Source organism: Corvus cornix, chromosome 2, assembly GCF_000738735.6.
Source record: "Corvus cornix cornix isolate S_Up_H32 chromosome 2, ASM73873v5, whole genome shotgun sequence".
NCBI classification, from domain to species: domain Eukaryota; kingdom Metazoa; phylum Chordata; class Aves; order Passeriformes; family Corvidae; genus Corvus; species Corvus cornix.
In genome coordinates this window covers 5,328,144-5,589,694 of record NC_046333.1, presented here as the reverse complement: position 1 = coordinate 5,589,694, position 261,551 = coordinate 5,328,144, and the positions used below count along the sequence as shown (strand labels likewise).

At 44.2% G+C, this 261,551-nt stretch overlaps 2 protein-coding genes and 2 long non-coding RNA genes across 11 annotated transcripts; 2 read left to right on the top strand and 2 right to left on the bottom strand.

Moving 5' to 3' along the window:
• Positions 1-72,535: 72,535 nt before the first annotated feature.
• On the bottom strand, positions 72,536-87,274 carry LOC120409820. The gene is made up of 4 exons (XR_005601623.1): positions 84,252-87,274; positions 82,554-82,642; positions 74,840-74,915; positions 72,536-73,401 (listed from the first exon to the last, which is right to left on the bottom strand). It is a non-coding gene; the product is annotated as an uncharacterized LOC120409820 (long non-coding RNA).
• An 11,847-nt stretch (positions 87,275-99,121) lies between these two features.
• LOC104686424 lies at positions 99,122-114,610 on the bottom strand. Of its 7 annotated transcripts, none has more exons than XR_002044492.3 (6): positions 112,466-114,610; positions 111,654-111,882; positions 110,272-110,315; positions 105,203-106,042; positions 102,412-103,463; positions 99,122-101,555 (listed from the first exon to the last, which is right to left on the bottom strand). It is a non-coding gene; the product is annotated as an uncharacterized LOC104686424 (long non-coding RNA). The 7 variants fall into 7 exon arrangements; XR_005601480.1 differs by having other exon boundaries at positions 99,122-99,227; XR_751335.4 differs by having other exon boundaries at positions 99,122-103,463.
• Positions 114,611-116,718: 2,108 nt separating this feature from the next.
• ACVR2B (activin A receptor type 2B) lies at positions 116,719-221,487 on the top strand. Of its 2 annotated transcripts, none has more exons than XM_039549469.1 (11): positions 116,719-117,161; positions 193,009-193,216; positions 197,127-197,236; positions 198,798-198,949; positions 200,285-200,428; positions 201,523-201,666; positions 202,497-202,645; positions 206,266-206,380; positions 208,241-208,379; positions 210,716-210,846; positions 212,397-221,487. In XM_039549469.1, the coding sequence occupies exons 1-11, from the start codon at positions 117,110-117,112 to the stop codon at positions 212,589-212,591; spliced, it is 1,539 nt and encodes a 512-aa protein (XP_039405403.1). In that variant the 5' UTR covers positions 116,719-117,109; the 3' UTR covers positions 212,592-221,487. The 2 variants fall into 2 exon arrangements, with proteins under 2 accessions (XP_039405403.1, XP_019138791.2); XM_019283246.3 differs by lacking the exon at positions 116,719-117,161 and adding an exon at positions 156,713-156,778.
• A 1,602-nt stretch (positions 221,488-223,089) lies between these two features.
• EXOG (exo/endonuclease G) lies at positions 223,090-242,418 on the top strand. Its single transcript, XM_010394829.3, has 6 exons — positions 223,090-223,254; positions 224,393-224,542; positions 225,745-225,884; positions 227,627-227,703; positions 230,098-230,212; positions 240,967-242,418. The coding sequence occupies exons 1-6, from the start codon at positions 223,107-223,109 to the stop codon at positions 241,426-241,428; spliced, it is 1,092 nt and encodes a 363-aa protein (XP_010393131.1). The 5' UTR covers positions 223,090-223,106; the 3' UTR covers positions 241,429-242,418.
• Positions 242,419-261,551: the final 19,133 nt, after the last annotated feature.

Here is a 261,551-nt window from a genome sequence, read left to right as displayed (position 1 = left end):
AGCACCTTATGAAGAAAAAGGTCTTGAACTTCCTTCAGCAATAGCTTGACAAAAGCAGGAATAAAGGGTACCTTCGCAAAAGCAGAGATTGGGTCCTAAGTCTTTTCTGGCCCAAATTACAGCTGTTTATCTCTTCTTATAGGCATCCATCAGAAATGGTTTGAGCAGTCACCCATAGTTTTTATTCTTGGCAAAATGCCATGCTTCCATTTTCTTTTCATTACTGGCTTACAATAAATTGCACTCATGTCCCAAAAGCAAAAGTCTCTCCAGTCCATTATCATTCCCCAGGGTCATTCTTTCAAATGTAGTTAAACTTGGATCTCTCTTGCCTCTGAGGCATCTCTCGTTTTTAGACCCTTTTCCATTTAGCCTGACTAAAGTCCTGAAAGGTTAAATGACTTGATCAGGGTCATACAGTGAGTCTGTGGCTGGGCAAGAGAGAGAGACCCTGCACATGACAATAACCAGCCATGCCCCCAAGCCCCAAGCCCTCAAGCAGTATAAAAGGATTTTATAGGCAAACCAGCTCAGAAAATTGCAGACTCTTAAATAGTTGAGTTTATAATGGAAATACTAAGAGAAACCTGACTGTAGCACTGGAATAGTAGTAATGCATTACTTATTCCATTAATGGCTGTGTTCTTAATAGAAACAGGTTCATTACATGGTAAGAAGCAAAGTTTGCATTAAATAGAAACATCATTTGGTGTTTTATTGGTTAAAAGGAGATTAGATTTCCATGATGTTCTTTAGCAAATAGGATGCCTCGGAGGAAATGTATATATTTATATTATAAGCAAGAGGGTTTTATTACAGCATAATGGAAAGAAAATGTATCTCATAATGATGCTTTATATCACACAAGGGATCTGATAACTAAAAGTTTAACTCCTAACCTAGCAGTGAAGTCCAGAAATCTGTATTCATGTATTACTGCAAAACTAACATTTTTCATTTGGAAAGTCTATTGTTCCATGCTGCAGGTGACATTGAGGTTAGACCCTCTCTTCTCAACCAGAAGATCAAATCAAACCTGTCCCTGTGGACTACATGGTGAGGGCAAATTATTACACTGAAATCTCAGCATCAGCAGAAACATAATCATCTCCAATCAGCAAATATATGGCACACCCTTGTTTCACTTCTCCCTGGAACCTTAATGGTATAAATATCAGCAATGCTAATTACCCACCAATGATTTCATTGCTCTCTTTCAGACACCTGTGGCTGTGAAGGTGTGCTTGTTCTAAGCTTCAGGACTGTGGGTGATGGGCTGAAATTCAGCCGTGCGAGAGACACCTTTCCATTTACCCCACTGTTGCAGAGGGGCAGATCCCTGGTATGCCAAAATCACCACAGAAATTTTTGTTAGCAGACCAGAAATTTGTGTTAGACCAGAACCACATCAGCTCAAATAGGAGAACATCCTGATGAAGGATAGGGTGGACTAAGGCACCTTGCAGACTGCCCTGACTTACACCTTGAACCATCCTCTGAATGCTCTGATGCATACTCCCCAAGGATTGCCCTGGGTTCAGGCTGATGGATTTAAAAACTAAGTCTTTAAAACATGGTGTGCTGATATGAGTGTGGGGGATGTGTGGTTTGACTTAGAAGCAAGCACCTCAATGCCCCAGTGTGTATTTCCAGTTCAAGCACAGAAGAAACATGGCAAGTGAGCACTTTGTCAGGGTGAGATGAGATTTTACTGAGCACCCCAAAGTGGATGGGTTGTTTCAAACACTTCCTCAGTATGTAGCCTCTCTGAGACAATGTCCCTGGAGCAGATGTTGCCATTCATGGATCTATGGCTTGAAAAGAAACCCATCACTTTTCTATCTGCCAGGAGTCAAATCCATCAAGTCAGTCAAGAGTTAATTGAAAGGCTCCCATTAACTTCAATGGGGCCAGACTTTGCTCCTAAATAATTCTGAGGAGTTCAATTAATGTTAATGGACACCTAATGCCGGTAACTAACAATCTCCCTTTAACAACCTAATTATTTCTTGACAGATGTTGGACTAGTAAATAATCTAGTGGTCTTTGGTGGTAGCTGTTAGACAGCTTTGGAAAAATGCCTCTCAAGGCAAAGTAAAAATGGTTTTCCACCAACCACCCTGCAGATGGTCAGATTTTACAATTGGCTGTGTTTTGATGACCTTTTTTTTTTTTTTTACTATGGCTGAAATATGTATGATAGAAAGGAAATACTGTAAATGTAGCTTGGTTGACTTTACTGTTCTGCCAGAGCACAGGATTATAGTTCCTAAGTGCTTACTGGCAAGTATGACCTGATCATTTGTAGTGTAAATTTCTGTAAAATAAAATACCTGTTTCTAAACATCTGTGAAATGGGGTTGAGGGCTGCTGTGCCTGACTATGAGCTTTACCCAGGGAGCAGCAACAGCTCTAACCACCCTTTCACCACATGCTGCATGTAAGGATGCAGTTGTTCAGAGATACAGCAGGTCAGGGTTTCCAGATGGGTGCTAGGGGTGAGGTGGGAAGGAAGACCATTTTAGAGCTCTCCCAAAACTTTTATTACTTAACATGACAAGCACTCTTGCTTTCAAATAGCCAAACACAAAAAAGATACTGGCAGAAGAGTAAAAACTGGAGGGACCTGTGGAAATTACTTCATCCACTGCCCTCTAAGGCCTGAGTTCCTGTTGTGTTGTCCTTTATGCTGCAAACAAGGGTTCCCAAAAGATAGCTGACATTTGTCACGCAGGATGTAATCCAGCTGGTCTGTAGGTAATGATGATAGTGATAGGAGCATGGAATAAATCATTGACAGCTTCAGGAAACACTGCAGCACTTTTAGATGAAAAACGACACATTTCTGAAGAATTTGTGGAATATCTAAATTTCTGTTGAAAACTCAAAACTCTTCTGTAAGTGAGGATAGGGAGGCATAATTAGAGTTGAAAATTAATGTGATTCCCCTCATTTTAAATAAAGAGCCATTGAGTTTGCCCCTGTAGCTCACTCAAGCTGTGAGATCAGTGCAGCATTCAGCCTCCCCTTGCATCTGCCTGCCTTTCATGTGCAACCTGTATGAAAACCTCCTTCATTCACAGAAGCCTTTTTCACCAGACTCAGAGGCCAGATCTAGAAAAGACTGTTTCTGTAACCATGTCCACCTCCTGCCTGGCAGCCTGCCTGGTGCTGCCTGGCACCAGCTTTGCCTCCTAGGCAAACAGCAAAGCTCTCAATACTTATTGTTTTTATAGGAATGAGACATAACAATGATATTTATATAGTCCAGCATGTGTCTGATTCAGATTAAACTGTGTGAGGACCATTTTTAAGGATATAGTTTCCTTTTGGATGGTACTGAAAGTCTTCTCAGTGTGTTTAATGGTGCTAGACCTGGACAGGAAAAAGATAAATTTGATACATCTGTGAATTCTGTGTGTTCAAGAGCCTGCTGGGGAAATGCCAAATAATTTCCCAACACAGTCCTACCTGCAGATAAATATTAGGGCGTTTGTTACAGAGTGTGCTTGAAGGCACCAATCCCGTATTTCAGGGAATTTGCCTGGCCTGGGTGTTGGCATGATGGTCAGAGCAGAGACAGAGGTGGGCACTGAAGGTGCCAAAAATGGCTTCTTTTACAGCCAATGTAGAAATGAGTGTGATTATCTGACCCTAGAGCTGCGTGGTTTAGGATGAGGTGAACTGCACAACACAAATGTCTGCTTCTCTGCATGGGTACAGAGTCAGCTGTACAGGTGGTTCAGCTCCAGTGGAGACATTCACAGTGCCAGTGCAAGCACTGGGTCAGCTGAATCTCTCCCACCAGGCTTTGGTCACGGATCTCTCAGATGGTTGTGAAGTGATGACTGGAGCAAACAGTGTTAGCCCAGGCCAAAGATGAAGTAAATCATCACGATGATGTAAAAAGATGATGTAAAAGGTGATGATTTGTTGCTCACTTCCTTGAGAACTGTGATCACATACTGATCTGATTCCTGTGAGTTAACTCTTTCATTTGTTGACTTCTGTTCTTCAGTAACTAATAATGTGCTACTTTTGCTTCCTGTATTTCGAGGCAAAATCAAGTGTGACTTATCTCAGTGTAAGGCATTGCTGGGACCTGTGTGAATGAGGAATTTTGGATGGGATTGTTTAAGATGCAGAGAAGCAAAAAACATGGTGACTAAAGATATAATGCTTACATCTGTGCTTATAAATAAAATAGGCCAGGGCCTGTGCTCTGGTGCTAGAGCCACTGGCATCTCACAGCTCATGTCCATGCATCTGAACTCTCTTACACTCATAATTAGACTAAGAAGTGCCCCAGACTAGACTGAATGATCTACAGGCCTTGTTTTTTGTTGGTTTTTTTTTGGAGATCAGGGGTGGATGTTGATCATAGGATTTACATGTAGGCATAAAGCAAACATGGAGATGTGATCTGTGAAAGTCAGGAGGAGGTAGTGGGAGGCAGGAAGGCTGTACCTCTCTTGTCGAACAGGGGAGGCTCTGTGCCATTGGTGGCAGAGGAGGGACAGGAGGCCTTTGAGGTTTTAGGCATGCTGTTATCTGATTGTCCAGGCTTACGACCTGGGTGAACCTGCCACTGCTTTATCCAGGCTTTTCTTAGTAGTCATGAGCACTGGAGACTCCTCCAGGCAACAATTTTGTTGTTCTGCAAGAATGCAGGACTTCATGGAGCTGAAATATTGTGCCAGTGTACCTCTGTGAAGCTTCACATCTGGCCACTGGCTGATAGTTTGAAAAACATAATTTTATGGTCATGTTTATTGCTCTGTGTGGTTGTAAATGAGGATTAGTCTATTTCCAAAGTAAGAACAACACTTAAGATGATAAGCAGACATCAGAGAAGAGTATGGGGGCACCTGGAACTTGTCAGCGCTGAAAAAAGTAAGGAGAGATTGTTTGAAGAAGTGAGATTTAAAGACAGATTTGGATGTGTGAAGATAGAGGCCCAGATTCTCAACTGTTCCCAGCTGCTCTCGAAATACAACACAGCAATAAAATTAGGATTTGAAGCTCTGGGTGGCACAGAACTGGCAGATCCCTGGGGGTTTTTTGTACCATTCATTTCAGGAATTAAAATTAGGAAATCCTGCTTGTTGGAACTTTTTCTTAGGATCACATGTGTAAGTCAGAGAAACTCTACTTTTGATGGATTTGAGTTGTAGATTGAGTAACTCAAAGTCATTTATAATCTCCTTTGGTCATCCACTAGAAGTATTTCAATGAATACCAGAAGAATGTGGCCCAGGGAACATCCTCTCAAAGAAGGTTGGATTCTGGAGCAAAACAAAAACAAGAATGGGAAAATGTAGCAATAGAACCAAGAAGACAAAAATAATTATGGAATAGTGTGTGAAAGGGAAAGATGAGGTCAGAGACATTACAGGAAGAACAAACTGTATTTTCCCTGTCCTCTTGAAGCATCTGCTAGCTAACACATTCTCTCTCTCCTTTTCTCACTTTCATTTTCTGCACAACTCAAAGATGAAACTGCTCATGGCTTTATTTTTGGCTTTTCAATATCTGTGTCCATATGAATTTTGCTCATCTGTATATCTCAAATAAATGAGATATGAAATGTAATTAAGCAAGTAAATTAAATTAGCATGATTTGTCCTGTCCTTGTTCCTTGCCTCAAGTCCATCTCTTACATGTTTCCATGATTTATCATTTCTGTGGGGAAGGAGATTGGAGGCCTAAAAAGAATGATGTATTGAAATTAGCATGGTGCTGATGGGGTCCTTGATTTAGTCTCGTTGTACATTAACAACATTAAAAGGTCAAGATCCATCCCCGCACACCCTTTGAGCAGTGACTGTTTCTGAGCTGTATTTACTTATGAAGGGAAGCAAATGAGGAAAGATGAAGGTACACGGTGTATCTACTCATGCTGCCACAACAGAAGCTCTCACAGTTCATCCCTGTGCTGTAACCATCAGGTGAATAATCAGGTTGAGTGTGTAAAGCAGAGGAATGCTGACCTGTGTCAAGAGACCCTGTGGGTTTTGAAGTGAGGAAAAGGAGCCTTGTGTAAATTTTGCATTTTCATCTCACTCTAAGTAGCTTGGGTGGAAATTTTCCCTTTCATTTTCCCCCCGTACTTGGAGCTGGTGAGATGATTGCTTTGTATTTTGTATTTTCCTTTCTTTTAGTGTTTGTTTTCTTTGTGGAAATGCATATTGCAAATGTCAAGAGCCTCCTGTTCCCATATCTATTTCATCTCAACATCATGCACTTCTTTGGGCTGACAGATGACTTGTCTCAGTGCTGCAACACTGCAGCACTATGAAAACATGAACCCATAGACCAGATCTGCTTTCCAGGCTTCTTAAAAGTGACACTGGGCCTCTGGTTCATGGCCCCTTGTGCCTATCCCCAGCAGCACTGTCTCCTCTTTTATTATTGGGGTTTACAATGCACCATGGGGAAATTATGGTGAAGAGAGGCTCTACCAGCCTAGGACAGCAGCCAGTGGCCATCACCAGGGGATAGCTGAAGAGCCCTGTGGCAGCCAGAAGATGACTTTTCTCCTACCATGTTTACACCTGTTTCCTTGGTTAGACATTGCCAAGTGCCCTGACAGGTTTGTCTTTCCGTTCTGCTGCACTCAATTCCAAAATCTGTGCCTTAATTAGGTCTATGGCACATCTGGATAGTCTAAGGTCTGTTTAAATGGCTTTTCCCTTTTCTGCATCCTTCCAAGCTCTCAGCCTTGGTCAAGATGCCATCATTTCCTTGGTGCAGCACGGCTGGATTACACATGGTGCCAAGTACCAGTCTCCTGCTGAATTTTGAATTTATCCTGTGAGCTATGTGATATCTGTTAAAAGTTGTGCAGTACTTGCCAACCTGCTACTGTTAAGGGAATAGTGTTACCTCAACCTAGACTGTCCAAAGGAGGAATGGAGGAGCTGTTTCTGGTTCTCCACCTCCTCCTCCCAGAGCTGGTTTTTGTCTTTTACACCCCCATTTTCATGTTCTTTGGGGCTTGTTTTCTTCATTCCAGATGCTTTGGAAGAGACCACATGAGCACCAATGTGAGTGGCTTGATCTTGCAGAGGGAGGTGTAACATCTTCTGGGGTTTTTCTCCTACTTCTTCCCCTGAGCATTAGGGACAATTATTTCAATGATCTAGCTTGCCTCTGGCTTATGAGATGTAATTTTCCCCTTCATCCTGCCTGCTCTCAGCGCTCCTGGCCCTGGGGCAGAGAGAGGCTTGAGGGTGCTGGAGAAGAGGACTGTTTGCTTGGCTCTAGCCACTTCTGGTAGTGGTAACTCAAAGCACTGCTGCCTTTGACAAGCTCATTAACCACTTTGCATATTGGCTCATAACTCCTCCTGAAGAACTTCCCTCTAGGGCTCTCGCTGTGCATTAGCTGGAGTGCTGCTTTTGTGATGGAAATAAAGTGGCTCAGACAGAAACATGAAGTGTCCTCCTGGGGAATGCTTTAAACAAGACACAAAACCCCAGTTGTGGTCGAGATGTGGTTCCCCTTTTGTCTGACACCAGAAGGGGACAGGAGGAATGGGATAATGGCCACCATGAACACAGCCCAGGCAGTGGAGAGGGATTGACTTGCATGATTAAAGATGCACTTGGTCAAGTTGTTTGTTAAGATACGGGCAATGCCAGAACAGAGAGAAGACTCTTCCCAGCATTATGAGCACAGTGTTATGGGGGAAACATGAGCAGGATCATTCAATACTCTGTGCAGGCAACCCCATCCTCTCCTTCATCATCCTGCCAACAGCAATGAAACCCCAGAGAACTTACCCTGGGATCTCTTGGTCGGTGCTTGTGGTCTTTGCCCACATGGTACATGTATAACTGTGGTTCAATGATGACACAGAATGCAGGGCTCTTCTCTTAGAAACGCAGCCAGCAAAACTCCTTCTCAGAGGAAATTAGGACCAAGTGCCACAGTATTGGCTCCCTCAAAGCTCTGGGAGGCACTGGTGCAAGTCACCCTCTCTGCAGTGCGTTCACTGGGCACAACAGCAGCAAGAAGAACCAGTCAAGTCCCCTGACAGTGAGGTTTTCCCACCTTGCCAAGGACACAACAGTCCATTCTCTTCTCATCCCAGCTGCCTGTCACAAAGACTATTCACTGAGGTGGGACTGTTGTGTTACCCCATACCAGAAGGATCTGCAGGTTGGCTTTCCACCCCAAAGGAGCACAGCAGACCTTTTGTGCTGTGCTTCCACCTCCATAGCGGTTTCTCTCCTTCAACTAAATACAACAGGACTGCCTGGCTTTATGCACATGAAGCAATGAGCAGAGTAGAACTTTAGGAACACAGAGTCAAAATCTTGTCTGGATCCTTGGATGCGTCCCTGTGAGCATAAAGGATCCAGACAAGATCCATATCCGGAGGGTATTAATTTACACTGCTACCAGGGAAGCCCCTACAATCCCCTGTCCAAGGACTATGCCTTGCATGAGTTGGTGCTAATGGCTGGGTGGGTTCTGGTCTCTGAGTCATTCCCAGTACAGACCTGAAAACGGCCTCAATTCTGCACCAAACCAGAACCACTGGACTGAAAATTTATAATACTGGGATAGGCTGAATGCAGGAGAGACAGGACTCACCACAGAGATCTTTTATAAGAGAACACAATGTGCACAAACCTGGCCCAGGGCACTTTGGCTCCCAGTGGCCTGAGCAGGTTTGATAGTACACGTAATCTGGCCCAGACACTTTACTGGAAAAAGTTGTGTCAGAGCAGCAAACTCCAGCTCAGCTTGCTTTGTGAGATGTGGATGCCTTTAAACCATGTGCTTTACAGGTCTCTCATCTCTGCATATCTCTGCTCATGGTATATGAGAGGACTGGGTTCACTCTTGAGCCTTCATTAATTGCATATAGCACCACTGTTAAGGGAGTTGTAGATTTTGGTTTCTGGGGAGAAGCTGTGCCTTGCTTTTCACCTTCACACCGCATCAATTTATCCCAATGTTCTCCTGATATCCCCCCCCTACTCCGCCTCGTTAAAATTGTTGCACAATAATTGTAAATTTTACAGCGCTCAAATTAGATTATTTCCCTTGACACAGAAACAAACAGACTGCTAGGAAATGACCATTTCAGATTACTGGAAGAGTCACACAATGCTGCCGAGCCCAGGCCAATTGCTGTTCTTGGTTGCACATGTGCAATCCCAGGGATATCATTTAGGGCTGTGCACATGAAAAGAGAGCGTACATCGTGCCCCAACACGCATAAATAGCCACGGACCCCATCCTGTGTACTGCTGTCATCAAGTCCAGACCGCTGTGCTCATAAACCAAACACAGTAAATTTAATTAAAGGATGATCCCACAATGCTAATCAGATACATGTGCAGATTCCAACCGTGGGATCAGGCCCAGAGCTCTTGAGGGCTGAGCCCCATCCACTGCTGTGGACTTATTTAATGATTTGGGGACTGATGAACCACAGGATTGGGCTTTGGGTTGTTTTGCTGATGAACCAAAGCACATGCCAAGAAATGCACCCAGAGGTTTTTGCTTCCTTCTCCATGATGTCCCTGTGGCTGGCAGCAGCAAACAAGCAGAGCTCCCTCCACCATGCAGGCAGGCAGGTTGCCCAGACCAGTGCCAGGAACAGGCTGCTTTGATCCAGCACCAGGCTATGCCCGCTGTGAATTCAGCTCAGCCCAGCTCTGGATCCACCAGGCCACACAGCAGTGAGGCTCTGTTCAACTTCCAGCAGCTGCCAACACTTCAAAAGGAATATCACCCTGGCATTAAACCTGCTAGATGCTGTACAGGGACATCACTGTTGTGGCTGTGCTGTACCCTGAAGCCTGTAGGCACTTGGGTCTTGGCTCAGAAATTATGAAAATAAGAGCAAGCGGAGAAATTTTACCATTATTGGTTGTTGAGCATCGTCCTTACAGCAACTGTGGCAGCAGGAAGGCATCACTTGCTTGCGTGTGGAGACCACAGGATCATTTGCATGGGTTAGAAGGTGTAGGAGATGCTTGCATGGCTTTTATCTGTGCTGGGTTTGGGCTACAACCTCTGAGGTGAGAGCCTCAGCTGAAGCCCACGCTTCTCCTCTTATCCTGGTGATCTGCTCTTTGGTGGAGGAGGAAAGGAGTTCAGTCTGCTTTATTCAGCACCTTTCCTCCTTTGACAGGAGAATGAAAGGCCCTGCCCTGAGTCTCTGTTGTGCAAACAGGAGTGGGAAACCCCATTTTCCACGAGCTGTTCACCGCAATGCTGCTGTCGGCTGCTGCGAGGAGGAATCCAAGCTAATGATAGCAGTTATTCCAACAATGTTAATGATTTGTAGAAAGATGAATTAAGCAAAGAGAGAGAGCTGCACAAGTCTATTATTACCCTGTGCCTAACTCTATTAAAAAGAGCTGAGCTGTTCATCCATTTATGAGCCATTGACAGGGAGGCATATATCTCCATGAAAAAGGTCAGATTGCTCCAAAATGGTCATGGGCACATTTCTTTTCAAGGAGGAACTCTCTGTGACAGAAAGTCTGTGTTTAGCAGAGGGTTTGCAGATGCAAGGCTGTCTGAAAGACTTCTTTCCTGCTGTGTGCACAAGGACTTACCTTCAGCTTTTGAGGTGCTGATCAAGGGGACAAGAAACAAAATTCTGCCTTGACCACTTGCTTGCGCCTTGCAAATGGCAAAGGCCACAGCCCTGTGGCAAAGGAAAACTCTTCATTTCTGGGGCTGGGACAGGGGCAGGTCAGCCTTGAGGAAAGTTTAATGTTTTGGATGGGTGTCATTCCTCTGCCCCACTCCAGTCTAACCCATGGGGCTTTGCCTGACTATCTGTCATGGAGTATTTTACAAAGCTGTCATTGTGGTATTGAAGTGCCACTTGTTTAGTGCAGTTGGGATGAGACAGAGCTGAAGTTCACTATTGATCTGCAGAAGAAAAATAGCCTCAGCAGCAGGGGGGATGCTATTGCTGGCAGAAGCACAGGCTGCCTGGGAGGAGGTGGGGATGCTGGGAACCTGGCTGCTCACCGCTGTGGGTACACACACATCAGAGAGGACCTGGGCAAAGGGCAGGACAGATTTGAAAGAGGAATTACTGAGCTCTAAGTCTGTTTTTGTGTAGCTCTTGGTAGCACCGAGAGCAGATTAGCCATCACCACCTCAGTATGGATGCACCAGGGTCTGTAAGTCCTGCCATGCCATTCTCCCTCAGCCATCAAGCCTCTCTGGTGGTGGCAAAGTCTACTGTTGTTCAATTCACAATGGAAGTCAAGTGACAATGGCTCTTAACCAATAGTGAGGTACACAAGACTCAGCTGGAAATGATGACCTAGAAATAAAGCCTCGTATTTCCTCCTGTCTAACAACCTGATGTCTGGTGGTGTTCTCTTCCTCAGAGCAGTTTAACAATGAAGGCAAAACCCAGCCAAGCTGCAGGTTCAGCTGGTTCACCTGTTGGAAGCTGTAAAACTCCTGCAAAGTGTGATGTCCTTCGCAGGGTCTACTCCTGTCTCTTCCCTGCCAACTGAATATATGTATGCCTGGAATTTTTGTCATGTCTTGGTTTCAGCATGTTGTGTCATTTCTGTTATGTCGGGCCATGGTGTATCATCCCTTGTGCCATGATATTATTTGCTGACATCTAAGGAAATAAGATGGAAGCAGGGTTTCAGCTGTCAGTGCTGCTTAATATTTGCACTGTGGTCATGTCTAGACAGCTAAAGTGAGACAAGGCTCTGCAGTGATGGCAGCACAGTAAAAACAAGGTAAGAAGTAGACCATTGCCTGATGTGCTTTAAGCTGAACATGAAAGGAAGGCATTGGAGGAGAGAAATATCATGTCTGTGTTTTGCATGGCAGCCACAGAGAAAATATGTCACTGATCCAGAGCACAGAAGCCCTCAGCAGGGGAGTGCAATGGACCCAGCTCTGCCTGATCCCACTTCCACACTTTGTTAGATCTGTCCATCCTTGTCTGCCATTAAAAACAGAGGCTGTACGAAAAAGGAAATCCAAGACCGCACTTTACCCTCCAAACCTTTAAGGGCAGTCTGCTGTCTGGACAAGGAGCACAGTCCTGAATATTTCCTGATATTTCCTCTTATTGATAATGATGTGCAACACAAGATAAGCCCCTGCTGAAGATCAAGTGTTTTTTGGGGCATGCAATCCAATTTGCCCACCTCCTGCTGCCATCCAGAGCCACGCCATTGCAGCTACTTCATGCAGGACAGGAAAGATGCTTGTGAAGCTCCTTTCAAGGGACATTGCTTCCAAACCAAACCCAGCATGTAGGTTATGGAAGGTCGTTCCCTGAGACCAGTGATGGGTGAACAGGTTTGCGTAAAATAAAAGATAGCCCCAAGTGTCTGGGGATGTTCTGACCTTTTTCTCCAGGCTTGGAAAAGCTCTATTCAAAAGTTTGCACACAAATTCTGTTGTTAGCCAATGTTTTTGTAGGGTTTTTCTGGATGGGTGGGAAGGACATATGTCTCCATTGTGTTGGCTCCATCGTGTTCACTTAACAGGCTTGAAATAGTCCTGTTAAAACCCAGCACAGCTGTGGGGAAGAGCCTAGGTTATATCCTCTAACTCCAGATCTTATCGTGGCTTTTCAGCCCTCATCAATTACTGCAATTCAGACGAATGTCTTTTTTACTAATTCAAACCAAATGACCTAGAAGACATTCAATTGACATCCTAAATAACACGTCGTCTGTCCATTATTCAGGCAGAGTGTGGCTGTAGCTCCCCAAAATCGATGTCCCTCTGCCCCAGTGCTGTTAAAGGACTCAATTCTACCTCCACACTTTTCCGAGTCTCCTTACTAAAATCACTGTGATAGATCTCTGGAGACAACAGTGAAGGTTGTGTTAACAAAGATAAAAGGGTTTAAGCAGAGATGCTTGGTGCTTTTGGTATCCAGCCCTATTTCCCCTAGTTCTGTGAGCAGAAGTTCACAAAGCAGTTAAACAAAACAAAGCAACAGGTTAAGCAAAGCAACAGGTTCCCAGTTTGAGTAAAGAGTTTGCTGTGGCCTGAAAAATCCTTTGTAAAAAAAACCAACTGGAACTGAAAACTCCTTGGACAAGTTGAAGTCCTTAAGGAAGAAAATGAGGACTGCAAGTAATATAGTGGATAGTAGGGCCACTATTTTCTTTCAGAAAAGATTATAGATAAGAACCAAAAGGCACCAAGCAAATTGATTTCTGTAGCAATTAAACGGACTCACTTTGAGAAGTTTGTTACAACCTCAGAAAAGAGGAGATAAATGCTTGGAAAAGCTACAGAAGATGTAATAGAGCATTGTGCACCACAGCCAAGCAATTTGGTCGTCTCCTTTGAGTTTCATAGGCTGAGGAGATGATGTAGCTGAATGTGTGGCAGAGCTGGAGGGGCTAATTGAATGTTGTTTGATTAGCAACCTCCTGAGGGATCTGCTGTGAGACAGATGGAATTTCATCATTACAAGTGCCATAAACCATCGCTGATTGCTGGTGGAGAAGATCTTCACCTGGCCCAGAACAGCGCTGTCAGCAGCAGCAATGGAAGAAAATGAAAGGCTGAAAAGACAAGTATTTATAAATACCCGAATCAACTGAGCTGACCAACCATAAAATGGAAAAACTCAATGAAAGAGCAGCTTGTTTTGTAGCAAAATTTGCATATGAGCTAGCTCAGAGTCATTTATGCCTCAAGATGGGATGTGCAGACAAAAAAAGCAATGGCAGCTTTCAAAAACAGCCTCTGAAATCCACTATTTCATCCAGAGGTAAAGGAAGGCAGCAGAGGGAGGGTTTTATTTTGAGGAGGCAGAAGATGCAAGAAATATCTGCTTTCTAAAAGGCAATGATGGACTTTATGGTGTAAAAGTAGAGTTGAACTGCCTGTCAGTTTCCACAGAAGCACATCCAACACCCATCAATGAATTTATACCCCAAATGGCAAAAGAGGACTGAACCTACTGCTGAGTGCCACACTGATATGTGGGCTTGCTTTGGAGGACTCCTTCTGGTGACAGACTCATGGTTTGTTTCTCCAAAACTCAAATGCAGAGATAAAATATGGATTTGTCCTAAATACCTAGGCCAAACCCAAAACCTGTCAGACAGATATTGTTTGCAAGAATTAAAAGGGAAATGTCAAATAGAGCCTGCAGATAACACTATTTCTCTGTGAAAATACATGCAGGTGCAAATAAAGGGTTAGGACATCTAGAAGGGAGAATAACGGGGATTTATGGAGAGGATGGGCTCATGCCGAAATAGCTGCTGGTAGGGTTAGCTCCCCATGCCCTTGGAGGAAGGATTGAGGAGGGGTGGTGAAGGAGGGCATCATTCACAGCTGTTCTTATCTGCCTCCATTGCACTTTGAGTCTCTGTGTTTGTATCAGGAAAAAAAAAGTTTCCTCTGCAGCAACTGAGCATGAAGCCACATGGGATCAAGTCTCTGGAGGAAACAAGCATCCCATCCCTCGGACATGGGCTGTCAGGGCAGGGCAAGGAGGTGGAAAGCTTAGTGGAGTGGGTGCACAGCAGCAATCTCTGCAGACAGTGATAGATGAACACAGTGAGGATCTGATTACCAGGAGAACAAAATAGGCAATGAGAAGCCTCAGAGAGCATCAAAGAGCAGAAGAAACTTCACTGAAAGGGAGCCTGTATTTTACAGCAAGAATAGGTGGTGGCCTCAAGTGCAAGGGAAGTTATCTCAGTAACTGGGGGCAGCATGACTTCATAACCAAAGTGTCTGTTCTCTTGTAAAACCAGAAGTGTTGTAAGGTCTAAAGGGTAGTACCTGCAGTACCTGGAGGGCAGGGAGAGGATTTACCTTATAGTGTTCACTTGTGGCCTTTAAATAGGCCAGCCACCTCAGAGGCAACTAACTTATGAAACACAGTTGAAAAAATGATTATGATGGTTGCTCTCAAATATTTAAATTCCTTTAGAGTCATCACATGAAAACCTGAGGTGATTTGGTACCAGTGGGAAAAGTCAGAGAGGATCATGAGAAATATAGAAAGCCATGAGGTCATGGCAAGTGCTTTCCATTTGGACCATCTTAAAGATCATCAGTGCCACATCCTGTGACATTTTGGTACATAATGTGAAGGCAACTGGAGGGTGGACAGATGGCTTCATCTTCAGGTCTGTGACTAGGGCAGAAAAGACTAAATTAGCTGATAAAAGAAAGCTAAGTTGTTGTGCTGGGAATAAAACATCTTCATCTCTGTCTAGATGGGAAGTACTTTATTTTTCTGGCAGATCATAGCCTACTGAAAGGATCCTTCCATGGAAAAAGGGCAGGCTGGCCAGTGCACCCCAAAAAGGAAATAGTCTGTAAGGTGAAGGCTAATGTAGACATCCTCCCTCTACCAACAACTGCAGAGATGGAGTCACTCAAAAAAGAGAGGACATCTCCTACCCCAGCCCAGGGAAGTGGTAGCTTGGACACATCACATGCTCTGTGCACAGTGCACACTGTTTTACACTCAGAGACCAAGAATTGTATCAAATGCCTTGAGTATTTTTGTCTAAAATATTTGCAAAGCTGGTGAGGACCTGAGAAGTCCATCAGCATGGTTTCTTGCAAGGAACTCTCTTCTCCTGTCCCTCCCCAGCACCACTGGGATGCTCAGCATGTAGGATTGATCTCTTGTGATTTAAAAATTTGTGCTGTGGGACATACACACCCATAGAACAAGGATGTTCATGGTCACCTCAGTGGTCTCCACTGCTAGTGGAGTTCAGAGAGAGCAAACCAGTTGCAGCTACACAGAAACAACCAGTAGGGATTGTGGAGGTTGAAAAGTAATGATTGTGGACATATTGAAGACTTTCTGAGCAAGGCCAGGTTGGTTGGGGCTTGGAGCAACCTGGTCTAGTGGAAGATGTCCCTGCCCATGGCAGGGGTTTGGAATGAGATGATCTTTAAGGTGCCTTCCAACCCAAACCATCTGATGGTTCTGATTCCAAGTGGTGTCTGTGGCTTAAGACCATATCACAACAGTGTGTCTACCAGGTGATGTTTAAATATTGGAGCTTTGGCTCCTCTTCCATGAAGGAGCTGAGACCATGAGATATGTGTGCACCACTTGGGCTCATAGTAAGGAACCTTCTCAATTCCTTGGCTATTAAAGGGGGACACCTCTGCCATGTGAAGGAGAGGACATGGGTGCCATGGGGAACAGGTATAAAATAAGTGACATGAAAGAGCCTCTGGTTTTTAATGCAGTGCATATGAGCTCTAGTTAATCGTCTTGGTTGTTAATGCAATGGAGAGATGGATGTCACACAAGTGTTAATATCTTAACCAGGGCATTATGGAATGCAACAGCCTCACTGTCTCTTTTCTGCAGCTCTGTGATAAATAAGGCAGCAGCTTCCCACCTGCACTGCTGTGAGGAGTGTTTGGTTTTCTTCAACCAAACAGTCTCTTTGCTCAAGGAATAATTTTTTCCCCCTCCTTCATTGAAGCCCTGAGGAGCCTGATCCTTTTTGGCTAAACTTGTTCCTTGGTTATATGAAGTTATTTCCTTTTACTCCCTCTTCTTTGTTTCAAGGAGAGCATATGAGAAAAGCTGGGCTAGTCTGGAAGACTTTCATCAGCTCCCTGGAGGCACATCAGTCAACAAATGTTTGCGATTGTGTAGGTGCCAGATACGTGCCTTAACCCGATCAGCCCAGGTTTGGAGCCTACAAGTGCTCTTAGAGAAGGATACAAGGACCCGTGAAACGAAAAGCTGAACTAATCTGCTGATGGAGATGGGGAGTGTAGTCTCTTCTTCCTTTCCTTCCCATGTCCACACCAGCTCCTACTGCAGAGCAGAGAGGTCACGAAGGTCATGCAATGGAAGAGCCCAAAAGCAAACCTACATTGAACTAGTTTGTGTCTGCAGAAAAGAAATAAATAAACCCCCATCCCAGTCGGCTGCTCAGCCGTGAGCGTGCAGCGAGGTGTGTGCCGTGCGTGGGACCGCAGACTCCTTGCCAGCACCTCTCAAAACTGAGCACAAAAGAGCACGGTTTGGCTTAGCAGCTGCTTTTTGGAGTTGTCTCTGGCTGTCATTTTTGGGAAGGGGTGGGGGCAGGGAAATTGGGTTGGGTGGCAGATGGTGTTAAACGGGAAAGGAGGCAGTGTTTGTTTGCAAACATGGCGAGGTGTCGTTCCATTATTGCCCGGCTCTCTTGACAAAATCAGTGTGGGAGCTTCCTGCCAGCTACCGCAGCCCCGCGACGCTGCGCGGCAGATGAATCGACGCCAACCCGGGAGCAGGTCCCTGCCCCAAAAGTCCCCGCTGCGAGCGCGACGAGCAGGGGCAAACGCGGCAGAGATTCGCTGCCAGGCACGAACGAGGACGGCGGTGCCCCGCATTTCAAGGCTAGCACGGGGCACTTCAGCGTACCTTCAGCCAGCCTGCATCTCTAGCTGTTTGTTTCTCCCCCTCACCGTCCTCGGAGATGGAGTGATATCTGCAGGGAGAGGGAAATGCCGCCCGCCGACGTTCTGGGAGGCGGCGAGCTCGTCTCGCCGTGCCCACGCGGCGGGATCCAGGCGTTTGGGACCAGCGCTCAGCCACGGTGCTGCTTTCACTTCATTCCTGTGGCAGGGAACAGGGCTGGGGGAGGGTGTCACAGACCTTCAGTGGTGGCACGAAAAGGGGCAGGCTCATGTCTGCAGCCATGGCAGGTCCCTTCCAGGAGGGAGCCCTGCTGTGGGTGCTGATAGAGACCCCGCCTGCGTGGGGAGCATCCTGCGCCCTCAGCACCTCTCTGGGCATGCAGCAGTGAAGCCTCTGCACCCTTTGCACATCGGGCATAGCTGCTGACAGCTCCTACAGACCAAGGCGGGAGTCGCAGGAGTTTGGCATGTTTAGGAAAGTCAGCTTTGCCATGATCACAAGTTTACTGGTGGTGGGGTTGGGAGTGGAGTCAGGGATTTTAGCCTTCCCTATAAGGCCCCGGGTCACAGTCAGCCTGGCAGGGTTTTGAGCGGCCGTCCCTGGTGCCAGATGTGGGCAGCACGAGGGACCTGGCAGTGCCCTGCTGAGCCTGCTGTAGTGGACATCTCCCTGCCTGCAGGCCCATGGCAGAGAAGTGCTGGGGAGTCAATACCCTGCTAATCCTGGGGCTGCAGCCAAGGCTGCCTCCATGGGCACTGAGGGGGTTAACAACTGAGGAAGAGATTTTATGAGAATTCCCCTAAGCCACCACAGACTCTCTTTTTTCTTTCATTTTTCTGGAAACATGGTGTTTTAGGACACTGCTGCTTGTGCATCTCCTTTCCTCTCCTGCCGGGAGAGCCAGGATTGATGACTCAGAAAATGCTAAAAACATCACGCTCAGCACTGCCACGATCAGGAGTCTGGCTTAAAAATCATAAGATTTCTACCAAACAGAAATCAATTCTTCTCCCTTGTCCTCTAGTGTTTTTGACGTAGAGGTCATGCTTTAGTCCTCAGCTCTGAGGAATGCATTATTTTATTTGGTTTGTTTTTTAATGGAAAATAGGTGTTCCCATCTTGTGTCTGGGAGGGCTTGAGCACAGTACCAAGTTATGTGCCTGTCCCGTGAAAAATGGGAGTGCTGCCCACATTCAAGTGTAGGAAACACCAGGAAGGACAAATGCAAACACCCAATTCTGCACCATTAGCTTCTATATGAATATTAATGGCCAAGGCACCACTGCAGTGAGTCAAGATCTGGGGAGGCAGGTTGTCTCCAGATCCTGTGACCACTTGCCAACAGGAAAAATGAGTGAACTTTCACTGGCTGTTTTTCAGGGCTGGATATTCTACTTTAACGAACAATCAGAAGGCAACTAGCTGGAAAATAACAGGACCTTTAACAGCCTTGGTGCTTAATTTACCATGTACTTTTTCTTACATTCTCCCTCTCATTGCTGATATTATATCAGCATGACCGCCTCCCTGACATCAGTTTTATTCAGATACTGCTGTTTCATCTCGCCTCTGCTCCTCAGTCTGCTTCCCTGGGCCATTTCACCAGGTCTGCCTCACCTGTCAGAGCAACCCATCACTGTCTCCTCAACCACAGCCCGTTAGGAAAGGCTGCACCCTGGAAACCTCCATCTCCATGGTCCAAACACCAGCTTCTCTGTTGGATTCAGGGCTGGTTTCAGGGGTGCTGAGCCCACCCTGTTGGCGGAGGGGGCCTTGTGTGGCGGCTTTGGATAGAGTCATTTAAACCCGGGATTTATGTGTTCTCCACGCTTTAATTGCATCAAGGAATCTCTCACTCTGGCAGTGTGTAATCTCTCGACATTTCACATGCTCTGCCCGCACGGTGTCAGAAGATGAATGGCCCATTCAGATGGGGAGTGCTTCTCATCCAGATACACTGACTTACAATGCTGATAGACTGGAGCAAGAGATGAAGGATAGCAGCAGGGACGGGTAACTTGTTGTGCCTACCAAACCTCGTGGATTCAAAAATAAAATGCACTCTCTCTTTATCTGTAAATGATGGCATTTTCACTCGCCTGGCTTTTCCCTTGCATCTTCCAGCAGATCTCCTCCCTATTTGCTAGTCTCTAAACGATCTGCAGAGCATGTCTTTGCCCTTAGGGTTTGCAGGGTGGTGCTCCAGAGCCAGCCTTGGTAGAAAAGGCTATTGAGGAAACCTGAAAGCTCTCTTTAGAATATGTATGTGAGTATTGTTCCTACTTGGCACTGAATCTGTCACCTGAAATGACTGAGATTTTCTTAATGGTGCATGCACATTTGGCTGGCTCCTTTTCTCTGCTCTCCTTAAAATACTTTTGTTATTAAATACTGTGCAGCAGAAGTCCTAAATTTAATTTTTTGGCATGGTAACAAATAGGAAGAGACCACACCATACCATCAGACAGAGTGGGAGGAAAGAGGTGACTTTGTCCTCATCAGAGGAACTAACATTAAATAATTTGCCCAAGGTCATACAGAAAATCTGTATCATCAGATCAGGAAACTAAAACCAGGTCTTTTTTCCAAGTTTTGATCATAAGACAAATTGTATCATCCCAATCTGCTATATTTTCACACTGAAATATATTACTTACCTCTAGAACAGGCAAAACTTGCTTACAAAGGATACTTGCAATGTGTTCCCATCCAGTCAGAAGATCCACTGTGGATAAATTCAAATGTTCTTCTTTAATTTCTGTATTTGCACTGAAGTGTTCAGAATAGATGAAGGAGTTAATCTGTATTGAGATGTGGTGCAGCACATGCAAGAACAGTCATATCAGACAAGTTTATGTAAATAAATAGATAAATAGAAGCACGAGTCAGAAGTTGGCTGATCTGAAATCTCAATGCTTATAAATCAGCAAATGTGAAGGTTCATCCGAGGAAGGAGTAGAAGAGAATGTGTCTCACTGAAACTGAAATGTTCTGTTTATTACAACCACCAAGATGATAGCTAGTAAATCTTATTCGCTTGCCTAATAAACATTAAGTTACTTGAGCAGAAGAGGAGCAGCTCTGGCAGAATCTGAAGCTTAGCTCAGAGCAATCCCCACTCTGGCTGGAACTAGTTAAAGAATTCTCCTGCACAATTACTCCTTGGTGATTGAACCTCTCCATAATTTTCATTCTGGAGGCTTTCTGTCAGGCTCATATGAAAATTCTTGGAATTTTGGAAACATTTCTGAGAGAGGAAAATCAGTTTTGGCCCACATCTATTTGTCAAGTGCTAGGTCAGGGAAGAGCACAGCGATGGAATTGAAAGGGAGGGTGGTCCTTTCATTTCAGTTGCAGTCTTATGAAGCACTTACAGAGTGAAAAAGTGATGTAATTACACATAGTTGACCAATCATACACTTGAAAAGTCAGGAAGAGAGGCCTGTCTGCCATAACCCAGGTGTGGTCCAGGGGAGGATGTGTGCATTCAGCTTTCAAAGATGCAAAGAACTCTGCCCTCTAACCCACCAGCTGCAGTTATGTTCCCAATGTTCATTTTCTGGGTTGAAGTTTCCTGGCCATATCTTTCTCCCTGTACATGGGCTGCCTTGGAATGTTGATCCAATATAGCTTAAATTATATCTTTCTCTTCTTCTGAGAACATATAAGAATGATATGAAAATCTGGATTTTTTAACACAGAAATCACAGTTTTAAATGTCCTGTGTTTGAATAGACCAGCAAGTAACTGCCTTTAAAAGGGGGATGGGGCTTTGAAATGGAAGCAACAGTAAATTTGCTTGTTTATCATTGCAGAGAGTAACATGATGAGATGCTGTCTACTTTAATTTCCACTAATTTGGCAAGTTGCTGGAGTAACTCTAGGTCCAGATTTTTGGAAGATCATGGAGGCTTTTAAGCGTATCCGAAAATCTGGCTCTTATTTTAGGTGTCTAAATGGGAATCAAACACTTGTAAAACAATCTAGCCCAGTTGTGGGTGCTGAGCACTTAGAAATATGGCCTTCAGTTGTCAAGAAAATCTGGCTGCTAACATATCTTAAGACTGAGAAAAACATGGCTGGAACATCAGGCCAAAGGAAACAATTTGTCTTGTAATGACAGGGTTGAGAGGTAGATGATATTCTTTTAAATACGTATGGTACCTAGGTCTGGATGATCTCTGCTTCCAACTAGATGAGGATATAAAGACACTGGTAATGAGATTCATTACAGCAGCTTTCTAATCTCTTTTGCTACAACATACATTACATTTGGAATTTAACTGTGTGTGCAGCACACCAGGTGGCCAAGCTGCTTTTACTGGGAGAAAATAAAGAAGCTGAAATGCACTGCTATGTAGTGCTCTTAATGCCTAATAATGTCATAGAGGAAGAAGTATGCTCCTGCTCTCTGTTGCTGATGACTGCCGAGCGAAGCACATGTTATACAAAGTCACATATGCTGGAGAATAACGCTGCTGTGGGAGCCCTTAGCTCACTGGTATGTGACACTGCAATGTGATTAGGAAAGAAATTACATACTGGCAAAGAGCTTTCCCCCATTTTGAGAGTGAGAGAGAGGAATCGCCCCCTTGGAAATGTTATATCTGAGTGAATTTACTTTTCCATGGGCTGATATTCTTCTAAGGAAGAAGGATGTTCCAGCCACTGCTCAGCAGAAAGGACATTTTTTTTTACTTTATTGGCCCAAGGTGGTCATGGGGCTGTGGAATAAATTTCACCTTGGGTGAAGCGGAGAGCATTTCTCCAGTTTCAGGGGAAATTTAGTCCGAGGTTTGTGTTGTGCTGAATTTGAATATGGAGACTTAAAAATAGGGCTTCTAGTTCACATCCCAGTCTCTGAGGTGTTCTTGCTAACGGTGGAGGTGTGTTGACATGGCAACTCCCTAAATCTAGCCCTGAATGCTGTAAGCTTAGCTCCTGGCCTACCAGGACTCAGAACTCTTCTGACTGAAAGACTAAGTCAAGGCTTTCTGTCTGCTGAGGATGATGCTTTATCATGTAGATGAAGTTGACCTATGGGGTTTTTTTCTCCTAATCGCATAAAATCCCTCAGAAATTTTGCATTTTAGTTTAATAAGAGCAGAGCTGGGCTGCTCACCTGTAGTATGTGGTCATGATAAAACTGTGGCAAACTCCATTTCCTTCCATACTTCCTGAGCCTCTCACGATGCAGAATTCCTTTACCTTTCTCTTTCTCCCCATCTTTTTTGGTTTTGATTGGAAGCTGTGTACAGGCTGTGAGGCACAGTGCAAGAATTAAAAGCTATTCCCAGCTGTTTGCCATGGCTCAGATTCACTCTTTGCCATGGGCTGGGATCCAGTTGCAGGACAGATGCTTTACAGTTTTGTTTATTGGATTTTCTACACAAAGCGTTGTGCTCCACATTGACTGGGAGCAGGTGGCTCATAGAAAGGAAAAAGAACCCACGCCATGTTTTTGTAATTTTTTTGACTGTCTACAGATTCTTGTGACATACTGATTGCAGCTGGATGTGCAAAAAGGCAGGGCTGGAGGTATCCATGAGACTGCCATCCCATCACTCACACAAAAACACTCATGCTCCAGGACTTGTGTTTTTCCAGAGCTCAGCGTTGCTTGTGCCGTGGCCCATGGGCGAGCTTGCCAGCTCATTTCTCTTTCCCTTCTCCCCTAAGTTCTTATTCCTTGGGAAAGCTGTGGACTGTGTGGGTGACTCTGGCAGTCTACCATGTGAGATCCCAAAAATGCTGGAGAACCACCTAAGAGTGACCAAAATGCACCCAACCCTCACCACGCAGTACCTACATACACTCGGATGTCCGGCTGTGTAGCGGGCATGCTCCCTCCTCTTGTCACATACAGGATGCCTCCCTGTCATTGCAAGGATGAAACTGTCCCTTCGGTGACAGTCATGTTGGATATTTCCCCAGTCTGTCTTCACTGCTGTCATGGACGTTGTTTAGAATGAGTTGAGAAATGAGGCTATAGAAATACGTAGGTAAATTGGTTCACTTGAAAAGACAGCAGGAAACTGAATAGACCACTGAAGTCCAACTTTTGGGGTTGGCCCCAAATGGACCTGAGTAGTGCCTATGCTCCCTTCCTGACCTTCTATTTCCTCCATCATGTGAGCAGACGTGAACCCTTGTGTGGGCAAAATTTAGGTGTCTCCTCATCCTTGCTGGATCATAGCAGTCATATAAAGGTGTGTGCAAGAAATTCCCCTTATGGGATGAGGGATACCTGAGTGTGGTCCATGTGAAACCCCACATCCCTGGGGCTCCAAAGGAAGAAAGAACAGCAGCAAAAAACAGACTCGTTTGGGTAGCAATCCATGGAATGTCTTCACCATATAATTTTAAGGTGAAATTCAGGGGGATATGGAGGGGTCTCACAAAATGATGATATGAAAGACTTGGGAGCCATTGCTGTCAGCATATGACAGCAGTGGGTTTGGATTTGGATTGCTCTGAGCAGCCTGGTCTAGTGGAAGGTGTCCCTGACCATGGCAGGGGGGTTGAAACTGAGTGATCTTTAAGGTCTCTTCCAACCCAAATCATTCTGCAATTCTGTGACTCTCAGTTTATGTAGTTAAAGGGTGGGATGAGGTGCATGGTCCCAGCAGCATGAAGAGCAGATGAGGAACCAGGATCCTTTTGTTCATAGCTGTGGTGATCAGTGTGTGAGCAATCCTGATGACAGCATAGGTTTGTATAAACCAGATGAGCTAATTAAGTGTGAGTAGGTGCAGATTTGGGAAAGATCAGCATCTATTAGTGGCAAAGTCACAAAAAGGAAAAGAAGCTGACTTTCTGAGACTGCTCATAGCCAGCAGGTTGCCTGGCTCTGGGCATGACTGAAGAACTTCTGTGGAAATTTAGGAAGTAAGGATAAAAATTACTTCACTTTAATATACAGGGAGGTTAACAGGAGCCTGCTGGAGCCCTTTAAATTGGCGAGTAGCCCCATGGAGCCTGGGACTTGTTAAATGATTGTCCTGGTAACTCAAAGCACAGCTAGGCTGGAAGTGTTCACCTCTATCTTGTGAATTCCTTAAATAACAAACACTGTACAAAGCTCGATAAACAACCAGATCAAATCTCGATGGAGAGGCACTGGGAAAGCAGCTCGACAGAAGCATCTCTGGAGCAGTAATGTGTAAAAAGGAGAAAATCACTCAGAGATGCAGGCTGGAGCTGATGTCTGCTCTGGAAGGATTTACTGGCAACATGGGGTGAAATGTTTTGGGCAGGGCAGGTGCTTTTTGTTCAGTGTTTTGAAGCAGGAATTAGAAAACTTTTCCAAGGTCTGAATCAGTCTTTCAGACTTGTTTGATGGACCAGAAATGAACGTCAGTCCCTATTAATGCCAAAAATCATTGTGTTCATGAGCTGTATGAAATGGAATTGTGGCTTGTGGAAAGGCCATGAGTGCTCCATTCCCATGCCTGAATTACAAGGGATTCAGTGCAACAAATCTCTTTCCTAAGCCTTCCTCGCTATCTATTTACTTCTCTTTGTTGGGGAAATTTCAGTGTCTCTAGGTCCCCATAAACTCAAAGTATGTCCTCCCTAAAGCACCATTTTATCTCCCTGCTGATGGAGGTAGGTTCCTAAACTCCTAGCATGAATCTATAACATGATGCCTCCAAGAAACCCCATAGCTGGGGTGATTGTGCCAGTCAGCTTGGTCCCAGCTGAGTGGCAGGGATTAGAAGCTGTGGTAGGATGAGACCAAGGAGAGGCAGCTTGGAAGTGCCCATGGGAAGCAGCTGAGCATCCCTCTCTCCTGGTGAATCCCAGTCCAGGCCTGGTGCATGAGGTTTATGGAGAAGTATGTGGCTCGGGGAGGAGGAGGACTGTGGTGTTACACAGTTGGGTAGTCTTTTGGGGGCATGTGAAGGATGCAAACCATGGTGGGATCTATGGGATCACACACAGGAGGCACCATGCCATGCACAGGGCTGAGAGACGTGGGGAGCACATAGGGGAGGGCTGTGGGGTTGTGTGAATGGGTCAGGGTTCTCTTACAGACACTGAGGGTGCTGATGTATCCTGGATAAATACTGCTGTGACATTACTGTCCTTGAAAAGCAAAAAAAAATTGGTATCTCTTATTTGGCCAAAATTGAGATCTCTGAGCCTTGTGGACATAGCACCCTTGTCACGTGTACGTGTGAACTGCGGGCTTTTCTCCAGCCTACCTGCACTTTTGCCTAAGCCCTTATGCCAGGCCCCTTATCATGCCACACTTTGCTGTTTGCACCTTTCTGATGGGTTGTCAAGACAGTGCACGGGAACGTCACCGCGCAATTTGTCACCGTGTCATCCAAGTGGAAGAAGGTGGTGGTGACATGCAGGTCTTCTTCCCTGCCCGCCTCTTCCCTGCTCTGCTGCTCATGGCAGCACCACCACGACTTCTTCCAGCTCTTCATCACCCCTTGCAGAAGTGGGATGTGACTGGGGGCATCTCCCAGGTGCTCCAGGTCTCTCCCACGGGTTGGAGGACGAAGTTCAGCTTTTTCCTGCCATGGCACCATGATTCCCAACCCAGGGCAGTGGCACTGGAGGGTGCCTGGTCCCTGCTGTGGGTGCTAAAGGGCAGACAGCCCACCCAAACCCGCTATGGATATGGGCACTGATTTCTTCAGGGAAAAAAGAGGAGAAAAATCTTTTCTCACAAACTCCTTCTCTGCCACCACGTCCAAGTGCAAAAACCAGCTAAAAGAAGGAAATACAACTGCTGCCCTCATGGCAGGTCAGTATGTGAATTTTGTAAGGTTGTTTTTTTTAGGGTGAGGAAGCAGAGAGGTGGGCCAGGTACCAAACTGATGCGATTTCATCTATTCACCAAAGAATGTCAACAAAATCCTGTTTCTCTAAATGCAGTGGGGGCAATGAACAGGCATCCACATTCACTTAAAGAGCCTTAAGTGCAAGCAGCTTGTCTTTTTGTCTCTTCTTAGGACCTTGTTCTTGTAAGACTTTATTTCACCAGCATAAATCCTTGTCTAAACATGGCCAAAAACAGGGAATTCCTCCTTCAAGAGTCTTCAGATGCAGCCTGAGGTGGGGTGAGCCCATGGGCAGCTCTACACAATGTTTATGGATCAACATGACTTGACCAAAGCCTGGCAGACTTCTTGACTATGATGGGGTCAAACTTGATATTACATCCAAATCCTGTGAGCAAGGAGGAGATTGATGATGAGCTCTGGAAGGTGGAGCAGCAGTGAGCTCATCACTGTAGGTATTTATAGGAGGAGGAGCAGCACTCATCAAATCAGTTAGATTGCTGGTGGGTCTGGTTGTAAACAGGCTATTGCTGAATTGCCATCAAGTCTCAAAGGACAATAGCGTGACTGAAACACCAGTTTATGGTTGTGGGGGCTTTGAATGGAGTGACCCCTACCCCTGGCCTCCAGGAAATGAGGCAGAGGAAGCTGGATGGGGGCTGGATCACCCAGGTTTCAGTTATGCTCCTTGAACATAGAGCACACGCCAAAATACTACACTTAAAAGGTGAAAGGGAATACTTACCATGATTTAAAACACTCTCTTGCCTGCCCCCTAAGTATTTTCAGAACTGAAGGATAATGTCAGACCTTTGTCTTGCATGAAGAATGAGTTCATTTGCTATTGAAGTATGACTAGCAGAGAATGACTAGTATGCCTGGAAGGTAGTGAGCTATTGGTGCAGCAGTGGGTAATTTGTACACTCTGCTGCATGTAGTTTGTCCTCCAAAAACGTTGGCTGAGTCTTTAGCTGATTCCCAAGTCTTGGTCCTAGGAAAACCACTGGGATCTCTCCTGCTGCATTCAAGTGGGTGAAGATTCAGGCTGAGGAACTCTTCTGCTCTGCAGAGGGTGTTTGATTATCCCATGGAAGTGAAAGAAGCATGGTCACTTCTAGGGAAGCCTCCTGGTGCTGCACCATTCTTTGGAGCTGATGTTCCTACAGAGGGGAGCAAATTCCTGTGAGAAACAGGGTGGAGGATTTACACCCTTTTTGCTTCAGGTGTGATTCAGCTGGCCTAGTTTATGCACCTAAAAGAGTTTTAGTTGCAAGCTCAGAGAGGGTTTGAGTTTGAAGCAGTTCAGGGCATCCTTTCTAACCAAGTGAAGAAGGAAAGGGAATTCAGCTCCTCCAAGAGGTGCCCACAGAGTCCTTGCGTTGTTTGAACTTGTTTCACCACCACGAAGAGAAAGCTGTGGCCTAAATGTTCAATTTACAGAAGCCTAAGGAATCAGTGATCAGACCCAAATCATCTAAATCAGGTCTGCTTTCCTTTTGTCCTAATGGTACATATCTGAGGGCAAAGCAGTGTGCTGCTGCAAGAATGTCAGCAGGATTTCCTGATCTCCTTCTTTCCTAGCTCCAGGGGGAGACAATGACCTGCATGGGTGATGAGTCAAGGCTTCTGATGCCACCTCCTGTGCTGGCATGGATTCTGTCAAGTGCAGGTTTAGATCAGCTTGATTAGAAGGGTGAGAGAGACCTGTTGGACCTTGCTAAACAGAATTGAATGACCCTGGAGTAAATCAGCACCTAGAAGGTTCTTCACTTTTTTTTTTTTAACCTAATTCCAACCATTTGAAAGCATTGATTCATTGCATTACTGCAGGTAGAGCCTGTCTCTTTACACAGTGCAGCTCAGCTGGTCCTTCTCAGAGCTCTCAGCATCTCTTGTGGGCACTGGTTGCTGGACCAATGCATTGATGTGACATTTTGGTCTCTGTAGGATTGTGTAAATGTGTCTTTCCCAAGTTTCCCCTGAAAATTGGGCAGATCCCTGGATTCAATTTGCCTGGATCTAAGAAGACAATGGGATGACAACAGGGAGGATCTGTGGGATGTGTGTTGCATGTCTCTGGAGTCAGCATCCTCACAATAGAGGGACAAAATTTGGTCCTGGCTATAGGAAACTCGAGCTTGACACTGCGTCTCATGGCACCACCAGAGCCACACAATGTAAATGTTTATTGCCTTCTTCCCGTGGGCCTGTGGCTTGTGTTTTGAGTCCCATGCAATGCAGTGGGGAGGCCCTCCAGAGAGCAGGGTTATAAAGGAACCAGAGGCCAGATGTGTACGAGACTCCAGCCCAGAGAAAAGTCCCCGCAGTTTGACTCCGTCAGGGCTGCAGGGCACGGAGAACAAGGGAAAATTGAGTCAGCCCCGGGATGCCATCCGGTCTTTAGGGCAGACTAGTGCATGTAGTCTCGGCCGGGGCTGTAAAGCTGTATTGCTAGGCTGGAGAAGAGGAATGCGCGGCCGGGGAGCTGCGATAATGGAAGGAGGGGCTCGGGAGAAAGGGGAGAGGAGCGGCGTTCGCTTTCCCCTATGTGTGAACTTGATGCAGAGAGACGTTCGTAGTTTCCAATAAGCAGTTCATTTATCTTAACTTAATGCCTTTTTACTCCATCGCTAGCAGAGTGATCCCAATTAAGGCAGCGCAGCAGGGCTTCCTGTATAAACCTCCTAACACCGCCAGTTACGTTCTTTGCTACAACCAGCCAGAGTTATGATCACCAGTGAAAAATAAGCTTCCTATCTGGCAGCTGGCCAGATTCATCCCAGCAAAGCAGCGGAGTAGCAGGGCTGGGAGAGGGAATGCATTGAAATGTAAAACAGTTAACATTTCTACAATACATGTCAGCATCCACCAAGCAGTGTGGGCAATTAAGTAATGTTACATTGTACACTTCACCTTGGAAGAAAAGCTCATTTTGATAGAATAAAACACCCAAATGCCACAGTCTCAGTACTGCTGAATTCAAACCTAAAGCAGTGTTTTCCCTTCTATGCACAACGCCTAGCACAGAAATAAGACGGGGGAATAAAGCAGCATGATTTTAGACTTAGAAGATAAGTAAAAGTGTGGGCCCTCTGCCAAGTTTCTCACCATTTAGCAGTGCTGAGATGGGATAAAGAACAGATTTCTGACTGCTTCCCACAGCCACTTTTCTCGTTTTGCAGAGCTGTTTTATATTAGAAAATTGTTGAAAATCTTTCATTGCATCTTCCCCTCCCCTCCCCCCCCCCCCTTCCCCATCTCCTCCTCTCCCTGGTTTTCTGTGGAAGCAGCTCCTGTAGGGGTCCTGACATCATCCTGCATGGGAGCAGTTTACTTGTAGGAATGATAAAGCCCTTCAGTGGAGTGACCCACGAAATTGGTTGTGGCTGCACATGTCAGTCCTGCTGCACTACTGGTTTTTAAGGTAGGGTGTCCCAAAATTTACTGTGATAGCCTTGCTGGAATCCTAAGCCTTGGAACTGGGCGGGGACTTCACTGAAAAATCAAACAATGCATGTGCATCTGGGCCATTAGTCTGAATAACTGAACTCAAGAGATGAATGGAAATTGCCTGTTGCTTGAGTTCACCAAAAGGGAAAGCCTTTCTTTACCAAAAAAAAAAAAAAAAAAAGAGAGAGAGAGAGAAAGAGAGGAAAAAAAGGATATAAGCAAAAAACTGTAGTCTCTAAATTCCTGTGGGTTCTATTAAAATTCTTCCTCTGCTGGTATGTTATTGGAGAGCCTTTAGCTTTGAGAACTGATTGTCCAGTACTGCTGGCTTGTCTTTTAAAAAACCTGGATGCTGACTGGAACCAGATGAAAAATTTTAGCTGAAATGTCTATTAGGAGATATTCAACAGACTTTCAGGCTCATTTTTGATACCCCCAGATGCCAAAACGGTAAAGAGATACTGCACGTGCTGCAGAGAAATAGAAGGAGAGGAATGGGGAAGGAGGGACCAAAAATAAAGTGGCAAAATTGTTAGCAACACTGGGAGGTGGAACATTTTAACCAGGTCTTTTCTCTTTGCTCCAGGAATCTCATGAATGTTGCTGTTAGTTTAGGCATCAAACATAATATAATTACGGTATTCAAGGAATAAAGTTCCTAATTGCAGCTATGTGAAGTTTCTGAGAGGTGTTTTGAACACACAACCTGTTGTTATTGAAATGTAAAATGGCTTTTTCTGGGTTTTTTTTCTGAAGCTCTCTGTTTGGGGGCATTGTATGCTGGTGCTGCATCTTCCTTTGGTGTGGTATTTTGGAAATTGGGCTCAGATTCCGAAGGCAGGCTCTGCTCTTAACACTTTGAGGGTGTAGGAGGCTGGCTTTGATATTTTGCATCAGTTCTGCTGAACCTATTTCAGGCTGCAGTTTGGTGGTTTACACAAGAAAATAATCTGAAGAAAGTAACATTTAAAACCTGATTGTTCATGAGCTATCAAAGCCAGGAGAAATTGTGTATAATGGGAGAACTGGGAATCCCAATTGTGCAGAGGTTCCCTTCTGGTCAGCAATTTTATGTTTCCTAGTAGTCACTGGTTATTCGGGGAATGATTTGTTCAGACATCCCAGAAGAACAAAACTGGGCTGCTCAGGCAGCCAGGACTGAATTACTCCCAACAATGCTGTGTCTAACAGTGGGACACTCAGATTGCAACAGAGAGTCCTCCTAGAAAGTATCCATGTGACATTAGGAACATCTGAGCCATGGAGACTCCACTGAACTGAAATGTCAAACACAAAATGTCCTTCTGCCTCTGCTCCATTCTGGAGTTAAACATTTTGCTGCTGTGGACATGTGTGCAAATTGTTTTCTGGACTTTGCCTTACCATTTACCCAGGTAAGAACAAAGAACCTCCTGTTCTTTGAGGCAGAGCTCTGACACAGACAAAAAGTCCAGAAGGTCTAAGGCCCTGATCCTGCAAGGACTTCACCCCCTGAACACACGGACTTAATTGGGACTACCTGAGCCTATTGTTAAGCATACATGCAAGCCTTTCCCAGGCTGAACCCTGGATTAGTTACCAGGACAATAAACTGCCGGTGGTGGCTTAGAATGCCAAGAAGCAGGTTTAAAATATTTAGGCTTCTGGGACCTGAACCGAAAGAAAACAGGTTCTGTATTTCCATATTCTGAACTGATCTGCATGACATGGGGTTGTCTTTAATGTTCCTGCAGTACTTTGTTAATCTCTGTTCCTTGTATTAACTGGAAAATGAATGTGCTGCCTGTGGTAGTAGCCTGGTTCGCATTCATGGAATGGCTCTGGCTGCATGGCAGCTCCAGCAATAGGCTAGGATGATCCATGCTTTTCCTGTGCTGTTTTCTGTTGTGTTTCCTGGTTTTCTTACTTATCTCTTTGGCCTTCTAATGATTGCAGTGGACATGTTAATTTGCAGCAGAATTCAAAGACCATTCTGTGTTTCCTAAAAATGTTTGGATATAAATTGTTGTAACCACTGGACTCTGCCTAGCAGGCTGCTGCTCCCTGAGAGCTCAGCGAGGGTTTCCTCGGGCCATGCGATCAGTCGCACCCCGGAGTCCATTTCGGACAGCCCTGAGATCTGGCTCCGGCACACAGCAGGGTTACAGGGCAGTGCTGGTAAAGAAGGTAGAGAAGGGTCTCTCATGAGGGCTTGAGATGGTTTTAATCACATCTTGTCCCCACGATGTTCAGAGGTAGAGAGACTGTGGGGTCTGGGTGCGGGGTGGTTTTGTCAGGGGCCCAGGGGCGGTCCCTGGGTGGGGTTGGGATACAGAACAAACAGGGAGAAACCGAGGGAGTGGCCAAGGCTAGGGAGGGAACAGGCCACCACAATAAATCACTGCTGCAGTTGTTAATGTGTCCTGTTACACCCAAATCATGAACATTATGACTCATGTATCTTTCTTCCAAACTTCTCTTTGTCCAGTTAACACCCTTTTAATGATTGTTTAATCATCTGAAACTGTTAGTGATGCAACTCCAAACACCTCCTGCTGTTGTTTCCCATATGGATTTCAAAATGGAACCCAGGATCTTGAATGCTGTCTGACTAAGGAAAATCACCCCTACAGGTACTAGGAGCTGATCTGTACAGGAGAAAGAGGGATGGATCAGCCCAGATGAGCTAGTTACTCATGTTTTTGGGCCTCTCATGACAACAAAAACATTGAGGCACTGGAGTGAGTCCAGAGAAGGGCAATGGAGCTGGGGAAGGGCCTGGAGCACAAGTCTGATGAGAAGCAGCTGAGGGAGCTGGAGTTTATCCTGGAGGAGGCTCAGAGGGGACCTTATCATTGTACAACTACCTGGAAGGAGGCTGTAGACAGGTGGGGATCAGTCTCTTCTCCCAAGGAACAAGCAGTAACATGAGAGAGAACAGCCTCAAGATGTGCAGGGAAGGTTTAAATTGGATATTAGAAAAAATTTCTTTGCTACAAGGTTGCAAAGCATTAGAACAGACTGCTCAGGGAAGTGGTAGAGTCATCATTCTGGGAAGTGTTCAAATAAATGCGGATTTATAAACATGGATGTGGCAGGCTAGGGGACGCGTAGCTGACCCCTGCAACTGTGGTTTGTGAGGCTTTAGTCCACCCCATTAAAAGCAATTCACATGCTGTAACTTGGAAAGATTCTTGGTCTGCTCAATAGGACAAATTCCTTCTCTGCCCAATTTCAGTGAGTTTTAGAGCAGCCCTGGATGTAACTCCCTGCGCTCAGCTGAGACAACTCTGGGTAAAGCCAGCAGTGGGGAGAGCTGCTCTGTCATTTGCTTAAGGATCACTGCTACAGGCACAAAGCACCATCAGCAGAATGTCCCTAAATGTGAAATCCTATCACATGTTCTGGAGAATGATTGCAGAAAATACCCCTGTGCAAGCTGAGATACCAAGTACCCCAGGTCCAGTGCCCTGAGTTCCAGTTCCTTGTGTTGTGCCTTGGAGATATTTTAGCCCAAATAGTCCACAATTACTTCTGTGAGCCAGGGGCTCTTTGAGTACAAAAAGCCTGTGCTAATCTGTGATATGGAGAATAAATTCAACCCATGGTTTGAATGCACTGTGCAATCTCTGGATTTCTTAAGCCTCTGTGAAATTGCACAAAGCAAATCTCTGACAGCCCCAGAACACTGTGGTCAATCACCAACAAACTTATATGGCCCTTGATAGGCCCACGATATGGAAAGGTCCCAATCCTTTTTGTCCCAGCTTCAGCAAGAGGAGAAATGAGGCTTAAAGGCTGCCTTTGCTCTCTCTAAATCTAGTTTTCTTGGCAAGATGGGTAAAATTCATCTCCACTATAAACATCTTCAAATATTTACATACAATAACAATTATGGGCATTTTGATTTAAATGATTAAAACACCAGGCTTGACTAGACACTAATTGCTATTGATTGTTTAATGATATTGTGGAATGGTAATGCGGGCTTCATATTGACAGTCAAAAGCAATTGACCGAAAAGTCATTATCCATTTTTAGCCTTACAAGTAAATTGCCTGAATTTTGATTGAAAAATATTGCACTAAAAGTAGAAGACCTACTAAAGAAAAAGGATGAAAACTCTAACCTCCATATTATTGAAAGCATTTAAATTACTCTCCTGATCACACAGCAGGAATACAAGAAGAAATGTAACCTTCATTTCCAGAAGGAAGCTTTGACTACAGTCAGTGGTTAGAGCACTAATCTTTTGGTTCTGGGACTGGGATTTAAGTTCCTTCTCTGATTTTTATGTGCAGTATGTTTATGGCCTCATCTCACTCCTATAATTGGCATTGCATTTCATCACAAAACCATTATACATAATTTAGCTGTGTTCTTCATAGGTCACATCTGAGTAGAAGGTCACATTGGAGCTACCTAAACCATATGCATTCTGAGGATAAACCCTTAATCTTGATTTTCATTTTGCTGCCAACTCTTTGTTTCTTCTCCTTTTCTTTTTGGTTTCTTTTTGTTTTATATGTATAATTTTTATGGGAAAGGGGGAAGGGTGAATTCTGAAAAGTTCTGTATTTTCTCAGTAGCAGTATACTTTTAGTGTTCTCAGTGTATGTTGTTATGCATGCAGCTTACAGCATAATATAGAAACCTACTGGGTGAGGCTAGGGTCCATAAGCTCACTATCTTTCTGATCATGGCCAGTATGGGAACAGCGATGTTATTATTTGAGCTAATGTTCCTCAAAGATGTATGTGAATTAAGGCAGAATCAAAGCAGAATCATGGACTCCAGGATGCTGAGCCTTTGGGAGGATCAGAGCTGGACTCCACTTAAACAGAGCTAACCAGCTCCAAACTAATCAGCCTGATGTTTGCCAAGCCCAAATTCTTCATCTCATCTCTCCCACTCGAGTAAATGGTTGTCCAGGTTTCAAACCAGATCCAGTTTCAGCAACCAGATTGATTGCCCCAGAGAAGCAACTTCAGTGGATTTCAGTTCAATGGTGGATTTCTGCCCCTCCTGAAAATATAAAGTCATAATTAGCATGTGAAACAGGAATGAACCTTGAATTAAAGGAAGCATTCAAGGAGATGAGGATTTCATTTGACCTGGTGATTGAAGAGTGGGCATCAACTAAACGATCTGAATGTCCAGAAATCTTCAGAAATTCCCCAAGGTGCTTTTCTAGATTTCTCTACAGAGTGGTCATAACAGGGCTGGCTGAATTGCAGTGGTGAGATTGTTGGGCAGAGCCATACCAAAATCCAACCATGCCTACTGCGTGGAGTCTGCCACCCACTGGGGCATATCCTGAGTATTTTTTGTCTTTCTTTGTGCTGGGGTGAGCCATCTCCCATTCTTAGGCTGTCCTGGTCACATTCAATGGGGAAAACAGAATGGCTCCACCAGAAAACTCAGAAGACAGAAACACAATTTATGCACCTCAATTGGTTAAGAAAAACATGCCTTTTCTGTACCACTTATTGTGATACTCAGAAATCTCTTCCAAGAAATGAAAACAGCCACTATTCTGAGAGTACACAGAAATCTCATCTTTTCTCCTTGTTTGGAGCACAAAGCTATTTCATTACAACTCTGAGAGGATGGGCTGCTAAATAGGATTCCTCAATCAATATTAAATCATAACTTCTTCTCAGGCTCTAAGAACAAAAATACACACTTTGATAATGCTGCTGTGACCCCATTATATGACAGGTATAAACCACAGCAACTAATGAGTTGTCACAAAATAGTGTGAAAGGAACCAAATAAATTTATAAATAGCAATTTTGTTCTGAAACAGTTCAGAATGTATTTTCTTAAATTAAACACTCAAAGATATCTTTTAAATACTGGTCCATGGGAAATGTGGAAATATTTGAATATGCTACTATTTAGAATGGAAATTGTTATTAGAAGGTATCACATGCCCACCCAGTACAAATCATGATCTTCCAATTTAGGAATGCACTGAGGCTTCTATGTAAGACCAGTGTTTTCAAATGTTTGTTTTCACTGGCAGATATCTAAAATCTAAACATAATCGACTCAAATTTGCCTGATTTTTATAAGACCATTGAATTTTCAATGGCTATAGAACCAGAGAACAAATTTTATTCATTTTTAAGGCCAGAAAACCTTTAGAACAGCTCATGAAAACAAAACTAAAAATCCCGTTGTAACTATGCCAGTGGTATATCCTAGTGGTATATCCAGCTAAGTATTCTCTTCCAGAAAAAATTCTCATTTTGCTTCGGATAACACAGTCCATGGAGAATCTTTCTTTTTTTCTTGGTATTCTGCTCAATTTTTGCATTACATGACTTTTAGGAAAGGAACATGGCCATTTTTCTGTTCAAAATGAATTGAACTTCCACAGTCTGAATCTAGCAGATAAAATTTCTTTGCTTAAAAAGCCCACTAGGACCTGGTGTTCTGTCACTATCAAGATGCTTGATGGTGCATAATTACCACAGAGATTGCCCAGTTTTAGGCTGAGTTCTAAGAACTTTGGTCCTTTCATGTCACCTGGCATACATTATTGCCCTGTTTGGGAATCAAAGGGGAAAACCAAATTCCCCTGGTGCTCAGGGGCACTGAAATGCTGGGAGTCAGGGACTCTGCTCCCTGATTTTGAGTGATAGAAGAGATGAGCCTAATCTGGGATGACAACTTCCCCCATGTGTGCAGTTCTTCCCTGACATCGCGTCCGTTCCCTGCGCTGTTCTTGCATGAAGAGCACACATGAACCAGATGGGCTTCTCCTGTCAATGAGCATTGACATGAGAGTGGCGAGCCACTGGCCAAGCTTCACTGCTTGATGTTTATTATGCTGTTTCATTGGAATCCTAGGTGCCTCATCCTGGGGAAGAATGGAGGTGATATTGCCCAATTCTCCTAAGACATCTAAGCCGTGGGTGCCACTACCCAGCAGTAACACATCCAGCCAGGAGGAAGACCCTGGTCTCTAAGTTGTGCTCAGCAGGAGGGGCATGGACCCCTTTTGTCTACCCCAATCAGTGGCCCAACAGTGCTGGGACAATCTCTGCCTTCCCTGCTCTCCTGGGGCTGCAGAACAGCCGGGACTGGCAGACACACAAGGCTGGCCAGAGGAGAAGGAAAAATCTAGCTTTAGCCTAACTGTAAGGACTCTGAGCTGGAGGAAATCAAAGTTGGGCTCCAGGCCCGGCTTCTGGCAATCCTGTGTCATTTTCCTTAACTCGTCAAGGGAGGAACACTGGAAAGGTCTGTAGCAGGGACCAGAAGCCCAGGTCTTTTCCCTTGACCACCAGTCACTCCTTTCCCCAGTCTTTAATTAGTCCTTGGGAAACATCCAAGACATCCCAGTGAGGATGAGCATTTAATTGCTAGAAAAATTACCATCATGAACACTGACAGAGAGAATCCACCACCCTGTACCACCATCTTTGCTGAGGCCCTGATCATGTCTTAGTACCTCTAGCAAAATAAGAGACAGCCCTTATGTATTGAATCAAGAATGTCTGGTGATAGCTGGTGACCACACCTATGAAGCCAGCAAGCTTTGAGTGCCCTTAGACTGCTCCAGGGCAAGACAGTCTTGGTGTATACATAGCCTGTTTGGGACTTTTGATGAATTTCGAGCATTTAGGTTTCATTTGAAGCAGGATTTGAGCTATCTAGATCCTTTTGTAAATAACTAAATGTGGTTTATATGTTTGTGCCTTAATATATGGTCTTTTGATAGGATTTACAAGTATTGCTTTGGAAAACGAAATACTTTTGAAATGTCTGGCTAGGAGAATGCAATGGCTTTATTTCAAGTTGCAGAGACTTTTGTTGTTTACTTTAGGACACTCATTCACCACTTCTGGTCTACCCTATGCACACTGGAATTAGAGATGGAGATAAGAGCTTTATGTGTTTCTTTCCAAGATCTATTTTTTTCTTAGGTGTTGGGTCCTCTACCCTTAAATGAAAAGTTACATGAAAAATTAAATGAAAAGTTTCTATTTGACACTGTGAAGCTCCAGTTACGGGCAGTGCTGTCTTCTGTATTTACATTCTATCTATCTTTATATCTGACTTTTCTGGTGTTAACAAGACACTTACTAAGCTTCTATTAGGTAAAGCACTCTAAAAAAAGAGCATATAGGTGCTTATACTCCAGCTTTGTTTGTACCACAGGTTGAATATGCTGGAATGTGATGCAGATATTAATTACAATCCCTTTTGCTATGCAATTAGAATAATATGGGAAGCACTTTCCACTCTCCTGGCAGTGGCCCTGAACCAACAAAACACTTACATGTAGGATTCCATTCAAATGGACAGGAATTTTATAGGATCAGAGTCTAAGGATATATCAAAGGGATTTTTTGTATGTATTGGAGAACATGTATGCATACACACATATATTTCAGATTAATTTTTATTGTTGTTGTTGAATACTGAAAGAAAATTCTCTATTTTCTGCATATTGAGGTCAGCTCTAAAAGGAGGCAATTGCTGTTCTTCACTTCTCAGCGTTTACTGTGAGGCATCTGTCTGTTTGATAGTACTTCTACTAACCCACATGCAGCACCATGCCAAGGTGGCCATATATGACCCCTGGAAAAGAGCTGGCTGGTGGGATGAGTGGGAAGGAGTTGTTCATCCATCCATGTAGACATGCCCTTAGTCATGCTGAGTGAATCACTTTTTAAAGAAAAAAATGAATTCCTAGATGAGAACATCCAGTTCTTTGGAACTTATGATAGTATAGTCTGAAGTTAGATCCAAAATTCATGGCTGACTCTTCCCGCCAACAATCCAAGCCAAAATTCTCGACAGGAATAAATATCCTGGAACTCTGGAGAGTTTGAGATCCAGACCCAACTTCTGCAACTCATATTCCTCTCCAAGGGATTGCAAGGTATTTTTTAATTGAATTTTTATTTTCCTCAAGTAACATAAGGTTTAGAATTTGCCCTTTCACCTCCAACTCTGTTTTGTCGCTCGTGAGCAATCCATACTAACATGTCCAGGTCAAGCATCCAAGGTTTACAAACATGGGTTTACATAACTCTCTGTCTCTTTCCTTGTCCCAGCTTGAAATAGGAATGAAAATTCTGCTTGTTAGTAAAGCGCACATGAGATTTTCCCTTTTTCTTTTCAGCTATGAATGAAAAAGTTAAAATTCTTAGCGCTTGTTAGACTTGTTAAAGTCTGATTGGACACCACCAGCAAGGAAGGGGACCAGCAATGGTGATTAGGGGATCAGCACTGTGGCTTCCTCCCTAGACCTCTTTGGATTAATTGTAAAGACATTTCCTTGCAGTCTTCGGCCTCAATCCTCCAAAAATACATAGCTCTGCTTAATATTGCGCACGGAAACTTGATACAGGAGGAAATCTGCAGAGTCAGGGCCCGAATGAACAAGGCATTGACTGAGAGAAGTGAGGGAAAGGAGCGGTTTGCTCATGGTCAAAATCAGCTGGGAATAGCACCAGAAACAAAATCCTGTTCTCCTTAGCGTCAGTCCACCCAACCCTCCCGAGTGGCTCCTTCAATGAAGAAGCTGTTTCTGTCCCCTCTGAAGGACACTTTGCAGTACTGCTGAAGGTGGTTTTTCACCTGGGAATGTGCAAGTACAAGCTCTGAAGAGGTAGAGGCAGATAAAGAATATCTAGAGCTCGAGAGAGGCTGCAGCTGATGGAAAGAGAATGCAGGAAAGCTGCCTTCTTGCTTCTCCTGAAGAAAATCCTACAAGACCAGTTGGAGTCCCCTAATTCTATAACACCTGGCAAAGAGTTAAGGACTACAAAGGCTCCAGCCTAACAGCCACACTCTTTGTGAGTAGTTAGGAGCTCTCTGGCCCATTCTTCACTCTTTAGGAGGCCCCTCTCAAAGCAAATATACGTCAATAGTTTAGAGGCAGAAACTATCAAATCATGCTGTGTTACTCAGGAACAGAGAGAAGAAACTGGTATAATGGGAAAAAGAAATTATCTCACCTGCCTGGTGGTAGAGAGGCATTTCTCACAACGCTTAATCTAAGAACCAGTCTTAGCCGCTGGCCATATCTATCATTCATCACAACTTAATGAGAGAGGGATTGTCTCACATTGGGTGCAGAGCTGTGCAACAGCAGCAACAGTAAACATTTTTGCACTTGTAGCGGAATTCTCTTACCTTTCTTTTTTTTTTTTTTTTGCTTTTGACTTATTCAGCACCACGCAGCAGGGAATAGTGTGGTTTTATTTAGAGCTGTACACTCACCGTGTGCTTTGCAAAGTAATGGATTGGTGTAGTAGCAGCAATGCAATGTGCTGCTCGGACTGTCAGCTCAGCAAGGGCTCACCGATGGATGTGGAGCCTATGGAGATGGAGTGCTGGTCAGGGCATCAGAGAGATCCTCCTCCTTCAAGATTTTCAGTGGCAATTTGCCAGCAGGATAAAAATATGAATTGCAAAAATCCCACTGGACCTTTGTGATCCTTAGCATTTGAGCGCCGTTCCTGAGGCTGTGGTGCAAGGAACACATCACTGGATTTCCAGCAAGGTCATTCAGATACTGGATTCATTTTAGCTGCAGTGACACCAGGATCCACACAGACCCATAACTACCTGCCTCTCCATCTTAGCCCTGTGGCACAGTGTCTGTGCAGGGTCCTGGTTTTTCTGCTGCCTTACTCAGGAGATGAGGTGAAATGTCATCTTTTGGCCACTTCTTGTTTTCCCTGTTCCTCCTGCTCATGTCAGGAGAACATGGACGTGTCTCCTTGTGTTTGAGTGTGCTTGCCTTCCAAAATTTTCTCTCTGTCCAGCCACCATATCATAAAGGACAACACATATTCAAGGCCAAGCCCGCTAATGTGAAAATCTGATACAGGAAAGGCAACCCTAGCCAAGTTACCATGAAGGTATATGGAAAAGGTATCCCACTGACATCCAGAAAAAAATAAATTGCTATGAAAATATGGTTTTAGATATGTTATTTAGTGATGTCAAACCCAGCTCTCTAGAGATTTTGCTTTCTGGCAGATGAGTGCAGTCAGAGGAATGACAGCCTCAGGTATTGGTAGAAAAAACACTTGGCAAAATAGTCAGAAAGTGAGTGCTTCTTAAAACATACAGTCCATGCTGGGAACGGAAGGGGATTCAGAGGACTCACAGGCTCTTTAGGAAGATGGCTTTTCTTGCCTCTGCTGTCCCTCCAGGGCATGAGGATCACAGTGTTTGCCAGCTTGGTGATCCACCTAGACCAAAATAAAAAGTGGCAGTTAAATGAGCAAAGTGTGAAGTAAAAAATATTCTTTTTCTCCCAAAATCTACACTCCTCTAGACAGAGATTAGAACAACATATCAAGAAACAATAGTACATCAAAACATCACAGCCAGTTTTGGGGTGTAAAAAATGCTGTAAAAAATGCTATAAAAATGACACCCTTCCTCCCAAATATCAAGTCTCTCATCTGAAGGAAAAAAGTGATGGGATGTTTTGGAAAAAAAAGTATAGTGATATTTAATATTAGTAAGCTGGACTTTCACCCACTGTTTTTCCCCAAGAGTGTTCTTAGAAAACCCTGGACTGCTTTTGATTAGATTGAAAAGAATCAACCTGAGGCAAACACTCAGTGTGGAAAACCTTCTCTTGTATAGCCAAAAATTTGCAGGGTTGTAGGAAATGGAAAGCAGAACATTTTAATGAAAAGCATTGGCTTGGATTAGTGATAGGCAGTATTAGCTTCTGTAAAAACAGTATTGTTTATCCATGGATAGGATTATAAATAACCACATTTCTAAGAGCAAATTATGGCATGTTCATAGGAGCTACTCCAGAGCCCCTTGAAGTCCATGCAAACCTTACCACCAATTTCACTGGATTTTCACTTGGATCAAGACCAAGGACCTGAATTTGTTAAAACATCTTAAGACAGGAGAGTGTTACTTTGAGCTAAAATTTGCAGCTAATTATAAAAATAGTTGGCCGTTGAAGTAATGTACAGGGAAACCACTGATTGTTAATGAGAATAGCAATGGGCTTAATATGTCTGCCTAGAGGTAATAAATAAATAAATGAGTCTCAGATTTAAAGTCTGGGTAGTTACCTGAAGCCAGGGTGGAAGAAGCTCTAATATTCTTACATATGCTGTATAATAGGCACTGAACTTGATAAGGATTTTGAAAGTTTGTCTGGAGACAATGGGGATTTAATAGTTGAGTGTTTTGTTATAAACCCTCTTACCCTAATGTTACTTTAATACATTACTGGATTACAGGCACCAGCTATAGATAGACTTGTGAACAAAAAGCAGAATTTAAAAGAAGGACTTATGTCAAGATTCCAGTCCCACATCACTTGACAGAAAGTGTCAAACCTCAGGTCTTTGCAAGTGTTGTTCCTATGTGTCTTGTATGTACAACCCTTTTGAACTTTCAGGTGATTTTGATGCAATTCAAATAGCTTTCTTCCTTCATTCTATAAATTTCAGTCTGTTTGATCACACTAGTGGAATAGTACAGTTTTCCTCCAGCAGATAAAACAACTCCTTTAAATTCTTGTGGGTGTTAAATGTCTACTACCCCGGTGCTAGTTGATATAAAAACTTATTCCAAGCTATGTTCCACCTGGAAATGCTTTCATTGGAAATTTCTTCAAGTCTTTTTACGGTGAGCAGGTTATTTTAGAGTTTTTCCTTTTCATTGCCCGTATAAATTCATAGACTGTGAATCTAATTCCTGTCTGAAGGCAGGTACAGGTCTTACTCTGAAGGTGTCTGGAACTGATTCTGTAGAGCATCAGCTAAGTCTTGGTACTGGGGTTACCAGGGGAAATTCTACACCATAACCAATGCATAGTCTGCCTTCTCCTGTACATTTTTGTAGAGTTTGTAAAACATAGAGTTAAAAATAGAACAGCCAGAATATTGAGCAGATCTGGGTAACAGTTCAGTGCAGTGTGTGGTCATGGACACAGGTGAGAACCCAATCTGCATGTGTGAGTTAAGCTTCATGAAGGTTGGGGTGGAGAACAGAGGTCCACAGTTCAGTGCAGGTGTACCTGGGGTAGTCACTCAGGTGGCTGGATGCAGCACCCATGGCATCCCTGGCTCTCTCTTTGCTTGCCAGGCACAGCTGAAGAGAGTCTTTTTGGAACATCCCACCACTGCAAGCGTGGTTGGGATTTATAGTGTCACTGGTTCTTGGTCTGTGCTGTGTGAGGGCAAGCGAGGCTGCTTGGAGCTAAGAGAGAGCACAGAAGGGACTCAGGACAGCCTGTTTTTCTGGAGAGCCAAGGGAAGCTCTGTGTATCCAACAGATGCTGCAGCCCTTTTCATGAACAGGAGATTAATTGAGATCTGCTTGGCCTCAGCTGAACCTGAAAGCAACCCTGCTTCCTTCTCCTCTGCCAGCCTTGGCCCAAAAACAGCAGAATACTTGTGCCTTACAGTTGTCCTTTCCATTTGTGAGCCTTACACACAAACTCCCACAGGCAGAAGCGCAGAGACTACTAAATCAGGAATGTTCTCTCTTTGTAGGTGGGAGAAAGAAATGGGAAGGAAGAAGATGTACCTGGAGACAGGGTGGGGAAAAGCTACAGGGCTAATTTAGGAAAGATGGCTTACTTAGCACAACATACAAACACTCAAAGGGACAGTGTGCAGAAACACCCACCATCCTGGGGTGGAAGAGAGAACTCACACAAAAGAGCATTTGCAGAGCAGGACTGTGAGCAAAGACGTGGAGATGTCCTTCTTCCTCCGCCCCCAGAGTAGTTCCCTCGCTTTCATCTTCCACCTTCTCCTCCACTGTGGTTTTTTGAGAGTAATAGTTAAGGTGGGTTGGGAAAAAAAGCAGATGTAGCAGTTAGAATGGCTCAGGCAGGTAAAAGATCTCCCTTCTCTTCAGAGAAATGAGTCAGCCTTGACAGGGGTTGAGGTTGATGGTGGAAAAGGGATGAAATTTCTGCATCTGCCCTAGGCCAGGAAGATGGGATGTGAGGGTCATTGGGAGGGATCTTTAGGCAGTCTGGGGCACAGCTGATGAGAGGTGAAATAGAATTTAGGTGTAGGGGGTGACAGCAGGTCAGGTGAGGTCCAGCTGCTGGGTTAGGAGACAAGCAAAATTGTGGGCACACAGAAGGATGGGAAGAATGGGCTTTCCATGGCTTCCCAGATGACTGAAGGTACACACATTAAGACTTGCTTATTAGAGGTGACAGACTGACCTTTGCAACTCAGCCAGTCTTTCCCATCCGAACTGGCCCATCCCACTGCATATATAGGATATTTTAATGGAAATAGGTAAAATCCACAGCTGTTGAGAGGCTCTTGGCACAGCATAGTGAACAGCAGAGCCACAGCAAGGGCAGCCTTGGAGCTTGTTGTGATCCTTCTTCCAAGGGAGCATGCTGCTGCTGAAACATGTGCAGCCTCTCAGATGGGCAGTTGTTGGGCAAACAGCAAGGAAATGAGTGACTCCGAGATTTGAAGCAAGAGAAATCGGGAGAAAGATATATTAGGAAGACGGGTCTGATCTGAATATTGCACCAGCCTAAACAGAGGATCTTTGAAGACCCAGCTTTCCTTTCCTCCTGCAAGCTGCAAGAGCATGGCTCACATGTGGAGCAGAGAGGAAGCCCTTCCTGCTCCTGGTCTTGTTCACAGGAAAAGAGAAATAATTTTGGCTTTCACTTAATATAAAATCCTCAGACTTCTTGAAAAAAAATTAAAGACCCTCTTGTAGCTGAGAAATGTGGGAACAAACTCCTAATCTTTCTGTTGTTTCAGTTTTCTTCATTAAAAAGTAAAAATGCTAATGGCCTAAATGCATTTGTCATGGTGGTGGGTTGTGTCATTTTGCTCCATCATCTCACTGAGGCTAAAAGGACACAATAAGGGACAGTGACGCCGTACAGCATCCAGCACACTCTGGTATTATTAATATTGCATTGTGAAAGCCCTTTATCAGCTAGATTGCAACGGCAGTGGTGATAACACAAGGAAATTCCTGTGCATTATCAGTACAATAATAATTATATAATTGTGCCCCAGAACTACACTGTCATTAAAGAGGGCTCCAAGATATAAAAAAATTCAGCGGCTGAATTCAAAAGAAATTCATTTGGCCAAAGTCCCTTTCACCAGTAACCTATTTTTCTGCCTATTGAGGAAAGAGGCTGATGATCTGCCTGCTCTGCTTGTTTAAGGATCACCTCCAAAATAATGCCCTTTATGAAAAATTTCAATCAGGTTTCAGACCTTATCATATTGTGGAGGCAGCTCTTCTCAGGGTCAGCGACGATTTACATATGTATGGTTTGCAACTTACTGTCAGCTGTTTTATTTTTGGATTCCTCATCTACTTTTCACAGGACAGACCACACAGTCTTGAGCTCAGCCTGGGGAAAAGTGGCTGTATGATTTCCAGCATGGCTTTCGGTGAGTTCAGTCCCTACGTTACCACATCCACCAACTGATTTAGCAAACAAGATGGGATTTTTTTTTTTTATCCTCCCACAGCTTTGCCTACCAGTTTCCTGAAAATCAGAGCCTTGGGTTCATGCTTCAGTGGAGATTATATCTTTTGTATTGGCAATTAAGCAGCATTAGAACTGTGCCATGTGTGTCTCTCACTGACACCAGGGCTAATCTGTCACTGAAATCCTCCCCTACCAAGAAAAAGCAACATATTCCTTAAATCTTCCACAGAACTGCCGAGAAATGGGTCTGAACTTTCCTTTTTACTTCATCACTATTATATTGCTTCTCTCCTTTTCCTCCTTTTTGCACTATTCAGCTGGGAAAATAGAGTCATACCACTGAAGCTTGGGTTTGTGTTCAAGGGAGTCATTGTGTGTTTTTAAAAAATACCATTAAATATCAACTTCATAATCAGGACTGAAAGCAGGATAGGGCCCCAAAACACCCTACCCCTTCCTGAGTATACAAAACAGGCTGCAGAACAAGGATTTTTTTTGACTCATGGAACTTATATTCCTGAAAAGTGGCCAATTTCAAGCCATTTACCTGGGACATGTGAACTCGTATATTTCAGCACTTCAGGTAGGGAAGGCTCCTCTTAAAGGTCTTAACCCCATTGCTGTCACCAAGACAAAATATCTATAAACTGCCTTATTTTTGAGAATCTGTGTCTTGTTGAAGTGAATTAGGACTACTCAAGCCTATGAACCAGGGCCAGGTACATACCCAGCAGTATGCCCAGAGCAGTCTGATGGCATGAGTGGGGTTGGGACAGGCATCTGATATTAAAATGTTTTTTCTGGGTCTGGTCTTTGTTTTTATTTGCTTCATTTGCCCTTCTTAAAAGGGAAATAATGACTGTGAAAGGCACTTCAGGGTCCGAGCAAGTCAAGAGCAATTTTATTTCCTCTTCACTTAGAGGAAAAGAAACCTGATGGAGAATGGAAGTGTTTTCCCTCAGAAAGGCTCATCTTTGTGACACTTTACAGTGATACCAAGCAAGACATGTACAAGTGTACAAGACCTCTGATTAATCCCATTAACTTCAGGATCCTGCTCACGTGCTTAAATCGAACCACGTGTCTAAGCGTTGTGCTAAACTGGGATCGTAGTGCTCTGCTTCTCTGCTCATGAAGACAAATTGGTTTAATGCAAAGTTCAGCTGAGCTTCTTGAATCTGTTTGGAAAGCAGCAGCCTACTCTGGAGTACTTTGCTTTTTGTTTCCTGTATTTCTTTGAGCCAGGTAAGGAAACAGGCAACAGAGAATTAGTGACCATGCAGCATCCAAGCGCAGCACGTCAGACACTTTAACAGTGTAACCGAACAAAAGACTTCATGAACCCGGTTTGTCTGGTTTTTATTTTCTCTTCTTAAACCCCACTTTTCCTCCTGCTCCTTCTTGTGTCTCATGACAGCACCTCAGGGCTTCAGCCATGACAGATGTCTCTCCTGCTTATACAAATGCAAGAGAGGATTCCTGCCTTGAAGAGATTGTGATCTAATAGAAGATAATGCAGCAGAGAAAGAAGGAAAGGGAAAGAAGCAACACTGAAAGCATGAGAAGAGCACTTGGTGGCTTAGTTGGATGATTAGATGCTTTAAAAAGGCCATAACCCACAAGTATAGATAGTGTAAGAGCTAATAGGTCTGTTACAGCTTTTTCATTTCTTTCAATATTTGTTCCCTTCAAAAGATATTGAAGCCAGGTTTGGAGGATGTAATACACTAAGTTTTGTAATTTTTTTGAAGAGAAGAACATTGTTCTTTTTTTTTTACCCCTTCATCTTTTTAACACCCCTCCATGTGTCTAGAAATTCTGAAAAAAATGAATCAGTAGGACAGCAAATTCATCAGTGAAGCTCCCTTTGATCCCCTCAGAATAGATGTCTGAAGATATTCCCTCAAGTCCCCTGTCCACTTCATATTGACAGATTTGACTGCAACTAAACAGTAGGAGGCCAGAAACAATCTGTCAAAACTCCTTTTTATTTTTAATGTTTCAGTAAACACAGCTCTTTAGGGATAACATCTGCTTCCTGAAGAAGACTTCCACTTCGGCAGAAAGGACTGACATTTACACACAAATTTCCTTTCTCTTCCTTTTTCCTCCCTTGCCCTGCCTTGGCTTCTCTTCCCTTCAGGAATTTTTCTCTTGATATCCTCCTCAATTTGATGTTGTTGCCCCATTACCTATCAAGGCCAGGTTGGATGGGGCTTTGAGAAACCTGGGCTAGTGGAAGATGTCCCTGCCCATGGCAGGGGATATGGGACCCGGTGATCTTTAAGGTCCCCTCCAGCCCAAACCATTCTACTCTTCTCTAGTTCTATAACTCCATCCTTACACAAGTGTTACTTGCTAAGTGAAGCAATTCAGAGGAGGCTACATCTCCAGCTGCTCTGACTAGAGTGCAATAAAAAGTGGAAGATGAAGCTGACACTCCCTCAAATAGATAAATAAGCAAAGTCTGGGGGCTATGACTCTTCCCTTATTTTAAAATTGGCAAAACTTGCATTTATTCAAAAAAGTATGTTTATAAGGTGGGCTGTTACACCTTATGTACATCAGACTAACTGCCTGAATCTTGGCTGGTCACCCTCAGTTCCCTCTCTAGTCAGTGGAGGTCTAGTCCAGGGAACCAATGATTCATTTCATCCTAAATTAGGCACTTAAAATGGATGAGAGAATCTTGCCTTAGGTACTTGTTTGTCTCCACTGACTGTGAGGGAATGATTTTCTGAGTGACCAACTCACCTGTGACATCTCTTTCCAGGCACCTGGAGGTTGCCAAGGCAGACTCTGCCTTCTCAGGCTGATTTCTCAAGTTTCATTTCAATCTATCTGGTTTTGTGCCTCATCCGTCTTTGTTAGCTAATGAACCTAAATTCTGTCTTCAGATGCTGCGAGATGGGCATGGAGGACTGGGTTTAATTATCACAAAAGTTGCAAATATTTACATTTCTACTGTTGTATACTGGCAGGTGTGCCTTTTCTTGTGGAAATACATCTCTGCGTTTGTTTGATATAGACATCAGAAAATCTGTTTTGTATCCAAGTGGGTTTATTTACACCAACTCTTGAGAAAATAATCATTTACTGGAGAAATATTTTCTATTAATATTCATTATCATATGCCTTGAAAACCCGTACACAAATTGTAATCACAGCCTGTATTAGTTCTATAATTTGTGCACTTGATATGCAATTGTTTAAGATAAACTCTCCCTTTGCAACATTCCATAGTATCCAGATGGGAAAGAAGGAATGGTGAAAAGATGTGTGTTATTTCAATTGCACTCCAAAAGAGCCAGACAGGTTGAGCTCTCTGTAAAAATGGAGAGTTTTAAAAGCTTAACATAAAAGTTGGAGGAGGAAGAAGGTCCTGGTGCACTGCTGAGGTGTGTATATACTGAAGGGCTTTGCTCAAACTGAGGAAGGGTTGGAAGATTTTGAGCTTGACTTCAGCTTGAAAGCTGAATTTGAGAAATAAACATCAAAACGTTTTTATCATGGTTCAGTTCGAGATGGAGGAAAAGTGAAGTAAAACCTAACTTGAGCAACTGATTTAGTGCTTTAGCACGTTGGAAACTCAGCAGCAGACACAAAAAAGAGGAACAAGACTTAGGGGTGAGATTCATCTCTCCTAACTTCAGGGATAGGATCCATCTCACAGAAATGTGGGTGTATAGAGAGTGATTCACTGACCAGACGTAGGAGTCTGCTTTACAGTGAGACAAATCGCTTCCTAGGCTCCGCCGACCACGTTAACCAGATCCCCGGAGCTGGCAGTGGGAGTGCAGACTTCCAGCTCACATGTAGACTCTTGCATTACACCATCCCACACTCCCTCCTACCAGACTGGCTTTGGGGACGGGATTTACTTCGTCTAATTTCAGACATCTCCACAGTGCACATCTACATCGAGCTGGTCACCCTGGGCTCCCTGCACAGTCAATGGAGAGATGCAGATATTTTTAGGGAATGAGTCACACCAATGCAGATCTGTCCCTCCCAACTGTTGGGCTACAAAGCCAAAGCCCCTCTTGCTTGATCCTGTGATTCCTGTACGCTCGTCTATATTTAAAAGAAGGAAAAGGAGAGGCTGTCACCCCAGACTTGTTGTAACCTGAAGAACAGGAAGCTGCAGGCTCAGTTTTGCAGAAGGCTTGGAAGACAGGTTTTCCCTTCCCCATCTGCAGATACTCTTCAGCTCAGTCTCTGTGCCTACAGGCAGCTCCAGGGGGTGGCATTGATGTCATCTTGTCCATGGCCCTGATTGAGGCACCAACATCTGCAGCCCAGTGCAACTCCAGACCTGTGGTGCCCCAATCTGTGGGTTCAGAGCCTGATGTACCTTCAGGTTCTTCCTAAGTGATGTTGAAACCCAGCTCTCCGCTGTGGCTTCTACTCTACAGCCAGGTAGCCTGAGGGGTCACCATCACCTCAGTCATGAGCATATCCACTAACACTATTATTTCACCAAGGCATTTGCCAGGGGAAATTGGTTATGGCAAGCTTCATTGTGATTTTTCCTTTATTTTCAGAGAGTTTTGAACTCAGGGAAAGGCTGCTTTACTTCCTTTTGGCTTCTAAGATCTTGTGCTGCCAGTGCTCCCAGTTGCAAGACCAATAACAAAGGAAACAAAACCCATCACTTTCACGTTGCTTGTCTCCTTTGCCCAATTCCTAAGGTCCCAAGGTGCCTTTCAAACTGCACAGAGGGGACTTGTAGTCATGATTCAAAGGACAGTGAGTGTCCAGCAGCCAGCTGGGCTGTTCAACTGCTGTTTTGGACAGGAAGGAAAGAAAATTGCTAAATGCCAGGGAAAATGGAGGAAGAAATTTAGATAAGTGGGAATAATTACCTGAGCTGCGACAGAGCCAGGACATTGAAGCAAAATATCTTCATTGTTTGGGTTCCCCAGTGCCATTAAATCTTCCTGGATCAGGACTTTGATCTTTTACTATGCATGGAAGGGGTCAGTTTTCCCTGAGCGATGGCACTGTTGGTGGGCTACAGTCTGAGCCAACAGTCTCAAAATGTTTCCCCGTAGGACTTTGCCACTTCCAAATTTACTTGTCTGGAATCACTTCTTTTGAACAGGCAACTGTTGATTTAGTACCGAGCCACAGTTTTTCCAAGCGCAAAACACAAAATGTAACGAGCTGCACATCTGCCTCTGCATGGGGAGCTACAGTCCAAATCCACTGGAGACAGGAAGAGCTAGTTCAGCACTCTTGCTGAGCTCCATTAATCCACATATTTAATACAAACACAACATTAGAACTAATTCAGGCTCTGATGTAGAAAGCAGATGTAAAGGGTGCATGTGTGTCAGAAAATCCAGCTTTTTAGATTACCCATCATTTGTGGTTTGGATGTTAATGTGGTAGTCAAACCTCTTAGGATTATCTACCTGTCAAGAAGAGAAAAGTAGTAATATTTTCTGCTAGGCAAATGTTAAACCACATAAATGAAGTTAGTCCATTGCCAGCTGCCTTAGAGGATTGTCTAAAGATCCACTGTGGTTATCCTGTTTCAGAAGTAAAACTTGTTTATCTAGCTAAGTGAATTTAATTATTTGGATTATGTATGGAGGGCAAGACCATCAAGGATAACTCCATTTTCTCTGCTTCAGTGTCTAGGTGCTTAGCAAGGTTACACCAGAGGCCAAAATTTGGAGACTGCAGCACACCCAGGAGCTCTGCCCTGCTGGCCTCTCTACAGGCTCAAATGTTCATTCAGGTATCAAAAAAAAAAAAAAAAATTCTTTTCCTGAGCCAAAGGCATACAGAAATATGTAGGGCAGAGACTAGCAGTTAACACCTATAAATTTCTTTCCCATCCTGGAGGATCTGACCTCCTGAATTCCCTTTGTGTCTCACCTGCCAGGTCCTTACTGTGGCATATTCCAGTTTGCCCTTGAAAGGGAGGTGTCTGCTGGGGGCAAAGCTGGGGCTGGTGCGAGCAGCAGTCGAAAGGAGATGAGATAAAAAGTGTTCAAGGTTGGCCATTGTGAAGCTTCCTGAAAATTCAGTGGAAAAAATATTTCCTTTCCCCTGGACAAAATCTATGAAGCCGTCCTCGTGCAGAGGCAGCCACCAGCACAGAGCCTGGCTGGGGCAATAGAGGTGTCCCCGTGCTCCTGGGAAAGGCAGGGAAAACAAAGAGCAACATTACCATAAGGTAAAAACTCTTCAGTGGGGGAGGGATATTTAGTGCTGGTTCTTGTGATCTTTACCATCTGTAGAACAGATGGAGCTTCATTATGAGGAAGGGAACACCTTGAGAAGCATTATAATCTCACACCGGCCCGGAGAGAAGCAAAACCTGACTGCAGTGGAGATCTCTCTCAGGGAGGATTTTGGCTTGTGTTTGTGGAGGTTTAGAGAGCAGGGAAAAGAGGCTAATGAGTGATTGGCTCAAAAAAACCACTGCCATTAATTTTGTTAGCATGTGAGATGAGAAGAGCAGGAGTGGCTTTATTTAATTCTCTGTCTGAAATAGCAGAGTGTATATTTTTTAAACCTGGGAAGCAAACCTCATGCTTGCACCTCAGAGCTGAAGTTAGCTGGGTGGTTTTTGCTTGCAGGGTTTGGTGCAAACTCTTTTATTTTTGCTTGTTTAACCTTTGTGCCTTAACCCTCTGTTTGTCATTGGAGCGTCTCTGAATCTGGCACTCTTGCAAATCCCAAACTCTCAGCAGCAAATCTCAGCCTTACCCTCTGTGTTTTTTCTGCATTGGCATGCAAATACCAGGAAACTGTGAGATTCATCCAGCTTATGAGAGGTGGATGCCGCACAGATTCCCATGAAGCTGCGCAGGCATTCCTGCCTCACATGACCAGGGGAGAGCCAGCTGCAGGGAGCCCTGGACTGGGGGGAAAGCAGACCTGAAGCCCCTGGCAAGTCTGCACCTGGCTTCTGCACCTCAGGGCCATAAATCAGCATCAGCAGCCCCCGGGTTCCACCACCATCCTGAGAAAACACAGCTGAGCTTCAAGTGTGAAATGAAATCCAGGTGAGTTGGAGAGCAGCAGAAACACCACAAAGCTTCAGATCCCTAAGGGTGAAGAAGTGCGCTTTGGGACAGCAGCGTTTGCTTTTGATGATGTCCTATAATTTCCCTCTGCAAGTTCTCATGGTCAGATATTCCTCACCTCAAAACTGTAGCCATTAAGATAACCTGTAATGTTCTTACCAGCCTTGCAATGACTGTGTTTGCCTGCTACAGGTCTGAGAAGCTTTTTTGATGAAACATCCGGTCCACTGGCTACAGAGCACAGGACTGGGCAGCAAGACCCCAGCTACAGCCTTTCTCCAGCTTCTCCATACAGCTTTTTTCCATAGCTGCCTTGTCTCTTCCCTGTGTTTATGCAGTGCCTGGCACTCTGGCACTGGGGGCTCAGCTTGCCTGCGGCAAGCAGCCCCAGCACACAATAAAGACATGCCTCTTTAGAAACTCTACCACCTTCCATGAATAGCTGCAAGTTTGGTTCTGATCCAAGCAACCTTATCCACAAAGTACAGAGAGAACCTGTCATGGTGTGAAATAGTGAACTCTGCCTCTATTTGGAGGAAAGCCACGATTTATCAAGCTGAACACCACAAGGAGCGGATCCGTCTGCCTACCTAAATCTTCCTTGTTAGTTAACAGCTAGGCAGGGAGTTTTGTCTTAAACACTTTTTCTTCTTTTTTTTTTGTTATTTTTTAAAACTCAGATCATTTATTCAAAGTGTAACGACGGCAGTAGATGGGACTCATAACAGCTTCAAAATTAACATAATTATATTTGATAATAATCATAACATTTCATAATATTGATTGCTGGAGAGAACTGACAGCAAAAGAATGTACCAGCTGTCTGTACGTGTAACATCTCCCAGCTTTTAAACTTTTTGTCTCCTGATGGAAAGTATCAAACAGAGGCTTCGTTCATTTGTTTATTTATTTATTTGGGGCTTGTTCCTTCATAGAGAGGGAAAAGAGAGACAACAGAAACATGAACATTAAAGTCTCTTCTGAGGAAAGTAAAGACCTAAAGTTCTACATCTGGGCCCAGATGTATTTTCTGACCTCAACACCTCTTTCTTGGCCATTCTGACCTCACCACCTCTTGCTTGGCCATGCTCGAACATTCCAAAGAGAACATCCTGATCCATCACCTCTGGATGCCCACTGAGACTCCCTGGGCTCCAGAGGCCCATGCCCAAGCCTGTGGATGGTGGCTGTGGCTGAAGCTGGTAACAAGAAGGGGCTGCTCCCTCACTTGAAGCCAGGAGAAGTAACACACTTTATACTTGAATTGCTAAACCCTTTTTCCCTCTTTTCTCCTTCACAGTCTCAGAGTGGCTGTGTCCAGACTGCTTCCTGTCCATGGCCAGGTGCACAAACCCCTGACAGGGACAGGGACAGAGAGCATGAGCCAAAAAACACCCCAGGGACAGTGCAGCCATGTGGGTCACTGCAGGCCAGGCCAGGACATGAAGCTGTGGTTTCATTTATGGGTACACATGGAGCCTGGATGCTTTGTGGGTCCTAATTCAATGGCACATTTAATCCTTTGCTGGGCAGAGCTGCTCTGGTGCTGGTTGTGGCATCTCCAATGGCCAGATGCTTTGAACTTCTTCATTTTTACCCTAGTGGATGCTTGCAGCTGCCAGGCAGGGATTTAACTTTCCAGGTGCTTAGCAATCTCTGAAAAGCTGTGTATGTCAAGAGGAACATTCAAAATCACGAGTCACATCAGCCAGCATTGTCTGGGGAAGTGAAGTGTTTTTCGAGAATATGCAAGTTTGAAGAAGATAAATCAACCTACCTCTCTCAAGCCTTATTCCAGCTCTTTAATTATAAAATCTTATGGTTGCTGAGCTTCTTTTGACCACTCAAAGGAGCATGAATTGCTAAATTTGTGCTGTGGGGAATTAGTATTGTGGGAAATTATTATCACTCCTACCACAACTTAAGGGTATAAACACTTCTCCACGCTAAGGAACAGCTCAGAGGGTCTGTGCACAGGGATATTTGTGTGTCTGAGCATTCTTGAGCTCCCATCCCCCTGCTTTAACTCCTCTCCTACATTATGGGATAAGTTATAATGCAGCCCTGGAAAATTTTGGTGAGGAATTTGTTATGCGCATGCAATATAATGAAGTGGAGGCAACATCTGTGGCTGGCATTTTCCACCATGCTATGGAGTTTAATGGTGAAATCAGGGCTGAGATGCATTATCTGAGAGAGGAGAGAGGGAGTGAGGGAGAGAGAGTCTGTTGACTTAAGAATCCCTCCAAAGAGCATGGGATAAGAAAATAAGGAGACTAGTGGAACAGTCAGTCCTTGTTTGGCTGGCTGACTGCAGATTGAACAGATCAAATATTTACTGGTGCTCCCAGTGCAGAAGAATAGCTGGATCTCTGGGTGATTGGAAGCAAAGTGATCCTGAGCCCTGTTAAAACATCATAATGCCTAATGCATAATGCAATTTTTCAGCCTCTACCCTGCTTTTGAGCTATACCCCTGCTTGGGAAATCTGTTCATCATTGCAATAATTTTCCCCTTAGAGGAAGGTGAGCTGGGGAAGAAAAGACACATTAGGACTGGGGAGATGAGCAATTTTGTGAAGGGAAAAAGGTGGCACTGATGTGAGTGGAAAGAAACCCTCCAAGGGAAGAATTCATCTGTTGCTGGCAATTCAGTGGGCAGGAGAGGATGGAGAGACCCATCTCTTCCCAGCCCTTGTTGCAATTCCAGCAGCTCAAGGGCTGCTCCTTTGCTCCTCCCTGAGACACAGGCACCAGGCACAGGACCAGCCTACATGGAAACCAGCTTTTGGCAGGTGGCACTGGAGAATTTTGACCTGGCTTTTGTTGATGAGCTGTCCAAGCCCATGAAAACAAAGAGTTCGTGGGCGAGAGCACACCCCAAACATTTGCACTGGCTTTAAGGACACGTGGTTTAGGATGGCAGCAGTGCCCAGGTCCCAGTCTTCGTGCTGGGAGATGTGCATAAGGCAGCAGATGTTACAAGTCTGAAGATCTCCTTTATAGCAATCAGGGAAGCAAAAGGAAGACACACCCCGAGTTTCAGAATTGCTGAGATCCTTCAGTCTAATGACTTCAGCTGGATTTACAAACACTTGGCACCTCTACAAGCTTTTCATCTTGGAACAGTGGATGTAAAATGAGGATGACTGCATTAAGTGTGGTAGGTGAAAGGAGAATGAGGCTGAAAAGACACATGTGCTTTAGCTTGGTACTTTCCAGCCTTTTAAAGCCTCGGTAAAATCCTGAAGCTTTTACCTAATGTTGATTCATCCTTGCTCAAGGAAAACATTCTCTTGTTGCAGCGGATAAGTCGCCAGAGGAAATTCTTAAGGATTTGTCTGATAATGAAAAGATGATCGGAATGGCTGAGTAAAAAGCATGAAATGGTGAGAAAGTAGCAGCAGAGTAGTTTGAAAATAACACGTTCACTTGTCTGTGTGTATAGCTCCACTGAATCTTTTGTGTAAACTCTCAGAATTCCTGGAAAAGAAAAATAACCAAAGGTGGTATTTTCCAGGAAACTGTTTTAAAAGAATCTTCCTCATATTCATTCAGTAGACACTGCCAATACACTTGTGTATGAAATTGTAAAGCCTTTTGAGAGAGCAGTTGAATAAAAGTTTGCAGTTGTTGGTTTGCAAGACAGAGGATTTTCCCAAATATATTGTGCTATAACGCCTTCTTCCCATTTTTCTGTTGGTGCAAAAGTCAGTCATTTTAAGTAATTGGTTTGCCCAATACAGTTTTATCTAGGAATAAGAATTGAACCAATTCCTAAACATAAAAAATGGAAACTTTTGGAGTAGAAGTGTTTAAATGTTCAGTGATCATAAATAAAGTTTAATGCGGTGATTCTTTCTGGTGCTGAAAGGTGAAAATCAGTTTATTAAACATTTTCTGTGGTTATTTATCTGTGGTTCTGGGGATCTAATAATTGACTTGAGGGTGGTAGAACATGAAAATAAAGGATTCAGGAGTGAGAATTAGTAGAAAGTGAGCAAACTCCTCCATGCTTAAATTCCTGCAGCAAGTCATTTAGTCATGATCTCTGCTAATGAGCTACAGCCCATAGTTTTTCACCCAGTGTGCTTTTAATTCCCATGTGTTTCTCTTCTCTGGAGGGACTATGGAAGAGCCAGGTGAGAAGTCCTTCTGCCATCCAGCCTGCATGCAGCTGCAGACTTCAGTCTGAATTGACCCATGCAGGAGACACTGATTTACTGAAGAGGATTGAACACATTAGAGATGGTCTGCTGAAGAGGAAAGAATGTATTGAAACACTAAAAGAATCTTCAGGGTCAGCCAGATTCAAAATGGAAATCACAGCTGATATTAGTTAATAAACTACTGGGAGAATGGCAGGAGAAAAGATGATTTTTGATCTTGCCAAGCATGTCAGCTTGTTGGTAGGATTGCTGAAGTGCCTTAGATGCTCTCCATAAATGTCAGAGAAAAATACACCTGCTGGGGAAAAATTTGAGGTGTGTGAGATCTGAATGCCTCACTGGGGAGTCCCGGCTCCCTCTGTTACAGAAGCAGCCCGAAGAGATTAAATTTCCAGCTTAGATTCCTTAATGAGCTGCTCTGTGAGGAATCCTGAAATTGCCACATCCCAGAGCTGGTTCCTGAGGAGGGTGAATTTGGATCTCTGCTTTTCCATGCAGTGAAGGATGGCTTCCCAGGAGAAGGAGGAGAAAGACTAAAGCCATACAAAGGAGAGGGAGGTTTAGAGCTCCTGAATGCATCCTGGTCTCTGCTTCTCATGCTAAGAAGCAATTGAATTATTAAAGGTAATAAAATGTGATTTAGTTCATGCTGTGAACTTCAGTTATTTACTTCAGTTCACGCTTTGCATTTTATCTGCTGGGCCTCAGACTGTCTATGCTGATAAATCACCATGTTCCAAGTACAGAAGGGGAAAAGAACACTTTATTTCATAACTGTTCAATTATGAAAGCAGGGGAGGAGGGAAAAATGCATGGATCAATATCACTTTTTCCAGAGTTATCAGTATCTCTAGTGTCATCATTATTTCACCGTTTCTTAGCCAGGGATCCTCACCTCCATTTTAAAGGTGGGAATAGCCACTTGTCCAAGAAGCCAGGGATAAAAATGAAGTTTCAAACTGAGGTTAGCTTCTTCCACTCTACAGAACAGCAGAGTAGCAGAGTGCTATGAGTAGAAAATAATTTCCTCCATCCAGGGAGCCGCTGGACCCAAATCTTCCATGCAGATACCACGTAGCATGTGAAGGTTGTCAACAGCAGCAAGTGATGCTCAGAGAGGAATTGTTGTTGCAGCTTTAGGGGCCTACCCTTAAAATGATGAATTGTGACACTAATTGTCAGAATCTCCCATAATTAAATGGAAGGTTGGAAATTATTTCCTTTGTTTCCCCTTGCATTTCTATCCTTTTGCCACTCCCAACAAAGGACAAAATATCAGTCATAACGTCAGCCCAGCAGAGCTTTGTCACTTTATCTCAGTTTTAAATGTTATTTGAATGTTAGCTCTTTACATTAGCTTTTCTTTATTTGATAAAAAAGGCAAACCGATCACAATAGGCATAAAACCATCATGAGAAGGTCATAAAATGCATATTGCTCACTGAAATGAACAGGGCATCTCTCATCCTATCTATCTGGTAAATAAATGCTGAAGGAAGTTTCTCTATCTTGCTGTTGTTTATACATTTTTAAGTGTACCCCGAGCTGGTATAAAGTGCCAGATTGACAACTCTGCTTGTTGCCAGAATAGTGACAGAATAGACTCCAGGCAGGGTGAGACATCATCATGCTAATGTGTTCCAAGCCTGTTTTGGACCAGACTGGGATGAAAGAAAATATGAGGGGTGAAAGATCCAGTGTGTGGCCCATATAACCTTTTGTCTCTATAGTCTAACATAGATGGTGGTTGCATGTGTCAGAATAAAGAAGAAAAAAAAAAGAGAAAAAAAAAAAGAAAACAGCATTAAAATATTTACTAGGCAAAGACTTGGCCAAGATTTACAAATACAGTGATTTCAGTGGGGTTGGATGCCATTATTTGTGTGTGCACATTAAAACCCCTTAGAGAGGTGATTTTCAGAAATCTTAGAGCACTCCTCTGTGAAAACTGTGCTTCTAAAACAGCACACCTCTCCCTCAAAACCTAAACAATACTTCTGAGTATCCAGCTGACATATAAACAGAACATGAAAATGCCAATAGCTCGTAGCAAGTAGGAAGTTTCACTCTGTAAATTGCCTTTGAATTCTACCCAACCAAACATTCATTAAAATGGAAAGAAATCCCCAGGCCCACAGGTTGCTAGGAAGTCCTTTAGAAACTTGGATAATTACCTGGGACTTGTTCATATTCCCAGCCCAGGAATCAAATAGGTGCTTTTCCTGATGCTCCTGGTTTTGTCAAAGTGGGGGGATGCAAAACCATCCAGACCCTCATCAGCTCTTGCTGATCCATTGTGCAACTGGCACAAAAATCAGGTCATATCCATCCTGCTGAAGCTGAAAGTCACAGAGCAAAGTACATGTATGCATCTATAAAATATATATATATATACATTATATCTACCAGTGGAAACAGAAGAAAAATTTCCTTAACCTCCATCCTCATTTGGGGAAGAAAAAGGACAAAAAATACTTTTTTGAACCAGAGAGGTAACATGGCTCATAGGAAAATTGTTGTTTAGAGGTTTGATGAGGATATCCTCTTTAAATATAAAGTGGGGCAAGATAAACCAATACTTCCATGTTTAAACCTGCAGGTGACACATCTGATGGACAAAGCAACAACGTGGGTATTTTTCACCTTACCATTCACAGGCCAGGAGTTATCATGTCAGCTTTTGGAGTAGTGTTGCTGTAAACTCCAATCTGTGGCTGAAAAACCTGCAATCCTTCCATTTATTGCCTCCACAAGAGCTGCTGCCAGGGCAGAGACACAGAGGTTGGTGTAGCCCGGAGCCTGGTGCTGGTGTGCTCCTCAGAGGTCTGTAAACACCAACGGGGAGGTGAACCCAACTGCATTGCTTCATCAGCTCTTGCAATTAATTGCATTTAATAGCAGGGCCAAACAACAGCAATTGATAAATTAATGAGTTAGCAAGGGATGATTAGGAGAACGTAATGTGGCTTTCAGAGCCTTATGACTGGCATTGTGATGTTAAAGGGAGGAAAAGCAGGAAAGAACAAATATTTCCATCCACCCATCTTACCTTCATGTCCTCAGGAATGGGAAAGCCTCGTGGGCAAAGAGCTCCTGCAAGAGCTAAGGCTCATCATAGGAAACAAACCTTGCACTGAAGAACCTGCAGTAGGTAAAGGAGCAGGGATGGATGGGATGGGAGAAGTGCAGAATCATTTTCCCCAGAGCACTCTAAATCCCCAGTTGCATGAATGAATTAGGACTTCTTTGTGCAGGAGACACATGGCAGAGCCTTGGACCAAACCCACAGCTCTGCATTTAGGACAACTTGTACACAAATATTTAACTTTACATTTGGGCTAAAGTTCCCTCTAAAATGGTCAAGAGCTATCCAAGAACTCAGAAACAGCAAATGCATTTCTCTGCCTTTTAAAGGGTCACACCTCTTTTAGAAACTGGTTTCAAGCCATTTTCAGCCCACTGGGCATTTTGCTTAAGTCATTTCTTGGCCACTACTGACTGGGTGCTTTTATATCAGGAATTTTCTCCAGTTTACCCTGGACAGCAATACTGCCCTGAACTGGGATCTTGTGATCTTTATCATAAAATCTGATTCATTTTTGTCCTTTTCTTCCACATATTACTCTTATTTCCCTTATTGTTAAGCTTACAATGCTGGGAAGCTCTCTGGCCTGGGACACTGAGCACATTCATATTGTGTTATACATCTCCTTCCCTCTTCGTGATGGAAAGGAGTCAGGGAAATTTGTGTCCATGACCGAGCCTGAAGTGAAAAGCGACCCATTGCCACTTCAGTTTGGATGAGGAGCTGTAGGCAAAATTCTACCCTTTGAAGAGCTATGAGCTTTTGAAACCCCATGAGGCTTTCCATCTTACAAACCACATGCTTTTTGAGGAAAGGAAAGTTTGGGTGCCTTTCCTGGCACGTGTCTGCGTGATTCCGGTTCAGATGTTGCATTCGTACCCGATGGACACTTAGCCAGGTTCAGCAAGCCAAGGAAGTGCTTGGCTGAGCAAAAGAGTTATTTGGGGCTTGAGTCATGGTGGAAATGAGCCTCCCTGAACACTGAGGCCCCTGCCAGGATTGTGAAATCACTGTGTGTCTGGAGATCACTCCTCTTCTGTGAATAACAGCTTTGCTCAGTTGACTTTTAGAATCCCTTTTTTTTGGTCCTAGTACTTCTACAACAACATCTTGGGGGAATTTATCTTAATCCACAACATGCTTATGTTTCTGTTCGTCATAGTCTAAATTTAGGCAAAGAGAAAACTACAGTCCACTTACTCTCCCTGCTGAAAAAAGAGGCTAAGAGGGAGCTTTTACACTTTGCACAAGCTAATGGAGATACATGTCCTAATTCCCCCTCTGTCTTGAGTAGATTTGAAGCTGCTTCTTCCTTGCTGTTAGGGCTGGTAACTGATAATAAAGGTAGTGATTATTTTCACATTGCAGGATGCTCAGTGCAGAGGCCATGCAGGAGTGCCATTACTAAACAGCATTTGATATTTATTCATGTATGTAAATTCCACTGGTTGAAATCTTGACACATTCACAGCATCACATATTTCATTCAGTTTATCCTCTGTAATTGTTCCCAACTGCTCAACAGCTCTGAGCGATGAGTCCCATTGAGAGCAGGAGGTACAATGAGTGTAGTGGCTGTTGCTTCATAAATAATCTCAGAACCCTGAGGACTGCAAATGACCTTCTTGCATTCGAGATTGGAAAAAGGAGTTCACTGCTTAAAAGCTGTTTGGTGGGTTTGACTTTTACAGTCTGGGTCATAGACGTGCTTCCCTACTTCATCTTCTTGAGGAGAAGGTGGATGGCACAAAGGGGTATAAGGAACACAGGGTGTAAGAGGTGTGTAAGGGTCATCACTATAAACAAAGTTGATATTTTTACTCTGGTTTGCTTTTTTTCTTTTAATATTTATTATACAGAATCAGATTGTGCAATTGACAGGAGCTTCTCATAACTGAGAAGCATTTCAGGAACAAAAATTGTAAAGCGGATATATATAAAAAAGAGTGTAGATTGAAGAGCAGTAGATTAGCATGCTACAGCTTTTATTTAAAATTTTTCTCCTGATTCTTCATCTCTGTCTGGAAAGCATTTTGGCATGACTACATTCAAAAGGATTAGTTCAGTGGAACTTCTGAGCCTGACATGGTGGACATATGCAACACCCAGATTTTTCTCTAAAACTCTGTTCACGTTGATGGCCCTGGCATCATTGGAAATGCTTGGGAACTATTCCTAAACTGCCTGGCATTTATACTGCAGAATTAGAAGTGCTTTGCAGTGGTCCAGCCAAAGATAAACCCACGAAAATGGAGTTCTGACATGTTTTTTGGGCACTGTTTTGTTTACTTACTTTTTAGATACATCAATGCTGAAATTTCACTCTCTCCTCGCTGCTATGCCCCAGGGTGCTGCCTGCCTCTGAAAGCATCAACTAGTTCAGCTGAGGGAAAGAGACCCCTCTGAGAGATCTGAGCTTTAATAAGACAGAGATTATGCCTTTCACCTTCACACAGGGCAATTTGGAAGACACTGCTAAACATGTTGAAAGACAAAATCAGGAGGCGAATATTTTCACAGGGTAAATCAACACCAGCACAGAGAAAGGAGGAGAACAAAACACCCAAGATTTTTTAACATATCTGCATGTTGTTTGTTGCTTTAAGCAACACTTGAGCATTGAAATGAAGCCCAGAGAGGAGGTAGAAGAATACAAACATTATTACTATGTGTAAATGTGGATGTTTTTGAAGGAAGACTTGCCACAAATAATCACAGACTAGAAACTTGCACTGGGGAACCAAAAAATGAATGGCTGGAGTCCCAAGCCCAGACAAGTGAAAGATAATCAGCAGGCTTGATCTTGCAGAAGGAAAATAGTGAGAAGACTTGAACTCCCATTTAAAAACAAACAAAACTGATCTTGGCACAAAACTCATCTTGGCCTTATTACTACTGCCTAAAGTTTAAGAACGGCACAGTAGTGATTATCATCATGGAAGGGGAGAGAAACTGCTCCAGGCTCTGGCCGAAATTACAGCATCTTGTCTTCCACACACCGCTCCTCTGCAGCTCCAGATCGTTGCCTGTGTGGCAAGAGGCTGTCATTGAAACCTTGGCACAGCCACTGCCTGCTACAGACAAGACACATTTGCTGAGCTGATGTTCATGGTCCTTTGACATTTGTCCTTTTTTATTGTCTTCTTTGAACTAGGTGATGTTAGACTGAAAGCATATGTTGGCTGCTTGTACAAGGAAAATCATGACCAACCAGCACATATAAATTACAGCTGGTCTTGTTACTTCTTATTAATAAGAACAAATTTAAGAGGATGTGGTTTATGCTCTCCCTGACAAGGGTCTTACATCGTGTCTGTCTCCAGAGCAGGCTTTGGAGCTTAGGAGTTTTGTATTTCTGCTCTTCCATGATGTAACCTGGCCCATCTGCTAAGTTCAGTCTGCATCACAAGCTTAGCAGGAGTTACTGTGGAAAAAGCAGAGTATGAATGATGAAAAGGAGCCTTGACCAGCTAAGCTGCAAAGGCATTTGACAAAAAAAGTCTGTGTCACTGTCACAGTAATTAATACTGAAGAGCATTCTGGTGCCATGAATATTGTACTTAAGGAATTATATCAGCATGTTAAAAATGCATCATGAGAGGGCACATTTCATTTGACTTAGTTTCAAAAAGGAGCAAGTAATAATACAATTACATAAAACCATGCCAGCAGGGAAAATCATCCTTTCTTCTCTTAGATTGCTGTAACCAGACTCTTTCAATTATAGAGATCTCAAGAATGTGTGCGTTTGTTAAATTTAAGCTTATCAAGACTCCAACAATATTGCCCAGTGTTGCCAACTAATTACCAGGTGGTCTCAACAGAAAAGAGAAGGCTTTCTAAAAATAGCATGCTGAACTAAAGGTGTGACCACATCTTTTGTACAGTGTGCAGCTCTGGTCCTCCAAGCCAGAGAAAGATCCATTAGAACTACAAAAAAAATGTTGCTAAAAAGGTGGGAACGTTGCTTGCAATTATAAAAAGGCTTTATTAGAAAAGGGCTATACCTGTGCTAGTAAATGAAATGAATCTGAGCACAGGTAGCCCAGCCCAGCTTTCTTGTGCATAGTTAAACCCTTCATCTGCCACAAAACAGGAGGGTCTGCTCCCTGCTGCCTCCCAGCAATCCCTGTTTGGTTCTGTCCTGGGGAAGGTGTAGCAACTTCATTGCTGGAGAGTTTAGAGGTTAAAAAAAATAGGTTAAAAAACATCAGGAATAGTTGAGCTCTACCTGAACCTGCCCTGGGACTGGGACTCAGTATCTTTCTTCCAGCTCCGGCGCTTTCAGTTCTGTTGGTTTATAAATATAACACTTTTTGCCCTCAGACGTGCTACAATTTTTCCAGGCACTTTTCAAGTCTTACCTTTAACTCTCTTCTGAAGTGGCTGCAGGAGGTGGTGAAGTAATCCTTGTTCATAACAATCTTTGTATTGTCTGTCTGCACACAATGTCCCTTGGGATCCAGCCCTGGGATTGGATGTGTACTAGACGTGACTATTTCAGCTATCACCTTTCTATATAAGCTGTAGGATGCTGCTCTGCTCTTCCTTTCATTTGATGGCGTCATCTGTCCTATTCTTTCAGCTTTTTTGTTTGTTTTATGTTTGCAGAATGTTCCTTGGTTCTGAACTAAATAGAGAGGTCACTGATGGAAACCCTGAATCTGAAACACTGGGAAGTGAGAGAAAATCTCTGCCTGGCTTTGAGGTACAACTTCTGGGTATGTTATGAAATTGGCCTTCATTTTTGTGCCTGTGACAAGGGACACTACCCTGGAAGCACAGGGACATTGGCTGCTCTGCATACATCAGCTCCTGGCTCCATCTCCAGTGACCTGTACCCCAAGCAGTCGTTTGCACCAGGATGTACTCGAGTTTTACATCCACCCCATGCAGTTATTGATCTTCAGAGGGCAAAGAGCAGCAGGGAGATGGGAGGAGAGGGCAAGTGACACCAGGGGACAAAGCTGCCGTCTGGGGACTGAGATCCCAGGAGAATAAATGTTCCAACTGAGCTTTGTGCTCTTTCCCACTGAGTGTTAGATGCCAAGTCTGATTAATTCAGCCTTCTCTTGCTTTGTCATCGAAACCTTCATCGTGGTCTAAATTAATGAAAAACATGTTTCTTTTACCAACAAATTGATTTGATTTTCTTTGATAAATTATGAGTTATCATAAAAGAAGAAGCACTTTGTGTGCCTGGTGACAACTTCCTTTGAGGTAGAGCATATTAATCTACGTCCCGCATTGGCTTTGAAGTCAGAACAAAATCTCGACTTGTGATGTGTATGCATGAAAAAGAGACAGACAGCAAGCTCAGTTCTGTTCTGCTACATCTGTGTAAATCCAGATCAATGCCAAGGCTGCAACCAGGATAAGGATCGGGTGTAGTATGTTATCTCCATGTATACCCCATGCTTGATAGGAAGCAAGGGACAGGAAAGGGAGAAGTGAAAATTCCCCATTTTGCCCGAATGTCATCTCACCAGTGAATGGTGTGTTGACCGAGGGATGATCTTGCACATTAAAGGTAATATTGTGTATCTATATAGAATGGCTTAAAGTGAACCAGTAATAAAAAAAGTCAGAGGAAACAGTTATGGTGGTAAATATCAGGGTGACACAGACAAAATAAGTCAAAATGTTTTTTACTGACACAGCGTCAGGAAGATGTAGAGCTTGTTTCTCCACTTGTACCAGTTTTACAGCCACATAACTCACTGGATGGCAACAGAATAATCCTTGATTTGTGCTAGTTCAAGAGGGTCAAGCCATTACCCAGATTCTTAGTCCAGCCCTCTAATTTCCTTCTGCCTCTTTCCCAAATCTGCCATTATGAAGCCTGTGAGTCTCCTGCTCCGACACCTTCAGCACTGAGGGACTGGATATCTGCAGGAAGATCCTCCTGCCCTGTGTCAGCATCCACGAGAAAGGAGTCAGATCCTATGTGTGGTTGTCAACATCCCTTTGAACAACAACCTTGTTCAAAGGCAGTCTGCATAATGCTGAGTGTAATGCTGTAGCCCATGGAAAAGTGAAGAAAGGGTTACAGTGGAAGGGAGATGTCTGACCTTTTGTTCACCATTCATCACTTCTCTTCCTCTGGTCTCCTCTCTTTTTGGCCAAAGTATGGACCTCATTATTGCCCTTGAATGTGGGTATATATGGAATAATGTGGCTTAAAATTTTTACTTTGCACACATATCTAAGCACACCTTGGTAAAGGAAAGCTATTGGGTAGGAAGAGGTTAATACAGAGAGAGTAATGGATCAGAAAAAGAAATCGCAGGCATCTGTGCTCAGATAACATGGGAAAACCACAGAATAAAACAAAGAGGTGGTGAAATCATTGGAAAAGACTGGTTTTATTATCATAATTGTTGGAGTCTGCACCACAGCCTGTAATGCCCAAAACCACAGAAGCAGCTGGTCCAGTCCTAGTGGGAGAGCTCCCTGCACTCAGTGTGCTGGGGATGTGCTCTGCAAAGGATGGGGACAGCATACCCCATCCAGCACTGGGCCACTGGGGCAGGTTGCCCAGGACCTATTCCAGCTGAGTTTTTAGTATCTCCAAATGAGACCACACAGTCTCTGACAACCTGTTTCAGTGCTTGACCACCCTCACTGTAAAAAAGATTTTATTTCATTTAAATGGAATTGTACATATTTCAATTTATGCCCATTGCCTTTTGTCCTGTCCCTGGACAGCACTGAATAGAATCTGGTTCCATCCTCTTTATGCCCCCACATTAGGTATTTATCCACTTGTTCTTTATGTGTTTGGAAAAGGCTTCCAAGAAGATTTGCTCCATCATCATGCCAAGGATCAAGGTAGGGCTGACTGGACTGTATTGAAGACCTTAGTGACATTTGCTTTCTTCCAGAGCTCAGGAACCACTCCCAGTTGCCATGACCTTCCAAAAATAATTTAGAGTGACATTTGGCCAGGTCTTTCAGTGCTCCTGGGTGCACACCACAAGGTTCCAGGGACTTCTGTATATTCAGATATTTCAAGTATAACCTAACCTGATCCTACTGTACCAAGGGCAACTCTCCTTGCTCCATACTTTGATACAGGGTTCTGCGATACCTAAAGGCGAGTCTTATCAGTGAAGACAAGAAAAAGACAACATTCAGCCACAAAAAACCAAGGCAGCCTCTCATCTTTTTTACCTTGTAAATAATTGCAAGAAATGGTGTTTAAACTGAGATGAAACCATGTAGAATGTAGAGGCCAGGCAGTGTAGTGTCTGAAGAGGACTCTAATGCAGCTCAGTCCTTCCTACTGTTCATGTGATTGCCAAATAAATTGTTTTTTTACTGGAATAGCAGCCTGTTTGACCTATCAAGTATGTTACAACCACTAATGCCACAGTTTACTCTTGTGTGTTTTCCTTACAAGCCTATAAATACTGTAGAGTCTTGCTTATAAATACTCTCTTAATTACACAAAAGGCTCTTGGGATATTCAAATGGCTTCCCTTTAAACACATCTGGCTGAAGAATCTGAGGTGCTTCTCAGTGGGTGATAGTAAGTGAAACAACCAGAAAGGAAAATATGCAATCTGGATGGGTTTGGATCTATTTCAACAATTATTTTAGAGTGTGTTGTATATAAGGGATCATTTGCATCTGTACAGTCCTTGGCTTTTCTTTAAAAAAAAAAGCTTTTTTTTTTTCCTTCTGTGGAGGCAGGGTGAGAGGGGAAAGAATTGTTTCTGAATCTTATCAAGAAATAAAATAACACAAAGTACATTTTACGAAAGAAGAGGCACACTGTGCCTTTTTTTTTTCCACTGGCCTACAGCCTAAGGGAAACATTCACTGGCAAATATAAAACTTGTTCAAAACCCTTTGGAGAAGCAGACTATTATTAAATTATTTATTTTATCTTTGAAGTGTTTCCATTTTTGTACTGTTAAGGATTTCTCTGTAAAAGCCGGGTGCCTGAGAATATTTGGCCTGTAGTGATCTTTGAAACATAAGCCTCTCTTTTTTTCCATCTCTGTCTTTTCTTCTCCCCCACTCTCTCCGTCCCAGTTTCTTCCTAAAATGAATGAGGATCTGTCTATTGCAGAGAGTCTGTACTCATTGGGGAAATTTAAGGAGATCTTAGTAGCTGGAAACAACTAGACCCTAGTTTGCACTGTTTGCTCAAATTTTTTTTTTAGGAGAAGCAAACATGGCAGAATCAGAAAGGGTGGGAGACATATTCAAATGCTCTCGGGCACTTATTAAAATGTTATGTAATTAAATGTTAAGATCATGCCTGTAGCAGTGTCTTTTGAAATAACTGTACTAGCTGGGCCTCCTGAAACCAGCACAGGAAAATAATTCATTTAAAAGGTTATTGGCCATTGAGGCATATGCCTTGGGGACCTAATTTAATGGGAGAACTCCCATTGACTTGCGTGGGCTTGGAGAGGGCCTGCTGTTGTTTCCCAACATGATCCTTGCAGGCTTGGAGGACAAAGAAATTGCATAGCCATATGAGGAGCACAGAGCTTCGTGTCAGGGTGAGGTGCTGGTGTGACCCTGAGGGGGGTGGCAGCAGAGCTGGGGGGTCTGAGCCTCCATGGGTGGTGGGTACAGGGCGCAGGAAGGATGCTCTGCTGGATGCTGGATGCAGCACTGCTGCCAGCAGGAGCTGCACTACTCGAAGACACAGGGACCATCATTGTCTCTGCAGGATTCCTTACTGGATAGCAGAAAGAGGGAACAAAATACACAGGCTGGCATGGGAGAAATGTGCTTTTTAAAACAGCATGACAGGGCTTTCTTTTCAGTGTTGGTTTCCCAGTTATTCCAAGGAGGGTAACTCTGTTCTTGCTGCTACAGGTTCAGGGAGCAGAAAGGGTCTAAGTGTTGGGGGAAATGGATGCAGAGGTGCAGCCTGGGCACTGTGAGCTCCTGTGTGTCAGCAGCTCCATCCCTCAGTGTGGGATGTCCCATGCTGAGAGGGATGTGTGGAGGAATTAAATAGCAAAAAGGATGTGTTCTCCCATCAGTGGGATGAGGACTGGATGTGTAAGAGGGCATTTCTCTGCATCTGGGTTAAAGCTGAGCTCAGCAGTGAGGAGTAGGAAGGGTAGGGCAGGTCTCAGTAGCTGATGAGGCTGTCGGTGCTGCTTCCCACAGTGGTAATATCCCAGTTAGTACGAACCCATAACACTCAATGACGATCATGAGGAATTCCTAGCTCCCAAGATTGCTGGTAGTGAGATGTTTTCCCTTAGACCAGGTCTCTGATTAGAGGGCACAGCTAAAATCCACTGCAAGCACGTACACAAAGCTCCATTTGTATTGCTGGACTTTATTTCACAAGGGAGGGCTTCTGTGCCTGTCTGTTTTGTCTTGTGACACCTCCTTTGCTGTCTTACCTGCATATGATGGTTAGGTAAATGAATCTCTTCTTTCTGGGGAATAATGGGCATCTTTCCTTAGTGCAGTCTGGGTGGCAGTGGGTCTTCTCACACTTTTATCACCCAGCATATTGCTTGTCATTAGAAATCTGCTCATCTTTGCTTCATTTCTAAGGTTGTTTAAGTGTACATGGTGCAAATGCCTTCAGGGGCTGCCGCTGCTCCCACACCTCTCCTTTTACAAAATATTTGAAACTTAATATGCTGGAAGGTTGTCTTGTGGAGGGGAACTCTGCTGCTACAAATTTAAAATCACCCTTCCATGATTTCTAGTGTCAGGTCTCTGCAAGGCCAGATCAGACACCTCTACAGACCTGAGTCTGGGCAGCCACATACCTTCCATGAACTTGCAGGAAAGGGACAAGATAATTGTGGGAAGACTAACCACTTGATCTGACAGAGCAATTCCTGATATGGGGTGAATCTCTGAATAGTTCTGAACAACTGGTAAGCCCCTACCAAAGCAATTCTCTATGCCACAGGGAATTTTAGATCCAGAACTTTGACCCCAAAGCCAGAAGTGGTGTGTCATCAATCCATGGCCTAAGCTTGCTTCAGGATCCCTGTTATGATGGGAAAGCATAATAATTTTGATGCCAAGATGTCCACATTTTTTGTGAAATTACTCAAGTGAGTGCAAATAATGATTATAGGACTCAAAAGAAATATCAGAATAATAATAATTGAGAGGTTGCTGTTGTTCTGTGTAGCCAGAACAACAGGCTAGATCTTGGTTCCGGGGAAATCAGTGGAAGCCAATGAAACCACATTTCAGCTGTCAAAAGGGCCAAGTTTGGAAGGGCCCCACTAAAATCAAAGGAATTGTGTGTGTCTGGGAGCATCCCTGAGGCAACTGCTTCTGCTAGACTGAAGGATTTGCAGAACAGGGTACAAGGAGAGAAGGAAAGACATTTTCCTTGTGTACAACAGAAAAATCAGATCCAACAAACATTATTTTTATGTTCCCTGAACAACACTGTGGGTTTTTTTCAGTTTTTTAACATTTTCATCTACTGCTTGCAAAGCCCTACACTCCGGCTCCTTCTTAGCAGATGGAAATTGGAGGGGAAGAGAAAAAAAAAGGCTGCATGTGCTGGCATATCCATATGGCATTCAAGTGAGAAATCACTTGGAACATGGGGCCTCGTGTGGGGTCACAGCCTCCATACGTTCCTTGATGGGTGCAAAGGGTCCTGAAACTTGTTGCTGCTGTAGCAGTGAGGGAATGGAGTTGGTGCAGCACAGGCTGAAAATTCCTGACATAGATGGAGGGGAAGGCAAGAGATATGAACGTCCCCCAAGGTGTTTTGCTGCCTACCTGTCCCCAAAATCCCGGGCACCACTGGGAAGGCAGGCTTCTGAGTGATTTGCAGCCTCTTGCTGTAAAACGATAATTGCATCAGAGCAAATATACACCAACCAGCTTTATCATGTGTAATAAACTCCATCTGAGCAAAACCCTCTCCAGCAAGGAGGATCTGCAGAGGATGCTGCAAGCCATGTGGGGAGGGTTTCAGTGCTGCAGGAGGCTCGTGTGGGCTTTCTGCCTCTCCAGGAGGACGTGTGAGGACTGCACGTGCTACGGCAGAGCACGAACGGATAAAAGAGGTGTTTGTGCATTGTTCTGAGAGGCTCAGTGTCTGCTTGAGTCATCTGAGCAGCTCTCTGTTGAAAGACTGGCTTCAAGCAGAATCTTTTCCCTTATCCCTTCCGTTACCTAAACCTGTTCTGAAGTTATCTGGTACATCCATTTTTGGGTTCTCGTTGACTTCAGCGGGACTGGCATCAGCCCTGTGTACTGTGTCTGTCTGTGATTCTCCTCTCTGTTTACATAACTGTCTTATGTGTTTATTTTCCCTAGTACCCACCACTGCAGTGTATAAGGCAGGAATCATCCTCCACAATGCCAATTTCTTTTGGCTTCTTTCCTGTGCGTGTTTGTCTTTGCACTTTTCCTCCAAAGTTGTGGCTGGGATTCTCAGTTATCCTGCACTGTTGCTCTGACTCTGCTGAGATGAGGGGTCTCCCGCCAGCTTCACTGGGAGCAGACTCAGAGCAGGGCTGAGTTCTCCTGGGTATCCTGCCTTATCCTGCATCAGAAACAGCCTGGAGTTGCTGTGTATCCTCCAACAAACAAAAGGTGATTGGCTGTGACTTTCCCAGAAAACCAGAAGGGCTTCAGACACCCTTTCCTACCTGTCCAGGCCTAAGTCTTACTTGTTACATGTCTAATTAGGAGTTAAAATGGAGGAGATGGAAATAGTTTTTTAGGAAAAGAATATCATATGCAAAATGGAAACTAGCTGTATTCAAAACTTATTCAGAATTATATATATAGATGTGGAATCAGAATCCTTACACACACACACACATATATATATATATATATATACATACATATAAAAAATCAGATAAATTCAGAATCAAGGCAATGTGTGCTTGCAGCCCAGAAATCCAACCATATCCTCAAAAGAAGGGTGGCCAGCAGGTCAAGGGAGGTGATTCTCCTCCTCTGCTCCACTCTCGTGAGACCTCTCCTGCAGTGCTGTGTCCAGGTCTGGAGCCCTCAGCACAAGAAAGACGTGGACCTGTTGGAACTAATCCAGAGGAGTCCACAAAGATTATCAAAGGGCTGGGTATTCCCCTCTCCTATAGAGATAGGCTGAGAAAATTGGGATTGTTCATCCGGGAGAAGAGAAGGCTCTGGGGAGGCCTTGGAACCCCTTCCAGTGCCTAAAGCAGATACAAGAGAGCTGGAGAGGGACTTTGGACAAGGGCATGGAATGATGGAACAAGGGGGAATGGCTTAAAACTAAAAGAGGGTGGGTTTAGGTTAGATATTAGGAAGAAACTCTTTCCTGTGAGGGTGGTGAGGCAATGGAACAGGTTACCCAGAGAAGATGTGCCATCCCTGGGAGTGTTTAAGGCCAGGTTGGACAGGGCTTGGAGCAACCTGCTCTAGTGGAAATGGTCCCTGCCCATGGCAGGGGGGCTGGAACAAGATGATCTTTAAGGTCCCCTTGAACACAAACCATTCTGTCATTCTGTACCCACAGCCCCAAAGTTCCATGTAAGTAAGTCATGGGAACAATCCACTTGTTCACACCCGGAGAGCCAAGAGGAGTCTGCAGAGAAGTCACAGGACTGCAGCACTTGCAGTCCTCAGGATCCTCTGAGGCCAGCTCTGGTTCAGCCTTTTGCCAGCTGGTTGCTGTGATCTTCCTGAGCTCTGTTGCAGGGAAAACCAGACAACTGATACTCCAAAACCCCCTGAAGTGATGGGAAGTCCTGGGCTGAAAACCAGCTCTGTGCAAGACCATCATGTACCCAGTGATAGTGATTCAGCTCCAGGGCAACAAACAGGTATTAGATTTGTGCCCCTTATAGCTCTTTGTCAAACAATCTGCCCATTTATGTGCCCTTATTTTATATTAAATATTAATCTTACAAGCTCTGAGATGAACCCCTCAGTAGTAACTATTTATGAACTTCAACTGTTTCAGATCAAGTCAGTTTTACTTCTAATTTTTCAAAAGAAAAGAGCTTTGTAGAATTTCACCCTTCTCATAATTTCCTTGCTTTTGCCTAAGCAGTCCTTGGAGGGCCTTATAAGAGGTGTGCACCTGTAAGAATGTGTTCTTGTAGCAATAAAACAAGAGATAACCACATCTAAACACAGCTAACACTCATTAATCTGTTGTGGACTGGAAGTCCAAGAAGTCAGTCATTATGCATGGACAGTTTTATACCAGGCATGAGTATTGCTTGGCATGGGTCCTTCTTTAATTGCATTATACAAACATAACAGAAAATTGACCCAAAGGGGGAAAACAATTTTATCCTTAGAACACTCTTCTGACTAAGTACAGAGCTTTTAATTAAATTCCCTATACAAAGTGACTGCCTGTCTCTCATGTTGAGCCTAATTGATATCAAAGCCATCCTTAGAATCAATATTTTTTTCTGGAAAAAAAGAGCAAATACCCTCTCCACCCCAACAGAATTCAATAAATAATTTGATAGTACTTGACTCCTAACTGTAATCTTTGTCTCATTTGAGCAGAATATAAAGTGAAAATTTGTCCCCACTGCCCCCCAGCATCCCCATTGCATCACAAATCAGGTGCCACAAAATGTCACTATTCCTCCTCAGCAGGTCTGCTGTTTCCATTTATTTTGGCACCCCACGCTGAGTAAGGGAGGAATTTGAAACCTTCAAGTGGCAACACATTTATGCGGCTTTTGTTACCTATTTTATATTTTTCACTTATTTATGATTACAGTTGCAATTGGATCCCATTAGAAGTCTCAGGAAGATCAAAGGCTTGTTAGAGCAGGCAGTAGACAAACCCACACTCCTCCAAGGCTGCTGGGGAGGGTTTGCAGTGCACTGTACCCCAGCTGCAAACCCCTAAGCAGGTGCCTAACTCTACTCCTCTAAAAAAGGTGTGCAAGATGGGACCTCGTTTTGCGATGACAAACACCCAAACCAAAGACCAGGTCTTGTTCCTCTTGTTCCTTTGCTTTCTCCTCTCCTTCATCTCTCCTTCGTGCTTTATGCAGGGACTCTGTCAATCTATCTCGTCAGAGCTGGCGTGAGAGTTGGTACCCTTTGCCAGGAGCAGCTTATAAAACCGATGGAAAAGAGAAAGAAAATTAAGCTAAATAATAGGGTGGTTGGTTTTGAGTTTTTTTATAATTATTCAGCCAGATTTAGTGAAGTGTGGAGCTGAAAGCCTGGTATTGATTATTGCCCCACCAAAAAGATGGTCTAACCATAAGTCAAAGCAGGGTCACCATGTGCAGTCCTTCTGCAAGGTCTGTTCCTGATAAAAGCAGGAATAATCTCTGCAGAAACCATTGCCTAGCAAGGGAGCACGGACTTGAAAGCTCAGCCCCAATCTCCAGTTTCTCTCTGTAATGTCTCTCTGTTGATATTGGCCCTCGGGGACTCTTGCTACAAGCACAATTTTCTTTCAAGAGCGTATGCTAATCGTGGCATTAGGGGTGTATTTATGATCTCTGGCTGACTGTGGCAGGTAGGATTGGGAGGGAAGTGATACTGAGTCTGCAGACAGATCACACTCATAAAGCATGATTTTGTGCTTCCCCTGCACCGTGACACCCTGAAGCACGGGGGATTAGCATAAAGAGAAACCCGCCCCAGTGTTATTGGAATAAAATTTCATCCACAATCCAGGCAGCCGAGCCACCTCCATGGACCTGGCAGAGTGTTTGTGTATCAGAATAACCACCTAAGAGCTGCTTTTCCTAGGCAGACAGCAAGGCAGCCTGCTGTCCTGGGGTTTGGGAAAGGAGCAAGGCTGGGGGAAGGCTGGTGGCATGGAAAGATTATTTAATTTTACTTCATTGTGCCCAGTCCTTTATTCTAAGAAAACATCAAAGTTTATTTTGCTTCCAAAGGGGTTCTGTACCTTCCCACCAAGTCCAAGTCAGAAGCAAAACCCGCTGGTTGCAAAAGGACATGGGAGCCAGCTAGCCCTCCTGAAACATCTCCTTTGGGGGGTTTCTCTTTAGGGTCTGCATCCCACAGCCTTTTTAAAGCTTTGCTGCTGTCTTTGTCAGATGAACATGACCAGAGCACCGTGTGAGGGTGTTTGTGCATGTCTGGGACCGCAGCTGCTGGAGAGGAGCGGAGCCAGTGCCCGCCACCGCGCACAGAGGGCCCTTGTAGCCGGTGTATGTTCAAACCCACCACCATCCCTCACCCAACATAAACTTGTTTCAGCCACACGCAATACAAATAAAATGTTTAGCAAAGGCTGTCCGTACGTCTGAATGCCAGGGGAAAGTGAGAAGGGCTGGAAATAAATATTGACGTGGAGGTGTCAAGGCTCGCGGGAAGTCAGGGGGATGTGTCGCTGTTTTATAGGCTCTGCTAAATGATCAGAGCCTGACTCTGCTCCCGGCTGCCGGGGTGTAAATCTGAAATAACTCTGCCGATGCTAGAGTTACACCACCTCAAAACTGCTGTGCATGAGCCTCTGTCCAGCAGGGCTGAGTATTTCAATGCTGTCAGGAAGACCTAGACCCCCCCCTTACCATTAATATTTATGCAGTACTCCTCAGGCGTCTTTGGAAGAGCCACCATAAAATTTCTGTTGCTGTAGGGAGAGCCCTGAAAGAACAATTTGCAGGCAGTTATCGTCATTATTAGACATGGTAATTGAATTAGTAGTTATTTAATTATTATTATTGGTGTAATAAATACTCCTTGCCCTCCTTGGTCCTTCAAAATGAAGCCTGAGGAAATCCCAGTAAGTGGGAAGAGATCCTTTTGGAGACACTCTATTAGGAAAACACTGCATTGAAGGAAGAACCAGAGGCAATATCCACACCCACCCAGCAGGCAATTTCTGCATACTCTAAAATATCACAGAAGATGGCACTTACAGAGGTGTGTTTTGATGCAGGGAGGAGTTACACCGGGAGCCAAAATTGCTGATTTATGTGTATGCATATGTATTGTGTTTTTCTTCATTGAATATATGGCACAGAGCTCCCCAGTGTAACCAGTTAACTTTTCCAGGGACAAGTTGCTTGGAGTTAAGAGAAACATTTATTTCCTGATGGAGGCTGTGTGGTGACAACACAGCCTGTGAGGGAAAGCAGGTGGAAAGAGGGGTCCATCTTGGCCAGTCTTTTAACACAAGCCCAAGAGATAAGTGTTTGCAGTGCAGCATGCCAAAGCCATGTGGGGAGATTTGTCTCTTACCCAAGCTAATGATGGAGCAATGTCACCATATGTGTGGTTAGCTTCCAGCAGCTCCTCACTTTTCCAGCATGAATGGAGGGTGACAGATTGTATATTAGACAAATTACTCTTCTCTTGAAAGCAGCCGTCTCAGTGATAACCAAGTGCCTTCTTCACTCTCTCTTCACTGAACAATTTCTGCCCCGTCATTCAAAGCATTCTGCAATAAAAAGGTGGTTGGTGAGCAAGGCTCACAGTGCTGCTCCTTATCTCCCAGCCAGTGCTTCCCGAGGCTATGCCTGGACCAGTGACCACAGCAGGCTGCCACCCATCCTCCCATCTTCCTGCCAACTGGCACGGCCATGCTGGCATCCACATGGGCAAACACTCTTCTTCTGAAAAGAAAGGGAGGCCACATCCCAGCTGCCTGCTGAGAGCAGCCCTGCAAGTTCCAGCTAGGTGTGGAGGGACAGTGCCCATGTCTCCTGGAAGGGATTTCAGCCAGGCTGTGGACCTGTGTCTAGCCTGGGATGGGTGATGGGGGGCATCTCCAGACATTGCAGGTTGGATTAGTTTTGTCATCTTGGGGCTGTTCCCAGGAAAGTCTCCAAAGAAGCAGATCCATCAGCACTGTGGGAAGGTGATGGGGAATTGATGTCCTCAAGGGAAGCCTTAGCGGTTGGCTCAGACAGCAAATTCAGTAGTTGTCCTGGGGGCAAGAACTGGAAGGCAAACAAGCTCCTTAAAAACATCATGTCCCTGGGAACACTTTGGCAGAGAAGAACTTTTTTCACTGTTTTCAGCTTTCAGAGACAGATGGTGGTTCCCCTTGCAAGCTCAAAATTTTAAGGCCTTTTAGATATTAAAGACTGATCTCAGTTGTCTGTTGAACCCTGAGTTTCCACTGGTCATTGCCTGTGGAGACTGCATGAGGGTCACCCAGCTGCTGATGACAACTGTCCTGTGAAGAAGCCCCCTCTTGGGCTGCCCTCCTTTGAGGACAAACCTGTAGGTCCTATCAGCCAGATGTTGTCAGGGGTCTGGTGCTCCATGTTACCCTCTGGTCGTCTGCATTTGCTTTTGGCTCACATCATCCAGCACATCTTCCAGTCACCACCCAAGCCCTCATTCCTGAGTTTTCTCTTTGCCTATCACTTCTGCCCTTCTCTTTGCCCCCTCCTGAAGCTCATGCTGCTGCTCGCTGACATCACTGTGGACAGTGCATTGTCCTCTAATGGATACATGTCGAACTCCTCCATCCACCGGAATTTTTGGTAAGATCCTTAGACCAATTAATGAGGCAGGAGACTTGCTAGCCACATCCAGATCTCTTTATATTCCCTGTTTCCCTCGAATCAAAATAAAATACCTTTCTTTTTTTCTTTTTTTTTTAATAGCACAGACATGGGACTGGATCTTCCAGCTATTTTTATGAAGAGGCACAGGAAATCTGTGCCAGTATGAACTCTGGTTCCTTCATGTCCATGAATGCTTTAATTGGCTTCAGAGTTAGGAATGCATTAACAAAGCTGATTTCTGTGATTCCACGCATCTGGATTTCAGGGTGGGTTTTGTTTTTTTTTAGCTTGCCTAATCCTGCTTAAAGTCTTAAGATTTATTTGTATGTTTATAAGATGCAGCTTTTCTCATTATATGTATGTTACAGTCACCATTAAAGTAATACAAACAAAAGGAAAAACAGAATGGACTTGCAAGCAGCTGATAATTAATTACAGAGGACTTTTGAAAGGGTGGCTTAGCATCTTAAGCAATTCCTTTTGCTGCCAGATACATGGGCTTGTTTTATAAACTACAATCAATCTGCCATTGGGGGGGAAACTGCAAAATGAACTTAGTCATCTGAGCTCATTTTCAGTTTCAAAAAACGAAAAGCTTTGGAGTATAAAGTACCCTCTTCTTTTAATGTCAGTAAATAAGTTGAGTTGTTTATATGGGTTTCGATACAAGTAAACTGCTTGCCATTTAAATAAGTTCAATCAGCTGTGAAAATTGACATTTTTAACCATAAAATCAGACTTCATCCTACCATGATATTAAATATTAAGGAATCATTTAAAGGACAGTATACATTTCAGAAACCTGCCTGGAGAGATGAATGCCAATTTCTGCCATTCAGAAGTATGTACGAAAAAAAGGCCCCTTGGCTGGAGGCCTGCTGCTCTGTAAAAGCCACTTTACAGACTTATTCCAACATGGTAAATCATCACTGCTCTAAGGAGACATTCAAGCTTCACATTCAGCCCTTGCGTGGCAAAAACAAATCCTCAAAGAGGGTGGATGGAAAAAGGGCATTGTGTGCTGATGCTGTCCCTGATGGCATGTCCAAGGCTGTGGGCGGCTCAGGCAGGGCTCAGCATCCTCTGCTCCCTGGGGCCAGGCGTTTTGCAAGCCTGGGGGGCATCTGCCTGCCGGTGGAAGTGAGCACCGGGATTTCTAGCTCCCCTCGCTCATCCATGTAGCTGCACTTGCAAGTGGCACTTGGAAATGGGACATTCCTACTGTTTTCAAGACTTCAGAGGTCTGCACATACTCCTCTGCCCCCCACATTCTTTACTTTTTTTCCTTTCCTTTTTTCCCCTGTTTCAATCAAATTTTGGGGACAAAAACACCCCATGCTGATTCTGACTAGGCTTACAACTGACACAGCTCTTCACAGCTCAACACCCCTGATGTCCTGCCTGTGCCAAAGGGTTCTCATTGTGTGAGGGGTTTCCTTCTGAATAGGACAAAGCAAAACTGCAAAGCGCTAGGATTACTGGGCTGCTGAAGGAAGACAATGGGGAAACAAAACTCAGGCCAGAGAGACATTTATTTTTTGGAGGGGGATGGCTGCCTTTACACAATCCCTTTTAAAGCTCTGTGAAGTTTCTCTAACACAATCCAGTCCTGCAGCCAGGCAGAAATCCAGCACGTTCAAAACCTTTTCATTCCATCTTTAATGTAAAAAATGTGCCCTCGTTTACTACTGCAAACGGCAAGGGTGTTTAAGGTATAGGAAGTTTTAAGGGCAGGCTTTGGGGTGTCTCTGCTTGAGCACCTCTGGATGTTTCAAGCACAGAATGATGATGGCAGTCAGCTCTTTCCATGCTGACAAGCTGATGCCGAAATCCGAGTGGGTACAGGTTTCAGTGATCTGCTGCCTGCTGACTGAGCACATCTCTCTCATTCCTTGTCCCATGCTGGCTCATTTTTGCCTTCCCACCTAGATTTTGGCTCTATTTCCCCACAAATCACCTGAGGTTTTTTTCAGCTGGGGACAAGGAGAGGGTACATTTCCCTCTTTCTGGCTGTGGTAGGGATTTGTATCCACGGTGGGGTGAAAAGGGGGTGTTAATTCTGGGGGTGATAGGAGTGCTGTTAGGATCAGGGTTTGCTGGCTGTTGGGGATTCAGGCTGTGACTGAATTTTTCCCATATTTTCTCTGGATTACCCCTCCTACGCTGGAAGCTGACCTTGTACCCGTCCAGGAGCATTGAATGCTGTCTCACTTGTCACAAGTGCTGGGTATGAGCCCCCCACATGAGCCCAAGGGATTAATTTCCTCTTAGCTTCCTATATGCCAAGCTTGACTCTCTCCCTGCCCTGGGCATAATGGGAAAAATGCTGGAGAGACAGCACTAACTCATCCCGTGGGGCGGCTTGCTATAGGGCTAGCTCTTGGCACTCCTTTGTTCCCCTACAAAGGCATGTGGGATGGGGGAAGCCAATCCCATCCTAAGTAAACAAATGCTCTGAGTTAAATTTTTTAAATGGAGTCATAAATAAAGAACTATCATTGGAGAAATCCCCAAAGACACTGGTTTTGCTAAGGTTTTTTTTAATGTTGGCAGCTTCAGCAACTTTTGCAGAGATGTCAGAGTAAATAGCCTGTGATCCTACAGCATCTTATAAAAGTCTTTAACAACAAGAAAATTTTTATGCTTTCATATTATATATGTTCCTAATAGTAATTCTGTTCATGTCTCCTTATTTTATGTAGTGTAGAAAAAAATAATAATCCCTATCTGCAGTGTATCTCAGAAAGTCTTTAGCAATTTCTGACTTAAGAAAGAAAGAACTAGATGCCTTTTGGACAGAAGATGATCAGGATTTTCTGGAATTTGGAATATCCCATAACGTCTGCACCAGCCATAAAAGGGGAGGGAGGGGAAAAGAGGTTTATTCTGTTTAACTTAGCAAAAAGAAATTTACTTGAGACTTAATCATACTGTGCAGGTAAATTTCCTGATACACTATTAGAAGGCTCTTTCATCTTGCAGATTAAAGGCTACCTGGGGAAGCTGTTGCACAGTGAGGTAAAGGGTGCAACAACTCTCCTGGCTCAGTAAGTACAAGGAGGCCCATTTCACTTTCTTCATGAGTAGAATTACTACAAGCAGCATTAGTACTGTGTGCTATATACTTACAGCCTGTATTTGGGATAGGGGTGTTTTCCCCCCAACAGAGAAAAATCAAAACCATGATGAAATACAGTAGTTGAAAGCTGAATATCTCAAAATTCAACCTAAAAATGAGCATACACACATAACCATAGGCATTTTTAGCTCCTGGAACAACTTACCTAAATTCCCCATCATCTGACAGCTTTAAATCAAGTCTGGATGTGTTCCTAGAAAATACACTAAATTAGCTAAAAGTCAAGAGTCTGATTCGTGATTCCCATAGGGAGAGTCTGCAGTCTACGTTATGAGGGAGGTGAGACCAAATGGGCAGAATGGTCTTAGAGATGCTGAAGCCAAAGAACAACATGTTCCACACTGCTCTCAACCAATTGCATTTCCCTGCAGAGGGACTGACTTCATAAAACTTGTTTATTTCCTTGCGGTATCAATCCCTTTTTCCAGAGTTGAGTTCCTTCACCAAGGCTGGCAAGAAACTTTTGGGCTTAGGGTAAATGCAGGTTATCTGGAACTGCTGATCCCATTTTCTGCACAGGTCCAGCTTGAGGGGCAGGTGCTGCCAAGAGGTGCCCACTTCTTCAAACCACAGTTCCGTATAATTGCAGGAGCTGCGCTGGCTGTGCTTGGGGACAACTCAAGCTTTGCCTCTAGTGGAGCTACCTCCAGTCCTCTCTGAAAAGGGTCTTTCTCTTTTCCTTTCCATGTTTGCAAATGATCACCAGGAGCTCAGTGTTTCCTTTAATGCTGTAAGTAGCCAGACTGCTGCTTCCATGACTGTGTTTGGCCTGTTCAATATTTTCAACATTTCTTCCACGGATGTCTCTTGTCTTCATTTCAGTCTGTTATCAAATCCACGCAAACTCACAATGGAGATACTTACAACACCTTTCAATGAGGTAGGAATCATTCCAGCTCCAGTTGCATCTGGTTTTGCTGCAAAGGCATGTCCTTTATACTGTCCCTACGCAGATAACCTTGGAGACGTTGTTAAGGCAGAGAAGGAGTGTGGAAAGAGTGCCTCTACCAAATCGGGAGCAGCGACTGCAACTGAGATGGAGGCCTAATGAGCTTGGGCAGATCTCCATGCTCCTGCGGGTACTGGAGGCTTGATTAAAGCCAGGGCACCAATGTGGTGCTGCATAGTCAAGCCAGACCATTTGGAAGCAGATCTGGAATCTCCCATCACTCCACATGTCCATCTTATAGCGTTCATAAGATGGTCTAAAGAGGGTGAAGCCTGGGCCAAAGTGTGGTTGCCAGTGGACACACATTACAAGGGACAGAGAGTTTTCAGTACAAGTCCCTAGTACCACAAGAACCGCTTCATGTTAGGGTGACCAAAAAGGCTTCTCCCAGGATGCATTGTTATGTTAATCTACCCCAGTTTGGATTCCCCAGCTGGCTGTCAGCCTCTACCCCTCATCATTCCCCCAGACTTCCCCATTGGTCCCCATTCCATAGTCCTGCCTTTTCCCTGCCCCCAGATAAAACTGAGCTTTGGGATCATGTTTGTGTTTGCCTCTGCAACCTTCGGCAGCGTAGCAGCAATAAATGCTCCTGCCAGAACGCACCCAAATGCCCTTCTGGACTCTTTGCTGCTGACTGTGATACTGAACCCACTCATGCTTATATGGGTGCATGGGGGACCCCACAGAGCCGGGCAGAGACAGTGTTACCAGAGGAATAGCATCCTACAAATCAAGATAATTTCTTAACAAGGCAATCTCTTACACCATGGAATGATTTCCAGTGGCAGCTCTAATACTTTGATTTTTGTTTCCAGGTCTAGATTTAAATGCCCCGAGATAGGATATGACCATCCAAAAGGCAACCTCCAGCTCCACTTCCATTGAAACCATGAACAGAAAAATGGTGATGGATTTGCCATCCTGAGTAATTCTGAGGCCATTCCTGGCAGATGGCAATGGACCTGTTCTGCAGGACTTTACCCAGATACCACCCTCCCCACTCCACAGCTTATGACTGCTACCAGCTACTGAGTGAGACACATTTCTCAAGCGAGCTGAACAAAGTTCTTCAAATCTTCTGCTGAGGAAGTCATTGTTCCGCCAGGACGTAACAAGGGGTCATTTAGATTATCCTGTTCATATCTGTGCTAGCCATGCTAGTTTGGTATCCAAGTGCACTTAAAGCATTAAGAGATCTTTTTGTGCAAACAGCAGGGTTACATACAGAGGGTTTTAAGTGCGTCTAAAATCTCTGCAGACAAATTTATATCTTTAGTGCCCAGAGCTTCAGGAATTATCTTGGTGGTTATAGTGTCTTTGAAGCGCAGAACATCCTGGATACCAAAAGCAAAAGGCAAGTACCAACTGGAAGTAGATGGAATTAGGGTTGCTTGGTTGTGTGGAGATGTGAAGCGAGGCTGGGTTCAGACAAGGACCTTCTTCTTGGATCGTGATTTTCTTGTTTACACAGTTCTGCATTAGCACTTTCTGATCCAGCAAATCTGTTGCAGCTAAGCCACATGTGAGCCTGCTTATAGTGGTTGGTAAAAAAAGAACTGGGAGTTCAACAGTAACCAAAGGCACAGATATCCCTTGCCCACTCCCAGAACTGAGGAATATGAAGCTGGAGCAATACACTGCGGACCCAAACTTACGTTCCCTGGACAAAGTACCTTTTGTATATCGTAGTTCTAAAAGTTACAGTCGGCAGATCACGGAAACCCCAGTGGGTCTGTAAAAATCACAGATCTTCTTAAAGGGCCTTTGAAGAAAGCAGAAACAAATAGGGTGAATATGCGTTGACTTCCTGAATTGTCTCCCTTCTGTTTATCAGAACCCACACCCTGTCTCATTCCCTTTATGCTCTTTCTACATCAAATGGCTGGATAGCTACTGAGTAAATCTGTCATTATGACCTTACTTACCTTTTAGACCAACTTTCCTGTTGGATGCAACTTGTGGGATCCTAATTTTGCAGACCTAAGGTAACTTGGGTAATTTGTGTTGATATGAACCAAAGCTTGTGCATTTTGAAATGTTGCAATCAAATAATCCCATCTGTACTTGGGAGTCTGTAGCAGGCTGTCTTACTGTTGTCTTTTTGCAGTAATTATGGAACTGCCTTGGTATGGAGCTGCATTTTGTCTGAGCTAAAGCTTAGTCCCCATGGGTTTCAGCTCCCTTCCGAGATGAGATTTGTAAACTCTGTGGAAAAATCTGTATTTTGCTTTTTAATGATTTCTAAGAAGACTGACCGCTTAGTGACCACATTTCCTACTGTTTGCAAAACATCTCCAGTCTTCTATACTTCAATATCCCTGTAAGCTTGCAAGCTGAGAGGAAGGTATTTTTATCTGTAGCTCTTCCCTGATTTTTGGGCATTTCCTTTTTTTGTTAAGTACAGGAAGACCAAGAGAAGATTGCTTCTCCATCCTCATCTTCTTCTCTTCATCTTCCAATTCAAGCTCTGCCCAAACTCCTGATAATGAAATGTGGTGTTGTCTGGTTTCTTCCTGCACAGCATTTAAGTGGGATACAATGAAACCTTCATCAACATGAACAATTAAAATTAAATTTCCCTGCTGCTTATTTCTACTGTACTTTTAAAGTATAAGCAAAGAATTTTTTTACAAACCAGATTTACAAGGATCTGGGTTTGAGATCTGAATACAGGTTAATAATGGTTTTCTAAATGCTAGTCTCCTCCTCCTGTAACTGGTGAGGTTTGCTTAGTAGTTCTGAAAAATCAGATCCGTTGCTAAAATGTGCTGCCAGACAGAATTTGATATCTATTGTTAAAGTTCATTAGACTGAAGCCAAAAAAAAAAATCCCCGTCTTGTTTGGTGCAAAGCTCGTTTTACCCTGAGTGCCTTTGGCTATGAATTCTGCATATTCTAATTTTAAAGTATCATTCATTTTCTATTTGGTGATAAATGCTTTCCTGTGTAAGAGTCTTTTGATTGCTCTGCTAATTAAAGTGGATAGTTTCCTTTTATGTTAGGTGGCTGGGCTTCTGGGTAACTGCAGTTTGCAGGGAACAGCCAAGGTTACACGACAGTGTTTATTACCTTTGCTCTCATCACTGATGGGTACATGTACTGCAGCTCCAAGTTCTCAGTAAGAAAAGGAATTAAGAAAATGAGGAATTTGTCATTTTGGAAGCTTCTTGGTCTTCCTTTCCTAGAAATGGCTTTTTATCTCTTTGCTTTCCCAGCTTTATTACACTTTGAGAAAGTTTTCATGACTTAAATGGCACAGAGACAGAAGTGGGAATGGAACTTCCATGTTGTTCTTTTTTTTTCCTTCTGAACCTGTTCTGGTCAGCATAGATACTTGTGACAGAGGCACATGAAAGTGCTTGGGAACTCACTCTTTTTGTGAATGCTGTTTTAGTTGCCAAATGACACTGTGCCTTCTCTTCTGCACAAATCCCTCTCTCTTGATCTGAAGAATGCAGGGGACTTGATATGAAATATTAGAGAAAACACCTGAAAAAGCAGAACACAAAGTGAATATCTATGTCCAGTCAGGACAATCTCTTCAGAGGAAAACCTCTGTGGGTGGAGATCCAGCAACCACACAGGTTTTTCTTCCAGGCTGGACTTCTTCTGTGATGGAGGGTGGCCTCGAAATCTGACAAAGGGCACTATGATAATCAAAGAGAACTACTGTATAAGCAAAACTCTTTCCAGTGAATGGGACTTATCAAATGCACAACAAAAGATTCAGGGAAAGATGGGGAATATTTGGGGTCTTTCTGGAAGGCTATTACCCAGATTTTCAGGTGTGTGTTCCTGCAGGTCTGTAACTGTGATGGTGTGTCTGTGTCGAGTGTGCACAGGGTTTAAGAGTGCTGTTAAAATGTGCCACTGGGATATTTAGCTGCTTTCACACTGTCAAGGTGACCAGGAATTCTGCTGATGGTATGCAAGTGTTCTTGGTGAGCGGGAAGGTTCCTGTTGGTTTTCAAGTCTATATAAGAGGGTGTTCAGAAATTATATGGTGTAGGAAGGGATACAGACCTTAAAGGCCACCTCCAGAGCCAGTGGCTAAAGGGATCTTAGACTCAACAATATCAAAACTAATGGACCAAAATTTGGGTTTAATCTTACATCATGATGACAGCTCTTAAGGAAGCTCTGCCAATTTTCTTCGAGACAAATTTGGAGATATCTAGAAACCTAGATTGACTGTTCTTTTCTGAATGCTCATTATCCCTTTCAGACCCCAGTTTCCCCTGAGTAGGGGCAGAAATTGTCAACCTTGCATGTCACTTCAGCAAGGGAAAGCCACCATGGGTGCAACATCTGTGGATAGGGGAGCTTGTTTCAGACAAGCAGCAGGAGCCATAAACAGAAAACTGTGTAACAGCACCCTTTTCAGACTGCATGGGAACAGAGGAAACCCAAACTGAAACTCTTTAGATTTGAATGTTTTGATCCTCACAGGACTTCAGATAACCTGAGCTGTGAACAATTAAATCACCCTCCCAAACTAAACAGACTTTTGAGATTAAGAGTTTGAAAGGCAACGTGTCCTCCATGTCTTCTGGTTATGATGTGAGGGAAAAAATAAATATAAAAATAATTTTTCCCAGTTATTGGAGATGTAGCTCTCTGCCTGCCCAGGTTAAGGTGCTGGGTTGCAAGGTGATATCAGGAACCTTCCCCTTTGTACCTCCAGCAGCAGACTGCATGTCAGATTGCGTTAAATATAAAGCTACACCGTGCACACTGTTTTTGCTTGTGAGCAGTAACCAGGATTTTCCTTTTATAACCCAGACAGTACATATTGTCTATATGATTTCCCCAGAACCATCTCTCCTGTTCTCCCTGAGGCAGAGCCACTGTGTGAATCACCAGCAGGATTAAAGCAGCTGCTGTAGTCTTCATGTTCTCCACTTCTACAGATCTGCCCCTTCTTTAGGAACAGAAACAAAGAGCTCAGACCTCAGGAACCTGCACAACACAGCCTCCAGTCTTGTTTACACAGTGCTTCCCATTTCTAGGAGCTGAAAGAAAGCCATTACCTCTACCTGCAGGGATGCTAGCACCTTTAAACAGGAGGGATCATGACTCTTATTCCAAGTTTTGTATCTGCAATTGCAGTGATAGATGAACGTTACTACATCTTCAAAGCCAGGACTTTCTCAGGTGGGTGCCTTTGAAATTCCCCTCCTTACACATTTGGGGATGGAGCTCAGGATTTTGCCTTTGGACCATCCCTACCCACCAGCTGTCATTGTTGAACAATGAGTCCGACTTTTTGTGCCCTGTTCTGAAACCTCTCTTAAAACATGGAGGGACCCAGGGGAAAAAAACACACTGCAACAGACACGAGTCCAACACCCTTTCACTCCGTCTGCAAGGGCTGTAACAAGCTGCCATTCATTACCAGGCAGTCTAACATGGAAAACAAATGTTGATCATTTTCCAGGTATCCTCTTGTGGGCAGGGTGCTGTCTGCTCTGTGGAGGTTAATTTGCTATTTTAGAAGTGCCACTTCAGGGTAATATGCTGCTAATAGGTAGCCAGCAGGTCCTGAAAACAAATATTCAACTGAATAATCCTAGAAAGCGGAATATTATATCTGCTTATATATTATATAAAATGTATCTCTGGATATTATGGAGTCCCCATGAATCCTCCTAATAATGCCTTTTAAGCCTGGCTGCATTGGTTTGCCGCAGTCGTAACTCCAGAGCCCCTGTAGAGCTCATGTGGATCACGGGACTTGTTTAACAGATGGTTTCATTCAGGAGCTGGATAAGAGGAGCTGCTTGTTAGGCTCAGGGCAAGCATCTGCAGGAGGATTTTTTGAGTGTTCAGGTAGCCTTCCAGCTCAGCACATCTCTGTCTGAGGCAGCAAGGTTAGGCATGGGAGAAGAGAGTCAGGCCAAAACTCTGCCACCAACATATACATGAGAGGCTGTTGCAGACTCTGTGGGGCGTGCTGCTCTCCAAGTCTTCAGTCAGGGTTAGAAGTCCCTTTCTTTGATTTCCTGATTTTGTTATTGGATGACTAATGTGAAGTCTAGGAGAAACATTTTATTATTCCCTATTTCATTGTAGCATAGCCGAGATCTGCAGCCTGGTATGTTTGTTCTGAGTGACTGAGCCCCATTGGGTAGAGCCATTACAATCATCTGCAGTTCTGCTGAAGCCAGAAAAGCTGGACTTGCACAAACCAGGTCCAAGATTTCTTGGTCTTGTAATGACCAAGTGAGGGGTCCCCATGGGAATTGCACCGACCATCACTGAGATTTTCAATGGAGGTTGCATGAAGATTTTTGGTCTATTCCTGCCTTGGGAAGTCACAGGTTCATAAAAGGCTTAGGTTGGAGGAGACCTTAAAGGTCATTTAGTTCCAGCCCCTCTGGAGTTGGCAGGGACACCTTCCACTATCCCACGTTAGTCAGAGCCCTGTCCAGCCTGGCCTTAAACACTTCCAGGAATGGGACACATACAACTTCTCTGGGAAACCCCTGCCCGGTCCTCACCACCCTCACAGGAAAGAGTTGAACTTTCCTTGATACAGGTGTGCCCTTACCTCCTCCAGTTCTGGTAACCACTGGCAATGAAAGCCATTCTGGGGATTTTGCCTCCTCTATGAGAAGATAAATTCATTGTCAGAACCACAGCTATGTGTTTGTGATCAAGGGGAAAGAGGTCTCATCGACTTTGATGAACACTGGTTTGTGTTTCCTACCACGCAGACCTGAGAGGTGAAAGGCAAGTTCTGGAAGAAGTGATGTTTGATGTTCATGTTGCATCAGGAATTGCTCATTATGGCATGCAGAACAAAGTGAGCTGGATGATTTTCCACTTTTTCTATAGGATTTTTGGTGACACCCTTGTTAAAGGTCAGAGAGACCCCTGAAATGCATTGCTGTCCCTATGAACAACACCATGAGGAGCAGGTGAGTTTGCTACACCAGGAGTGCAACTGTAAAGAATTTCAAATCAATATAGGTCTAATCTAACTTGAACTGAGCTTTAGGGATTAATTAAATCTTAATTACAGATCAAACCACACAGCCACAGTTATTTCTAAATTCAGAGGATGAACATTCGTGCGAGTGCTGGAAACTAAATATCACCTTTTTGCATTACTGTTATTAAACAGTGCACATTCATAACCTTTTCAGTTGTAAATTATTAATGTGTGTAGTTATACTTTTAATTAAGACAAACTCTTAGGGACACGTTCTACTACTGTTATTTACCTTGGGCCCTTTTCCATCAGGAGTTCTCTTAAATTCAGTGGGCTGGTTCGTGTGATAAAGGTACTATTAATTTATATTTGTTTTTGGAAGAGTGCATAGCATCTTAGACCATATATTCAACAAGGGAACATTTGAATCCAAAATAACTTAAAATGTAGAACTGACAGGCAAGAAGACATAAACTAATAGAGAAGAAAGAGCAATAGAGGAAAAGGATGGAAAAGCAAGGTGGTAAAATTTATGGCTAACATTGCTCCTGTGTCCACAATAGGTGATAAAGTATTTCTGAAGGTCATAACTGAAATAGGCGAGTGGACAGCATGTAGAGACCTGACAAGTCAGTATTAGCAGCAGCCTTATTTTGTGGGCTTAGCTGTGGATCAAGGTCTTACTTTGTTAGGCACCACATAAACCCACATCAAGGTGAGAGACCTTGCCCTGCTATCCTTCAGCCATTGCTGTTGAAATAATCCATATAGAAGGGGTAGCAAGGAATATGAGAACACTTATCAGTTGCAGATGCAGCACTATCATAAGACTGCTGCAGTGATAGATGGCAGGAGGTCTCAGGGTAATTTAAAGGGACTTCAAAGGGTTTACAAGATACTTCTATTAATCACAAAGATTTTAATTAGAGGAAGAAAAATCCTGAGTTATGTTAACTTATATTGGCTCAATACCAGTCCTCTATGGGGACTAGCTAATGTTTATCTCTGCAGCCACTAATTACAGGTGCCTCCTCCACCCTGGAGGACCTGAACAGCTGGCAGCAATGGGAGGTAGGTTGCAGCTCCCTGTCTGGAGTATTGCATTGGAAATATGAGCTCAAAGGGGGAATGCCCTTGCAGAAAGCTTTAGAAACAATGAATTATCTTAGTAACAGCACTGACCAACAGAAATATCTCTGAATCATTTTTGCACCTTTCTCACTTAAGTTTTCAGCTCGGGTGCAGCTTCTGTCGAACAGGCAAACAAAAGGTTAGGATGTGTAAGAAATGGGATGGAGTAAATTTCAGTCTGGTATAAAACCAAGGCTTCTCTCTCATCTGGAATGCTATAAGTCACTGCCAAGGGAATTAAAGGATGTTCAGATAAGGATGACAAGAATAATTTGAGACTTGGGGGGGAAAAAATCTTATATGGAGAGAGATTGAAAAGATAAGTGGTGTTTACGGTGGAAGGGAGCTAAATAGAAGTTCTGTGATAAAAGCTTGTGCTGTCAGGCCTGTGGCAAGAGAAAGAGGGGGAGTGGTGAAAGAACCCAGGAGGTGTGAAAATGCCTGAGCCTGCAGGCAGACGGGCTGCTGAGCCCACTGGGGAAGGCATCAGGCAGGGTGATGGGAGAGCTGGGAGGATCAGGAAGGAGCCAGAAATCCTGCTAGGCTGGAGGACATGAGGGCTCCAAAGGGAAGGGAGGCTCATGTTTGGGTTTTTTTCATGTCTCCCAACACACAGTGCAAAATGAAAGAGTAGAAGGCAGGAATTTCAAGATTAGATGTCACCATGGAAAATGTGATGGATTTGTGGAGCTCAGTTCCACTGGAGGTTGTAGAGGTCAAGGACTCATGGAGATTCAAGGAGGAACTGACCATTCATGTGAGAAGTTAAAACCCAGTTCTGCCATGGTGAACATGAACAGACTATTTGGAGTATTTGGCTGTCAGTGAGTGCCACCATCCTTACTCCAAGCAAGAGTTAAGCATTTCTTCTCCATCTCATTCAGAAAACCATTTCAGCAGGAGGCCAAATTAAGTTTATCCAAAAGCATTTAATTTAGCTTCACTAAGACAGTTATCCTGTGTTACGTAAGTACCCACTGGATTTTAAGATCATATTTATTTGAAGATTAACTGCAAGGCAGAGTTGTTTTCCAGTGGAACAACTGGATTAATGAGGTAAAAACTGGAGCACCTACCCTTTTCTTCTACAACTGATGATCAAGCTTTGATACTTCTATGTTTTAATTTATCCTAAGATACTTTCTCTTGTGCTTCTCCTGCTCCTCTTGTCCAAGCAAAGCTGCTGACCTCAGTCTGTCCAGCTTCAGAAGAGGGAACTCAGTTAAAAATGGGTCAGTAGGGTCAATGATGTTAAAGAAGTCTTTGGGATGCAGTCTTTGCTCTTCTTCTTGCCCTGCTCCCAGGACCCAACTCTTCCAATTTTTCTGCATTACAGGCTCCCTGCAGACCTCAAATCTTTATTCTTCAGCTTGTTCCGAAACTTCAGTCTTGTGCAGTAGGTTTGTATCCATTTGCCCAATAATGTTCTTCAAAGCAAATTCTTTGCATTAGCCAGAAGAAGCATGTTCAGTTCCCTGGAGATATGTATCTAGTGCCATCTGAAATGGTCAAACTTCTCCCACTTGCTGCTGCAGAGGAGCACAAGTAGATTATACATGGTATTGACTTGCCCCAAGTGTCCTGGATATCCCCACATCCATTTACCACATACCTATTTTGACAACCAAATCATGCATTTTTGTTCTTAGTTAGATGCCTCCTCCTTCACTTTGGGATATGAGAAATAGAATTTGGGATGTGAAGTGTTATGCCTGTAAATTTCAACTTTCAAAGCAGAGGAACTAAGCATCAGGTCCTGCTGGTATTTCAGCATATATTCTGAATTTGTTTGAAAATACCAGCCTTGTTCCTTGTGAGGCCACAGGTAGCAGCACTACCACAGCATCAACAGCATCCCAAACTAGCCATGACAGCCTTGCCTGAGCCAGCTCAAAGAGCTGCTTTAATCATGAGTGCAGCAAAATATTCATCTCTACAAATCAGTGATAAGGAAATCAAAATCTCCAGCATACCTCCAGTCAGGAAAACATGAGGGGGTTTGTTGCTGTTTTCACAGAAAAGACAACTGATATTCCAGACCAAAGATGTGCAGCAGACTAGTCCTTGTGGGCGTTAGTAAAATGGATCTAACTCCAAATGTGGTGCTAGTTTGACTGGGGATTTCATCGTCATTCTCCATCCACCTAAACCTCTAATCTTGCTTTTTATGCAATGGAACATGAGAAATGATGAGTTAGTGGGCAAAAGCAAGAATAAGCAAGAGACTACGAGAAGGGCAAGGAATTATCTTAGAAGATATGAATCAGTTGAGTTGAGCAGTGACTTTTTTAGGGGACAAAAGATACAGATAGGTCTTAGCACCAAGGGTAGAAGGGAGGGAAAGAAATGTGTTGGTGACATCAAGCTGAGAGGCACTATCAGTCCTGAAAGGGCCCCAGATACCCTACAGGAATGTCTGGATGACCTCACAGATTAAAATAGCAGAGAGGGGGTGAAACTAAACCCTGAGTGCACTTTGCTTTAATTCCTGACATAATCAAAGATTCTGTGGATTTGCTGAGATTGCAGAGAAAGACCCAGATCCACTGGTTAATCATGAGATGTCTGAGCCCCCAACACCATGTCGCGTCACGTCAGGCTAATGCCAGGCTGGGATGCACCAGGAGACGTTTCTAGCAAAGCTGCTGCTGTATTAATGCCACTGTACACGTGGCTGGTGAAGCCTCCTCTGGAACAGCGTGAGCAATTCCCATCCCTGGTGTTCAAAACTGATGAATTCAGACAGAGGCAGGAAGGAACACTGATCAGGGAAACATCAAACTGCTCTGCAAGAGCAGATTACAAATGTGACTCCTTCTGCCTGGGAAAGACAGATGTGCATAATGATGGCTTATAAACCTATCAGGAAGGTAAACATTAAGGGGGGAATAGACCTATTAGCCTGAAGGACAACACTATCAGGAGAATAAACAAGAATGAATTGTCCATAAATTTAAGGTAGTAAGGGGGAAGAAGAGTTCAAGCAACAGAAGTGAGTTTGTAGCAGCATCTTCTCTAAGCCATGGAGGGAAACCCCTGGCTAGGTGTAATTTGGAGCATGATCATTTCTGAAAAGGAAAATATGGGATATCTGCCACTGTAGGGACTTGTTAAAAAAGGCAAAAACCAAAAAACAACCCAAAGAAAACAAAACAGAGGCACCTTTTAACCTTGAATAGCTTTCTTTCTTTTTATTTTCTTTTTTTCAAGTCCACTGCCCACAATTATGTTGCATGGATATGAAGGGGGGAGATAGGAACCTTCTATGTAGAACTCAAGAACCCACACTAAAAGTAAATTCTCACTGACATGCAGTGTTGCTGTTGCTTAACTATTCTCCATACACTGAACCCGAGGGACTCATTTCTCCAGGCATTCTACAAGTGCATAAGTGCAGTCCCTGCCCCCAAATCTTACAAACTAAGGCAGGACCTTTTGTTTTGTTAAAAATGTTTTATGGTGTCTCAGGATACTTTCCACAGGGGACCAAAGCACTGAAATAAATTCAAAATATGCTTTTAGTGTTCAACTGATATGTTAAACTGGATTATAGAGTTGTATCATAGGAAATTATCCTTGTGCTTTAGTTCCATTAGCCTACTTTAAACATCGGTATTAAAAGCGGATACTTACTTAAATACCAAACTGTGCCTGGGTTATAATCTGTTTCTCTGATATCATAGATCATTTGCAAGCCACAAAGCCCCTTTGATCTCGCAGAATGCTCAACTGAACTTAAAAGGAAATTAAATGCAGAGCTCAATTTTTCATTAAATTGTCACCCACTGTTTTAGAGTTATGACTCTTCAGATCTGTTTCTTCTAACAGGTGGACAAACAGAATGTTAATACTGTGGTATCTATGGAGTTATAAAACCTGCACTGGCCAGGAGATTTTCTAATTATTATCACTTCTTTATTAGCAAGGCTAAAGCCTCATTTTTCATAACAGTCCCAGGACACTCTAAAATGCGACTGAAAAATCAGGTCTTTAAAAACCTGGGGACAATTCTGTAACCTCTGATGGTTTAAGGCAATAAGAGATGAACACATTTTATAAAATTGGAGCTACAAAGATCAGGGCTCATGTGCAATTAAAGAAGTCCTTAATGAGTGTTTTGCCTTCATAAAAAATGGTAACAACTCCTTAAGACCTGCAATACAGTCTCAGACTTTGTTTGTAAACCCAAAACTGCAGCATGAATTCTTTTAGGTGCTTTTGCCGAGGGACATTCACAGGTAAAGAAACAACCTCCCTGAGAATTCCCAGCTCGCTGTGTCTCACCCAGCAGGAATGCAGAAATTGCTTTGTACCCTAGGACTGCATCTCCAGCTCCCCAAAACGCCAGCTGTGCAGGGAGTCTGAGAGGCTGGGTTGGGAAGCTGGGTGACAGAAGCCATAGGTGTGTGTTGCATGACTCTCTTGCTATCTCACCCTCAGAGAAAAGATCTATTGCAGCTCCACCAAGACAGCCTTTGGTGTCTTTAATCCAAACTGTGGCAGCTCCCCATTTTAGGCTTGAAAGCCTTCGGGTTTGGCAAAGACTGTGGTGGTAATAGATGGGCTCATCCAGCTGCCTATTAAGGGCACAGTCAGATGCTGCAGATACGGTGGAGACTGGCTGGAGGGGAGAGGAGATTAGAACTCTGCCTGTTGTATGCAGCCATTAGTAACATCCATCCTTTTGGATCGGGGTTAGGGTCAAGATGTGCTAAAAGCAAAGCAGAATTAAAAGCTGAGTTGGGTCTGTGAATTACCTGTTCTCCAAACTCCAGTTTTCACATTCCAGAAACACGCTGGTGAAAGGCAATGACTGCGGTGAGCGAGGCTCCTCTCTGTAGCACTTTGTCTGAATTAGGCAGACTCCTCTGCTTTTCATTTCTTTGTTTGCAGTTGGACTTTGCTTTAAACTGAGATTATTTTTTAAAAATTAATTTCTAATTGCAGCAGTCTTTAAATTGGAGGAATTTTGGGTGGATTCTGTCTGGTCCAACAAGTCCTGTTCCTGGAAATGACAGGGTTTTGGATAAATCCCACTCAGAGATTGCAGAAAACTTTCTGTTTTGAGAACTTGGCTGAGCTTTTGTTTGTTCACACAGGCATCCCTTTCTCCCAGGAAATAGGTTCGGATCTAACATCTTCATCTGTGCACAGCCTGGCTGGCTCATGGGCTGTTAGGAACAGCACTGCTGTGTTCATTGCTTTTGTATCAGAACCATTAAGAAGCAAAGGGCAGAAGAGGTTTTCAAAGAGTGCAAGGAAAGAAATGGTGAGGATGTCTGGGCCTAGGTGGGGAGACAGACACCCCTTTTCATCCTGAATTTCAATGAAACAGTGAAAGCACAGCTGCTATTTCCCAGAAGACGACTTTGGAAATACCAGGCAGATGCTTTTATTATAGGAATACAGTCAATGCTAGTACAATAAAAACTGAAGGCAACCATTTCCTCTGAGCCAGGGAGAGAGGAGACACTCTTTGTGCGCCCTCTTTACCCAGAGAGTGTGGAAGGAGCAGTATTTTAGGATGCTTTGATAAAATTAAGATGAAAGTGTAAGAATTCCATGTCTAAGACCTATTGGGAAACACTGTTAGTTGAGTATCACAAAAGATTGCAACTGAAGACTGTCAGCCCAGGCTGGTTTTAGCTGAACCCTGGAGAAAGTAGAAGCTTCAACTACAGCCTAGTGGAAAAAAAGCCAAAAAAGTTGCCTTTTCCAGGTGTATATCTACAAGATGGCAGCTGTACTGGAAAAAAATTCCTAACCAAAGGGTTGTAAGTGGATCCCCTCTGAGAAACATCCTCTCCTCTTGACACAGGACACATTCTCCACATTCTCATTTTTGACAGATTGAGAGGACACAGCATCAAGCTGCACCAGGGGAAATTCAGGTTGAACATGAGGAGAAATTTCTTCATGGCAAGGGTTGTTAAGCAATGGAATGGGCTGCCCAGGGAAGTGGTGGAGTCACCATCCCTGGCGGTGTTCAAGGAATGACTGGACATGGCACTCGGTGCCATGGTGGAGTTGACACGGTGGTCACTCGAAGGTTGCACTCCATGGTCTCGGAGGTTTTTTTCCCAACTTAAATGATTCTGTGGTTCTGTGACACCTGAGAGCGATTCTACTGTCATAGACTTGGTTGATCCTGATGGATTTCATTATCTGATTGGTTCGGAAATCTTTCCTTAATTAGTAAACCAGTGTTAAAGGAGTAGCTCCAAACTGCTTTTGAGATTCCTACGGCTTGGATCAGGCCCCCGGTGACATTATCCTCCAGCAGTGGTGAAGATGTGGCAAGACTAAGAGCTTCTGTTGAGGCCTTTCTACTGACCACCCATGGAGCATTATCAGGACATGCACTTGCACTCACACAAAGAGGACATCCCTGGCTAGAAGGCAGCTTTAGGAGGAGGCTGAAACCAACAACAGATGGGTGCAAACATAGCGGAAGAGTGTGAGGTAACAGCAAGATAGTTAAAACTAGCTTGAAAATACCTTGGACCTCTTGACCCCTGCCCCATCCCCACTGTGGTTGTTCAGCTATTGTGTGCAAACAAAGAGCAGGGAGGAGCAGCTTTAAAAATGGCACTGCAGTCAAAGGACTTTTTAAAAATTCTTTACGCTTAGTCTCCATTAGTCTTGTAATGTTAATTAGGTCTCCTGGGAAGTAAGTGTTCTTCCAGGACAGCCTTTTGCTGGGAGGCAGAGTAAGGATTGGAGGAAAGATGATCATTCTTTTGGAACAGAAGGCTCAGAAATCCCCTCTGATAATTGACAGGTCTGGCTTGCTCAAAGATTCCCCAGGATAATACCAGTCTATCTGGGTGGGAGAACCAAAACCCAGGAAATCCAGTAGCGAGGGTTAAGTCTTCCTTTGTGTGGCCATAATTTTTTAACTTCAAAAAATGATGGGCCCTTACAAACCAATGCTTACCCTCTGGTGGCTGGAGGACTCCTTGGGGCTCTAAGATCAGTGATGTGTTTGATATGTTTAATGCTTAGATTCAACTAGCTAACTGTCAATAATTAGCACTTAACCAGAAACACTTGGCATCTGAAAGTGAGAAGAGATCCTCATTACACAGGGGTGCTGCAAGCTTCCAAATGTGTCTCATTCAAGTACTCCAAAACCTGCGACAGCAGGAAAGGCTCCACCCAAGGGGATCGTCATTTGCATCATGGTGCTTGGAGGGTCTTGATCCATTTAAGCATTTCCAAGGAACAGTTTACTGACAAATCAAGAACTTTACACCATCTTCCAGGCTCAGGAGAGCAAAGCTACCAGTATATTATATGACTACACCACATAACCTCCAGACAGAATACGTTATTACGATTTATTAGGTTATAATCCTTTTTTGATTAAAAATTATAAATCAGCTCATGTTTGATGTTAACCCATAAATGCATAGCACATGTCAAGCAAAGCACAGTGTACATGGCCCCTGGGCATGCACAGAGGTGCCCACCCTGCTGCTTCCATCACTTTGCACAAAATAATGGACCCGATCAAAGGAGTGTGGCCCTCGCTGTGTCAGGGACGTGGCTTTCAAGAGGTTAACCCTCAGACATGGAGCATGCTAAGCTGTTGCGTTTGATTTATTGTCCCTCCTTTGTTCTTGTTTCTCCTTGAAACATAAAAGCTTGCAGCCCACAGACTCTTGACATTTCTTTTAAATGCTCTTGTCATTCAGAAATTGCCACAGTCATCTCCTGTAACGTTGCACTCAGTGTTGCCAGCCTGTTTGGGGTTACTTGGAGAAGTTTAAAAGGAAATATGAATACAGGGCTCAATCCAGCAAGGTGGAGTCTCCTCGTTCTGAACCAATAATACACTTACTTAATAACCATTTACTTAACTTCCAGGGTGGGAGTAGTCTGACAGAACTGTGCGGCCAACAACTGAATTATAATCTTGAGAATGAGGTCGTGAAGATGTCTTCAAAATAAACAGCCACTCCAGCTAAGGGGGCAAAAGGGCTTTGCAGCCATCTAGGGTTAAGAATAAAAGTTGAGGGCCAAGAATAAAAGTTAGCAAAGTCCTGAACTTTTGGGAAAGCACCTTTATTTACTTCAAGGCAATGCAGGAATGCCAGGCTGCCAGGTGGAGCCTTCATACCTTCATGAGCCATTGAACTAACAGCACATTTTTTAGCTCTGTTAGCTACATATATAAACAGTGATGGAGCTAATCAGCTTGTAAATGGCTCTACACTGAATATGAAAACAAGCATAATATCACCTTCAATACTGCCCTCTGAAAGGCAGCCAAACAGAGGGAAGACACTTATCAGGACCTTCACCTATCTCCTGACCTGAGTGGTGCTGTTGATCCCAGATAGTGCCTGGGTTTTATTTCTTACCTGTTGTGAACCTTATCCTCCAACCAGTGCTCATGTCCAGGATAAATTCTCTGTGCACTAGTCCCTGTAAACATTTTTTTTTTTCTTTTCTTGGGCATTTTCTTCATTTGGCCTTTTGGGTGAAATTTACTATTTTGTGACTTATGCTTCCAAAATCCTTTTCTTTCAGCCCTGAGCAACAGGGAGCTTGAATACTAGCCAGCTCTTCCAAGGACACATGGAACTCGTATTTCCTAGCTGAATCCTGACAGTTCACTGGGCAAGAAAGTTTTTTTGTCTCACACATGCTGTAAAATGGAATAAAAAACTTTCTCAGGTTGTTTGTGGCTGAATGTAGCAGTTGTTCCAATGAAAAGGTCATGCAAGAAAAGCAAGGCAGGTGGTGGCAGATGGGGGTTTCAGACATCCCCCAGCAGATGAAGGGAGTGGACCCAAGTTCTTGACTTCTTGGGTAAGTGGTTGGACACAAGGTATCCATGGAAAATGTGGTCTCTTCTCTTTTTACTCTAGCCTATCAAATGCAGTGCTGCTGGAGTCCAGAGAGCAGCTTGCTTCTGGCTAGGGCGTCCTGGACGTTTTGGGCAGACACCAGAATGTGGGTGTGGGACCTAGATAGGCCTGGTGAAGACAGGGACGTCCCCAGGCAAGGGGGACATCAAAATTTCAGAGAGTCTCCTCAGATGATTTTGTCGGGGAAATGGAGACACAGCTTTGCAGTCACCCGAGTGGGATGGCATTATTTTTTTCCCAGATCTCTCAGTTCAGCTGAGGTGTCTGTATTCTGTACAACTGCTGTTGTAAATGTTGCCCTTTGGGATTTGCAAGATGAGGCCTCAGGTGGCTTCAGGAAGCTGTGCTGCACTGGAGAGGCACAGCTTTGTCTCAGAAATCCCGGGTAAGATAGAAGAGACAAGTGACACGAAAGGTGTGTTTTGCATGATGTATGCGGAAAAGCCAATTACCTGTAATTAATGTTGGTTAAATGCTTTGAAGATGAAAAGCTTTTATAGAAGTGTGATTAACATCTCTTCTGTCAAAATGATTGTCTTTCTAATGTTTTAAGAAGCTTAATAGCACGCTTCAGCTTTTCAGTGTTTATCTCTGAGATGTGATGACCCCATGGAAAGCATTCACTGGAAAACTATATAAGAAAGGCCTTCAGTGGGAGTTGATGTTGGCCACAAACCAAGAGTAAAGACTGAGACACTGTGGGATAGAGATGATCTGCCTGCTGACAGCTCAGTATCTTACAAAAGTCCCTACGCACCAAACCAGTTGAACAATGCTAAAGTATTGTTTGATACAAGGCCTTAATTGTGAGTGCTCACTGCAGGATGGCTTGTGGAGCCTGTGGAAAGATGGTCTGTGTGTGCTGGATCCAGGCTTAGAAGGTGCATGGTAAGGTGTACCAACTTAGACTTAGCAGGAGCCCAGCACCTGGCACGGGACTGAACTGACACCTCCCAATGGGAATTTTGCCACCGGTTTCAATGAAGGCAAGAAATTACTACATTTTAGCATGCACAAAAATAAGCTGTTATTGACTGAAGGCTTATAGTCAATTGTCTTGCTCTGACATATTTTGCTTTCCACTGTAAATAAAGCGGATTTGATTGTAAACCACTCACAGGAGATGAGAAACAATAAGGGCTGGACACAGAACAATAGGCGTTCTGAGAAAATAGTGAGTTCATACATTGGCAGTTGTTATTTTCTGAAAATGAGTGCAGATGTTTTACTGTGCTGAAATCACTCAAGATTTTTATGGCAGAAAGAGGACACAGAGTAAATAAACTGGTGACAGGTATAATGAAAGACATTCCATTTATTTGCCTGCTCTGGGTTATTTTATTCAAGGGAGCCCTGTTTTGCCTACCACAGGCAAATCCTTGAGACCTTCTTGAAGGAGTATCTTCCTGGAAAAAAGAATTGTGCAAGATCATTTACCAAGCCCAGGACTTCTGGATGACAATCAAATAGATCACTTAATTCTTTGTAAGCAATTCTTAGAAAGCATCAGTTCCCAGAAAAGACATATATGAAGGCTCGGCTCTGCTCTTTATTTGCTGGTGGGGAAACACAAGAGCTGTGCCTCCAGTAGTGAAGTGAGTGCCATTTGAATTGTTCTTGGTGCTGTTGCCAGGAAAAGTGTTCAGATAATACTGAACATCAGCCAGATAAAAGTCAAGGCGGTTTGCAGGCTCATAGGAATGGGCACAGATCATACCCTTTTCCTCTGCCAGCTAGTTATCTTCCTGTATGAGCTGATCCATTTGGGTTAGGATGAGTCCCTGCAGCTTTTCCCTGTTCAGTGAAGGCAACCCAGATAGCTCTGGGTTGCTGGGATCACCTTCTCCTCCAATGTCCAGCCAACCTGGCAAAACCCTTCCCTGCACTGCCCCCCAGCAATAGTGGCTGAGGGGGTGCTGGGGTCAGTACTGGGATCAGTTGCAGCCATATTTGCTCTTGAGCACCAGGACAGGGCCACTCTGAGCTGTCATCCTTCAGGACAACTCTCTTGAGGTTCAACAGATTCCTCAGAAGCACCAGTGATGGGGGGTGGGGGCATTCAGGACTCACAAGGTGCCAGCTTTACCCAGTGCAAGGCCTGTGCTTACCCTGTCAGTCCACACAAGGCAGAACAGGTGAGACAACTTCAGCTTCACTTGGACCTGCTGAAGCATGGGGAAGATAGATGAGGTCCTCAGGGCTTATCTCTGTCAGTTCACATTTATTAATACTTTGTCTGCTTTGGGATTTTACCTCAGGTTAATTACTCTGTATTTGCCAATGCCATGTAGGAACATGCATTTTTTTCCCCCTGTGAAGAGAAGCTGGATCCAGAGAAGAGCTCACTTTCCCTGCAGCTTGCTGGAGCCCTGGCATCTTTGCCTTTCAAAAATGCAATTGGAAAAAATATTAAAACCTTTTCCACAAGGCTGTTGCTGCAGGTGAGGATTTACACCCTCTCCCACCAGGCACCAAGGAATGCTGCTGGAAACCAGCCTTGTACCTATCCCTGGCATTTACTGTGATCAGGATTTCAAGTCCACCACCTTTCCTAAACACTAAAGGCCCAGAAATAGAGTTTTAGAGAGAGAACTGCAAGACAACCAACCTTTCCCTCAAAGGGAGGCATATGATAACTTCAGTTTTTGTTCTTGTGACCTGCCCTTGCAAGACTGAAAAAAGCTTTGAGCACACACCCAGGAGAGCAGGAAATCTCTCCTACGGATCACTTGTAAAATGGCCTGGTTTGAAAAACATGCTGCAGAAAGAATGAAGCCTGACTGCAAAGGCGAGTGGGGTTTTTTTTCACCCATGAATAGGATTTCAAACTAGCAGCCAAAGCGAATCATTATACATCCTTGCCATATGCCACTTTCAATCAATAAGGCCTTATGCTCTGCTAACAATCATCCTAAACTATACCTATTAACAAGAATGCACATTTTCATAGTAATATTCTGTGCACGTCACCGCACACAGACTGCAAACAGTTGAGAGTGATCACAGCCGAAGGGAGATGGCTTCTGAAACAACGTGTGGACACACACCACACTGTAGAGGCTGCCACTCTTACACGTGTAGGCTGGTTTTCTGCTTTTTTGCTCCTACAGTATGATGGGTTTTTTCTCTCTTTCAAGCACACGCTTTCTTGATGACCCAGACAGTTTATTTCCTGATGACCCAAGGCTTCCTCAGAAGCAGCTGATGCTCTGAGGACAAGGTGCAGCAATAGCCACAGGGGATGAGATACGGCTTCGACAGGACCCCTTCAGTTTGGAGGGAGATGACAGCAGTCATCATGAGCTTATCATCAGTATGATGAGTTCACACCTGAACTAATCTCTCTGTGAAGACATGAAAACCTGCTATAAAAGACAGGCAGGTTTTGAGGCACATGCTGCGGGAGCAGGAAGCACAGACTTTATTTCCTACTGACCACAGGGCATCTCTGTTTCCCACCTGCTGTTTCTTCTGTCTACTTAACACCGCAAACTCCTCCTGAGGGGTGTCGCTTCTCCAAAAATACCAAGCTTGCTGAAGTAGTTATTGACTGAAATGCCACAGTCTGAGATGCTCAGAGCAGCCAAGTCCTACACCATGGGCACGAAGTTCTCAGCAGGTTCACCCCAGTAAAGCAGAAATCTGCACTTGGGCAGGTCACCTGTGGTTCCCTTGCGAGTCAATGGAGAGCCAGTCAATACTGTTGAAGGAGTCTACAAGTGATTAATCTCTTCCTAAAGGAGATGGTTAAAACAGAGCAGATGAATGGCATAATAAACCCACCTATTTCTCCTTGCTGCCTGGAAAACCCAGCGTGACAGCTCTCACTTAGAAGTCTACTCTGTAAATACCTGAAATGAGTTGAGTCTAATCCCACCACTTTTCTCATGACCTTCCCCTGCCCTGGTGCTCTTGGTGCACCTCAGGCACTTGGTGGTGCAGCTCTCCCTGTACCCTGCAGTGCACAGAGATTTACAGCAGGACTGAGGGATGCCACAACAGAGAGGCAGTCCCAAACTCAGGTAGCTGAAACATTCCACCCCTGAGCAACAGCTCACAGCCTCTGGGTGCCCCTAAGACCCCAAGCTCCCAGTTCCATGCACAAACCAGAGGCACAGCCGTGTGTGAGCTGGGATTGCATCAGCCCTGGGTGCCTGGCAGTGCAGAGCTCCACATAGACTATACAAAGTCCTATGTCTATGGATCCTGGATTAGCAGAGCATGTACAGCGTGGCAAGTCCTAATACAACACCTTCAGATGCTACCACATCAAAACCCCTTCTATCTTCCTCTCAAAGAGTGAATTTAAGCTTTGCTTATTCCTGTTTTATATCTAAAGGCTGTTTCTGCAACCCTTGTGTAGATCATTGCACATGGTGTATGTGACACTCTTCCTGAGTAATCCTCAGGTGTTTTGCAAAGTTCAACATAAAAATTCTTTGCAAATCAAAAGGCATTACTGCTTGGATGTTTTTGTGCTGCAAAATAACCCCCAGTCAATCAAAACTCCTTCATAAAACCCCTGTCCATGCTTTTTGCTTTGCAACCTTTTTTCCTGGGGGAGAAGGTGGGAAAGGAGAACATACTTACCTTTGAGCACAAAGCTGTGCAACTTTGGGTGTCAGTGATACCTCCAAAATATAGCTGAGGTGCTGCAGCCCCCTTTTTCTGGCTTTCTGTGCAAGCACACATCTATAATAGGATCATCTGTTGCGAAGGTTTCATTTCATTTCTTCCTCTCTGTCACAGTGTGCACTCACTGAATTGAGAAGTCCTTATTCCTCAGACAATTCCTCTTGCCTTTGACGAAGATTTGAAATCCTGGAAGGACTGTGCAAAATTTATACTACTAATTTTTCATATTTGGAGATATTAATGATATGCAAGCTACTGGATTTGGTACCAGAGAACTGGTCAAACTCCTGCAGTCTATTTTATGTGTGAAGTAAATATACATGATCAAAGGACTACCTCTGGCTTGAAAAGGCATTAATACTATTAATATCAGCTGAAGTAGTTAAATCACATGTACATATTTAAATATTTAGTATAAATGTTGACCCTGTGGCATCTTCTCCCTTCTTTCTAAAATGCACAGACATTTCAACATTGGTGAGATCTTTAGGAATGAGGGCAGTAAAGCTGGGCAGAAAATGAGTCTTGCCATCACAAGAATGCTCAAGATCATGAGGGATGGAGTTTCAAAATCACAGCCCCAGAATCTGATCCCCACAATGACAAAACCAGACAGTCCAATCTAGTTTCACATCTGGAAAATACAGACAAACACCTCCTAACACATTTGGCTGCTGTTTCTGGCCGATACAAGAGGCACTTGCTCCTAAAGGAGCCCTACATCCCTGGGGGTCCTCTGAAGGCATGGATGGGGGTGCCAGTCCTTCCTTATGGCAGAGCCAACAGATGGCTTCAGTTGGGGCTGAGCAAACAAGGTGGCGGATATTTCACACAGAAAGGTTCCTTTTACATTATTTCAAAGTGGCTGTGGCTGGTTGAAAGATGGATTCACATCTGCCCGTGGCGATTCTTCCTTGTGGCGTCCCTGGGCAGGACACGATGAGTGTTTGGGACACAGGGCTGCTTTCTCACACGTGTCCTCTCTGACTTTGCAGGAAGGATGGCACCTATTGAGATAATTACTTCATTACTCCACACTACACCCAGAAATGCAGTTCAATCTCCTGCTCTAGTGTGCTGTTTCAGACACAGCCAGTGGGGCTGACTCTGCACAGACATGTTGAGCTGAATTCAGAGCAAACTCAACTCCCTGAGCTGCAGATAATTAGAAGGTGCTTCCAGTGGGTGAGAGAAGAGCTTTAGCCAAACTGTGATCTCCAGCCAGACTTCAAATCCACACCCCCAGTAACAGCACAAGTGTGTTTTCTACCCGGCACAGACATTTATTAGTATTTGTGTGTTGTCAGCTTTTTCATCCCTCATTTCCCTTTACATAGTTTTATTTTTCCCAGTCAATAAGAGTGATTTTATTGTTCTTAATTAGATTTTTTTTAGGTTTCCCATAGTAATTAATGCACTTTTCTTCAGCAGTAAAACCTATCACAGTAGTTAAAATATTAAATCATGACTGTTGCCAGATGTAAGGGAACAAGAAACATAGGATTTTCAATAGCCACTCCATCTTCATCTTTTGAATTAGTTTGCAGCCTGCTTTACATTTTTGGGTAAGTAATAAGATTTGTTGATTTGAATGAAGAAAGATATAAAAATAAATTGCATTGTACTTTTAATTACAGAGTCCTAATTTTTTGTGGTGACACTCCAGGCTCTCATATAATGTTGCTTAATGTTTACATCTCTTTATTGATTTGGTAATTTAGATACAGAAATGTGGTTTAATTTGCAAATTTCTACATTCATTTTCGGGGTGCTGTGCTCATCAAGGAATCAGGGGAATTCTGCATTTTCCCCCACCTCCTTCATGCACACACAGGGATGTACGTTCTGTATTTGCTTTTTCTTAGGCAGCAAATCTCAACTACAGAGATGTTTTTCTTCTCCACTGCTGTGAGACCTCCCTGTGCTTGACATTTCAAACCAGGGGGCTGCTCCAGGGAGCCCTTTTTTGGGGACGCCTTGGAGGTGGTTGAAGATAGTGGTGGGTAGTGGACACATTAGCCTTGGTGGTTTTTTTTCTTCACCTGGGAAGTCAAATACCCTCAAAGAACTGAGAGGGGTTTGAGTCCACCCTCCCCACTGCAGAGGACATGGTGGAAGCAGGTCTTGATAAAGTCCACAGAAAATGTGGGGTGAGCCCAGTTGGATCTCCCTTGGTTTAGGGTCAGGATGATATCCTACTGCTCTCCAGGTGTCATTCAGAAATACCTATTAGAATGCAACCAAGCAACAGCAAACCTTCCTCCCTCCATCAAACCAACATCTCTAACCCACCTCTTCACTCATCTCAGCTCTCCCAGAACGGAGCTGTGGGCATCTCTCCATCCTACCCCAGGCACTGTCAGCCCCTTGGCTAAATTCTGCCTCTAAAAATGGTTTTTTGAGGTGGTGGTAGCTTAGTTTTAGTGCTCCAAGCATATTTCAGAGTCTCTACAAGTTAAGCAAAATTAAACTTTTCTTTCAAAAATCCATCACCACAAAACTGTTTTCCCCTCCTCTTCATTAATGATTTACTTTCTGTGGAATAAATGCACCAACTGAAGACAGAATCATTATTAAAATCTCAGTTAACAACACAATATTACTTTGGTCCTTTCATTTCCTCCACTATTATAAAATTCAAGATTCATTTCATTTATTAATATTAGCAATCTATTTTTTTTTTTTAATTTTGATCAGGCACAAATTAAAAGGGGAATGATATTATGGAAGCGGCACTAGAACTTACTCCTTTTTATTCTTTTTTGTAAAATCTACTTGTCCTCTTCCATCAGTTCTTTCTTTGCATCTAATACTGCCTCCTTTTGCTTCGATATTCTGGGTGACTTCATTTGGTACCTGGCATTAGTCCCATGGAATTCAACTGGAAAAGGCCAACAGAATTTATTGGAAGGTGATTAAAATTAAGGGTCAGTGAAAAGAAAAGCTGGCACATGGGTTTGGGAGCAAGGGAGCTAGACTCTGGTCTGAGCCCTGCCATGAAATTGCCTTGTGACTCTGTGCAAGTCATTTTATTTCTCTGTACTGCAGTTTCCATGTGTTTAAAATAGGAACAGGAGTGTTTGCTGCTCATTGTTCAAGTCCCCCAGCAAATAAAACGTGATGTATCAGGGCTAACTGAGCAGGCAGGCACAGATCCTTCTCTCAGGAAAGCTGTGTCCTAGAGCAGCAGCAGGCAGTGAGGACAGGGCAGAACAGAGACACACTATTTTTTGAGGACTTAGAAATTGCTCCTGTTCCCTTTATAACGGATGGTTGTCGCTGGGCTCTAATGAGATCTCCCTCGTGCCTCTGTAACACTAAATATAACCTGTGATATTCCTCACGTGCAGCATCTCCTTGTGAAAGAAAAGCTGGATTTTCAATGCTTTAGAAGGACCAACTTCTACAGCTATGGCACACGTACTTCTCAGCTTGATTCTGTGCCCCCCACAATCCTGGGAGCTGCACATCAGCTCAATATGCATTTGATTGCTCTTGCAATCCTCTTGATTACAAACAGGGGACTGCTATTGTGGCAGGTCTTCCCAAACACTGAAGAGCTGAATTCCAATGATTTCAGTGGCAACTGGAAGAAATAGGAAAAAAACCAGTTGGATAAATCCCTTTAAGAGGTTCCCAGTACAATCAACAACACCTCAACCATCCCTGCAAGAGCTTTGTCTAACAACTTCCTGCAGTGCCAATTCCACAAGAGTCTGTGGGAATATCCCTGAACTAAACTATCCCCAGCACCAGGAATTTTTTCCCAATCTTTTACCTCCTGCTGGAGCTGAAGCCGATTACTCACCCTACTTGCAGAAGGTACAAGGACACATTGTGCCTCTCCTCTTTGCATGCAGCCTTGCATGTATTTGGCAACTTGTTTTGTGTCAGCTCAGTCCCCTCTTCAGACCACACCCAGCTTTACCTCAAAGGCAAGTTTTCTACACCTCCAGCAACTCTTTATGCACCTCTTTGGGCTTTTCCCAGCTAAGCCATGTGTTTCCTGAGGTGTGGAAATTGTCCTTGAGCTAAGACCTTCACCAAGTGGAGTGGAGGGGTTGTCCCATGTCTTCTGCAGTGTGTGCCCCTCAGAACAGGCACCCCAGGAGAACTGCTGGATTTTTGCAGCACTGGGTTTCAGCTGTACTCCCAAGCATCACAGTCCTGGATCTTTTTCCACATGGCAGAAGCCTGGCCAACTGCTCTTGATCTTGCGTTTGAGAAATTGATTTTAACTCCCGTGCCAGGGAGTGCAACATTTTAATTACTTCTGCGGATAAAGTCCGTTGTTCCCATTCTGATCTGGACTTAACAGATAAGTAAAGAAAAGCCTATCAGAAATTCTGCAGAAATTTGAGCTGGAACCCAGGACACCAGAATACCCCAGCCAGTACCTCTGCTGTATGTCCTTCACCCTTCTCACCCTTGTCTCACACTATCCTTGGTTTTTAAAAAAATCATCCTTCTCCCTCCATTATTATTGAATTCTTTTCACACCTGATATTAGTAGCCACTTGCAAGCATTTGAACTAATGTAGGTGAATAATTAAGGGTCTGTGCACCATCCCACAGCATGGGTAGGCCACAAGAAATAGAAAACAGATTGTTTGCTTCCTGTATTATTGCTTCCTGGTAAAAATAAAGGGCAAGATCAGTGGCCTTTGGGAGCAAGAGCAGCCTGGGTGCATTAAAGGCCAGGAAAGTCAAGACACAAAATGCAGTCTTCCTTCCAAAGGACCTAATCCCTATTTAGGGAGAACCAAGACACCTACAAATAGATAAAAACTTGAGGCTGACTATAAAAATATTTCTGTTTCATTCGTCTGAAATCCACAGAGAGGCACTGCTGATGCCAAGAACCCATAATACCCTGGCATCAGAACCTGCAGGACTGTCTGCTCTCACTTGTGAATACATTTATCAATGATAATGTGCCAAAATGTCCAAGAGCTGAGTACTGAGGAGCACTGGGAAGGAAAGCAAGTTCTCATAGGCACGACTGGGTGCAGCAGGACTTTATCTGCATCTGTACTGGCAATGTGTCACTCTCACGTCCCTACAAAACTGGTGCATCAGTGACTGGAATCTTCACAGAATAGTTTTTGTACTTCGTATTTATTGTGACACATGGAATGTCCTATGCAGAAAGTGCACGAAGGCAGCTTGACAAGAAGTAGTTGGTAGGCAGGTAAAGAGGCAAGACCAAGGTGGAAGCACACGAAAGCAAGAAATTGCTTGGATGAGTCCATCAGGGAGCTCTCCAGCATCCCAATGACCTTCAATGTCACTGGGAGGGATGAATCCAGAGAAGTCCCCCAGAGCTGAGGAGTGGATGACAGATATGTTGGCAGGGGAGCCCAGGACTTCAGCAAGGGAATTTAGCCCCTGAGATATGGCTAAGCAGCCCAGGGATGGAGTGAGGGTCATGCTGCACAACCAGAAACACAAGGAAGGGACAAAAGAATTTGATTGTTTTGGCTTTGGCATTATAAAGAGAGACCATCTTCCCATGTGACAAAGCTGAAGAAGAGGGAAAAGGAGGAATTGTTCCCCATGTGCTCAGTAAGGACCAAATTACATCAGGAAAGGCTGAGGTTGCACAGGAGGAAAAAAGCTCTGCACGCAAAACTTGTAATGCCTTGGGAGGCAGGGGCACTGCAGGAGGAGGTTGGATAAGCATTTGCCAGGACTGCCGTACATCAATTAACCAGTGCCAACAGAGTAGGATGGATGGGATGATACGTGAAGATCCCTTCCATCGTTAGCTGCCTGCTTGCACACTGCCAGCAGGTGGGATGAGCTTCCTTCAGGAGGGTTGCACCAGCATTTCCCCACAAGACAGATAATTTACAATGTAAAAACAAACTCTGGTCCCAGTAAAGAAAAAAGGAAAACTACCTTGTTATGGTGTCCAATTCATTACTCAATACCATGTAACACAATAATGTTGCACTTTAAATCTTAGTGCATCTGCCTTGCTCTATTTATACTGTGGTCTTGAGTGTTTATCATCTCCTGCTAATGGCAATAGAGGATTTGCCACAAAAACTTAATTATTTGCCTTCTCTGAGAGGGTATTTTTCCTGATTAAAGCCTTCCTGAGAGCAAGGCAGGAAGCACTGAGCCCCACCGGGCATTCTTATACCCTAACCACTGAAATCTGGGACAAAGGCCAATAATCTGGGACAAACTCTAAAAATACACCAAACACTCCAGGACATATTTTATTGGTCCTTCCACACATGCCTTGAGTGTGTCAGGAGGCACAAGGCCACAGGTAACAGTGAAAGTTAACCCTGCAGTGCAGTCCAGCTGGCTGCAGGACGGATAGGGATGATTTTCTTCAACACAGCCATTTCAAAGGGACATGGCACCGCTGTAAGAACTTTCCTGTTGTTAAATCTTAATTGCAACCAGTTTAAAATCCCCGAGTAGAGCTTTTTAAATAAAATACTGGAATTTGAAAGATGTTCTTCTGCCAACTAAACACCTGGGGAGAGGGGAAGGCGAGGGAGCAGGAGAGAAGACAGGCTTTGGCTCTAGGCTGCTGTAGCCACCATATGTGCTTTAAAAGACCTGCATTGCATTTCCAGGTAGAACATCAACACCTGAACACAATGTGGGTAAAGAATTCCTGTCCTCTTTTACAGGGAATGGTAACTTAAGCAGAAAAAGTTGGGGGGCAGACTAAGGGCTCTCCTCACTGCAGATTCAAGGGCTGTTGTATTCCCAGGCTCTTTTTCAGGTGTTGCAAAACCCCAGAGGCTCTGCTGGCAGCCACCCAAAGGCACGCAGCACTTCAGGCTGCCCTGACCCGGCCCAAACATGCTCCAAGCTCAGAGCAGGTTTCACACCTCGCCCTTCCCCCCGACAGTGTCAGCAACGTGGGCTGTTGTGCACAGCAAAGTGGAATGACCCCTGCAACTCAGCAGCTCCTGAGCCCCACGTTTGCAGTGTCACATCTTGGCTGGCCTTATGCCAATGATGGGGACATTTTCTTTAGCCCTTCTGCTTGTCCATCTCATGCAGAGGCTTTGTAGACAGCAAGAATGCAAGCAAAATGATCTGATGATGGGACCTGTATTTATTTACTTTCAGCTTTTAATGGAAGGAGGACAAAATGCTTTATGGCCACAGAGCAAGAGATTAATAGATTGCCATTACTGGAGGCTGTCAGTCAACAGGACTGTCACCAGGAAGTGATTCCAGTGTTACTACACCAATTTGGGAACATTTTCCTGCCAGGCAACTGGGCAGTCTTAAACAGAAGGAATTTTGCTGCCGTGGCACTTGGTAAACTGTTTGAATGGTTACGTACCATCAGCTGGTAGAAATACCTTCCTTCCACTGAATTCAACCTGCATTGACTTCAACTGACTGCAACACACACTCTTGGAAGTTAGAAATGCTTACTTTTTTATGAGCTTAGCATCATCAATGCTGTTATTTGTATTTCACAGGGCATCTGAGGCAGAGAGCTTAAAAGCAGGACATGTCTAAAGTTTGGGATTGTAGTCTGCTTTTATATATATATATATATATATATATATATTTATCTATATATATATATATCTATCTCTCTGAACTGTGCTTTTCCTGACTCCTGGTCACTGGCTTTGGAGAAGCCAGAGCTTTTGTATCTGAGGTTGAGGGAAGGCCCTCTGTGAGCTGTGAAAGCAGCACAGCCTGGTGTTTCAGGGGAATTTGAATGCTGGTTTCCAACACTAGAAGGCAAAGTAGTGCTTGAGGGCATAAGACAAAGCTGGCAACAACAGTAACCTTAAGCACAGTGCATCTCAATGAAGAAAATACCTGAAAGGAACCTCAAACATCAGGCAGTCCTTTGGCACTGTGACCTGGGTTAAAAAAGGATAGAAAATGCAGTTGTTCACCAATTAAACACATACCGCGATTGCAGAATTAGTCACGCGGTGCCCATAATCCTCCTTGTCTCAGCACAGAAGTCTCCAGCTCAGTGTGGGTGTGCTCTGGTACCCAGCAAGCTGGCATGGCTTGGGGGCATGGATTAGCGCCTGGATTCTCCTTTTTGGGGGCAGGTAACACACCAACAGCACAGTTACTATCCAGCATCACCCATCCTCCAGAGCCTTCGTGCAATTAACTTCCCCACCCAAAAGGCCAGACAAGCTCTCCTGGATTTAAAGAGGAATAATTATACAACAACTGGTGGTTACAGTGGTAAAAATAATGAGCTATGCCCCAGAAGTCCTAACAAAATCCGTGGATGAATAAAACGACACTAAAGCTCCAACCTGAACAAAGCTTTGGCACGCGGCTCTGATGCCAGCTGACATGTGCCAGTGGCTGGTATTTACACTCTAATCAAAATACAACTGAAAACCAAGGGAAAAGTTCAAATTCTGGGGGACAGCAAAACTGCTGGATTGTGGGCATTTCAGTAACAAATCCCTTTGCTCCGTATATTCCCTGCTAATTTGTCAACATCTGATGCCTTGCTCTTTAGTCTGGAGCTAAGAAAAGCTATCAAAAAATATAGTTTAGGGCCCATTATGTCTGCTGTATCACTTGCTATTTTTGCTCAGCCGCAATGAAGCCAGACTGCAAAGGGCAAATTTGTCAACATAAGTGGGCTTTTTTAGTGTGAAGCCCAAGGGGTCATACAGACAGTAGCACAGACTATCTGCATCCCTGTCTGGAAGTTCAGGCTCTAATTTCAAGCTGCTTCAAATATAGAAATTCCAGCAAAGTTAATTGTAGCCACATTATGGAGAGGTGACAGCAACGAGTCCTTAGAAAGCTGGGGAAGGTCTAAATCTGCCTCAGTCATGCTCCCTTTGGTGTTAGACAAATCCACTGGGACTCAAGCTAATACTGGGTAAAAATCCTGCTGGGAAATTCCGCAGGTGAGATTTGATTTTGCTGACCACACAGCAACAGCACTTCTTGAAAATAAGGACAAACCTCTTTAGCAAAACTACCTTTTCTCCACATGTTGAGAACTGTGCAACATCACCCTGCTGTACCAACTGGTCTGTGCTTTTAAAAGCTTCCTAATTGTGCTCTCAGCTGAGAACTTGCCTTACCGTTATATTAGGAAACAGCTCCATAGTGTGGGTTGGTTATTACCGGGAAGCGCTTAATTACAATAAAATGTGTAGTTAAAGTGACAATTTATTTACTCAAGGTTATGAATATAAATTGGTTTTTCTTACCCATGCATTTTGAAACGGGGAGGTAGAGGCTGGGATCCCAGGAGTTTCTTTGGGTGATTTTCTGCAAGTAGCTTTAGGGACCAACATGGAAAGTGAAACCCATGAACCAGTTTGCTGCCTCGAGGCCACAGCACACAGTCCCCACCTGTTGCAAGTAATGGGAGTTTTGCTTAAGAAGTCTGGAAACGGGTCCCTTTAATTGCACCAGAGCTCTGTAACCTGCGCCGAGCTGAAAAATAAATCCCCGTTAGTGAACGCTTGAAGAGATAAAGAAAACGTTGGGCCCTCTCCTCCCAGTATTTTCCATGTTTTATAACACCTCTGTCAGTATAAATTTCCATTCACTGAAGAAATTACACTTCACGAGCGCTACAATGGGATTTTAAGATAAATGACATGCGAGCACTGCAGTTTTGTGCGGGCTTAAGTGATCCAAGTATCTTAATCACGTGCGCAGTATCAAAATACATGAATTTGACTTGTTACAAGAGTCACACGAGAAAGATTGAGTGTCATGTGAGGCTGCAAAGCATAAACCATCTTAGCTAAAATTTATTTTAGCACGGGAGGGTTTTTAAACTGTTAAGTATAATTATTTAAAAGCAGTCTGAGCTGTGCAGCTCTAATGATAAGTGAAAACAGAAAACGGCTCTTGAAAGCGCTGCTGGTGAGGGCACTTCTTGCAAGCACTGCCTGCTCTTAGCACTTTCTGCCCTTATTCATCGCTATTTCCGAAATTCTTGGAAGGCTGATGAAGTTTTTAAGCCTCATCCTGCCAAAGCTGTAACATTATCTCCAGCGACAATACTCACTCCTGCGCTTTTGTGTTGCAAGTAGAGGAAACATTTCAGCTTTTCGGGCGGGTAAACACCTCCCTGTGAAACAATGTAAACAAGACGGGAGGCAATTTAATAAATGCAACTTCGGGGCGCCATTCAGCTCTGGGCAAAAATCCCCCCGGGTCCAGCTCTCGTGGGTGGATCGCTTTGCCTGCGCCTCGCAGCAGGAGCTGCCCCGGTGCAGAAAGGCCACGCTGTGCCTGTCGCACCGGGTGGCTTTAGGACAACATCCGAAAACGCCTGGGCCCGTTTCCTCAAAAGCGATGACAGCCGCGTGATAAACGCGCTGCCGAGTCCGTGCCTGCGCAGCGCCAGGTCAGGTGCTGAGAAACGGGGCTTTTCATAGCGCAGCGATTAAAAATAGGAGCAGCGCTGGCCAGGGAGTGTTTTGAGGCTGGGCAGGGACGCAGCCCAAGCGGTCCTGTGTTACTCACCCCGCCTGCTCCCGAGGGCTGATGTTTTCTTGGACCGAGCTAAATGTCTCGTTTGAGCTAATCATGGGATGCTGGTACAGTGAAACACTAGGTCGTATTTTATCACCCCGCACATTTCTCCATGCTTCAGCCGCGTGGTAGCTGTTTAACAACTTAATCCCCAAACGAAATAAGCAGAAATATTGACCCATTATTTGCTTTCAAATGAAATAAGCCGCTTTTTAGGGAATATTGACCCAAAATCTTGTCACTTCTCTTGAGGCTCCAAATGCATCCCAAGCTGCTGCAGCCCACAGCCAGGACATTTACTTCTCCTTTGACAAGTGCTCTGCACCCTCTTTTGCATCTTGCCTGGCCTTCTCAGTGATTTGTGCCACAAGCAAGTGACAAACATTTTGGTGACAAAATCAGTCCTCCCTCTGTCCAGATTAAAAAAATAAAAAACAAAAAAACAAACAAACGCACACCCAACTTGTGTATTTCTGAATAGTGATCACCCCTGACCCATCCCTTTGACAGACACATCTTGTTTTCTGTCCTTGGTTTCACCACCTGTGTGGCAATATCCACTTAGCTTTCTCTGTGCCACAGAACTAGCTCAGAACTAGATCTTTGTGGTCCTGTTTTTCCACACCTTTTGCTCTAAAAATTGTTTTCTTTAGCCCTTTACGTAGCTTTACTAATTGCACTGCCCTTCAGTGCATGTGTTAGCTGTAACTTTCCCCCCAAGAGTATCGTGTTTAAAGTCACAACCAGTGTGTTCCTGCCAATGTATTCCTCTTAACTTACAGGAAACCTATGAGTGAGGTATGATACCATGAATGATACTATTAATCACTTAATTGCAACTGCACCCAGGAATCCCATTCACTGTCAAGACCTTGTTACGCAAGTGCTGTACGTATATAAAAACAGTTTCCAGCTTCAAAGTGGTTACAAGCCTTTGTAAAAGCCTCCTGAAGCTTTCTGTGAACTTGTTACTGTAAGAAGAAAAAAACAATTACATATTTCTTCTTGGAACAAAACGCTTCTCAAACTTTTAGAAGAATGATTCATGTTTACTCTTATCTCCCTCCAGAGGAAAAAGAAAATGAGTTTAGGAATATTTTCAGCCTTAGTCCCCATCGGACAACTTTGAGGGAGCTGACCTGCGATTCACTGCTGTGCACAGTGTCCATCCAGGCCACAGCCCTTTCTCCAATGAGTCAGTGGACCTTGCAGACCCAAAGTCTTGAGAATAACCCAACTTCAGCGTCTCCCCCTTTCTCTTCCTTCCCCTTAAGATTCCTTTGGTGCTCCCTATTGCCATATTATCTAGTTAGAATTAAAATAAATTGTGGAGAGCATTCAATTCCTGTAATCCTGGTAACGGAGAAAACCTTATTAACCCTGAAATAGTCTAAAAATGGATTCTGCTGAGGTGCCCCTTCAGCCCTGGGGTCCCTGGAAACTGTCACTGAGCCATTGCTGCTGCTGGATCTTGGGGTCAAGGGACTGTTGTGGGTGAAGGGAGCTCCAGGACACGAGCAGGCAGCACACATCCCACTGCCTGGAAGAGGAGGACTGGTTTTTCTGCAAGGACACGGTTTATTCCTTCCCCTGGTGGGGGCTGTGCTGCCCTCTCCCCTGGGAAGGCAAGGGGCCAGAGAATTTTTTCAAGACACTGAGGTGGCTTTGCCTTATAGCTACCCTTCCCCCCACCCCATCCACAGCCCTACCCTCCACCATTCCCTGACCCCAATCCTCCCCAGCCACCCCCTGCCTTAAAACCTGCCCTGCCAGTCCCCTCTGCCAACCCCTGCCCCGTTCACACTCCTCCCACTCCCTGCTCCCCCAGCCGTTCCCTGTCCCTAAATCTTCTGCCCTGCCACCCCCTGGCCCTGAACCTGCCCCCTGCAGCCTCCTGCCCCAACCCTCCCCCTCGCAATCCCCTGTCCCTATCCACGCACATCCTCTACCACCCCCTGCCCCATCCTCTTCTCTAAACCTCGCCCCCCAGCTCCCTCCACCACCCCCTGCCCCTATTTGCACTTCCCACGACCCCTGTCCCAAAACCCCCTAAGCCATCCCTGCCCCTAAACCTGCCCCTATCCACACACACGCCTTCCACCACCCTCTTCCCCTAAACCTTCCTCTCCATCCAGTGCCCCTAAAAATGCCCCCCTACCCCCAAGCCTCCCTTCCTCTCCTCAACCTCCCCCCTGCAGCCCCTTGCGCCAAAACCTGCTTCTATCCACACACACCCTCTGCCGTGTTCTGTCCCTAAACCTCCCCCCTTCCCCTAAACCTTCCCCCTGCATCCCCCTGTCCCTAAACCTGCCCCTATCCACACATATCCTTCGTTTTGCTCTTCCCCTAAATCTTCCCCCCGCCCAAGCCTTCTGCCCCTAAATTTCTCCCGCCAGCCTCCTCTGCCATTCTGTGCCCTATTTGCATTTCCCTCACCCCCTGCCCCATAGTCTCTTCCTGCCACCCCTTGCCCCTAAACCTGTCCCTACTCACACACACCCTCTGCCACTTTCTGGCCCTAAATCCCCACTCCTATCCACTGCCCCTAAATCTCCTGTCCCTAAAACTGTCCCTAGGCACACGCATCTTCAGCCACTTTCTGCCCTTAAACCTCCCCCCACTGCAGCCCTCTGGTCTGAAACTTGCCCCTATCCACACACACCCTCCGCATACTTTTCCCCTAAACCTCTCCCTCCAGCCTCAGACACTAAATCTTCACCCAAACCTTCCCCCTGCAGTCCCCTACCCCTATCCAAACACACCTTCTGCCCCTAAAGCTTCACCCCACCCTCTGCCCCTAACCCTGCCCATATCCACACACACCCTCCGCAGCCCCCTGCCCCTGCCCATATCCACACACACCCTCCGCAGCCCCTGCCCCTAACCCTGCCCATATCCACACACACCCTCCGCAGCCCCTGCCCCTAACCCTGCCCATATTCACACACACCCTCCGCAGCCCCCTGCCCCTAACCCTGCCCCTTCTCCCCGCCCCCAGCGCTCCCGTCGGGCCTCCCCGCGGGGCGCGGCCGTGACGGGCAGCGCCGCTCCCCACTCAGCGCCCGCGGAGCCCCCGCGCCGCACCGCCCCCTCCAGCCCCTTTGTATCCAACATCCGGGTTTCCCCGCTGGCTTCTCCCTTTTTTTAGAAGCCATTTTGGACGCGGTTCAGGTTTTTTTTTTTTTTTTTAATTATTAAAAGAAAACCCAAAACAACAACAACAACAACAACAAAACCCCAAACCCCAACAAAACTCCCTTCCCCTTCCCCTCCACGTTGTTTTTTAAATTTTCTTCTCCCGCCTCCCCATCCCGCACATGGCACCTCCCGCCGCGCCCCCGCGCCCGCCGCCCCGCGCAGCCCCGCGATGCCGCGGCCCCCGCCCCTCCTCCTCCTCCTCCTCCTCCTCCTCCTCCGGCCCCCCGCGGCAGCCCCGCGCCCCCTCCGCCGGCCCTTGCCTGCCGCTCCGCAGCCTCCCGGGATGCGGGGTCCGTAAAAACCGCGCACGGTCCCGGTCCTGCCGCCGCCGCCCCGCTCGCTGCCGGCGCGGGGAGCGCCCGTGGGTTGCGCGGGGAAGGGGAGGAGGGAGGAGGAGGAGGAAGGGGGGGGATGCGCGTCTGTGTGCGGGGAAGGGGGGCGCGCAACCTGCGCACGGCTGCGCGGGCATTGCGCGGGAACCGCGCGGGGGGGGGGGCGTGTGCGTGTGTGCGCTCGCCCCTCGCTGCTGGGGAGCCGGAGGGGCTGGGTTGGGAGGAGGAGGAGGAGGGGAAGGGGAAGAGGAGGAGGAGGAGGAGGAGGAGGAGGAGGGGGAGTCGGTGTGTGGTGCACGCCGCGCTCCCAGCACAAAAGCCCAGGGAAAGAAACTCTTGGAAAGCTGGGAGCGAACGGTGGGGCCGGGCAGGAGCAGGTCGAACCGTCCGGGTCTGTTCGTCTCCACTGGATAAATTTTGCAACTGCGAAGGAATTAAATCCGATTTTCTTGTTTTCGTTTTGTTTTGTTGTTTTTTTTTCCCTACCCCCTGCCCCCAGGATTTTTTTCTTCTTTTTTTCTTTTTGAGAGCGAGAGGGAGGGCAGAGCTGGGCTTCTCCCCCCTCTTTTCACGCGCTCGATCTTTTTATTTTTGTTTCCCTGGGGGATAGAGGTGCACGCGAGGGAAAAAAAAAGTAAAGGACTATGTTTGCTTCGTGGCTGACTTTCGCCGTGCTCTGGGGAACTTTCTGTGCAGGTAAGAGCCTTTCGGCGTGTTTACCTCCCGCTCCGGCTCTCGGTCGCGTCTCCAAATGCAGAATTGAATGGGCCGTGCGGTTATTTGCAGCCGCCCTCCAGCACCCTCGGAAGCAGAGCACAGCACCCGAGCTGGGGAATCCCCCCACTGCTGCATCGGCTTAATTTCCTTTATTATTATTATTATTGTTATTATTATTCTCTTTTTCTTTTCACTCCCTCGCCCTCCCTCTCCGTTTTCTCCCTGCTCGCAGGACGAGCCTTCCCGTGCTGCTTTTTGTTCCCTCCAGGCAGCCTGTGGGAATTCACGGCAATGTAAACACGGCGCGATCTCGAGGAAACTTTGCAAAAATGGGCATTTACTTCTGGACGGGGGCGTGGGGGAGAAGCCGAGGAGGTTGTGTGGGGGGGAGAAGTTGGGAGCAGCGGGAGGAACCTGGGGGTCGCTCCGGAATGGTGCGGGGTCTCTCAGGTAGTGGCCATGTGTGCGCTCTGCTCCTGCCGGGCTCGGGTTGTGTAACCCGGGGGGGTGGGGACCCCGCCTCCGCCCCGAAGAGACCCCCCCGGTTCCTCATCAGCCCCCCGGGGCGCCGCGGTCCCGTGGGGGTTAGCACGGAACGAGCCTATTGGGGCTGGCTGGCTCCGCGGGGAGCCGGGAGAAAGTTGGGAAAAAGGGGGTGTGTGCGGCAGGGGGTGCCTGGGGAGCATCCCTTCGGAGGAGGCTTCTGTGGCGGAGGAGAGTCTTTATTTTCTATCTTCTTCATCCCATTTGTTTTACGGACATGGACTGGCCTCCAAACTTCACCTCCAACCTGCGGGGTGCGCGTCGTGCCGAGGGACGCGGGTGGAAGTTCGCCCAAAGCCCGGGCATGGCCGGGGACTGGAGGGGCACCCGGGCAGCGCTTTGGGAGGCGGGGAGGGGTATCCATGGGTACCCCATCCCGCAACCCTCGGGGGGGCGGGAGGGGTCAGATCCCTGTGCTGCTCCTAGCACTGAAAACGCGGGCACGCTGGAAATCCCCGCGCTCCCCACTTTCCCTCCTTATTTTAATTTCTGTTTATATTATTATTATTTTCCCTATTGCTTTTTATTATCGCTGCATTTTCCTCAAGAGAAACCGGTGCGGGTGCAATTTTGCCCCCCCCCCCCTTGCCTGGTAACCACGACCCCCCCGGGCTGAGCCCGCAGCCCCCCGCCCCGGCGCTGGGCAGTGACTTGTTACGTTCCCTCCATCTCCAGCCGGGGACTGGGGGGACGCGGGAGGGGGACGGGGCCGAGGGGAGGCTGTTTGTGGCCGGGGGTTCCCGGGGGCAGGGTGCCGGAGGCAGCGATGCTGTGGCCGTGCCCGCTCCGCGATGGGCAGCGGGGAGTTCCCGGCGGCTTTGCCATCGCGGCTCCGCTGTAGGGGTGGGGGCCAGGGGGGGTTTCCCCGCATGTCCGGGTCCCCCGCCCGGGGAAGGAGCTGCCCGGCGGGGCCGCGGCGCGGAGCGAGGGGAGCGGGCGCGGAAGCCGGCCCCGGGGCGCTCCTGCAACCGGGCTTCCTTTGTTCCGAGTGCCCATTAAATATGCGCTGCCACCGCCTGCCTCTGCCATTACCGGCGGTGCCAGCGCTTCATTATTTTTTAAGTCACACCGAAAGTGTGCGAGAGTGGCAATAAAAAGGGAGCGGACAATAAAAATTAAAAAAAAAAAATTAATGTCTTAGTGAGCAAAGCCAGCTCGAGCTTTTTTATCTGATGGTTGGGACACTTGTACGCAGCTTTGTTTCCATGTGTTGGGAAGGGGGTTGTGCGGGTTTGTATTTTACATAGCAGTGCTGAGGAGAGCAGGTATTTTGGAAGGAGCAGGCGGGGGGGCGGGGGGGGTTGGGGGTGGTGTGCCAACAGCATTCCTGGTGCTTGGCGTTGCTATCATCACAACAGCTCTCCTGGCTGGAAAATTCTATTATGTGCATAAAGGAGATTTATGGTCAATGTATTTTCTTTCCATATATCTTGGAATCCTTTTATCTCGGGTGATTCAATAAAAGAGATGGCTTCCGGATTTTTTTTTTTTTTGTTTTGTTTTGGGTATGGCGTTGGGTTTTTGTTTGGTTTGATTTTGGTATTTAACCTGATCCTGTGGCTCTGTGCACAGTGACTGAAATCTAAGTTGGAGGGGAAAAAAGCAATTTCTTAGGAAAAAAAAAAAGGCACCCTGAAACCTTCTTAAATGTATCATGTTATGTAAAAGATAATCTGACAGGGCATACCTGTGCTGACTTTTTCCTCGTCCCCTGAAAATACAATAAAGAAATCCCCAAAAATGAATATAATTCTGTTTATTTAGAGAGGTCCTCTTGATCACTAAATCAGTGCATTAGCCATTCTGTAAACCCCTCACTCTCTTTTAAAGCCTTTCTGCCTTTCTTGTGATGTTTATGAGTATTTATCAACGTGATCTTCATTGTCCAGTTTTTCCTAAAGCTGTTCAGTAAAAAAAAAAAAGAGGAAAACAAGCTCAGATACCCGAAGTTGGAATGTGTTGCTGGGATTCAGAGCACTGGGCTTTGCTCAAAGTATGTCTTTTGTGTGTGAACATGTTAGGGCTCTGTGAAAGTGGTGGGCTTTTCGAAAATTGCTTGACCTCCATTGTTGATGCTTCTCATCGCTACCTTGGCTGGCTGTAACAAAGCAAGCACGGGCTGCTGTTCTTTAAAAAAAAAAAAAAAAAAAGACTCTGTTATGCTTAATTTTTTGGAATACTGAGGATTCATTGAGGAAAACATTATGTTCATTTTTAGCCCTTTGTTTGCAAATTCTCTGCAGCCCAAATGTTCAGAAATCATGTTTTAATCGATGAGCTTGAGAAAATACAGAAGGTGTAAAAGGATTTGCCTTGCAGAATGCATTGCTTATGTGTTTTCCGAGCCATTGCATTACTTTTATTTCGGTGCAAGTTTAAGTAATGCCATGCAGCAAGGAACTGTGCAGCAAATGGATCTGGTCTCCTCTTTCACTGTCTTGTATTTATCCTCTTGTGCTTGAGAAAGGGAATAAAACTGGCTTCATTGGCTTGCTAATTAAACACAATGAAGTGCGTGGCCCAAGGTTAATGGCAATGGCCTTTAAAAACACAAAACTCTTGAACAGGTGTTTAGGATATATATTTTTTTAATCTGCTATCAAATCTACATAATTGTACTACCGAGATAACCGCTGTCAGAGTTCTGTGGAGAAGAAAATGCTGTGTTGGAGACGCCAGTGATCAGTGTATTATTTTTAGTGGCATTATTTATAAATACCTCTCCAGGTCCTGCACAACCTGTGGTTTAACTCCCCCCTTCTCCCCACTCTCCATTTCGAAGCATCTCCTGCATCATTCCTTTGGTTTCTGTGGATCAAGCAGCGTTAAAAATCCCATATCCCTGGACCAGAGCGAGGGTCTAACCTGAGCCTGGGGAGTTAACTAAAGTATTTACACGCTGAAATTTCTGCCATTGCTGGTGCCTTTGAGCAGCCCATGCAGGCTGTGAGGCTCCTGCTCGCTGGATGCGATAGGAAGAAACAGCCAATTAAAGCGGAGGGCTCGCACTCCCCGCGTTCGAGCTGTCACCAGCCTCCTGTCCACTCTGCTCTCCATCAGCTAAAACACGCTTGTCAGGCTTTTTTGTGCTCCATGTGACGCAACAGTTGTGGACCTCCCCTGCTGACACTGAATAGATGGTAGAGAAGAAAGAAACAGGCCAGCCTCACTGTTTTTTCCTCCCCCCCCATCCTTTTTTTTTTCTCTTCTCTTCTCTTCTCTTTTCTTTTCTGTTTTGTTGTTGTTTTTGTTCTCCTCTCTCCCTCCCACCATTTTCCCCCTTCCCCATGCACACACTCCTTGCATTGCAGATCAGCCTAGGAGGGCTCCCTGGCTTCTCCAGTTCTGGGGAGCAAGACCAGTGCACAGGTAGAGATGGAGGAGGGCATCTTTTGAAACGTTGGTAATGGGATGATGGGAATCCTGCTGCTGTGATTTGCATCGTGCCTGTCCATGGAGTGGGTCCTCCTGCAGGTGTAGAAGGAACCAAGGGATGTTTATTTATCAAGGGTGAAGGAGGTGGGTGGCAGATATTTTTTGAGCCTGGGCATCTGTCAGAGATGTGTTTGTGTGCTCTGCCCAAAGGAAAAGGTGCCTGTTCCTAGAAAGCTGGGACACCTTTAAAATAAAATAAACAGAAGTCAAAGTTACTCCGTGTTTGGGGCCTTGTAGCAGAAGGTGTTTTGGTTGTCGTGTTTCAGGACCTGCTTTTAGAAGAATTTCTAAAATTTAGCGTTAAAAGTAGTTGACCTTGTGGTGCTGCACTAGAATAGGCAGAATTAAATGGGATTTTAGGAGCACAGGATCTTTCAATCCCCATGAAATGTAACATCTTTCTATCAAACACAGCCAGGACAGTGGCCTAAAAGTTGTGAAAGTGACTTGATAACCCCCTGCTTCTGGCTATGCAGGGCCCAGGCAAGGAGAGACCCTGGATGCCCCTTCTGCAGGGAGCACCACACCCAATGCCAGGCACGGCCTCTCCTTTCTCCAGGTGCCTCCCATCCCTTGCCTGGAAATCTCTGTGTCCAGCCCTGTCAGCTTGCACTGGAGAAGTGTGACTGTAATTTGGGAAGGGTGCAGGTAGGGGAGAGAACCTGCTAGAGTTCAGTGGTGATCTAGACCCACGTGAAAGCCCTGATGGGGTCTTGCCCTCAGCTTTGGCAACTGGAGAAGTGCTTGTGCACTCAGAGTCTTGTGAAGGCAGCTTGGGAAGTCAGGGCTGGTGGGTGCCTGCTGCAGAGTTGGCATTTTCTTGCTGCTGGGCTGGAGGAGTGGTGTCACCAAGGCAGGTGGCCGAGTTTCCCAGGTCCCTCGGTCAGCTGCGGGCAGCGAGGTGGGCAGTGAGGTGCTGTGCCTCGGCACCACCGCAGCACCTGGGCTCCAGCACTCTCCCTGAAACAAAACGTTGTGGGAAGTTGGGAAATGGGAACTGCAGAGTGTAATCTCTGCTTTAAAGAGGTGTTGTCTTTCTCTTTTATTCCTCCTTGGCCTTTGATTTTAAAACTAGCAGGGGAGTGTGATTTTCCTGCCTGGCCAATAGCACTGCCTGGATCTGAATTATTCAGTGTAGCACTTGGCATTCTGCACCCTGTTCCCACTCAAGCTCTTTTTCGCCTGTTCCTTCATGTGGAGATTTTCACATCAGTGAAATTGGATGTGTTTAAGAGAGGTGTTTGTGGCCGAAGTATTCACCAGTATTAGCTCTACTCTTCCCCTTCCCTTTCCCCTCTGTTAACCATTGAGGATCAACTAATGTCTAATCTCTTCATTATTACTTCATTCTGAAATAATTTTGTATCTCATTAGCCACTTGTTCCTTTAAGGTATATTAGAAAAATATACACCACTCCCCCCCAATCTTCTTTGTAAGGTTTCTTGGAGCCACTGAAGTCAGAGGGGCAAAGAAGTAAATTAAAGATGAAACACTCTCTCTGTGTTCTGCAGACCCAGCACATTTTATGCTTAGATTTGAATATAACTGTTGGTCTTTTTCACCAATTTCATGTTCTTTTCTCTCTGTCATCTTCTTCCTTTACTACCGTATAGCTTCAATTCAAACTAAAAGTTAAGAGCAGCAATTGTCAGTGTACATTGTAAAATAATAATATGCTTCCCTCCAAGTGCCTCTTATTTTGCCAGTATTTGAGTCTTTTACTCTGATTAGGTTATTGCATGTGGCATTGGTCCATCATGCTACTTAAGAAAAAAATCTGTAACTGGTGTCTAAGTGCCTCAGAAAAATACGGCTCCTCTTTTTGCAAAGTGCTGTTTGTGTAGAGAGAGGGTCCCTGCCCCAAAAACACTGAGCAGAGGGGCCAAGAGGGAGAAAATTCTACTGTTTGCAAGTGCTCCCTGCTGAATCATGAAGTGGCTCACCCAAGGTCACACCAAATCTTTTGTACCTGTACTAAAAATTTAATCTGCGTGAGGAAATGTTTCAGTATGGGGTAAAATTTGGCTGCAGCCTGGGGGTGCTCTGTCCATCTTATGTGATTATTGAACTTCTTTTCATCTGGTGACTCTGCTAGGGGTGGTTGATGTATTTTTTGGTCTTGGGAAGATCCCTTTCTCTTAGGTTGGGCTGCCTGCAAGCAGGGACTGGCTCATGCATACGGGTGTGCAAAAAGAAATACAGAGGAAGGAGCAGCCTGTTTGTGCCCAGCTGGAGGAAGATGTGAATGAGCTGTTTCTCATTAATAATTCCGTGATTTCCACCTTGGTGTGCCATTTCATCACAGACTCAGTTTTGGACTTTGGGGGAGCTCTGTTTGGAGGAGGGCACAGGTCTGGCTGCAGGGCAAGAGGCAGCCTGGACGTGGAGCACCCTTTTTTGCCACACTGATGGGTTTGGGGTATTAAGGAGCTGAAATAAACATCTGAAAATGTTTTGCTTCTGAAAGAAGTAAAACTTGTATCTCTGGATGTTTCATCTGGGAATTTACCAGTTATTCCCTGGTGGGAGTGACTTTTCTGAGATCTTGGAAGTCAGTGGCAGGGCAAGGGCATTGCTCCTCATCCTCTTGGGTCCACGGTTGGTGCTCTGACCACCACATTATCCTTTTTTGTCCACCTGGAATTAAATTTGCTGGGAAAAATTGAATGTTCTGGTAATTTTATTAAACCAGAGGTATCATTCTGTTGTTTGTTTTTTTTTTTCTCCTGTCTCAGTCTCATAATAATGTATAGTGTACGAGTGCCTCCTCTTTAAATAAAGATAATAAAGCACGTGCATGAAAAGATGCAGTGCTTTACAATCTGAGCTCCATTAATTTTCACTGAAGTGGATATTCATGCAAATTTAGACATGGATTTTGAACTGAACCCTTTATGTCTAATATGTACCCTTGTGTGACAACGGGAGAAGAAAAAGGTGCTCCTGGGAGCAGAGGGGGTGAGTTAATCCTCCTCCAGTAAAGCTGGAAATGGAATGTATTGCTGTGAGTTTTATAGAGAAATAAACAAAACCTGGGGGAAATAAGTGCATCTCTGGCACTTCCCGGACCAACCCCAAATCCCAGACCTGTGCTGAATGAGTCCCAAACCACAGCAGCAAAGGTTGTCATTTTAAAAATTCCATAGTAGCTGACATTGTAGGGTCTTAGGTGCCAGGACTGCCTCTGCCCTTTTTTTTTTTTTTTTTTTTTTTTTTTTTAAAATTTTCTTTTTTTTAATTTAAAGCTTTTTCCTATTATAAAACTTGTTTTCTAAATGGGAGCAGAACTTTAAATTTTCTATGTGGTGGCAGTAGTGCTAATGTAATGCTTCTTCCTAATTTATTCCTCTAAGGTGTGAGATGATAAGCCCTTGAGTGGATGAGAGGGATAAAGTTAGCTCCATTTGTGCCTGATCTATCAAATGGTCAATCTAGGTGGCTAACCCTTCTTTTCTCCAACATTTAGCTATTTAAAAATGCCTTGTGTAATGTGTGCAACTTCTAAAATTTGGCTTTTAGGAATATTTTGCTTATACATAATTTACCTCTGCAGACTGCTTTGAATTCCTGGGGAGGGAGGAATGCAACCATGCCTCTGAAGTGAAGAAATGTTCAATCAAAACTCTTGTCTCCTTTTTGTGACTTTCTAAAAGCATTTCAGAAAATGAGAATATTGCAGGGTTTTAAAGCCCTTTTAGTGCTGCTCTCATGTTTTGCAGTCTCTGGGTTGCTTCTGAGGGCTGGTGGCTGTTGCTGCCGTTTGGCTGAGCTGTCTGCAAACTCCCCTCTCCAGCTGCTCTGTTTGCTACTGATACTTTCTTCTTCTGGGAAAAGAGGGCATTTGAGATTTGCAAAATCGACATTCAGGCCTTTCTCTGAGGCAGCAAGCTGAGCTTTACAATAGGAAAGTTGTGAGAAGGCTGTGGCACTGGTCTTTGTAGGCACTCAAATATGGGAAGGCACTGGCTTTGCTTCAGACCTGTGCATTGCCACATGGATTTGCAGGAGCCCCTGTACTCAGCAGAGGGAAAATACAGTTGACTTGGGATGCAACTGCTCAGCAAAGTGCAGATTTGTGGTTATCCTGGTGGTTTTTTGGGATTTCTGGGACAACAGAGCCGTGACAATGTGACCTTAAGGCTCAGAGCTCTCTTCTTTCTCCAAGTCTTTATGATTTGGGCTTTTTCCCCCTCAGTGTGGCAACTGAAACAGTGGGATTTGTACGGCCACTTTAGCTCCTGAGAGTAATTAATGGGTTAAGAATGCTAATTCCCCTCTATATTTGCAGGCTGAGAAATTCAGTTGTCCTTGGGTTTTTGTGGCGAGAGTATCCAGTTACAGCCTGGCAGCAGCTATTGGGCAGCTCCTGGGTGCACAAAAGTTTGAACTCATAATCCTTTGCTTTCACATGCACCCAAAGCTTATCAGGCACTTTTAGTTTTATAGGAGTTTCTGTTAAAGCACATTCTTACACCTGGGGTAAGGCATTTTTCCAAATAACTATTGCAGTTGTGCTGGAAAGCACTCACCTGCTTGGCTCCTAAAAAGTGGATTTTTGTTGTGGGCAGTAGGCACTGGTGCTCACACACCTGGGACAGTTCCCTGCTGTGAAATTCCTTTTTATGTAAGGAGCTTGGGATGCAGATAAAGCACAACACAACCTGAAGCAGGATGGTGCTTTTGATGCTAGGTGCTGCCTTAGTGGGATGCTGGTTCTGGCTGCTGGCGGATGTGGTGTGGAATGGAGTGCCTAGGTCTGGTGACAATTCTGGAGCTGTAGCATCACCATCTCTGCGTGGAACCTCAGGTGGGGATGCTGTCATGGGGCATTCCCTGATGCTGAGCTGTCTCATCCATGCTCCTGGGCTTCCTCTGAAATATTTCAAAGACAAATGCTTAAAAAAACCCCAAACCAAAACACAAAGGCCAGCTTCCTCACTCAAAAACGCAAACCTCAGAAAAAGCAAAAAAATCTCCTCAACAGCCCAAAACTCATGGAGATGAATGTTTTGATCTGATTGCTGTTGTTTTAATGCCTCAGTGTTAGGACAGACCTTAGTCTCTTCTTCAGGCTCCTGGAGGATCTTTGCAAAGTGAAAGCATGAAGCTGGGCCCTGTGGAAGGGCTCAGTAATAGCAAGAAATCCCCGTGTATGTTTTAATCACCTTTTACAGTGCTTGAAATTTCCAGGCTTCTTTAGGCATGGGATAAAGACCAGCAATGCCTGATGGAGCCTTCTGATGAGCACGCTTGCTGTCACTGCGTGTTTCCTCTCGTGGCTACAGCTTGGTGGCACAAAGCTCATTCAGCCTGAATTTTGATGGATGCCAAAAAGAAGGAAAGGAAAAAAAACCCAAGCCACTGAATGTGTTGTCCCCAGGGCTGTTGTCTCCTGATGCCATGACACTCTGCCTGTTCACACTGGCTGGAGATTGGCTGGATGTGCCCATTCCTGGAGGGTATTTTAACATTTATATTGTGCCTTAGATAACTGTGGAAGTCTTTTACAGCTAATTTTTATTGCTGTAGAAAGTTTTCTCTAGATACATAGCTTCTGTTATCATCTAATGGGGCAGAGTTAGTGCTGCTAAAAGCAAACATGAGGAACTTTTTTTTTTCTTAATTGGTAACAGAATTTTGTTTCCCATGCAATCATGTACAGATTGACTATTTCATTAGGTAGCAGCTAAAAGAAGCCCTCCAAGGTAACCGTGAGCCTCCGAGGTAAATGAGATGCAAGTGTGTCTGGCTGTGTAACTGTGTCTGTAGGCTCCTTCTCAATGAATCCCTGGTGAAAGAAGAAACCCTGAGCGAGGGACGTGCCCTTCTCCTGTACCCCAGAGTCACCCCGATGCTTTTTGTACTTAGAAACGATTTCGAATGAGCTAACATGCACAGCTTTGAAATGTGGTACAACAAAATAAAGTTGGCTAAAAATAGGTCTGAATATGAAAGACAGGCAAAAACTGGGAGGGGGGGAAGCTGAGAGTCATTTTACAGGCATTGTTGATAGAGTTTCAGGGTCCCGAGAAGGGAAGATGAATGTCTTTCTGTTATAGTAACAGCTGCTCTCTGTCCATCGGGATCCAGTGTTTGCCGATCCAACTCATAATAATTAAACAAAAGAGTTATTTCATAGCAGCCTCGGTGGGGGATTTATGTTGGAATTTTATCTTTTTCGATTTAGGCTTTTCTTCATCTAATTAAGAAAAATACCAAGTTAACCTCTCACCTGGACTGAGGCTCGCCTCTCATCAGATCCATTACAACTGGGGGGAAGCTGTCTGGTGACTGGGCCATTCAGAGCCATATTAATCAAACAAACAAACAAAAAAAATCATTAAGTTTCTCTAGTGCACTTGTTCTTTGTGAGCTTTCCAGGGGTTTTGTGTCCTGAATGGGTGATTCAGGTGTTAGTAGCTCCCTAGTATGGCCTTGCAGTGCAACATGTAGATTTCTTCTTTCCTTTTACTTTTTAGTGATTTCCACCCCTCTCCCCATTTTGAGAGCTAGCAGGTCTCTTGTGTGAACAAGCAAACAGCCCCAAAGGAGTCTCAGATGCAAAGCATAGCCGCATTTTGGGAATGGATCTGCTTTGTGGGACTTTATTCTGATGCAGTTAACTCTGTAAAACCCCTTGGTGTGGGTCAGTCTTGGGGGCAGAGAGGTCTGGAGTGAGGCAAAGCTTCCTTACTTGGTATCTTCTCATGTATTCAGCCACAACTTTTAAGACAATTTGGGTTTGCATCCTCCTCCCTGCAAAACTCTCCCACCATGTCCTGTCACCTCGCCCTGTCCCTGTGGAGGGTTTCCAGAAGATTGCACCTGGAAATAGCTGGTTTGTCACTTCTTTTCATCACAGTGGCGCAGCTTTTTTTAAAAAACAAGCTGAAGCTACCATTCCTTGGAGATCTCAGGCTAGAATTTATCCAGTGCTGAAGCACCACAAGCAGCTACCTGAAGTCCAGAGCTCCTATCACAGGATTGTTTCCCAGGTCTTAATGGAATCCATGCCTCCATGTAGCTGCCTTTTGAACCTTGTCTGTTAATTTAATACCATTTACCCTTCTCCAAAGGAGAGTAGGCCCAGTTGGATGGTAAGGTTAAAACCTGAGCTGTGCTATGTTTATATTAATAATTTCCACTGGTGAAATATGGATCTGAGACTTTGCTCATTCATTTAAACCTCATAGTTAATAGGCAATAGTGGAAATGTACCATGTACATGGTTATTGCAGTGACCTGATTTCACATGCACTTCTGATCTGACTTCTGGTAAAAAAAAAAAAAAAGAAGAAGAGAAAGGAAAAAAGGAAAGTGTTATATATAAAATTGATTTTGGGAGCCCTGTGAAGGAGAAGGAAACCACTTATTTCAACCCCCAAATTCCTCTGAGCTGTAGAAACATTGTCAAAGTAATTGTAGCCTTTTGAATTTTTTTCTGCGTAGATTTCTTTCTGTGTAGTCTCAGAAAATCTGTGCTCTGTTGATGGATGTCACTGTTTTTTTACTTGTGACAAATATCTCCCAAGGTATTGTTTGAGTGATGTAAAATTGGTTCATGTGTAAAATTCTAGCTTTTCATGAATACTTTATCACGAATATGTGCATGCCAGGTTCTTCTGGATTAAGGTGTTATACCTTTAGTGGTTTGCTGCGGGATATCATCTTAATCATTTTTGCTGTAATTTAATCATCTTAATTAAAACTGCATTGAATTGTGGAAAGTAATTTGGGTCTGGAGAGCAGTGGGTTTTGTATTTGGTTTTTTTTTGTTTTGCCTTGTTAGATGATGGTAATGGTCTTGGCAAGTTTCTGCTCAAAATTAGCACAGTGTATAAAAACTCATGTTGCCAAGTTAGTCCAGTATTTCTCCAGCTAATTGTGGCCTTGAAGGATATAATATAAAAGGTCATCTTTGTTAGTGAACTGCAGGCTTCTCCTGCAAGACAGAAATCCATGTCCTTATCAAGGATGAAATCTTGGCTCCTTGGTTACACAATTGAGCTTTGCTATAATTTGGACATCATTAGGCTCTTTATTAAAGCAGAGGAACACTCTAATCAATCTTGGTGCTTTGCTTTCTTAAATGTACTTCTGTATCTGAATTCGCATTATGGCTTCCCTTTCTTTTCCTGCTCCATGAACCCCATGAAGGAGAAAGGTCTGAAAAATGACCTGGGATGAAAAGTTGCTGGTTTCCTCTTTTTGTGGTGTTTCTTTCACAAAAGGCTCCTGTTTGTGACAAGGGTTATGAGAGCTGGGATATTCAACCTCTTCATCTTGTGTTGAAAAGTAGGAAGAGATATTCTGGAAAGAGCAACCACTCAGTTTGGTTTGTGCTCTTAAACAATAAAAAAACCCCAAAACCATAAAACTTCACAAACCCAAAATTTATTAGTGGTTGGCATTACTTTATCTTTAAATCCAAACAAAAGGGTTTAATTGTTTTTTTTGGTGGGGAAAAAAAGCCTTCTACCCAAGCCAGATTTCTGTTTCTGTGGCACACGGTCACGGGGAAGAATTGTGGGGGAAAGAAAGAGGTTTGTATTGTGCTTTTATCCCTGTTTTTGTGTTCTGGGATTTGTTTTCATTGGGATGTTGGCACTCCCAGGAACGTATTTTTGTGGCTCTGACTTGTGCATTGTAAAACATAGCCAACGCTTGCCATTTCTTTGTTTGATTGCTGTTTCTTTAACCAGCAGATATTTTTCTAGTTGGATAGATAAATGGATCTTTCCCAGTTACTGGCAGTTAGATCTGACTTTGCACAGCTATAAAAGTTAAATCTGTGCTTTAGCAGAGCTTCCTTCTCAAGGTTTTGGAGAGTCTAAAATTTGGTGGCTTCCATCACCTCTATTTGGATGGATGATATGACAAACACTGCCTGGTTTTGCAGTCAGCCCGCGTATGTGCTGTGGCTCTGCTCAGACAACACGTTATGCACTTAAAAACAAGTAAAAACTGGAAAAGAGACTGTATTGTGCTTGTAGATGGAGAAAGCTCTATCCACGGACTTTGGTATCTAGCAGCTTCTTTTCAGGAGTCCTGCTTTTTCCTGAATCTGCTTACAGGGGCTCCCAACCTCACCACCACCAGCAACTCCTCCCTGCATGATGCACGCTGAGGTGCTGAGTGGCATCAGAAATGGGTCATGCACCACCTCATTTACAACCCCCTGGTTGGTACTTCTCCAGTTCCTGCCTAATGGATACATGTGCTCTTCAGGAGCTCTCCCCTGGATTCCCTGGTTTGTGCAAAAATTTGCTCCTTGAGTAATTAGGAGAACTGAATATTTGTGCTCTGGAGGGGTGAGCTTCCTCAGGCTGCGAGTTTTTAGTGAAAACTTTAGGTTATGAATGTGTCATCATCTCATTACTGTTCCTTACTGTGTGGCATCCTGTTGGTCTAAGGTAGTTTAACTGTCTCCAGCCTAAATTGAGTGCTGCTTTCAGTATTTATAAACTCTGCAACTGTTAAACCAAGCCAAACCTCCACTTTCAGCAATGGCAGCAGGGCTGGAGACAAGGAGTTGTCTCTAAGGAATACAGTCTATTATAGTTTGGGTATAAATCAACCTCTGACTTGTGGGTGTTGGGAAGAAAATTTCCTTGGGGACTAGTAATCCAGAATCAGCCTCCTATAAATCTGCTTGGATCTTCTCCTGAAGCATGTGGAGGTACTGGAGAGCTGATTATGGATGTAGACCATGGATCTGGGAGTGTGAAATACTGCTGCTCCTCCCCTTCCATCACCATGCTGGACAGACAGGTCCGAGGAGCAGATTGTTTTCAGTGTGGTAGAAGTGATGAGTTCATTGTTCTGCTCCCTCCCTCCCAGTAAAACCTGCAGACTTGGCTTTAGATATTGGGAATTGAAAGCAGACAGAAATAATGAGGTTGGTTTTGTTTTCTGGGGTTTCAGGTACAAGAATGCGTGTTGATCATGCCTTCGTGCTTTTCTGTATTTCTTTTCCCATTCTTTGAGGGCTGGAAAATATTTTTCTTTAAATGAAAAGCAATGTTTTACATCTTCTAAATGTCCCTGAGGAGTGTAGCAGCAAAAATCCAGCTCCTCATGGGGTAGTGGGAAATCCTGGGCAGGAAGAACAGGGCAAGAACTGATGCCACCATATCTGCAGGGACAGGTTGGCTCTTGTCAGCTGGACAGAGGCAGTGTTTGTCATTGCTTGCTTTCTTCAAACAAAGAGTAGTTTTGTTGTTTATGGTGCCACCCTGTTGCCAGCAGCTCTCTTGGTGCTGCAGGTTAAGGTACCACTTGGAGGATGGATTATGTGAGAGTTCTGGACCTTGTGGGGGCGTTCCATGTGGAGCAGAATGTGGTTGGTGTCCCTGAGCAATTTGTCATGGAGGAAGTTTTCCTGGGAAAGACAAACCGTTCCTACTGCAGCTCTAAAATGTCACCCCTACTCTGTGCCAGAGCACCACCAGTGATTAGAGCAGCTTTGTTCACTTGTCTGCTGTGTTTGCTGGCCTCCTGATCCAGCAGGCTGTAAATCAGGCACCTCCTGTAAGGTGTTGGCCTTGTCCCTACCTCATGAGGGTCACCTCCTTTTCATACCTGTGTCCATCCTGGTTTGCTCAATGCTCAGGTGTGGTGTTTACAGGAGGTTTCTCCTAATGGGAAACATGGCCAGTAGCAAGTGATACATGAGCTTGGTTTGTGAGTTTTTATTAACCTTTTATCACTTGTGCAACTTGCCTACTTCTCTCGTTATTTGGGTTGTTTTGCTTTTTGTTTGTGTCCTCTCCACCTTTCTTTCTCTTTACAAGAAGTTGTCTGTTCCAGCTTCAGTAATTGTTTCCTCACTCACCAGAACAAAAGCAGCTGAGGCTGGTGGATTTTTTTGTTTGTGTGTGTGCAGGGATTTTGCCAGGGTATTTTTATGGATGCTGCTGCTGAGCTCATCAGCAGTGCTGGGCAGAAAAGCCAGACTCTGCTATAGATTAGATGCCTTTGCAGATTTTTATCTCCAGTTTGCAGGGAAGGGTGGCCTGAAGTCAATCTTCACAGTTCAGTAGAGGAGAGGAGTGATGGAGGTTGTGGGCAGGGACCCTCTTGCAGCATCTCCATCACTGGAGATGTGATGGAGATCATCCTGCTGTGATGGTCCTGTTGAACCTTCTGTGTTTGCAGTGAACTCTTTCCCTCCCCAAGTGCTCATTGCTCCTCACAGATGGAGGAGCCTCCGTGGAACTGGAGAAACCTGTCCCTGCTCTTTCCCCACTGAATGTGTGATCCTCTCCATTGTTCAGAGAAATTGAGGATGCCCCATCCCTGGAAGTGTTCAGGGCCAGGTTGGACAGGGTTTGGAGCAGTGTGGTCTAGTGGAAGGTGTCCCTGCCCATGGCAGGGGATTGGAATGAGATGACCTATAAGGTTTCTTCCAACCCAAACCATTTGAAAATCCTCTGGCTTGCTTGTTGGGGTTCTAGTGACAATTTGCCATTAGTCTATTCTCCTTAAAACCATGCCTGATAAAAGCTTTTTATTTATCTATCTCTAAGTAGATGTTTGGGGGTGGATGCTTGCAATGCTTTATGCTTATTTCTTTTCCTGCTCCTTGTCTTCCAAGAGCCCTGGAGGGGAATCAAACCCTCTGGCTGGAGCATCCCCTGTCCTGGGCTCATCTCCTGTTCCCAGCAGGACTATGTTTGCCACAATTTTTTGCAGTGCCCGCTGTGATTCGATCCATTTTGGCTGCAATTTAAAGACGTCACAGGGTTCTCTTGTGTGACACTCGTCCCTCCTCCATCCCCTGGGTATCTGGGACACAGTTATCTGCTGCAGCTCTGTTGTTTGGTGGAGGATGAGCTGTCAGGAGTTAGATCCCAAACAGGCAGTAGGTAGCTGGACTGAATTAAACTGGGAACGCCCTACTAAACCCCTTCTTCCTCCCCTCACATCTTTGGAAATGTCTTTTTATTTGGACTGTAAGTTAAATTATCGTTGTTGATGTGGCTTCAAAGAAGCAGCAAGAATGAGTTGATGGGAGCTCCTGAGAGAGGTCTTCCATGAAAGCCTCCTCTTAGTAAATGTTCTGGCATCTTTTTTCCTTTCTTCCCTAATTTTTTCAAAGCTGGAATGGAAATAATAATTCTGTGTTTTCAACTTTCATGATACATTTATAGAGAAATAAAAGTCCAATAAATGTCTGAAGTATTATCTCTTCTTGCAGGCTTCATTGTAAAAATATTTATTGAGGTTTCACTGGCTTAAAGTGTCCTGGTCAGCATCATGAATGTAATGGTTTTGTTTAGATGTTTCTTCTTCAATGGCACTTATAAAAAAGCCCCAAAACCAAAACAAAGCAAGAAAACCCTAATAGCTTGGAATGACCTGTTTCTCTGGCTTTCTGGTATTTATTTACCATAGATGAACCTGAAAAGGAAAAGCAGCAGTTCCTTTCTGTTTTCAAAGCTGATCTAGCACCAGAAAATAAGTGTTTAAAATAATACTGCAGTTTAGTGGCATACAAAGTTTGTTTAAAGAGATAAGGTACAAGAGAAATAGTTTTATGGAGGATGTTTTTCTTTGTTTTGTTGTTTGTTGGGGTTTTTTGCCAGGCAGGGGGAGGAAGTGTTGGTTTTTGTTTGTGTTTCTGTTTGGCTGGTTTTGTTTGGTTTAATTATCACAGGTTTGGAGCTTTAGAGGGTCCAGTTCCCAGGGAAGAGAAGGAAGGGGAACAGGGAGCATTAACACGATTTAGAGAGGAAGGAGTGGAGTAACGGGAAGATTTGCAGGAAGAGAGACAAGGCGGCCTGTCAGTGCTCCCATTATTTTTTGTTTGTCCTCTTCTGCCTCCGGATCTTGATCTCACGTGACTTAACATTGATGGATGGAGCACTTAACGTTGAGGGATGGAACACTTCTCCTGTGAGGAAAGGCTGAGAGAACTGGATTTGTTCAGCCTGGAAAAGAGAAGGACCCTGTGCGACCTTATGGTACCTTAGGGGGCTGCAAGAGAGCTGGAGAGGGACTTCTGGGGAGGGCATGGAGTGATAGGACAAGGGCTAATGGCTTTAAACTGAAAGAGGGGAGAGTTAGATTAGATGTTAGGAACAAATTCTTTACTGTGAGGGTGGTAAGACACTGGCACAGCAGTCCAGAGAAGCTGTGAATGCCCCATCCCTGGAAGTGTTCAACGCCAGGCTGGATGTGATTTAGAGCAACCTGGTTTAGTGGAAGGCAGGGAGGCTGGAGCTACATGATTTTTAAGGTCCCTTCCAACCCAAACTATTCTATGATTCTGTTATTTTACAGTGTCTGCATCTTCTACATGTCTGATTATCCTTCTGCTCAACCCTTCCTGTTGAAATGCTGGCTTTCATTTCCTGGGGCTCTACAAGGGGAACTCGGGCACATGGATGGGGGTGGAAGAAGGTGGTGGCACACACAGAGGGTGTTATTTCAGGTTCCCTGGGATGTGAATTAGCAATTATGAAGTAACAGGGAGGTGTTTCCGAGCATTCTCAGCACTGATGCCCCTTTGAATTTCTCATGGAGATGTTGATGTTTCTTGTCAGATGTGTAGCTGAGAACGTGCATGGGCAGTGGGGCATTTGTGGGTACCAGAGCATATTTGGAAATCCCTGGTATTCAGGAAATGCAGGGGGAAAAAACAGCTTGAAGTTTATGTAAGTGTCTCAGGCGGATATCTTTTAATGAGATGTAGCTACCTAAATTTTTCGTGCTATTTCCTTCTCTGTAAAGGCATGAGGCTCAACCCTCCTGTGAGCTGTGCTGGCATTTAGCCAGGCCTGGATGCTGGGACTGACAAAGGTCAGATTTTGGTGCAAGAGATAGATTTTCTGGAAGTGACTGATGAACTAATTCCCTTCATTTGTCAGTAAAAGTACAAACTTTGGAAATTTTGCCCCAGTGTTGTCCAAGAAAAGACAAAACCCAGCCGTGGAGAATTTCTGGAACAGGGATATTGCTCCAAAACCCAGCAGCGGTTTCTTGTTTCTTGTCTGCCAGAGCACATTGCAACCTCTCCTCCTCAAGTGGTTGTGGTGGCTGACATAAATATTTTTCAAGTAAAAAATCATCTTTTCTGCAAAACACGGAGGTCACTGTATGTGCAAACCTTCCATCTGCGAAGGGAATAATGTAACCTGTGTCCTTCCAGGCTTCACCTCAGCTGATCTGTACCACATGTCCTTCAAGGTAAGCTGGGTAAGTGGCTCGCAGTCAGAGCAGGGGAAGAGAAATCCCATTTGAGGCTGACCTGATGCCATCTGACATTTTGCTTATTTGAAAAGAGGAGGTTTGTAATGGAAATGGCGGGGCTGGTTCAGAGTTGCTTTAGATCCTTACAGTGTATTAATCTTCAGGTTGAATTACAACTGTATAAAATGAGGGGTTTTTCACTCTGTGGTGAGGACTTATTATTCTTCCATGAGTTTCCTAAGTTTGGTTGGGTCCTTGACATGTTTGGTGCCTCACTTGGTGCATGTTGGGATGCAGATGTGTACCAAAACTTGTGCATCCATTCTGTCAAACAGAAGTCTCCTTAATGATCCTTCTGCTTTTATGGCTGATATGGTGCATGTTCCCTGCTTGTAAGTGGAGGCAGTAGATTCTTGCTCCCTTTTTAGCCCTCCATTGTGGAGGAGCTGCAAGTTTGCAGTGTGCTTCTGAGAGGAAGGAGTTACCAGTGCATCCTGCCTGCGCTCCAGCAGGTGCAGTCCCTCCCCCAGGAAGCATTCAGCCAGAGGTTACAGAAAATAAAGCACCTCTCCATACTGTAATGTTTTTCTTTTCAGTGGGGTCTAGTATTTATAAGCCTGGGTAGGACTTTCCAACTGCTGCTCTGCTTGCTTTTTTTTGGTCTTTGTGTAACAGTGTTGGCTTTGAGGCACTGTGATACTTTCTGTTGACTTTGTGCCAGGGTGAGGGTTTCTTGGGCCTGCCATCCAGCTTTCCACGACTGTACAGTTTGGATTGTGCCATCAGCAGCCAACAGATATGGGCGGTCCCGCCTTGGCGTGGGAGCCATTGCATGCCCTGCCCTTATTCCAGCTCCTGGTGCTTGGACTGGCAGAACAGCTGCAGCTGCTGCAGGGATGTTTGAGGCAATGAAATGCCTGTCGTTGGGAGCAGAAGTTGCTGAAAGATCGTGTTTTTCTCAGTTTTCCTTGGCACGTGTGGTGTCTCCAGGAGGAAAGGCAGCAACTTCTCAGTTCATCCCATTTCCCAAAACCCAACAGCTGGCTGGTGAGCTGGCTGCTCCTCTGTCCCATCTATACCCCATATTGGTGCAGCAGTGTGCTGGGCTGGGGTTGCGTTTCTCATTGGGCTCTCTGCTGGGTGCAGCCCAAGAATGGGAAGAGCCAGAAGAAAGATGTGGTGGTCCCTGTCCCACAGCATGTAGGGAGGGGAGCTCTGCAGCCCCAAGCCAGCCGGGTGCTCTGCTGTTACACTTTCTGCCCACACCCCCTTCTACAGTTGCATCTCGTCCAACATTCCTGATTCTCCTTGTCCCAGCACTCATCTCCCTGATACCCCGCTGGGTGCCCTTTAAACCACACTGTAATCCAGACATTGGCTCCGTGTTGTCTACGGGCCACCAGCCAGGCTGTGGGATGGGAGCTGCTCTCCAAGGCACCACTGTGGCCTGAGGGACATCTGCACAGCCATCCCACCCCAGATGGACATCAGGATGGACCAAAGGGGTGTGGGGACGTGCAGTTGGTGTGATGTGGGGAGCGGCAGGAAGGTGAAGGAGATCTGGGGATCCTCAGGGGATTCATCCCAGGGGAGCAAGGGGGCTTGCATGCATTTGGAGGGTGCCCATGGTGGGTCTCCCGTACCCCTTGTTTCCAGGCACTAGTGCATATTTTGGAGAGGCAGTCAGGATTTTCCATCTAAGAAGGAACTGCTTTGAGTAAAAATCCCTGTGTGGAAAAGCTGCTGCTGTCCTGGTAGAATTGTGTTTGAGAGTGCCATCTAATGTGAAATCACAGCTGAATCAAGATTTGCATCTTTTTTTTTTTTCTTCTTCTTTTTGGTTTTGTTTGCATTCCTAAAAATCATCCAGACATTTTCTCCTCTTTAAAAGCAGCAGTGCTCAAACCTCTCCAGCTGCCGTTATGAAATGAGTGAGTTATTCTAGCTAAATTGAGTAGATTGGACTGGAAACACTTCTGGAAATACTGTGCAGGTTGTGGACCAGCTGTTGGCAAAACCAGCCAGGGTTTCACACACAGTGGGTCCCAAAAAAAGAAATAGTATTTTGCCATAGCGGTTTACCACCCCTCCCCCCCCATTTAATCTGCTACAAGCACAATCCTGCACTTTTTAATTAAAATTTGAGCTGTGTCAGCACCGGGAGAGGGCTGTAAGTCTGCAGCGTGAAAGGGCAGTGGTTTCCTTTGTGGTGGATGGTTCCTGTGCCTCCACCAGGCAGTTGGTGACCTGAGACAATGGCACATGTGAGGGGACAGAGTGGAGAGAGCTGCTTTTCCTCTTATAGCAGAGTTTTCCTTGTTTTTCCACCCCCCTGATGAGGTGACTCTTCCTCTGCTGCACTCAACTGGTGACCCAGTAGCAGAGGGACTAGAGGAAAAGTTTGCAGTAATTGAGAGAACTCAGCAGAACATCCAGCAGGGAGCAGGAGGGGTCCACTGGGGACAAGTACACTTGCCCTGATCCTAATCCAGTTTGGCACTTGTGAACATCTCTGTTTCCCCTGGTGGTCTCTCCACATCTGCCTCAGTCTATTGCTCTCAGGCCCAATCCAGTTTCTCAGAGCTTTTCTGCCTTCCCAAGAGTCTACCTGAACCCTTTAACTGAGGGCACTGGTTGTGCATTGAGAGCTCGTCATCCTCCCTCCCTGCCCGAGCATCTGGGGCAGGGGTGGTGGGCTGGATGGGGACTGAGCACAGGGCAGCCACAGAGGTTTCTAAGTTACTCTTCTCTTGGATGCATTGTCAAAAATGCTCCCAGCAGCACCTCCCATCTTTCACCGGGAAGAATATTATCATTGAGCAAAATGGAGAGAGCCAAGTTCTGGTTTGTGAAGCATATGTCCTTTTTGACTCCTTAAATGTTTCTCCCTCCCAGTCTGAGTCGCCTCTTAATCCATCAGGTTTTCAATCCGGCACACACAGATAGGAATTTTGTTCTTGTTTTCTTGCTGCTCTTGCTTGTTGTCTGCTGTCAGGTACCCACCCAGGACAGCTGGAGGCAGCCACTCTGTCCAGGAGCAGCAAAGTCTGCCTTGCCACCACTGGCTGGGGTGATGTACTGAATGAATCCAGCTTCAGTGCCATGCTCTCAGGGATATTTAGCAGTTTAGATAGGGCCACAATTAAAGGGATGGAACACATCTCCTTTGAGGAACTTCTGAGAGAGCTGGGGTTGTTCAGCCTGGAGAAGGCTCTGGCATGACCTTCAGTATCTGAAGGTGGCCTACGAGAAATGTGGAAAGGGTCTTTTTACGAGAACATGTAATGATAGGACAAGAGGGAATGGTTTCAAAATGGAAGTAAGTAGGTCTAGGTTGGATATTGGGCAGAAATTCTTCATTGTGAGGGTGATGAGGCACTGGAACATGTTGCCCAGAGAAGGCCAGGTTGGATGGGGCTTTGAGCACCCTGATCTAGTGGAAGGTGTCCCTGCCCATGGCAGGGGGACTGGAAGCAGGTGATCTTTATGGTCCCTTCCAACCCAAAGCATTCTAGGATTTCTATGATATTTGAACATAAGGGGGACCTTTTCCACAGTCTCCTAAAGGAAAAATTTCCAAACGCTTTCAAGTGTTGTATTCAAGAGTCTGTGACTTGCTCCAACCAGTTGACCAAGAAGGATACAGATCTGGGGAAATGCTGCTGGTTACATCCCATCTGCTGCTGAATTACTAAAGAAGTTTTGACTCCTTAGAACCACTTTGAAATAGTCTTTGCAGATTGAGATGTTCCTGTCTGCACCGAACATAGCATTTAAAAGCAAAAGAGGAGGTGGATGCTAGCCCCTCTGTCACTCCACAGAAAACCTTGGAAGTGCTACAGCTCCTTGCAGTCTTGGCCAAAGACTTGCTTCCATTTTGATGCACTTTAGCAAAAGTGGGATACTGGGAATGTTGGCAGCTCATTTCTTGTTGCAGAGTGGCAGCTGTACGGTGCAGACTCCCACAGCTGACTCTGCAGCACCAAATTAAGGTTTTGAAGTGTTGCTTGTGGTCCAATATCATGTGGCTTTAAACAACAGCTTTAAACTAGGCTAAGCTCTGATTTTGGGGAAGACCAGGTGAGGGGGAGCTGTGACAGCACCCAAATAGGAGTGTTGTGGTGGGAAGGCAAGAAACTGCATCCTCCTTGCTGTGCTGTGAGGTTTGCTAGACACATAGTGTTCATGGTGACGTGGTTAGGTGACCTCCCAGGACCTCGCTTAACTGTGGTGAGAACGCCCCTGTTTTGCCTTTCTGATGATTTCAGAGGGGTAGGGCTATAATGCAATTGTTACCTTGTGATAAAAATACAAATTTGGGGAAATTTTGCTCTTTAGTGGCTCTATCTTAATTTATTTTGCGGTTTGAATGAAAACACCCGATTTCATCCTGCTGTTCATGGGGTCAGAGACCCTGCATACCTTGTCTGGAACCCAAAGGCACTCAACAAACTCCCAGGAGTGCTTTACTTGGGTGTACTTGGGATTGTGGTGTGCTGATACACTGTGCTTCAAAATGCCATGTGCCCTGTGGCTGGGGATTTTTGCTGGGGACTCCACGTGGTTTGGAAAGCACTGCTCTGCTCTAGGCAGGAAAACAAGGATCTGAGGGGGCTCAAATTGCTGTGATCGGCCTCGGAAATCCTCTGCCTGGCTGTGTTGAGTGAGAGCCTTGCTCCTGGCGTTGGTGGGGAGGGATTTCACCCTTTGGAAATGTTTCAGAAGCATTGAAATGCTGTCCCTCCCAGCGTGCCGACCGCGCTGGGCTGAATTTTCCCCTGCCCCCGCTCACCAGGGTGATTTTTATACCTGCTAAAATTTTCCCTCTTATTTTTCAAATCTTCATTATCAGCACAAATCTTGTTCTCTCTCTCAGGTGTAAAAACCCAATTTGAGTGGCCGGTCTGCTTTCCAAGGAGTTATTTAAGCACAGTAGGTCATCAATGTATCGCACATATTACGGCCATGCCTTGGCATTTGTTTTGCGTTTGTAATCCAACACCCAGCTGCTTTGGCCTCAGACTCCAGGCAGCTATTTAGTGCTTCAGCTTGTGCTGAGGAATGCATTGTGGTGCTGTTTACTTCATTACGTGCAAGGCTCAGATGGAGTACAGTGAGCTTCAGTTAAAAAAAAAACCCAACACAACAACCAAAGCTGAAAACCGAGGGTAGAAAATAGGCTTAATATAGATGTTAAGTCAGGGTAGAGGGACCCAACAGAGAAAATTTGGGTTACATTCTGCAGTCATTGCAAGCATTCTTGCTGATGAAAGCAGAGATTACTTACAGTGCAATAGGGAACTGGACCAATAAAAAAAAGATCCATCTACTCCTCTGCTGCAGCTGTTATCTTGCTTCTCCATCTCTGGCTGAGCGAAAAGCACTGGAAAACCCCACCCCAAGCAGTAAATGGGACTTTCCTCTGGGAATACTCAGGTTTTGCTGGGCCTGATCTAGGTTAACGTTTCAGTTGCAGACCTGGATGGTTTCACCCAGCATTTCCACCTCCCCAAACTCTCTAGTTTTCACTAAAGTGCTATGGGATGAGTCTCCCGGTGCCCTAATTTGTATCTAGTGAAAGTGTGTGAAGCCAAGGCGAGTTGAATTCATTACGTTTAGCTGGATAATTAGGATGCTGCTGGTTACGTAAGGGGTGGTAGTAAGCAAAGCTTTTGATCAGCTGATGAGGATTCTGCACGTATTCCTGCTGAGGCTCTCTAAGTCTCCCCAGGGGTGAGGAGCAGTGGTGGCTCTTAAGCGGATCTACGGTACGGAAATCTTGCTGCTCTGAGAGAAGGGGGAGAGGACAGAGCTCTTCCTGCTCTTTAGCAGGTGAAGACTGTCACAGTGGTGTTTTCTTCATCTCAGAGTAGCTTCTCATGGCAGAAGAATATGTTCTCTGTGATTAATGGGGGGCTGTTCCCGTCCCTGTGCTGCAACAGCTGGCATTGCAGGAGGGATCAGAGGATATAGTAAAATCCAGAAAGCTGAGCCCCTGCCCCTGACTGTCACTCTCATGGATGAATTTGGTGGGGTTCGGGTGGTTAGCTGGACTCCAGTTTAGGCTGACTGCAGCAGGAGTACATACTGGTGTTGCAACATAAAGAAGTGCTTTTCTGGGCTGGAGGCTCAGAAAATACATGTGTAAGCTCTTGGAAGAGCCACTGCACTGCATCGACGCCTCCAAATGCTCCAGCTGACAGGGCAGGATGCTCAGCCATGAACCTTTGCTGGTCCAAAGAGGTAGCACATGGTTGGGTCACTTCCTGGTTTTGCTGGAAGAGAGTGATAACCTTCTCCTCATGCTTTATAAAGCCTGGGCCAATTGAACTCAGATTTCTTTAAAAAATAATGAATGGCCTGAAAAGAATAAAGGTGGGATTAGGATACAAATCCCATGACAGCTTGGCTGTGTGAACTGTGCAGAGTAGGTTGGTGGTTTTTTTAGATATTGGGGCTAGAGAACAGTAATTCAAGTTTTAGGCTTGGGTAGGTTTTGGTTTGTTTTTTCTTTCCTTGTTTGATTTACCCATTTGCCATTGGGATTCCTAAAGCTGAGATCATCTCCACCCGAACCATTCTGTGACTGTTTTTTAGCTTCTCACTGTTTTTTGTGGTTGAGAAACAAGCGACATTCCCTGTGATGGCACAAGAATACATCCAGGTAGGCCTGGAGTGCTGGATGGACACAGTTATCCAACAGAGCAGGTTTAAAATGCATTTGGGTTTATATGAGCAGAATGTCCCTTGGCATAAGTAGCTGCCTCTGGCTCGGCATTTATTCTTTGGGTTCAGAGATCTGCTTTAAGGCTCAGGTGTCACACATTTTTGAGAGATGCCATTATATCTCGTAAGCAAACTATGCTGGGCTCTGGGAAGTATTTAATGAGTAAAGGTTGGATCAATGACCTTTTCCACATGTATTGTTTTGGATGTGATCCTGCTGTAGAGCCTGGTGTCTGAATGCCCTGCATTTGTGCCCAGAGTCAGGGCTTTAAAGTCAGCATTGCTTATCAAATCCTGAGGCAGGAGCTCAGTTTCACTGCCAAAAGGCAAAAATGCTTTTTTTTTCACTTTTAATTTTTTTTCCTTTCCCCCCCTTTTTTCCCCCATCTCTTCTTTTTCCCCTTCCTCCCCTTTTTTTATTTTCTTCATAGGCATCATCCCTTAGAGACTCTCTCTGCACTGTGTTCCTGTGTTGAAAAGAGAGGAGAGAAAGAAAAGAAATCTAAGCCTATTTATAACAAGGCAAATAAGAAGAACCAGTATTTCACTGAGAAGGGACTAAGACATCCCTTAATTCCTATAAGCTCTTTGTCCTTTGCAGCAGTAGTAAAGAAGGATCTTCCTGCCTCAAAGCTGATGCTTCCAGAAGGGTTTCCTTCTGTCTTTAGGTTCAGAGAGGCGTTGGATCCTGCAAACGTCTTGGGCTGTGAAATTGTTATTATCCAGCTATTTCTGTAGCAGAGGGCAGGTAGAAGTGGCTATGTGGATTTTCTTTGCCTGTTTTCCCTGTCAGGGTATGTTCAGTAGCTTACACTCTGCAGTGGCTTTCATTAAGGTGGTTTCCAAGCAATAACACTTCAGTGGGTTTGTTTTCTTTCTTTCTCTCCCTCCTTTTCTGTCGGCACATCTCAGGTTTGAGAAGAGTTGAAGAAAGCTAGACACATTTTCCGTGTTTCCTCACCTAAACTGCCAATCTTTCCCTCCAACCTGAGACCAACTCCTACCTGTGCCCCATTTTTCCAGACTCCCAAACCTTTGCAGTACCAGGCTTAAAAAAAATCCCCTAGCTAATGCTTTCTTATATGTTATGGGATAGTCTAAAAATAGTGCTCTGCCCTTTTTAACAGAACCATGTATTATTAAAGAAGGAATGAATAGGCGATGGAACCAGAATAAAATCTCCCTTCCTCTTGCTGAAAGAAGCTTTAAAAACCTCTAAGTGAAAATATTTGACCCTTTTGAAAACCGGAGCTTCTCCTTGGGGACTGCAGTGCAAACTTTGAATTTCTGAGCTTGTGGCGAGGTGCTTGTTTACCTTCACAAATTTAGTACCCAGGTGATGGGTGCATTTTTTTGTTTCTTTTTCTTCTGTTCCTCCAAGAGGAACAGCAGCAAATATGGGGCTGGAACAACCTGCACTTCCCTACCTCTATGCCCTTGTATTCCTGCCAGGTGCTCCTAGGTAGTTCACATATAGAGATAACAGGGCCAGCTGAATTTATCTTGGGATGCAGCGGTATAAAACACTCCTAAATCGGGCTGGTGGCACCTGACACGGCGCAGTCACTCACGGGGGTGCTGCGGTGTAAAACGACACCGCCCTGCTGCCGCGGCATCTTGGATTCGCTGCTGGCACCGACGGAAGTGAACAAGATGCCCTGTGCCTGTTCTTGTCTGAATGACCGGTTGGGACAGATTATTGCAGGGTGTTTCTAAGCAGCAGACTCTTCGCTTTGGCTCAGTTTTCCCTGTGTGGTGCTAGTTGAGTAACAGTGTGTGTAATAAGCAATTAATGTCTATACATTTAATTTCAGAGGACACTGTAAATAACAGGTTTTACTTCCCTCCCTCCCCCAACTGTTGCATTGAATTTCATTCTCTTTAATTATACTAACAAATGTGGGGAAAATTATAAATATTTATAGTGGAATGAGCGGCTTTATTCCATGAGTGAGTGAATGTCCCAAGGTTGATTATAATCTTCCATTCAGTCACAAATCAAAAGTATCTATTATACAACTTCAAGAATGAAACTCCAAACTTCTGCCAAAGGCAGAATGAAGCAACTTCAGATGTTGGGAGTGTTGCTAATACGAACCATGGTGTGACTGGCCAATACATTTTTGTTATCCTTCTTTCTGAGCAGCTAAAAAGTGAATTATATGGCTGTACTTCTGGTGTGACAGTGCATTTTAGATGCTGCCAATAACTAATTTTTGAAGAACAAATGTCAGGCATTGTGCTTTGACATTGACTTTGATTCAGCGTGTCTCTTTTAATTTGTTAACGGATATTTAGCCAGGCATATGAAATGATGGGAACACAAGTATCTTTCCCACGTTTTTTTGCATTTGTTGTAAAACCTCTTCTTTCAATATTGCATTTATTTCCCAGGTTTCTCTCTGGCAATCTGGATTTCTTCCTGCATCCTTTCCATGCATGCTGGTCACAGGAGAAGCCATGCTCCTGGCAGACCAGGGTGCTCCTGAAAATGTTGTTTATCCATTCATCTTGAAAAGTATTTATTAGCAGCATAAATCTTTGTATGTGCTCAATTTTTTTTTACTTAGTTTTTTGCCTTTTTTCCCTCATTTGAGAAATATTGTGCCATTACAGAGATGGGTCTTGAGGCATTAAGAATAGTTTCAAGTGGAGTTGTGGAGGAATGAACATTGATTTCTTGGTGGAAAATAAGAGCTGAAAGTTTGATACAGTCTAAAACTAGTTAGTTTGCATCAGCATGTTCCTGCTTTTGCTCTATGTCTCTATGGCTGAGAAGAAAGGAAAAGCACCTTAGCTTTCACTACTGAACATTTGATTGCCACTTCAGTGCTAGTGCTGTGAGCAGCTCTTGGTGGATGAATTCCTCAGCCTGTGTTCTACATCTCTGCTAAACTGATGGGACTGCTTCTGTGAGCTCTGCTTGTCTATTTACATCAAGCTGTTCCAAAGAGGACTTGCCCGAGCTTTTTACAAATGAAGGAAAAATTTATATATATCTATATGTGCATGTGTATGTCTATATATATAAATGTATAAAGATATAAAAAAAGCATTGCAGCTATAACCACTGAGTATTGGTCTGTTTGATTAAAATATTCTGTAAAAAGGAATATAGAGAAGACTTTCAAACCTTCTTTCAGATCTTTATTAGCTATTCTTCTTTGTGTCATCCAACCGCTGTAAGAGAGCCAGGTAGGTTTTTAATGGTGTGGATTGTATTTTATAAAGAGCCCAGCATAATAGAGTCCTAACTGGAGCCTGTAATAGAGACAGTGATCATTATTGGCAATAAAAAGTGGCAAATTTGCTGGATGTGTCTTGTGATTTCATAACTTCAGATGTCTATCTTAACATTGTGCTTAAATAAACGGGTCTCAAATTAGAAATTTTAAGTTAGCCTAATATTCCCACAGGTTTCATGATTTGTTTTGACTTTGAAGAGCTGAAATAAATTCACTTTGGTTTGTCACTCTTCTCCTTTTTTATTACTGAAGAGGACAGAAGTGACAGTATTTTCTAAGTGGCCAGATGAAATATTGGTTGTGTATCTTTTTTAATAGGCGCCTTCAACTGCAAATAGCAGGTTTGAGTTGAAGTTTGAGTAGAAGATGTCAGGCATAAATTTCCACCCTTTCTACTGTTTTTTCTTAATTTTTAGTTTTTAAAGTAAGTTGTAGTGATGGACAAGTGGTATATACTCTCTGATGTCAAGGCTCCTGGCTTCTGTTCCTTTGGCCTTTCTTCTCCACCCACGAACACTCCAGCCATCCCTCACTTCTTTGAACATCCCCCAGTCTTTCCTTTTCCCCTCCAACATGTCCTCCATCCCCAGCATAACACAATCTGTTTTTAAACTCCTTTTCCTTCTCCTTCAAGTTCCATCCCCAGTCACTTAGGTGATGTGGTGCTTTGGTCCTCACGTGGACCATGCCGGCCTTAATCATCCAGTTGTCTGGCTTTGCTGTGGGTGTCCACAGCAGCTCTTTCAGTGCTCCTTAAATGGGTCCATGAAGATGCTGCTTCTTCCTTCTAATTGTTCTTTAAGACTCCAGGGATTCTACAGAGGGTTGGTATTCACACTGTTCCAGGAAAAAGGCCCTTTAGATTTACTTAGATAATTCAGAGAATCCTGGAGATAAAATTCCACAGGATGATGATAAGGGAACTTTCCAAACCCAAAGAATTTTAGGTGGTGCCTGTATAAAATCACATTATCTATGTGTCTTGTGGATTTCTGTTCTTATCTCTATTGCTCTCCCTTTCTATTGTTTCTTCTCAAATTAAGTTGCAAATGACAAGGTGGCAGAGCAGAGAGGGGGGAAGGGCAGGAACCCTTCACAGAATCATAGAATCATTAAGGCTGGAAAACACCTTCAAGATCATTGAGTCCAAGCATTTACCCAGTATTGCCAGGCCCACCAGATGTCTCCAAGCATCAACACATTTTTTTGATGGTTCCTACCACTGTGAGAGCTTCGTGCTGTTTCAGACCTTTTGATACTACTTTAATACAGGCTTTTTCATTGAGTGACACACAAAATTCCACAACTTAACCATCCCCTGGCACCTTCCTGGGGTTACTTTGTGCTGACTGTGGGCAGGCAATTTCACGTATCTCTTATATGGACCACAATGACATTGTGATACTCAGCAAGGAGTTATTTCCTTCCTAAAGCTGGAGTAAGTTACTTATGGGGCACGGTTGCTGGTAAGGTGCCTGATAGCCCAGCTCCATAAGTCAAACAAAATATTGATTGTGAAATGCTTCTCCTGTATTTTAACCTCACATTGTGTCACACTGGGTCTCAATGGCCATGCCATTGAAAAGAGGAGGTGTGCTCACCACAGCAGGAAGACTCAGAGCACTCTTTGGCGAGCATTTGTCGTGTTTAATAAAGGTGATGTTTACTGATTTGTAGGACACACTGCCCCATTCCTCAGTAGTGCTGATTTGTATTTCCCAGCCCAGGAGGCACCCAAGTGTGTGCCGAGGGTGAGAGCCATCGAAGCTAACCGGGAACCAAGTGCAAGAAGGAGGGGGGAGCAAGCATGGTCCTAATTTTTCTAAAGGAAAGCATGGCTGAACACCTGCTGTTCCCCAACAGAATAATATGAATTTGCATCAAAAAGGGGTCCCAATCAGTTGTGCTGGCTGCTTTTGAGGAGAGCAGTTGTGTCTGGAGGCATTCTGTTGGGGGAGATGTCTTCCAGTGAAAGCATTTTCCACACAAGGGCCGTGGGGCCCACCCCGCGGCTGGCATTTACTGAGGGGTGGAAATGCTATTTAAATTTCAAATGGCCTCAAGTTTTCACAGTTGCCATGTCAATAGATCAAGTTCCTTGAAATACATTTTAAGCGGAGTTTACACAGAGCCGCGGGAGCCCGCATTGACTCCAAGGGCTGCCTTTATTGTGCCTCCAGCAGCGGTAAGTCAATATGGCACATTGAAAGCAGCCCTGCTCTGCTGCTCAGTGAAAGTTAGCAAATTCCCCCCGTCTCCTTCCAACTCCTTTTTTTGGGTAGCAGCATGTTTAACTAGCTGAAATGGTCTTTTTTTTCCCCACTTCTTTCTTCTCTTTCTGACTTGTTTCAGCAAGGCGGTAATTAGATCAGACTACCAAACTCATCACATCTTCCAAATGCCTGTCCAGGAATGGCTGAAAAACTGGAGTTTTCAGCCATTCCTGAAGGTAACAGGAAAACAAGTGGCTCCAGGACAGTGCTGATAACGGCAGGCAGTTGCTTAGTACAGAACAATAGAAAATAAAACTTGGAAAACAAGACAGGCCAGAAGAGTGGTCATATTTCATTGTAGGAGGTGATGAAGGTTACACAGCTGTTGTTCCAGGAACAACATCCTCTGGGAATGACCTGATCTGACCCTCCCTCCAACTGTTACCCTTACCTAATCATAACTCTCACTCATGTATCTTCCCCCCCTATCCAAAATAGCTCCAAGCAGGTTTGGGGCTTGCAGCAGTTGTGGGTTATGGGCAGAGACTGCTGGAGATGGGGTTGTCTCCAAAGACGAGGTAGGATGGACGTGGCTGCTCCTGGGAAAGGCTTGAGATGTTGCCATTAACTTCCCCAGCTGGTCCATCAGGGTGTGAATGTACCTGACACAAATGTCATGGGTTAGAACCACTGGACTTTTTCTGGAGGGATGGTATGTGGAGCAATGCATTGTGCTTCTGCAATGCTGTTGTTCATGGCTGATGCTGGAATCAAATTTTCTCACTGGTCTTCTGGCGTGCGTCCACATTTGGAGCATGCAGTGGGTCTGCAGCACTGCAAACTGTCTTCTTTGATTTCTACAAGGCATATTTGAAACACTTCTGGAGAAGCTGTGTGCCCTTCCCTGTCCATCATCCACTCATTTGTGAAAAACAGTCATTTCTCCTTGGTATGACCACCACACAGGCTGTCCCGAGCACAATGCTCTTCAATTATTTCTCTCTGTGCCTTCCCAGTGGGTAGGTGAACCTGAACATCCCCATCCGTGGTGCGCAGACCGCAGCAGGTTCTGATTTTGAGTTTGGCCTGCTTTGATATTTTACTATCTGCAGTCTTCCCCCTTGTGCTGGAGTAGCCAGTGAGGAAGCTGCAGCAGTCTGGAAGCTGGAGGGTAGGCTTTGAATTTTAAATGCTCTGGTAGGAGCTGTTTTGTTTCTGTTTGGATTGCGCCTACCACTTCTATCCCCTAGTCCTCCCCTGCCAGGATAAATCACTCCTGAGGTGACCACGCATTTCCTGGGGAATACCATTAACTTGAGCAAGCAAAGGCATGACCTGGCACAGTGCCATGTGGTGTTGGGTGTTGATGATTGATCCTTCGATTCTGCAACCCAGGGAATGTTCCTTTTCCTTTCCCAAGGCTCTGGTAAAGCTCTGTGATTGTGGTACCCAAAAAAGCATGGTTAGATTTACATTCAACCAGAAATAGAGGGTAGCATGGCAGAAACATATGTCTTGATTCCTAAATGGGAAAAAAGAAAATATTTAGGAAGGAAAAGCAGTTCTGTGACTAATTATTTTTAATTGTTGTCTTTTTTAAAAAAGATCAAGATTGTTATAGTGCTTCTTTCCCTCCAAAACATCTACAAGTGATCAGGCTACCAAACAGACTAATTAGATGTCAAATAGACTTCAGTTCTTAAATTGGTTTAGTTACACAATGCAAAACATCACATTGGGAAGCAGATGGCGTGTCATTTTTAATATGTCTTGTAACTTGCCTGAAACCACTTCAAAGTTTCCTTAAAGAAAATATTGTTACTACTGACCAAAAGACATGCCACTGAGTAGCTCTCAGCATAACAACAAGATGTTGGGTCAGTGTCTTACAAATATTGTCAGTGCCTTCAGTGGCTTCAAAATAGAGGTATCTATTTAAAGGGGTTTATATTCAGTGGATAAAGAGCTGGTGCTGTCTTAGAAAGTCAGGACCCTTTAATTGGGACACAACTGGACACCAGAAAAAATGAAGGCTATGATATAATTAGTTTTGAAAAATTCTTTCTCTGTGCGCAGACTTTATAGTTCAATTGGCAAGTCTGCAGGGCTGTGCCTTCCTTAGGAATGCCTGTGTTGCCCTGGAATCTAAATGATCCATTGAACAGGAATATGGAGGACAAGAAACCCTGCAGCAGAGGGGGGAGCCCTTACCCTCGTTTGCAAAAACATGAAAATGGCCCAATATCGTGTAACTCGAGTCATTATAGCATTAATAAAAACAGCATTAAGTGCTGCCAGGCTGTTCCATTACAACCTTAATTACAGAAAGAGTAGGAAATGAGTGTTTGGGTGAAAAACAGCATTAGGATGGTGGTGGAGATTAAGCAATACCAAATTGGAGGGAGAGCTGCGCTCCAGTGATCAAAGCTAGGAGATAACCTCAGTTGTATTTCAAATCCATCCCCCAAGCTATGCTTCGGTGGCTTTGGAAGGGGTTTTAGTCACATGGGTAGAAAGGTCCATGAGATACTGACAATAGCAATGAAAACGAAGTCAGTAGTATATGAAGGGATGAGGGGTTTTTTTAATAGGCTCTAATATATATGAAATGTCAGTTTAAGTATCCTCAGATGATTTAATGCTGGAAGAAACACTTCTTTCCATTATAGGTTTCACTAAATATTTTTAGAAGAGTATTGGTTTGCGTTGGGGTGAAAAATAGAAAATAAATCAGTGTAGCCAAAATAAGGCGGAGAGTTTAATTTCTCTCTGATATTCTTCTTTCATACACAGCTATTAGTTTCTTCTTAGTTACTTAAAATTCCGTTTTCTAAAGGAAAGTGATAAATGCAAAGAATTAGTTTGAAATTAGTATCTTAACGAGTTGTGCAAACTTTGGAAATATCTTCTTTGAGCACAAAATAATAAAAAAACTAACAAAAAATAGTGGAATTTCCTCCCTCCCTCCCTTCCATCCCAATCTCTTAAATGGCAGGAGGAGCAGGGTAAGCTTGCCATGGGGCATCCTCATATCAAGGATTCTTAATTGCATAAGAGTCTACTAATTTAATATATGAACAAATACCAAACCCATTAATTGTGTTGATTTAAAACCTATTTCCCCTCTTTTCTTTCTGCTTCCTCCTCCCCAAATCTTTTTACATATCCATCCTATCGGCAACAGACCACTGTTTGTGAATTTGGGTGATGTACTGACCTTTTTTGGAGTTGGGAGGCTGTGGCTTGCACGGTGAGGGCTGCTTTAGGAGGAGTTTGGATGCCTTGGAGGTGGGGGATGCTTTTTGCTGGGATGAGGTGTGGTCTAAAACCGCTGTTGGATGTAGGACCTTTGTTCATCCTCCTGTGGAAAGAGGAAAACCAGGTAGCATAACACCTTCCCTGGGAAGGGAAGAGGGGAGATGGCACTTTTGAGTTATTTTCACACCCTTTAGTCCCCCTGCTGGTTACACAGCTTTTAATTAACCTCATTAGGGGTGTACAGGGCCTCAATCAATCTCTGGGCGATTGCTCCCAAGGATGTCTTGCTTAGGGACTCTCCGATAAGTGAGTTTGGCACCAGAATGTGCTGAAGATCTTTGTCTGTGATGCTAATTGCTTGTGTCATTCCTCTCCCTGCTGCCAGCTATGCAAGGTTCTGGAGGTTTTCCTGAGCAGCAGAGAGTTTCTTTGGAAAGAAAACAACCTTGCTTATACTTTTGATCATTTTATGTGATTGGTTGTGGTTGGTTTTCGGTGCTGCTTGGGGGGATTGGAGGAAGTGGTAGAAGTTTGGAGAGGAAGCCCATGTGGACTTAGTAGGGAGCTGGGGGGTTTGGAGGGTTCTTCTCACCTTTAGGTACTTTAGAAAAATCTGTTTCTAAAATAAATTAAAGAAACAAAGATGTAAATCAAAAGAAGTAATGAGCAGGATTGCTTGCCCTTGGTTCTTTGTGCTTTCCCCAAAATGGGGGTGTGTGACAACATGGAGCTGCATCAAGGTCATGAAGTTTTGCAGAATAGCAACCAAGTGGAAGAGAAGGCAAAAGTAAACACAGAAAAAGACTGGAGTTAGTTTAGTTTTTTGATGGAAAATGGCCATCCATGGTGCCTTTGTTGCACGCAACTTTCTATCGAGTGCAAATCACATCATAACCTTTTATCCAGCTCTTGGAATCACTTTGTTTTTTTGGTGCCTGTTTGGTTTTGTCCAATGTGGTTTTGTGGGCCCATCCACATTTTTACTAAGGATTTACAGGTCTTGGGGAGCACCTTTTAATAATACTGGCAATAGAGCAATAGACTTGCTTTTATTTGCTGCTTCCCTAGACCCTTCATAAACAGTCTGTGCATCAATACCTTCAAAGTCCTCATCCCTTGAATTATGGTTTTGAGAATTTGGATCAAATAGATTTTGATCCATTCAGTTCTCCTTTTTTAAAGTCAGAGCAAAACTGGGAATTTAATTTTTTTACAAAGGGGTTACAGAAACTTTCAGCACAATCATAGTTTTTTACCTCGCTGTGGGAGTAAAGAGCCTTTAAGAGAAATCTGGTGGGGGGGCGGGTTCTGGGGTGCCTTTGCTGTTGAGTAAGTGTGGGTGTTTTCTCACCTTCCTGGTGGCACTGGATTACTGGCTTTGTGTTACTCTGGAAGAGGAAAAGGTGTTGGAGAGGAAGCAAGGAGCATCTCTATTGCCCATCTCACATGCTGAACCCTACCTTGCTTGCTATTCTAACTACAGAAGCTTTACTTCGCTGTTTGTTTGCATGGAGGTTCAACTCTCACAAGTAGCCCCTTGATCATACATGCAAATTTCAGTAACTAATTTTTGTTTACTCGATATCAAAAAAAATCCACCCTTTTAGCAGCCTCCCTTGGTGGCCTGCAGAAGAATGGGAAGGCCCCCTATTTCCCCCATTTTATTTTCCATAAAATGCCAGGATTTTGAACAGAAAACCTGACAAGTCGTTTCCTATCATGCATTGTAATTATCTATTATAATAGGGAATAAAGGATTAATTAGTTTTCAAGCTGCAGATATGATTTAATTAGTTTTCAAGCTGTATCTGAAACACCTGTCTTGGCAAAATCAAAGTGTTTTCGTTTGAGGGAGAAAAAATAGGGGAGTGGGAAGGAAGGATGGGGTCTCTGATGTTTGCTGACCTGGGGGGGTTGTTCCCCCATTTTCCACCCTTTATGAGGTGTGATGTGTTTTTTAAATGCCCAATTTATAATGTTTAGTTGCTCTCATGTGCACATGCTTGCTCAGGACACATCATTGCCAGTTCCTGCCACTCTTCCCCAAAATCAAAGAAATTTTGAGTGTTCTCTATAGGACGCATGTTCTGTCTCCAGGGATGTCACAGCAAAGGGCCAAAACCCTGTGGTTTTTGTGAAAACCTCAGCTCCAGTCACTTTGCTGGGAGAGGCCAAAGTAGTGGTCACAAAACTCTCCTCTGGTCATTGATTTGGGGGCAGTGCAATGCTGAGTGGCCAAAGGATGTTTTTGGTGTATGTGAACAGCTGAAGTCTCCATTGCAGGCAGCAGTGCCATTCCATTGGGATTAAACATGATTTGGGAGGAAAATGGGTGCAAACCATGAGGACTGAGGGATGGGTTTTATTGTGGCATCACTGCTAGCACCTGGCACTGGAGGGATGGTGCAGGCAGGTGAAGCCCCTGCTGCAGCTTCTCTTGGGGCCAGCTCTTCCTAGGACTGAAACTGCAGCCTCTCTACTGCCTTTCCCTTCCAAAACAAAAATAATAGTTATAACAGTAGTAGTAGTAGTAGTAATAATAATAGCAATAACAACGTGAACCACAACAGTAACAGTAATAAAGGATGTATTGTAATATATATAGTATCTATTACATCTATATTATATGTTTTATACAGTGTTTGTAATTATTATTTTTATTAATATTATGATCATCATTATTATCAAAATCTGCAAGGAACTAAGCTGGTTCTTCCTCTCTCCCCCAACAAAACCGTATTTCAGAGTCACTCTCTCCCCCAACAAACCATATTTCAGAGTCACTCCCTCCAAAGAGGTGTGCAAAGGAACGAGAGTTTTGCTTTTTGGAGGTGAGAAAAACAAACCATTTCTGAAGAAAAAAGCTGCTTTTTTTAAAAATTCAGTATCTGTTTTTCCTGGCGCATATATTTTTTTTTCTCTCTCTCCATCTTCCTTTCTCCCCCCCACCCCCAATTTTAATTTGAATCCTGCCTTGTGGAGCAGCTCTCCCTCCCCAGGCAGGCGCAGGGTGCAGCGTGCTTCCCTCCTGTAGTAGTAGTAAAGGTCACGCTTCCCTGCGGTGGCTTTTTTGGCTGGGTTATTTTTAACTCGGATCAGCCCATCCGCGCTTCTCCCTCTCCCTTGCACCGCGCTCTCCCACTTCAGGGTCTGCGGGAGCAGAGCAACGAGCCGACTCCACTTGAGTTTATTTTCCTGTTGTTATTATTTTATATTTTTTAAAATTTATTTTTGGGTTCCTCTTCTTTTCTTTCCTTTTTTTTTTTTTTTTTTTTTTTTTTTTGTTTTTGTTGTTGTTTTTTTTTTTTTTTTGGAACCGCTGGGGCTCTGCGGTTGGGTTGCGCCTGGGTGCTCGCCAGCAGCTATAAATAGCTGTTGTGTACAAGCAAGAAGTGCCTGAATGAGGTTGAGCGGCAGGAAAGGAAAAGCCCCTTTTGGCTTCCAGCTGGCTGCCGGCCAAGCAGCGCATTGCTTCAGCAGATGAGTGTTTTGAGGTAGCGTGGGAAGGAGAGAGCAGTGAGTAAGATGGTCTTTCTCCGGTTAGAGGTGTGTGCGGATGTCTCCGTGTGTGTGTCTTTTGTTGGGCTCTGATTTTATGAATGGCTGCCTGCGGGCAGGGTGGCTGGTGATGCTTCGGGCGGCCTTGGTCCCTCGGGCCTCGGGAAGCACGTGAGGATGCTCTGGAGGATCCCTGGTGAAGTGGTGCCGGGTTGGGAAGCAGGTAGGTGATTTTACAACTGCTTCTGATGTCACTCAAGTTTCTTCTGCCTTTTTTCTTCTGGTCTGGAAACGCTGCGTTTGAACTGGGGCGTTGCACGTGTGGATGGGTGTCCCAGGCTTCTCAGGACAGCCCAAGATCCCAGTGGGTTTTGGACTTCCAAGCACGGGAAGTGGGAATGGTCCCTCTGCAGCAAAAGGGATGGGACTGCCATGCACTGCTCCCTTGTCCCCCATCATCTCTGGGGCTGAGCTGTTGGTTGGGTACCCCAAAGAGCACTCACAACCCCAAACCTGCTGCTGAGGCTCTTCCCATCCAGGGGATGGTGACGACTTCTTCAATTACTATGGCACCCAGGTACAACTGAGGCTGTGCAAATAGACTAGAAGGAAACACTCAAAATCAATGCTTCATAAATACATTTTTCCCCTCAGTGCATAGATAACTGATTTTTAATCAAAGACTTTTTAAAAGAAGACTTTTATCTCTTTTTCTCTTTATATATGTATTAAAGAAGCAAGTAAAAAGCACTTTTAAGTGCCATATAGAAGCACGGATTAAATGCCAGTTACTATCGAATTAAATGAATTTTTATCAGAACACTTAGAGACGCTTTTTCAATAAAGACTGAATTGGAATGGGGAACACCTGACTTCCCTCAGTCCAGTTCTCTCAGCTCCACTGAAAGGCTTCCTAGGAAAACCACAGCTCAGCCTGGAGAGCCTGCCAGGTTTGTGGGAAGGAAAGAGGATGAGGAGAGTTGGGGGTCTTTGGCTTTCACGTTTAAAACCAATAAAAACTGCACAAAATTTCTTTTTTTTTTTGGATTTGCTAAATTTTAGTCTGAAATTTGAATATTTCAATGAGTTATGACAAACTAAAACCAGGTGCGAAAAGTAGAAATTTAGGGAATTTTTCACTTTTCCCTCTCTTTATGATAGTTTGTTTGCAAACTCAGTGAGAAACATTTATGATAGAAGAATACGATGTCTAAGAAGTACAGTTAATGATTTACTCAACTAGGTAAGATTTCCTTAAAACTTTCAAACTGATGAATTAACACTGCAAAAAAAAAGAGCAGGACGTTAGGGATCAACTGATCAGCTGATGATGGCAGCACTGGATTTTAATAGTGATGATAATGAGGAAATGATTGCTTGTGAGGCAGGACAATAGAATCAAGTGTTTATGGTTGCCTGTGCTGTGTCCTGATGTGATTTAGCAGTTGTTGTCACCAGAATAACCTCAGATCCTCCACAATGTGCTTCAGAAAAGCTATACACTGTGGGGTTTGCATTCTTAAATATTTTGGGGACTTTCCCTTTTTTTATGTTGGTTTTTTCTTTGTTTGAAGCTTCCTGCTAATTGTGTTGACCATCCTGCAATGCGGGTAATGCAGTGTTAATTTAAAAAAAAGAAATCAATCTCCTTCTTTCTGGTTTCATAGCTGTTCAAATGCTATAACTGCGTTGTGTTGCTGGATCATTTTTTCTTTTCCTTCTGTAATTGAATAGTCTCAAAATGCAGGAATGACACTCTATTTATTTGAACTGTTTAGAGGAAAATTAATAGGGCTATTTTTATGATTGGTCTTTTGTGTCATGGTCTTATTTTTCACTATCTGATTTATGTGGCTAGAGTAAAAGGACAAAAGAAAATCAGCCTCATTTGAATTGCTGATATTTCTTTTATAGAGGTTTAGGTTGGGATTTTGTAATTTCTGCTTTTGGATCATGACACAGAGAGCTCCAAGCAGGAGGACCTGAAACACGAAGTTTCTTTTGTGCTGTTGTGATGTCAGGGCTGCTTTCATCTCCCAAGGTGAAATGTAAAATGCTGCAAAATGCAGGATTGGTTGAGAGACCCAGGGATGCTCCCCACCCCCCCCCTTCTAAATTCTTCAGGTGTCTGGATCAGAGTGGGACCCTCAGGAGGGAATGGGATGGGGTGGGAGTTGGTGGCTGGAAATGCCATTAGGCGAATTTGAGTGAAGGTCGCCAGAGCCCTCTCTTAAACTCAAGTGAAGGTTGCAACCCGCAACTCCTGGTGGGGCACTGTCCTTTTGAGGCTCCAGGATTGCTCCCAGATGGAACCCAGACGTGGAGGGCTGGCTTTCCACTTTGGAAAAGGAACAATTTGTTCTGCACGGTGGTGTTTGCTCATGCTGGTCAGAGATCAAACGTCAGGCTGAGCTGGGAGTTTGCAAGGGACTGTTTGGAGAGTCTGTAAAGAAGTGGACATGGGGGCACCTCCTTCCCGACCAGGTTTGATCCTTCTCCTGGGCTATGTTTTCTGCCTGATGCTGGCTCTGGGGGTGGGGGAGGTGTTTTAGAGGTGCTGCTGCATTTGTTTGAGCAAACACAGGGTTTGGGTGGGGAGAGTGCATTGGTAGCTGGAGATTAGTGACTGCCCGGCCATGTGTGTCTGTGCTGGGGACTCGCAGTGCCGAGACAACGGAGTGGCTCGAACCTCTGGAATGGGACAGGGGGCTGATGTCCCTGGCAGTGCTAAGGGGCGGGTGATTCCTCAAACCCAGCCCTTACTTGGCTGCACCCAGCTTATCTTCTCACCCCTCTCTTAGCAGAGGAGTAAAGCACGAAGTCCCACACTTTGTTTGTTTCGCCCGTGGTGAGCAGCTCTGCTTTGATATGATCCATTTAAAATGCTGAAAGTTCCTTTTTCTCAGCCCTTTGCCTTAGAGATGATTTGAAGCAGACAGATATCATCAGCTTGTGGTTCTGCCCCTTTCCTCCCCTTTCCTGGTGTGAAGGTCTGTGAGGACACTGAGGGGGTGCAAAGGGACTGGCCGCCCCTCCAGGGGCTCCCCGGCATCGCTGCCGTGCTGAGCCTCATCCAGAGGTCACCAATGCATCCTCGCCTTCTCTGGCAACAAGAACTCCAGTGTCCAGAGGGACACTCTTATCTCTGTGATAAAATGCTATTTATGTGGAGGGTTTTATTCTTGTTGTTTTGGTTTGTTTTGTTTTGGTTTGGTTTTTTTGTTAGGTGTTTTTTTTTTTTTTGACAAATAGCTTTCTTACAGTCACAACTCTGGAAGAGTTAAATCATCCAGCTTTAAGGAACATGAGCCAAGCGAGGCTTTTTGCTGCCTGGTCCCTGGGAGCTCCCTCTCATCGGTGGCCTTGGCTTGTTTGTGGAACCGTAGCTGATAGGGAAGTGTTGTTCTCTAATAAACGAGAGATAGCGACTAAGGAGATGTTAAGAGCAGAAGGTGCCACATGAGAAACAAACACCCAAAGCACTTTGGGGGCTGCTGGCAGTGATTGCCTTCCTGTGTGGACTTTGGTTCATTCCTGGGTTGCACAGTTCATGGACCACATCAGGGTGTTAGGAAGTTACTGCTGTCTCTGGGGCCAAACCCTTCTTTTTGCTGATTGTGGCACAATGCCTCCACATTTTACATTGGTTTTGTTTGTTTGTTTGTTTTTTTACTGTATTGAGGCATTTTAAGTTAAAACCTGGCATCATAAGAGGATTTTTTTTTTTCTCTAAGCATCTATGCTCATAGTTAGGAGCTGAAAACCTTCTGCTTGAGGTGGTGCAATGCACCCAAGTTTCACCGCTCCAGAAGGGGATTCACATTTCCTGGTGCAGCTTGGAAGGTCATGCATCAGTGGTGAGAGGCTGAAACCACACTGCTTGTTTGAATGACAGGCAAAACAAAGTACGAGACTTCATGTTTAACTCCTCTGCTAAGCCAGAAAAAAGGGGAATGAAAAGATAAACTTGTTCCTCTTCAAAGACCCTATGGCCATATTGGTTTTATAGATGTTATAGCCATACTTGAGGGCCACTTTTGCTTCATCCTGTTGATGAGAGGAAGGATGAAACAGTTATCAGACATGCCGGGCACGTGGAAAGTCCTGGGTTGATCCACTGCTCTCTTGCTCATTTTCCCCAGAGTCCTCCATAAGTCACTTTGTCTTCCAGCGCCTCAACCCCATGCCTGTAGCCAAAGAAAACACTTTCCAGCTGCCCTGGGAGGCTGGAAGTGATGTATCAGTGTTTGTGGGGTACTCAAATAATAGATATAATAATTAAAAACTAATGCATTATTAATAGTTTATTAATAATAAATAGCAATCACGAATGAATAATTATAAGAAAAATAAGTACACAAATAATAGTTTAAGGAGCAATTATGTACTCACCCAGCATGTGCCTTATGAAATTGTCTCCTGGTTATATGCAGATTGCCTCTGTGATAATCCTACATGAGTATAAGGTGTCTTAGGTGATGAGATTGCATGAGTTTGGGTTGGATTGAAGACTTCAAGTGAGTTCAGTGTGCAAAGAGCAAAATGCATCATCCCCAACCAAAAAATCTCTTCTTTATTGCTACTTATGTTTTTACTTATGTGCTTATGTTTTCATATGTGTACGTGCATGGAAGTTATGGAGAGGGGTTTGTGGGGTTATTTCAGCAGTAAAAGCATTGCTGGATACTTTCTCTGTTTGAACTTCGGAGTATGAGATTGCACATCTCAAAACCACAACTCTGTGCAAAGGAGCATATTGGTGTGTACGGTGTAGTTAGAAGTATAATTAGCCTTCTAATTAACGAAAGTCTTGATTTTGACATCTGAAATAGTGTACTGGTGGTAAGGAAGAATACAGGTTGCTATGACAGGGTCGCAGTGTCCCTGGTGACTCTCTGAGAGCTGCTGGTCCCGGGCACTCTGGCAGAGCTGCCATAGGGATCCCAGTGAAATATGTAGGGCAGGGATATGTGCTATTAGGAGAATGATGTAGGCACGGTGCCACGGAGGTAGAGGTTAAATCATTGTGGCCTAATGCAGATTGGCACTAAACCTTGCCAAATTAAATGTTCAACCTTTTCTCTGTCAGAGGTTGCAACCACCGGTGTAATTAAGAAAAAACAGTAATTTTACTCTGAGAGAGAGTTCTGAGAGGTCTTGTGCCTTGAGTTGCAGGAGTGAATAGTGCAAATGTCTGTCAAATTCAAGTGTTCATACTAACAGGTTTTTACCAAAAATGAGCCTGCAGGGAGAATTAATTCTAGTGCCAAGCAGAAGCTTCTGCTGCAAAATGCCATGGCCTAAAGAAATGGAGAAGAATGGAGGGTTGAAAGGAAAGGTAAAACCACTCTTTTCGTTAGTGAGGTGTTAATGATAATGGGCTGCTTGATGGCTGCTTTAGGTGTGTCCGACGGGCTTAGGGTCAGACCCCACCCGCTTCTGGTTTTTCCCATCAGAGAAGATCCTTGGGATAATAGGCTTTGTTTTGAGTCTTGTCTTTCTTCTATCTGTCACTTTCTAACAATTTGGAGCTCTGCTGGTTGTAAACTTGGTTCTAAATTAGCTAGTCTTTAATTTTGTTGCATGTTTTTCTGTGTTCTCCACTGCGTTCTCTAACTCTTCATTTAAAAGGAAGTGTAATGCAGGTCTCCTCTGAGCAGAGGTAGCAATGAAGGGGATTAGAAATAAAACATCTTCTTACTCTTTTCTATTTCTCTCCTGTTTTAACACAGAGGAAACTGGAAGACTTGATTTCTCGTCATAAAAGTGATTTTAAACAGTTGAGCCATTTAAACCAGATTTCATTTTTGGCTTGTTTCTTTGGCATCATCATTCACTCAGACCAGTGAAGTTTACTGGTGACTAGTGTAGCCTCCTGGTCTGGAGAGGCATGAGCTCTGCAGGAGCAGTCGTGCTGGTTTGGTGGCTCAGACATTCATCAGTTTTTATGTTCCTTGTGATGGTGCTATTTTTTATTTTCTTGGAGCTCCTTTCTGCTGTAGCTATTTGGGGTCCTCTCAGCAAACTGTGCAAAACCAAGCACTTCTGCTGCGGTGACTCTGCAATGCTGGAAAGAAATGGTTTGGTTTTTGTGTTGGGATGAGGTGCTGAGTTTCTTATTCTTTTTCTGCCTGGTGAGAAAACAGAGCTGTCCCACTGCAACTGATACTTTCCGTGGCAGAAACAACACAAATGTGTGTGTGGGGATATGGAGGAGAACATCCGCTTTCTGGGGTTAGAGGACCTGTTTCAGTGGGAGAAAATCCATTTCCATGGGCTGGAGGGTCAGTGAAGACTCATCAGAGGTGACAATCTGCTAGTGAGGTGGCAATCAGCCAATCTGAAAGAAATCTTCAACTGGAGTGAGACTCCCAGGAGCCACTTAGTCACTGATAATCAAGCCCAGGCTCAGCAGCTGTGCTGTCCTTTCATCTTTCCAAGATGACCCGAGTGCTGTCACAGATGTTCAGGTATCCTGAAAAATTCCCGATTTAATGACATGGCCCTGACGGCCGCAGCATCAACCCGAGCTCTGCCAGGAACAGCCCCTGTGGGTGTTGTTTGACTTGACAGATTGAAGGTGCTCGTTCAATTAATGCTGCATCATGGTTCTCTTTCAATAACGCGGGAGGTGTCAGCAGTTTTGTTTACAAGCCTCCGTGCTCTCTGCTTTAAGTCATTCCTGACAAAAGGAAGTTTAAATGCTTGCATTGATTCCTGGCTCCGCACTGCAAAATATCCACATGTGGCAAAGACGTGGAGATTTTTCAAAGCAGCCTAAAGGATTTAAAGTGCTTTTAACATCTCGGGCATTGAGCTCCCAGGCCTTGGACCACTGCTTTTAAGCACCCGTGAGTCACAAACAGATTTAGAAGATAAAATGCTGGATGCTACTAGTTCTCTCAGCACATCCTTTGCTTATTTATTCTTTTGGAGAAAGCATGCTGACTAAAATCACCCTTTGTAGTGTTTAGAGATTCATATTCACAGATTTTGGTCTTTCTAAAAAACATGTTGGGTTTTGTAAAGAAAGAGATGGCTTAGAAACAAGATTTCTGGAGACTTTGTTGTAAGTCTCTTCCCTGCCACTGAAGAAGCTACCCAAAAATATAGTCCTTAACAATTTTATATGTGACACATGTAAGAAACTAAGATGCTTTCTAGTTTTCAAGTAACAAGCTTGAAAATAGCAAGGTGGGTTGTGGTTTTAATTTGTGGTTTGGGTTGGGTTGTGTTTTTTTGTAGAAACCCAAGTTTTTAAGAAAACTTGTTAACTCTTTCCACTTTTCTATGGACTCAAAAACATTCCATACTTGAATGCTTCCTTTGAATTTTTTTTTGAAATGTCTGGTTCTGTGTTTCATTCAGACTGTCGTATATTAAGAAGGCCCAGTATTGGAGGAAAAACGTGGAAGGAAAAAAGAAAAAAACCGCCCAGAATTTCAGTGTGAAACCATTTTACATGTCAGATATATTGGAGTTAATTGGCTTTTGTATCATGTTCATCTGCAGTGGATCTACCAAAATAGCCTAGATGATTGCTCTGCTCCGTCTGGTTATTATCTTGCTTGTTGTAATATCCCTGTGCCACGCTGCTGTGGCCAGTGTGGCTGGGAAAAAGCCCGCTGGAGATTCCCGAAGATCTGCTCTGTGATATGTTACCAGCTTGTCAGAGGCTCACTTGACAAATTGAAAATTAGCCAAATGCTTTTTCCAAGCTGAAAGTAGCCCGAGATGATGTCTATGCATCATACCTAAGAGCTCTTTTGAGTTCCTTAAGGTGCCTGACTCCAAATACTCCTCAGATTATTAATAGTGCCCTAATAAACCTGGAGAGTGATCCTATAAATTCAACATGTTCGGAGGTCAAACAGTGAAGTCAATATTAATTAATAGTCAAATGCAGTGTTTTATTTCATGTAATCAGCCTCCAGACAGTCTGAGCAGTCTTGGAGGTTAGTTACGCTCAAAGAGTGGGAGCGATGCCAGGGTGTCCCATGCTCCATCACTATAAAATACCAAATAATCTGGAGCTGTTGCATGCAATAGCTGAAGATTTAATGTACCTCCTGAAATGCTCTGTGCTCCTTCATAAGGGGTGGTAGGAGCGATGTGCTGGTGGACCTTGAGGTGGTTTCTTGTTGCCCTCTCCGCCAAAGTGAAACAACAACTCAAGAAGCTGGTTTTATTATGAGGGCAGGAGAGGGGTGCAAAAACCCAGGGGTTGGGGTGACCTCAGGTGGTCGGAAGGTTCAGTGGCTTTGTGGTGGCAGCTCCAAGGCAGAAGTTTGCAGGGGGAAAGGAAGGACACATGAAGAAGCTCTGCACTCGTAGCACAGATGGGAAAGGAGAGGGGCTCCACAGAGAGGGAAGGTGTAGATGAGGTGCTTGGGGATGTGGTTCATGGGTGGGCCTGGCAGTGCTGGGCTCATGGTTGGACTGATCTTAGAGGTCCTTTCCAACCTTAATAAGTCTATGATTCTCAGTGAATGCCCTGATGCCAAGTCTGGTATAAACTAAATTACTTCAAATTTGTTTAACATGCACTACTGGGAATATTTAAAAGAGTAAAATGCTATTTTGAGGAGACTGTCAGATTACTGTGCTCAAAAGCCATTTCATTCATTCCATTAATTTGGAGGAGTGATTTATAGATTATTCTGCCTTTCAATAGCTGATCTGCCACTTCTGAAAATTCCTCATAAACTTTTCTCCTTTGCCTGGCTGGTAGTTGACATCTCACCTGATTTTCACCGTGGTGTAGAGTCACCCTTGGTGGACAAGGGTGTGTGATCCCAACAACTCATTGCAGGATGTTTAATAATAAAAAGCCCATCTTGTCCAAAAGTTCTGCCTTCACTCATTTTCACACTACCTCAAAACTACAATGTGCTGCAAATGCCACCCTCCAACCCCAAAAAGGGCTGAGGGGGAAGAAAGGAAGACAAAAGGATATCTGCTAGGCTGATGCACAGATTCCCCTTAGCCAAGGATATTTGACAGTGCAAAGACGGATGCTTCATCCAGGTGTTTGTATTTTCGCCTCAATCCATTATTAGTGTGAATTAAGATACCTTTTGGCTCCCATCTCTCCTCCAAGCGACAGGCTTCTCATAAGTTATTTATGTGGGATGTGTCACCTTATTAATTATATTCCCATATAACCTGACGAGGCTGATACAAAGTGTTCCCTGGCGTGAGGAGGATTCATGTGTGATGGAGCTGTGCTGGATCCATGGTGCTCATCTGCAAACCTACACCGTACTTCATTCTTGGGGGAAAAAAAAGTAAAAAAAATTTGCAGAGATTTGTGGCCAGATAACCCAGGCAATGCTTCATTTTTGTGGAAGGAAAAAAAAGAGATTTGTGGCCAGTGAAAGGTTTACTATTGAATTTTTAAAATACCATGTATACACACATGCACACTTAAAGAGAATACATGAATATAAAATAAACATATATTCACCGCCAGTGCTAGTTATGGTACATTAGTGTTTTAATTCGATTTAAATACATTTTGCTTGCCATCCCTTGCAGCTGGAGTTGCAGTCTCCAGGTTGCAGTGTCTACAGTGAAGTCCTCCCCTATGGGGCAGCTGGGTGCAGGGTAGAGTTGAGCATGTTGGTTCTTCCAAAGCAAAACTTTCCTCTCTTTTCATGTATTCTACTGTTGAAGCTGCTCAATTCACTCCAAGAGCATGAAATTTTGACTGAAGCCATCCTATGTCCCAGTTTTGGTCCCTGCTTAGTGGAGCACATGTTGTTATTCTTGTTTGGACCCAGCATGTATTAATTTATATTGCCTTAATATCATGGCTAAGGCCTTTGCTGAAAGAGGTGGACTAAAGCATGTGGTCTGAATGCTCTGAACTGGTTGTTTTTAATGACATTAACCAGATGTTAGGCAGCCTTTGAGGGGGACATGTGTAGATGGAATGTAGCAGTGACATCTTTCTATCAGCTTTTCTAACAGTTCGAGGACACAGTTGTTTATCACCCACATTTTTATATCCAGGTGAAATAAATGTTCCAGGTTTTAGCTATTTTTCAAGAAAATTGTCTAAGTCCTTTGCCATATCTTGGGCTTTCCTTCCATGAGCTCTTCTTATCCCAAGTATTTCCTGAAAGGTGTTTGTTGATGGCACTGCGTCTCTGCCCTCTCTGTTCCTGCTCAGCCTTTTGATATTGGTGCCAACTCCAATGGATGGACTTTTTGAAGGTGACGTGTGTTCCTACAGCTGTCCCAAGTAAAGGCTGCTGGCTTGTGAGAGCTCTGCTCTGCCATCATCTTGGCCAGATGTTTTCTCCCATCTGGACTGTCTGGGGTTTTGGGGTACAAAGCCCAGCTGCCAGGTGGAGCTGCAGGAGGCATTGCCCCATGGGTCAGCCCTCCAGCAACCCGTTCAGCAAACCTCTGGTGGATGGGGCATCCCAGAGCTCGTGCAATCCTGCAGGCTTCTACAGCTGCTGCCTTTTCCCACCTTTTTTTATTAATAGCACTTGGATTTCATCTCAGGCTGTAATGGATTTTGTGCGGTTGAGAATCTTCACTCAAAGGTGCCTCATTGTCAGCTTCTCCTCGGCCACAGAAGTGCTTTCTCATTCTGGCCACATGCAGTTTTTAGCCTAAAACATCTGAGTTTTGAGTGTGTACTGTCAAGCACGTCTCAAGACTTTTTGGTTGGCAAAGCACGTGTGCACCGAGCACCGAATGGTCCAGCATTACAGTGGGTTTTCTTTTAATGCTAAATAATCAAAATGGTTTAGCTTGATCCCTTCTGTCTACACAGTGTAAAAGCAGGAGAAATAACCAGAGATCAAATAATTTATTTGTGAGATGGGCTTTTGGGGTGTGTTTTTTTCCTTTTAATCCAGGGGGTGAAAGATCAGTCTTGGCTTTGTTGGGGATGAAGGTGTGTTCCTGTGGGGGGGGGGTTTAGATTTAGCTGCAATCTGGTAGGTCTTCTCATGAGAAAACTGTCTGCTTCGTCTTCCCTGTAGTGTTTCTTGCTCTATTTTTGTTGTTGTTGTTTGGCTGGGTTTTTTAAGTGTGTGCCTTCATAGAATCATAGCATGGTTTGGGTTAGAAGGGACCTAAAAGATCATCTACCATCCTGCCATGGACAGAGACACTTCTCACTAGACCAGGTTGCTTCCACAAAGCCTAGAAGCTTGAGCATCTTTTAGTTTCAGTTTAAACATGTGCTTACGTGCTGCTTTGGGTATTTGGATTGAGGATTGAGCCCTGAGCTGCCACTTTCCCTGAGAATTCGTCTAAAAAATTATCACAAACCTCCAGGTTTTTTCAGCTACACCTGTGACATGAGTAAATAAATAGCTCAGTGTTTAATACCTTCCAAAACTATATCCAATAACCCTTGTTGATCAGACAGGGGTATTTTGGGTGAGACCATCCACCCATCTGGTATTTTTTTCACTGATATCACAGTGCTTGTACTTGAGATTTTTATTGCTGTAGCTACATCAGCCAGGGATGGATCAGCCACAATGCTGGGGGAACTGTTGGGTGATTAAATATCTGCTTTTCAAGCAAATTCCTCTGTTGTAGGATAGGTTTGAATGGATGGAGCTTGATTAATGCCCACAACTGAGTTTGGGCATTCATGCCTGAACTCCAAGTGTCACTTTCATGACAGGGAGAAGCAAAAAAGCAGTGTCAGGAGCTGGTTTAACTGGTGAAGTGTTGGTGTTGAGTGAGAGGAAGGTGATGGTGGGTGGGAGTCTGGGGTGTCCACCCTGGCTGTGCTTTGTTCTCCAGCCTGGCAAAGATTTTGTAGGCTTCAGCCATAAAAAAATAATACTTAAATACCTCAGTATCTGGTCAGGTCTGAGCCTTAGAGCTGATTTCTTAAAGGATGTTGGACCCCTTGTGTGATTGTTGGGTTTAAGTGATATCTGCCCAGGCACATCCAAGTTTGGTCTTCCATCTTCATCCTTGTTTTTTTCCTGAGTGCTGAGAGGCTTTGGGTGGGATGCTGAGATACCCTTTCTCCAAAGGGGTTCCTCCTGTGTTTGTAGGGGAGGTTGAGTGCAGGTGCAGAGAGAGGATTTAATGCCGATGCATCCTCCATCAAAATTTGTATTGAATGGACACAGGGCTCACTGAACTCCCCTAATCTCTGGCTTGTGTGGCTGAGTGATAGAGACAGCCTTGGCCTACTTTGAAGAGAGGAAGGGAATGTGTAAGGGGAAGCAGGAGCTGGAGTTGCTAGGGAAACACGAGCAGGGATGCTCGCATGGCTCTCACCTGATCCCTGCCACAGCAGCTCCATGATGCAGGTTCCCTTTCATACGAATGTCATGTGGCCTCCTGGGTGAACTCACGGTCACAAAAAGCTGCTGGAATTGTCCCAAGGCTTGAGGGGCAGCATTGGTGCCCAGCAGGAGTCCCCCAAAGAGCTGGGGTTTACACAATCAGCCCCATGAGTGCTCTGGGGACACCCTACCCATTGGCATCACAGCTGGTCCCCGAGGGTTGTGCTGGGGAATGAGGCAATTAGGGATTTGCTCCTTCTGGGATTGCTTTTGGGGAATTGCCAATTCTCCCTTGCTAGGAAGGAATGCAGCATGTTCAGTGATTTCTTCACTTATGCCCATGTTGTGGGAGATGGGGATGATGCTGAACCCCTCTGGGGTGTCCCCGTTTTCATCACTCTTACAATTGTTCTCATTTGTTCCCCTGAACTTCAAGTCCTGGAGTGCTTTCCTGTTTGAGTAATTAGTGCCAGGCCATGCACCTTGTGCTTAGCACACCCCATACTAGGAAAGATGACTTCCATTGAATTTATGATTATGCAGGTATTTTATTCCTTGCAAATGTTTTATTTATTGCAATGGTTATTGATAGCTGCACTTACCAATTCTGTTGAGGCAAAACAACCTTCTACAACTGCTTTTTTTATTTGTGCATATGGAATAAAAATCAATCCTGGCAAACATTCGAATATCTGGATTCCTCTTGGCTTCCCCACCTGGTAAAATTTAATAATAGCTTGTAAATGTTTTCGTCAGCTGCTCCTCTGTTCTTTAATTGAGCGCAGATGAATCTTGAATGAGTAGTTTTTGTATGACTGGGTGGTTTTTTTTCATGTTTAAGCAGCAATCCGTTCAGTTTAAGCAGCGAGCGCTTTTGGGAGACGGATGTGGGACTGTTTGTAGTGTGATTATTTCCTAAAGTTTGGAATGAAACAGTTCAGGAGGAAAGCAATTGAAACTTTTCCTGTGCTGGTGGGTTCCTTGGGAAGCAGCCGGTACCATGCAGGAATTAGAAGCAGCTGGCTTTGCTTTATAACTAATCAAGGGAGTGATTATCTTGTGATAATCTTGCCCCCTTCATCTCTTATTGCATGAGTAAACACAACTCCAGTTTGCATACTTTGAGTTTGGCCTTCCACCTTCACTACCAGAGATGAAAATTCAAGTGTGCTGGGATGAGCCGCCCCTCCATCAGCTCTGCCTGGCGTCATCCCTGTCGCCCTGGGATGGTGCAAGGAGGGGATGAGCTGGGCTGGCTGTGCCAAGAGCAGTGATGGAGCCTGGTGCCAGCTCATGGATGAGCTGTCCCTGACTCAGCTGAGCAGGGACCACGTTTTCACAGCCAAAAAGCCATGTGGGGAGAAGGTGGGTGCTGCAGGGCTCCAGCTGTGCTCCATGAACGGTTCTTTCTGTGACATCTGGACAGAGGCTGCTGCTTTAACTTTCAAACAGAAGAGAGGGACCAATTAACAGGTGGAAAGGCCCCTGCTAAGTGTGTGGGGCTTGCACTGTGGTGCTGCAGAGTCAATGTCTCGAGTTCAGTGGCGTGGCACTGGGTGAGATGAGCTCAGATTAGCGGAACTCCTGTCCCTAAGAGCCTTGGTTGCATCTGAACTTGCAATGGGCCTGAGAGGCAGCTGGCATGCACATGATGGGCTTTGGGGCCAAGCCTCAAATCCCTCTTGGCCAGCTCACCTGAGTGCTGCCATCAGGTCGGCATTGCCACTTCCATGGATCCCAGCACCTCGGGCTGGGATTTGCCTTTCCAGGCTGCTCGTAGGCCCTGTTTAAAAGGAAGGAGAAGGCATGTCTAAATAGAAGGCTCTGCATTCATCTCTATTTTATTCCTTCCCCTGCAGTATTTTCCTGCTGGGAAGGTGAAACCATGAGCTGGAAGGATCTGGCTCCCTGCTTGTCAGCGGCGCCGGCGTGGCCAGTTTGCTCGCCTGGAGGCGGGGGACACTCGGTGTCAGCTCCTGTTCAAAATACATTTGGTTTCTAAATTGAGACAGGGATCCTGCACAAACACTTGGCATAGGTGAGCTGGAAAAAGGTTTTAAGGGTAAGCAGGTTATTTATACTCTGTCTTGCGTGTCCAGCCTGTGTTTGTGCTGCTAAGTCATTTATGTTTATTTTAGTGAGAAAGACTTCTGCCATAAATACTGCTCTAAGCAGCAGTCAGCAGCAAGAGCAGGGCGCTGTAGGATGCAGGGGCCAGTGTGGATGGAGGAATATGGCTGGGAAGCGGGTTTTAAATAGGATTTAGACCCTTTCCAAGGACCACATCCTGCACTAAGAGGTTAAAGTGGGCTGGGTGGTGCAGAGCCTCCACTCTCCATCCCTTGGCAGCTTAATTTTCAACACTGGAAAGATTTTCAGGCACCTTGGGCTGGGAGAAATCACAGGTTCATGCATATGATAATTTTTAGCAGGTATTGGCCCTGCTCATATGGCAATGATCCCACTTGTGAAGTCCCTGGAAAACACTGTGTAATATACATTTTCCTCCCTGGGACATAGGTATGAAGAGGCCATTCGGCACTCAGATGAGTAAAAGGGGTTTGGAGATGCCTCTTGGTACAGGGGTGGAGAAAAACATTTTGAAATCTGTGGGGTATTAAAGAAAATTTCTGTCTTCCTGTAAAATGTCAGCAGGACATTTATCCTCACATTTGTCTCATGGAGTCTAGAGTGGGAAAGAGTTAAATGCCTTCTCACATGTGTTCATTGCCACAGCCTTAAGGAGCTTTCCTGTCTTCAAGAAATAAACGTAGCACGTGTTCAGCTAAAAATACTGCAGGAGGAATGCTTCCTTGGCCACAGCCCCGATGTGGCAGAGCAGCTGTGAGTCGCGGGATTTTGTTTGTTTTTAAACTTCATCTGTCTTCAAAGTGATGCTGTTGCGGGGTGTTAGAAGAGCAAAAGTCCCTGTTGACCTTTGTTTGCATCCTCTGATGGACATGGAGTAGGACTTCTTGGCAGCTATTTGCAACATGAGTTGGAGGAGGCTGTTGGCTTTGTTTGCTGCTGCCTGCAAAAGCAGAAAACCTGGAGGTTACTGGGATGAGTTGAACTTCGGTAGCTGCAGGATGGAGCACCGTGAGGTTGCTCCTCAGTGTGATAATCTGCTGCTGCACAGAGGTGGAGGGTGAGGAGAAGGGTCTCAGCCTAACTTTTTGCAGGAATCAGTCTGTGACACCAAAACTTCCTCTTCTAGCAAGGTGCCCAGTTTGCTGTGTTAATGGGCAAAATGAATATTGACCCTGAGAATTGACTGTCTTCCTCTGGCTGTGTTTGCTTCTGATCAGTTCACCTCTCTTGAAAAGTCAAACTGCTCCCGTGCATGTCTCAGTCGGGTGGGATTTCTTACATTTGGCTTAACCTTCTGCTCTAGGGCCTTTTACCCCTGCAGGTAATTCCAGTTTAGTGTTTCTGTTCTTAAACTTGTAGTGTGGGGTCATTGCTTCCTTGATAAATGAGTGGTGTGGGATGGGGCGTCCTGGGCAGCTGGGATGACTCTGCAGGTGGATGCTGCTGCTCATTAACGTGAAGGTGCTGGGAAGCTGCACTCCAGGACTGGCATGTCCCTGGCATGTCCCATGTTCCCACTCCCAGACAGATCATTTTAAACGATGCTTCACTTTGCATTTTTGTAAAAGCAACCCTCCCTTCTTTTTTTCTTTTTTCTTTATCTCATTTTTTTTTCTCTTTTCCTTTTCTATTTTTTTTTCCATTGCTGTCCAGTCATTTGCCCACCACTCCAAATCCCAATTGAGACCTGATGCTGAGGGCCAGATGAAGCAGCGAATGTATTCAGCCCGATGATTTCCACATGAGCAGGGCTCTGTGCCGGTGAAAGATGTGAACTCATTGCAGAAACCTCCCAAGAACAAAGCTTTGGAGAAAGAATCAACCTTATTAGCACATTTAAGGAGAAAGGGGGTTTGTCACTGTATCAGTTTATGCTTCAGCACATTAGCGTTGTAAATCTCTTTGTGGAAGGATTGATTTAAAAACTGTATTTGTTTTCCCCTTTTTTAAAACCCAGAAAGAAAAAAATCAAATCTCCAGCACACTAGTTTGCTGCAAATCTTTTAAGACAAGTTTGTGGGGTTTGATGGTTTGAAGCCTCCTGCAGTTAAAATGATTTTTTTTCCCAAGCAATCTTTTGGTTTCCCAAGTATTCTTCTGGCCTTTTCACTTGAAAAGGAAAGGCAAACTTTCATGAATTGAGCAGGGGCACTCTTTGAACGAAGTGAGGGTCAGTGCTTCTCCAGGCTTTTCTTCCCATTGTTTGAAGAATACACTGAGGATGGTAGGAGCAGATGTGCTGCTTCTATTTGGGCTTATTTTGGCCCTAGTATGGATATATTCGAGCTGCCATTGCATTAATTCCTCCCATGGTTGCTGTGGCTTAGTCTGTGTTCCTTTGTAAACACAGAACAAGCATCTTCTGACAAAGAGTTGGTGCTTTACATTGACACAATCTTGTTAAAAAACAATAAAAAAAGGTGAAAAATATTGGTGGAAGGAAAAATCAGTGGAGAATCTCTCTGTTCTGTGATTTATGCTGTGGAATATACACCCTGCACTCGTGACCCCTGGCAGAGGTGTATCAGCCACACAGTCCTGCTGCAGCTTGGATGGGCAACCTTGGCCAGCTGTGTTAGTGACTGAGGGCGAGCATGCATCATGCAGCCATTGACTGCTGAATGTGACACGTTTTTTGTAATAGTACCTGCCACAGGGATTGAATTCCAGGGGGGAGGGAAAAAAAAAAGTGGAAGTTGAAGGAGATTGCATTTAAAAACGTGCATGTGATCTGTCTGTATTCCATACTATACAGGAGGATGAGCCATGCTTTGAACACTAGACTGCTAATTTTGCTTGGCCAGTGGCTCTCAATTTAACTATGCTATAAATGAAATGGAGAATGGACACTTACGGGAATGAATGTTTCAATGTTAACAAAAAAACCCCTCTTGTTTGGGGGTAGAGAGTAAGCAGTCTGGCTTTGGAACAGAGATGCTACAGTAATTAAAGGCATCCAGAAACCTGGCAGATTTTTTGCTGTTGGGGGGAAATCCTTCAAAGAGAGGCTTGATTCTGGCTACATAAATTGATATGAAAACCTCTGCCTTTAGTTACAGAGGTGTCACCCTCAGCTGGGCTCTGTCCCTATCATGGAAGTACTGCTATATCACTGTATGTTATAGCTGGATTCCTGCTTTTAAGGGAGGTGTCCTCTCATGGGCACACATCGTTGCAATCACTGCTTCAAGGACAGTATCTCTTTCATGAGGATCATATCTCTTTCACCTTCTGAATCTCTCATCCTCTTGAAACAGAGCAATTGTTTAGTGGGGAATGTAAAGTACGCACTCATCTCGCCAGTAACAATGGAGGTGGTTTGTTTTGGTTGAGGAAAAATACATATAATGCATAAAATACATATAATTGCTCACCTATTCTCCCTTTCTGTCCCATTATCTCACCTTGCTCACACAGGAGTGTGGGATGTGGTTTACCCAGGGGGGAGGGCAGAGCTGGGCTCGGGTCGGTGCCACCTGAGGCAGCTGTGGGAAATCCCTCTTGCATGAGCAGTGGCTCCAAAGAGGCAGATCATGGTCTGCTTGTCCCTGTGTAACAGGCAAGGAATGATCTTTACCCCATGAAATGCCCACGTGGAAAATCTGTGACACATGTCTCCCTCTTCCCCAGAGGGGGATAGACTGGAAAGAAATCTTGGTCTGCTCTGCTGGAGCTGCCTTTGCTGCAGCCCCTCCTAATTCAGCCTCGTCATGAGGAAATTACTGCTTTGCACCTGATGCATTGTCAAAAAATACCCACTTGCAACGAGGCTGGATTAACCATGACATTTTACAAGGCCAGCTGGGAGGAATGCTTTGTGATTAAGTGAAGCTCATTTCTAATGAGCCCTGTGCTTTACTTTCCAAAATATCTAATTTTTGGAGGGTGGGGTGCGTATTTCTCACTTTCTTTCCAACCAGCACATTTTAAAAACTGCAACCAGTCAAACCTACTTGATTTCCCTGGTCAAGCAGAGCTGGAGAGATGCTATCTTCAGCAGGATTTATGATATATCTGTGTGCTTGGAATTTGCTGTGTGATACTCAGCCATAGGCTGACCATTCAGGGAAGTGTTGGGATGACAAAAGGAATTACCCAGCAGAAGCTTAGTGTGACGGGCTTGAGTGTTAAGGTTGAAGAGGACTGTGATGCACTAATTTAACCTTCTACTTAGCAGGGACAGAGGAACTTGATCTTCTGTTACCTGCAACCTGTCTTTTTTGTGCTGGATGCCTAAAATCCATTCCAAGATAAGAGTCTACTTAAGCCTTTAAGATTGCTTAGCAGTCAGTTGAGCTGCAAAATGCATGGGTCTGCTAAGGAGCAGAATCATAGTGGGTAAATCAATTCCAAATCCTGCAGAGATGCCCATGATGTGGCAGAGGCTGTTGTTACCAACAGAAAGATCTGCTGAAGGAATGGGACCAAGAAACCTAATATCCATTCTGGAGTTTCAGTTGAAAACCATCTGCTTGAGTTCTCCTGCTAGTCCAGCGTGAGAAGATAGTGTGGGGAGAAGTTGTGTCCCTCCTCTCTAAGTGGAAGATGGAAATAAGAATCAGGAGATAGAAATCTTTCATCCTGTGATAATGAAGACATCTTCCATTCTAGGATAGTGAGATGAGGTAATATAGCATTGAAGAAAATACCTGGAATGCACATTTAGCTGATTTCTCTGATAAAAAAGGTCATTCCTTAATCTCTTACTGAGGATGCCCTGAGTTTGGGATTCCTATTGTGCCCCAGAAAACATCTTGCAGATTCATTGGGCTTCCCTGTGTGCTGAAAAGCACGAGAAAGAGTTGCTGGCTTTCTAACACTGCTGCAGCGTGCTCGGTTCTTGCCATCCCTTAGGTGGATGGTTTGCAAGGGGGGATTTCCCAAAAGCACATGATATTGACTCAGCCCTACTTCCAGAATCTAAGGGAAATATCTGCTGAGGCACTTGGAAACACCTCTTGGGGTTGCTCAGGTCCGTGGGGATTTCCACATGTGCTTTGATCTTTCTGTCTGCAGCTTTTTACAACAAAGATTTTGTGGAGAGCAGATAGTCAGCATTCCTGAAGACTTTTAATTTCTGTTCTGCAGCAGCTCTTAGCACGTTTTGCCTTTATGGTGATCATTCTTAGAAGTGAAGACCCCCATCCAAGGCAGCTTCAGCACAGGGAGACACACAGAGCATCCCTGGAGCTGCATGTGAGATTTCCAGTACAGATAAAATCAAGGCAGTGGCTTTCTGGTTTGCAAACTCTCCTAGATGATGAGCAAGAGGATGGCCTGCAGAAGGGGACAGGGCAGGAGTATGGCAATTTGGATGCAACCATGTCTTGATGCTAAAACAACTAATGCAGTGGAGAAGGTGTCCCTGTCCTGAGCGCTGTGCTCTTTGAGTCTCTAGGAAGGTGGGTTGCCAGTGAAATCACCAGTGAAATCACCAGTGAAATTACATCCACGTGAGGCTTTCCTCCAGTGACATGAACCTGCCTTGTGCTGCTGCCAACAGCTCCTTGGATGCTGCTTTGGGCAGAGCTCTTTGGACTGCTGTTGTAATGCTCTGGCTCAGCACGCCCCGTGTTTGCCTACCTGGTTTAAAGTGTTACTAGCTCCTGAATGGAGAAACTATCTGCAGGAACTCAATAGCTTCCCTGCTTTTCAGCAGTGCAGCTTTTAGGAAGTGGCTGCCACAGATGTAGTCACATGAGCTGTTGAAATTAAAATGCAATATGAATTTAATGTGAAATAGCTGCTCCCAAATGGCTGCATCCATCTAGATATTCCTAATCTGGAGTGGGGATTAATTTTTAATCTGTTTTATTTCACTGCAATATATCCACGAAGCTAAATTGAAACAAAACAGTATTATTCCAGTATAAACACGCTCGCCTGTGAGTATTGAGAAGGAACAGGAGCCTGAGCAGCTCTGCTGGAACAGCTCCATGTGTGCACAAGCCACGAACCCATTGCAGGCAGCACTCAGCTGCTGCAGTTGTAAGAAGGAACCCATGATGTGGAAAATCCCTTGCAGATGATACGTCAGTCACACCTGAGGGTCAGTCACACCTGAGGATCAGCCAGGAGGGAGAGATAACAAGCAGCACTTTTCCTCCCCAGTCGAAGGTGTGCAGCTTGTAAAAACTTGAGTAAATCTGGAAATAAGATGCTGGGACTTACTGGGGAATTGCAGTGAGGGGAACAAGTGGTTTTAATGTTGGAGAACACAAAGTAAAAACAGTTGAAAAAACAGAAATGGGAGCTGGTGCTCCTGATCTTGATCAGTGTTTTAAAAGCAGCAAGGTTAATCAAATTCCTTGCAAAGCAGCATTTTCTGGGGTGCTGGCACAAGGCCTGCTCTGAGTTAGCCAGCTCTGTCACAGGCAGCTCTGCAGGACTCGTTTGCACTGAGGGTCGTGTGAGGAGATGAGGAATTTTTCAAAGTGGTTCTGGGAACTCGTTAGGCTAAAAAACCCACATAAATGTATGATGAGAGCAAGTTATCACTGTACTTTACACTTTCAATGTGCCTAAACCAGGCTGCCTCACGCCTCCATCACCCCCTCCTCTCTTGATGCTTGTCTGTATATGTGGACATGCCAAACCAGAAACTCTCCTCCCTGACCCCTTTGGACAGATTCTGGGGTAAGGAGAGAAGTTCCCAGCTCAGAGGGGTTGGGGTGCATTCAGGGTGCCTTCACAGCAGCAGAAGTTTCCACACCAGGCTGCCTCCTCATCCTCTCCCTGCCTGTGCAGCTGGCATTGTGCCCATGACCCCAGACAGGTTGGCTGTCCCCTGTGTCCTCACACTCAGCACCAGTGTTGCTGGGCAGGATGAAGGGATTTTAGACTCCTGGGTCCTCTGCTTGGAAGCAGTGCAGGATGCTACATTTCTCCTTGATAGAGTTAAATAATGGTGTTATTGGTTTTTTTTCTCCTTTTATTTTCTTTCTTTCCTTCTCTTTTCATGAGGGGTTGTAATGCTTTTTTTGCTTTGGGTATTTATACATGCAGACAACTCTGCCTGCTAGTCCTGGTCCCTACTTCAGCACAGAGCAGCTCCTTCCTTTGAGGTTGCCTTCACCTTTATTCTGTGATAAAATGAGCCCATCTTCACCCTGGTGTTACCTTTAGGGCTGTGAGTTAACTGAGTTAACAGCTCTGGTGTTTTTCTCTTGGTCATTTAGAGGTGCTCAAAGCCCTGACGCTAAACAGCTGATCCAAGCTCCAGCTGCCCAGGACACATGTGGAAATTGAGTGAAATATCCCTTTGTTTTTTGGGTTTTTGTATAAAGTAGTTTTTCCAAAGTGGAGGAAGCTCTCAAAACTGATTTCTCTGTTTTGTTGCTTAAGAAACCAAAAATCCATTGTTTCAAAAGGGTGAAGAGAAGAGGTACAGGGCTGCAGCTGAATGTGCAAAGCAGTAAAATGCTGTGGGATCCTGGACTGTTGAGACTCATCACACCCCTGTGGCATCTTCTTGCCCTAGGGGAACACTCGATTTCATCTCAGTTAAAGCCAAGTCGTGGTTTGGGATGACGGTGGTGACACCCCAGGCAGATTCCTTGTATTTGACAATGTGCTGTTTCACCTCTGGTAGAAATGGGATGCTTTTCATCCAGCTCCAACATCATCTGTGCTATAGGGGTTGATGATTGATGTGACTTCTCCCCCCTAAATTCAGGGAAATCTCAGCAGAAGGGTGGAGCAGAGCAGGAAGCAGCAGCAAACACCGTCTCTCCCTCTTGGGGAAAGATCCTCCTCCTTCCCTATTAGAAGATTAACAATAATGAAATAATTCTTTTATATTCACATCTGGTCAGAATACACTTGCCTGTCTCAGGACTTTCCTCATATGTTTGCTGGGAGTTTTTACAGGATGAGGGGGCTCACTTTTTTCTAGTTCACATCCCTGGAAGTACTCAAGACCAGGCCGGACTGGGCTCTGAGCAACCTGGTCTAGTGGAAGATGTCTCTGCCCATGGCAGGGGATCAGAATGAGAACATTTTTAAGGTCCCTTCCAGCCCAAACCATTCCATGATTCAAGAAAATTGCATCTTTGCTGGGAGCAATGCTGTAATAATGTGTTGATGGGGAAGTGATCCAGGCACTTTGGCTTTCTCTCAATTAAACCTTACAGCAGGTTTACCTGCTGGAATCAGGAGGATTTAAAATGAAAATGGAGACATTCAAATGAAGGTAGCACACAGAGTCTGATGGTGATGGAAAATGGCTGTGAAACATTAGGGATGGCAGACTGAAATCTCAGATAGTCAGAAGGCAAATGAAGAGCAAAGATAAAAAGCTCCTTAGAGGTGTTTGCTTCAAAAAGAAAAAAATTAAAATAAAAATATTGTGGAGGCAGATTGGTACTGATGCACACCTGAAAGATTTGGCAAGTCAAAGGAAGAAAATGCTAAAAAAAGAAATTAAAATTCCAGGTATTGTTTGAAAGGCAAGAGACTGCTGCCTTAGAAGTGCCATTGGCATGTGCGGCATGCTCTGAAATTGCTAGGGAGAGTATATTGGATTGGGGTGGGGAAGGGAGGGAGAGACTAATTATATATAATCTTAAAATGAATTAGGTGATATAAATGTAATGAAAGCAAATCCTGTTCCTGGAGAGACTTTTCAGTTTGCATTTTGATATCCTAGGGCAATGGCATGTTGCTTTCTGACAGACAACCATTTGATTTGGAAATATGTGAATAATTGGGAAGTGAAACCTCTTTGAATTTGTTCCTTTCCCCTCTAGCATTTGAAGGACTAATTATAGGAAGAGATGCAGAATGCCCTGTGCGGGCATGGATGCAGCCAAGTTTCTACTTTGCTGGCTGCATGAGTCACTGTGCTGCATCCTGTGCTCTTTGATTGGTGTCCTTGCTTCGAAAATTATATATTTATTTTACATATGGAGAGGTAAGTGTCTTATGCTCCATGTCAGTGAGCCCTTGCTGAAGACACCTGTGCCAAAAGGATGCTCAGCAGTCGGTGGTGGAGGCTGGGAATGGGCTGGGACATGTGGGTGGCTGGGTAGGAGTAAACACCGATGTGAAAAGTGAGCGCCTGCAAGCTTCAGCATCTTGGCAAGGCTTGTGCTGCTGGCTCGACTGGGAGGCAGCGCCCTCTTTTAAGATGATTTTAAAATGGGTCTCAGGATCCTCCTGTCTGCAGTTCTCTGCTTACCAGCAGCCAGATACTGACTCTGTTCCAGGCAGCAGGTACCGTCTCCCCACTGCCAGTCCCCTGGATGGCACAAGCAAAACCGATGTGACCAATCCGAGCTCTGTGAGGAGGAGAGAGGGTTAATCAGCTGCATGGCTGGTCTGAGGCACTTGGTCTCATTTATCATCTCTGCCTGTGCTCAGCCCCAGGATGGTGGGTGTCCCAGGGGAGTTAGGGCCAGCATTGGGGCGGGAGACACTGAAAGCATGAATAAAAATACTCCTCAGTCTGGAAAAAAAGCAGCATTTTGCTCTCCGGGAGAGCTCACAGATTCTAAATAATAATACTGTACAAGTGTATGACTATCATATATATGAAGTCCTCTGCCACTGAAGGTGATATGCAAGATGGGAGCAAAACTGCTGCTGGGTGGGCAGAGAGGTGGGGGAAGAGAGGGAAGCACTTACAGCAAGGAGATGGAGAAAAAGCTCCCAGGCTGTGTGTGAGATCTGTAGTTCCCAAGCTGTGCTCAGCAGACCCGTTATAGTATCTTCCGTTAGGCTTTTGTTGTTTAGGTAACATGGAAAGTTTGGGATCTTCTGACATGGATGAGTCAAATATTCCTGGTGGCTTGTTCCTGACTTGATGTATAACCTTGAGCTTGGAGCTGTGCCTCCTCCTCCGGCTCTCCCCACCTGTGATAACTGGGATGGTGACATTTGCTGCTCTTTGTAAAGCAGTGCTGGCATGGAGACCTGCAAAGTGGAATGGGGTAGGATGCAGGATGCGCTGCTCACTGTTCTGGCCGAGAGCCGACGCGTGAGGTTGCTCAAAATGCAGCACATCCTTTGTCTCACCATCTTTAGGCAATATGGTGTTTGGGAAGAATCTTAACACAGTGAGGACCAGATGTATGTTAAGCCCTTGGGGCCATATTGAAATGCAAATGGAAATGAAAGAGTGCATTACTTCCAAGAGTAGTCTAAGGATGAAAACACCGTGTTGGGAGACTGTGCATGGAAAGCAGATAGCTGGGTATGAGTCCTGACAATGCTTTATCCTGTTGGGAAACCTGCATGCAATGCAGTGTTGTATTTGGGGGTTTGAGATCATTGTTCCACAGATTATTTAAGCCTGGATGCATTTTTAGCTGGACTTTGTCTAAAGAATAAACATAGCCAGGGCTCTTTTCCAGTCATCAGCTAAATGGCCAGATCAAGGGCTTGAGTCAGCGATTCTTGCAAAACATTACTGACTGTCTTCAAAAATATTTCCTAACACTTTTTGCTTTTGAAAATGTAATCATGCATAAAGTGATGTACGTTAGTTTTGCTTTGCTAATGATTCTGGTGCCTGGATTCTGTCTGTGTGTGTTGGATCTGCTTCTCACTTGCTTGTATGATGCTCTGCTTCCTACATTCATCCATGTACGCCTGAAACAGCAACCCAGAGATGGGACTCATCCTCTTCCAGGAATAAAAGAGCTACATTACCTCCTTCTGCAAAACCAGGATTTATATTTTTGCTGCTTTAGGGATGTGTGGCTTGTATGAGCAAAACTAACCTACGTATCCCACTAAAACAGATGCTGCAGACAAAGGGCTCCAGTTCTTGCTGCAGGGCTTGTAGTTGTGCCTTGGATTTTGATTCAATCTGCAGAATTACTTTTCAGTAGAAATACCAATACCCTTCATATTTCATGATAAGACAGCTAATCCCCATTAGTTGTCCCATCTAGAAATTGTTCTTTGTATGGCAAGGAACACAAAATGTTCATTTCTCACTATGCTGAGTTGAAAAGGGGTTGTGAGATGCCAGCTTGGACCAAGCACTATGGTGACTTCTTCTCTCCACTTACATTTTGCAAAACTGTGTAGTGACTTCTGGATACTTAATTTGAGACATTTTAAACATTTTTTGTTCTCTCAAGAATGAGGCACCTTTTCAAGATAGCTTAAGCTGCCTATCCTGCATGAAAATATTTACTCCCTTTGAAACTCTTGGCCCTTCTAGAATACAGCCAGGCAGGCATGTGGCTTCCTCTGCTTCAGTGTAAAGGTCACTTATGATGTGTTGTTAATGAATAATTACTACTGCATGCTTCCCTCTTTAAATGGCAGGGGCATCCTTGCTACTTAAAACATTAAAAACTTGTTAAGATGGAAAATACCAGCAAAGAGACAAAAAACCTGTGCAAAATCTCTGTCTATTGGGAAATGGTTGCAAGGGCAGCAGGGATGGACTCTGGCAGGAAGAGGGCTTTGTGTTCTTCTCTCAGCAGCTGTTGGCTCCAAATGGCACTTCTGGGCTCAGGGCAGTTGTTCAGAGGGATTGAGTTCCTCAAATCCCAACATGAAAAGAAATGCAGGCTGTCTGGATGGATGGGAATGGAAATCAAGAGCAAAGTTGCAGTCAGTAACATACTGCATTTGGTTGGCCAGTAGCTGCTTGGATCTTTCAACATTTGAATTATTTTTAAATTATGTTTTTAGGTTGAAGGCATGCAGTATAGGAACTGGACAATGGCCAGACTAGGCCAGAACAAAAGCCCACCCAGCCCAGTGGTCTGACCCCATCTTTTGCTGAAAGATGCCTGGGGAGAAAAGGCAGAACAAGAAAGTGCATGTGGTTCTTCTTAAAACATTATGGGGAATCTTCTGAGAAGATTGTGATTCCCACATCACCTGCCCTTTGGGTGAGGAACTGCCTTCTGCAGGTGTGCTTTGAGCCTGGCTCTCACCAGCTGTGATTGGTTCACCCTTCATCACTTGTTTCCCTCTTCAGCAGCTGCCCCACTCGGGCCATCATAGAGCTGGAGGAGGTTGATCAGCAGTTTTATTCTCCAGTTTTAATTCAGCATGAAGAAGAGTGGATCTCTCAGTGTTCACCAGAGCTCCCAGGATATTGCTAGAATAGTAGGTTATGTTTTCCTGGGGTTGTTGTATTAAAGACAGTGAATCCTGTACTAAAGTATTTATATTGAAATACTTGAACTGTGACATGATGCCCATGGAAAATGAATACAAGCAGCGTGGGCTGACACTTTCCTACAGTCTTATCTTTGTTCCCAAAGAAAGATATAAAGGTGGAGGGATTCCCATCTGTGCTGCTGCCTTGCCTGGGGCAGGTGTGTTCACCTGCTTGTTGGTGTGGAAGCAGATGGTCCTGCACCCTCCAAAAAGTTATCAAAAGCTTTGTTTGCTCTTCTCAGATGGCTGCAACGCCTTACCAAAGTTCAGGGAAATTGGCTGAAGAGCACTGGGATCTATGTGTTCAGACCTAGTGGCAAGATTAAGTGGTTTTATTGCTCAACTGGCTGCTGTCACTGTGAAGCTTTTCACATTGCCTTGGAACTTTTTATTTTCTTTAGTGAAGAATAGAATTTACTGGTAGCATGTCTTCCATTTCTGTCCCTGCTGATTAGCAGGAGTGTACAGTAATGTCACAAAAAGTACCTTTTTATTAGAGAGGTGTGAGTAGTTTGCATGCCTGTGTCCCCAGGTAAATCTGAGCAGGGGGAGGCAGTGAGAAGACATGTTCAGGGTTGTAGTTTGCTCATCTCTCTCTAGCTGCCGCTCCTCTGTGTGTGCATTCCTGCAGGCACCTCTCCCATCTTCCAGCTCAAGCACATGGACCAAAACAAGTGATTATTGCATCTTGCTGATGAAGCTCTTCAGGCAAAAGGAGAGGGTTTAACTGCAGCTTAAATTGTTCATGTTACAGGTTATGGAGGAGCGTTCAAAAGATTTGGGTTGGAAGGGATCTTTAAAGATCCTTTCGTTCCAACCCCCCTGCCATGGGCAGGGACACCTTCCATTGACCAGGTTGCTCCAAACCCCATCCAAACTGGTCTTGAAGACCTTCAGGGATGGGGCATCTACATTTTCTCTGGGTAACCTGTTCCAGTGCCTCACCACCCACCCAGGAAAAAATTTCTTCCTAATCTAAATTTATCCTCTTTCAGTTTAAAGTCATTTCTCCCTGTCCTATCACTACAGGCCTAGGCAAGAAGTCGTCTTCCACCTTTCTGGTAAACCTCCTTTGTATATTGAAAGGCTGCAGTAAGATCTCCCCGGAGCCTTCTCTTGTCTTGGATTCTCATTGCATTTCCAGAGATAAATCCCTCTAAATACTTGTGGTGTCTCTGAAAGTGCCCAGAAAAGGGCACCCACATCTCCTTATTCTCCTACATCAACATCTAATTAGCAGCATCAGAGATGGTGCTAGTGGAGATCGCCACCTATCCAAGGTCAGGAAATTGGGAGTACTGTGCTGAATCTTAGAATATTACTTTATGCTTTTTTACGTAGTATTGGAGCCTGGTCACCATGGGAACGGGCATCTAAATAGAAAGTCGAACTGGAAGGGAATGTACCCAGTTTCTGGGGTGGAGCTGTTGAGCTCATGCCATCCAGAAAGTTTAGATGTGGATGGAGGGGAAGTTCTTCCTTCACTCCATGTGTGCACTGCAGTCCAAAGTGTTTTAGTCTTCCTATGGTGTGAGAAAACCAGGAAGGCAAAGATCTGTCCCAGAGCACACAGTTATTTTATTGCTTCCCACCTGAGAAACAGGCAGGATTTCAATTTCCTGGGACAATCTGCTCAAAACCATTTTTATTTCAAAGTGGGATCTGGATGCTGGTGAATGCATGTAATCAAAATGAAAGCTAATAGGTGACTTTATTTCCCCCCATGCCCCTTTACATAAAATCTCTTCAGCATCTCTTTTATAACTTGTCTTTAGAGAATCACTGCAGTTATCCAGCCGTTTCTTCCGTGCCTTTCATTATTGTAACAGAAACAATCACTGGAAATTGCATGATGGTATTGGGTTGTGCTACATTCCTTCCTCAGGTCGTTTGACAGCAGCTTTTTTCAATAGACTCAGAGGAGAAAGGTACATTTCTGTAAACATGAGACAAGTCCTAGATGTGCTGTAGCCACTTGGGAGAAAATTCCATTGTAAAAGAAGCTCTTAAAATTGCTCATGTGGGATTTGCCATTAAGAGCATAAAGACTGGAGAACTGGACTTCTGATTTGGCTGGCAACTTGCTTCTCATCCTCAAAGAATTTTAGGAATGTCTTTACTTCCTTTTGGAGGGCTTAAGGCTAGTTTGTGATAGCAAGGGCCAGAGAGTTGCTTTTTTCCTGCCTCTCTTCTCTTTCAGACTAGGTTCTGCTGGCTTGTTAACTCTTGAAATACCAGCGTACACAAGGAAAGAGCTTTTTAAAAGTCAGTGGTTTCTTCTGCAAACCTTGAACGACCTGAAGGTGTAGAGCGTAATGCAAAAGGTGTCCCTTGCACCAAGGAGTTATCAAGTATTTTCACATGTACTGGTATGGGCTGGGTGAAGGAATCTCTGCTTGGGATGTGGTAATGGATGCTTGTCCTTCATCAGTGTAAGACTGGCTATAAACTGTGCTCATGCTTTTTTGTGTGCTGCACTTCCATCATGTTCTTATCCTTTGAGCTGAAATGCACCAGGCTGTCAGACCGTCGGTGATTGCTTATGTGCTGGGGGGAATGCAGGTCAGGCTGGCAGCTAAAATGTGCATGTTTTATTCTCTAGAACATGGAGAAATAGGGAGATTTTGTCATGGTGTATTTTGTACGTGAATGGTCTTTGCCCAAAAGGGCTTGATACCCCATCAACACAGTGAATTCTCGAGCTTTGCTGCAGCTCAGAGCTCTGTGCAAAGAGCTGCGCAAGCACCCCCTGCATGGTCCTGCAACATTTCTTGTCACTGAAGCCCTTGGTTCCTCTGAAGCAGAAGTTTGGTTTTCTCAGGTGAATAAAGAAGAGACACCAGTTGGCACCTGCCAACAACCATCCATCATCACGCTGGAAGTGAGGTTTGAACTTAGACATCTGTAAGATTTTCTCTCTGCCACTGCCTCCCCTTCAACTGGCTGGCAAGGAGAAGCTATGATGTAGCAGAAAGGTACTCTTAGAAGCCTTTCTAGGTAGAGATCATCTTCTTCCACTGAGAGCATTTTCAAATTAATTCTTCCCTGAGTTTCTCACTTGCTCATGTAATCTGCTGATTAAGTGAGTCATCTCTATGGTGTATTTGAATTCTGGTCAATGATGGAGTTTAAAATAGTGATTTTTGAGCCAGTTCCATGGTTTAGAGCGGTCGTGGTTTTTTTATTGCCTTTCTTCCTCCTTCCTGCCGAGAAAACTGCTCAACTCCAAGCTTTGATTATTCAAGCAGAAGAGGGTGACAGGAACACAAACAAGCATCATTTAATTCTTGGGGACACGTTTTCCTGATGCTTGACCTTTTGGACTTCCCACATCTTCTTGTCCATTTACATGCATTACAGTTTTTCCAATTACCAGTGAATTAAATTTGGAATTGTGGTATTTGGAAATGTCAAGCAGAATCAATAGAAAAGCACTTGGGGCCCAATCTTAGTAGACTCAGCACATTTGAAAGCATATTTGAAATGTTCCTACTGATAAATCTTGGAGGACCCTGTGTAGATTATGAATTGAGGTGCTGCTGTTTGGGTACCAAAGCTCTCTGTGGCATGCCAGGTGTGCTGTGCTGTGTTGGACACACATCACTCTCTCCCTGGAGAAGACCTCAAAACTCAGGAGCTCTGAAAAGCATTTCTGCTGGTGGCAGTGGTATGGGATGATGAGGACAGTGGGATGGAGCAGATGCACGTGAAAGAGCTGGGAAAGGCATCGCCACATGATTATTGCTGTTCCTTAAACCTCTGCACTCCACAAGGAGATGCTCCCACACCCTCGTTCCTTTGCGTGGAAGGAAATTCATTTTTTAGGCTTGCTTTGAAAGCTTTTCAAAACTTCGCTGTGTGTGGGGAAAATATTTATGAATGTACGTGATTTCACTTCCTCCTCCCATGCTCTTTGGAGACCCCATGCTGGCTCCCGAGGAGAATGGGAAAGAACAAATGATTGTGTTTTAAATGTCATTTCAGAACTTGCTGCATATTTTACTTAGTGATTTGTGGCATCTGGTCAAGACTTGCCCTCTATTTGATTTTCAGGAGTGCAGTTGGAAATACCTTAATCTTGCAATTAAGCTCTAATATTTTCCGTTACAGAGATTGCAAAGTTTGGCTGCTGAGACACCTTCTTGGTAGCTTGTGTGCAGAGTGCTCAGCCCACAAGGGGCCATTTTTCATGCCAAAGAGTAGTCACTGCTGTTACAAGCCAAATAAATGGCCTGCTTAATGCTTTTATAAATGCACACCTCAAATTCAAGGAAAACAAATAAAAATCTTGATAACTATATACCTGTTTGGAAACTTGTGGTCTGGGGGAGAAAACACAACTTCTCCATTATGGAATTCCTCTGTGGAGCAAGTAATTTTCTTGGTGTAGCAGGGTAAAGGAAGCCTGGAGGTATCTTCTAGTGAATTGAGGGGGATGGAAGAGCATCATTTCAGAGGTGCTGCCTGAGGTGGCATCCCTGGGGATGGTCACACACAGACAGGCAGCAGCTCAGCAGCTCTGGGAGCTTGGATGAGCGATCTACAGCTTCTCGTGCTCTCTCCACCCCACGCCGTGCGCAGGCGGGCGGGCGGCAGCAGTGCCCTTTTTGGATCTGTGACTTTGTGTTTGTCACTGCTGGCTTCATTTTGATTTCATTCTCTTGGGTGTAGCTGAGGGGTGTGTATCTGTGAAAAAAAACCAAAAAAAACAAAAAGGAAAAAGAGATTAGGCCTTTTCTGTGTGTTATTACTAATCCGGTTTGAGCTCTGCTGTTCAAATTGCCTCGTTTGTGACCCAAAGTGCATTTAAACATGAACTGCAGAAGCACCACGACATTAAATGCTTTTGATTGATCTCCCTGATGGTTTTATTAAAGAACTAAAATCTTTTTGGGGGAGACAGATACAGTTAGTGATGTGAACAGAGAAATGTAATTACATTTTTGGCTTTGTCCTTAACTGAAATGATACAAAATAGGATTTTTCTAATGGATAACTAAAATGATCTCTTCTTTAAATAAAATATAGAAATGGCCCTCTGAGTTCAAGTCAAAAATGCTCTGCTTCCAAAAATTGATTAACTGCTGGCAACGTTTCTGTCCTGCCGCACACCAGGCCAGCCGGTGACCTGGCCAAACCTCCTTGGATCGCTCTGCCTGGCCAGAGGAATGATTTACTAAACCTTTTCCTGAGAGATCCTCCCCTTTGGGCCAAGAGATTAATCTCATCAGCTCTGTGTGCACGTATGTGTGTGTGTACACTCAGTATTTCACTCAACTGAGTATCGCTGTCATCTCACTTGGCTCTGCAGGAATCCACCTGGTTTTGTGGACTTGTGAGGAGCTGGGATGCTCCATGTCCTTCTCCATGTCCTTTTCCTACCCACCCGTTTGACTTAAAATACCAGGGAAATTATTCAGAAGAATTACATCCTTTCCCTGAGCTGTAGTATTAACTCCTAAAATGCAATCCTTATATTTTACAGAACAGGTTTTGCTGTCAGTTTGGGGGAAAATTCTAATAAAGATCTAATTCTTTGGAGTAATTTCCTTGTTATCGTTTACTGACTTAAACCCAAGTTAAAAAAGAGATATATGGGGGGGGTGGGGGGGGGTTTGCTACACAGATGTCCGTGGAAGCTGTGAAGTGTGAGTCATGGTGTGAATATAGAAGCCCTGAGTTGTCATCCCTGGTGAGCAGGGAGGATGTATTTCTTAATATTAAAGTTCCTTTTTTAATTTTAAAAGAAAATGACTTAAAGCCTCCTGTCCTTTTGAGAATGGTTGTCAATGGCATCATTGCAGGTTACCATGGCAATATATGCTGAGATAATGGATTAACAGCCATTGATTGACTCGAAAACTTGGAGCTCTTTTACTGTGGGATAAGCCAAATCTATTGACAGAAAACAAAATTCCAGGTAATATCTTCCCTTGGCATTACACCTTCGCTTTCTCGGTGCTGCCTGTGCTCAGATTTACCTGATCTGGCTTAAGAGCCAAAACATTTTGCAATAGTAGATGCTTCTAATTAGCCATCCCTGCATCCAGCTGGTTGGATGGGGCATCTCTGCCTGGTCAAACACTGGCCACTGAGGTCCCCAAAGGTGGGGTGAAGTGTTGGCTTCAGAAAGAGGCTCTGCAGAGTCACAGAGGTTTGTTTCTGTTGTTGTTTAAAGACTTTTGTGAAAGAACAGGGGACAAAAGCAGCAAGTTTTCAAATCCTCGTGTACAGTTATGTGCTTAACCACAGATGTCATCACGAGTTTGATGTTTTGCCTAAAAATGTATTTAGCCCCTATTATTTAAGTACAGCAGGAATGAAATCACCCCGCTTGGGGAATACATGCTGGAGCAAGGCTTAGGAATTGCACATTCGTTTTGTAGAGATGCAACTGGGTGGTCTCTCCAGAGCAACATTTTCCAAACATTCCCAGTTGCAAGCCTTCATCTGGCTTGATTTTGAATTTCTAGCAACAACTATTGGAAATTATTTAATTTGCAGTCCTGCATGTGATTTCTGGGCAGGTGTCTGGGAGAGGGAGAGCTGGGAGGCAGCAGCTCTCTTTCCCTGCTTTTCCTTCCCCACCAGTGCCTCCGAGAGTGCTCCACAAATGCTTAGATTGTGGTCCCCCATTGAAGGGCGTGCCAAAATGCAGCTGTGGGTTTGGAGGCAGCTGGTTTAGCATCCCCTGGCAAGGGGGTGAAGTGGCTCATCCCAGCAGATGCTGCACTGCAAGGTGAGCACCCAGCAGCCTCGGATTTCCCAGCTCTGCTCACCCCTGCCATGGTTTGAGGGAGAGATCTCTGAAAGCAAACCCAAACCTCAAACAAAGGGCCCACCTTCCATAATCAGACTTGCAAGAATGCATCCACAGTTGCTTAATTGCTACATGCAATTACCCTCCAAATTAGAGGGCAATTACCCCAATTCAGTGCACAATCTCCGCCGTTTTATATTATAAAATTACACGTACAAATAGCTATATAGGGACATAACGAAGTGTTTGCAAATAACTTCAGCTGCATACACTGTTTCATATATAAAGCCCGGTGGTTTTGACAGTCAGGCAAACAGACTGTCTGGTAAATCACTCAGTGTTTATGCAGACTATTTTGACACATCCCATCTTTTCATATATACTTTCATTTTAGGTTTTCAAAAGGGGACAGGCAGAGATAAAGAACTGAGATTTATAGCAGCCTTCAGCCTTGGGGAAGATATTCCCTATGTATCTAATTATGAGATAGGAGCCCAGCAGCTGCTAACACCTAGACCTGGAGTTGCTACACTGGATCTTGGCTATAATTTAGAAGCTGTTGGATAATGATACAGCCTCAGTGATCTGTCAGCGACTCCAAATTAGGAGAGCAGGGTTTACTTTCAGATCAGCAGCAAGGTCCCATGTCTCAGCAAGCTGAAGTCCTTCAGTTCACGAGGATCTTTTTTTAATGAGCTCCCTCTGTGCCTTGCAACTCCCAAGTAGAGGGGAGAGGTCTTTCCCTGTCGCAAGGTGCTTCGACTGCTCTTCCCATCATTATGTGCCTCAGATGGGTGCTGGGGGTCCTGCTTGGCAAAAACCTGGAGATGCTTCAGTCATTTGGAGCACAAAATTGACCCAGGGGAATCAGCGTAATGACAGTTCCTCAGGACTGAGGTCAGAAAGTTGATTTCCACCCCAAAAATGGGTGATGGTGGGTAGCCTCCCTCTGCCTTCATGATGTATGGGAGTTATTTGGGCTTGGTATTTTGTGTAAAGGTATTTCTGTGTGGCTTTTGTTCGAGCCACACTGCGTCATCCCCGAAGCGCTGGGTGGATGCAGTGGGATGCCAGAAACCCATCTGCTCCTGCAAAGCCTGATTCTTCCTTAGACTTTGATTTCAAACAGGACTTCAGGCTTTATTGCTTAAACAAGTATTCATGGATTGTGGTATTAAAACGCTGATTGTTTTTGCCTGGCTGCTGACACGAGGCTCTTTTCCATGGAGAGAGCTGGGGCTGACAGTGGGATGCAGTGCTGGGGATGCTGCGCTTCTGCCCCATGTCCATGCTCCTGCCCCACATCCATGCCTCTGCTTTGCAACTTTTTTTCCCAAATTTTGCATTTGGTGGAATAGGCTTAGGCAGGAGAGGAATGGGAGCCAAATGAATGAGACCAGGTTCCAACAGCAATCTTCAAACACTTGCTTAGCAAAGGTTTTATATCTCATTGCACCCAAGTCCCATTGATTGTCTGCCAAAAGCTGGGCAGTTCTCTGGGATTTTTATTTTCCATCCTGCATGAGCAGGATATTACCAGGCAGTGCCACCAAATGAAGGAGCTCAGGAGCTTTCCTATGTACCAAGGCTGCTATGAGGCAGATGACTAGAGCATTGTGAGGAGGGGGAGAGCAGGACTGTGGGGACACAGCCCCTTTAGTCTGTCTCAGGCTGTGGTTTGTAACTGCACTGAAAGACTTGTTTCAGGAAAAGCTCTTTTAGCCAAAATTAATGGTGTCCCTCCAGTTAGATCCTCAAGTTTGGTGCAACACTTCTCTTGGACCAGGTTGTACTGCTGGGGGCACAGGGGAGCCCAGTCAAGTCCTTGTGCTGATGCATCAGCTGTGTGAAAGGAGACAAGCTCTTCCTGCACATATTTTGGGGAATACCCTCTGATTCTTCTTGCAACTTGAAATGAGAAGCAGGACATGGTTATCCATGCCTTTGTCACTTGGAAGAATAGTTTGTGCTGGCAGGGACCTTTAAAGCGCATTTAGTCCAACTCCCCTGCAGCAAGCAGGGACATCTTCAACTACATCAAGTTGCTCAGAGCTCTGTCCAACCTGACCATAAATGTTTCCACAGATGAGATATCTACCACCTCCCTGGGCAACCTGTCCCAGTGTTTTATCACCCTCATTGAGAAAAATATTTCTTCCTTATATCAAATCCAAATATTTTTTTAGTTTAAAACCATTACCTAATGTCCAGCTCAGTGTGTTTTACAGACGTACAGTGGCCTTGGGAGTATCCATTGCCCAGGGTGAGAAGAGGAGGGAGGAAAAACTACCTGGCTCCCTGGGGATGCAGGAGCAAAGCTCAGATTTCCTTCTCTTAGTCACCACCTTTCTCCCTCAAAGGGAAAAGCCCCTGTTTTGACTCCCCCTCCCTCTGTTCAGTGAGGGTTTTACCGAAGAGAGTGCAGAACAGGCAGTTAGCTGCAAACTCTGGTCTCTGCGTGATCCATTATAGAGCAAGGTGTGAGTGTTTCTTGATGAGCTAAAGCAGCAGGTAAATTAATACCCAGGCCTGGAGACGTGCCCCTTCCTGCTGAGACCATCTTGGGTACAAACAGAAGGGTTTCTTGCAGTTGTGAGCACCCAGCGGGGTGAGGATCCTACCAAATGGCTTTTAAAGAGATCTGAAAGCAGATAACAAACACGCAGGTTTTTAAAGTGTCTTCTTAATGCAAGCATCCTTAGGAGCTGTTATAAAGAAAGCATATATCTATTTAGTCATCCAAAACTTTATGCACGCTTTTATTCAAATCATCTAAACTTTGACAGCGGGGGGAAAACTGGGAAAGGCCTTTTTCCTGGCGCGGTTGCTGTTTGCAGAGTTGGGTTTGCGTGTTTGCAAGCAGCTCTTAGTCTTCAGCTGAAACTTGTTCCAGAAAAGACAACTGTCTTGGGGGAAGGGAGCCTGGGCTCAACACAGGATTTAGCAGCCTCGGTTTGCTGGTCCCACATCCGATACAGCTCCTGCTTCACATCTTTTCAACGTTCCCTTTCCAAAGCACAGTGGAAATATCGAATCTCACCGCAGCTCTGTGCATTGCATTGACCATTGTTGCAGGTGGAGAAAACACAGCCTATGTGATATTGCTTGGGGTTGCACATGCTGGTGGCTGAGCTAGGATTAGATTTTGGGGCTGCTTTCCAGCGAAATGGTTCATTAAACCTCCCAGCTTTCTGGGAGGTGGAGTTGGGGAGGCAGAGAAAATTTCTGTCTTGGTCAAAAGTGATATTCAGTTTGGGATGATGAAAATGATATTACAGAGTGTATTTGCAGGAGTTGTGAAGAAGGTGAAAAGTGAGGATTAGGAGTCAGGTACCAGCTGGTAGCTGTGTTACAATGGTAGACTTGTTACAATGAAGGTGCATTTTACAATGAGAGTGGTGTAACTCTGGCCCAGGTTGTCCACTGAGGTGGTGGCTGTAGAAGTATTCAAGGTCAGGTTGGACTCTGAGCAACCTGGTCTAGTTGAAGATGTCCCTGCTCATTGTAGGGATATTGGACTAGATGACCTTTAAAGGTCCTTTCCATCCCAAGCCATTCTATGATTCTGTGAAGTTAAGATATTCATTCTTTCCTTTGTAAGTAAAAAAGATATCGCCCTCCACCCCCACACGCAAGAAAAAGCTCTTTTACTTTCCTGCTGATTTAACCAGTATTTAGCAAAAGTGCTTAATCTGCCCTAAAAATATACGGTGTAAGTATCAAGAGAACAAATATCAAGGCTTTAACAAGGAGTGTCAATATTGACATTGTTCTGTGTTGAGGGATATTGGTAGGTTGTTTTCATTATTGTAAGCAACTTGTCAGAGGAAAACTCTGATGGAGCTTTGCAAGCGCTGATAAAACCTGCAGGTGCTATTGAAATTGAGCTCTCGTTCATGTGTGCTTTGAATATAATTTCCAGTTTCAGAAGTCAGCTTTATGACATTCTCATACCCCTACTCCCTTGCAGTCTCCCATGATGCAGATCAAGCAGTCTTCCTAAAAAGAGTTATGAAGGGTTGAACACCTCTTCAGCCTGCAAAGACATCTTAGTGTGATGAGTTTGCTCCGTGCCATGAAAATGACCCACTGCTGAGTCCAGGTGTTGGGATTGGGAGCAGGTTAGACACATCATCCCTAGCTTATTCAGAACTGTGGTTTTCCATCTAGAAACCTAGTTCTAGCCTTCACAGAGGTCTGGCTATTCTGGGAGCACAGCACTTTTGTTTTACCATCCTGCGGGACCTATTTGTGTTTTCTACCCAGTTGTCAACATATTTTATTGAGATACCTGCGTTTTCCATGATTGCAATCCATCAAAATAATGGCCAGGCCTGACCTTGCCTTAGGTTGGGTAATCCCAAAGAGAGATGGCTGCAGGGCATTTCAGGATTTACAGAATCATCAGCTTCATGGTACAGGGCACACAGTACCTTTTGTGTTTGTCTGCTTACAAGATGTGTGTTTTTTTCATTCTTCATTTTGTTTTAAAGTAATCCTCAAAATGCCACAAAACAGAGTATTTCCAGATGAAGAGAAGATTTCTAAGGTTTAGGACAAAGGAGGCCACCTGCAGATATCAGTGCTCCCTTACTTGACTCTGGTTTTAATGGATGTGTCTGCAATTGTATTTCAGTTCTGCCATATGGTGGCTATGGGGGAATTGTTTCCCTGGGGACAGTAGGAGCTCCATAGTCCTTTGGTACAAGGTTCTAAAGCAGGAAAGACCCACAGGATATGGAGACTCCTTTGTTTGTGGTGGCCAAGCATCCGTTTGTGGTGGCCAGTCTTGTTTTGGGGAACAGAGTTTGTTGCTGAAGGGCTTGTTTGAGTGCAGAGGCACGGGGAGCCGTGTCAACTGCAGCTAAAAACGTGGCATTTATCATATGGAGACTTGCCCAAGTAAGTCTGAACCAGGCTCTAAGTGAGGAATTGCCACTGGTCTGGCCCTCCTCTGCAGGATGAATATTATCTGTTCTCAGTTACATCCTACCCATGGAAGAAACTGTATTTTTAGGTGATGTTTCCCAGAGTAGTGGTGGAGAGGGAGAGTAACTCCACTGCATGACATCCCAGCAAGCATCAAGTAGCACCCTGGGAGGTTGTCTTTCCTAATCAAGGTTTCTGTGGTTAGACATTACGGGGTATGTGTTGCCTTGTGCGTCCCCTTTTTTAGGGTCCTAAAGTTGAAGCATTGTGCAGAGGAGATCTGGAAAGTTCTCAGCTGGCCTCTTGACTTCACCATGAGCTCCTGTGTGACCTTAGGCAAACCTGACCTCTCCATCCCCCACCTCAACCCAGAGGAGAGGAATAATCTGTGCTGAAGCTCACACTGCTGAGCTGCTCAGTTCCCAGGGAATCAAATGTATGCATCACCTAAAACACAGCCATGTGGAGATATGCTTCCCAAGATTTATTCTTGATTTTACTTGAATGTTCTTGGGGCTTGATTTCTTTTTCAGGACCAGGCCATGGGGAGGCTGAGACAAGGGAGTGCATCTACTACAATGCCAACTGGGAGCTGGAGAAGACAAACCAGAGCGGCGTGGAGCGCTGTGAGGGGGAGAAGGACAAGCGGCTCCACTGTTATGCCTCCTGGAGAAACAACTCGGGCTCCATCGAGCTGGTGAAGAAAGGCTGCTGGTTAGATGACTTCAACTGCTATGACAGGTAATAGCCCAACTGGTTTATCTAAATACAGGTTTAATCAATCCTCTAAGTGCAAAGGCTTGTGATTTTTTGCATAGAGGAAAAGAAGGCAAGTCCAAGTTAATTGGCAAAATCATCCCCTGTAATTACTTCTGTTGCTAATGCAGCTCTCAGAATTGTCACTTACCTGCTTTGACTTTCTAAATAGAAGCTGCAAAAGGCACTTTTAGGGGTTTTGTGTTGTGTTTTGTTTTGGTTTTTTTCATACCTAGCAAAGCTTTGATAATTCAAGCATTCATTGAAAAACCTGTCCTGTACCATCAAATGAAGAGCAATATGTTCTTCCAGGAGCATTTGGCGATAGAAGTGAAAACTTGGAATCATCATGGGGTGGTTAGGGGTTGAGATATTCTGGCGCTTGTGATGTGGCAAAAAGTTCCACCGTTCTTTGGCTGAGTGAAGAGAAGGGCCAGGAGAAAGAGTGGGGCAGCAAAAGCAATATGAGTTTGTGTGGCACTGCCTGTAGAGAGCTGAAAAGAAGTGAGGTATTGTAGTACGAAGGCTCCAGCCTCATTAAATAGCTGGGAAAATTAACTAGTCTTTTCTCACTTCCCTTGATGCAATTCTACAGGGGGGAAAAGAATTACAGCTAAAGAAAACAGCCCTATGAAGTTCCGCAGTTGAAAAGGACAGTGTTCAGTAGCTCTAAGCTCAGGGGTTTTGTTAAAAAAAACCCAAACCAACGATTAACAAACCAAGCCCAGCCCAGCCCTTTCAATAAGGATTAGCAACATAAAATTCAAGGATTTGCCTCGATATAACACCGATGTAGGTTGATCTCACCTTTGTGCAATTCTCAGCTGTGCATGTTTGTAGCTTCTCCTTCCGAAAGTTTTAGGAACACCAGGCGCTAAGCTGTGGGGTTAAAGTGGGACGAGATTTGTCCAATGGCTGCAGCGTTTTCTCCCTTTGGTGCTGTACACTTCCCCTGCTTTTGTGCCTGTTGTTTTGGCTTATCTCAACTGTGAGTTGTTCCTCCTCTTTGTTCTATTTTTAGCTCCAGGGTTACTTTCCTACCACACCTACTCCCTTGCCAATTGAGTAGCCAGGCTCTATATATAGTTAAATTTTTATTCTTTCCCAATAAATCAATCCTCCTTGGCCCATTAGTCATCTTAATGCTGATTATTCTGAGAACAGAAGGTCACTGTAGTTTCCTACTTCCAAGCACAAGTGTTTACTGTAAACAGATTTCTCCTTTCAGTGCTTGCTCTCATATCCAGTGACACTTGTATTGTCACTGAGTGTCTCTGCAGGGATGTAGTGGTTCTTAAACTTTGCTATAATGTGTTGCTCTGTTACAATGGTAAAAAGTTTCCAGGGCTCCTCACCAGTCTTTTGCAGCCATAGAATTGAGCATTCAGTATGCCACAGCCTGACTTTTCAAAGCCACGAATTCCAGGGCAAAGCTAAAACGCCTTCTGAGAATTAAAAAGCAGTACAAATATCAAAAGCAACATTTGAAATAAACGTTAGCTTTAATTATATAAAGGAATAAAGCCTCTTTAAATGCAGTGCTTTTCATTTTTTCTCTTCCCTTGAGTGCCCTTGGCAGATTTTCATGCAGACAGTGTCGCATACCAAGGTGGCAAAAAAGGCTAAAATGCTGATTTTTCGATCAGTGGTGCTGTGCTGATGCCCTTTGTGTCTCTGGCACCTTTGGATGCCGAGTTTCTGGGAGCAGCCTTGGCAAATGCACCTGTGTTCTGCCTTCCTGATGCAGGGCATGGTCCTGCTCTGTTGACTGCTGCTGCTGCTCTTGGAGCACAGGCAGCACACGCTGGGATGTGCCAAGTGCTGCCTCCTTTGTAGCTGCAATGTGGAAAAATTTTGGAGTGCAAGGGTTGGGACATTGAGGGTGATGGCTCCTTACTCTATTCTTCATCTTGAGGAAACAAGAACGTGGCACATGTACATTTAAGGTTATAGGGAAAAGGTAGTGTTTAAAAATCGACTTGTGTGCGCTCGTTTATTTACACAGCCCTGCCGGAGAGGTCATGTTCACATTCCCTGCAGAGCACGTGAACCTCTCTGAAACGTGCCCTCACTGCCACAGAAAAATGTGTCATTCTCTCCCACTGTCTCATTTGTAATATTTGCTAAGTGTAACATGTCATACATACCTGGATGGCTTCACTCAGAGGCAGGGATAATGAATTGCAGATGTGGAGCAGGCTGTTTTCACTCATTAGCTTGATTTCTTAACCAACAGATTTAGCAAAGGATGTGTTTTCTATTGAAGGCTCCAACACTGATGCTGTTAAATCCAAAGGGCTTGTTATCTGATTTCACAAAAAAGCATCTGGAAGCATTGTTTAACTTGTTGAAACATCTTTGTTCATTTGAATAAGTCAAATGGCCACTTTTTTGCTTTGAAGTTTAAAAAAATGAGAGCCTGAAAAACAAACCAAGTGCTTCCCGGATGAAACCTTGGAGGAGACAGTTTTGCTATAGCCAGTTTTTTCTCTCAAAGGGAATAAAGCACTGAAAACTACCCAGTGCTAGGATTGAAGATAGCCCTTTCCATTCTTCTCGTGGCAGTATGTCAGTGATACCACAGAAAGGGAGGCTTGGCTTGGGTTCAGAAATGAGTAATAATGTCAAACGCATATGATTGTTTTGCTACTTCCTCCAAGTGGCTGAGGGAAGGAAGTTATGCATATAATTTAGCTGGGTTTCAGGAAATAGTTTGATACAGTTCTCTGCGGAGAGCAGCTCTGCAAGCCTAATAACTAAAGCAGAGTGTAGCATAGCAAAAGGTGGCAGGGAAGGGAAGCAACATTTAAGAAACAGAAAGAAATGACAGCTAGAGTACTGCAAAAATCACTGCACATCTCTTTTGGCATTGATCTGTGGGGAGAGGGAGGATGTGTGGAAGTGGAGTTGGTCTGATCCGTGGAAGTCCCCTAAGGCCTTGCAGAATGTGGAAGGAAATCTCAGTGCTGGGAAGGCTGTAGCAGTACCCGGATAAGAGGCTAAGGCAGAAAATGAGAGCTGCAACCTGATTTTCTTAAAGGTTTTTTGTGCAGAAATAAGCTTTTTATGGAGGACATGGCACTTGAAAATTAAACTTAAAAACTCCAGAAACAAAATGAGAATCATAGGACCCTAGAGTGGTTAGGGTTGGAAGGGACTTTCAAAGATCATCTAGTTTCAACCCCCTGCCATGGGAAGGGATACATTCCACAGGACCAAGGATGATCCAAGTCCTATCCAACCTAACCTTGGAACACTCCCAGGGATGGGTCATCCGCAGCTTCTCTGGGCAACCTGTGCCAGCGCCTCACCACCCTCACAGTAAAGAATTTGTATCTAATATCCAACCTAAACCTGCCCTCTTTCAGTATAAAGCCATTACTTTGAGGGCTGTTGCTGCTGCTGTCTGGTGCCCTTCAAGTGCTCAGAGCTGGTGATGCTGAAGGCTGTGGGAGCAGCATTAGCTCAGCCCTCATCATGTGTGCTTTATGGCACAATCTTTAATTGCATGATCAAATGCTTCTGTGCCCTGGCAGCATTCATATGGGCTGTGGGAAAGTCACTGTTCAGGGACTGAGGCGTCTCTGTCGTTTTTCTCCTCATTCCGTTAGCAGCGGCGGCTGTTATTTATTACTCACCATCTAATGCCCTCAGTACATATGGAAGCATTTGTTTCCTTCACAGTTTTTTCAAGGGTCCTTGCTATCCACTGGGGTATTTGAGTGCCAAGTTGTTTTCTGTAAGTGGAGACTGCTGATCTGTGTGGCACAGCCGCAGGAGGAGGTGTGTGGAGAAGACAGTTTGGGGCAGATTGGCTCCCAAGGACAAGAGGCAGGAGTTGGCTGACGCTGTTTTTCTCTCTTCTTCATTCCGTGTCTGTCCCTCCCTGGCACAGGCAGGAGTGCGTAGCCACAGAAGAAAACCCTCAGGTGTTTTTCTGCTGCTGCGAGGGCAACTATTGCAATGAGAAATTTACCCATTTGCCCGAAGTCACCGGCCCAGAAGGTGAGTGACTGGGAGGACGGGGAGTTGGGGTCTCTTCCCCTAGACCCAGTTTCCAATGACTTTCATAGAAACATAGAATGTCTTGAGTTGGGAAGAACTCACAAGGATCATCGAGTCCAACCCCTGGCCCTGCACAGGAAACCCCCAAGATTCACACCATGTGCCTGGGAGTGTTGTCCAAATGCTGCTTGAGCTCTGAGCTTCGTGTTGTGGCCACTTCCCTGGGGAGCCTGTTCCAGTGCCTGACCACCCTCTGGGTGAAGAACCTTTTCCAAGTGTTGGTCCTAAACCTCCTCTGATTCAACTTCATGCCAACATTGAATTGCTGGATGTTTTGGTTACAAAGTCAGAAATTCTTTTGCTACAGTTCTTTAAGAACAGTTTTTTAAGGTTGTTTCACTCTGTGGCTAAAGCAATGGATACCATCAGTAAGAATTAGGTTTTCTTTATGGTGGACAGTTCACTGTGGGATGTTACAAAACAAAATCCCACACGAGGGAAAGAGGGCAGAGTGATTTATACAGCATGGATTGAGCCTCAAATTCTTAAAAGGTGTTTGACACCTTCCTCATTAATTTCATAGGTCACAAGTCTCCAGATACCTTCTGGGATTTTTGCATTTGATTCTATTTTGTTGGTCTGGGGATTGAAAGGGAAAGGGTGTGTGTCAGCTTTCAGAGTCTGTGGATATGCATCAAGGAAGAAAAGTAATAGCAGGACCTTCTTCAGAGGCTAATAGAAAAATGATGATTCTTTTAGGTGTATACTTTTTAAAGTATCATTCAATAAAAACTATTAAAGCAGGTGAATCTTTTCCTCAGGTTGGTTTCCACCACTTTGAACTACCTGCATTTACTGAGATGTTCCAACAGACCTTTATCAGATTTTCCTGGGCTTTCCTGATAGGTTTTTAGTTGTTTACATGGGTTATATTATCTCCTGTTATTAACGTACCCGTAGTAACCTAGTAGCAAATATTCTTTCTCTCACAGGTTTTTGTTTAATTTGGCAAGTCTTGCTATTTTTTCCTTCCCTGTCTCCAACATAGCAACATGGCTCCATTTAGTATTCCCATTGTTTGTGTCTCAACTGCACTGATGTAATTTGGAACAAGAACTACTGTGGGAATAGTGCATTTGATTGTGGCTCCGGCAGCATTTTACTAAAAACTGACAACTTGTCAATCACTGTGAAAGGTAAAGCAACGCTGCAAGGGATTTTATGCTCTCTTAATACATTTGGAAGGGTTAAGAGGAGGAAATGTTCTGCTTTTATGTATCCCAGCAAGAAATACCTGTCTTAAATAAAGGTCAGATGGAGGCTCAGCTTGCAAAGTGTGGTTTGGGCAATTGTAACTCCATTACTGACAGTACTTCTACGGAGAGGAGAAAACCACGGAGCCTTGTGAATACTGTTGGGCGGGATGAGACATGCCAGCCAGCATTGTCAGCTTTGGAATGGAGAGACAGATGGGGTTTGGTTGCATCTGGATGTGCAGCTGACAGTGCTGCTGCATTCCTGAAGGCCCTTTTCCCTCGCTTACCCTGCTCTTTCCTCACAGTCATCTACGAGCCACCGCCGCCAACGCCCTCTCTGCTCAACATCCTGGTGTACTCCCTGCTGCCCATTGCCGTGCTGTCCATGGCCATCCTGCTGGCCTTCTGGATGTACCGGCACCGGAAGCCTCCCTACGGCCACGTGGACATCATTGAGGTGAGGGAGTCACTCCCCTTTGTTTGGGCCTTGCAAAAGGCACAGAGGCTGCTCAGTGTATGTTCACATCCACTTTTGCTTCACTCTTTTCAGGTGGCCTAAATTTTCTTCTCTGTTTTTGGAAGTTGGTGGCACAGTTGGCCTCCATGGAAGTGTTGGACTGATGGGTTTAGGTGGGGTTATCACCATGTCTGAGATACCTGGGGGAGGGAATTAGACAACCCTGCCCTTCCTCCCAAACTCTCAAATCCATTGCCTGATTTCAGCCAACTTTGTAGAGCATCAGAGATTCTGAGAGATGATAAAGTTCCTGCCAGTTTTGTGGGAGGAGGGAAGATGCTTTCCCTGATGAAGCTCAGGTTTTGTGAGCCCTCAGAGAATGGATGCAGGAGGCATTGGGGTGACCTAATTGCAGCCTTCCAGTATCTGAAGGGAGCCCTCAAGAAAGATGGAGAGGCACTTTTTACAAGAGCATGTAAAGAGCATTCCCACAGGACAAGTGGGAATGGATTAAAATTGAAAGAGAACGGGTTTAGATTAGATAGTAGGAAAAAATTCTTCCCTGTGAGGGTGGTGAGGCCCTGGCACAGGTTGCTCAGGGAAGTTGTGACTGCCCCATCCCTGGAGGTGTTTAAGTCCAGGCTGGATGGGGCTCTGAGCAACCTGGTCTAGTGGGAGGTGTCCCTGTCCATGGTAGGGGGGTTGGAACTGGATAATCTTTAAGGTTCCCTTCCAACCCAAACCATTCTGTTATCCTACCATCTAAAGCAGGTAGGACAGAGCTCCAATCCCACGCATCCTGTGGGGTTAAGTTGTTCTCCTGGACAAAAGCAGAGTTTAAACAGATATGATCTGTATGATGCTGACAGAGCTGTTCACTGCCCATGGCTGGGGTGACGTGGAACATACTAATGTAGTGAAGAGCACTGGGAGGTTTTAAATGTAGTTTGCTGTCTGGTCACAAAGATCAAAAGGTTCCCACTTTTGGCAGGAGGTAGCCTTGAGGACATCAGTGCTTTACAGCCCAAAATAACTTTTGCTTTGAAAACACAGGAGAATTCTGGTTTTGCCCAGAGCATGGCAGGCAGTAGTGTCACGAAGTGACACTTGGAGGTGTAGACTGTTATATGTCTTCTATACCAATACCCTACAGAGCAAGCAAGAGAGGGAATTTCAGGCTGTTCTTGCTGCAAACAGTACATCTAAATAGTTTGTATTAAATAAAATGTCACTTCTTCACACTTCTTTCCCTACATGCAGTCTCTCCATTCCTCCCCTCCCTTTATTGTACAGTCCAGCTTCAGCTGGTGACAGTGTTTTTTTTCTCCTGTGCAGGACCCTGGCCCGCCACCCCCTTCTCCCCTGGTTGGCCTAAAGCCCCTGCAGCTCTTGGAGATCAAGGCCAGGGGACGCTTTGGCTGTGTGTGGAAGGCTCAGCTGATGAACGACTACGTAGCAGTGAAAATCTTCCCTATTCAGGTGAGAGGGACACTGCATTAGGTTCTTACTTGCCAGAGGCTTCCTCACCAGTGCTGAGATGCTCTAAGTGCCTATGGAGATTATGGTTTTTAAGACCATAACAAAGAAGCATTTGAGCTCTTCTGCTGGGGGAAAAAGTTCAAGGACCCTTCCTTCCTACACTTCTCCGTGCATTATCTCATTACCAAATGCTTCCAAATGCAGTACTTGTTGCAAGAATGGCAAATCCCAGCACATTCTGAAATCTACAGGGTATTTTAACTTCCCTGCAAATGCCTGTGTTGTTTAAATCCAGCAAGGCAGGGTGCAGCTGCGGTGTCCAGAGTGCACAAAAAGGGCCAGAGCCCCAGCTTTCTGTGTCCTGCCTGGGTGGGTTGTAAATCTGGATCCAAACCTAGTGAGCAGTTTACAGCCTCCAAAGGCAGAGCTCCAGTGCTGTGCAAGCTAATTGCAGTGCAGCATTTCTGTCAGCTCCTGTCTTCTGCTCTAGGAAACCTTTGAACACTCATGGCTTGATTCTCTAGGAATTGCAGATGAAAAGAGTAAAGCAATCAAAAGTCAAGTGAAAGAAAAATGACTAAAACATCTTTGTGCTCCTCCGCTGTCTCCTTCATTACTTTTCCACCTCATGTTTGTTGTCATAGTGTTGCTAAAGGAGATCTGCACAACTTCGGTCCAAGTCAGCTGTGACCTACTAGTAAATATTCAATTGAGCCTAGATTAGATTTTGCATTTGCAACAATTACAGCTACAAGGCTGATCTGTGTGCTGCATGCACAGGCTTTATTCTTGCAAGTATCCTTAGGAGATCTTGACAAATCTTATTTCTCAGTAAGGTTGAGTTTGGCTTCCTCTCCACTCCCCACACATGTCCTTTAGGAATAGCTGAGGATAATTTTGGAGAGGGCAGACTAAGGACAGCAATTTCCAGTCTTTCTTCTTTAGGGAAAACAGGCTCATTTTGAAGGGATACATCACATCCTAACACTGGAGCATGATTTTAAGAGTAGTGTGAGCTGCTCTGACTGAACTGAAGGAGCTGTTTGCTTTAAAGGGAAGTGTGATCTTTGATGGTGCATTTCTCCCTGCTTCAGGATAAGCAATCTTGGCAGAGTGAGAGGGAGATTTTCAACACTCCTGGCATGAAGCATGAAAACCTTTTGCAATTTATCGCAGCAGAGAAAAGGGGGACAAACCTGGAGACAGAGCTCTGGCTGATCACAGCTTTCCATGACAAGGTAATGTATCATTGCATGTACATTTTGGGAAGGCAGAGAGGGAGCTGGTTGTGATAGAGCAGGATTATAATCCCTGTAATCTATCCAGTCCGTTCCTGGTGGGCCATGGCTCTGTGGCAGCAAAGTGCTCCTGCTCCCCTGCTTCAAAGGCCCTTCCTTTAGCTTTCAAGGCTTTCCTACACAAACAAGGATTAATAAAGGTGGGACTTGGGAAAAAGGCACAAAAGGCCACAGCTCATGTCTATGGTGGTCAACATCTCTTGATGTGCATAGATGAGCATCACAGGAGGCAGATTTCGCAGACCCAACTTGCCCCTTGCAGATGGGCTCCATGTCTGCTTTTGGGGCCTGGGGCACTTCTCCTGTTCCATGGATTGCTTTAGTTACAAAGCATGACTAACTCTGAAAACAAATGGGCAAATCTGGGGTTGAGCCAGCAGTGTTATCCCCCTGTTAAATCCAAGGTCTGCTGAGTCAATCATTGCCACAACCAGCTGATACCATGCATTATCTTCTTGCATGGAAGGCTTTCCCCTTGCTTAGGTTAGATGAATTGCTCTGGTTAAAGATGATATTTCCCTTCCTTACCTCCCTCCCCTTCCCTGGCAGATAAGTAGACATCAGGAGGTCTGTGCTGTCAAGGGCTAAAAACTCATGGATGCTTCTGATTTTTATTTCTTCTTTTTACTTTCACTAGAGATTTTCCCCCCTGTTAAATCAAGGCTCAGATTTCTCAAGCACTCTCTAAATCATTCTCCAAACTGATGAGTTGGCACATCTATCACGTATAGGGGTCTATGACTAAGAACTGACAGTGTCCTGTTCTGCAGGGTTCTCTGACGGATTACCTGAAGGGCAACATTATCAGCTGGAATGAGCTATGCCATGTTGCAGAAACGATGGCCCGTGGCTTGTCCTACCTTCATGAAGATGTCCCCTGGTGCAAAGGTGAAGGACACAAACCTGCCATAGCACACAGGTAAAGCCTCTTTTGTTGACACCCTCTTTGAAATGATGCTGTTGAATGGAGGAGGTTGTGCTTTTAGGAAGTAAAGGCCTTTTAACCCAGCAAATCCTGTGCTAAGACAAGAATTTTTTTCAACCACGTATAAAATGCTGAAGGGCAAGTAAGTGTCTTGCCTGTGGAATAGCACAGTTGGTAGTGGTTGATGGCAAATGTCTGAAGGGCAGAGGCTTCTCTCTTCCATCAACTCTTCCCTTGTGGTGGGAAGGGAATACTGGTCACTGCAGAACTGCTCTTTGAAAGGACTTTGCTTGATAATACCAACACATTATAATCCATGTATTTCTATGGCCATACCAGGAGTTGGACCCTGTTTTTCCATCTTTTAGACTGATAACTCCACTGCGTGTCTTCCCACAGAGCTTTTGATCTGTAAAAAACGTTAAAAAAAAGGTAAAAAGTGGAGAAACTGTGGAAATGCAGGAAATGGCTGCTAGTTATTTTTCCCTGTAGTTTTTTAAGGCCCAAATCATGCCAGGGTGCTTATGAGAGACACCACAGCAGACACCATCCTACCTCTGAGACCTCCTAGCACACGTTTCAAATCACATGGGTGGCAGCACAGTGGGGACAGCAGGAAAGCAGTGGGTTAAACCATCCTCATGATTTAGCCCTTCTCTAAAGTCCCACACTGCTTGCCCTAGACTAAAGCATCTCTTCTGAGTGGTTTGCTCGTGGTAGGGCAGGATGGAGGAGATTTCCAGAAGGGATTTACAGGCTGTAATCCGTGGCCATACTCCTGCGCCACCCACCGCATTTCATCCAGGAGGAACTTAAACCCCACGTCCAGCTGCAGCAATTTGTACCCTCTCTGGCAGGCCTGGCTTCATGTATGGCAAGATAATCCCTGTTTTTGCAAGGGTATCCCTGCCCCCAAAACACCCTACCTCCCCAAACCTGAAAGTTTTGAAGAGCTGGGGGCTGTTGAAAGAACCTGCAGCTGCCTTTGTGCTGCTCCTGGAGCTGACCCCTGTGTCCCTGACATTTGTCCCTGTAGAATAAAGGCAGCGGTTTATAGATGAAAATTCCTGAGGGTGGGGAACAGAGGAAGGCTATAGAAAGGCTTTAAAGCAACAGATCGTGCTCATTAGTGTCCCTGTCCATTTAGCAAGTGATAAAAGCTGGAGAATGCAGCATTTGTGTGAATTTAGCACATACCTAGTGGAGGAGGGATTTCAGGACACAAGGGATTTTCCTCGGATTACCCCACTCCTTTTAATTTTATTTTTGAAAGAGAACACTAAATGCATTTTAAATCTGGGGAGGGGGGCGTGGGGGATGTTTTTGAACTGCTTCCCACAGTGCACATGGATGGAGATGCTGGGGTTGCCAGGTGGAACTCCCCAGTCACTGCTGGGCAGGGGTTCAGCCAACTCCTCTCTGGCCCCCGGCACTACAAGGAGGATTACGGTTATGGAATCACTTGTTGGTGCAAAAGTGCCCCCACGTGGAAGCTGAAAATAAAATCTCCAGTGTCTCAATCGAATTAACTCACCCGTTACTCATAGTCTGTTTGCTCTGTATTCCCTAGTTTGAAGTGCTAGATGGAACAAAAACATTTCTTCTTTTCATGCCACTTTTCTTTGTCAGTGACCATTTTAGGATGGTGCTTATGACGTTATGGGAATTCTCCTTGGCATGGCTTAGATTAATTAGGTCCTTCTCCCTGGCCTGGATACGTTTGCATTGCAACTCAGACTTGCCAGTTCAAGGTGGTTTGTGGAAGGAAGGAAGCAAAGTGTGAAAAAAATGGGGGAATGTATGGAAATAGGGGGAAAAAATGGAATTGCAAAGGGAAATCCCTGCATTGTGTATCAAGATGTAGGAGTTAACTGTTGCATGCCCAAAGGGCACTGCAGGTGAGCAACAGCAGCACGTGCCCCTTCAGTAATGCTGGTTTACATCTTGTTTCACCTTGGAACCACATCGTCCAGGCAGATTGTCTGATAATTTCTGTGTGGTCCTCATCGAGCCACTGCTTTGCAAAAATCTCTTGCACAATCTGTACCACCCTGAGGGCATAATCCCCTAATCCTGAGCGAGCAAAGGCGTTTATCCATGTCGTTAGATGATGGCTGTTTCCTAAGCCTGTGGGGAAACTGCTGTAGCATGGGAGCAGGCAGTCTCTGAGATGACAGTGGTAAATGCAATTTTTCTGTGTAGTGGAGGGGTACCAATGTCTGGGAGGTTCTGCAAAGCTGTACTGTGGTCCTAGAGGTGATGGAGGCTGGTTTCTGCTGGGGTTCACTGGCTGCAGGATGCCCTCCGACTTCACACCCACTTACCCCATCTTAATCCTCAAGCCAGAAATGCCCATCATGCTGTGCTTAGCTTAGAAAGGATAAATCCTCTCTTATGATATTTTAAGCTCAGAATCAGGGGCTGGGTGGCACAGGATGATTTTTGTTTGCAGTGCTTTGGGCTGATATTCTGGCATCCGAGGCTGCAGAGAGCAGCCCCTTCTCTATGGTCCAGCAGTTCCTCTCTTCACAAAGAATTTTGACAGGTCTCTCTAGTGCAGAACAATCGTATCTGCCCTCATTAATTATTTTGTGCAGGCCTGCAATGTCCTGCAATCAGCAGGGTCACTGAGAGAATTGATGATAGGGAAATTATAATGCTGAGCATACAGGACAATTGCCATCTGCTGTCTAAGGTCTGTAATTTAATTAGATTGCCAAACATTCCTTTTCAGATGAAAACGCAGGAAGCCCAGGGAACAGGGCTTGACTGGTTAGGCATCTTAGTGTGATCTTCCTCCAACCCCCACCCTTCCCAGCCCCTGCAGATTTACCTGAGCTGCCCTGAAATGATCCCTCTGCAGCACAGGCCTGACACAAATATCCCCTTTAAGCACAGACCCACCATCTCTGCTGCAGATTCTTACAACTGCCTGTGAGCTGCCTGCTCGATCCTGACAGCATGTCTGAGTGTGGCCTCACCCCCTTCCCTGCTTGCTTTCCAACCCTCCGAATTCTCCAGGGAAGATCAATCCAGCAATTACAACAAAAGGCTAATAGATGACTATGGCAAAAGTCTGTTGAAGCATGTAATCAGGCTGGAGAGAGTCTCACCAGAATCTGCTGATTTCCAAAAAGACCTAATCCTGTAGATAGGAGCAAACATCCTTACTAGGATAAAGAGTAATCTACTCCCTTAACCTGCCTTGGCTTTGTTGTTGGGAATGAGAAGGGCCCAGATGTGGGGGTCCAGAGCTGGTACTTGGAGCAAGAAATGGCGCCTTATATGCAGCTTGCTCTCATCAAAAGAGCCCCTTCAGATCAGATTTATTTTATTTTATTAATTGTATTAATTTATTTTATTAATTTTATTAATTCACTGTAGAGTTTGGCTGACTCTGTGCTGGTGAGCTCAGGGCTGCTTGGTTGTGCTTTAGGGACAAGGGCAGTGAGGAGAAGCCAAGTTTGTCAGCACTGGCCAAGTTGGGAAGCTGGGGAAGAAAGGAAGAAAGGAGCTGATTTACTGGGAGCTGCTAAGCCTATAGACATACAATGTACTGCAATGTGACTTAGACACATGACATGATAAACCCTTACTTCTTGGCTTGTCCATAGGGACTTCAAGAGTAAAAATGTCTTGCTGAAGAACGACTTGACAGCTGTGCTAGCTGATTTTGGACTGGCTGTACGGTTTGAACCTGGAAAACCTCCAGGGGACACTCATGGACAGGTAATCATTACCTTCAACTTTTTAAAAAGTTGGCCTTGCCCTAGCTCCTCTGGAGTGGGGGCTAATTTGTCTAGATGCATTTAATTCTCTTGGGAAAATAGATTTTTTCCATAAAAACTTGTGCTCAGACGTAAATTCTGGGAGCTGCTTTAATCTGTGTGAGTGGGGAGGATGCTCAAATGCTTCTGACTCATGTGCAGGTGAGGTCCCCCCAGCCCTGGGGTCAGGTGGCTTCCTCCTTCAGACACAGGGCTCATTGACTCTTTATTGTTTTGGTAATAAATATCCATAGAATCATAGAATCACAGAATACCGTGTTGGGAAGGACCTCAAGGATCATCTGGTTCAACATTTCTTGAGCAAAGCAAGGCAAGACAGTCCAGCTGAATCTTAGAAGTGTTTAGTTTTGGAGTCCGCTGCACAGACCACTTCTCTAGGCCCTAACACAAATATTAAAGCTCCTAAATATTAATACTAATACCACAATACAAATATTAATAATCCTAAAATTATTGATTTAATTTTAAGAATTCAGCCAGGCTGGCTGCTTGGGTGACCTTTGGCACAGCTGGCTGTGCACTGTGTAAACAATATACTGCAATTTTATGGGTTCTTAATTTTGTGCCTTTGTGTTGCAGCAAGCAGCCCCTCATTCTGCTCTCATGCCAGGGTACAGCAAGTCCGTCATCCCCTCCTTGTGCCTCCAGGGTTTTCTGAATTCCCATCTCCTGTGCAGCCTCCCTTTTTTACCTTTATCTCGGAAGGAATGAACACTCTTCTGGGTTAGCCTTCCCCAGCTTTCCTCATTTTTGTCATCTTTTTGTGACTTTTCCAGTATTTTGCACGTCTTTTCATATCCTGGCTTCACTCTGCCCCTACTGCCTCAGGTAACAGCAAGAACAGATGAGAATTTCCTTAAAGGAAATTATTAAGGGTGTTTCGATTCCCATGTTCAAAAGGTGGTTTTTCCCTTGTTGTCCTGTCTACTCTCCTACATTATGAGCTATACAAAACATAACAATGGAGGCACTATAATGAGGACTGCATTCCCTCAAAACAAGAGGATGTCTTTTCCAAACCGTGGCAAGCTAGGGCAGGGCAGACTATTCAGGGTTCCTGCTTTACTACTCTTGTGGATGTAGGAGACTTGTTTTACCCAGGGCTGTCAAACCAACACATTTTCCTACCATTCCTACCATTTAGGATATATCAATTTTTCTCCTTGGTTGTTTTTGGTTTGGTGGGGATATTTTTGGGGTTTTTTTATTTGGTTGGGTTTTTTTGGTGGTGGTGGTTGGTTTTTTGTTGTTGTTTTGTTTTGTTTGCTTTTTTTTGTTGTTGTTTTGGTTTTTTGGTTTTTTTGGTTGGTTGGTTGATTGGGCTTTTTGGGGGGGTTGGTGTGTTTTGTTGGTTTTTTTATATCTGTCTATCTATTTGTTTTATGGGGTTTTGGGGTTTTTTTTTGAGTGAAAGAGGACTGACCTCCCAACAATTAGGATAACCAAGTCAGACTTGACCTCGGGGTGTTCTGTGTGTCTCCACAGACAGCATTTTCTAATGCAGGGTTTACTGCTGGAGCAGCATGCAGCAGGATGCAGACCTGAAGTGTGCACTGAATGAGTATCACACACGTAGCCTTGCGCTTTGGCTCTCTCCTTCATGGAGCTTATCTGGACTCGAGTGATCTTAATGAGAACCAGTGTCAGAAGAAACAGCTCCCCTTCGCTTGTTTTTCGAGCGAGGTGCACCTTCAGCAGCAGTGGCCTCCAGGCTAATGAAACTAGCTGTCACTCACCTCCAACCAGCAGAGGCTGAGGGGCCCAAATGCAGCGTAACTTGAGCTGTGTTTTTTCTCTGTAGGTGGGAACAAGGAGGTACATGGCTCCCGAAGTGTTAGAGGGAGCAATCAACTTCCAACGAGACGCCTTCCTGAGAATAGACATGTATGCAATGGGACTGGTGTTGTGGGAGCTAGTCTCCAGATGCAGAGCAGTTGATGGTAAGAATAAAGATCTTCTCTTCCCTGGGGAGGGCTCTGCTTCAATATGGTTTAGTGGTCCAAAGAATGGATCTGTCTCTGTTTAAAAAAAAAAAATATAACCAATGACGTATTTTTATTAAAAGCAGTTAACCTGTTTTTCATTTGGTTTTTTTACATAAAGTCTGTAGATAGTAACCTTTTTAAGTGCCCAAGTCTCAAAGTGCTTTTTACTATGTTGGTTACCTTGCAAATTTCTGAGAATTGAGAGGGAGAATGTGGTCCCTACAGTATGGGTGTCCTTTAGACCTGAGCCTGCTCTGTGCTGCTCTCGTGGCACTCTGCATTCCTGCCTGTGACCAGGGCATGCCTTGGGCTCCAGAGAAGAGTCACACAGCCAGCTTGGCTGTCACCTCACTTATGCAGGGCAGTGAGGTAGCCTGAATGGAAAGCACCTTAGTGAAATAGCAGGAACACGGGGCTGGAAGGATCTTCCTGGGTCAGCAAGCCCATTTCCCTGCTATCATAAGTCATTAGTTATTGACCTTTGACTTTTGCTGATCAAGCCCTCTCTCAGCAGTGGGCTAGGTTCATTGTTTCATTTACAGCTTTGGAGGATCTCACTTTCTCCTGAAGGATCCAAAATTATGAACTTAATGGTGTCTCCTTTCTCCTTTTTTTTAATACTAAAATTATACTGAAAAGTGGGGCACCTTTTCTGTCCAGTTAGGACATCTGTCCTTTAGTGACCATGTGCAGGACAGGGAAGCAATCATGTCATTGTAGTAGCTCCAAGGCTGCTTCCTCCAACTTTTTTCTTCTTGTATAGATATGGGTGCTCTGAATATCAAGTTCATAAAACAACAGCACCTCACCTAGACTTGAAATATTTTTGTTAGCATTACAGTAGGACTGAAGAGCTCGATTATAATTAAAATTCCTCCCGTAAGTATGTGGTAACAGAAGGTCTCTTCTTCAAAAATGTACAGTGTAACCAGGTGAAATGCTGGAGAAGCAGGGAGCTAGGAGCACAGTAGGGTAAAACAGTGGTACACAGATCATTCATGTAGGAATTGCCCTTCTCTGTTGAGGTCCCTCAAATATCCACTTTCATTTCTCCTGTCATGTTTGGGATTTCCTGCCAATTCAGGCATCTGAGATACCCCAGGTGACACACACAGCACCACTGAATCAGAGGGAAGGCTTCCTTTGGGATGACAGGGGGTTACACTGAGCCTCATCTGCACTTCCAGCTCAGAAGTGATGTTGTGTAAACAGCACATTTAGCTTGGAGATCACCAGTACAGCTCTTCTTAGCCTGTGTTCCTCTTGGAGGAAAAGGAAAGTCATAAGTGACCCTGTGCCATGCATTGGAGCAAGTGTTTCAGTTTGGTTTAGTGATTGCCATTGAGTAGACAAGAATAATGATAAGCTGGTTTAGTGATTTCATTCTTTAGAGTACTTAAATATCGTGTTGTTGGTGTCACAATTCATGACCAGATGAAGTGGTCAGCTCTTTTATTTTAGTCTGGAAAGACCCTCTTGAAATATCTCTGCTCTGGAAAGAGGTCACTTTTTGCTACTGAGAAACCATAAGTGATGCTTTGGAGCACTGTGAGAAGCCCATCAGTTAAGCTGGGCTGCTCTTTCTGAGAAAGCATCTATGCATTGCCAAAAGCCAAATGATGTTTCAATAAGCAGAAGTTATTGCTATCATCCAGCATCTGCACTGATACTCATAACAGTTGTCTCATTCCCATGGCCCTGGGCAGTTCACAGCCATAACTGGTATAACTAAAGCATTCAGAAATCATTTTACACTTTGGAGCTGGTACTTGGGACAAGTGCATCTGGCTCCAGCGTGTCAGGGCTGACTCAAAGCTATGAACAAGCCAGATCACAAAGCAAGAAATTATAAGTGTTGTATATGCTTGACCTTGCTAGTCAGTGCTAAAATGAAATTATGCTCATGCTGCAACCTTTGTCTAGGTTATTGTGTGTTGAATTGTTGTGTTAAAATGTGGGGAGGATGGGTTGATCTGCTCTTTCTATTAAAATAAATCCCGGACTACCTGGCAAACTTTCTCAAGGAAATTGCGGGATCCGGAGGTCCGGCTGAGGGTTTGGATTCGTAACTCAATGAGGTGGAAAATGCATGGCCAGACAGGCAGCAGGGACAGAAAAGACCATTGTGCAGGAGGAATGTAAATCACATTTGTCTGCAGTGACAGGTGAACGCCAGGCTTTGTTGCAGTGGGTTGAGGTTGCTCTGGAGCTGCAGCTCACTCATGCGTGGGGAGGCCGTGGCTCTGCAGAGGCCATTTCTACCCTAACCTGATTCTCTGTGCACACCATAGGTCCAGTGGATGAATACATGCTGCCTTTTGAAGAAGAAATAGGTCAGCACCCATCCCTTGAGGACCTGCAAGAAGTGGTGGTTCACAAGAAGATGCGCCCCGTGTTCAAGGATCACTGGCTAAAACATCCCGTACGTCCCTGCTGGTTAACAGTGGAAAATATTTTCCTGTGTGATGGGTTATGCATTCCCAGTGTTAGAGTCAGCTCTGGGGAATGAGGGGTTGCTCAACACCTTTGTGCTCCCTTTTCTGTTTATCTCTTGTGTTTAGAGACTAAACAAGCTGAATAATTAGCTAGTGCTGAATGTGGAGCATGTGGTGCTTTAGTAGGACTCCCTTAATATGGTGAAAGAATGGAAAATAAAGTCCTTTCATTAAGAAAAAGAAAATGATCCATGCTATTGGAGACACACTCCTCACAAAGCGAGATACCATGCAAGACTTGGAGCAGTTTATGGAGGAAAAATTAATTAGATATGAAAGCAAGCAGACAATGAAGCAAAATGCAGCGTGGGTTTCCCAGAGGTAGTTAATTTCAGGCTCACGTTTTTAATAAAAGAGCTGATTTTTCTTAGATCGGGAAGGTGAGAGATGATGGTATCTCACTGGCCTTCAGTAAGAAGTCAAATGCCTCTATTTTGACCAAACTGCTACAGATTTGGTTAGACTCAGGTGTACTAACTCATTTCCCATGAGTTAGGGAGAGCTGTGGACTGCAGAAAAAGATGAGTGTTCCACTTCCAATGAGAGTTCAAATAAGAGCTGTGTTCTTCAAGCACTGATGAATTCAGTTATTTTGGGGATATCGAGAGAAGTGATTGCAAACAAAGCAAATGGTTTCATCGTAACTGGTACAGTGCTGCCAGCTCTCACAATTTTATCATGGGAATCACAATACTTGTTATCTTTTAAAGCTCTAACTGCTAAATCTTGGGATTTATTTTGATATTAAAAAAAGCACTTTTGGGGCTGGATGCAGCCCAGCCTTAGAAAGCAGATGCTTAAAAAAACCATGAAAACACATATTTTAAGTAGTTCTTAAAGCTTATGTATGTGATGGTAATTGGCATACTGTGGAAAAAGTACTTGTAGGGTTTTTTTAGAGCATGGGCTGTGTTCAGTGGACCTTCCCACCCCCTGACAAGGTGGTGTCCATGATGCCTTAAAGATCTAGAAATAAAACAACACATTTTCGAGACAACATTAGTATAGGAGGTGATATAAAAACTAGTCTTTAATTGGAGGCTGACAGGGGCAGATATGGAAAAATACCCACTCCACACAGGGCGAATAGTTTTATAAGTTTAGCAAATCAGCAAAATTGACAAGGATCCCCAATTAGAAACACAGGTGATGAGGTAATTCCCCCTCTTGGTTCAACCTCTTCTGGAGCCTCCCATTGGTACCAGTGTACTTTGTTTATGAGAAAATGTCTTGGGAGTGTAGCTGATCCTTGGTTCCCAGGAGAAAGCAAGATAGGACAGAAGCCTTTGGAATGTGTTTTATCTTTCTGCCTATCAGGATGGGAAAAGTACTGGAGCTAGCCAGGAACTATAACTATACAACAACAGCCTACAGAGCTACGAATATATATGAAGGAAATAAAAAGCAAAAGTCATTTTGGCATCACCCAGAGCAGGTGACATTGCTGAAGGCGTTTTCTCCCCGTTGCTGTCTGCAGGGCCTGGCGCAGCTCTGCGTGACCATCGAAGAGTGCTGGGACCACGACGCGGAGGCGCGGCTCTCGGCGGGCTGCGTCGAGGAGCGCATCGCGCAGATCCGCAAATCCGTCAACGGCACTACCTCGGACTGCCTCGTCTCCATCGTGACGTCTGTCACCAACGTGGACTTGCCACCCAAAGAGTCTAGTATCTGAGTCCTGGGTCCTGGTTCACTTTTGTCTTTCCAGACCCAGTGGATTTAAAAAAAAAAAAACAAAGAAAAAAAAAAAAAACGACAAGAAAAAAGTTTTAAAAAAAAACCATACAAAAAAAACAAAATCACAAAAATTCAACAAACCCATGAATGCAGCTGCTATTTTATCTTGACTTTTTATTATTATTGTTATTATTATTATTATTATTTTTTTGGATTGGATCAATTTTACCAGCACATTGCTCTACTGTATTAAAAAAAATGGACATTTCAGCAAGCATTCAGGTGCCGACTAATGAATGCAGAAAAGGTGCAGGTACCTCAGAACCTCAACAAACTCACTTCAGTTGTTTTTATTTTATTCAGTTTTCTGGGTTTCTCTTTATCAGTCTGTCTTCTGAGCGGAGCATCTGTGACATAAGCTTCTGTGACATACAGGAAAACCACCTACCACCTTCAAAAACGCAATGCTGCAAACTGTGGAGGAAACTTAAGACTGTTATATAAAGAATACACCTTCCTCAAAAGCATTTTTTCCCCATTTTGGTTTTGGGTTCAGTTTCTTTTTTATTTTTTTTTTTTTTATTTTTTTGGAAGTGAGCTTCAGAAAAAAACAGCAGATGTGTCTTTTACGGATCTAACGGGTGTCATTGTAACATGGAAAAAAAAAAAGTAACTGGGCAGAGAATGTTAATTCTTGATGGTAGAATTGAAGGGGCAAGCGTAGAATAGGGGTGGGGAGAGTGACGTTGGACTTGGCAGCATTCGGGGAAACATCATTTGCTATGGAGCTACTTCTCAGGTAACCATTAGAGGAGGGGAAGGACATTTCTGGGCAGAGTATTTACGGCTGCAGAGCATGGAGAAAGCGGAATTAAAGAGGCAGTGGTTGGAAGAAAGGCACTTGTTTCTTCCTCCAGAGTCTGGGTTTGGGCGGTAAAAGAACAAAGCAGGACTATAACTTTTATTTTTCAATTCCAGATAGTATTAGGAAAATGCTTTTAAGCAATGTCATCAGGACAGGTGGGGAAGTGTGATTTCAGAAGCACTTTGGTAAAATACTGAAAGATGGGAAAATTTGTGCATCTTGTTTCAAGTGTGAGTCAGTCGAGGAAATTTGGCCTTGGGTTGATTATCTGTCAACCCAAACTAATGGTGCAGACGGTGGAAAGAGGAAAAGGGTGAAAAGTGGGTATGTATTTTTTCTTCTTTATTAATTTGAGGTTGGGAGAGTGAAAACACCTGAATGGTGGCAGCTGGCTCCTGTAGCATCCGAGAAGCCTGAGAGCTGCCTGGCTGCAGCAGTGATTCCCACAGCACCTCTCCCACTGGTTTCTTTGACCCTGCTTTCTCCTTACTCTGTGATGAAACTCTTTTGTCTTAAAATGGTGCATATTCTACAATACCGTTACTCTTATTATGCCATAAACTTGCTCTAGTCAGTGAATGTTCCTAATGCTGCTGATTCAACATTGAAATATTTTTTTAATTTGCAAAACATGCAATGTTTAAAAAAAAAACCTTAAAAAAAAAAGCAAACACAAAACATACACACACACGTTACGTGGCTTCCGAGGTTTAAACTGAAAAAAAATTAAAAACTTCACGACCACAGACCACCTCAAACCAGAAATACCTCAGAATTTTCTACTTGTATGAGTTTTATTATATATTTTGTTAGTTGTGTTGTCTTGTAGTAAGTATATTTTAATGTAAGTTGGCTTTTATGACAAGGGAGTTTTAAAAAAAGAAAAAAAAGAAAAAAAGTTCCAAAATCTTTTAGGAAGTGCTACCATTTTTTTTTGTTGTTTTGTTTAATAAAGCACCATTGTAAATAACTGTATACAGTTGTAGAATAACTGCCTATATAAGGTACCTGGGCATTATTCACTCTTATTTGTGAAGGCTGTTTCCATGCTGTATTTTTTTTTTTTTGGTCTGTTTTAGTGAAAGGACAGTACATCTTTTTTTTCTTTTTCTTTTCTTTTTTTTAATTTTTTTTTTCTTTTTCTTACTTTGAATATAACATGAATTCTGTGTCTTGCTAGACTGACAAAGTTATGTCCATTGGATGGCCAGATCTTCTAAATTTTTCTTTGTGTTAAGCCAAAATGCAGTCCTAAACTAATCACCCTGTAATGAAAATGTAAAAAGTCTGTATTATGTAAATGAATTGGACTTCTCTACACTGCCAAATTATCAGTGTGCACCCTTGCACAGATATAATTTATTAAGCAAATGAAACCGCTAATTGGAGAAAATATTAAAAAAAATTGAAATATATTTCTTGAAAAGTATAGCTTTAAAACCTAGAGGTCACAAATGAGGACATGGTCCTTTATCTTGAAGAGACATTAAGAGAATTGCCTTAATTTGTCTATCTGAATAAAGTCTTAACCTATTCTTTCAAGTTACTGAATGTATATTGCATATTAGTATGTACACACATGTAACTGTGTTTCCGTGTGTAGGTTTGAAAGTTTCTGTTTCTTGATGTGCTTCTGTTGAGAAAACCTTGACAAAACCAGACAGAACGATACCATTTTGACCCAGCCAATGTCCCCGGTGGCCGTTGGCACCTTTGGGCCTGATGCTGCAACATACCTATGCTTAGCATTGAGGGTGTAGGTAGCTCTTCTGGTGTCATGACATTAGGCACTCACTTAATGTTAAGTGTGGTTGTAAATGTTTGCAGGATCAGTATTTTTCATGTTTAATACATTTCTGCACTGAGATTTATATGAAAATGTGACTATGTTTTAGAAGTGAAGTGATGTAAGCGTTGGGGTGGAGTGTAGAGCAGTTAAGATTGAGTGAATACTTGTTTCGAGGTGGGCTTGCTCCCTTTTCCCCGGGAATGGGAGCCAGTTCCTATTGCTGCAGAAAGAAAAAAGCTGTACTGTCTTTTAACTGTTAATATCTGTTTGCTCTTCTGGATTTTTTCCTTCAGCATTACGTATTATAGCTAAAACAGGCTTATTACAGCAGTTGCTTTTTTATCCTGATTTCTTTAAGAAGCTTTAAAGTATTTATTGAAAGTGCCATATGATTTTAATAGCCTATTAAACAGTGTCTGAAATCTTCTCTTTTGAGAAAGCATAACACAAATTCTCACATGTAGCTTTTCTTACTGCGGGGAACTGCACGACCGTACAAACCTTGACCGAATGTTGATTGTAAAGTGCTACATCTTCCTGGTGTAATGGTTCCTTATAGATCATCTTGTCAACAGGATTCAGAAACTGATTTGAAAAAGAATTTCCAAATTGGGTGTGTGCTGGGTAACAAGTTTTATGTGTATATAGGTACGTGTGTCTTGCTATTGCAGCAGAGAAGGAAATCCTGAACTTTTAATTTGTACCAATTTGGCTAAAGCTGTTTTCTAAACTGGCACTTATTTATTTTATGAACAAAGACAAGCTCTGATTAACTTGTTGGTCTTTCAACAGTTGATCTGTCAAGCAAGTAGTTCCCTCACCTCTAATCCGTTTGAACTCTCATTGACAACATGATTTTGGTTCTGTTTGGTACTGCAGAGGCTTTTTCCAAGTCAGGAATTGGGCACATCCATAGGTGTAGCTGTCATAAGCAACTGCAGCTCTTTTCCTCTAAACACTCCCTTGAATATGATGGTGACAACACCTCTTATGCTGCTTCCCAAGCACTAAATTCCACCTCCCATTCAGACTTAGAGGAAGCAGCTCTTCAAAAATTTGGCTGCAGAATTTTATTGGTGATCTCCCTCTCTCGTATGGAAGTTCTCAGGTGAACATTAGCATTGAATATCCTGAGGAAAAATTCTCCTTGACTTTAAGAGCCAGGATTCCCCATCTCTCTGGTGTAACTCCCTTTTATGAATTTATTGCACTGGCTGGGCTGGTTTCCTGGGTGGAGAAAGTTTGAGTTCACATTTTTAAACTGGACGTACCACAGGAACTAGAACTGGGGAGTTTTTTTAAGATGGTAGAGCAGTGACTTGCTGATGAAATTGCATTAGTACAGTAAGGCTGGAAATTGTATGTGGCTTATATTAAAATATATGTGCATATTATAAGAGATGGTTATAAACCAGCCTAATCATCAGTTAAGTAGTACCAGGCCTATTCATTATGATTAAGGATTTTAGATGGTCCTGATGATTAAGAAATCTCTAAGACAAAAGAAACTCACTTTTTATTCTGCCTCGTTCTTCAGGCGAAATTCTCTTACAGAATATCCAGTGCTACACAGTTACACCTATGGAAGTGCCGAGGTCTTTGTTTTGAAGAGAAGGTCTGTGAGTGCCCCCCAGTAATTCCCATGCATTTTCCTTGGGTCTCCTAACTCCCTGCTGTTCCCACTTGAAGTCAGTGGTTTCAGTGGAAGCAGATATTTCCAGGCTGGCTGGGTCAGGCCTGGCCATTAGGAATCCTGATCCCCCTTAACATCGTAGCAGTGAAACCGGAGAACACACGTTTTATTCCTCTTGTACTACTTTCTAGGCAGACTGTCAGAGCTTGCCCTGTTTTGCAGGGAAAAGGTCTGGTTTCATTTAGTCTGGAAGGAACTTGTACTGCAGAGGAAGGTGCTGGGTGATAAGGTGTGACAGTGCTGTTTTTGCAGTCCTCTTCAAGCCACACTCCACTTGGGAAGTTGCTAAGCAGGAATTGTCCCGCAAACTTTTATCACTTTTACATACAGGATATTGTTTGGTAACATTGTAAATAAAATAGACTATATAATAGAGGAAAATAAGGACATTTTGACTTTTTTACTTTTGGAAAAATATATATATATTTTAGTTACATATACAAACAAAAATTCTACATTGTGTGAGAATTCTTTTATACCACAGATTATTTTTGTAATGTCTAATATGTTTCTGCAGGGAAAAGGGAGAAAGGTCTGTGTATGCACAGCAAATAAATAAATAAATATATATATAATGTTTAAATTAAGTGTGCACTACATCAAAGTCTAGAGGATAGAACAAGTGTAGCCTGAAAACAGTTTGAGGAGCAAGTTTGGATGTACTTGGACATGCTTTGAGGATGGCACTGAGTATATGTTTAGGTTATCTTGCATGTCACATCCCTTCTGCTAAAGATGCTCATTGCTTTTCTACGGCCATCTTCAGTTAACTCGGGAGGAGTTTTTTCATGTGTTCATGCGAGTATCCATGTGTGGGCAGTGTGTCTTTTGGCATATGCTGTGGTGCTGCAGTGAGTTGTGAAGTCAGGGTGTAAAGAATTTACTGAGGCCAAATAGCCAGGCTGATCTCGCTCGCTGCTGTATCCGTTCACAGCAGCTGTGTCTGCTGCATTGACAATATGATCTGTAAGGAGCTGTTACCAGTGGAGTCCTGATAAAACCAGTTCCTAGAAATTCCTTCTCTCTGAAGTGACACAACTAATCATGCTTCACCACAACACACAGATACGTGCTCTGTATTCCCAAAATCAGATTTAACAGTCTGCATCGGAGGCACTAAAAAAAAGGAGCACTGTCATGTCCAAAGTCTTACTAAGCGAAAGAGCTTTCCAAATCTGTGTAACCAATCCAAGGTATTCTAAAAATATTAAAGAAAATTAATAAAAAAGTATGTGGGGAGTTTAACCTAATTTTCCATTGGACTTAAAATTCACTTCAGTCTTTTTAGTCCTCTCAACCATGATAGCACAGTGTCAGTGGGTGAGAGGTACTGAAGAAAGCTTTAAACCAAACAGCACATGGCACTGCCTTGGAGCTGGTTTGACAGTGTGCCTTCTGCAATTAGTGCTCACTAGTTCAAGCAGGCTCCTGCAATTGCCGAGTCCCTCAGCTGTGTTCTGGTGAAGTCCTGGCCCTGTGGAAACCAGTGAGAGATTTTCTATCCAATCCTGTGTGACCACGAGTGTGTGTGTGTGTTCCTGGAACATTTTCTAAGCACACCTGGTCTCTTATTTACATGAGACTTCCCTTTTCATGACTCGTTCTTAGGGTGATGCTCAGTTCCCTGACTGAAGTAGTAGCCTACGGAATAAGCAGTAATGCTTTTTGTCAGGACACGTCCACAGAAAGAGGTCATACTTGTGTTATGTCCATCCAGCTGTTCTGAAATGTAATGCTATTCTGTTGTGCCTTTATTTTTCCATGCAAAAGCAACTGCTGTAAGCTTTCTTTTTGTTTATTTTTTTTTTTATTTCTGTCTGAAAAAAACACTTTTCATTGCCCAGCTGTTATTTCTGGATGCAGTCTGTGATCCAGGTATTTCAAGAACCAATTACCTCAAACCTCATGTTAAACAGTGTTGCTATCTGGATTCTCCTTGATACTACAATATTGTAACATACACAAACAAACAGGAACTTTGCTCTATATTGGTGTTTATATATATGTATCATATACATATATACATGTATATATATGATACATATATGTAAATGAAAAGTGATCCCCAAGGACTGAAGGAAAAAGCAAAACTTATTTTGTATTCCAACATTGAAACCAAAAGGGCTTTTCTGAAGCTCTATAATGGCATTGTGCTGGATATCTAGAAAGAAAAAGTGTTTTCTGAAAAGTGCTTCCTTTGTTAGCCTTTTATTTCAGTATTTTAATGGGGCAGATGATGTGAATAAAACACTGCTTCTGCATTTTTGGCCCATTTTGAAGCAGAAGCCTCTTAATCTTTCCAGTCATTAAAAACCCCAAAACTCAGTTTATAACATTCCAATAAGGTTGGTATTGCAAAACTAAAACGTTCTAGGAAAATTTCATGGCTTCTGTTTTTGTGACAAGGAAGGCCATACTTCATTCAATTTTCCAGTGTTTTGAGGAACTGAAGTTTAACCAGTAACCATCCTAGTGAATTAAAATCCTAATTCAGTAGTCACTGGCATCTCTGCATTGCCACCTCTGTAAAAACACCAAAATAAACCACAAAAAACAACTGAAACCAAAAATCTGGCCATGACAGAGGAGGAGATTGGAGCATCTCATAGGCTTGGAAAGTGGACTTAGCACCAGAGCAACTTTGTGGATAACAAAAAACGTGTTGGCAAGACCTAGAACCTGTCTGGCCCTTTCCTTTTTCCAAATACCTACTCCCAAGAACCAGCTCATAAAATCAGACCTTCAACTACAGCAACTTCTTAACGGTACTTTGCTGAAGAGAATTCTGTTCAGGCTATATTTTTTTGGGGAAAAAATATAAGTTAGACCATTTTTTAAATCACCATTTTATTGTATGTGATCCCCTCCCAAATGTCTGTTTTTTAAAAAAATATATCCATGTAGTCTGGATTTTAGTCTGTATTTTACTTGGACAGCATAGTAGCTTTTCCTGTCCAAATACTAATGAATTTACTATTACTAGTAATTCATTTAATTACTGGTAATGAATGGATAGTAATTAATTTACTGTTTCTAAAGGAAGAGTACAAGATATTTCCCTTTCCCCATATTTTTCTTGGCTGCCTAATGTTTCTATGGCTATTGATGGTTGATGATTATTATCTTTGGTAAATCAAAGTACTAAAATCTCCCAGGAGGAGGTGTTTTGCAATGCTGCTGGCCTTCCAATGGAATAACTATAATGCAAAAATCAATCTATTAGTGGGTGAGGATTGAAGGAGGTGGTTACTGCAAACTAAGCAACATTTTTGGCCTCAATTATATGCCATAAGCCCGCACAATGCCATTGTCAATCTGTTCAAACTATCTGCTTATGAATTCTGCATGATCCTCATGATAGAGTTGAAAGCCTGATCTTTGACCTGTTAATATTTTCACATTCGTCCTTAAGTTTGACAAATTTTGTACTGTAAAGTTGACTTAAGTACAGTTCGATGTCAATTCTTGTGGAAAGAGCTTTCTGCATGTAACATTAGATGCATACAGTTAAACAACACAGCATAGTACAAAAACTCATAAGAAAATGTTTTGACACCAGCAGGAAGAAATCTCACCCTAACCATTTGTCATTTTAAAACCATCTTATTGTAAATTTTACCAGCTACTTCTAAATTTGTGCTTTATTTAAAGAAATAAAATAAAAATCCTAAGACTTGTCTAGCGTAGTGAAATATGTGTATATCAGTTTTAGGATAAATAGCTAAGTCTTATTACGCTGTGTTACTTAACTTGTATATATAGAATATACATAAGAGTTTGCAGTAACCTGTTTCTCCAGGATTTCCAGTTGGAATGGATTTAAACTCAAACTATGAGATTAAATGATTTAGAAGATTGCAGAATAAACTGAGTGTAAATTACAGGAAGCTCTATCAGATGGTGAAATAATTTTTAAAGAGTCTCTTGGTCCTTGGCTCAAATTCACTAAGTACTGTTTGTATACCAAGATATGTGAAATGTAAATGTTGTAGGTTATATTTCACTCTTGTAGCTATAAAAATGTAGAACAGAGATAGCTTGTACTACTGAGTTAACAAAAGTTATTCTAAAGTATCCTGTTAAAGAAAAAAGTATACAGAGAGTTAAGCTCGTTGCTGTAACCCCTTTTGGATTGAAGTGTGCTGATTTTTTTTATATATGTACATTTTATATATATACATTCTGCAGAAGTATACATATATAAAATGTATGTATAAAATGGCCTAATGCAGACATCCATTGTATTGCAGTTATGAAATGAAGACATTTTGGAAAGAACATTGTATCATAGTTCATGAATTTGCAGTGGATCTTTGTTCCTTTTTACTGTGGTATTTTAGAAATGAGTCTCAAGTTTGAAATTAGATCTGCCAAGTTGGAGTTTTGCTGCTTCAGCTTTGCACTGGGTGTCCGAATAAACCAGTATGAATGTAGTATTTGCCCTGTGTGAAGCAGCTACACCCCAACAAATAGGAGGAAAAAACCTAGAAAGAACTATTTCAAGTTTATCTTTTTGTATATGAAAATAAACAGTAAATTACAAATAACTGTTTCCCTCGTGTGACATTAAAACTCATTGTTATTTTATTGTCTTTGGCATCTAGCAGGAGGATTTCCTTCTTCTTAGATGAATGTTTTTGGTGTTTCAATGGCATTTCTGCTACACAAAATCCCTGAAAAGTCCCTCCAGAGGCATAGCTGAGGCCTGCCTCTACTACCCATCCCTCGCAAACAGCTCCAGAGAGAAGAGGGAATTAGCTCAAATTCACAAAATCATAGAATGGTTGGAGTTGGAAGAGATTTTAAAAATCATCCATTTCCAGCTCCCCTGCCAAGGGACACCTTCCACCATCCCACGTTACTCCAAGCCCCATCCAACCTGGCCTTGAACACCTCCAGAGATGGGACATCCACAACATCTTGGGGCAACTTGTGTCCTTTCGTTATTGTTATTTTTTTTATTATTTAGCTGCTTATTATTTAACTGCCCTTTCGAGTGTGTTGCCTCTTGTAACGCTGCTTATCACTCCTAGCAAAGAACCATTCACACAGGGCAATATGTGCATGTTAAGCTGTATCAATACAGTCCAGCAACGTAGCTGCAACTGCCAGAAGCCAAAGGCATGGGAACTTGACCAGGAAAAAGATTAAAAAAAAAAGAGGGGGAAAAAAAAAAAAAAAGCCTGAGTTCCCTGTACTCATAGCACCACACTGAGGTCTATAATCCTCACATGAGGTATGAAGATGCCCTCAGCCACACACTGAAGCATGGCCAGAGCTCTCCAGGAAAGCTGCCTGCAGTAAAGTGATGGTATGGCCATGCTATCCTCATGTTCTGGTGTTTGCCATTGCTAAACTGATCCTTTTTTGCAGAAAAAAAATGCCTCTGGCTTGGTGCTGGGTTGGAAATGCTTAGTGTGGGCAGATACGAGGCAAATATGAACATTAGCAAGTATTTGGGAGGGAAAAATAGTAATAATCAGGCTGGTGGTTTTCCTGAAAAGAAATCCAATATAACATCATCCTATGTTGCCTAAAGCCAACTCCATACCACAGTTTTCTTGTTCAGCCTGGGGAAGAGAAGGCTCTGGGGAGATCTTACAGTGACCTTCCATAAGACTTAAAGGGGACTTGTAAGAAAGATGCTCCTCATCCTGTCTCTGGGCATCACTGAAAAGAGTCCAGCACTGTCCTCTTGGCACCCACCTTTGGAATATCTATATGTATTAATGAGATCCCCTCTCAGACCTCTCTAGACTGAACAGACCCATCTTCCGCAGTCTCTCCTGATAAGGGAGATGAGCTTTTCTTCTGCAGCTAAAGACTTCAAAGGTCCTTTCTGACCCAAACCATTCTATGGTCTTGTAATTCAATAATCCTTTGCGCTTGGAGCCCAGGGTGGTCGCCCCCGGCCAAGCTGGATGGGGGCAGTTTGGCCGCCCCTTCCGGGACTGTCCCTGCAGTCCCCGTGAGGGGACTCAGTCTTTATTTTTCCACAGCTATCGGGCAAATCCCGCCGGGCTCATTCCCCTCATGCCGCGTCCCCTCACGCCGCGTCCCCGCGCTGAGGCGATGCCGCCATGGCGCCCACGGGGCTGTGCCGTGAGGGGGCGCTGCGGGGCCGTGCCCGCCCCTTCCCTTCTTCCCTTCTCTTCCCGCCGCCGCCATGGCGGCCTTGCCCCGCCACCGCCGCTTTCTCGGCGGCTTCGTCTGCGGGGCCGCGGCCGGGGCCGCCGCGTCCTGCTGGGCTGCGTGGCGGCTCCTCCGCAGCCAGAGCCAGCCGGAGCCGGGCCCCGGGCGGGCCCCGGCAGAGGGTAAGAGTCACGGGCAGTGGGGAGGCCACGGGCGGCGGCCCGGCGAGGCGGGAGCGGCCGGCTCAGCGTGGTCCCGCGTCCCGCAGCCCCGCTCCCCACAGCCGCTTCTGTCCCTAAACCCTCTCTTTCCCCTCAGAAGATACTTTTCCTTCCTTCCTTCCTCCATTCCCGGTCTGCCCAAAGACTGCGCGGAGATCGGGAGGTTCCCCCAGTACCTGCGCCGGGCTGAGGTGGGAGGAGGTTATTTGGGATGCTGGGCTGTAACTTGTGGTTAAAAGCGCTTCCCTTTGCACCTGCTCGCGGCAGGAGAGGAATGTGTATTTAGTTTTAAACACACATTTCGGGTCAGACCATAACTAAATTTCAGCTGTTGCTGCCCTGGATGAGCCGAGGCTCGTTTATCGAATCTGGGGTCTGGTGGGGTTCAGGTGTGGGGGGAGATGTTCGGGGCACCTGAGGGAGTGAATGGTTTTCTCCGCAGCCTCAAGGCTTTAAAGGTACCGGATTGTTGGAAAGCGGAGGAAGAATGGCTCTAAAAACATGAGTTGCTGTTGGACAGATGGCTGGAGAATGAACAAGACAGTAAGATGGTTGTAAATATTCCCCTATGAGAGAAAATTATTGCTTGCAAAAAAACCCCCGAAAATTCGGTGAAGCTTTTATTCATTCAGCAGAGTATAAGCGTTCCCAGTGAGGGCAGGACTTGCTTGTGCCCAGCTTGTAAATCTCAGTTTGTGAGGAGTTCGATTTCTGGCTCCAAAGGGTGAAATGTGTGTGTTGATCTCCTGTGTCTGTAACTCCTTTTTGCCTGATTTGTCCCTAAATATCTGATAGCTTTTTTTCTGTAGAAGAAAAATTATCTGATCGATTTTTTTTCTGCTTTCTGTAGGCATTAGAGTAGGTGAGTTAGTCCTAGAGCTGAGATCCTCATGTTAAAGCACTGTGAGAACCACAACTATTTTGGCTGATGAGAGTTTAACAGTATAATTCTCTTAATATTTTTTAGGTCTTAATTGTGGCAGTAACCTCAAGTAATTCCCTACACAGTAGGTTTACACCCGCTGGGATGTTTTTCTTACTGCCTTGCTTATGATCACATTTCATCTTTGCATGGCTTTCTGTTTATTTTTTTCCTTAGAACCAATAGAAGAGGCTCTTCTGGAAAGATATGGATTTCCTGAGGCTGGAACAGAGACCAGATGTTACACAAATCATGCACTGTCTTATGACCAGGCAAAACGGGTGCCTAGATGGGTGATTGAACATATTTCGAAACAAAAGACACTGGGTATGTAGGTGTTTATTTACTTTACTCGTATCTGTGATGCCCTGAATGGGCTTTGCTGCTCACAGAAGGTGCACCCTGGAGCAGGCAGGGGAGAAAAATCCTATAGTGATCTCTGGGAGGGAAGTTCAACTTACCTTTTTATAACACAAATAGAGAGAAAATGAAACAATGAAAATTAACCTTTCCTTGCTTGATTTGGACCTGCAAAGTTGCTTGAGGGCATAAAAATGGCTCCTTCCTTAGCTAGTGGAGTTAGTTCTGAGGTCCAGTTTGTGTCAGTGGAGTCAATGCCAGTGGTAGCCAGAGCTTCTGATGTACAGATTGTAGAGATTTGCTTGGAATGGGAGGAAAATGTCCATTTGTGAGATAAAAACTGAGCAAAGGGTATCAGCAGTTGTTCAAAACTAGATAGGGCATTACCTCCTCACTGCAGCCATTATTTACTCTGGTGCAGTTCTGTCGTAGTTCCTGATGTGCTTTACCTCGTACTCACTCCTCTGTTCTTTATGCAAGACAGAGGCTCAGTGATTTTCTGCTGTCGGTGGTGAATGAAATATGAGTGGTATACAGTCATTGTAAATTAAGTTTATAGCATTAGTTCAGTTTTTATAAGGCAGACTATTAGTAATGGAGGTAACCATGTAATTGTAAAATGTTTTATGAAAGCAATAGCCGTCTAAATATATCTTAATCACTGTCTTCAAATTACCTTTCAAAATTAAAAGCATGATCTTGAAAACATTATGACCAACCCCTAAGTGGCATCATTGATCCCACTTCTTTCTGAGAAGAAAACAGTAATTTCAGGCTTACTTTCAAGTGGGCCTTAATGGCTGAATTGATGAAATGTTTTCCAAATAGTCAGATACAACTAACCTGCAAGTTGAAATCAAACATCTTGAGGCATTCAGCTCTCATTTATGTCTGTAGCTACTCGAATTGAGAATTGAAGCAGGCCTGTGTTGTTTGGGGAAGATTGAAAAGTTGTGATGCAAAAAACCATATATTTTTTTGGTAAGTAAGGACTTAAAGATTTAGAACACATAGCAGAAAGAAATGAGCATGAGATGCACAGAATTCAGATTAATGTGCTGAGTCCGTAAGCATGGGTCATTTGGCAAGATGTGACAGAATTAGATCTTTTTGTATTCTGGTTATGATGGTTTTGTGATAAGATGACCATTTAGTGTGTTATTCTTCAGGTGATGCAGATCGAAAGCACTGTAAATTCAGACCAGATCCTAACATCCCTCTGATGTTCAGTGCTGTCAATGAAGACTACCTTGGCAGTGGATGGTCACGAGGACACATGGCACCAGCAGGAGATAACAAATTTTCAACAGTAGGATTTTTTTTCTCCTATCCTTTTAATTTGTGTTTATCAGTTGGAAAGGGTCAAAAGACCCTTAGAAGTAATGTGCAGCATTCCTTTTGCAGTTTGTTTTGAGGTGGAACATGATGTCATTATTGATGCTCAGAGCTGGATTTGGAGTTACAAGGTCTATTCCTGACTGAGCAGTGTAGGATGCTCTCACAGTCTGCTTCAGGCATCTAAATCAGGTGCATGCTCTGATGACATACCTCTCTTAATTAAATCACACCTAGATCAGCTTGTTTGGCAGAGATGATGTTTTGAACAGTGTGGTGTTAAGCAAGTCTTCTCAGCCTCTTGCATGTCACATTGTCTCCGTGTAAAATGAAGATGATAACCTTCACCAGGAAAGCCCTGGAAGTCTTCAAAGCTCAGTTAAAGGGAGACAGGGACAATGATGTCATTCTGGCCAACAGCTGCTGAGATATTTAAGGCTAGATTGGGCAAAGCAAAGATGCTGTTAAGTACTGTTCTGTATTGGCAAGGGGATTGCCTGGATGATTTAAAAGGCTTTTTCCTTTCTTGCAATGTGTATGAGGTAAATTAGACCCTTTTGCCGTGGTTCTCTCAGTCTGTGAAATGTCTTCACCTGCCATTTATTCAAGCTGTAAGAGAAGCATGCCTTAATGCCTTGGCTGACTTACAAAGCAGCCTTGAATTTATTGGATCCTCTTGTGAAATGTGCCTAATGCAGCAATTTGTTAATTAAGAAGCAGTTTGAATTCGTATTTCTTCCAGGCAGAATAGGATTCAGTGGGGTGGAGTGACAGCACAGTGGCATGTGGTAAATGAAAGAATCAGTAGTTTTATTTCTACTGGAAGTGTCTTTGTTGTTATTTATTTGTGATATCTGGGGAATTTTTGCTGGTGAGCTCCCTGTGCACAGAGCTCCTGGACCTAGCTTGAAATGCAGTGAGATGATACAATCTTTCAAATACAGGGCAATAAAAAATTAATTTCACAGTCTAATTAGTGGAGGTAGTGTTTGCTCATTATCCTAAAGTGTTCTGTCAGTCCCTTCACTTTGCAGAAATAGTATGTGAAAAATAATGACAAATGCAGGACCTGTGAAAATTCTGGATTGAGATCTTGGAATTTTTTTCCTCTGTATTTCCCTGCATATGCCTAGTGTTTTAGCATCAGGTCCTTCACCTCTGGAGGTATATGAGCTTCTGTTCAGAGATGTTTATGACACTTCTACAAGATGAAATTAAGCAGATATATGGATATTTGACCATTAATGGTCTCATAAATAATTTCATTGCCTGTACGTTATTGATGAGTATATTTAATAAAACTTTTTCTTGGAAAGGAAAGAAAAGGTTGGCCATTAAGCAGTCAAATAAATGAAAAGCGTGTTTGAAAGTGTCCTTCCCATTCAAAATGAAAAATGACTAGTTGCTTTCAAAGACATTACCAAACTGACACTGGGTGACATAGTAATTCCTGTGGTTCTAGAACTGGACATTATCATGTTGTTTCTGCCAGGGGGAAAAAAAAAAAAGTAGATGACTTTGCAAGATTTCACCTCAGTTATCTACCTCTTAACCCAAAACAATTTTGTAGGTGTTCTGACTTAGGTTTTTATCTTATTTTCTGTGCTAATAAATATTAAAACTAAACTAGAAATTGGATTCTGATCCAAAAACTGCTGAAATGTGTTCTCAGCTTGAAAATGTTTCAGTGAAATGATATTTTCTTTCTCTATGCAGAGAGCTATGGCTGAAACGTTTTATCTGTCTAACATCGTGCCTCAGAATTATGAAAATAATGCTGGGTTTTGGAACAGGTGAGAAATTACTTGTAAGTAAACAAAGTGAAAAATACCAGGCAGTAGCATCAATCAAAAATGCTTTATTTATGAAGTTTCTTCACATCCAGCTATTCTACAGCAGTTTATAGGTTACCTGTAGAGGTCATAGGAGCTTTCTCTGAAATGAAAGGCAACTCAGTCCTTTCAGTGAAAGAACAGTGTAATGACTACTGTAGTTTTTTATTCAATCAAACTGTCGAGGACATTTATTTAGATGTAATTATTTCTTCTGGCTGATGTGGGGTAAAAGTACCGGGCTTAACATCCTTAAGGAAGTTTCAGCAGAAGTAAAGAGAGGGTTTAGATCTTCCTCAAAGAAGCGCTTGCAGTGAGAGTATTCCCATGTCTGTGTGTGGATGTTGGGTCCCTTTGAATTGGAGAACTGAGCGCTCCCCACTGAGTTGTCACTACTGCAGGTCTGAGGTGTTCCTTCAGGTCCTGGCTCCCAAGGAGCAGTCGGGCAGTCACTCTGTCACTTGTGAGTGCTGACTGGATCGCCTTTGAGGTGGAGTGGTTGATAAATTTAAACTTGCTTCGTGTAAGATTTTTATTCTTTCCTTCCTTTGAGCAGAGAACATAGCAAAAGTAGCATTCATCCAGTGCTTCTTGCATAGGACTTACAAAATGTGAAGGCTCAGAAACAGGAGGGGAAAATTACAGATTTCTCAAGGTTCACTTAAGGGAAGGTCAGCAAAATTATATACAGTGTGGTAATAAAAGTCCATCAGAAATGCATCATCATTCGTCTGCACACTGCTTTCCTTTTTTACAAGAATGTGTATAAAATCAGATGAGCCATTCAGTAGGTTATACTGTTTTATGGACAAATAAAATGCCGTAACATTTTAAGAGGGTTTTTTTCTTATTTTAATAACTCAAGTGTTTGAACATAAATTTTCCTTACACCAAAGCAAGGCATTTGTACCGATTCAAGGTAGGAAAATGCTCTTCATTTCCCTTAAGCAGGATCTCTGCCTAATCAGGAAATCGTGGGGAGTGTTTGAAAATTTCCTCTGGTACTATGAGCCCTGCAATTTAAGCAGTTACTGCCACTTTTTCCCAACCCCAGCACTCTGTTCCCAGAGTTTAAATGCATGAGCAAGGCAGCGATGCCACTTTTTTTGTCAGTCATTTCTTTAATAATGAACATTTTTAAGGATACCATATTTCACATATGTTGCTGCTTGGAAGCAAAGCTGGTGACAGCAGGAAAAGAATTCACTTGTAGTCAATGCTTTGGTGTATCCCATGAAGAAAGGGCTCATTCTTGCTCATTCTCATTTGTGTTGCTCATTCTTGCTGATTTAACTCACTAACCCAGCACAAAAAAAAAACCAAGCTAGTTTTTTCAGGGTTGTTGACAGATGAAGAATGCTCAAGTCGCCCAAGGGAGAGGTGTGAGGAATGAGACAGAGAAGGGGGTGAAACCTCCCCCTTTCAGTAGCAGCCAAGTTAGCTGGGATAATCTGTCTGATACTCTGTTTGTCTGTTTGTGTGAAGTGTGACTCTTACCTTTGCAAAGGAGCAATGGGTCCTCACTCTATGTGATTTCTGTAACAATTGAGTGTTAGATCAAAGATGGGCTGTAATCATAGAATTATAGAATGGTTTGATTGGAAGGAACCTTAAAGATCACCTTGTTCCAAACCTCCTGCCATGGGTAGGGCCACCTTCCCCTACATCAGATTGCTCAAAGCCCCATCCAGCCTGACCTTGTTAATCTTTTGTTTTATGTAAAATAGGTGGGGTCCAGAAACCTTCTTATTTGAGAAATATTATATGCTGTAAACTGAAGCAGTTTAAAAAGCAAAAATATGGTAGTATTTCTGGTGTCACTACTTTATTTTTGAACAGTTTTATACCTATAAAAAAGGAGGTAGAGTTAGTGGGAATGACACATAGAAACTTTGCTCAGTACTTTGAGCTACAGAAAGAACTGTGTTGCAGGACTTTGATCCTTGGGGAGAAACATACAAATCCAATAATATGATAAAACCTTTCAAAGTAAAAATGCTTCAACTTGCTGTTTAGAACAATTCTATTTTACTAATCCCAAGTGACCATCAACAGTATATTTCTAGTGTCAAGTGTGGGAGTAAGTAGAGAATTCAGCTATTCAGACATGTGGTAAGGCTGCAGAAACTATTTTCAGATGTGTGCAGTAACACATCTATCTGTAAATAAATGAACCTTATTTACAGAGGACAAATGGGAAGTAGGACTTGGGCCTACATTTTACTTTCTTTGGCTTGTGAATCACCCAGATGAGTCTGGAAAAATGCTCCCTGTCAGTGGTTGACCCTTCTCACTATGTCTCAAAAGATTAAATCTTCCCAGCTGACTTTTCCCTATCTGACAAATGTGTTCCAGAATGGAAATGTATTGTCGGGAATTGACTGAGAGATTTGAAGATGTTTGGGTAGTTTCTGGACCTCTTACCTTGCCTCAAACAAATGGTGATGGAAAGAAGAGTGTTACTTATCAGGTATGTATATATGTTGCTGGGATAATAGTGCAGTAGTAATTATTTATTTAAAATTTATATAATAACTTGGTAAAACAAAAGTTGGGCATCCTAGTACAGGCAAAATGTATAAAATGTGCAATATTTGTTGGGACAAGATGAGCAGAAATGTTATGTCTTGCCTAGACATGAGAAAGATCTCTGTAAATAAACAAATTATTTTAAAATCATCCTATTTCATGTCCACGGTCTGCAGAACTGTTTATCTAAGCAGAGAGTCAGTGGGGTTTGCTAATGCACAGGCATCTATTCAGTCAGTTTCTTCATGTGCTTTAGAGACAGTGCAATACAAAGGTAGTATGGGTCTCTCAGAACTCTGCAGGGTATTGGAGTGCTGTGCTCCATTAATTTCGCCAACAGTTGTTTGCTGCTACACCGTAGGCATCACTTGGATGAAGCCTTGCAACTGAGATTCTGAGCATGCCAGAGTCACTTGGAAGACTTCACTCAAGTGCAGTGTAATCACGGGTCAATGGTACTGATACTCCCCTTCTTTTAGCCCCCTGTTTTTATTACCTGCTTAAAATACTCTGAAGTTTTAGGATTGATCATGCACAGTCTGTAGAAACTGACAGACAGATGGGACAGGCTATCAAGTTGAGAGGTGAATTTATTATTGCTTACCCAGACTTACTCCTTGTAGGCTTGTGTTTAGACATCTGTAATGTTTGAGCATAGTAAGTTATTCAAGGGAGTGTTACCTTCTGCCCCCACTACAGTGAGATATCATTGCTATTTTCAGTTGCAGATGAAAGCTGGTATAATGAAAATAATAAATGCTGCATTTTGCACCTCTTGAAAAACCCCTTTTCCTTGAAAATGAATAGTTGGTTCAACTGTGGCTTCAGCTCGTGAGTGATTCAGCTTCCAACGAGTTCTCTGAGGAGCAATGAATGAGCTTGCCAGCACAACCCCTTGTTTCAGAGGGATGAGAGACACAAAAGAGGGAGGTGTTCAGCTTTCAACACTGGCTTGTTTAGCAGTAAGAGTTAGGCACTATTTCTCCTTTATAAACACACAGCTGAATTCCACTTGATTGAACTTGGAACTCAGTCATGATAGAATGTGATTTTTCCTGTTTGCTTTTACCTTTTTACTTCTTCAAAAACTGTCCCTTATGTCCCCAGCTACACATGTCAAACCTTGACTGTCACAAAATCACAGCTTTGGATTTGGGTTTGGTATTTTTGGGGGAAGTTAACGTACATGGAAGTGCAGTAGTGTTACCTTCTTCGTGTTTAGTGGCAGTTCCAACCTTCATCTCTCACCACATCTTTGTGAGGGAAGTGCAGACTGTGCTCATTTTCAAGTGGATGAATAAGCCATGGTTAAGGGATATGACCAGTGCCAGATGGTAAGTTAGTAGCAGCAAAGCCAGCTTTAGATTGGCAGTCATCCTGTGCCACCCAAAGGTGCTCACTTCACCATTGCCCCTTCTACTTCCCAGGCCTTTCTCTGCCTTGCTCTTGTCTGCCTGCACTGGTGACTGTCAGATCCTTCCACAAAATGCTTAATTACGCAATGCAATGGAAAACCATCCATACTGGGTTTACTGAGCTTGTTTTGTACTGCTGTAGAGGCAGCACACAGAGTAGTCCAGTGCTTCCTGGTGACAGCATGAGATGTCCAAAAGCACATAGCTGGGAGCAGGAGGGAGATGTTCCCTTTCAACAATCTTCAACTGAGCATTTGGCTTACTGTCACTCAGAATGGTACAGAGTTCTCCAGGCTTGCACACAGCTTGCTGGGATTTGCTTCCTGGTAGCTGTCAGGATATTGCATTTATTTTTCATCCTTAAAAATATATATTCGTCTAACATAGCAAAGAATTAAAAATTCTGAGCTGACTTGAACATTTTATAAGTGGAAATCATTTCCAGGAAGAAGTTGAATCATCTATCAACTGCATCCACCAACAGTTTCACTTTAATCTTGCTCACCTTCTTCTCGTTTTTCTCTAGAGAAAGTGTTTACTTAGAAGAGGAAGATTGCATTTCCTGAAAAATGATTGTCATTCTCAGTCTTGGTTTTGAAATGTAAATTTTAATATTCCACAGGTAAAAATCAGAGCAGACACTGCATCTTACTGGCTTTATTCAAAATAACTTGATGCCTGAATACAGTGGTGAAATAATAGTGGGACAAAATGCTCATGCTGCTGTGATTGTCATCTTGTTCAGTTCTTGTCTTTTGTCTTCATTGTCTTTGGGTTTGATGACAACATAGGTCTTTTAGGAATGTGTTACCAGTTTTGGTCTTACAATGAACTGAAGGGAAGTTTGTGTGTCACCACTTGTTCACATTCATAAATCATTTTACTCAGCTTCCCACAGTGACATTCATTATGTAAATTGATTCTTATTTAAGTACAAATAATGCTGTCTCCAGGTGGGAAAAGTAAAATAATGATTTTGTGGGGTTTTTGTTTGTTTGTTTCTTTAAAATATTAAATTTTTTGATTTGGGTCCTCTAAATAAATACGGGCTGAGAATGTTGACTTTTTTTAAGTTTTGAAATATCTTCATGGCTTAAGTTTTTGTGCTTTGCATTGCTGTTGTACTTTGAGGAGTGGGACTTCAGAGTAGAGTGGTGTGTTGGGTTTTTTTGTTTGGTTTTTTTCTTTCTTTTATCAACACATACACTTAGTGGAGGGAATGCAACCTGTCAAAGCACCGGAGAGAAGTTCTTTTCAAACAGACACCTTGGATATAATTGCAGTCATTGCCATTGATTTTGGTAGCCTGGGATTCTGCCCCTAATGAAGAACACTAAGGCTTGTGAAGGGAAGGTATCTCTTAGCTGTCTTTCAGAGTGAACTCTGCTTAGTTCCCACAAATGACTTCAGACTGAAAGGGGTTTTAGTCTTCATTGTTTGGGCATGAGAAGCTGATGTGAGGAGATGTCCTTTCCTTTGTCTGTGCTGTTCAAGGAGAAGTGCTGCAGTACACACAAGAGTGCTGAAACTCACAACCTGTAATCTGCCAGTGCCACTGTTAAGGCTCAGCTCCTCTCTGATGTTTTTGTTCTCAGACTAGAACAGTGAAAAGGAAAAAAAGAAAACACAGAAGTGCTACAGTGAATGTATCTGCATTGATTTGTTTCAGATCCTCTCTTCAATCTTAGTTTCCTTATTTTTGGCTAAAGGAGTGATGAAATATGTATCCATGGGTTTACATGCTGGTGTTTTTCTCATCAGACATCCAAAAAGGTTATTTTTAGATCACTATAGAGGAAAAACAGAGCATCGGTCATGGCTTTGTTCCCAGTTTCTGCTTGGACTCTGGTACCATTTGCTCTTTAATTCCAGAAAGGGAGTTAACCTTGAACTCCTTAGATGCCAGCATTGTTCTGTCTATTGGCTGAACTGGTGTCCTCAGATATATTCTGTCATTTCATCTGTCTCCAGCAGCGATTTTTATTGCAAAGAGGAGACTGATGACCGTGCTTGGTATCTGAAAAACATATTTTGAGAATATATGTAGAATAGAATGCCAACAGGAAAAATCTGTTCTGTGTCACTGGAGAGGCAGATGCAGGTTTTTCGTCTTTGTCCGGATCAGATCAAAATGACAGTGTCTTGTCTTATACATTACTGCTGTCCAGTGACTGTCACTTCAGTGATTTTTCTCTGTCAGCAGATTTGGAGTTTAAAATACAAATTTTGCAATAATTAACTGCATCATGCTGTGTTCCACCCTCCCCATTCCCAATGCCATCATAGTGAATGCTAATTTAAGAAGAATCAGCTGTGGCTGGCAAATGAAAATACAGTTTAGATAATACTGTGTTTGTTGTTTGAAAAAGACATTTGAATGTACTTTTTAACTGATACATGAGGTTCATACTGGAATTGTGTTTGCTGTTTCATTTTCTACATTGCATGACCAGGCAGGGCCAGAGAGGCACAATAGACATCCCAGAAGATACAGTTGTCATCTATGTCTGTGGCAAATAACTGGGAAACAAATTGCACTTCTCAAGTACAAGAAGGTACTTTATGGTTTTGCCCAGTTAACTTTCAGAACTAGTAGAGGTCGTCTTCTGCTAAGATACTATGGGGGGAGGAATCCTTGTTAAAGGAGGAAGTAAACCTGGGAGCTGTTACTTGTTTGTTGGTTGCTCCAAGTGGTCCTAAGGCTACAGAGGTAACTGCTGGATGTAGGTCCATTACAGATGTCCCATAAACTTTGTGCAAAGGGCTCTGTCTTAGATCAGCTGGTGTAAACCACCAGGGCTCTGTCAGCCCTATATTTAGATGTGAGGTACAAATGAACGGAATAGACACTGGGTTAAGATGGGAGGAGCAGACACACTGAAGGTGCAGGGTAGATTAATTGGAATTGCTTTTATTTAGCACTGTACCCATCCTGAAGGTTGTGCTGTTACAGGAAAAGGGGTATTAAGCTCTGTGGTGGATTCATTTTTAAGTAAACTAAGTGGGTTCTGTGGAAGTAGTAGTCTGTTGTCATGTAAATACAGTTTATTGCATACATAAGGTGTATACCCACCCTCTTTATTAAATAAAAATAAAAAGGAGTTGGGGTGTCTGTGTTTTAATGCCATAACTCTGTACTCAGGAACAGCTTTTTTTTTTTTTTTACATGTCTTATTTATTTTTTTTTCCTTTCCTTTTTAGGATTGCCAAATGATTTGGCAATAGCAATCAGACGAGCCATAACAAATTAAATTTTCCTGAAGTACATACATTTGCATTTTGGAGTGCTTGGCTGTGCAGATTGTTACTATGATTTTTATCTGTAGTGTTTTCTGGTTTGTGTGTTGCTAGGCCTGCCTTCACACCCCTCAGTTCTTCTCAGTGCCATCTGACAGAGCTCTCTCAAATATTGGGGGAAAACACTCTCAGCAGAATCAGTGCTGCCTAACAAACCCAGAAGGAACTTGAGTGAAGGCAGTTAATGCTGTCACAATGATTGAGTAAATAAAGTTACACTGATAGTAAATGGAATGTTTTGTACTGCCAGAAAGTCTGTTTCTATACAGAATTCAGTATCAAATTATAATAAAGCTCTGGGTTGTCAAACGTGGGATCACATCAGCAGGAATTATGTTATATCTACAGTGAAAGATCTGATGGACCTGATCTTGCTTGGGGGACAGGAATGATTCATTGAATTCTGTCCACCAAGAATGTGATGGAAGTGTTAATTTTGCTACTGCTGGTTGCAGGGGGAAGGTCTGTCACAGGGAGCTGTGTATGCTTCTTTTCAGACAGTTCTGTTTGCAGTTCTGGCTCACTTCTAAACTGAGGTTAGAACTTCACAGAGAGTGAAGAAACAGTTACTGGAATGCCCAGGGAGTTTCTGGAGCTGACATTTTAAAGTATTTGATAGTGGTACCGTCTGATGCAAGGACATACAGTGTGTGTACGTGTGTGTCAGTGTGTGTCTTCAGTGTGTGCTGGTGGTTAAGGCATGATTGAGTGTGATTTCTGTTTGCCAGGTTCTGAGAGAATCATGGATAATTGGCAATCCAGAGCTGGCTCTCGCTGATGAAGGGCTCATTAATTCCTTCTGCTAATTCTGTGCACGGTTGATTTTCGGTTTCTAGTCACTAGGTGGCAAAATACCACTTTTGGATTCACAAGCCCATTCTTTTAAAAATGATCCATACCCTTGCAGAGGAAGAAAATTTTTTTGCAGAGTGGGAAGCTGTAACAAGTCCAGTGTAAAATGAAAATTTGATAACATTGGTTTGTATTTTAAATTTCCAGTAATAGTAACACTGTTTTCTTCCCATATAATCTCAACTGTTCTTCCATTATACTTCATATATTTCTTCTCACTTGTTCATGTAGGAATGGACTTTTCTATCTCATAAATTCCAAAGTGACATTTTTAGGGACTGCCTTGTATTTATCTGATTGCCACCATAAAGGTGGCATTAGTTAATGCCAGATGCTTAAACTTACCCTGGATGCGATTAGCAAATATCTTCATTATTTATTGTGATACTGAAGGACTCCACAGATATTATCAAATTTGCTTCCTCTATTTTTAAAAACTGCAGTCAAGAACAGGATTTGGCCAAAATTGGGAGGAAAACCAAGCTTAAGACAAATCCTCATCCAGTGACTTGGCTGTGAATTTATCGAAGCTCACTGAATTCTCTCTATTTTAAGAAATGTTACTTCTGCTCTTATCTGTCCCTGTGAGCTCTTTAGGTTTGTATTATAACTGCTTACCAACATGTGTGTTGTTTTAGTGATGTGTAAACATCTCTAAATGTCAGGAATTGCACACATTTTAATGACCTGCCCTCGTGACAGCTGCCCATGTTTAATTGGGCTTTGAGAAGAGTAACAAATTCACACACACTTGTGGAATGTCAGTAACAATGCCAGTAATGATGGAAAAATAGTAAGCACTACTCTGAAAATGGTATTATGATAATGTTACATTGTTAGGAGATACCAGTTCAGTTAAAGAAAAAAAACAAAAATGAAAGGAATAAGGAGCTGCAGAAAGTTAGGGCAATGCACATATTTACGTTGAACTGATACAGACAGCAAAGTGTCTGAAATTTCACATTGGTTTCCCAAATGATGATGGGAAAGAAATATATTTAATGCTATAAAAAGAAGGCTTTTAGCTTGAGTGCCATTTTTTTTTTCATGTTGTGAGGGTGTTGAAAATTTGAAAGATTAAGCAAAATTTTATAGCAATAGCAAAATGGGAATTTTCAAAGGACTGCACAAAAATTTGCCTTTTGGGCTGTTACCAACATAGTGTGAAAGCATATGGGACAGCAGTGATTTCAACAGGCCACTGCTGTATTTTCTTGCTTGTGTTGGAGCACAAAATTCCTGTTAGAATCACAGATACCCTTAAAAACTGCTGCTCTTCTCCAGCTGGGACAGAGAGCTGTTTCAGGCCTTGATTTCTGAAAGATCATCTGCTGCCTGTGGATAGACACAAATCAAAGTCAACATCTGTGCATGGATAATCTGGAACCATTTTCCATCCTGTTACAGTGGGAGCATATGCTCTCTGCCTCTGTCGGGCAAAGCTCTGAGATAAATGGGATGGTGCAGATCTGAATAGTGATTGAGGCTGCTGAAGTTCAGGAGGAAAATCCTCTAGGTGGCAATAGGAAATGGAATTGTGGAGTTTGCTTTTCCTGCCTCTTGCTTCTATTCCAAACTTTACTTTCGCAGGGTCACGCTTTACTTCTTTCCCTGCTAGTTGAGCTGGTGGAGGGGCAGCTCTATGGAAACATTTATCTTCTCGATTTGCAGCTTCTCTATTTACTCCCATAAAAAAGCAAATTGTGGGATATTACAGGGAGTAATGATGGAAATAATTTGCTGTGCTCCAGAGCTGCATTTCCTTTTTTAACAGAAATCATTGGGTCACACTGCAGAAATTACTGGTGATGCATCCTGTGCATGGTTCACATAAGTGTTAAACTGCAGAAAAAGACATTTATTCTTAGTCATGCATATTTGCTCTGTCAGAGAAATCAGGCACTGCCCTTTGATGGTGTTCACCTCCAGCAGACTTAGCTGGGGATAGAACTTTGATGCCCTGTTTTGAGTAAGGAAGGGACACCTGTGGACTCTGGCAGTTTGGCAGCTGAAGATGGTTTTAACCACTTTAATAGTATTAGCACTCAGTGAAGTCATTGCAGTAGTAGTTTGCTGCTGGTCAGAGAATTGGTATGAAGCCTGTGCACTGCTTAAATTTTATTTAAATTCTCAGAAGAGAGTTTACATGGAACTGAAATGGTATATAAATTACATATCTGGCCATTGCATGTATGGAGTTGAATTTAGATCTACATTTCTCAAAAGCCCCTCCTTCATTTAGAACTAGTCCTTTCTCTTTCTTCTCTCTCTTCCTAGGTGCCCATACTCTGCATAAATGTGCATTATTTTGCATAGAATATATATATTTGCATAATATTACACAAGCACAGGGTCTGTTTTCCCTTAACACCCACTTCAGGCATTCAGCATTTCCATCTCATACCTAACTGTTCTGTGTGCAGCTCTATTCATTCCCCAGCCTCCCTATCCACCCACTCAGCCCTCAGCCTCAATCCCAAGTTCCCTCAGCTCACTCCACGCACATTCACCTGTTTGTTTTACATATTCCATGAACCCCCTAATTGGAGATCCTTGTACGGCTCCATCTGTGTGATCGCCCTTCCCCTGGTCTTCTATGCACCAGAGCGAGGATGCCAGGATGTGGATGTGTGTGGGAGGTGTGGAGAAGAAGGGAGCCGAGCTAAGGAGGACCTAGTACATTATCCATGGATTTGTAGTAGGAAAAGTGTGCAAAGAGGCCTGGAAAAGGCCGTACAGGCATGGGAATGCTGCAGGTCAGGAGATTGCTGGCCCAGGGAGAAGCTGAGGACTGGGTTTAGCCTCACTTCTGCCTTGTCTCAGGAGGCTACAGCCTCTTTGTCCTCTCCTCCCGTTCCTCCCTGCCCTAGGAACATGCTGGAGGTGGGATTGCAGTGCAGGCTCTGCCAGCTCCCTGCTCCAGGGGAGAAAAGGAGCCCCAGCCTCCTGCCTTTGGCAGTGTCATCACTGGGTGCCCTTGGGTGAATATGGAAATATGAACTCCTTACTCTCCCCTTCAGGGATTTTCCTGGCTCCCTCCCTCTCACCCCCAGTATTTTGCCCCAGTATGTACTCCCCAGCTCAAGTGCCACTGATCTTAAATAGGTTAAAACTCCCAGCACCATTCATTTTGTAATTCAGTGTTAACTCACCAGATAGAACAGAGTGTTGCTGCGTTGGTTTTAGTACATTTTAGCATTACCTGTGCATCAGTTGGTTTTGATTATTTATGGTCCTGGGGAGCTGTAGCTCTGATTTCACCTACACGGAATGCTAAATGCAAAGTGCTTTAACACTCAGGAGCTCTAATTTCCCTATCAACACGTTTGTCATCATTGAAAGGAAGAGGACATTTGGCATAAGGCATTTTATTCCTTAATCAGTTTCAGTGACTGATGTCTAGGCAGAGTATTACTTGGGAGAAGGTTGGTATAACCATGATAATTAAGAAAAAACCCAAATAAACAAGAAACTGAGAAACAAAAAAAAACCCCAAAACCCAACCCAAACAACAAAAAAACCTCAACAAAAACAAACAAACCAACCCACCAAAAAACACACAAAACCCCACTGCACCCCCAAAAAAACCCCACAAACAAAAAAGCTTAAACTACAGGAAAACTATTAAATAGCCTAGTTTAGGGCCAGGGAGAGAAGTATTTCAGAACACAGCAAAGAAATCTAAGAGCACGTGTTTTCCAGAAACAGGAGTAATGTTTCCCCTGTGTTACTGCACAAAACATGAAAAAAATTTATGAGAGTTTTCTCCTGCAGGTACTTTCTCTGGTTTTGTTCTAACCAGATTTAAAGACCAGTCACTTAAAAAACTGGCAACAGAGGTACAGGACACACTTGAAGCACTGAAAGAATTTGTAACTAAAATTTAATTAACTGTTGGAATTACTAACTTGAACCTTGGTTCAGTAACCACAGGCAAAATTTAATTTTAAAAACACATTTTCATTTGAGGAAGGGCTGAATACTCAGAAAAAGGTGTACATAGGAAGTGTTTGTTATGTGATAGAGTTGTACTGAATATATGAGTGGACAAGGCATGTCTGAGCTGATAACGCTGAACTAGTTTGTAAAATACTTTCAGTGGACATGATAAATACCTGCTTTGCCTGAAAGGGTATTTTAACTGTATCTAAAAAGAGCTGTCAAAAAATCAAAACAAGCAGTCTTTGCTTTTGCAGGTATTGCAAGTCCTGGAAACAGCACCAAATTACTGGATTTTATATATAGAATAAAATGCCTTTGTGGTTTTTGTAAGGGATCTATGTCTTCTTCTTCTGTTGCAATTAGAATAAAAGCACAGATACGAGAAGGTACTTAGAGAAGGGTTATGCAAAACTCAGGTTTTCCACATGTGAGCCTGTTGTACTCTCTTAAGATGACAGATTCAGTTCAGGAATAGTGAAGAAAAAAAAAAAAAAGCCTAATTCAGTGCATGGATAACTTTTTGAGTCCTGGAGATTACATTTGCCATCAATAGGTGTATTCCCTTGGAGTTATCCCTGGCACAGGGTGGGGTGTCTAGTGTGTACATGTGAGTGTGAGATTTTAAACAGTCCTGATCCTCCACTCTTGGGGATCCATTAAATCCCTGGGTCCTGGTCTGAGGGACAGAGGAGGAAACCCAACATGTATGAGCACTTAAGTTGGATCATATGGAATTTATGGAAGAAATAGGTGCATTTTCTTTGGATAGGCCTCTCTTTCAGGAGGGTAGTCAGTTACTATATGTGCTTTGTATTCAGGTCCTCTCAAAAAATGCTTGTTTAGGTAATGTAGCTTTTAAATGCTTCCTGTGTGTGGGTAATAGAGAAAAAATGAGTGACAGACGATAACTTAGACTTGATTTGAAGTGTTTATTAAAACCTCCATGATTTGGAACTGTCAGGTCAGGAACTTTTATCATATGTTATAATATAAATTATTGTAGTTATAAAAAGTAGAGGGACTCCAGAGAGAGGGAACATGCAGATGTGGTGCTTAGGGACATGGTTTAGTGGTGGACTTGGCAGCGCTGGGTTAATGATTGCACTTGATAATTTTAAAGGTCTTTTCCAACCAACACAATTCTATGATTCTGTGATCTGTACCTGTAACAGTCCTTTCCTTTTGGCAGGTGATTGGAAAGGATGACGTGGCTGTACCATCCCACCTGTACAAGGTGATCCTCGCCAGACGGAGCAGAATATCCTCAGAGCCTCTGGTCCTGGGCGCTTTCGTGGTACCAAATGATCCCATAGGCTTCAAACACCAGCTGACTGACTTCCAAGTCAGTATTGAAGATCTGGAAAAAATGTCAGGTTTAGTTTTCTTCCCCCAGGTGGACAAGACCAAAGATGTTAAAAATATCTGTGAGGTGGATACCTGCAAACTGATGGGCTTCAAGGAATTCACGTTGTACATCACTGCCCGCAAAGTGCAGGGCGCCCGGACACTGCGCCAGCTGGAGAAAGCCATGGCAGAGTTACAGGAGGCAGGAATTGAGCCTGATGAGTATCTCCTAAAGCTTCACAAGAAGAAGGAGGAAGAACTGGTGCAGGAAAAGCCAGTAGCAGCTAGAGAGGGGAGAGCTGGCTGAGTCCTCAGGAGGTTGTTTGGGTTTTTGGAAAGGGGAACTGAAAGCAAACAAAGACAAGGGCTCCTTGAATCATCCTTTTTTGTGAAAAACTCCGTTTTTGAGCTGTGAAAACAATAAAGAAATATTTGGAAGCTGATGGGTTTGGAATAATGCTCATTCTTGTGTTACATGATGCAAACACGTGGTTTGCTGCAGTACTTAGATATGGGAAGTGTAAATGACCCCTTTCTGGCCTGAGTAGATCACTGGACCTCCAGGAAAGGCTTTGTGCTGTTTTCCACCTGGGACGTCAAACTTAGGGTTTCTGTGGATTTCCTTCTAGGAATATCACAAAAATAGACAGTAGACACCTTGGGAGTACAACTGGAACATGTTTAAATGGAATTCTGCCCACAAATGTCTTTCACTGCAGTGCTGTAGAAGCAATTGTACTTTGTGGAATATTTTGAAAATTAAATTAATTAAGAAGTATTTAATTTAACACTTTTATTAGAGACCTATAAGACATAATCTGAACCCCTTATGGTCTTCCCTTAGTTATACTAACCAAAACCTCTCTTCATCTTGTGTGCTTTGGATATTTTGGCATGTCAGGATGATGCCTAGGTTTTAGCTTTTATATTTTCCTGATTCTGTACTGCTTAGAGTGTAACTCTGAGGTTTCTTGTAGCTTGCTAATTTCTGCTCTCTTGTGCTAGGTGGACATAACAAAGCCTCTCTGGGCCTGCTCTCCAAGGTCACCCAGACTGTCCTAGGCCCAAAAGTATTATCCAAAGAGCTTCTAAGAGCGGCAAGCAGAGGGGAAATTACATCACTGAACTGAAGCTTTACTTGGAGAATTAACCCTGGTATGCAAATGAACCAAACCTATAAAGGTGTGAAGAACTCGTGACCTGCCATCCATCTCGGGGTCCATTTTTGGCAGTAGCCTGTGGCTCCCAGGGTGTACCCTTGAAGGCTTTTCAAATAAATACTTACTTTATTATTTTACTCCCGTCCAGTGTCTGTGTCTAGGAGGCCTCTTGACATCAAGGAGCTGTCAGCTGTTGTCATTTGCAGCAAACTTACTGCATTCATGTATAATTCTGCAAATTTTTTTGTAAAAAAACCCTAACAGAACTGAAGTTTACACAAGTGACTACCAGTGTAGGTTGTGTTTTCATAAATTAATGTAAGCTTAATATTTAATTTTCACCACTAAGTTTGGATAAACATGTTTTCTTGTATATTGTTTGATTTGAGAGGTGAGCACTGCTTTCTTCTTGGTTGTGGTAGTCACTGGCTTTTTTCCCCAACATCTGCCTTTGAACTATAAATTGTGCAACAAAACTTTTATATTGACTGAAAATGCATTTCCAGTTCTTTTTCAGTGGCAACTGATGTTTCTCAGATTTGCATCTTATTGGAAGATTAAATGAAATTTTTTTTCATTAGTTTCGTACTTTATTTGTGCAACCTACTGTGATTTGTATCCTCTGACATCTTATATCTGGAAAGAAAGAGTAAAATCTGGAAATATGTAGAGTTTTTTTTGAAGGTGAGAATTGATAGACATTTGGAGTTTGTGCCATAAACACCTTCAGTAGTTTTCACATGAAAGAAGGGTCATGTAGTGCCTGGCTGAATGGGGCTGTTTTCATTGGGGATGAATCAGGAGCATTATTTGGATGCTGTGAATCATCAGCTGGGGGTTCTAAGAACTGTAGTTTCCTTCATCTCTGCTCAGTTGCAGTATCCCAAAGCAGATCACTTCATAAAACAAGCCATGGTTCCCATGACACTTTCCTGTTTGCCAAGAACATGTACACAAAATCCAGACATTTAAATCCGGAGAATTGTCACTAGCTAAGGCCATCATAGAAGCCTACTGCTCACATGAATTAGAGAGAAATTGGGTGAAATCCTGACAAAATGTTTGCTCATTTTGATTTGTGGTTGTAAATCCTGTCAGGTGTAACAAAAACAGTAAATTGCAGTACAAGAAGCCACATTTCCCTTTGCAGGGAGATTGTCAGGGGGTGTTGCATGGAATAAGAAGTTGCCAGATGCTTCACATGCCTCTTGGTGGTCCAGTGTGCTTTGTTGGAGTCCGAGCAGCCTTTGGGTACTGCCTTGGTGTGACCCTTTGGAAAAGGTACCAGTTCATTGCCCTTTGCATTTTCTTTCTTCTACCCCATTATTTGAATTATTTGCATTTTTAAATTCAGCCTTCCACCTTCCTTTTCATCCTTTCAGCTGAGAGGTTACACATCTCTCCTGCGATGCTCACACACCCAGATCTCAGTGCTACAGATTCGTGTCCATCCATAGCAAAAACCTGCCTTGGGACAGTGCCAGGTGTATGTGAGGAGCTCCAGGTACCTTCCCTCGCTGCTGTCAACTTGCCACTGTGATGGCAACAGAAGTGCCGAGTGCGTTCCTGTGGAATCCTGCTATGGCGACAGCTGCTCCCTAAGAGGACCTCTTCAGGCCTTACGTGCCCCCTTGGATTCCTGAGAGCCCCAATTACCATAATTTCCATGCCTCGTGGCTTACAGCACAGACTGGGCTCCCGGGATCGTTTTCAGCCCTGTTTGAGCGTGGTTGGTGTTCCTCAGCTCCCCTCGGAGGGCAGCAGCAGGTGGTGAACCGTGAAACCACTTCCAGAGCTGCTGCGTGCCAAAGAGAACATTCACCTGCTCCCCTCCTGCTGGTTCCCTGATCTCAATTAACTGTGGAGTCTGGCATGGAGAAAAAAATGTGCTTTCTTTACTGTAGGAAATACAAGATGAGTAATAGCAAAGGGGTGAGGCTTTACACACTTGTTTGAGCCACCTCTGGGAGTAATTGATTCAACGTCCATGAGAACTGTGCTGGTGTCCATGTCCATCTGTCATTCCTGTGGCACAATTAATCACGTGCATCTGTAGTGACAAGGGGAGCCTCTGTGCTGCAGCTAAGCAGCAGGAGTCCTGGAAATGGAGAAAATTGTTCTTTGTTCTTCCACTGTTCTTCTATGTTTGTTTTAGAAGATGAACAACCAAATCACGGGGGGAAGTTGACAGCTAGGCTGATACAGTGATTTTCTGATATTCCCCTGACTGTCTGCTCTTGATTGTTTCTGCTGGTCTGGAATCAGGGTGAAAGTGATGGGAGACAGGCAGATGGGCAGGGAATGCAGGGGAGAGCTGTTGCTGTGCTCGTGGACGTTGGGCTGCGCTCGGTGCACTTTGGTATTTGGCCTTTTGAGGGCAGACTCCTTCCACAGTGTCAGCCCCGGCAGCCAAAAATGACGGGGGACATGGATCGAGTGTCTCTGGCCCATAATAACTGTATTTCTCTCTGTGATACTGAAATACCTGTTTAAAATGAGCTGTTTCAAGCATTATATTGAAGCATTATATCAAGTGCAGTATGAAGCTAATGATTTTTCCTAGATAAGGGTTTTGACAATAATGTCTGGAAGTGCTTTCACATTGACCACCCAAGTTGTGTATTTGCTATAAAGACAGTTTTGTCTCCATATTCTTCAGGAATTTCATTCTAGGTGAGGATTTAACTGAGGATTTAACCCTGCACTGATGTCTTGCAGTGCTGTTGCTTTGCACCTATAAGCACAATTGGGTGGGGGAAGGCAGTGGAATTTAAAGTTCTACTTTTTATTTTTGTGTGGTTGGTTTACTTCAGAGCAATTTTCAATTTGTCCTGTAGTTTTAAAGATGGATCTTATTTTCTAGTTGTGTTGAGTGCTGCACTAAACTATAGAGAAACGGTTTCTCTTCTGAAAAAGTGACGTATATTGGATACACCAGGCAACAGTTGGAAGGGCAGAAGATACACAACCAGAAAGCTTAGGATTTTTTCTCTCAGAGGATTTCAGTGGTGCTGCAACACCCTCCTTTGAGTGTCTTTTCCATCACTGGAATCATCTCCCTGACAAAGACACTCATGTGTCTCCTGCAATATAAATCATAGAATCATTAAGGGTGGAAAAGACCTCTAACATCAAGTTCAGCCATTAACCTAACACTGCCAAGTCCACCCATAAGCCATGTCCCTAAGAACCACATCTACATGTTTTTTGAACACTTCCAGGGATGGTGATTGCACAACTTCCCTGGACAAATAGGTAGCAACACCCAGGGTTTGCATAAGCTGCTGATCTGACAAGCAGTGATTGCTGGAGATGGCCTTAGATTATGCTGGAAGATGTTTAGATTGGATTTTAGGAAAAATTTACTCACCAGAAGGGTTGTTAAGCATTTGAACAGCCTACTCAGGCAAGCACTAGAGTCACATCCCTGGAAGTATTTAAAAAACAGGTACATGTGGCACTCAGGGACATGGTTTAGTGGTAGTCTTAGCATCAGTTGGACTCAATGGCCGTAAAGATCTTTTCTGACCTAAACATTTCTATGATTCTGTTCTTCCATTACACTACCTGGTTTAGTGAGGTGTCCAAGCAGATGTGTTTTTACAGCCTTCTTTGATTTGGTTCATGGATGTGAAGCCCCTGACCTTTCTAGTGGAAACCCACAGTTTGTGCAATCCCTACCAAACTGGGCAGCTAGAACCATGCTGTCCCTGGGGCTGGAGACACAGCCATATCAGCCCCAGAGAATTTGAAAGTCTCCTGCCTGCCAGGTGCCCTTGGCATCTGTGCTGGTGGATGGAATGGATTGTTGAAGTACAGCAACCTTGCTTTGACTGGTTTTGGTGGGAGGTCTCCATGATGAAGTTCCTCCAAAGATGCTTCCCCAGGTAGGGCCAGCCAGGTGGGTAAAGCAGAGCTGGGACAGCAGAGGAAAAGGAAGGGACTTTTTGGAGGCAGTTTGCAGAGCAGTGGCACCTCTGGTACTGTAGCACCTGGGTCTCTTTACATGTTTAACCTTTGCCAGCCTGGTGGAGGAAACCCCAAACCTTCCTGTGCCAATCCTGGTGCATGTATGTTTGTTTCCCAGCAGTGAAGCTGTGGAGGAATTGCATATAAACCCCAGTGTGCTGTTGCTGAGAACATGGCTCAGGGGGGAGGTGAGGAGCAATTTTGCTGGTATTTTTTAATTGTCTTCTGCAGTCACAGGGGAAAAGCTTTTCTCACTATGCAGCAAAGGAAATGTAGGAAATGTTTCAATGTTTCTTTTTTTTGTTGTTATTTTTTGATTCAGGTCCATCTAATCAGCTCTGCCCACACAGTGGTGGTGCAGCCAGTTCTCACACACTTCCTAATAACCATCTGCCCGTGCAATTGCTTTTGCCATAGTGTGGCGGAAAAGACTGAACCAGAGCTTTGAGTATTTGCTTAAAATATCTGAAGTGTGTGTGTGGATGCTCTGGGATGGAACTCGGTGCTGGCTACAAACAACCCCCACCTTCCCATGTTGTAAATTACTATGGAACAACTGGCCTTTCCCATCGTGCCATTCAAACAGGGCAGGTTCCCCACCTGCTGTGTGAAAAATGAACAGCTGTGGCAATGTAGTATTCCCAAAATACTCATTCCTGAGAGCTGAACACAAGGCTGATAATGTTGGTTTGAGAAATACGATGGCTGCCATTCTGATGTCTCCATCAGTGGGTGGGGAGAGAGGCAGGAAACAGGTCTGGAAGGAAATGCTTCCAACTCTGCTTAAGAAACAGAGCAGAGCTATTTAGCAGATCACAGAAGTAAATTTGGGTTGTGTCAAGAATAAATATTTCCCAAGACAACAAATAAAAGCCCATGCAAGTTTTCTCTATCAGCTCTCAGCAGCTGATGGAGCAGGGATTGGCATCGAGCAGTCTGGAGCCAGGGAGGGAATGGGAGCACATGCTGAGCTGCTGGTGCTCAACAGCCCTATGTCCTGTCCCATCTTTCCTTGGATGCATCCACATGGAGGAAGACCATTCCGTATCCCTGCCTGCCTCCTTTTACTCCCATATATTAAGAAATGTGATATTCCTGTCCGCATGGCTGTTTTGTGACTCTTTGGTGCTGCAGTGCCTCCAAAAGTGAGGCGGCCATGCCCAAGCTCCTGGGGAGCCACAGTGGGACACAAAGGATTAGGCAACCTGGCTGTAAAACTGAGCTTAAGCTTGGATTTTGTTAGAGTGTTGTAAGGTGCAAGGTAAGCTAAAACTGGAAGGTTTGAAAGTAGGTGAGAGAGCTGACCCAACCGATGGCATTGCTAGAGGGGAAGATGCCAAACTGTGCCCCTCATCAGGTCCCTTGGACTGAACCTGATCTGCTTCAGTGGGAACTGAGGGACTACAGAGCATCACCCTGACATGAGGCATCGGCTCACCTCAAGCTGTGATGTGCTGGAGCTCCAGGAAAAGGTGCTGGGATTCACCTAGCTTGATTTAGCTGCGTCTTGAAGACATCTGTATTGCTACTCCTACTGCTACCCTACTGCTAACTGTATTTTTGTATTATTAATACATCAGACTGACTTTCCAGCCGACAGAAATCTAATCAGGGAATCCAGTAGTGCTCACTGAGAGTTCAGGACCTCACTGGTGAGAGATGTGCTGGTGACAGGGCTGCCTTTCCCCACTGCCCCCTGCTGCCTGGCGGGGGGGGGGGGAGTCTTTGGAGCCCTGCAAGTACCGCCAGGGTTAAAGAGCAAATGCAGAGATTGCTTGGTGTGTGTTATCCTGGGAGACAATACCTTATTCCTTTCCTTGTCCTGTGTCACAGGCATCCCAGGATGTCAAGCAAGTATAACAGGGAAAAGCTGCGCAGGGAGAAGCTGTGCAGGAGCAGCGAAAATCCGCATGGAAATTTCCCCATCCTCTCTTGTCTCTGCTCCAGTCTTCAGGTGTTTTACAGTGTGAGGAGATTCCCGTGGGCAGGAATGTAAAATGTGTGTTCGTGTGGAGTTGGGATCAGCGTGTGGCTGTGTGGGAGAGGAGTTTTGGCTCCAGGGTGGTGTTTTCATTACGTGAGATCTGTGCTGTGGCGCGTGGGAGATTTCAGGAAATAAGCTGCTGTTGCTGCCATCAGGGTAAGTCCCACTGGTAGCAGAGCAGCACTTTCACCACTTCTGGGCTTGTCTGTCCTGAGCCCTTGCCAGGAGTTCTGTGTCCAGGGCAGGCCATGTTCTTCTCCAAAATCATATGAAAAGCACATAAACACATGGGAAATGCTGGAGGCCAATATTCAACCACCCCTGCGCCTGATTTGCACTGGGGATTTGAACTTGGGCTCACAGTTGCAGGGGCAACATGTCCTCAGTAGGGGTGTAGCAAGAAGTGGGATGTGAACTCTCCTGCTAAAGTGCATCTACTGTCCCAAAACTGCTCAGAAGGTTTGGCTGCCACTGGGCCAACGAGGGAAGATGCAGTGTTCACTGCAGAGCTTGTGGGTGCCGCAAGGTGTGGGTCTGTGCCCCACAGAGGCTGTAAGTGCTGCGGAGAGGTGGGTGAAGCTGCACAGGAGCATGTTGCAGGTGCAGGAGCACCACCAGTGCTGCACACGTGAACAGGAGAACCCTGGGAGATCCGGGATTTCCCGTGACCTTAGGAGTCCTGAATTAGAGACACTCCTGTTACATGGGCTGAGATCTCAGGGACTTGAAGATAAGGCCAGGTGATATTTTTTAATGCAACATTTGACAAGCACAGAAAATATGAAGTCCAGGCATTCACATGCTCTTTTTTTTGCTGAACTCTCCCTGGAGCGTGACCTTCCTCATCCCCATGGCCCTCCTCACCTGCTCATCCCCCTCATTCCCCTCATCCCCCTCATCCCCACAGACAGCAACTTCACTTTGCTCTCGATCCTTTGTCCTCCTCCTCTGTTGGAAGCTGCCATCACCAAAGCCAGCGTGTTGCTCTTACTAATAGCAAGGTAATCAATTTGAGTCACTGTATACATTAGTAATGGCCATGTAATTCTAGTGCAAATTAGGTTTGGGCAGGCTGTGAAGCCCGAGATGTCTCATCTTCCTGAGCAGAGCTTGGATTTACTGTCCTCTGGGGAAGGCCACAGAGAAACACCCCTCTGCCCCCCTCACAAATCCTCCCTTGATTGGATACAGTATGGTCGTCTGATTAAAATTGTGCAGTGGTTCAGAAAATGATTTTCAGCCAGTGCTTCACAGTAAATTACTTTTTTTTTTTTTTTCCTGCCAAGACAACAAATTTTTACCTCAAGTACAGCTGTACTGTAACACTGAAATGAGAAGCTCAAGAAAAGCAAGATGCCAGCGAAGCAAAGATGGAGAGGGGCCCAGGGGAGCACCTGGTAGTGGTGACACCCTGCCAAGGGACATCCCTGCTGCAGCTCCCATGAGCCCAAAGCCTGGTACCTGTTGCCAGGATGATGCTGCCACTCACAGCCAGATCCCTTTTCCCACTGAGTCAGGTTTGCCTGTGCCATGCTCAGTGTCCTGTGGGCACATATCCCGGTACTCACCTCTGTGTCCCTGCATGGGGTGTCCCCTACCCTGATGTTCCTTGTCCCTTCACCAAACTGCTTTGGGAGGTAGATGGGAGGAGCACAGCCTGTGTCCCTCCTGACACCCTCCCCTCCACTCCAATGGCCATGGCTACCTCTGGGCTAAGGAAGGCCCAAGGACAAGGGGCCCACCAGTGCCAGCCATGAAACATTTCCCAGCTCTAGGTGGTTGAACCACCCACTTCATGCTGAACTGCAGCAGAAGACAACGCTCAATTTTTCCTCAATCCGTGGAATGGTGTCTCCTGTTTTCTGTGTGAGCATCCCAATGATGCCTGGAGATGCATCTGTCCCTGATGCCTGATCCTGCACACCTTGCTCATTGAAAACAATGCTGATGCTCTTCTGCATGGGGAGAGCCTCCCACACAGGGAAAGTCTCCCTCTCCCTTATGTGCCATGGCAAGGCCTTTGCAGGGAAGGATGCATCTTTCGAGATGAGTCCAAGATGAATCTCACCTTTCTTGGGTTGCCCAAAGGACGGGCAGGAGGTGCACCACCTACCAGACTTTCTAAAAAGCATCTTGAGCATGTCTGCAGGAAGGTGTCTTTGGTGATGGCAACACTGTCCCAATTTTGGCATGTTCAAGCCTTGAGGAGTGCGAGTTAAGCACGCAGCAATCAGCCCTTCCTGGTGGGCCTTTCGTGGGCCTTGTGCCCACCTAATCAGTGCCCAGGCTGTGCTGGGTCTCTAGGCATTGGGCACACTGGACTGAGCCTTGCTCCCCCCTACCATCCCATGGCAGAGCCTGGACCTGTGAAAGGAGGTGGGGTAAGGAAGAAAGATAGAAAAAATAATCCATGCAGCAAATTTGTGCCTGAGAAGGAGTGGTTGGTGGTGAGAAGAGGGGAGATGGCATTTTTTTAATTAGAGACGGATAATTTATTTTCTGTGTGCTCATGTGTCAGTGTGTCTATGTGTCATTTCAAGTGCCTTTCAACTAGTGGTATTCCAGTGCATATATGTGGGCTTACACTGAGGTGAAGGTCTGAATTTACTATAATTTTTTGGCTTTCCTGCAGGAGCTGTGACAGCCTGTGGGAGTGGACAATGACAGGCAGTAAAGCAGCTTTATGTGTGGCATATTTAAGATATATGCTTGTATTCATATAAAAGTGAAACTGATTTCCTCCCTTTTGAGATAAAAAAGAATTAAATGGAGGCTACAAGTCTGTCAATAGCAATGAACCACCTGCCTCCTTAACAACCTGGAAGCAGGAGATAATTTATTTGCATATGGTACAAATAAGTGGAGGAACTTTCTCACAACCAGAACCAACTTCCCACTTCTGCTGCAACACAGGCTCTCCCCACCTCGGATTTGCCTCCTGAGCAGTGGGTAGTGTGAGGGAGGGAAGGGCTGTTTATTAAATTAAGAAAATACATTCCATAGCACATTGGCACTGAGCTGGAAAGGAGCAGCTCCGTTGCCCACTCCCTCTCCCAATCCCCGCAGGATCGTTCCTCACTAGGGATGATTTGTGCCTTCATCCACCCAGTTTGAAATGTCACATATCCTGCTGCAATTAGAAGGATCTTTTACCCACAGGATATATGTGTGTGCATCTGAGGGGGTGTTTCTGTGCCCTTCAGGTAAATGTTTTATTAAGCAGCGTCCAACATGTAACACAAGTAGAAAAGAAACATATTGCTAAAGACTGTTAATGCAGCTTTCACGACCTTTCAGAGATCCCTGGGAACTGGAAAGAAGGAGTGGGCTTATAAAAGGAAGTTTAATCTTGTTTTTAAGCTGAGGGACAGGAGAGATGTGGTTTCAGCATGCTCAGATCCCAAAAGGGGCTGCTTTCACCCTGGCAGGGCTTGCCTGCTGGGGCAAAGCAGAAGCAGCTGCCCAGTTCTTCCTGAGGCCACCTCCAGGCAGTTGGCAGCAAAGGTCCACCACGTTTTGGTGGAGAAAAGACAAAAAATGCCAGAGGACACTGGCTGCAGGTGAAATCCCCTGTGGTGACACACCAGTTCCATGCCCTGCTCCAAGGGTGTCCAACATCCCTTTGCTGGAGGGGGTTATGTCCAAGCAGTGGGGCTGCCTGAGCTGGGCAGGAGGCTGGAGAAACTGCTTTTGGGAACTCCAAGGCAGCAGGGAGAATGCTAGGACAATGCAAAGTGGCAGCACAGTTTCTATCACAGTCTTGGCCCATGCCATCTGCCACTCCTCTGTGGGACACCTGCACATAGGTGGGGTGATGACATGGGCTGGGGGCTTTTCTTCCTGAGAAATCTGGATAAAAGCAGCCAGTTTGGGGGGAGGAAGAGACACAGTAATTAATGCAAGCCATTCTATATGCACCCTATTTAATTTACTAGTACAGGCATACCTGACCATGCCTTGAAGGTCATGAAAGGACAGGTCTGCTCAAGGAGTTCATCCTAAACATGGGGTCCCTCTGGTTCTGACATTGTATCTGCAAACATAGGATGAGATTTCCAGTTCCATCAGCTGTTGAGTAGATCCACTCTTTTTAACGGAGCACAGAACAGATCCAACATGGTCTTGACTGCGATGTATAACTTAACAGAAATTAAAGTGTTTACTTCCTGTGTCTGTGTATGTGTGGGAAAGTGAGGTTCCTACCCAAATGACTTAAAAGTTTTCAGGTGTGATCCTACTAACCCTTATTCATACAAGTATTCTCAATTACTTCCAAGGGGGCTCTTCATAAAAAAGGAAATTTGCCTCTTTAGAGGTAGGTAGGTGGATGGGTGTGGCCACCTCACTTTTGGGGTGACTTTGCACGGGTACTGGAAAATGGCCCAAGATGTTTGTGCCTTGCAGGTAGTCCCCCCCTCACTGTTCCATCCACATTACTGTTTTTTGTGTACTTTCTCCATTTTTTCTTCTCATTTCACTTGTTCATCCCTCATTCCTTGGTGTTCTGGCACTGCCTTCACTGTGCAGTTCACAAGGTTTTGCCCATTTCGGACAGGGCTGATCAGCAGGGAAAAATGACCAGATTTTGAATATATAAAAGGAAAAGCATGAAGCAAAATGTTAGTAAGGGGCAGTTTTAATTACCCAGCCATGATTGCATTACTCCAGCCCAGAGGAAATATGACTAATGCCATGTCTGTTCTTGTGCATATGACTACTGTCACATCCAGTGAGGACTTATTAAATATTATAGAGGTGTGACTAAAGCAAATGGTGACCAGAATGTGGAAATGAGCAGTCCTGGTCCTATTGTGTGTGCTAGGAATTTCTAACCTGGGATGGTGGGGAATGTCTCTGTGGGAAGAGCAGGAACAAATTGCCGTATTTTGTCATCAAAGAAAATCAAAGTTAGGCTTGAGGGAAAGCCATCCTAACTATGAAGTGACGTGTGACACTCTGGCCCAGGTGATCCTTGGGTGGTGCTGAGTCTTCTCTGAGGGTCTTCCTGGGTGCTGATCCCTGCTTTAATCGTGGCTTATTCCCTTTGGAGGAGACAGTCACTGACTGAAAAACTCAGAAATGGTCCCGTGAGGACAGGCCAGAAAGCAGTTCTGTCCTCCTGTGTGTGGCCTGCACTAGAGGGTGATGGTCTAATTTTCCATCTCTAACCTGGCAGCGGTCCATCTTGGCCATTCCAACTCCAGAGCTGGGCACGGAGAAAGCCTGCGTCTTAGCACACCCACAGCCTGTGGGAGGCTGGAACTGAGGAGCTGTAGGTTTGGCTCTATTCTTGCTGCTTAGAAACTCAACCTCCCATCTGTCAGCTGCCCCAGGGTACACCAGTACCAACATATCCTGCACAGGCAGGGTGGTGGCTCCCTCACTGGTGGTGTTTTGGAGAGCAGGAGCTCTCCTTTCATTTCACAAGACAGTTCAAAGTGACTGAAGATATTTGATGGGAGACCCAAGCTCCAGGAAAGGCAGGAGTTCAGGTAGCTGTCTCTGCCTGGTGCCTCCTATCAGCTCTTGCTGGTTCAGCTACAGCTTTCCGGCTTCAACTTCCAGAGGTCTCCTCCCACTGAAGGGAGAAGGGATTTAGGCAGTCTGGATCATCCCAGTGTAGCAAGACACCCAGTATTTTTGCTGTCCTTGTGCACATATTAATCCCCTCAGCAGATCACCTGGTGCCTCTGGTGCCAAACCCTTCTGAGATGCACTTTTATTTAGGAATCAGCACCAAGGATTGCTCTGGTGAGTCAGGGCGTGCCATGAAACATGCAATTATCTCCTTGGAGAGGTACAATTGCAGAGCCAGGTTTGCTGCTGATGGAAAATCTGCCCAAAGTGTGGCGACCCCGCTGGGCCCGTGCCAGCCCCTGCCAGTGGCCGTGTGTCCCGTCCTCCCCGTGTCCGCCCTCACATTACGGGCTCTGTCTTTAAAACAAAGACAGAGTTGACAAGCTCGGCCAGTTTTCCTGCATGAAACAATTAGAACAGCAAGCACAGAGGCTTTACATCACTTCTCCTCTCAATACCTACCGTCAGCGTCTTCCTCCCAAATGAGTTTTTAACAGCTGTGTTGTTTCCGAACGCGGCACAGCAGCATTAGCAGCTTCCCATAACAACTGTATTACCTTTAAGTAGAGCATTACCGGGCTGAGCACCATTTCTTTCAGGGATGCAATTAGGCAGGTGATGGGGCGTGATGCCTGCTCAGGTAATTGATCGAGGGCTGGTCGGCTGCTGCCCCGTATCAGCAGAACAATCAATGGTGACGATAAAAGTTTACTGAAAGAAATGTAAGTGGGAGAACAGCGGGGTCTGAACCGGGTGCTCGCATGGTCTAACAGGCGCTGCTCCGCTGTCTCCCGTGGCAGGATTTCCCTGCCAGCCGTGCTGCTGCAAACTCGGTTTGTGAAGGGCACGGAGGTACCACTCATCACCTGCTCCTCGAGGACTCCCTAGGCAGGACTGAAAGTTTGGAGCACATCCGTGATGCAGGTTATCATTTTGATGAATGAGCAGATGGACAGGGCTGTCTCAAGGTCAGACGTGGAGTCAGTGAAACCCAGAAGCCCTCGCCCGGTTTTGCAGGCTTAGCCACTTGATTAAGTTACTGCACTGAGTTTTTCCCTTCTTTTCCTGTTGTAATGCTATTATCGCCTGCTTAATAAACTGCACATATTAATGACCCATTAAAACCTTCTGGAGAAGTAAAATTAATTGGGAATTCCAATCTCTTGAAACTTTAACTGAAAAACCAAAAGAAAAACATTAAAGACAGACATTTCAGCATGAGCCAAGCTCTAAAAGCCATAGCTCAGCTGCTCTCTTATCTGTAGGTGCACCAAGGGTCTAAGTTGCTTTTGGTCTACATTTATGCCCTCTTTTTGAGTTTCTATTAAACAAGATATATTCGTGTAGCCTGTAAAGAAATCCAACCAATCAAATAAAAAAAAAAAAAATTACCCAACCAAATAAAACCTCAAAACAAGCTATGTATCAAGATATTTTATTTTAGAGGGTTTTGTGCACAGCAACACAATTGATCTGGAACTGCTCTCATTAACATATGGATGACTGAGGTGTGAAGAAACCCATCACATCAGGCTTTTGCTGTATCATCAGTCCTGATCAGTGACAGTTCACATCAAAAGAGCCCAGCGGTGGGCTGTAAAGATCTTGTAAAAGATCAAAGCATCAGAAAAAAAAGGCAAAATTTATTTAAACTAAAACCAGGTAACGCATTACACCCGTCTGTAAAGGATTAAGGGCATTGGCTGAAACATTAACATCACAGTGTCCACAGTGGGACTCTAATTTTAGATATTAAACTTTTCTGCCAACCATAACCTGTGAGCATGTCGGAGAAAGGGACAACAAGAGCACAAACCTCAGCTCTGGAAAGTATTTCCTTGCATGGCAGCAACTGTGTTTCTGTGACACTGCGTGTATTTAGCTGAATTTTATTTTATTGGACTTGATCTTGGAGGTTTTTTCCAACCTTAATGGTTCTATGATTCTGTGAAAAGAGGTGAATCAGGCATATGTAGCATGAGGGAAAAGAGAGCTATATTAAACCTTAGCTGGAATTTGTGGCTGAGTCATGGGAACAGTTTATAGATCAGCAAGACAAATTTCAGAGGTACGAGAGACATTCATCCAAATCCTGTGCTTCTTGCTCACAACCATCACAAATGGAATTATTTCTGGTCAGGAAAAAATGGGATGACATCTTCCCATCTTATCTATCTTGTCCAATGTGTGAGAAATTTGAGCCTATCTCCTGCTAGTGATTTTCTTGTGCTTCTTGTGGAGAACAACACAGCTTCACACCCTGGGAAGCCGTGGTTTCCGGGAGATTTTGGCAATGCTTTTTCAGGAACATTCCCACAACAGAGTGAAGGACAAAGATTTGTTGGGCTTTTCCAGCTTGGGCCTGCATGTGCTGCTGGTGGCTGGCTCAGTGCTCAAGTATGGGGACAGCCTGGGACTACTTTTCTTTCTCTTGCTTTTTGTCTCTGTTTCCCAGAGTTTTTCATGCTTATCTACATGTTTTTGAATGCAGTCACTTGTCAAGCAAAGGAACTCTTGCTGCTTGCTGTGTAGTTTTTAGAGCAGTTTTTAGGGACTTTCTTTGGTGTCCCTTTTGATGACGCATGGGAAAATTACCGGTGCAAATTCCTCCCAGTGAAATGTGAGGTGAAAGGGTCAGAACCCTGCATCTTTCCAGCTCATAAATATCCCCCAACAAGCCACTTGGTGGGCTGACCCCCCCTTTCAGACATCAGTTGATCATCCTTCTCCTGACTTGAGGAGCAGCCTGAGAAGAGAAGAGAGATTTCTGAAGTGAAAAGTGCCCTGTGATGAGATAGGGGAGCCAAAGAGACACGAACTGCTCCTAGATTCCAAGCCCATGGATAAGAAACTCTGGCTGACACTTATGAGTGAGAGGGGAAAAAATGCCCTAAACCCATGTGACACTTATATAACTTCAGGCCTGGGATGTTTTTCTCACAAAGGAAGGACGAGTGTTGCCAGGGGCAGCTTTCATGATAAGAGCAAGCCAGTAACCTCTGAAAACAGAAAGTTTCCAAAAAACAAGCCTTCAGGAGAAGACAGAATGTTCCACATCAGGCTCGTGTCCCTCTTGACTGCAGCAGGGTACAGAGGCTGCTGGTGGCTCCCAAAGCTGGAGTAAATCAAAGAACTGAGGCAAACAAGAGGTTTTGGGTGAAGCAAGGAGGATTTTTGATGTGGAGGGTGCTGAAGAGTGGGAACACACAAGAAGAAGGGGAGGGAAGTTGGGAATGGAGTCACTTTGGAGCACAGGAGGCCTGACTTTGCTTGGTGAGGTGGGCTCAAGGCAGGCATTTTTATGGGAACTTCCTAAACCCAGCAGTTCCTCCTTATTCTTTGAAAGCCTTTAATTTTCCTCCAAGAAACAGAGTGGGACAGCACAGGAGGACTGGAGCAGGTCCCATCCAACCTGAGTTTCCCTCTGAACTGTTTGGGATGGTGTAAAGAAGTAGGTGCTTTAGAGAAACGGTTTAATACTGCACCTTTGTAGATATGGAATATGGGACACGGGCAGGGAAGGGAGGTGTGGAGGATGATCACCATGGGTTGAATGCAGACCTGGACTTGTGTGAGTCTTTTGCCAGGACATCCTCCAGAAGCTTCTGTTTGGTGGCCCATTAGCTGGTGGTGGTGAGGTAAGAGTGGCATGCTGCACTCAGGAGGTGACTGCCAGGCTGAGCCCAACCTTGTCCAACCACATTTTGGCAATTTGGGACAAGTATTGACAACAGAGTTCAGACTGACTGACCACCTACTTCAGGTGTGTGCTCCCTTGCTAGTTTTGTGAGAGCAGGAGATGCATCCAGAGGGGTGGGTTGGCAAATCTTACCCAGTGGTATCAGTGGATTCCTGCTCTGGTGCTTGTCTCCCCTCATAGCTTTGCCTTCCCCCTCTATAAAAGCACAAAAGTCACCCCCACATTTGATTTCTGCATCCTTCAAGCCATGTGCTGCAGCCCCTTCTGCTTCCCCAGCAGTGATGAGTCCACAGGCCCTTTGCAAATACCCTGTACAGGGACTGGTCATCAAAACTCCCCTGCCTGACAGCTTGGGTGTTAAATCACTGTTTCTGTGCACTAGAGAGGTGTCTGGGGGCAACACATGGACCTGCAGGAGCTGTCAGAGAGGCTGAAAAGGGATGGGCCTTTCTGCTTTCAGAAAATTTGGTGTGTCCCCCACAAGTACTTCTCCATACTCCCTTCTACTGATATTTAACACTGGGGTGTACCAGTTTGTTGTGGCCAAAAAAGACACCCCAGGGCAAAGAGGCTCAGCAGGGTAAGTCTCCTCCAGCTGGTAGGTCTCCCCTCACAGACACGTTTCAGCCTTAGCATTAAGGTCCCTGTACTTGCTCTTGTTCTGTCCTGCAGTGGCTTCCCTGCCCTGTCCCTATCCACGCTGTCCTCTTTGCTAATGGATCCAAGGCAGCAGGAAAGCAGGAATCAGGGGTATCTCTGCAGTCACAGCTCTTCCTCTGCGAGCTGCACCTTGTCAAGCCAAAGCTGCCTGACTCTGGCATGTGTGCTTGAATCACTCCCCTGTTCCTCCTCTAAATCCCCACCTGAGGTCAAGCTCTGAAAGAAAGGTCAGATCCATCTGAAGGCTGTCCAGAGAGGGACTGAATCATTCAACCATGAGTCATTGAAAATTTAATTGATGCAAATGTTCATTTGACAACCTATAAGTCTGGGGAGAGTTTCAGCCAGACCACAGGGTTTGTGCCAATGCAGCTGGGCTTCCCCTGGCTTGGAGGAGGTTTTTTCAGCAGGTAAACAGGGGGTGGGAGAGTTGTCAGAACACCAGAATTATCTTTTCTTCCCAGGGCCTGACTCATGGCAGGAGGGGAATCTCTGCAGAGAGTCTGTGTCATCACTGTGTCACCGCCTGGCAGCACTCCTGATTAGTGACCCCGATTCTGGGCTGTTGGATTTTTTGTTATCAGCATCGGAGGTGCTGGGCACAGAGATGCTGGCTGACTTGAAGAGCAGCTGAACACTCCCAGTTCTCCTAATAAATCATTAACTACTCCAGAACCATCACTGAAGTGTACAAGGAAATAAGCAATTACCTCCTGCCCTAGAGGCGCAGATCCTGTCCAGAACTAGAAAGTGTCTGGGGATAACAATGTAACCAGAATAATTAAATGCTCTTTTATGTTTGTTAAATTCAGGATTATATTCGTAGTTTTACTCCCCCTTTCCAGAAGTAGAGGGCAATTAACTTTGAGGCAACATTACTGGCATTGACTGACCTTGCATGAGCACAGTTGTGACTTTTTGCGCTGGCTTTGCATGGATCTGAATGACCAGAGCAAAAGTAAGGAAATGGAAAAATAGGATCTGTATTCCACAGAATCACAGAATCATTTAGGTTGGAAAAGACCTCTAAAATCATCGAGTCCAACCTTTGACAAATCCCCACTGTGTCAACTGGACCAAAGCCCAAAGTCACTTTGGAGCGCAGGAGACCTGACTTTGCTTGGCGAGGTGGGCTCAAGGCAGGCATTTTTATGGGAACTTCCTAAACCCAGCAATTCCTCCTTCTTCTTTGAAAGCCTTAAATTTTCCCTAAAATTTCCATTTTAGTGTCATTCCTTGGACACCTGCAGGAATGGTGACTCCACTACCTCCCTGGGCAGCCCATTCCAATGCTTGTCCACACCTTCTGTGAAGAAATTTTTTGTGATGTCCACCCTGAACTTCCCGTAGCTCAGCCTGAGGCTGTGTCCTCTCATCCTGTCACCTATTTCCCAGGAGCAGAGCCCAACACCCACCTGGCTGCACCTTCCTTTCAGGGAGTTGTAGAGGGTGAGAAGGTCCCCCCTGAGCCTCCTTTACTTCAGACTAAACTTCCCCAGCTCCCTCAGCTGCCTCTCATAGAACTCACTCTCCAGACCCTTCACCAGCTCTGTTGCCCTTCTCTGGACGTGCTCCCAGCCCCCCAGTGTCTTTCTTGAAGTGAGTATTTGCCACATACAGACAATGGACTTAAGGTTGTGCAGCCCAGCTCAGACAAGTGGAAAAAAGGCCAGGAATGAGGTTATCTCTGTGGTGCTGCAGCAGAACATGAAAAGGATGCTGGACAAACTTTAAAGAGAAATCTAGCTAAAGATAGGTTTCTTACCAAAATGCAGCCATGTCAGAGCACTACATCATTGTGACATTTGAAATGCCCTTTATTTTCAGGTTATGATTTAATGCAGACATGGGATGACTTGTTTTGTCAAAAACAAAGTCCACTCAGAAAGCCTGAATTCTTTCTGTCTTTAGGAGTGACCACTAAGCCTTGGGACTTTTCTTTGCCCTTTGTCTAAAGAACAGTTCTGGTGTGATACATTTTGAGCTGGATTTTTCATTCCTTTTTAATTTTTAGTTGCCTCCCCGCTCAGGAGGCAGTCAGAACATACTTTCAAATAAGATTTATTGTATTACTTGTATACCTAATCAGACAATTGCTATATTTATCTTAATCATGTATATTACTTCATTTATTTCAACACGGGTTCCCTTTGAATACCATTTCAAAGCATCATGACAGACCTCCAATTAGTAAGCAAGAGTTTGGAAGAACTTTAATGTTTGATACTTGTAATTAAATATTAAATGAAACACAGACCTTTCTTCTTTGAAGACAGTAAACCCGTATCTTCTTTATATTTGTAAAGTTTGTCTTTATACATATAAATAAATACAGAACCTTCATAGAAGCTCTGTGGGTTTCTTATCCCCACATTTCCCACGTTTTCTGATTGCTTTGGTCTGTATCTAACTGTGTGATTATTTCATTTGGGAACTGATAAATTGCTGCAAGTCAAACAGAAGCGTTTCCAAACTTTGGCCCAAGAGGTGAATGATATTTTTGGAGGGGAGGCTTTCCTGCCACTTTTCCTTGTGCAAGCTGATTTATTTGCTTTGGAACAGGCTGCACTCACAGTACTTCCTAGCTGGAGCAGAAGTCCTGGAATTCCCATGGGGGAGACTGAACTTGACGTGCTTTCAAGACAAAAATTGTTCAAGACAAATAATTTGGATAAAGCTGGGAAGAAGTACTAAATAGAACTGAAACCTTTGATAATCAGCCAAGGGAAGGGGAAGTGTAAAATACGAAGGGATGAGTTGTGCTCTTTTATTCAGCATCATTTCTCTGCAAATAGCACAAGTAACATTCCTGCAGGGCAGGCATGCTGGAGATGACTAAAATTTAAAGTGTTTAGTTTGCTTAAGCAGGAAAACAGGAAAGAACAAAGGTTCTCAGTGTAAACAGAAATTTCGTGTCTGTCAGACTGATTTTGTCCTGGAGAAAAAAACTCGAGCAGACAAAGAGAACCTATGGCATAAAATGTGAAAGCCAGAGGAGTAAAAATTTCCAGGCTCAGCCAGTTTATTGATTTCCTTTCAGCAACACTGAGATCATTTGCCACATTATCAGCTACTATGGATTTACCTTACGTTGCAAAATAACTTGATGATTGACTTGGGCTCCGAGTTCCATCAACAAGGCAGAGCAGAGTCTGACTTTCATTACAAGGTCTCGCCCCAGATAAAGCCCAGCTGCTGTGGCAGAGGTGAAATATGAACAAGTCCAGCTCTCCTGAAACCTAAATTCTCATCAATTAGGGAACAAAAAAGCTAAAGAGAAATTTGAAAAAAAAACCAACGAAATGCACACAGTCTCAGCCATGAGATCTTGGTTCTTCAGGGTGCTCCTTGGTGAGGATGGAGGTGTGGGATATTGGTGG

Bases quoted from the DNA above. Each gene is read 5' to 3' on its own strand.
- ACVR2B (XM_039549469.1), top strand. From the start codon at position 117,110: ATGTTTGCTTCGTGGCTGACTTTCGCCGTGCTCTGGGGAACTTTCTGT. The intron at 197,237-198,797 runs GTGAGTGACTGG...CTTTCCTCACAG, and splicing joins CGAAGTCACCGGCCCAGAAG to TCATCTACGAGCCACCGCCG. The intron at 208,380-210,715 runs GTAAGAATAAAG...TGCACACCATAG, and splicing joins CAGATGCAGAGCAGTTGATG to GTCCAGTGGATGAATACATG.
- EXOG (XM_010394829.3), top strand. From the start codon at position 223,107: ATGGCGGCCTTGCCCCGCCACCGCCGCTTTCTCGGCGGCTTCGTCTGC. The intron at 224,543-225,744 runs GTATGTAGGTGT...GTTATTCTTCAG, and splicing joins TTCGAAACAAAAGACACTGG to GTGATGCAGATCGAAAGCAC. The intron at 227,704-230,097 runs GTGAGAAATTAC...AATGTGTTCCAG, and splicing joins AATGCTGGGTTTTGGAACAG to AATGGAAATGTATTGTCGGG.